The 288,358-nt window shown below is 40.3% G+C and overlaps 2 protein-coding genes across 3 annotated transcripts; one reads left to right on the top strand and one right to left on the bottom strand.

Moving 5' to 3' along the window:
• Positions 1-4,059: 4,059 nt before the first annotated feature.
• On the top strand, positions 4,060-103,174 carry klhdc4 (kelch domain containing 4). Of its 2 annotated transcripts, none has more exons than XR_007249139.2 (11): positions 4,060-4,234; positions 14,600-14,691; positions 21,508-21,586; positions 34,623-34,721; positions 38,324-38,460; positions 48,868-48,960; positions 51,294-51,453; positions 73,382-73,460; positions 87,488-88,108; positions 91,278-91,466; positions 92,251-92,362. XR_007249139.2 is itself a non-coding variant. In XM_048546896.2 (11 exons), the coding sequence occupies exons 1-11, from the start codon at positions 4,091-4,093 to the stop codon at positions 102,805-102,807; spliced, it is 1,794 nt and encodes a 597-aa protein (XP_048402853.1). In that variant the 5' UTR covers positions 4,063-4,090; the 3' UTR covers positions 102,808-103,174. The 2 variants fall into 2 exon arrangements, 1 of the variants encoding a protein (XP_048402853.1); XM_048546896.2 differs by lacking the exon at positions 91,278-91,466 and adding an exon at positions 102,638-103,174 and having other exon boundaries at positions 4,063-4,234; positions 92,251-92,370.
• A 15,000-nt stretch (positions 103,175-118,174) lies between these two features.
• Positions 118,175-288,008, bottom strand: jph3b (junctophilin 3b). The gene is made up of 5 exons (XM_048546487.2): positions 287,052-288,008; positions 254,749-255,523; positions 164,207-164,331; positions 138,219-139,105; positions 118,175-129,996 (listed from the first exon to the last, which is right to left on the bottom strand). Exons 1-5 carry the CDS (start codon positions 287,431-287,433, stop codon positions 129,916-129,918), a joined length of 2,250 nt encoding a protein of 749 aa, XP_048402444.2. The 5' UTR covers positions 287,434-288,008; the 3' UTR covers positions 118,175-129,915.
• Between the last annotated feature and the right edge of the window lie 350 nt (positions 288,009-288,358).

Genomic DNA, 288,358 nt, shown 5'->3' with positions numbered 1-288,358 from the left:
CACAAAGGATACAACTAGAAAAAGTGGGAATTGGAGAAATGTGAATACTTGGAGAAGAGGATGGAACAATATTTGAATTCTGCCAGTGAAGGGGGTGTGCCAAAGCTTTATCTGAAATGGAAAGCCTCAGCTCTGCAGAGGCATCTACTGTCAGAGACGAGTTCTTATGATTACATTCTTATGTCACCCACAGGCTGACTGGAGGGTGGGGACACTGCCAGTGCTGCTGCAGTATCCCCTGTGTCCTCAGAAAATGTGGAATTTTGGTTGGGCCTTATGCATGAATAGAAAAGCTGACAGTAAGAGAATCATACGTCACAAATGAGCAAGAAGGGACGACAGACCAAAAGCAGTTGTGGGAAGTTTTCTTTGTAGGATAAGTAACATGCACAAACATGCTCACCTGGGCACAGGTGCAAGGCTTCTGAAGTGACAAGTGAGACAATTCTACATTGACCAATAGTATGAGATTTATTGCCACACAAGCCTCCCCGAACCAGTGCTTGGTCCTGGGTTGTGATAGAAGAGCTCATTCAGTTTGTGCACCATTATGTCTCAGTGTTTTGAGCACATGAACTCCTCCACTGAGGGAGCAATCGGGATATGATGAAATGGCCAAGGCATTGAACAGGTATTTTGTATTGGTCTTCACAGTGGAGAACATTAATAACATGCCAGTAATTGACAAAGAGACAAAGGTAGGTGAGGACCTGGAAACAATCATTATTATGGAAGAGGTAGTGTTGGGCAAGCTAATGGAGCTAAGGATTGATAAGTCTCCCATCCCTGATGGAATACATCCCAGGATACTAAAAGAGATGGCGGGAGAAATAGCAGGTGCACTGGCAGTAATTTTCCAAAATTTGCTGGACTCTAGGGCAGTCCCAGCAGATTGGAAAACGGCAAATGTAACGCCTCTGTTTAAAAAGGGAGGTAGACAAAAGATGTGGAATTATAGACCGGTTAGCTTAACCTCTGTAGAGGGGAAGATGCTTGAGTCTATTATCAAGGAAGAAATAGCAAGGTGTCTCAATAGAAACTGTCCTGTTGGGCAAACGCAGCATGGTTTCATGAAGGGTAGGTCATGCTTGACAAATCTTTTGGAATTCTACGAAGACATTACGAGCAAGGTGGACAATGGGGACCCAGTGGATGTGGTGTACCTAGATTTCCAAAAGGCCTTCGACAAGGTGCCGCACAAGAGGCTGCTGCACAAGATAAGGATGCAAGGCATTAGGGGTAAAGTATTAGCATGGAAAGAGGATTGGTTGACTAACAGGAAGAAAAGAGTGGGGGTAAATGAGTGCTATTCTGGCTGACAATCAGTGACTACTAGTGTGCCTCAGGGATCAGTGTTGGGACCGTAATTATTTACAATTTATATAGATGATTTGGAGTTGGGGACCATGTGTAGGGTGTCAAAATTTGCAGACGACACTAAGATGAGTGGCAGAGCAAAGTGCAGAGGAGTTTGAAACTTTGCAGTGGGACATAGATACATTGAGTGAGTGGGCAAAGGTCTGGCAGATGCAATATAATGTAAATACATGTGAAGTCATAAATTTTGGTTGGAGTAATAGTAAAAAGGATTATTACTTGAATGGTAAAAAGTTGCAGCATGCTGCTATGCAGAGGGACCTGGGTGTCCTTGTGCAGGAATCACAGAAGGATGGTCTACAGGTACAACAAGAAATTAGGAAGGCAAATGGAATTTTGTCCTTCATTGCTAAAGGGATTCAGTTTAAAAGCAGAGAGGTTATGTTGCAGCTATACAAGGTACTGTGCGCAGTTTTGGTCTCCTCACTTGAGAAAGGATGTACTGGCACCGGAGGGGTGCAGAGGAGCTTCACTTGGTTGATTCCGGAGTTGAGGGGGTTGGCTTATGAGGAGAGACTGAGAGGACTGGGATTATATTCAGTGGAATTCAGAAGATTGAGGGGGGAAAATTTAAAAACATAAAAAAATTATGAAGGGAATAGATAAGATAAAAGTAGAGAGGATGTTTCCACTGGCAGGTGAAGCTAGGACAAGAGGGCATTACCTCAGGATTAGAGGGAGCAGATTTAGGACTGAATTGAGAGGGAACTTCTTCACACAAAGAGTTTTTAATCTATGGAATTCCTTGTCCAGTGAAGTAGTTGACGCTACTTGAGTAAACGTATTTGAAGGTAGTTTTTTTTGAACAATAAAGAAGTTAAGGGATACGGTGAGAGCGCGGGTAAGTGGATCTGAGTCCATGAAAAGATCAGCCATGATCTTATTGAATGGTGGAGCGGGCTCGAAGGGCCGGATGGCCTACTCCTCCTCGTGGTTCTTATGTAACAGAGCCTGCCGCCCTTGCATTCTTGCTGGAGCAGGAAGGTCTAGTTGTCCTGCCACTGACCAGTCCATAATAAGGACAACTGCCACCTGCATCTCAGTTACAAGCTGACACAAGAGAGAAGGTTACCTGTACATCACCTGCGGCAACAACTGGAGTATCACCAAGAGCAGCCGAGAGCGAAGGCACCTTATCAGTCATTATGAGATAGTACGAACTGCCGATGCTGGAGCATGAGATAACAAAGTGTAGAGCTGGATGAACACAGCAGGCCAGGCAGCATCAGAGGAACAGGAAAGCTGATGTTTCGGTTCTGGACCCTTTGAGACCCAAAATGTCAGCTTTCCTGCTCGTCTGATGCTGCCCGGCCTGCTGTGTTCATCCAGCTCTACACCTGGTTTATCAATCATTGTATTGTGCATCACTTGGGTGACTTTCCTTTGGGACTATGTAGATTACTATTTATTAATTATATTAGGAATTTTGAACCCTGATATGTCGATCCTGGCTCTGTGATCCCAGGTATGTGGTTTTTTTAAAACCAAAACTGGAAAAGAAAGAAGAAATAAGCATATGGACGTACGTGGAATAGTGTAGGTTAGATGAGCTTGAGATTGGAATGACGGGTCGGCACAACATCGAGGGCCGAAGGGCCTGTACTGTGTTGTAATGTTCTATGTTTTAAATACAAGCCTTTGACCTGGGGCAATGACACTGTCAAAGAGATGTGTACGATGTATTGCTGGTAAGAATGGAACTCTTCAAAGTTGTGTGTATTGTGGGTGTGTTCTCACGGGCAGATTGAAGTGAATGCCAGAACATGCAGTCTGTTCACTTCAACGTTCCTCAATATCCAAGAACCAAGACAACACCTTCCAGGTGAAGCAGCAATTTACCTGCACTTCACTCGACCTAGTCTATGTAGTAACTGCACACAATGTGGTCTCCTCTGCACAAGGGAGATGACGTGAAAACAGGGTGACTGCTTTTCAGAACACCTACATTCAGTCCACAAAAATGACTCTGAGCTTCAAGTTGCCTGCTACTGCAACACATCACCATGATTCCTGGCCAACATTTCTGTCTCAGGCTTGCTGTAGTACTCCCTCAGCACATCTAATTCTCTGCCTGGGAACCTTGCAGCCTTCAGGGCTGAATATCAAGTCCAATAATTCTAGAAGCTGAATACCTTTTATATCCTTTACCCAGCCCAGGCCCTGTCACGATATGGGCTGCTTTCAGCAAAGCCAACCCAAGTTCACCCATTTATGGTCCTCATTATCAGCTTTTTTCCTTCCCTAGTGTACCAACATCTGATTGTTTTGTACGCCAAACTGTCATTCTCCCTGGCTGGGCTCCATCTCCATCCGTAGCTCTCAATGCTCCCCATTTCCCACCCTATCTTCAGCATATGTATCGCCTTTTCCTAGTTACTATCATTCCCGAAGAAGGGTCACCAGACTTGAAACTTTAAGTCTGCTTTCGCTCCACAAATGCTGTCAGACCTGCTGAGTTTCTCCACGAATTTCTGAGTGAATTTCAGATTTCCAGCAAGAGCAGTTTAATGTAAGTTGCAATGCTGGCCAGTCGCCGAATGACGGCGCCGTGGAGCCTTGTGAGACTCAAAGCTGCAGAAAGAGCGTTGGCGTTTGATATTTCTATTATTTCTCAGATGAATTGAAACATTGAGAGCTGCGCGGGAGGTTGTATTCTCAAACGTGAAGCGGTTTACGCCGTGCGTGTCCCTTGTGACGATAACATTTGACCCGGATGTGTTTGTTTGTATGTAGTGAGGGGCTTAAGGAAAGTCGCATAATGGGGAAAAAAAATAAAAAAGATAAGAAGGGAAAGGGAGCTGATAAAAACGCGGCCAAGATGGAGAAAAAGGTCGCCAAACGTTCTCAGAAGGAGGAGGTGAGGAATGTGACTGGGAGAGAAAGAGGCTGGGAGACAGTGGTAATTGTCACCTTGCTCCCGGTTTTAGGCCTCAGACTTTGCAAAGATAACACTGTGCCTTTTCTAGACCTGTAACTGTTAATGACAATCTGTCCCTTTTTGTCCGAGTTATTAACTTAAAACTCAAGATGGGGGTGGGGAAGGAGTATGCAGTCACGTGCACGTTTCATGTATCCACATCCACTTATTGCCTTACCTGCACTTTTATTTTCTGTTGCCGCAATGAAATTACATTTCTTACAAGGAGTTGATGCTGTCTTGAGGTCAAGGAGAGAGCAACGGGAATGTGCCAGCCTTATAAACGTGAAATCATTGTTGTTTTATGTTGCTCTGTTGCCATAAACCCAACTCGACTGTATCATCTGTATCCTCTTTTGACTCCTGATTGACGTCAACACCAAGAGAGCTCTGAAGTGTTTGACATACAATCTTATGTTTATTTTAGATATACTCCTGTTCCAAAAGAGCACACAAACACTTTTTTTAAATAGGCTTGATCTGATTTTGGAATTACTATAGGCTCTAGTGTTTTGTAGTAGAAACTACTTTGCAGTTAGGCAAGAGTGATATTGTGTTTGCACTTTTTGGGTTACTTGCACCTGATTGGTTCTGTTCTTAAAACCTAATTGTGGACGATTAAAATTTCTTTTGGCCCATGAGTATCATCCCTCCAAGTAGATCATTCTGATATCTAATTTAGGTTTTGAATGAGCATATCATTACTATGGTTGATAGATGTTCAAGTGTTTTTGAGTAAAGGGGTTTTAATGGAAACTACAAATAGAATGCAAAAATTCCATTTTTAAAAAGTTTGTTCATTTGCATTGTAGTAGCATCAATGCTGAAGTTTATAAACGAATTGAATGAATAAAGAAGTAAACTCAAATCAGGCTGCTATAATTACACCCTTGCTCGCCTTTCCCCTGTTTGAATTTGGATCTCTGGTAAATCAAAGTGAACATTATCTGAAAAATTATCCTTCACAGCCAAGGTTATTTGAAATTGAGCTGGAATTAGATACTTTCTAATTGTCTGGATGCTACTACGTACACTTGGAGCTGGTGGTACTTGAATCTGAGCCTCCTAACACAAAAGTAGGGACAATCACACTACAGTGACAGCACTTTGGACTTGAATTATAACACAATGCCTTATGGTACTCAGCTGTGTTTTGGAAATGCTTTGCATATCCACTTGTGAAACAAAATCATCACTGACCAGGTTTCCTCAAGTTCATCATTGGTGGCCCTGCTTTAATGGAAAAGCCCTGGGGAGTGTTGCTGAACAGACATGCTTGGAGTGCAAATTCATAGTTCCTTGAAAGTGGCATTGCAGATAGACAAGGTAGTGAAAAAGGCATTTGGGAACTCTTGTCCTTAGTGGTCAGTGCATTGTGGATAGGAGTTGGGAGGTCATGTTGCAGCTGTACAGGACATTGGTTAGGCCACTTTTGGAATACTGCCTGGAATTCTGGTCTCCCTGCTTTGGGAAGGATGTTGTGAAACTTGAAAGGGTTCAGAAAAGATTTACAAGGATGTTGTCAGGGTTGGAGGGTTTGAGCTATAGGGAGAGGCTGAATAGGCTGGGACTGTGTTCCCTGGAACATGTGACGCTGAGGGTTGACCTTAGAAGTTCATAAAATCACGAGGAGAATAGATAAAGTAAACAAACAAGGTGTTTTCCCTGGGGTGGGAGAGTCCAAAACTAGAGGGCGTAAATTTTGAGGTGAGAAGAGAAAGATTTAGAAGGGACCTAAGGGACAACTTTTTCACGCAGAGGGTGGTGCATGTACGGAATGAGCTGCCAGAGGAACTGGTGGAGGCTGATAAAATTACAACATTTAAACAGATTCTACATGTGTATATGAATAGGAAGGGTTTAGACGGATATGGGCCAAATGCTGGCTAATGGGACTAGATTTGTACAGGATATCTGGTCAGCATGGACAGGTTGGACCAAAGGCTCAGTTCCTGTACTGTACTAAAGTGTTTGGTGTTGTCGTACACCAAAGGAAATATTCTCAAAGTTGGACATTTCTGCAACCGTGGCGTGTCATAACCATGGCAGTCCTGCAGGAGTTTCTGCAACTGATCTGTAACCATAGCAGTGCTGTGGATAATTCTAGGAAGTAGAAATTTGGGAAGATGTGAGAACCTAAGAAATTAGAACTGTCTTGGCTATATAGCCCCTTGAGCCTTTGCTGTCATTCCAGGAGATCACAAACATCTGTAACACTCTCAAATTATATATAACATAATAAATGATATAAAACACTTAACTCCCTAAAGTTGTATATCTATGGAGAGAAGCAGGTTGAAAGTGACTGCTTAATGGGGGGAAATACTTTGAATGTTTTCAACCCTTTCATTATCCCACCTACTCAGCAATGAAATTTCTTAATGGAAGGCCAATCAGGTTCTGCTGGCAAGGAAACTTTCCCTACCGTTGTGACCTTCATTTGCCATCACAGCCGTGATGAATGGAAAATTCGAGCCTTCCCATCATCGCAAAGTGGCAATCCACAGAAAGTTTACAACTTCAGAATGCACAATTGCACCACACTGCAAGTCAATGGAGAATCCTAAATTGGTTATTTGCATAATTCTTAGTGCAGTCAAGATTATTTAGAAAATGTTGCAAGATAAAAAGCTTTGCCAAAATTCTTTTAGTAGTACTCAAATAATATATTATAAGCATTTGTCATAATATCTGGGCTGTACTATTTCAGTGCTGTTCCATTGTCTCCCATCTTCTGCCATCTATAGTTTTAGATTCATCTGTCTTTATCCTATCTATCTGGCACTTAGTCCCAGTCACTTATTATCCCCATACTTGGAAACATGCTGAATTTCCTGGTCCACATATGTCTGGATTTAGGCTCGTTGATCCTCATGTTCACTCATTGCATCTTTTTTGTGACAATTATTATCAAGTTTTCAGCATCTACACCTAGAATTTCCAGCCGAAGAAGCCCGCTGTTTCTTTTAAGATGCTTCTTTAAAACCTATCTTTTGTCCAAGCTTTTAAAGTTTTATTCTTTGGATTGGTGTGCATATTTGTCTACTAATAGTCATGTAAAGTGTTTTGGGCTATTACACTACATTGAAGACGTTATGTTAATTTGGTTGTTGAGAATAAGTTCCACTACTAATTTTAGTTCATGATCCTTGGGCAATCTCTTAAAGAAAAGAGGAAAAGAAAACAATGATATCTACATATCACAGATTCTTCCATTTTTACTGGTAGGAGTATCTCTACACTGCATTGTGGAGGTCAAGTATCCTGCTCAGATTGAGTTCACAAACAATGTTATTTTGTGGTGTCACCACCCTGTTGAAGTGCAATAAAGAGCAACTTTGACAACTCAAAGCTTGGCACCTATGATGAATTCCACCATCAAGGACAACAGAATTGTATGTCACCACAGGCTAACTATATGACCAGATAGGACCACCTCTTTGTTATCATTAAGCAGTATCAAATTCTAGTTCAAAAGGAGTGTGGAGAAGCGTAAGAGAGAACCAGACAATGTGGGAAAACATGATGCTGACCTATGAAGATTCAATAGAGGATTATATCCACGCTAGTCAAGAAATTCTGTGATTCTATAAATAGTATATTATTGACAAAGCAAAGTGATCCCTCAGACAACAGGCTGAAATCTTGCTGATTTGCAATTTTTTGAGATGAAAGATAGTGTGCAATTAACTAATTAAATGGAAGATGAGGTTTCTTGTCCTCAACAGTAGTGAAGATCAGTGTGAGTAGATACGATAAAGCTAAAGTATTTGCAGTCTTGCTCAACAATGCATGTGGTGAATCGCTGTTGGAAGAAAGATGAATCCTCAGGGTATTAGATTTCAATTATGTAATTATGTTGCAATCTGAGTCATTGTAACTCACTTCTAAGAGTTCAATTTACTGTTTATGTTGCACCTTTCACAACTTGAGACCATACCAAAATACTTGACAAGGAAGTACTTTACAAAATGTAACCAATGTTGCAAGGCCTCACAGAAAGTAATTTGAGTAATGACATAATTGTTTTCTGTGATTTTGAGAGAAAACTTGTTCTGCTCACTAAAATAGTTCTCCTGCTGTTCTTCAAATCTTGCTATATGCTTTTTAACATACAGCGTGGAGGGCACCTGGAACCTCAGTTTAAGGTTTTGTCAGAAAAAAATTGTTTCTCCAAGAGTGTAGCATAGGTGCTGCTATATTGTATTTCTAGAACAGACCAAATTTACTTGTGAAACTTCCATCGGTGAGGCAAATGGCTGACAGGTTAGTCAGTTGTGAAGATGTACAGACTATATATTGATAATTTGTAAAACAGTTTGTCATGTGCTCAGGGAATGGCCAAGTGGAATCGTGCAAATTGTAGCTTGACTTCCACCCTGTTGTTGCATTGCTTATTTTTGCCTCATAGTCTGTCGGATTAATAACTAATTCTCAGTTAAGCAAGTGACCATGTCACAATTTATCTGAGCGGGGCACAATGATGTTCGTGTCCCATTGTTTAACAAGATGTCACAAAATGTATAAATTCCTATTTAGACCACCAATGTGACAGATTTGCCTGACAGACTGATAGCTATTCAGGGCAAAAGTAATTCATACGATGTTTTATCATTAAGAGGAAATATTTGTTTCTCGGCCTACACTTGTCTCCAACAAATGGCCAGACAAAGGAAAGGATTCCCGATGTACAATTATTTGACTTAAAACCCAAAAACACGCTCAGTTATTATTAGAGATAACAAGGTGTAGAGCTGGATGAACACAGCAGGCCAAGCAGCATCAGAGGAGCAGGAAAGCTGATGTTTCGGGCCTAGACCCTTCTTCAGAAATGGGGGAGGGGAAGGGGATTCTTAAATAGGGAGAGAGGGGGAGGCGGATAGAAGATGGATAAAAGAGGAAATAGGTAGAGAGGAGATAGACATGTCAAAGAGGCAGAGGCGGAGTCAGTAAAGGACAGTGTAAGTAGGGAATTTGGGAGGGGATAGGTCAGTCCAGGGAGGACGGACAGGTCAAGGGGTCAGGATGAGGCTCGTAGGTAGGAGATGGCGGTGGGAGAAAGGACAGGTTAGGGAGGCGGGGACAAGATGAACTGGTTTTGAGATGTGGTTAAGGGAGGGGGAGATTTTGAAACTGGTGAGGTCTACATTGATACCATTGGGCTGTAGGATTCCCAAGCGGAATACGAGTTGCTGTTCCTGCAACCTTTGGGTGGCATCGTTATAGCACTGCAGGAGGCCCAGGATGGACATGTTGTCTAAGGAATGGGAGGGGGAAGTTGAAATGGTTTGCAACTGGGAGATGCAGTTGTTTGTTGTGCACCGAGCGTAGGTGTTTCGCAAAGCGGACCCCAGCCTCTGCTTGGTTTCCACGATGTAGAGGAGGTCACAACGGGAACAGCGGATACAGTAGACCACATTGGCAGATGTGCAGGTGAACATCTGCTTGATGTGGAAGGTGGTCTTAGGGCCTGGGATGGGGGTGAGGGAGGAGGTGTAGGGGCAGGTGTAGCACTTGCTGCGGTTGCGAGGAAAAGTGCTGGGTGTAGTGGGGCTGGAGAGAAGTGTGTAGCGGACAAGGGAGTCACTGAGAGAATGGTCCCTCTGGAAAACAGATAAGGGTGGGGAGGGAAAATGTCATGGGTGGTGGGGTCGGATTGCAGGTGGCGGAAGTGTCGGAGGATGATGCTTTGGATATTTGTGAAGCTTCACTTTTACTACTAGGACAGGCAAAGACTGAAAACAAAATTCTAAGGTTAATAGCCCAGATCTCGAGCGTGGGTTAACTTTTCCCTTGGTTCCTTTTGATTTGACCATTATGATGTTCCGTTGATTGCAAAATGACGGCTGTTCTTCATTTTGATAGAACACAGAACATAGAACGGTACAGCACAGAACAGGCCCTTCAGCCCACGATGTTGTGCCGACCATTGATCCTCTTGTATGCACCCTCAAATTTCTGTGACCATATGCATGTCCAATGACCTTGCTTCTACAACTGCTGCTGGCAACGCATTCCATGCTCTCACAACTCTCTGTGTAAAGAACCCGCCTCTGACATCCCCTCTATACTTTCCTCCAACCAGCTTAAAACTATGACCCCTCGTGTTAGCCTTTTCTGCCCTGGGAAATAGTCTCTGGCTATCAACTCTATCTATGCCTCTCATTATCTTGTATACCTCAATTAGGTCCCCTCTCCTCCTCCTTTTCTCCAATGAAAAAAGTCCGAGCTCAGTCAACCTCTCTTCATAAGATAAGCCCTCCAGGCCAGGCAGCATCCTGGTAAACCACCTCTGAACCCTCTCCAAAGCATCCACATCTTTCTATAATAGGGCGACCAGAACTGGACGCAGTATTCCAAGTGCGGTCTAACCAAAGTTTTATCGAGCTGCAACAAGATCTCACGACTCTTAAACTCAATCCCCCTGCTAATGAAAGCCAAAACACTGTATGCTTTCTAAACAACCCTGTCTGCTTGGGTGGCCATTTTAAGGGATCTACGTATCTGTACACCAAGATCCCTCTGTTCCTCCACGCTGCCAAGAATCCCAGCCTTAATCCTGTACTCCGATTGCAAATTCGACCTTCCAAAATGCATCACCTCGCATTTATCCAGGTTGAACTCTATCTGCCACCTCTCAGCCCATCTCTGCATCCTGTCAATGTCCCGCTGTAGCCTACAACAGCCCTCTATACTGTCAACGACACCTCCAACCTTCGTGTCGTCTGCAAACTTGCTGACCCATCCTTCAATCCCCTCATACAAGTCATTAATAAAAATTACAAACAGTAGAGGCCCAAGGACAGAGCCCTGTGGAACACCACTCACCACTGACTTCCAGGCAGAATATTTTCCTTCTATTACCACTCGCTGTCTTCTGTTGGCCAGCCAATTCTGTATCCAGACAGCTAAATTCCCCTGTATCTTATTCCTCCTGACCTTCTGAATGAGCCTACCATGGGGAACCTTATCAAATGCCTTGCTGAAGTCCATATCCACCACATCCACAGCTCGACCCTCATCAACTTTTCTAGTCACATCCTCATAGAACTCTAAGGTTTGTGAGGCATGACCTGCCCCCCTCAAAGCCGTGTTGACTACATTTAATCAAGCCATGCTCTTCCAGATGGTCATAAATCCTATCCCTCAGAATCCTTTCGAACACCTTGCAGACGACAGACGTGAGACTTACTGGTCTGTAATTGCCGGGGATTTCCCTATTTCCTTTCTTAAAGAGAGGAATTACATTTGCCTCTCTCCAGTCCTCAGGTACGACTCCAGTGGAGAGCGAGGATGCAAAGATCTTCGCAAGTGGCGAAGCAATTGCATTTCTCGTTTCCGAAAGCAGCCGAGGACAAATCTGGTCCGGGCCTGGCAACTTGTCAATCTTGATGTTTGACAAGATTTTCAGCACATCAGCTTCCTCTATCTCTATCCATTCCAGCATGCACACCTGCTCTTCAAAGGTTTCATTCACTACAAAGTTCGTTTTTTTCAGTCCACTTTTTTTCTTTGATTATCACCAGCTTTTCAGTGCTAAAGTTGAACAGGAAAAATGCATCTGCAGTTGCCATTATCTCTGAATTTTGATTTGTTGGTTTTGAAAAACATAAGCTGTTGTCCGTTCATGACAGGTAGTATCCCTTTCTGCACTTTAAACATGCTTGTTTTTCTAATGTGTCATAAGTTTATATCCAGGGCTTTTTTGAAGTAGTTCGTCATCTTTTGTTATTTTCCATGTGTAGAGGAATGACTGGGGTGCTGATGTTGATTGTACTAAGTGTACAAGGATCAAATAAACAAAGAAATGTTAGGGTATCCAACTGAGCATGTTGTACATGTGAGCATATTATCACCTAGAAATAATATGACATGATTCATTATTTTCACTGTCAACTGAATATTTTCGTAATTCAGCAGTGCCTGATTGTTTTGGATGTATAATATGTCTTGCTAGAGAGTGGCTGTTTGTATCTGTGAATTCTCTCAGTTCCCAATCTCTGTTAAGGTTTGAAACCACATGGCATAGAGAAGCAAAAGGTGCTGCTACAGACTGATGACTGGGGTAAAGAAACAAATTGCATTTGTATGCAAAAGCAAAACACTGAGGATCTACAAGTAAAATAGTAAAGAGGAGAAATATTCATTGGCACAGAAGGACATCAGCCCTGGCCCTGCCTAGGTGTAACCTGTCCAATTTGTGCAGGTCCCAATGCCCCATGAATCTGAAACCCGTGCCTTCACATCATCTTTTCAGCAATGTCTTCATCCTATATATCCTGCTGTTTCTTCTCTAACTAGCTGGTGGCAACGGTAGTAATCCTGAGATTACGACTGGTCCTGCATTTTACCTTTCTTCCCGGCTATGCTGGTGCCCAAACTGAGCGTCAATTAGAAATTTGTTGCAATGTGAATTCTGCTTGAACACTTACCGATGATTGCCTGTAGACTGATGGAGCAGTAATTGGCTCAGTTGAATTTGTTCTGCTCTTTGTGTACAGAATGTGTGCCAGTTTTCCAAGTTTGGCTAGAGGTATGGCATGTTCAGGAGCATATGTCTTCAGTACTTTTGCTGCAATGTTGTCAAGCCCCATAGCCTTGGTAATATCCAATGCCTTCAGCCATTTTTTGATATAGCATGGGGTGACTAAAATTGGATAAAAACTGGCATCTATGAAGTTAGGGACCTCTGGAGGACGCAACAATGAATCTTGTACTTTGTACTTCTGGCTGAAGATTGTTGTGCTGGGCTCACACTTCTTTTGAGGATGGGATATTTGTGGACTGTCCTCCTCTAGTGAGTTGTTTATTTGTCCACCGACATTCACAGTTAAGTGTGGCAAGACTGCTCATTTCTTATTAGTTGTTTGTGGAATATTTAGCTCCCTAGTCACTTGTGGCTTGATTAGTTCTAGTTTTACTTTCACTGGGTTGGCACTTCATTTAAAGGCATGAATGGTGCTGCTCCTAGCAGGCACTCCTGTATTCTTCTTTGAAGCAGAGTTGAGCTCCTGTCTTGATGGTAATGGTACAGTGGGGATGCGAGGGGCCATGAAGTTGCAAATTTTGTACCGTTCTGTTACTGATGGCCCAGTATACCTCATGATTGTCTGAAGTCTATCCCATTTGGCATAGTGGTTATACCACACAAAATGATGGAAAGTATTCTGAATGTCAAGAGAGAACTTTGTCTCCACAAGGAGTGTGTGGTGATCAATCTTACCAATATTGTCATGGCCACATACAACTGTGGCAGGTAAATTGCTGAAAGTGAGGTCAAACGTGTTTTTCTTCTTAGTTCCATCACCACCTGCTGCAGGCCCAGTAACTTAGGACTCTACCAGTTAGTCAGTAGTGGGGCCAACAAGCCCCATGGTGATGGGCATTGGAATTCCCCACTCGTGAGTACATTCTGCCCTGTGGCCACCTTCAAGTAGTGTTTGATATGGAGGAGTACTGATTTGTCAACCAAGAGTATGCAGTACATAGTAATCATCTGGGGATTTCTTTGGTCTGATGCCACGAAACATGATGGGGTCTGTAGTCAATGTTGAGGACTCCAAGGCCATCCCCTCCTTCCTTTATACCGCTGTGCTGGCACCTTTGCAGGGTTCTTCTTGCCTAGTGGGCTAGCTGTGGTGAAGATTGTCTAGGTCACTGTCTAAGGTATTATTCTGTGGATGTGATTGTCAGGTTACTGAGTCTGTAAGACATCTTGCTCAATAATGGCATTGGCATGCGGATTTTGGTGAGGAGGACCTTACAGGATAGACGTGGTTTGATGTTGTCACTTTGGTGTCTTGTTCAGTACCACGTAGTTCATCTCGTTTCAGATCTCTTTTTTTTGAGACATTTCAGTGTTCATACAAATGAATGGTTTACTGGGCCATTTCAGAGTCCGCTGCATTTCTGAGGAAGTGGAGTCTCGTGAATGCCAGATCGTGAGTCCGAAAGGATAAGGGCAATAGCTTTCCTTCCCTAAAGGACGTTAAAGAACGGGATGGGCTTTTACGATAGTTGACAATGGTTGATTGATTCAAGTCATTATTAGATGTTTCATTCCAGGTTTTGTTGAAGTCAAATTCATCTAGTGACCATAGACGAGTAACAATACTACTGTGCTGTCACTTCTAATCCTGAATCAGTGGGATTTCTGGAGCAGATTTTTTGGTTCCCCCCCGGCCCCCAACCTTCATTTTACGTTTTTATTTTTATTGACATTAATGTTTGTCATCGGTCATATTTTAAGTTATGTTGAAGTCCTGAAAAGAGTTCACTAAACAAAATTCTTTTTGATCCACTCAGGAAGATCTAGAAACTCTAATAGCAGAATTCAGGCAACTTGATGCAAAAAAGACGCAAATCACAGAGGTGGCCTGTTCTCATCCTTTGCCGCGGTAAGTAATGGAAAGAGAGAAGTCATGTTCTTTGATTAGACTGGCAGTTTTGAATTTTAGCCTTTGTCTCACTTCTCTTCCTTTCTGAACAATTGCTTAGGCAGAGATGTCATATTTTAAACTTTCTTTTGAAGTCAATTTACAGATAAAGGAACAAAGGAACGTGAAAAAACTATTCAGCACACTTTACCTTAATTGTCTTGTTTCAGAACTTGATCTGATGACTTAAGGAGAAAGTTTATGGAAAGGTGTGAGGAACGGTCACCAGACCCAAAACATTAATGTATTTTTCTTCACAGATGCTGCCAGACCTGCTGAGCTTTTCCAACAACTTATGTTTTTGTTCCATCTGCAGTTCTTTCAATTTTTACTCCCTAATAGCAGAAGTTACTAAGAACAGCTATCTTAAAGGAGATGGAATTTAGAATTTTATGGTGCAGAATTTTGATGCTGCACAACTCTGCTGCTACTCTGAAGGCTTTTCCCCGCACCACTCTGTTGTTTCTAATTACCTTTCTTTTAAAAGGTATAATAACTTTGTGTTTCATCATCATCTCTGACAAGACATCATGAACTGGAACGATTTTGTATGGAAAATATTCCTCTTGACTGTAAAGATTGTATCTTTTCATTTATCTGTATTTTTGACATGCGAGAGTGTTTTAAAAGCCAAAGGTTGTTGAAAGTGTTTAGCACTTTTTAAATACAAGATACTTGACACCATTTGTAAGGGGAGGCGATGGCCTAATGGTGTTGTAGCTGGACTGTTAGTCCAGAGACCCAGATAATGGGGACCTGGGTTCGAATCCCGCCATGGCAGATGGTGGAATTTGAATTTGGCCTAATGATGACGATGAATTCATTATCGATTGTTGGAAAAACCCATCTGGTTCACTAATGTCCTTTGGGTAAGGAAACTGCCATCCTTACCTGGTCTGGCCTACATGTGACTCCAGACCCATAGCAATGTGGCTGACTCTTAACTGCCCTTAGGGTGGGCAATAAATGTTGCCTAGCCAGTGATGCCTTCATCCTGTGAATGAATTTTTTTAAAAATAAGTGTTGTGTACCCGGCTACTAATTCAACCAGTGGGGAAAGCCTAGTCATGGATGATCTGATGATGAGCTGAAGGAGCTGTGTATGGATGGAGATTTAGCTGACCACTAGTAGCTGATTAATCTGTGGAATAGTGATCAATTGTTGATGACAAAGGCAATCTGCCAACAGCTATGTGGTTACTTGCTGAATTACTTGTGTCTGGATGTTTGGGCAGAAGCAATCAGGTCACTAGCAAGAAAGGAACTGAGTTTCTGCATTGCATTTAAAAAGCATCACAAACCTGTAGATAACATAGTGTGGAGCTGGAGAAGCACAGCAGGCCAGGCAGCATCAGAGGAGCAGGAAAGCTGACGTTTCGGGTCGGGACCCTTCTTTAGAGATTCAGACAAGCCCCATTTCTGAAGGGTCCTGACTCGAAACATTAGCTTTCCTGTTCCTTTGTTGCTGCCTGGCCTGCTGTATTCCTCCAGTTCCATACTGTATTACCTCTGACTCCAGCATCAGCAATTCTTACTATCTCAAACTGCAGATAATCACTTTGTTTAGCCTCATCAGTTGCTTGAAACATATGAGAAGTCTTCACTTCTCATTCAACAGTAATTTTATGTTCAACATGACCCCTATTGCTAAATGAATGTGAGAAATATCAGAAGTTTGAAATAAGTCATTCACTCATTGAACTCAGAAGTTTCAAATTGGCATTCAAAGTAGGGCTCAGTTCATGTTGGTGTATCTGTTTTGCATTTCCAACTCATGAAAGTAAGTGAGTTTCCTATACTTGATCACAAAGTGTGGGGCTGGATGAACACAGCAGGCCTAGCGGCATCTGAGGAGCACAAAAGCTGACGTTTCGGGCCTAGACCCTTCATCAGCAAAGGGTGATGGGAAGAGGATTCTGAAATAAATAGGGAGAGAGGGGGAGGCGGAGGCTGACTTAAGATGGACAGAGGAGAAGATAGGTGGAGAGGAGAGTATGGGTGGGGAGTTAGGGAGGTGATAGGTCAGTCCGGGGAGGACGGACAGGTCAAGGGATGAGGCTAGTAGGTAGGAAATGGAGGTGCAACTTGAGGTGGGAGGAGGGGATAGGTGAGAGCAAGAACAAGTTAGGCAGGCGGGGACAAGCTGGGCTGGGGGAAGGGGAGATTTTGAAGCTGGTGAAATCCACATTGATACCATTAGGCTGCAGGGTTCCCAAGCGGAATGTGAGTTGCTGTTCCTGCAACCTATGGGTGGCATCATTATGGCACTGCAGGAGGCCTAGGATGGACATGTTGTCTAAGGAATGGGAGGGGGAGTTGAAATGGTTCATGACTGCGAGGTGCATTTGTTTACTGTGAACCGAGCGTAGGTGTTCTGCAAAGTGGTCCCCAAGCCTCCGCTTCGTTTCCCCAATGTAGAGGAAGCCACACCGGGTACAGCAGATGTTGTATGCCACATTGGCAGATGTGCAGGTGAACATCTGCTTGACGTGGAAAGTCATCTTGGGGCCTTTGATGGAGGTGTGGGGGTAGGTGTAGCACTTCCTGCAGTTGCAGGGGAAAGTGCTGGGTGTGGTGGGGTTGGAGGGGAGTGTGGAGCAGACAAGGGAGTCGTGGAGAGAGTGGTCTCTCCGGAAGGCAGACAAGGGTGGGGATGGAAAAATGTCTTGGGTGACGGTGTCGGATTGTAGATGGCGGAAGTGTTGGAGGATGATACGTTGTATCTGGAGGTTGGTGGGGTGGTATGTGAGGACTAGGAGCATTCTCTTTTGGTGGTTATTGTGGGGGCGGGGTGTGAGGGATGAGGTGCGGGAAATGCGGGAGACACAGCTGAGGGTGTTCTTGATCACTGAGGGGGGATGTTGCGGTCCTTGAAGAACGAGGACATCTGGAGTGTGCGGGAGTGGAATGCCTCATCCTGGGAGCAGATGCAGCGGAGGTGAAGGAATTGGGAATAGGGGATGGAATTTTTGCAGGAAGGTGGGTGGGAGGAGTTGTACTCCAGGTAGCTGTGGGAGTCGATGGGCTTGAAATGGATGTCGGTTTGTAGGTGGTTGCCTGAGGTGGAGACGGAAACGTCCATGAAGGTGAGGGATGTGTTGGAGATGGTTCAGGCGAACTGAAGGTTGGGGTGGAAGGTTGGTGAAATGGATGAACTGTTCAAGCTCCTCTTGGGAGCATGAGGCGGCGCCGATATCTTTGAAAGTTGCCCAGGTTGACAATCCTTGAAAGTTGCCACCCAGGTTGACAGGGCTGTTAAGAAGGCATACAGTGTTTTACCTTTTATTAATCGAGGGATCGAGTTCCAGAACTAAGAGGTTATGCTACAGCTGTACAAAACTCTGGTGCAGCCGCACTTGGAGTATGGCGTACAGTTCTGGTTGCCACATTATAAGAAGGATGTGGAAGCTTTGGAAAGGGTGCAGAGGAGATTTACTAGGATGTTGCTTGGTATGGAGGGAAGGTCTTATGAGGAAAGGCTGAGGGACTTGAGGCTGTTTTCATTAGAGAGAAGAAGGTTGAGAGGTGACTTAATTGAAACATATAAAATAATCAGAGGGTTAGATAGGGTGGAGAGCCTTTTTCCTAGGATGGTGACGGCAAGCACGAGGGGGCATAGCTTTAAATTGAGGGGTGAAAGATATAGGACAGATGTCAGAGGTAGTTTCTTTACTCGGAGAGTAGTAAGGGAATGGAATGCTTTGCCTGCAACGGTAGTAGATTCGCCAACTTTAGGTACATTTAAGTCATCATCGGATAAGCATATGGACGTACATGGAATAGTGCAGATTAGACGGGCTTCAGATTGGTATGACAGGCCGGCACAACATCGAAGGCCGAAGGGCCTGTACTGTGCTGTAGTGTTCTATATTTAGTGAGCACCAAAACTGTAAAAATGCATGAAAGGATATGAAGTGCAGTGTTGCTACCCATCATTTTCTTACCTGGGCAGCTTTGAGAAATTGGCAGACACATGGAAGAAGAAATTTTAATGCAGGGAGGTATGAAGTGATTCAGTTTGATAGGGAGAATGCAGAGAGACAATATAGAGTTCAGTTATACATGGCAAGCTGGAATATAACTGTGCATAAATAGGTAGAGGGTATGTGACATCCTTGTTTTATCAATAGGGGCATAGAGTGCAAAACAGTGGAAGTTATTTTAAACTTGTGTAATATGTTGGTTTGGCTTCAGCTATAGTATTCAATTCTGGTCACTGCACCTCAGGAAGGTTGTGAAAATATTAGAGATAACACAAAGATGATGTATGGGAATAGTTACAGGGATAAATTGCCTCAGTTACACATAAAGACGAGATAACAGTTTTCCTTGGAGATGAGAAGGTTTGGAGGAGATTTATAAGAGTCATATCCGTACAACATGGAAATGTATCCTTTTGGTCCAATTCATCCATGCTGACCAGATATCCTAAATTAATCTAGTCCTGTTTGCCGGCATTTGGCTCGTATCCCTCTAAACCTTTCCTATTCATGTTTCCATTCGGATACAATTACAACATTTAAAAGATATCAGCTGAAGGCATGAGAGATCTGGGCAAAGCAGGTAGGGTTGTCATTGTTAGAAGGATTAAGAACCAGAGGGCATCCAGGTAAGATCAGCAAAAAGTAATGATGAAGTGACTGAAGGGTTTTTCAAGCATAGAGTATCAAGGATCTAAAATGCACTACTTAGAGTCCTGTGGAAGCAGGGTCATTTGAGCTTACAAAATCATTGACTTTGATCATTTTGACATGATGTTGTTTCAGTATCATATCATGTTTCCATTACACTAATATTTTCTCGTTTACTCCCTGAGGCATGATATTCAACTCTTGTATCTGGGTGGAACTGCTCTAAGACTGATAGTGGATCCTGCAGAGTAGATATAGTGAAAATCTGGTGCAGTAACCCTTTGGCCTTCTCCCAAACCAGCTTTGGCATTTTTCGTTTGGAGGTTGGAAGGGAGATTATCAAATCAAATTTAAAGATGACACCAGCACATCCCAGCTGAATTTGCAGAGGATGTGGACTGCCATCCCATTCTCTTCCCTGTTGGCTGTTAATTTAGGTTCTAGTGAGATCTGGGATTAGAACGGGCAAGCTAGTACAATTTGTTTCCAATTCCACTTTCCGTTCCCTACCAATTCATGGAAAATTCCAACTAGTGATGTTGGTTTATGCGTTAGCACTGGCCACAGTGATTCCTGTGTTCTTCTTTGAATAATCCATGGAATATTTTGTGTCCATCTGAGAGACTGATGGAGCTTTACTTTGAAATATTATGCCTGGTGTGAATGATAGTGCAGCTCTCAGACTGACATTTCAATATAGCATTATGTCTCATGTCTTCAGAATGGACATGAATAGCATTTACCACTGTCTGTTCAATTACAGCAATCAGTCGCTATTTTGTGACTTTATTCAAAAATGAAATTCATATTGAGAATGTGGAATTTTTTCCATTATTTCTCAGCAGGCAGAGCTTTTCTGTGGCAATGTGTTTGGTTCAGTCTTTTCCATTGGTTGATGATGTTTCAGCAGTTATTTTAGAAATTGTGTATAGTCCTGGTGAAAAGTTTGTGTTCAACAAGGTCTACTGTTAGAAGTGAGAAATTGATGCACTGTTCCTCTTTTTAACTGGTGAATTACGCTGCCCTTATGAAATTACTTGCTACCTTTAATCCAAGGAGCTTCAAACATGGCATTTCCACTGTGTTAACTCTGCATTATATTTTCAATCCTAGAAGCTATCGGTCATCATATGGTGCATCTTTGCTCATAGCCGAAGAGAGTGTGATTCTGCCACAAGAATTGCACATGCAGCTGCCAGATAGGATTGTGAGGTTTTTTTTAGACTTTAACAACTTTTGGTAGGCTACTGTTGCTTTTGATCAACGTGATGGATAGTCGCCCCCTGGAAAAGTTGCCATTTCCTTCTGTTGCTAGCTGCTGACTCTGAGGTGTGATGACCAATAGTGAGAAGTCATCACATTTGGAATCTTGCTTGAAGAGCCACTTTTGGCATCCTCCTTAGCTGGTTCCATCTACCTGTCCATGCAGAAAGTCCTAAGCTTTACGATCATGTTCCATACTGTGAAGCCCCCCAGTATTGGACCTAACAAATTTGAGAGTTTTGCCTTTGAGAGAACTGCCACATTCCTGATTTTGTCCTACTGTAGTATACTGATAAAATACCACAGACAGCAAAGATAAAATCGTTGAGCTTCTTTTCTTGGCTGAAAGTCCATATGTCATAGCTGTACAGCAAGAAATGGGGGTTTTGCTATTGTCGAGGTGGAGGGATTTGTTGGCCTTGGTAAGAGACCCTGTGCAAGGGTAGTTAAATTTAAGACCCAAGTTGCTGAATCCTGATATTTCAGAATCATCTTGCATTTTCTAAACATTATGCCAATAAGAAAATGCATTGGCCAAGTTAGTTCTTTAGGAGACATTTAGATAATTGAACTGCATTTTATATTGTGAGCTAGTAAGAGCTGCTGATGCTGGAGTCAGAGCTAACACAGAAAGGACTGAAGAAGGGGCCCAACCCGAAACATCAGCTTTCCTGCTCCTCTGATGCTGCCTGGCCTGCTGTGTTCCTCCAGCTCCACACTGTTTTCTGAATTTTATATTGTAATGGGCTGCACACCCTTAATGGGTACCCAAAATAGAGGAAAAAATAGTTCTCCAGCATTAGCACATGTCATTTTAAAGGACGTGCATATTTGTTTTAGTATTGTAAATTTAACAGATTTTTCTGTTTTGTTTTTCTCACAGATTGAATGCATCATTATCACCTCACCCTGAGAAACATGAATTAATCCTCTTTGGGGGTGAATATTTCAATGGCCAAAAGGTAATGTATTTCACTGTTTTACATAGTGCTGTTTTAGAACTCATCCTGGCATTTAACCATTGTGTTGCTAGGTCAATAAGAAAGAAAAATCTTTAGCTTTATAACTCTTCACAATGCCTCAAGACATCCCTAAGTATTCCATAGTCAAAAAAGAATGCTTATGGTACAGTTACATTGCAATTCAGGCAAATGTGGCAGCTTGTACACAGGCAGGTCCAACAAACACTAATGAGATTTATGACGAAATGATCTTAATTACTGGTGTTGCTGAAGGACGAATTTTCATCCAGATATTAAATCTACTGCTGTGCCATTCTTTGAACATTTCAATAGAATGTTGAGGGTACAGCTTTTTAATGTTTCAAATGAAGGATAGCACCTCAGTTTTGAATTGAGATGTGAAATTAAGCCTTTAGAGTGAAGCTTGAATTTGCAACTTGCTGCTTCAGAGCAAAAATACTACCTCTGAGCCATGGCAAGTGGTTTATAATGTAAGATTATATATTTCTGGGATTGATGTGTGCAAAAAGTCACAAAAGCGTAAATAAGTCTTCTCAAAAAGTTTCAATTATAGGTTTTTCGTAATGCCCAGTTAATTCATGCAGTCCTTCAAAGAATAGGAAATCACTATTGCGGATAAGTCACAGTATTGTCTGTTTGCTTTGTTGATTTTGTTTATTGTGAAATAATTCGTTGTTTGGAACACTGAGATTGATTTAAAATAGGATATCAGTATCCAAAATTTGGACAGTCAGCTTAAAATAGGTACATATCGCCAGTTGACATCTAAAAGTTACAATTGATGGAATCTCAAAAAAAAATCCTTTAGTCAATTCAAGGCAATTTATAGACCACTCTTACGCTGATTAATGGAGATCCTTTTTGTATTCCGTGAAATCAGAACATATTTCACATTTGGGCTTTTGTGGCACAGTGATATTAATCCTCTCTCTGATCCGGGACCCTTTGGGTTCAAGCCCCTCCTGCTCTAGAGGTGTGTAATAACACCTCTGAACAGGTTGATTGGAAAATGTATGCTGCAGATTCTACATGTCTATAATTCTTTTGGAGAAGTATCCCAAATTAGGATTTTATCAGGTTACACCTTTTTACCAACAACAGGAAGACATTCTTGTGTAAATAGCAGTAGATTGAAAAAGGTTGGGTCCCCTTAACATCAGTCACTAAGTTAGAATGCAGGTGAAGAAGGTGAATAGTGTGTTGGAAAGAGGATTTGTGTATATGCACAGGGATGTCTTGCTGCAATTGTACAAAGCATTGGTAAGACCACACCTGGAATATTGTATGAAGTTTTAGTTTCTCTATCTGAAGAAGGATGTTCTGGCTATGGGAGGGTACAGTAAAGGCTTATCTAGAGTCAGAGTCATACAGCATGGTGAGATGGCAGGAATAACATATGACGGGACACCTGGATTGATTAGGAGTATACTCAAGTTTAGAAGAATGAGGGTGGGGGTGGATAGTCTCTTAGAAATGTATGAAACTCTTAACAGGACTGAACAGGGTAAGCGCAGGAAGGATGTTCCTGATGATCGAGGAGTTCAAAACCAGGGTAAGGGATAGGCCATTTAAGTCTTAAATGAGGAGAAATATCTCTACCCAGGGAGTGGTGAGCCTGTAAAATTCTCTTCTGTCAAGGCCAAAACATTGAATGTTTTAAGAAAGGAGTTGGATATAGTTCTTGCAGCTAAAGGGATCAAAGGATATGGAAAGAAAGCAGGAGCAGGGCATTGAATTAGATGATTGGCCATGATCACAGTAAATGGCAGAGCATACTCGAAGGAGTGATGGCCTCTTCTGGCCTCTTCTCCTATTTTCTATGTTTACATTGGTGTTTTACATTCAAATTAGGAATAGGGGTAGGGCAATCACCCCCTCAAGCCTGGAAATTGCCTCGGAGAATGTGCCAATCAATGATGATTGATAGTTAATTGCAAAGCTAATCTACCTAACGAGGCAGGTGAATTCCACTTGGTAAGGAAATGTCAATTTTCCTCCTCCTTCTCTGATGCCACCTGGCCTGCTGTGTTGCTCCAGCTCTACACTGTGTTACCTCTGACTCCAGCATCAGTCGTTCTTACTACCTCTGAGAGAATAGCTGTCACTTCTTTGAATTAAAACAGTTGCAGAATGTGGACATGTTCTTTATATCTGCAAAGAACAGGGTCCATGTATTAATGTATGTACTTTCAGTTGTTAGCAATTATTCACTGATGGGTATGATTGTCCTCATAGGAAATCCTGTGTCCTGGTCAGAGGTTCTTTGGGTTCTTGCACAACTGCTGATCTCAAGGCTGGAGGCACATCTCCGACCATATGTCACAGGTGTTTCCAGATCTGAGGATTGCTGGCATTCCTTTCTCAGGTTGCTTTTCCTTACTTCCTCTTGCCAGTGAGTGTTCTCATGCAAGAGATTCCTTCAAGTCTGTATTTTCCAAGCAAGGGACTTGTGGCCTTGACACCTATGTTGCATTTCTTAAGGTAAGCCTTCAGGGAGCCTTTGAATCCTTGGTCCTCCTCTTATTTGAATGCTTTCCTTGAGCTGGGTGAAGATTTGCTTTGGCAGTTGGGACTTGCGTGTTCTAAGTACATGGCCAGCCCAATGAAGTCGGTTTCAGTTGATTATTGCCTTGATGCTGTTGTGATTGGCTCCGTTAAGAACGCTGATATTAGTTAACCTGTCCTCCCAGCTGAAATGGAGAATCTGTTTCAATCAGCGTTGAGGGTACTTCTCCATCAATGTTAGCCTTAGATGAAAGGCGGTTCCCCAAGTAGGGAAATGAGCCATGTCAGGGAGGACTTTTCCACTGAGCTTAATGGAGGAACTTGCCCTGGGACATGGTGGTAAAGGACTTGAGTCTTGTTAAGATTGAGACTGAGATCAGTTCTTCAGTATGCTTCAACTGAGATGTTAAGCTAGGCTTGAAGAAGTTGTCATCCACAAACCAAAGTTCAACAAGCAGTGTCAATGTTGTTTTCTTCTTAGATTTCAACCAGCTAAGGTTGATAAGTGTCTACAGAATGGATGGTAAAATGTCCACAGCATGGAATCTTGATTTTGGCAAGATAAAGATGGGCGCTGATGAAGGTAGTGAAAAGGTTGAGAGTGATGACAGATCCCTGCATAACTCCTGTCTTGACCTCAAAAGATTCTCCAAATTGCAGTTGGTTGGATCGTTGTTGATATCCACATACAGATGGTGGCTGTCGATGAATTCCTCTGGACAGCCTGTCTTTGACAAGGTCTTCTAAAGCACTTATCGTTTGATGTAATTAACATTTTTAACTTGGTCAATGAAGACCATGTAGAATGATTTATATTGTTCCAGGCATTTCTCTTGAAATTGCTGAGAAGTGAAAATCATGTGCATTGTTTCATAGCTTGGCTCTTTGAAGGATTTTTTCAGAGATAAGAAGACTCCATGCGAGGATTCATGCTCTGATATTTCTGACAATGGAGATTGATCAGATTCTTTACTCATGCCCACAGTTGCCTCTGTAGAAGTAGATGGAGATGGCGGTATCCTTGAGATTCATGGCGATTTATTCTTTGTCCCAGATTTTCAGGAACAGTTGGTAGAGATGACTAACTAAGGTCTGCTGGAACCCCATCCATTCTTCACGAGGTGGAGGTCCAAGATCATTTCTGGGGAGTTGGGGATTTCCTCAAATGTGTCCTTAACAATGCCTGTATCATGGTCAAGTCCATTGAAGGCTGATGTTTTCTCTGCCTCCCTCAAAAGGGTTTTGTCATTATTCTACACAGGTTTGAGGCCAAGGGTGTTGGGTCCACTTATTGCCTTGGTGGCACTGAAGACATCCCAGACGTCATGATTATTGGCAAGGAGTTGCAGCTCCTTTAGCTTTTACAGTCTACCGTTGGTTCTTGATTTCTCTAGTTCTTCATTGTGACTCTGCTTTTGGTGTTTGAGTTATCTTTGCAATGCTGATGATGTTGTTTACCAAGTGCAGAGAGCTTTCCTTTTGTTGATGAGGTCTTTGGTAATGTGGTCATTTTCATCAAATCAGTTTTGGTGTTCCCTGGTCTTGGATCTGATGGTTTCTTCACCACATGAGATGATAACTATCTTCGATTGTTTCCAGATTTCCTCCACAAAATGAACACTTTGGAGAGTTTGGTGAAGTTGTTGTCGAAAGTTTGCTCGGCTCTCGAAACCACTCAACATTGATCTTTTTTTCCGAGTGGTTTCTTCAGCAACTTCTGGTGGAATTTGATGAACATAAAGGAGCAGGTGACCTGGTGGTCTGTCTAACTGTCGGCTGCACCGGTCAATGCTTTGGTAATGAAGATAGTTTGATATACAGATCAAAAGCCTATGTAGTTGATGTGTGCCAGTGCTGTGATCATGGATGCCTCCAAAAGTCTTGCATTTGTCAACTTGGTGGAGATCAGCTGGTGTTCCTCACATTTTGTGAACAAGACAATGTGGAAAATTGCCCAGGTGTGTTCTCTATACAGAAAAAACAGAACAAATCCAACCTATCCAATTACTGCCCATCTGCAAAGTGATGGGCGGTTTCGTCAACAGTACTGTCAAGCAGCATCTGCTCACTGAAGCCCAATTTGGGTTCCATTAGGGCCACTCAGCTCCTGATCTCATTATAGCCTTGGTTCAAATACAGAACAACTGAGTTTGAAGTGGGAGTGACGGCCCTTGACTTCAAGTACCACATTTGAGTGAGTGTGATATTAAGGAGCCCTAGCAAATCTGGAATAAATGGGAATTGGGGCAACCTCTTCAATCATTGGAGTCATACCTGGCACATAGGAAAAGATGGTTGTGGTAGTTGGAGGTTGGTCATCTTAGTTCCAGGATGCGTCTGCAGGAGTACCCTAGGGTAGTGTTCTAGGCCCAAACGTTTTCATGTTTAACTGCTTCATCAATGCTGTCCCACATTCAGAATTGGTGACATTTAGAACATAGAACATTACAGCACAGTACAGGCCCTTTGGCCTTCGATGTTGTGCGACCTGTCATACCAATCTGAAGCCCATCTAACCTACACTATTCCATGTACATACATATGCTTGCCCAATGACAACTTAAATGTACTTAAAGTTGGCGAATCTACTACCATTGTAGGCAAAGCATTCCATTCCCTTACTACTCTCTGAGTAAAGAAACTACCTCTGACATCTGTCCTATATCTTTCAATTTAAAGCTATTCCCCCACCTGCTCGCTGTCACCATCCTAGGAAAAAGGCTCTCCCTATCCACCCTATCTAACCCTCTGATTATTTTATATGTTTCAATTAAGTCACCTCTCAACCTTCTTCTCTCTAACAAAAACGGCCTCAAGTCCCTCAGCCTTTCCTCGTAAGACCTTCCCTCCATACCAGGCAACATCCTAGTAAATCTCCTCTGCACCCTCTCCAAAGCTTCCACATCCTTCTTATTATGCAGTGACCAGAACTGTACGCAATTCTCCAAGTGTGGCCGCACCAGAGTTTTGTACAGCTGTAGCATAACCTCTTGGTTCCGGAACTCGATCCCTCTATTAATAAAAGGTAAAACACTGTATGCCTTCTTAACAGCCCTGTCAACCTGGGTGGCAACTTTCAAGGATCTGTGTACATGGACACCAAGATCTTTCTGCTCATCTACACTACCAAGAATGTCACCATTAGCCCTGTACTTTGACTTCTGGTTACTCCTACCAAAGTGCATCACCTCACACTTGTCTGCATTAAACTCCATTTGCCACCTCTCAGCCCAGCTCTGCAGCTTATCTATGTCTCTCTGTAACCTACAGCATCCTTCTTCATTATCCACAACTCCACCGACCTTAATGTCGTCTGCAAATTTACTAACCCATCCTTCTACACCCTCATCCGAGTCATTTATAAAAATGATGAACAGCAGTGGACCCAGCACCGACCCTCGCGGTACACCACTAGTAACTGGTCTCCAGGATGAATATTTTCCATCAACCACCACCCTCTGTCGTCTTTCAGGAGCCAATTTTTGATCCAAACTGCTATATCTCCCACAATCCCATTCCTCCGCATTTTGTACAATAGCCTACTGTGGGAAACCTTATCGAACGTCTTGCAGAATTTATTGATGACTGCACAATGTGGAGCACCATTTGCGACTCCTCAAATTCTGAAACAGTCCACATCCAAATGCAGCAATTTCTGGACAGTAACCAGGCTTGGGCTGACAAGTGGCAAATAACATTTGCACGATACAAATGCCCAGGCAATGACCATCTCTAATAAGAGATGATTTAACTGCTGCCCCTTGACATTTAGGGTTGTTATCATCACTGATTACCCCCCCTCCATCAACACCCTGCAGGCTTACCATTGATCAGAAACTCAGCCGGACTTCACTCATAAATACATGAGGGCTGCTCGTTTGTGAAGAAAGCTGCTGAAACACTATCGTATTCTATTTGCAGGTGCAAACAACTGAATCAAAGTCCACCTTGTACATGGCTGTCTGGTGATAGAGATTCCAGATCTCTCAATCCTGCCTCTGTCACCTCTCTCTGATCACCACAGGGTTTCTGTTAGAAGGGGGTGGGAGTGGGGAGGGAGAGTATGAATTCCTCTGGATACCTTGCTTGGGACATGTTTTGAATATAGGAATGCTGTTGCATATCAGCAATGAAATTTCTTAATGGAAGGCCAATCAGGTTCTGCTGGCAAGGAAACTTTCCCTACCGTTGTGACCTTCATTTGCCATCACAGCCGTGATGAATGGAAAATTCGAGCCTTCCCATCATCGCAAAGTGGCAATCCACAGAAAGTTTACAACTTCAGAATGCACAATTGCACCACACTGCAAGTCAATGGAGAATCCTAAATTGGTTATTTGCATAATTCTTAGTGCAGTCAAGATTATTTAGAAAATGTTGCAAGATAAAAAGCTTTGCCAAAATTCTTTTAGTAGTACTCAAATAATATATTATAAGCATTTGTCATAATATCTGGGCTGTACTATTTCAGTGCTGTTCCATTGTCTCCCATCTTCTGCCATCTATAGTTTTAGATTCATCTGTCTTTATCCTATCTATCTGGCACTTAGTCCCAGTCACTTATTATCCCCATACTTGGAAACATGCTGAATTTCCTGGTCCACATATGTCTGGATTTAGGCTCGTTGATCCTCATGTTCACTCATTGCATCTTTTTTGTGACAATTATTATCAAGTTTTCAGCATCTACACCTAGAATTTCCAGCCGAAGAAGCCCGCTGTTTCTTTTAAGATGCTTCTTTAAAACCTATCTTTTGTCCAAGCTTTTAAAGTTTTATTCTTTGGATTGGTGTGCATATTTGTCTACTAATAGTCATGTAAAGTGTTTTGGGCTATTACACTACATTGAAGACGTTATGTTAATTTGGTTGTTGAGAATAAGTTCCACTACTAATTTTAGTTCATGATCCTTGGGCAATCTCTTAAAGAAAAGAGGAAAAGAAAACAATGATATCTACATATCACAGATTCTTCCATTTTTACTGGTAGGAGTATCTCTACACTGCATTGTGGAGGTCAAGTATCCTGCTCAGATTGAGTTCACAAACAATGTTATTTTGTGGTGTCACCACCCTGTTGAAGTGCAATAAAGAGCAACTTTGACAACTCAAAGCTTGGCACCTATGATGAATTCCACCATCAAGGACAACAGAATTGTATGTCACCACAGGCTAACTATATGACCAGATAGGACCACCTCTTTGTTATCATTAAGCAGTATCAAATTCTAGTTCAAAAGGAGTGTGGAGAAGCGTAAGAGAGAACCAGACAATGTGGGAAAACATGATGCTGACCTATGAAGATTCAATAGAGGATTATATCCACGCTAGTCAAGAAATTCTGTGATTCTATAAATAGTATATTATTGACAAAGCAAAGTGATCCCTCAGACAACAGGCTGAAATCTTGCTGATTTGCAATTTTTTGAGATGAAAGATAGTGTGCAATTAACTAATTAAATGGAAGATGAGGTTTCTTGTCCTCAACAGTAGTGAAGATCAGTGTGAGTAGATACGATAAAGCTAAAGTATTTGCAGTCTTGCTCAACAATGCATGTGGTGAATCGCTGTTGGAAGAAAGATGAATCCTCAGGGTATTAGATTTCAATTATGTAATTATGTTGCAATCTGAGTCATTGTAACTCACTTCTAAGAGTTCAATTTACTGTTTATGTTGCACCTTTCACAACTTGAGACCATACCAAAATACTTGACAAGGAAGTACTTTACAAAATGTAACCAATGTTGCAAGGCCTCACAGAAAGTAATTTGAGTAATGACATAATTGTTTTCTGTGATTTTGAGAGAAAACTTGTTCTGCTCACTAAAATAGTTCTCCTGCTGTTCTTCAAATCTTGCTATATGCTTTTTAACATACAGCGTGGAGGGCACCTGGAACCTCAGTTTAAGGTTTTGTCAGAAAAAAATTGTTTCTCCAAGAGTGTAGCATAGGTGCTGCTATATTGTATTTCTAGAACAGACCAAATTTACTTGTGAAACTTCCATCGGTGAGGCAAATGGCTGACAGGTTAGTCAGTTGTGAAGATGTACAGACTATATATTGATAATTTGTAAAACAGTTTGTCATGTGCTCAGGGAATGGCCAAGTGGAATCGTGCAAATTGTAGCTTGACTTCCACCCTGTTGTTGCATTGCTTATTTTTGCCTCATAGTCTGTCGGATTAATAACTAATTCTCAGTTAAGCAAGTGACCATGTCACAATTTATCTGAGCGGGGCACAATGATGTTCGTGTCCCATTGTTTAACAAGATGTCACAAAATGTATAAATTCCTATTTAGACCACCAATGTGACAGATTTGCCTGACAGACTGATAGCTATTCAGGGCAAAAGTAATTCATACGATGTTTTATCATTAAGAGGAAATATTTGTTTCTCGGCCTACACTTGTCTCCAACAAATGGCCAGACAAAGGAAAGGATTCCCGATGTACAATTATTTGACTTAAAACCCAAAAACACGCTCAGTTATTATTAGAGATAACAAGGTGTAGAGCTGGATGAACACAGCAGGCCAAGCAGCATCAGAGGAGCAGGAAAGCTGATGTTTCGGGCCTAGACCCTTCTTCAGAAATGGGGGAGGGGAAGGGGATTCTTAAATAGGGAGAGAGGGGGAGGCGGATAGAAGATGGATAAAAGAGGAAATAGGTAGAGAGGAGATAGACATGTCAAAGAGGCAGAGGCGGAGTCAGTAAAGGACAGTGTAAGTAGGGAATTTGGGAGGGGATAGGTCAGTCCAGGGAGGACGGACAGGTCAAGGGGTCAGGATGAGGCTCGTAGGTAGGAGATGGCGGTGGGAGAAAGGACAGGTTAGGGAGGCGGGGACAAGATGAACTGGTTTTGAGATGTGGTTAAGGGAGGGGGAGATTTTGAAACTGGTGAGGTCTACATTGATACCATTGGGCTGTAGGATTCCCAAGCGGAATACGAGTTGCTGTTCCTGCAACCTTTGGGTGGCATCGTTATAGCACTGCAGGAGGCCCAGGATGGACATGTTGTCTAAGGAATGGGAGGGGGAAGTTGAAATGGTTTGCAACTGGGAGATGCAGTTGTTTGTTGTGCACCGAGCGTAGGTGTTTCGCAAAGCGGACCCCAGCCTCTGCTTGGTTTCCACGATGTAGAGGAGGTCACAACGGGAACAGCGGATACAGTAGACCACATTGGCAGATGTGCAGGTGAACATCTGCTTGATGTGGAAGGTGGTCTTAGGGCCTGGGATGGGGGTGAGGGAGGAGGTGTAGGGGCAGGTGTAGCACTTGCTGCGGTTGCGAGGAAAAGTGCTGGGTGTAGTGGGGCTGGAGAGAAGTGTGTAGCGGACAAGGGAGTCACTGAGAGAATGGTCCCTCTGGAAAACAGATAAGGGTGGGGAGGGAAAATGTCATGGGTGGTGGGGTCGGATTGCAGGTGGCGGAAGTGTCGGAGGATGATGCTTTGGATATTTGTGAAGCTTCACTTTTACTACTAGGACAGGCAAAGACTGAAAACAAAATTCTAAGGTTAATAGCCCAGATCTCGAGCGTGGGTTAACTTTTCCCTTGGTTCCTTTTGATTTGACCATTATGATGTTCCGTTGATTGCAAAATGACGGCTGTTCTTCATTTTGATAGAACACAGAACATAGAACGGTACAGCACAGAACAGGCCCTTCAGCCCACGATGTTGTGCCGACCATTGATCCTCTTGTATGCACCCTCAAATTTCTGTGACCATATGCATGTCCAATGACCTTGCTTCTACAACTGCTGCTGGCAACGCATTCCATGCTCTCACAACTCTCTGTGTAAAGAACCCGCCTCTGACATCCCCTCTATACTTTCCTCCAACCAGCTTAAAACTATGACCCCTCGTGTTAGCCTTTTCTGCCCTGGGAAATAGTCTCTGGCTATCAACTCTATCTATGCCTCTCATTATCTTGTATACCTCAATTAGGTCCCCTCTCCTCCTCCTTTTCTCCAATGAAAAAAGTCCGAGCTCAGTCAACCTCTCTTCATAAGATAAGCCCTCCAGGCCAGGCAGCATCCTGGTAAACCACCTCTGAACCCTCTCCAAAGCATCCACATCTTTCTATAATAGGGCGACCAGAACTGGACGCAGTATTCCAAGTGCGGTCTAACCAAAGTTTTATCGAGCTGCAACAAGATCTCACGACTCTTAAACTCAATCCCCCTGCTAATGAAAGCCAAAACACTGTGTATAATAAAATGTGAGGCTGGATGAACACAGCAGGCCAAGCAGCATCTCAGGAGCACAAAAGCTGACATTTCAAGCCTCGACCCTTCATCAGAGAGGGGGATGGGGAGAGGGAACTGGAATAAATAGGGAGAGAGGGGGAGGCGGACCGAAGATGGTGAGTAAAGAAGATAGGTGGAGAGAGTATAGGTGGGGAGGTAGGGAGGGGATAGGTCAGTCCGGGGAAGACGGACAGGTCAAGGAGGTGGGATGAGGTTAGTAGGTAGATGGGGGTGCGGCTTGGGGTGGGAGGAAGGGATGGGTGAGAGGAAGAACCGGTTAGGGAAGCAGAGACAGGTTGGACTGGTTTTGGGATGCAGTGGGTGGGGGGGAAGAGCTGGGCTGGTTGTGTGGTGCAGTGGGGGGAGGGGATGAACTGGGCTGGTTTAGGGATGCAGTAGGGGAAGGGGAGATTTTGAAACTGGTGAAGTCCACATTGATACCATATGGCTGCAGGGTTCCCAGGCGGAATATGAGTTGCTGTTCCTGCAACCTTCGGGTGGCATCATTGTGGCAGTGCAGGAGGCCCATGATGGACATGTCATCTAGAGAATGGGAGGGGGAGTGGAAATGGTTTGCGACTGGGAGGTGCAGTTGTTTGTGGCGGGCTGAGTGGAGGTGTTCTGCAGAGCGGTCTCCAAGCCTCCGCTTGGTCCAAACAACTGCACCTCCCAGTCGCAAACCATTTCCACTCCCCCTCCCATTCTCTAGATGACATGTCCATCATGGGCCTCCTGCACTGCCACAATGATGCCACCCGAAGGTTGCAGGAACAGGAACTCATATTCCGCCTGGGAACCCTGCAGCCATATGGTATCAATGTGGACTTCACCAGTTTCAAAATCTCCCCTTCCCCTACTGCATCCCTAAACCAGCCCAGTTCGTCCCCTCCCCCCACTGCACCACACAACCAGCCCAGCTCTCTCCCCCCCCCCCCCCCCCCCCCACCCACTGCATCCCAAAACCAGTCCAACCTGTCTCTGCCTCCCTAACCGGTTCTTCCTCTCACCCATCCCTTCCTCCCACCCCAAGCTGCACCCCCATCTACCTACTAACCTCATCCCACCTCCTTGACCTGTCCGTCTTCCCCGGACTGACCTGTCCCCTCCCTACCTCTCCACCTATCTTCTTTACTCTCCATCTTCGGTCCGCCTCCCCCTCTCTCCCTATTTATTCCAGTTCCCTCTCCCCATCCCCCTCTCTGATGAAGGGTCTAGGCCCGAAACGTCAGCTTTTGTGCTCCTGAGATGCTGCTTGGCCTGCTGTGTTCATCCAGCCTCACATTTTATTATCTTGGAATTCTCCAGCATCTGCAGTTCCCATTATCTCCAAAACACTGTATGATTTCTTAACAACCCTGTCTGCTTGGGTGGCCATTTTAAGGGATCTATGTATCTGTACACCAAGATCCCTCTGTTCCTCCACACTGCCAAGAATCCCAGCCTTAATCCTGTACTCAGATTGCAAATTCGACCTTCCAACATGCATCACCTCGCATTTATCCAGGTTGAACTCCATCTGCCACCTCTCAGCCCATTTCTGCATCCTGTCAATGTCCCGCTGCAGCCTACAACAGCCCTCTATACTGTCAACGACACCTCCAACCTTCGTGTCGTCTGCAAACTTGCTGACCCATCCTTCAATCCCCTCACCCAAGTCATTAATAAAAATTACAAACAGTAGAGGCCCAAGGACAGAGCCCTGTGGAACACCACTCACCACTGACTTCCAGGCAGAATATTTTCCTTCTACTACCACTCGCTGTCTTCTGTTGGCCAGCCAATTCTGTATCCAGACAGCTGAATTCCCCTGTATCTCATTCCTCCTGACCTTCTGAATGAGCCTACCATGGGGAACCTTATCAAATGCCTTGCTGAAGTCCATAGTTCATCTATCTAGGTCCTTTCTTGTTAGAATTCTTTCCTTCAGCCTTTGCTGTCTTCAGGTTTTTCTGTCTTCAAGCATCTCTGGACAGGCATCTCTGGACAGAGACTGATGTTTTCATTTCACAAGCTTTGGATGTCCCTGGCTGCAACGCACCTACAGGTGGATAGTAAGCTGTAGCTTACAAAGTCAAAGGGATATTACCAAGCAGCATCTCTTGTCAGTTTCCTGATAAGTTGATTAGGTTAAAATTAGTCCAAGGTATTTATCTAGATTTGTAGAAAATTTAAGAAATCTGCATTTGTTAAGCTGTTCTGCATTGTCTAACATCAAAGAGCAAAACATAAAAGGCTTGTTAACTTGTTCCCATTATTGCAGACTTTTCTCTACAATGAACTATATCTTTATAACATCAAGAAGAACTCATGGACAAAACTGGAAATCCCAAATTCACCAGCTCCTCGATCTGCCCATCAGGTAAATTTGAGTGAAGGAAAGTAGATTGTGAGAGCACTAAAGCAATTTTTATCCCTTCTGAGATTTGGCTATTCAAGGAATAATGATGTCTAATTTACTGTCATATGTGTATGCAGTGTCAACCAATGCCAATGTTTGGTACCACCGTCTTTTTCATGATTGGGTCAAGATAGCCTATTTTTCTTTTCTCCTCCTACCCCCCCCCCCCCCCCCCCCCCCACCAAGCCTCCCCAATCAACCAAACATTTTTCCCATAACTACCATTTACAGATTTGTGTGTTTACTTACAATTAGCACTATTCTGTCTACCCCAAGTTTCTGACTTCATAAATTCAGGTTGTCTGGAAGTTTGACCAATTTTCCAGAATGCATTCTCTTTGAAGTTGGGAGATTGGTAGATAGGTCTTTAGCTTGAGGACTGTTGTTCTGGAATCTCTTCCGGATCTTGTGAAGTCCAAAAAGTATCTCACTGGAGGATCTTTCCTCTGTTAGATGACCTTAGTAGAGGACATAATTCCTGTTGAACCAAGCAATTGATACATTACCTCATCTGGAGCACCTTAAATCTCCGGAATTTCCTTTGCAGAAGAAGTCTTGCCTGCTGAAGCATGTAATTATCCCACATCATTATTTGGGGAACTGCAATGATGAAACAATTTTTTTTTAGAATCCAGAATTTGTGAGCTAGGCAGTGTTTATGTTAACAGTATCGTGAATCTTTGTACCAGATAGTTGTTTCTTGACTGCATCCTAAATCTGTGGTTGCATACGTGGAGTCTTATTTGACTTGGTGAGCTATAACCTCATCGGATACAATGTCAATCAGATACAAAAGAGTTAAGTGTGTGATTGAGCATCTAGTTTGGAAACAATTCTGCATGGTTTTAAAAAAAAATGTTTTCTCCAAGATGTACTGTATCTATTTGGTCCATCTCTGAAATTAAATTATCCTGACAACATTATATCTTTTGCCATTTCTTCCTAATATGATTATTTATTCTTATTTTAATGACTTTCAATTCTGCAATTTCTCAATGCTGCTTTACTCTTGCTCCTTTAAAAACCTTTAATCCTGCAGAACAATATTGATGCTTTATTATCTTTGCCTAAGAGATTTCAAATCTTGTGTACAGCAATGCTGGTTTATTTTACTTTAAATTTTGTCACTGTGCAGTTCATCGTACTTCCTTGTGTAGATCACTGAAAGAGGTTGCCATGCTTTTATAGCTGAAATAGAGGTTTTCCACCTATTTGCCAAAGATGGAAAATTTTCAACCTTTTGTAATCTTAGAAACAATTTCTCACCTTTTCCCTAACTTTATTGAACAAATCTTGCTGCCTTGCATATAAATCCTTTTTTCTTAACAGTTTTCAATTTATGCTTCTAGTAATGCCTGCTCCCTTACAGTTTTAATAAAGATTCCTGTTTGCTTTAAGGGCAACTCTGAATGAATCCCAGTTTCTGCACCCTTAATAATTTCTCCCCATCTTAACCACACCTTCAATTTTGGATAACCTCTTAGTGAAACCTAAATAGTTTCTTGATTTCTGAAGAAGGGTCTAGGCCCGAAACGTCAGCCTTCCTGCTTATCTGATGCTGCTTGGCCTGCTGTGTTCATCCAACTCTACACCTTGTTATCTTAGTTTCCTTACTTTCTGCTTTTATTAGACTTTGCTGCTTAGGCTTCTAAATTTCCATTTTATTGTTTTAATTTTGGCTTGGCAGCAATCCCGATGCTGCAATCTCTTTGACCATTGATTTGCCTTACTGTAGCCGTGTCTTGTGGTGTCTGTCCACTATGTCAGCAACACTGACTCTCTACTGTAAGTATTTCTTTCACTTTTGGCTTTTTCAGTATGTTACTATGTGCTGTTTAGTCTTTCCCCTTGCCCCCCAAGAATTTCAACTCATGGAGTCTCTGACAGCTGTTCACTCATTGGCTGAGCATGAACTAGGGATCACTCCCACAGAGTGCTGGCATCCAATGCCATCTGTAAACACCTCGGAGTGACTACTGCTCCTAGTTCATGCTTACGTCTGTGCTTCTTTTATCAGCTTTGAAATATTTTAAGCGTTGGCTGGAGACTCTCCTTTATTGATCTGGCTAGGAGGTTGAGTCTTGCTGGCTCTTCGATTGTTCAGCTCCTTCTGTTGCTGGCTATTTCCTAAAGATGCTTCTAAAGATGTAACTAGAAATTTCATTTGCTTTCATTAGAGCTAATTCTATCCAGTTAAATTGGATTTCAGTTCACACTGTTGCTGACCATGTCATATGACCACATGGCAACTGGTTGCCACTATCCTCCTCTGCTGACTGGTACAGAGGGCCTACTTGGCATAGAGTCGTAGAGGAAAGCTGCCAGGTAATTTGAAGGGAAAGGCCATATCTTAAAAAGAAATACTTTGTTACATGGCAGCAGCTAGGCTCAAGACACATTAGTAAAACTTTATGATGAATACTGGGAGTAAGAGAGTCTGGGCGGTCGTGGAAATTACAGACATGGATGCTTCTCAGGCCTCGGCCCAACTCCTAACCCAAGTGTATAGAGGACCTTGCTAAAGCCCAGGACCTTGTCCTGGTAGTCTTCAACATTAACTTTTTCAGAACCATTCCCTTAATAATAATGTAAGATATATTACCTGTGAAAAAGCTTTCGTAGTTTTTTTATTTTATCTTTGTGGTTTTGTGCATTTTTTTTATTCTTCCCTTTTAACTTGATCCCAACTAATATTTTGCAAAATATTTTATGGAGAATCCTTACTTTTTCAGAAAATGCAAATGAGAATGTTTTCATTGTCTGATTCACTTGGGTCTTATCATTCATCCATCAGCCAGATAAAGATCTTTTGCTTCACTTCTGGAAAAATTAGTTTCAGATTATAGTATTGATAAATTCTAAAATTCAACATTGACATATTCCTTTGAAAGCTTACAGGATGAGATCGAGATTCACTCTTGCTTGTGGAGAGTTTTGGTTGGGCTTAGATCAGGGTTTAGAATTTGACTTAATTAAATTTTAATTAATTGCGCACAGTTCTGCTTACCGCATTACCAGAGGATAAAGAGAAAGTACAGAAAAGGTTTACCAGGAGGTTGCCTGGTTTAGAGGATATTAGAGATGAGGAGAGATTGAACAAACTTGGTTTGTTTTCACCTGAGCATCAGGGGCTGAGGGGCGACTTGACAATTGTGAGAGTCATGGAGAGAATGGATAGCTGGAGTCTTTCTCCCAGAGTAGAAATGCCAATTACCAGAGGACATAAGTTGAAGGTAAAAGCAGAAAAGCTCAAAGATGTGAGAGGCAAAGATTTTGCATGCGGGGTGGTAAGTGCCTGGAATGCGCTGCTGGGGGAGATGGTAGAAGCAATTACATTGTCGGCAGAAGGGCGTATTCCTGCTTCTGTTCTGTTCTTTGGTGTTCTTTGTTAAAGTAACAATGAAAGATTTATTTCACAACAGATATAAATTGTATTCGTTCATCGTGGACTGTCACTATCATATGGTTGTGTTGCCATACTTTGTCCAATAATTGATAAGAATTTAGTATAACACGGGGTGTTGTGCGTGTGTTGGTGTAACATTACTTTGTTACCATGATAGGCTGTGGTGGTTCCTCAAGATGGTGGACAACTTTGGGTGTTTGGAGGAGAATTTGCATCTCCTAATGGTGAACAATTTTACCATTACAAGGACCTTTGGGTGCTGTATCTTGCAAGTAGAACATGGGAACAAATCAAGTAAGTACTATTTTGTACATTGATACACTATTGGAAAAAAAAAGTTTTATTTGTTTCCCTTACTGTTTAGAGGCCAAATCATCTCCTCTGGCCACAATTGACTTCTGACACCACTGATGCAACACCATGCTGAACAGTAGTTCTGTGACACTTGGACTGAAAACTACCCTTTGTTTTTGTTTTTTTAACTTGTCAGAATGTACGTTTTCTTATGTAGACACCATTTTGCAAATGGTTAATGGATGGTAGATCAGAGGATGCAAAGGTAAAGCTAGAAATTGTGGCTTTTCTTTAAATAAAATGTAGTAAAGATAACTTCATGGGCTTTAAATAGTGTTGCATACAGTTTAAAGCAATCTATTTTACAGGTATCCCCATCTTAAAGAGTCTGTTGTGTCACATTTTTCATTATAACCCACTTGGGAACTTAGGGACATTTTCTAAGAGAACTGATTCCATTTTATTTTGACACGGTTTCTGAATATGCTCAGATTGCTTTTAAAAAACAAACTGATGCCTTATTGTTTCCCTCTTTCACCCTCGTGTTTGCAGCTACCCCTGCTCAGTGACCATCCCTCTTCACTACTTTCTTCCCCAACTCCCTACTCAGTGACCTTCTTGATTTCCTGTTCACTGCCTGTCCCAGACCATTCCTCTTGCTACGTTGCTTCCCTCCCCATCTTGCATCTGCTGTCCCAAGCCCTCACTTGGTCCCTTAGAGTGTGGTGTATGGAAATCTAGTGGGTAGAGAAATTTTTTAACATGGCCATCTATATTAACAAGATTTAAAATACTTTACAATCTTAGAAAATTGTCAAACAATTCACTTGTTTCAGTTTTTTAAAGAAAATTGTGATTCCACAGCCCCTGCAATAAGATATCGATATAATCCAAAAGGAATATAACCCACTGAAAAGCAAGAATAAATTACTCAGTAATGATGCGCCACAGGCAAATAAAGAAAAATGTTTAAAACTGAAATTAAAATGACATGCCCTTAGTGCACAGACAAATAAGAGACTCTCAAATGAAAGTTATAACAATTAAAAATATCCGTAAACAAGGTATTTAGATGTGCAGTTGTAATACCAAGGCATAGAAGGCCATGGACGCAGTGGGCCAAAGGGCCCTTTTCTGTGCTGTAGATCTGAGTCTAAAAATAAACAATGTCAAAGCAGAGGTATGAAATTAAACTGCTTAGAAATATTAAAATCAACAATCTTTTGCATGTACATGAGCAACAATAGAAAAGTCAGGATAGGGCTGTGAAGAGATACATGTAATACACTCTCAAGTAGTGACAGCGAAATAGCAGAAACATTAAATAATTAATGTACCTTTAGTATTTACCTGGGAGATTAACATGGTGTGAAGAAGAACGCAGAAAAGGTAAAAGAAATGTGAAGTAGAAAGGAGGGAGATAATTAATAAACCCATGAAACTCAGATAGGATAATGAAAATAAATGTCGTGAATGCTGGAGATCTGAAATAAAAATAGTAAGTGGTGGACAAACTCAGCAGGTCTGACAGTATCTGTTGAGACAGAAACAGTGGTGAAGTTTTGAGTCCAGTTATTGTTCTTCCCTGGTTTCAATGGATTGCATGTGCATGTAGTAAAAGGATTTGGATAGAAGGAGCACAGAAACTCCTCTGGTTAGTGATACTGAATTAAAAGTGTGATCGATTTGGTTGTTGGCGTCAGTCAACACAGCCATAGGACATCAATGCAGAAATTTCTCAGGGCAATGTCCTAGGCCCATTATCTTTGGCTGCTTTATCAATGAGCTTCCATCCATGATAAAGACAGATGTATGTTTGCTGATAATTCCACAGTTTTCAGTACTGTTTATGACTCCTCAGATACTGAAGCAATCCATGTCCAAAAGTGGCAAGGTCTGGGCAATGTTTGGGCTTGGGCCAGTTGTAACAAATAACATCTGTGTCACAAAGAGCCACGTAATGATCTTCTCAATCAAGAGAACAACACTATCAGTATCCTGGGATAATCATTGATCAGCAACTGAACTGAACCAATCATATAGATACTGTGTTCCAAGAAGAGGTCTAGTGAATTCTGCAGCCAGTAATTGCTGGCAAGGCTGGTTTTGATGGTATTAGTCAGGAACTTTCAAAAGTTGCTCAGGGGCTGCTGTTCACAGATAATGGGATGTCTGGCAAGAGGGAGGCTTTCAGAAGTGAGGTAACAAGAGTTCAGGGCCAACATGTTCCTGTTACTGTGAAGGGCAAGGTTGGCAGGAGTAGGGAACACTGAATGACTAGAGATGTTGAGGCTGTGATCAAGAAAAAGGAGGAGACATAATGTTAGATATAGACAACTGGGATCAAATGAATTCCTTGAGTGTAGAAATATACCCGAGGGATATCAGGAGGGCATATAGGGGACATGAGAAAGCTTTAGCAGATAGGGTAAAGGTGAATCTAAAGAGACTAAGTATATTAAGGGCAAAACAGTAAGTAGGGAGAGAATAGGGCCAGTTAAAGACCAACAAGGCCGTATATGTGTGAAACCACAGGAGACGAGTGAGATCCTAAATGAATATTTGGCATCATTATGTACTGTGGAAAAAGCCATGGAAGATAGGGAACTAGGGGAAATAAGTAGTGATATTTTGAAAAGAGCCTGTATTACATAAGAGGTGCTGGAGGTCAAAGGAGATACAAAGGAAATAGTGCATACAGATACATTTACAACATTTAAAAGACATTTGGACAAATAAATGGATGGGAAAGACTTAGAGGGATATGGGCCAAATGCAGGCAAATAGGACTGTTCAGTTTAGGAATCCTTATTGGCATGGACGAGTTGGACTGAAGGGCCAGCTTTCCATGCTCTATAACTCTGTTACTTCTTAATGCTTATATTGTCTACAGTGCTTAAGTCATAAATGTGATTGCATACTCTCCATTTGACTGCTTGAGTGCAGCTCCTACAACAGACAAGAAGCATAACACCATCCAGGAAAAAGCAGCCTGCTTGATGGACACTTCATCCACTATCTTCCAAAACATTCCCTTCACAGATGCTCATTGGCATCAATGTGTCTCGTTTGCAAGATATGCTGCAACATCACCGAGGCTCCTTTGACACCATCTTCCAAATCTGCAACCACGAAATAAGTGTGGGGTGAGGGTGGTAGATAACACAGGAACACTACCTCCTGCAAGTTTTGAATTGCAAATATATGTTCTTTGTTGCTTTGCTATGTCTGGATTAAAATCCAGAAACCCCTTTCCAAACAGCACTGTCTGTGACCCTGCACACTAAGGACAAGAGCAGTTCAAGAAAGCACCTCACCACCACCTTCTGAAGGGCAGCTGGGGACAAACTGGTGAATGTTGGCTTAGCTAGTGACACCCACACCCTATGAATAAGTTTGCAAATAAGTAATCTCGCGTAAAATTGAAGTTCTTTATTTATAATTTGGAAAATAAAATGAAGATTTATAGTTCATAAATCAAAGACCTTTAAAAACCTGATTTCTGGTTCTTCTATGGCTGTTGACTAACTATCCCCACCAGGGACGGAGCCCAAGGAATAATCAATAGACTGCAAATAAAAGTGTCACCTGTAACAGTCACTTCTCCCTATCATTGGTTCTCCTTCTAAGAAGGTGCAGAAGTTGAATCATTTACTCAGTTGAACATTCTTGTGACTGAGTAGACAAACACGCCTGTAAATGTTCAGGCATTGGAAAGAATCTACCCATGTTCTTTTCGTATGTCAAACTGTGACCTGACATGGGGAAGTCATCTATTCAGGTCACAGTAGGGAGCTAATGGAGGAACAGTCTATTGACAGAGATTGTTGCTGTCTTGTGGCTGTGCAGCAGAAAAATAGTGTTTCTGATACTGGAATCTCACTATCATCACTTAAGTTTTATTGCTGTTCATTAGATTTGATTTGCACATTGTGGGGAACAATATAAATTTGGTTGCACCCTCGTGAAGCGACAGAAGTTCATCGTATATTTTTGAGGTACTGGATGATGTTGAAGTGCCAGTTATCTGTGCAATGAAGTCTTCTATAACCATGACAAAAATGTGGAACTTTGTCACACAGTCTGCAGACGGCATTGCTCCTTTCCATGGAGCTTGGTTGCATGTGTGAGGGAGTAGGACATAGAGGGATCCAAACTTAAGGTGGGAATATGGGAGCAGGTTCATGTGGACTATTTATACTGACATTAGCAAGTTAACCTTCATGACCTGTTTCTGAGCTGCTGATTCTGTATAATCTAAATAAATTTATGCATAATATTGTAAATCCCCAAAAAAGTTGTCCAGGTTCTGCTGATTTAGTTTTATAGATACAAATTTACTATTTTTCAGTAGAAAATGCTTTATAAATTTCAAGTGTCTGGGAGTCAGAATTACAGATGTGGATTCTAAAAAGCTACCTATTATAAATTTCTTAAGTCCTTGATCAAGTTACTTCCATCTATTCTTGTATCAGTGCGCTACCAACCCCAAAATGTCTGTTACAAAAACTGAAATTGCTGGAGAAACTGAGCAGGTCGGGCAGCTTCAGTGGGAAGAAAACAGTTCACGTTTCGAGTCTGCTGAAACCTTATCTGACCTGCTGAGTTTCTCCAAAAATTTCTATTTTTGTTTCAGATCTCCAGTATACGCAGTTCTTTGTTTTATTCCAGCACCACATCTGCATTGCTGCGAGCCTCTTCAAATATTTGAATTGTCCTCAGTCCGAGGTTGCTTAGAGAGTCTTTCATTGGAACAAGTTCAGGTCTCCGAGGGGTGTGTGGGCGGCTAACAGCTCTGAAGACTTGTTTGGTTGGTAATAATATAAAAATAGCCTGCAATTTGCAATGATTCAGAGTTCTTTCTTGTTGGCTGTTGAAATTGTTTGTGTTGCTGTCAGCTGCTTGACAATGCTGTCCTAATTGCATTGTGCCTGTAAGATATAAACAACTGAATAAATGCAATACCAGATTATTATCAAGGAAAATAAACATTAAGAAGAAATCATGCGATCAAAATTATTTTTAAATGCAATTCCATTGAAGAAAAAGTAACACAGGTTCAGAACACTGGACGATGTGTACAATGGGGTAGAGTTACTCCTCCTTCATACCTGATGATGTAATCTTGTCTGAATCGACTGAACTAGCGCTGAAGTTCAGGAAATGTTAAATGTAACTGAGTTAAGGCCAAGTCAATTTGAACTCCCGTTTTTGCAGTGTGTTATGGGAATTCAAGATTGAGTTCACTCAAATCAATTCCTTTCCACTTCACCGATCATGGAAACAGTGTGAGTTTGTGCTATTTGTATTTGTTCAAGATTATTTTAAGTTTATGCTCATTTTCTTAGGTGCATATTAAAAATGTTAATTTTCTCAGGAGCTATTTGAAAACAGTGAATTGTTCAGTATCATTTTTACAAGTTATTTTAAGTCATTTTAAAAGCAATTATAGGCATTGGACTGACACCTTTTACTAAATGTGGTTACTTTTATGTGATAAATCTGTTTTCAGCTATATTAATAAACTAAATTAGGTTACTAGTCTGCGTCAAGCAATACTTTATAAGGGAACAAAAGAATAATGATTACATTTGATATACAATTTAGGTTATGCAATGTAATTTCTGATTTATATTGGCCATAATTTACTGATTGAACCTAAGACAAAAATTCTTTTCCAATATTTTATTTCAGAACTGAATGCTCATCACTTTGTAATTAGGATCTTTGCAAGCAAAATATTACAGATTCAGATGACAAGATTCCCCACTTAAAATATTGAGAAAACAAGTGATTTGTTAAATGAAGTCCTGTGTGGCAGGGAGCTGACATAAGCTCAATATGTTTCCATTTGTGTTCAAGTTTCAAATATTACGCTTGGTAATAACAAACAAAATCCTGAAGGAAACACTCATGTGTAAGAGTAAGCTGGCTAAGAATTTCAAGATAAAAGGTTAAATTACAGGATCGAGAAGGAGGTTGAATTGTTTGCAGACCCCGAACCTACCCCAGTTGGAAGCATTTCTCTTTGGAATTTAAACTATGTGGAGATGTACCTCTGAACCACAAGGCCCGGGTTCAAATCCCATCTGTTCCAGAGATATGTAATAACATTTCTGAACAAGATGATCTTAAAAAACTACATCACCATAATTAGCATTAAGTGGCCAATCAAAGGCTTCTGTCTTGAGAAGTGTAGCATATTGCAGAGGAGAATGATTAAAAAGGCATTTCAACCTGAAGGTTGATTCTCAAATTTTCAAAAATTGAAATGAAAGAAACAAATGCAACCAGTGCACCACTGTTGTGTGTTGGAGTGTAAGTGAATGACAGCAATTGAACAGTTTTTAATGTATACACACACTAGGTGTAACCTGTAGGTCTGCCTGGAGCACTACATCACCCTGAACCTCCAGCCTGCAGCTTAAGTGCATTCACTGAGTCACACTGCTGCCTTCTAGTGGCTTTGGGGAACTGGAAGCTAACTGAAAAACCCTACTTAGCCTCCTCCAACTTGGGTTAGCAAGGCTTTTAATGAGCCAAATTGTATGCCTACTCCATTGCCGCTGATTCCCTTACCGGACTCAAACTCACTTTGAAAAAATTTGCTTGCGTCAGAAATGGGGATGTCAAGAAACTGGCAATCTAATTGTAGGTGACTTTTTTAGGACCCAACTTCCTCTGCTCCAACCCTCAGTTAGGCCCCACAATTCAATCTGCTGTGTAGATGTGACAGACCCTGAAAGCTTATATTTTTGGTGGGTAAGATCAGATAAAGCTAACCGATGGCTATTTTTCAGGATAGATCAGTTGACTGGGACCAAGGCTGAGATAGGGACTGTAAGGAGACATTAAGTGTTGAGAGAACTGAAAGAATGTATTTGTAAACTTAAAATTGATGCTTAAGGTAGAGAGTTTGGCCAATAAACCCACAGTGACTGAGATGAAGAGGTTGGAAGGCTCTGAAACAGCAACTAGCTGCAAAGGGCTAATTATAGTGTAACTAAATTCTGACGCCACCCCATCATAAATGTTTAGTTAGCAATTTAACATTCTACATGTTGTTACAGACATTACTGAGATAATGTGACTAAGATATTAAGAGTAATATGGGCAAGAAGTATCAGCATTTGCACATCATTTATTAATCAGTTTTCCATGATGTTAAACACAGGGAGTACAGTTTTTGGCCCAAACAGGATCATAAAGTTAGTTTGAATAAAAATGAGGGGGAGAGGTGGGAGACAAGAATAGGAGGCAATGTGAAGATGGATATAAAGGAGAATGTTAAAATTGTGTCTTTCCTATTACTTTCCCTTTTGAGTTGTATGTTTAGTCACAGTGTCTTCGCTTCTTACTCCTGCTACTTTTCCTCATTAAGGCCCCAGCTGTGAGGATGTTGAACGTTTGTTAGAATCTGACTAAATAGAACATAATCATTGGAAATGTCACCTGTGGAAGGACTAAAGATAAGAAAATAGTAACAGGACACTAAGTTTTTACATTGAAACAGTGAAGGAATCTTTTACACAAATTTGAACAAAATAAACAAATAATAATGCCTAAATAGATACACTGAGCAAAGGTGCTAATTGTTTAAACAGTGTGCATTTTTTTCTTACACTCAGTCCGACAGACTTAATCGAGCTTAATCATTTTTATACTGTGGCGTTCATCCGTAGTTTAGAAGGATATTCTGGGTCTGGCTGCACAGTCACAACTTGGGTGGGTGGCCTGGCCAGTGATGCTCATGTACTGTGAATGAACATACTTTTTAAAAAAAAAACTGGCATCAAGGAGCCCGAGCAAAAACTGGAGTCAATGGAATTGACTCTTTACAGAGCTCCCTATTCTTTCCTTCTCTTCCTCTTTCAGAAAATGATTCTGTTAGCTCTGATGACCTAGTTATTCTCCCATTTTGCACCACCTTGCCTTTCTTTTAGTTCCTTTGCTGCCTTTTGTAAGTCCAAGGCTGCTGTATATTATTAAATAACTTTATTAATATCTAATATGGATGATACAGTATATTTTCACGTCTGAGCTGCACTTCTCTGTCCTGTAGCCACTTGTTCCTGTATTGCCGCTTTATTGAAATTTAGACTAATGCACATTAATGAGGAGTTGAGGAGTAGAAAGCCTGGAGCTGGAGTTGGAGCAGGAGGTGGTGTTGGCAAAAACTGGTGGCACGAATGAGCGCCACCAACGTGAGTGTCGTTTTCCAGGCTCTGACCCACTTCGTCGTTATTTTCCCAAAAGTGGCTTGGGGTTGGGAAGAGGGCCTGATCAAGTAGGGAACAGATGAAATTAGTTAATAGTCAACTGAACAGCTCAACTAGAATGATTGTAGGGAGCTATTTATATGTCTGATGGCAGCCTCCCTTTGAGGCCCTTCCAATTACCAGCAACCACCAGCCCTGGAGAGGCTTCCTCCATCCCTCTCTTCCACTCTGTGGTGGCCTGGCTGCTCAAACCTTTTTTTCAAATTTGGTTCTTGAAAAGGTTGGAGAGAGGTAACATACAGTTTGAAAGCATTTCTACACACAAAGCGTAGAAGGATGATAGGTGTTTGGAACTCTTTCACAAACGGCAGTGGATACCACATCAGTTAATTTTAAAACAGAGATAAATTTTTGTTAAACGAGGGATATAGGCCAAGGCCAGGCATCTGAAGTTAGACTGCAGATTAACAATGATCTTTTTGAATGGCGCAAAATCTCAGGGGTCTAATTGAACAAATCCTGTTTCTATAAGGTATGGGGAAGCCTACTTTGGCATTGAAAATCCTGGCCTATGTTTTTTGGTCAGCATACCATGATAGCTAAAGTTTACTATTCAAGCAGATGAGATTTACGTAATTTGATTATTTTACTTTAAACATGTCTAAGTATAGCCCAGTGTTCTCAACGGAAAATGAAAAGCTCATTGGATCCAGAGAGAGATGGTTGAACTCAAGCAGAAGCTGATTTTTTGGAGATGTAAAATTCTTGTAATAATGGCAATATCTATAGGAGTTTTTCCAATTCTTATAATTTTATTTGCAAAGATCCCATAGTGATTTGTAATACTTGGGTGGGTAAAAAAGAAATTTAGCACTGTTATTTCTAGTGAAATTCTAAACAACGATGTAAAGAAGGCATTTAGTCTTGCTATAAACATCGGCTAACGGAAATTTATCCTCCTCTGTGGCATCATACTTTCCAACAGGAAGTCTTTTCATTTGGGGTAGGTTCCTTTTTTCCGATAAGCCATCTGAGTTACATTATTTTGGATAGTTTTACAGATAAACAATTATTGAATATGCATGAATGATTTTGTAGGAAAGGATAGAAAACTAAGCATATTGAAGTTTATGAAAACCTTTCTGGAAAATCAGGAACCAAATTGAAGATGTTTCTTCATTTTAATTTTATATTGTGGCCATGTAACTTGGTGTTAATAGCAATGATTTAACCACTCTTTTCTCTGTTACAGTTAATTCACTTTTGAATTGTGCCCTTTGGGAAGTCTGCCTGAATGTGACAGTTTTATTTTGTGTGATATTTCCAACAAAAACTTTAATAGCTAGGACAGACTGTTTTGACTTGAAATCTAGACATTTCCCACGTTTAGAGACGGAGCACATGTGTATGTCTGTGTTACGTAGCTTGTTTTTCCTGGAACAGGCGATGTTAGCCTGAAACAAGAGTTTATATCTTCAGGTCTGGCATCCCACGCTAATCGCTCCTGACTAGGAATTACTTATACTTTTATCACCCATCATTGACATAAAATCATAGAATTCCTATATAGTGTGGAAGCAGGCCTTTTAGCCCATCGAACCTACACTAACCCTTCAAAGAGCATCCCATCCAGACTCCCCTATTCCTGTAACCCTGCCTTTGCTATGCCCAATCCACCTAACCTGCACATCTTTGGACTGTGGGCGGAAACCCACACAGACACGGGGAGATTCTGCAAACTCCACACAGTTGCCCGAAAGTGGAATTGAGCCAGAATCCCAGGCACTGTGAGGCAGCAGTACTAACCACTGAGCCACCATGCTGCAAGTTGAACTGATTTGCAGATTTGCATTCAATTTGGCTGTGACTGCATTATGAGCATGTTTTCAGTGGCCATCAAATCCTAGATTGAGATTTGAAGCACGAGCTTCTGGCAAGGTGATGGCGTAGCCGAAGACCTCCCGTGAATAAAACCATGGAGACTGGGTTGTTTCATTGGAGGGAAAGATACTCCTCTTAATAAGTTTAAATAATTCAATAAGCCTGTGAAGAATTATGTTGATCAGTGATATAATTTTAGTGCAACTTAGTAAAAGACCTGAGTTATGAAGATGTGGTCCTTCTATGATGAAATCTTGCAACTGTTCTCATTTTCTATTCCTCCTATTGAAATTTTTTTCATTATTAGGGCTACTGGTGGACCATCAGGTAGAAGTGGACATCGGATGGTTGTTTGTAAGAGACAGATCTTGGTGTTTGGTGGATTCCATGAGAGCACAAGGTAAGTACCATTTTGAAGATAACTGTAGTTATTTACAAATGTTTAGTGAACACCAGAGCCAAAACCAGATTTTTATGAACTCATTTACAAAAGTTATACCTTGAGCACTGTTGAAGCTTCGCTTGTTGCAACCATTTTGGTCAATTCTACCGCTGTTTTAGAATTCAATTTTTTTTCTTCTGTAACAGAGACAAAGCAAGAGCTACAAGAGAAGTTAGAAATGCAGGTTTAATTTGATGTTGACGTAAATGTAAACAACTTTAAGAGCAGTTTTTAAAAATTTGTAACATGAGACAATTGTCTTACTACGTAATGAACTGATGTGATGCGTTTGTCCACTTATAATTATTAAGAGTCTTAAATTGCCCATAATTTTATTAGTATCTTGCTAGGTACAGTAAAATCTTTGCATTGAACTTACCAAAAATAAAGTTCAAATTGGCACAAGGAATGTAAAACTGTAGAACCACCTGAACCTCTGTCACTGTGGTACCATTCACCCAGAGAGAAGTACAGAAATTTTAAAAAATTAACTGATTGTCCATTTGATTCTTAAATCTGTGTTATGAATGGCGCAATGAGTGTGTTGGTAATCAATCCCCACTACTCCATGAGTCATAGCACAGTATGTCTTTTTTAATCACCAAAATAATCAATTTGTTTCTCTTACTCTAACCTAGAAAATAGGAAAGTGAAAAACACGTTTAAGATAATACAAAGAAATAAGCAATATTCCCTTGATCCCAAACATAGACAAGACAATTTGGGTCTGCAGGAATCTTGTGAGTTTGAAAAAATTATTGGCGAGAAAGGAGCAACCGTCCCTTTTAGTATGAATTAAGAAGATAGAAAGGGTCCACTTCTCAATTTCTCTAATTTCTCTCTTGTTGATATCAGATTGCTGACCGTTGCAGGTGATGAAACGTCTTTTGACCAGTTTTCAGATTTGGATGAAAAACAGTTACAAACATTGTTACTTAAATTTTATCAGGATTTACAAATACTTCACTGAGACAGAAACTTGCTGGTTTTCCTTTAAGGTTTATTCCTTGCAGCGAGCTGCTTTTTGGCTGCCAAGTTTCTTCAACATTTCACACTTGAGGCCTCTGAAAACACACAGTGACTCGACCCCAGAGGCTGTTGTTAGACAATGAACAGCACATATCCAAACCTTTTATGTTTATTTGTCTATCATGCAATTAAGCCATTGAAAAGGCTTCTATTGAACGCTTTCTTGCAAAATTACCTGCTTTTCCAGTCAGCTGATAATCTCGAGTTCCTTTTTATCATCTGACTTTTAAAGCTGAATTTTACCAATAATTTGCTAAGTCTCAATTTCGGGGTATTTCTTGGATGGTTTCTCTCCATATGCTCTGGCATGTATGCACCCTGCTTCTGTGCTGCTTTTCTATGTGCTACCAGCAGCAGTGGTACTGGTCACTGCAAGGACTTTCTGGGATTACCAGAGGCATACTTAAACACCAGCAGGTCTTTGCAGTTGCATTATAGGAAGTGATACCGCTGCGATGGCCAACAGAAGCAAATTGGCACTCAAATTTTCTTGACAGCACCCTGGTGGACTGGGAGATGGAATGAAGTGCTGCCCTTTTCCCTCGGGTCTGCTAGAAGAGACCATAGCACCAGACCCTGCCAGCCTTGTCACTGAATTTTTTTTAAACTAAGAAAGGAAGGAATTCCAAGAACAGATGATCCTCTGATGAGATTGTTCAGGGTATTGACACACACTATTTCTTCTGTTTCAGAAAGTAATTGTATTTGTGAAGGATTTCTTCAGCCAGAGGGTGGTGAATCTGTGGAATTCATTGCCGTTGAAGACTGTGGAGATCAAGTCATTAAGTGTGTTTAAAACAGATTCTTAATTAGAAAGCGGATCAAGGATTACAGGGAGAAGGCAGGACAATGGAGTTGAAAAACATATCAGCCATGTTTGAACGGTGAAGCAGCTCAATGGGCCGAATGGCCTAATTCTGCTCCTATATCTTATGATTTTGTTATTGTCTTATAAGGACAGATTACCTCAATTAATGTTAGTTGTGCAGGTCTCATTCAGCATAAACATATCGAGCACTTTCAGGGTTCTATTCTGTTTGCGAGACATGTCCAGTTCCTGTATTTCTGTGTTTCTGTTTAACAAGATTTTTGTGGTATTAGTGAAATTTGATCTACGCATTGAAATAACTCCACAGAGGCTGATATCCCATTATTCTACTTAATTACAGTTATAAATACAAATTAATTGGATAATATTATACTCATGGTTAGCTCCTCACCATTTAGTCATAAAAGGTTTAATAGACAATTCTTTATTTCAGGGACTTTGTTTATTACAATGATCTTTATTCCTTTAACCTGGACACATTCGCATGGTCAAAGTTATTTCCATCTGGGACTGGTCCATGCCCTCGCTCAGGTTGTCAAATGGCTTGCACGACAGATGGCAATGTGGTGATATATGGAGGTTATTCAAAGCAGGTAATTTGTTCATTTTTGTGAATCTTCTGTTTAAGTTTAGCATAAATCAACGTCAGAGACAGTTATATATCAGTAAAAATTGCTTTGAAGAATTTGTAGACATCGCATGTAATTTTCTTTTGATTTATTTAAAAGTTTTTGATTAGGAGATAAATATTTCTTGTATAACAGTTAAGATTCTGGATATCTTAGAATTGCAGTCACCATTGATTATCTAACTAGTAACAGAAATATTAGTTACTAGTCTTGAGAAAACTTATAAGGTCATGAGGAAAGGAAAATAAAGGGAGCTTAGGGAAAGCTGCACTTGGGGCTGCAATTGATTGACGAAAATTATATGCTTTTCTGATTATAATATGTTTCTATTTTAGTCACTGGTAGTATATAATTTAAATGCTTGGTAATTGGTGTTGTCATCCTTAGCGTCAGTATTGTTTGGCTTGCCCCATGGTTAATTCGATTGAAATTTTAAATATTGATGAGATGAAAAGTCCAGTAAATTCCAGTATGGAGGTCGTAGGAGCCATACAGTTAGCTTCATTGCTACTGAATTAAACAAGGGCATGAAGATTTAAGACCCTAACAATGTCCTCACTGTAGTACCTGATTTATATGCCAAAGTTGCTCCTTAGCCAAGCTGTTGCAGTAAAGTTATTACACTCAAATCAATTTAACAATGCATTAAACAATCAATGTAATCCTGTTGACATCTCCCAGTCACAGTGCGGTTGGTGTTGTGCAGATGGACAAAGGAGGAAGTAGTTGAGAAAATGGATATCATTAAAACAGATGAAAAATCTGGCAGCATTCAAAGTGGAGAAGTACATCAATCTTTCTGGATCACAACCTAAGTTGTTGAGGGAAGTGAGAGTGGAAGTTGTGGAGGCTTTGACTGCAACTTCCCAATTATTTTAACTATGGAGATGCACCAGAGTGCAGGAAAGATTGCAGATGTTCTATCTCTGATCATAGAGGTTGCGGGTGGGTGGGGAATAAAATAACTACAGGCCAGTCAGCTTAATGTTAGGGTTGAAAAGTATTTAAAGGCCACTTTGAAAACTAAGGGGTAAACATGTCTGACTAACATGAGGAAAGCTTGAGAATCAGAAAACCCTGATGTGAAGTGTTTAGGGGAAAAGAACCAGGAGTGAAATGAAGAAGAGTTTTCTTGTACGCAGTAGATGGTAGGGCTCTGGAATAGTTGCTGGGATTTGTGGTGGAGACAGATTTAATGGTGGCTTTTGAAAGGGAGTTGGATAATTGTCTGAAGGGAAATGGCAGGAAAGTGGAATTAGCTGAATTGCTGTTGGAGAACTCACACAGACTCCATAGGCCTTGTGACCTTTTTCTTATCGTAACCTTTGCCTGGTTCTTTCAAACAACAGAAAGGTTAATTTTTAAAAATTTAAGGAGACATTTCAGGAAGGACCAGCATTCACAACTTGTTTGTGAGATTAAAGCCAATGAAATTAAATGGGAAGTGGCAGCATAATTACAAAATGCAAACCTGCAAACAGAAGTGAGTAGGAGAGATAATGGGAACTGCAGATGCTGGAGATTCCAAGATAATAAAATGTGAGGCTGGATGAACACAGCAGGCCAAGCAGCATCTCAGGAGCACAAAAGCTGACGTTTCGGGCCTAGACCCTTCATCACCCTCTGATGAAGGGTCTAGGCCCGAAACGTCAGCTTTTGTGCTCCTGAGATGCTGCTTGGCCTGCTGTGTTCATCCAGCCTCACATTTTATTAAACAGAAGTGAGTATTTGTTTTACAGAAAGGAGCCATTATGTCACCCTCTGTCGTTTTTAGAACAAGTGCTCTTTTTGTTATGTTAATGGCCTGGACGAGTGTGTGTCTGTCATCTCCCAGGGAACGGAATGAAGGCGATGCAATTCCAGTGGCAGATGAAGGGGGATTGCCTTCGCAATGAAGAAGGGTTTGGGTCCGGATTGGGTGAAAGAAGCCAGTGCAGTGAAAGGGAGTGAGGTTCAGGTCCAAAGTGGATGGAGGGGGAAAGAGGGTCTTGAGCAGGAGGAAGGGAGCAAGCCAGTAGCAGGTCCCGTGGGGGAGAGAGGCAGGTGTCAGGTCAGGGTCTAAGGGGTGTACGTGGTCTGTGGAATTTAAGTTGGGGGTGTGTGAACTAAGTCGGGGTCAGTTGATTAGTTACTCAGGAGTTACACAATATAGTTACTAGCCTTACTTTTTCTGAAGAATTATTTATTTGATTTCATCTGAACCCCCCCTCAATTCTGAGATTTAACTAAATTTTCAGAGGGCTCCAGTCAGGAAAATTGCCCAGGCATAGGAGAATCTTCAGATGTCTAGACAATTACTTTATGGTTTGCTATGTTGGGATTCCAAGGTGGTTTGAGGTATGTATACTTCAGTGCTAGAAATATCAGAAATAAAGCGGATGAACTTAGAGCATGGGTCGGTATTTGGAACTATGATGTTGTGGCCATTACAGAAACTTAGGTAACTCGGAGAGTGGAATGGTTGTTGGAAGTTACGGGATTTAGATGCTTTAAAAGCAATAAGGAGTGTGGAAAAAGAGGTGGGGGAGTGGCATTGCTAGTCAGGGCGAGTATCGCAGCTACTGAAAGGCAGTTCCAGAATGATATGTTTACAGAGCCAGTTTGGGTTGAGGTCAGGAACAAGAAAGGAGCAGTCACTTTGGGGGTGGTTTTTAGCAGAGAAGCGGATAGGGAGGCAAATAATGGAAAAATGCAGAAGTCACAGGGTTGTAGTCATGGGTAACTTCAACTTTCCAAATATTGATTGGAAACATTTTAATTGTAATAGTTTAGATGGAGCAGATTTTGTCCATTGCATTCAGGAAGGATTCCTGTCACAGTATGTAGATAGACCAACACGAGGTGAGGCCACTTTGGATTTGGTGCTCGGCAATGAGCCGGACCAAGTGTTAGACCTATTGGTAGGAGAGCATTTTGGTGGTAGCGATCATAACTCTGTTTCTTTCACAATAGTCATGGATAAGGATAGGTACATATGGCAGGGTAAAGTTTACAATTGGGGGAAGGATAATTACAATTCAGTTAGGCAAGAACTGGGTAATATAAATTGGGATCAGATGCTGTCAGGGAGGAGCACTACAGAAATGTGGAGATTGTTGAAGGAATGCATACTGCATATGCTCGATATGTTTGTCCCTAGCAGGCAGAGAAGATGCAGTCGAGTGAGGGAGCCAGGGTCCTCGAGAGAGGTGGAATGATTGGTTTAGAAGAGGAAGGAGGCTTATGTATTGATTTTACAAGAGATTTACAAGTGTTTTGCCAGGGTTGGACGTTTGAGCTGTAGAGGGAGGCTGAATAGGCTGGGGCTATTTTCTTTGGTGCATCAGAGGCTGAGGGGTGACCTTATAGAAGTTTACAAAATCATGAGGGGCAAGGATAGGATGAATAGCCAAGGTTTTTTCCCCAGGTAAGGGAGTCCAAAACTAGAAAGCATAAGTTTAAGGTGTGTGGGGGTAGATTTAAAAGGGATCGAAGGGACAACTTTTTTATGCTGAGGATGGTGCATGTATGGATTGAGGTGCCCAGAGGGAATGGTGATACAAATACATTTAAATGACGTCTGGATGCATGCGTGAAAAGGAAGGGTTTAGAGTTTTGGGCCAAATGCTGGCATATGGGACTAGATTAATTTAGGGTATCTGGCCAGCATGGACAGGTTGGACTGAAGGATCTATTTCCATGCTCTACAGTAGTATGACTTGTTCAGATATGTTATGACACATATCTGGAGTAGGCAAGACTTGAATGTAGAATTCTGACCTATAGCTAAGGATATTACCACTGCGCTACAAGAGCCATTCAGCCACAGTTGTAGATATTTTTAAATTACCCAGTCCAAATATGTTATTACACATGGAATCACAGAATCTGTACTGTGCAGAAAGAGGCCATTTGGCCCATCAAGTCTGTATCGACTCTCCAAATAGCATCCTACCCAGACTCACCTTTCTGCAATGCCACATGGTTATTTTTAATATATCTAATGCACATGGTCTGCACATTCTTGGACATTACAGGACAATTTAGCATGGCTAACCCACCAGACCCACACATCTTTGGACTGGAGCGGAAACCAGAGCACTCAGAGGAAACCCACACAGACACTGGGAGAAAAGAGGAAATTCTACACAGTCACCCAAGGCTGGAATCAAACTGGGCTTCCTGGCACTGAGGCAGCAGTATTAACTGCTATACCAATGTGCCACCCACACCTCTGGACCAGTTGAGACTGGCTCACAGATAGGGACACTGCCACTGCACTGCACAAGCTGTTTAGCTACAGTTATAAGCTTTACACGTGACACACTCATAGGAGGTAACACCTGGTGTTATTCATGATACCTCTGAATAATGACAGTTACAGAGCCATTTTCTCGAGGACTCAGCTAATTTCATAGAAGTCATCATAGAATCCCGACAGTGTGGAAACAGGCCCGTCAGCCCTACAAGTCCGCACCAACCCTCAGAGCACCCATCCAGATCCATCCCTCTATAACCCACGTAATCTACACATTCCTGAACACCACAGGCAATTTAGCATGGCCATTCCACCTAGCCTGCACATCTTTGGACTGTGGGAGGAAACCGGAGAACCTGGAGGAAACCTACCAGACATGGGGAGAATGTGTAAACTCCGCACAGTCAGTTGCCCGAGGGTGGAATTGAACCCGGGTCTCTGGCACTGTGAGGCAACAGTGCTAACTACTGAGCTACTGTGCCACCCTGGTGGCACAGTTAATTTCTCGTTAGCCTTCCCATTTTGTGTACAGTTTGGTGTTTTGGCCTGAATAGTACTGATATATCCTGATAATTTCCAGTTTGCCCTTCTTTTCCAGTTAGCTGCTCTGTTTGTAAACACAATTTGCATTATAGCATGGTAAAGTGGAACCTGAATGTAGTTTGAGAATTGTGGAAAGTACTGACCTCTGATTGAATGAATGCCTTGAAAACCAGGTGAAACAGATGAGCTGTAGTCCTCAGGGTATAGGCTTGCAAAGTTTTATTTCAAGAAATATTTCCACTCCACTAACATGGTGAAAATTCGCATGCTCTGAAAGAATTAAGGCAGAGCACTCTGGGTGGATTGTAACAGTGATGTAATGAGTCATTAATGAGTTTAGAATGAAGGCTTCTACTTTGATATTAGATTTTTTAAGCTTTCTTTGACTGTTTTTAGCTCAGTTGATATGATAGTGCTTTCTTGAACTTTGAGTATTCTGTTGTCAAATTAGAAGTAACTTTAATATCTTTCATTTATTGAGAGGTTGTGTAGGAAAAACAGCACTCCTCAAACCAGCTTATTAAGTCAATACTACAACTCAAAATCTATGTCCAGAAGCAAAATGTTAATGGGGTCTAGATTTCTACTACCATTTAACAAGTCACTTGAGTCTTGATTTCATTTGTTGACCTTGGCACTCATTTTCTGTACATTAGTAATATTAGGACTCACTTGCCCTCTATCCCTGTCTCTGAACCTTGAGTTCAATTTATCAGTTTCCCAAGCTGATTTCATTTTGCAATGCTGACTCTAACCAACCATAGGACAACGGAATTTAACTGTGGACTTCATTCTGTTGTCTCCGCTCTCTTGCCGATTTTATTATCAGGATATATCAGTACTAATCTTTTTGTTTACCTCAATTATGTAGCCTGAATTTTTCTGTGTCCTGGTCTGTTAGGTTCTGCTCTGAGCTTGAATCTCTTGCTGCTTCTGTTTTCTGGGGGTGTTTTTCTTTTTGCCCCCTTTTATCCCCGTTCATTTTCTTTCTGTTATCCCTCTTGGGTTGGCTTGCCGTCTCACCATACCTCCTTTCATTTTTAACTGTTTGTGGGGGTCTGCTGTCCAAAATGCCTACTCCAATTCTACAGCATTCCTCAACATGCAAACTCTGCTTCTGCTACCCCAGAATTACCTTTCTATTTAATGAGCTAACAACTTCTCTGTAATCCACCTATGGTGTGTTCTGAAGGGCCCATCAAGACGCCTATTCCTGCCTCATTAGGGATAGCAATTTCCCTTACCAATCCGTAGCCAACACTTCCTCCCAGCTCACCTGAATTGTGTCAATCTTTTTGACCCTTTGAACTCTGCCAGATCATGTGTTAGCTCCCTGTACTTGTAAAATTCTTCACTTCAAAAGTCTTCACTGTTTGTTAGTTATTACAGATGGTTGCATTTATATCATGGCCTTAACGGAATCCTGGTTAATAAGTGATGACACTTTGCCTCTTTAAATGAAAGCTGAGGCAAGTATTTATTAAAATCCTTCTATCTACTATCAGTCCAAGTTCTATATCAAATTTTGTCAGCAAGGTATTTTCACTACTTTCGTCCCTTATCCCCTGCACTGAATATCTTCTCATCTTCAGTGATATCAATCTCTATTTCAATTCAGTTTCTGTGCTCTGCCTCCTTTTAAGTTTACAATCCTTCTATCCTCATTTATTATCCATTTTTGTATAAACTACATTACCCATATTCATGTCAGTGCCCTTTCTTTGTCATTATCATGTGGCCTCTACAGCTATTATGTCAATCACAGATAAGACCATCTCTGGTTTGCATGTTGAGGAATGCTGTAGAATTAGCGTAGGCATTTTGGACAGCAGAGCCATCTCTGGTCACTTCCTTGTGTAAAGACTGTATTTGTTTTTGTATTTTTCACTGTGCACTGAAATGGGATTGTTTTAAAAACCAAGGATTAGAACCACCATAAAACCTCTACAGTGTGGAAACCGGCCCTTCAGCCCAACAAGTCCATTTGACCCTCAGAGCATCCCACCCAGACATAAGGCGCATAGCCTCCCTAATCTACACATCCCTGAACACTACAGACAATTTAGCATGGCCAGTCCCCCTAACCTGCACATCTTTGGACTGTGGAAGGAAACCGGAGCACCCGGAGGAAACCCATGTGCACACGGGGAGCATGTGCAAACTCCATACAGACAGTTACCCGAGAGTGGAATTGATCCCAGGTCCCTGACTCTGTGAGGCAGCAGTGCTAACCACTGAGCCACTGTGCCGCTCACTCTGAAAATTAGTTAGCAGTGAAAAACTAGCAAAGGCCATCTTGACTTCCGTGACCAGGAGTTGAACCTGGGCCATGGCGGTGAGAGTGCCGAATCCTAACTACTGGACTACCAGGGAAGGCTCCGGTTAACAGCCAAACGCGCTAACCTGTTGGATCACACAGATGGGCAATTGTGGAAAGATTAACTGTACTTTTAAAACTCAAGTTACCTGATACTGATTGCAAGTGCTTTTATACTGCTGTTTGTTCAAACTGTGGGAGAAGTCTAATGCAGAGGAGCTGGAGACCAGAGTTGTTATACATAGATTTTTGCCCAGCAACAAGTAACTAATTAATCTGGGGAATGGTGACCCCCCCCCCCCCCCAAATTGTCAATGACAAATAACTGCCAATAACTAAGATTGGCTCCCAGGTCGCTGAGTAGTTTACTGGTGTCAATATTTGGACAGAAGCCATTGGACCTCTAAGAAAGGAAGCAGCTGTCTTTTGTTTTAAGGAAAAAAAACCTCAAGCCTGAAGAAAGCCAGTTTACTTGCCTTGTCACTTACTGTATGCTGTGGCTTAATTGGTTAAGTATGAACCAATCATCTTCTGCAAGCAAGTGAAAGTACCTGGCAAAAGAAGTTAAAGAGCAGCAGATTCTGATGAGCCAAAAGGCTCATCTCGGTGAACTGTGTGTATAGTGGCCATTGAACAGCCTTCCCAGTCTTTAACCTCAATCCATGATAGACGTGTGTGCAAGGGAAGTTTTATAAGAGCAGTTGAAGTTTTAATTAGTAGAGTTATATGTTGACAGCTTGTAATTGTTTGGATTGAATCTATTTATTTGCAGTAAAGGTAATTCTTCATAATTGGGTAAACCTGGTCAGTGCTTCCTGTCAACTTGGGTCTAAAAGACAAGTAAATTGGGGATTTTGCATACTTTTTCAAAATCTTCAACTTCCACGATGATTCCAAGAATAGCAAGACTTGATTTCCAAAACATTACCCCAATCAAAATAATATTTGAATCATTTTCCTTGGACATGCACTCCTCAAATCACTTTAAAATGTACTTTAACTTCTCAGCTGCCTGCCTTTAGCCCTCCATTCATTCTGCAGTTACCAATCTGCTCAGTCAGACCGTCACCTTCACTTTGTGCTGGATTTCATTAAAACGATTACATTTCCTCACCCTTGTCATTCCTTCATTCTGGTCTCCCTTTCCTCTCACTTGAGTGTCCAGAGCTGGACGTGAATGTTTTTGGTAATGAATTGGTTGAGAAAGTAGGAGGACGACTTTTTGGTGAACTGTGAAGACTGCAGAAAGAGTAAGACGACTGAAAAGTGATGGTTTATCATCGTGACAGTCACACAGAACGTAAGGGTCAGTTCAGTACAGCAGGAAAGACAGAACCTCTTTCCATTTCAAGGTTTTTGAGCCCATTGTCTCCCAAATCAGTGCCATTTTCCCCACAACTCCAGTAAATCTTTCCAATAAGTTTTTTCACCTTTTGCTACAGTCCTAAAATGCTCTTTATCTTCTCATGCTGTCAGCAGCCTTTGACAGGATTATTTACTTGGTCCTCCTCCATACCTTTCCTCCTTTGTTTAGCTAGGTGGGATTGCCCTCACCTGATTTACATACCTGTCTGTCTCATTGTAGCTAGAGAAAAGCCTGAAATAATGATTTTTTCCCCTACTACTGTGCCATTGCCTTAGGAGGTTCATAAGGATATATCTTTGTCCTCATCACATTCTTCACCCACATGCTGTTCATAGATAAATCATTCCAGACCATAATGCCAGAATGCACATTTGTGCTGATGACTCCCAGCTATTCCTCATCATACACCTTCCTGATGCTTTCACTGTTCCTAATTTTTCACAATAGTTGTTTGGCATCTAGTGCTGGATGAGCAAAAATTTGAAATGTGCCTCAATGCTGAGATCTGTGCATTTCTCTAACTGATGGCCTTATAAGCTTTTGTTATTTAACTGCTCCAACATTGTTGACCATGCCTTCAGTTTTCTGGTCTAAATTCTGAGCTTTCTCTGTCAACCCTCGAATTCAACAACTCCTGTTTCAGACATTTCTCAATGTCACATTATGATTAAGTTTTAGGCTTCTTCCCTAATATCTCCTAGCTCTGTCAAATTTTGTGTAATAGAGTTCCCGTGAAGTATCTTGGGATATTTTACTATATTGGAAAGTTATGTATATTCAACTTGTTATTAAAGACATTTCAAGATATTCTTAAACTAAATTAGAAGTAAATAATTCTATTTTCATTTAAAGCTGACTTTAATACTTTAGCATATGTCATGGTACTTAGTCCAGATATACTTAAGGAAACTGAAAGAAATGGTATAAGTTTTGCCTATTGTGTAAAAAAAAAAGTAATCTTCTCAATTAAACTTAAAAAGTCCTTAAAAAGACTGAAAATACTGTCAGATTAACATCAAATCAGTCATGACCATATTAATAAACATATGAAGAGGTGTTTTTATAAATGAAATATGTCATTCAATAGATTAACACAGATGATGTGGTAACCTGAGCAAAACTGTTAATTAATGAACCTCACGCATGACACTCCATCTGTTTTACAAACTAAACCACCTTTGGTCTTTGCTTTTGTGTTGCATACTGTTCTCATTCTCCCTAGCACTTCCTAACTTTCTTCGTGACCATGTGCAGCTTTAAATGTTCAAAGAATAAATATATCTGCTAAGCAACATGTGGTTATGTGTTTTGTTGTTGTAGGAGAGTTAATCTGTATTATTGAAAAATGGGGCATTTTTTGAAAAAGGCAAGAATGGCAGTTTTGAGAATTGAAGCATGTTATTGCTGCATGACATTGTTGTTGTTTGGCAGATCTGTCTCCTGTTATCTTGAATGATAGCCAATTCATTGTTTTTTTTAAGATGGCCCAAAGATTTATCTTTTGTTTAAAGTGTGTGCAGTCCTGGATAGCCGTTTCTTAATGCGTTTTAAGTGTTCACATTTCTCGTGTGTTATTAGTAAAGAGGGATTAAACAAAATAACTTGTTATAAATGTGAATGAGTATTAAATGAATATGTAGTTATGTAATTTTTGTCTATCCGACTATAAGAAACATTTTCATATTTAAATTGCTTTTCTACATTTAGGTTGAATACAGTCCAGTAGTATTTTTAGAGACTGGTAATTTGTTGTATATCCTGTATTATGTCTGTTTTTTTGTATACAAACAGGAACAGAGACACTAGAGATGTACACAGGCAAGTCAGTGACCCAGGGCAAGTTGATAATGCTATTAAAAAGCCATATAGTATTATAAATAGAGGAATGTGGAATCCAATCAAGGCAATTATTCTATTTCAATTATTTGTCTTCTGCTAAAGTGTTCAAATCTCTGCAGTGTGCTGTTAGAAATGAGACATGACCATCTAAGGGTTGCAGAAAAGATTTACTTCAATGTAATAATTAAGTTACCATAGTAGTGTCAGACCACAGGACTGTTGCCTCATTGGTGATTTAATGTGAAGGGTACCATGCATCAGGTGAGGGATGAGGTTGAGTTATCTTCATGGTAACTTCAGTTAGTGCAAGAACTGAATGCTTGCCATTGGCATGACTGCATAATATCTAACCAACCCAGCTAACTGACTAGAATACCTGCCTCCCGCCCTGGTGGTTCAAAGGAGGAAAGACTAGTGATGTGGAAAGACTGCAGAAACTTGCAGTTGTTATTTGTACAACACAGAAATCCTAGAGGAGATTTGTATTTTAAATATTCAAAATTGTAATAACTATGATTAGCAAATATCCGCAGGACAGTTAATAGCTGGCTTCAGGGAATTGGCACATATACCAGAGGTGATATGATGAAACATTATGAACTGGAATGCATAGCATGCAAGGATGTCAGGAGTGAATCAGTGATAAACTGAAGGGAGTTGAATAACTTATTGAGTAGAAACTCTTCCATGGCTGTTGCAAAAGAGGGGGAGAGGATGTTCTGCATACTTTTCAAAATCTTTTGTGAGAAATCTTGAAATAGCAGCATTTGATGCCCAGCACAACACTTCTGAGGTATAACATCAGTAAAGCCCTTTAAGGAATAATTGAAACTTTAATGCACCGAATAAGTCAAGGATGAGACTTGAGTATTTTTTAACTTTAAAATGAATGCAATGAATACAAAGATTTTTTAAAAATTGATCTTAATGAAGTAAGAAAGCTTTTCATGAATTTGTGTTATCGTCCAAAAGGTCGGAGGGAAATTGTGACACTTGGAGTGACAACATAGGTAATGGATATATTAATAACTAATTGGTTTGAGTTGGTTGCATAAATATGGGGAGCTCGTAATCAGTAGAATGAGAGTTTAATGGGGTGTGGCTAGCTGAAATAAAGCTCTCACGTGAAGGTGTGGACTTGAATTTTGTTCAAATACATTTTTCCTTTGGATAGCAGAGGATGGTTGAAACAAAATGTAAAGTTTGTTTTCTAAAAAATGAAGCCTGTCATCTGTGGAAGAATGAAGTGATCTGGGCTTCTGCTTACCAAAGGGGAAGCAAGGAATGGCCTTATGTTTGTAACCTTACGGAAGCAAGGTAAGAAGCAAAGCTTTTATGGAATTGGAGCCAGATGATTTGAACATGGATGAAAATTTGGATAGATTTGTTAACTTTCATCGAGAATATTTATTGAAATACTCTTTTGTTTGTAGTATGATCAAAATCTTTGCAGGATTTATGGTACAAACTAGTTCAATGTGACTAAGAATGGAGGCCATAGTGTTAACGTATTGACAAGCCTGTGCAGATGCAGGCTGCATGTAACAGTATGAAAGGAGAACTGTAACAAATAAAAATGAGAACAGAAACACTTTTGATAAAGTTGAGAAGTGAAGAGAATTTGTGATTTACAATAAGCAACTCGACCTGAGAATGCTCAAGGTGTGGTTTATCCATGTTTCAGGTGTGATTCAAAGTACCACTACGCCAGGAATTGTGCCAAGGACTTAGAGTCATAGAGCTATACAATGTGATAACAGACCCTTTGGTCTAACTTGTCCACGCAGACCAGACATCCTAAATTTTCTAGTCCCATTTGCCAGCATTTGGCCAATAGCCCTCTAAACCCTTCCTATTCATGTACCCATCCAGGTGCCTTTTAAATGTTTTTATTGTACCAGCTTCTACCATTTCCTCTGCCACCTCATTCCATACATGGACCACCCTTTGCATGAAAAATTTGCCCCTTAGGTCCAATTTATTATCTTCCCCCAGTTGTCTTAAATCTATGCCCCCTAGCTTTGGACTATCCTGCCCTTGGAGAAAGACCATGGCTATTCATCGTATCCGTGTCTCTCATGACTTTATAAATCTATATAAGATCACCCGTCAGCCTTTGATGCAGGGAAAATATCCCCAGCCTATTCCCTATAGCTCAAACTCTCCAACCCTGGCAAAATCCTTGTAAATCTTTTCCGAATGCTTTCAAGTTTCACGACATCTTTCCTATACCAGGGACACTGGAATTGAATACAGTATTCCAAAAGTGGCCTAGCCAATGTCCTCTACAGCCACAACATGACATCTCAAACTCCAATACTCAATGCACTGACCAATAAATGCAACTGTACCTCCTTTTACAACCCTGTCTACTTGTCATCCCACTTTCAAGGAACAATGAAACTGTAGCCCCAAGGTCTTTTTGTTAAGCAACACAGCCCAGGCCTCCAGTCCGAAAAACAACCCTCTGTCTCCTACCTTCTAACCCATTTTGTATCCAAATGGCTAGCTCTCACTGGATTCCAAGTTATCTAACCTTGCTAACCAGTCTACCATGCAGAACCTTGTCTAAGCGTCGCTGACATACATTTAAACATGATACAGTCCCCTCTGTGATCGTCAATCTACTTTGTCACCTATCCAAAAAAACTCAATCAAGTTAGTGAGACACAATTTCCCAAGCACAAATCCATGTTGACTATACCTAATCAGACTTTGCCTTTCTAAGTAGATGTAAATTCTCGACCACAGAAGCCTGTTCAACTTACCCACCACTGACATCAGGATGACTGGTCTGTAATAAATCCTAATAAAATTATCATCTCTCTCTTAATTCTCAGTTTCACCCAAATATCTTCTCTGGACCTACTCCCAGGAATATCCTTCCTAAGTACAGTTGTAATGGCATCCCTAACCAAAGACACCCCTCCCCTCTTCTCTTACCCCCTTTATTTTCCCTCCTTATAGCATCTCCACACTGGAACATTCAACTGCCAGTCCTGCCCTGCCCTGAGCCACATTTCTTAATAGCTATGATGTCCTAGTCCCATGTTTCCAACCATGCCCTGAGGTCATCTGCCTTACCTTTTCAGGCTTCTTGCATTGAAATAAATGCAGTTTAATTCATCAGTCTTACCTCATTTTTTTGCCTTGCCTTTGCCTATTTGATTTGTTGTTCTTCTCAACAGCACCGGCCTCAGAATGTGTCTTTTCTCATTCAAAGTCTTTATAGCACTAGAAAATCTCCCCACTGGGATATCAGTCTGCTTCTAATTCAGGTGCAAACAGTCCTCCTTATACAAGTCACTTCCTACCCTTGAAGAGGTTCTAGTGATCTAAAAATGCAAATCCCGGTCCCCTGCACCAGCTGTTCAGCCACGCATTCATCAGCTCGATCCTTCTATTCCAATTCTCACCATGTGGCAGTGGAGTAATCCAGATATTACTATCCTTGAGGACCAATTTTTTAATCTCCTGCCTAATTTCCTTTATTCTCTCTTGAGAACCTTGTCCCTTTCTCTTCCTATGTTTCTTTTCCTCTGTATACTTGTAGTTGTCCCAGTTATTTGAGGCCAAGCCTGAAATGGACAATTCTGCGAAAGATGATGGAGATACTAATCATAGGATATTTTATTGGTTACAAGAAACTTCAGCCCAGTGAATGTTAGTCGTAGAGTCTTTCAATGTGCAGGATTGGATAGTGGTTGCAAATCTACTACATGTGAAATTGTTTGGCTGAAATACTGCCCAGTCTTTGAGTGAAAAGGATTGGGATAAAATTAAGGAATTCCAGAGTTTCACCACTTTCAGATTTGGGAATGATAACATTCTAAAATTTTTGAAAAGACGTATTCCTAGTCAGATGGTTGGAATCAAATATTAGCTTGGATAAAGTGTCAGTGAAACACCCTTGATATTACGAGGATCACAACGAAAGCGCACAGGAAACTGAATATGAAAAATGACAAGGGCATTGTGTTTGGAACATCTGAACTTGTAATGTACACAATTGCAAGCTGTTTTCTTCCTAAAATGGAACGTAACCTCTTCACTAAAAAAAATTAAACAAGTTTTATTGACATTGGGGTTAGTAATTTAAAAGATGGAAAAGCTTATGATGTTTAAATTACCAAGCCATTTTTAAAAATAATAACTTTTATATTAACTAGTAAAAGATGCAGGAGTAAGGGATGAAGAGTATCATAAGTTCACAGAAGTAAGAGATGTGAGATTTGTAAGAAGTGTCAGAGGACACCATCACAGTCGATACAAGGTCTGCCTTACTAAAAGATTTTAATGAGGTAATGGCCATGGATTTAAAGGAATGGGCTAAGAAAGGTGAAATAGGCTGAAGAAAAAGGTATACGCATCTTACTTTTTGTACATTTGCCAACTAGGTTGTTGACTGACAAATGATGCAAGGTAACGATAAAGGTTGTGGGTAAGGGGGTTGGGGTTAATTTATTAATGATGGATTTGGAGATGTGTATGAGTATGAACATAATAGTTCTAAACACGGCAACACAATCCTTTTAAAATTAGACTTGTTGCTATTACCAAAGTAGAGCTTAACAATTTGATGCAGTGGCTTGCAAAACTGAACTGGGTGAATTCTGAAGTCTGATTGGACAGTTGAATTAACTGTGTCCCAGACAATGTCAGATGGAAAATATTATTTGGGCAAATGTTGAAAAGGAAGGAGCAGTATGTTTTGAAATTGCCATCATTGGAGATGCAAGCAACAGGAAACTTAACCGTTGTTTTTGTGATGGTTTCCTTCGAGCAATACAGAAAGGCAGTAAACATTGCCCCTTAGCTGAAAAGCTAAAATGATCAGAAGAGCAGTTAAAAAGTATCTTAGAGATGAGACCTTTGCTGTGAGTAGTAGGCTTGGCATTTTCTTAGCAAAAATGTTGGAAGAAGAATTCAACAGCAATGCCAGTTGGCTACTACACAAATGATAACTTGCAGTGGGATAACGTAGGCTCAACAAAATGTGTGGGTGACAAAAGACTGAAGATGATAGAGAATGGAGAGAACTCCAAATTGAAATGGATGGATTGTAGCAGTTAGCTCTCTGATTGTTTTACTAAGTTCGAAAAATTGTTGGACATATTGGATAAAGGACATTTGGAACTTTACCATGTAAAGAAATAATATGGATATATAATTTGTCATTTTGAATGATTTTATTATTAAAGATATTAATTTATGTAAAACAAGGGAAATCTGCTATTGCCCAAAATAGTCTGAAGGAACGCCCGAGATGTAAAGCAGTGAGAAAACAGGTGATGGATCCATTAAATAAAGGTTAATTTGGTTTAAATTGTTTGTTTAAATTTGGGGAGCTAGTACTTAGGATTTGTGTTCTGAGGAGTATGGCTAACTAAAATAAAGCTCTGAAATATTAAAAAGTTTCTGTTTGGTCTTGGTTTTCCTGGTTGATTTACTACATGTTCCTAAATTTGATCCCTTGCCCCCACTGTTTACTTTAAAATCTTGTTTCCTATTTCTGTAGCCCACAAGAATGCCAGCACAGCATGGTGCAGGTGGAAAACATGGCATCAGTACACCTCCCACTTTCCCAGTTCTACCGTTAGTGCTTCAAAGACCAGAGCCCACTTCTCTGAAACAATTTTTAAGACACTGTTTCAGCTTTCTTATCTGCTTTCCTTGAGGCCAATTTGCATGTGGCTGAGTTATCAAAACAAAATTTATGATCTTCGTAGTTTTCCTTAATTTGGAGGCTTTCTGCTCATGCCTGACAATGCAGAATCTCCCTCTCCTACTGTAAGTTTCTGTCCAGTCATGAGCAAAGATCCTGAGCCCGAATTTGTCAGAGTTGTTTTGTCAAGCAGGCAACTTGACTTGCATGTTTTGCTGCAAAGAACAGGTGGGTCCTTATGATGATTTAACCCATCCACCCAATATCTCCCAAGCTAAGCTCAAAGAACCTCAAAACCTCTTAAACAATTGCTAAGACTGAGGCTTCTAAATTTCTGCCTCACCTGTAGCCATGCCCTTCTTTTCTTGACCAGGGATAAAATCAGAAGACCCTATTCTAATGTATGTGACCACCCCCTAGTGCAAAATATCCAAGGAACTTTTTTCTCTTCCCTGATTCATTTCAGTTTCTATAGTTCAACCTCCAGTTTATAAGCACTGAGCTGAAGCGGTTGAAAGTTCTAACACTCACTGCCAGCATGTTTCCCTGAATGAACTTGGCATCCAGGAAGCTCCCACATGCTGCAGCTGTGACACATTACCTCACCCACCCTCCTTAACGCATTCTAGTTAACTTTAGTTTTTTCTTTCAATTATACATTTACTTATGTTTTTTATACATTCGATTAATCTTCCCACCAGTTGCTTTACTGTGTTGAACCTTAGGAGTAGAATAAATCTTAGTCATTCACCAGATACTCTCTAAATAACTAAGTTCTGCTCTAGCATGTACTGTTCCAGCTCCACTCTGTTCCTGCCCTATGAAAATAGGAATTGCTGTGCGTTTAGGGGCAGGACATGGGATTTCTGGACACATACGTTTTTTACCAGATTAATGGTCTCATGGAGGCTCTCAATTGAAAATGCAGGCATATATTTCCTGTTTCCTTTTGTAAGAGGTTTTTAACCATTTAACCTTCTGAAATTAGGAACAGTTTGGAACTTTCTTGTAGACCTCTGTCAACTACGTAAATTTCAGGCCTTAACAAAGTGAAACAGGTTTTACTTTTTCCTGTGCCATTGCTATATGCTTTTTAAAAAATTAAATCCCCTTCCAGGGGATTTTCTTTTCTTTCTGCTGCCAAACAAAACTGGAGTTTCTGATCTGTTATTGGTCCCTGATGTAAAGGTAACTGATTACCCAATTAATTTTAAAACTCTGAACGTTGATTTGTTCAGGTATTAAAATAGGTTTGTGCAGCTTACTGGCCATTTATAATCATTCAGTCCATAAGTAAATTTGGTGTATTAAAAACTAATGCAATAAGTTTATTTTGAACATCAGTTTGCTCAATGTTGCCTATATGGTTGCAAGCATTGTATTTTGAGCTTAGGATATTACTTATACACTCGCAGATGTACAGCAGTATTTGAATGAATACAAAATATTTATTACTCCTAAAGTGCTTTCTCTAACATGTTTCTGTGGCTTTAATTACTTTGCACTGATCCCGTTCAGCAAATTGAATAAGCTTCCCAGTCTTGCTTGAAGTCGGAAGCTGAAGGAAGGCGGGACAGGAGGGCTTTGGGCAAGTAGCTGATGGTTCCCTTATCTGTTTCATCTTCCTGAGAGCAGGAAGAAAGTGGCAAGGACTATCCAAACAATCTCCCATTATAGCCAAGGCATGATGGGAGACTGGCTACAGGCGCACTCGCACAACATGAACCCCAGGGCACAAAACATTTTCAGGGATCGTTCTGAGATTTTCTCAAGAACTAATTTTTAATTTACTACTTTTTGGGCTTTTTAAAAATTCTATTAACTTATTTCTTCAGTGATAGAGGCACATGGTATCTCTTTATGTTCGTGTATTGGGTATGGGGCTTGCTCAGAAGCAGAATTAGAAAAATGCATCAGTATCTTCAATAATTACCAACCCTCCATTAAACCTAAAGCCACAACACAGGCAAACAGTAATTATATAGGTACAGGAACACAAGCAAAATTTTAACAATAAAAGTATTTTTCAAAATAACTGACATACTTCTACACACAAAAAACATGCTTTTGTCAATGATCTTGAAATTCTAGTGGTGGTGTAGCCAGTGCAAGCTAATTTGTTTTTCTTACTACAGTCTCTCTTAAATTGTAATCTGTCTTTCTCCACAGAATGTGTGGTCTGTCACTTGATGTTTCTTCTGAAATTCTCTATCTGGGAAGTATTTCAATTTATAACGTAGTCAGGGTCTGAGCTTAGAACATACGGAGTAGGCCATTTGGCCCTTCGAGCCGGCTTCACGAAGATCATGGTTGATCTTTTCGTGGATTCAGATCCACTTACCAGCGTTCTCACCGTATCCCTTAATTCCTTTATTCAAAAAAATCTACTTTACCTTTTAAAAACGTTTACTGAAGTAGCGTCAACTACTTCACTGGACAAAGAATTCCATAGATTAACAACGCTTGAGTGAAGAAGTTCCTTCTCAAATCAGTCCTACATCTGCTCCCTCTAGTCTTGAGGTATGCACTCTTGTCCTAGCTTCACCTGCCAGTGGGAACATCCTCTCGGCTTCTATCTTATCTATTCCCTTCATAATTTTATATGTTTCTATAAGATCTCCCCTCAATCTTCTGAATTCCATTGAATATAATCCCAATCTACTCAGTCTCTCCTCATAAGCCAACCCCCTCAACACGGAATCAACCTAGTGAACCTCCTCTGCACCCTCACCAGTGCCAGTGCATCCTTTCTCAAGTAAGGAGACCAAAACTGCACACAGTACTCCAGGTGTGGCCTCAGCAACGCCTTGTACAGCTGCAACATAACCTTTCTGCTTTTAAACTGAATCCCTTTGGCAATGAAGGTCAAAATTCCATTTGCCTTCCTATTTGCTTGTTGTATCTGCAGACCATCCTTCGGTGATTCCTGCACAAGGACACGCATGTCCCTCTGCATAGTAGCATACTGCAACTTTTTACCATTCAAGTAATAATCCTTCTTACTATTACTTCTACCAAAATGTATGACTTCACATACTTGAGTTTGAGGAACAATAACCCAGTACCAATGTTTGGGGCAACTATTCATGGCAAACTTTGTAGTTTGTCTTTTATTCTTTTGATAGACTTTGTATTTAAATGTAGTTTTAGAAACAAACCAGATGAATTGAACGCGTGCATAGAAATAAATGTGATCAGATAGGCATGAGATTGATGAGGCTATGGGAGGAAATGATCTATGACCTGAATCTTGAGGGGCACAGGACATTTTGGGAATAACATGAAGGTAGGAAAGGGTGGAGGGATGGCTCCATTAGTTAATGGCGGTATTGGAATAATAGACCTCCATTTAGGAAACCAGGATGTCGAAACAGTTTGTTTAGGGATGACAAGTTTTAGGGAAGAGGATGCATATGGGAGTGGTGTCCAGGCACCCTGACAGTAACCACATGGTAAAGTGGTGCATAAAGCAATAAAAAAAAGAGCTTTTTGGAAAGCCAGTGTAACAGTCATGGGACATAAAATAGATATTAGACTGAAAGGTAAGAGAAGGGCAAAGATAGCCTGAATGGGAAGTTTATAAAAGGTATTTGAATAGTTTCTTGAACAGCATGTTCTGGAGCTAATCAGAGAGCATGTTATACTGGACTTGGTATTGTGCAATGAGATAGTCAAGGAATGGCTCCACAGTTCCAAAATAGGGTGGTGTGTTATTTGGAGGGAAAATTGGAGGTGATGGTATTCCCATGTTTCTGCTGCCTTACCCTTTTAGTTTATAGAAATCACTGGTTTCAAAGGTGTTGTGGAAGGAGTTCTGCAATGCTTCTTTAAAGTTGCTGCTTCTGTGTGTTGGCGGTAGAGGGAGTAATTTTAAAGTGCTAGAAAGGGTGCTGATCGAAAGGACTGCTTTGCTTTTGATGTTTGAATATTATCTTTATCATCAGTTTATTACATTTCTGTGAGATCAATTATACTGCAGGGCCATATGACAGCAACTGCTGCTGCTCAACAAAGCCTCATTATGCATTCTTGACTGAGATCCCAGACATCCATTAAAATATTAAAGCAACTGATACTCATGGATAGCATTGCACAATGTTTATTTGTACAAAATAGTTGTTTCAAGTGCTTCCAGTTTCTGCATTTGATATTTTGAGAGCCTGGTTTATTGGCACTTTTATTGACTTGTATTGGATCAAGTTTTTAATAAAAGTGGGAAGTTATAAATAATTTTCTTTCAGAGATTTTGTTTTCCTATTACCACCTATAGTTCATTGGTTTCATACAGAGTCTCAGAAGTGAGGTGAGAGTGATGGCCCTTGACATCAAGACCGCATTTGACTAAGTGTGGCATCAAGGATCCTTTTCAAAACTGGAATCAGTGGTTATCAGGGGCAAATTCTCGCTGATTAGAGTCTTAACTAGCACATAGGAAGATGGTTGTGGGAGTCGGAGGTCATTGATCTCAACTCTAGGACATCTCTGCAGGAGTTCCTCAGGATAGTGTGCGAGGCTCTTCAGCTGTTTTATCAACGACCTTCCCTCCAATATAAGATGAAAAATTGGGCATTCATCAGAACCGTATTCAGCATAATTTGCAACTACTCAGGTACTGAAGCAGTTCAGTTCAAGTGCAGTGAGAGATCTGGGCATATCCAGGCTTGTGTTGACTAGTGACAAGCAGCATGTGTGCCACAGAAATGTCAGGCAGTCTAACTACCACCCTTACCAATGGTAACACCACTGAATGTCTGAGTCCAAAACTCAACGTCCTGGGAGTTATGATTGATCAGAAACTCAACTGGACTCTGCTTATAAATACAGGCTACAAGAGCAAGTCAGATGCTCAGGATACTGCAACAACTAACTCAACTGTTAACTCCCCAAAACCTGTCTGCCGTCTACAAGGCACAAGTTAGGAGTGTGAGGAATACTCCCCACTTGGCTGGATGAGTGTAGCCCCAACAACACTCAAGAAGCTTGGCACCATCCAGGACAAAACAGGCTGCTCGATTGGCAGGACATCCACAAGCATCCACTCCCTCCACCACCAATGCTCAGTAGCAGCAGTGTGCACTGTCCACAAAGATCTTCAGTCAGCACCTTCCAAACCCATGACCACATCTAGAAGGACAAGGGCATCAGACATATGGGAATGCCACCACCTCCAAGCTATTTGCCATCTTGTAAATCACCGTTTCTTGATGATGTTGGGTCAGAATCCTGGAATTCCCTCCTTACTGGCATTGTGGGTCTAACTGTAACAAATGGACAGCAGCAGCTCAAGAAGGTAGCTTATCATCTTTTCAAGGCTACTAGGGGTGGTCTATTAAATTGCTGGCTGGCCAGCCAGCATTGCCCAAATCCTATCAGTGAATAAGGAAAGGTTAGGCCAGTTATGTAACTGGTGGAGTAGTGGGGCTTATCTCCTAATGCATTCTTCTCGTCATTGTTATAACAGTTACATTGTCATGCCTGTTTGAAATAGAAAGATACAATCTTTACACTAGACTTTGGCAGATCAGCTGCTGAAGATTGTCTGTGTGAAAGCCTGCTTTAATATGGGAAAATCTGGTCTGATTTGTTTCATCGCAGTCATAAGAACTGCTGTTACTTGACCGGCTAAAAACTTAAGGATGAAATAGCAGATAATCCACAAATATGAGTTGATTAGTATTAGAATATGAAAATCATGAGAAACTCATTGAATATTAAGAGAACAAACAAGCAGTGTTTGTGAAGATGTTAAACAGGTAATTTTGTTGAAGTGCTAACAATCTGAAAAAGTGCTAACCTTTTTCTATCAAGAAGGAGGATGTGTTTCCCCTTCAAGTTGCAACTACAGGCATGTTTGAAAAGTTGAATCACATTTGGTAGTTTTATATTTGTTGGTAAATAATTTATTGTTTTTATTTCTTCTTTCAGCGAGTAAAGAAAGATGTAGAAAAGGGCATTGTGTACTCTGATATGTTCCTCCTAAAAAATGAAGGCAGAGAAGGTGCAGGTATGTGCATATAGAATGCTGTGTTGGTTGCCATATGATAGCACCTGTGAACTGATGGGTATGTGTTAGTCCAGGTCTTTTGCAAAACAGCAATAATCATTAGATCTCCACTCTGCTTCCCCTTTACTCCCTAGATTCTGCTGTCCGAAGCCTGCCTGCCTGCCTCCAGAAATGGGTCAATTGGTGAACTCCCATCACATTACTCCATGGCAGTGACACAGAACTGTTCAAAGCCTCTGACTGTAGCTCAAGAGTTAGAGATGTTTTAGGTGGGCCCCAAGAAATTGCTGATCAGGAGTTCAAATCTCCCAGGCAATTTGTGTGAATGTGAGTGTGTTGAAACTTCCATGGGGTCCCAGGGTATATCTTGGGACAAGGTTTCAGCCTCTGACAGTCTGCAGAGTAGTAGAACTGGGCTGTTTTGGAAGGTATGGTTATATAATCATAAATACAAAGTGTTTACAGAACAAAAATAGGTTATTTCATCCAACAGATCCATTTCAGTGTTCGTGCTCCTCTTGAGTCTCACCCCTCCTTCATCATTTGTTTCTATTCCTTACTCTACCATGCTTACGTAGATTCCCCATAATTACATATATGCCATTCACCTCAACTCCTTGTATAAACAGCTTCACAACCTGTTCATTCTTTGGGTAAAGAGGTTTCTGCTTGTTTCCCAATAGATGTATTGTTGACCATTTTAAAGTTTATTTCCCTTAGATCTAGTCTTTCCCACAATGGAAAATCTTTCATACCCTAACAAAACCTTTAATAATTCCTCATTTGTTTCTTCAAGAAAAAGGAATCGCACCATGTGCTATCTCTCATACCACTAAATCCTTCTAATAATATGGAGACTAAAATTGTTCGCCTCGTGTTCTCAGCAAGCCTCTCCCCAAGTTTAACATAACTTTGCTTTTCATTTTTTTCAACTTAGAAATAAATCGAATGCCTTATCTAATATCCTTGCTAACTTGCATCACTACTGTATCTGGCTCTGTTCCCTCACCACTTTAGAGACATTCCCAAGTTATGTTTTACTGTTGTTTTTGCCTTTCAAAATATACTGCATCACATACACACATACCAGTTCTTCAGCAATTCTGCAAGGTTATTAATTTCTTTCTGCATTAGCTACATCCTGACATTGGTTTCATCTGTTAATTTTTAAATTATATTTCTGATTCACAAATGCAAATGTTTTATTTAAAAGGTGAACAGCATTGATTCCAGCATCAATCCTTGCAGAACACTATTTCCCAGTATTTGTCAGTTTTATAGACCGCTTTATATCCAGTCTGCTGCTTGTTCCCTTTCTCTACATCCTGTCAGGAATCTACTAAGAATTTCATTCTCAGTAGTATTTCATATTTATATACATTAAATTTATCTTTTGAAAGCAACAAATAATGTAGCTTATGAAGATTACAATTGGCATGAAAAAGATGCCAAGACATCTCGAATTAAATCACTAACTCATAAATTTCTGAGCACTTTTGCAGTCATATGAAATTGTCAATTTGGATGAAGTGTTGTTTCTTGAGAGTGAACCGAAATAAGTTAGATTCATCACGTGGTTTGCTTATGTGCCTTATTGATTCAAAACAAAAATATTTACAAGTGGTAAACAATACTTTTATGTAAAATAAAATTGTTTCAGAAAACAAAGTAAATTTAAAACCAGTTATCATTAGATAATTTTGCCTCTATAATGCACAGCTTCCTCACCATCTAAACATGGTGATTTGTTTGTGACTGTTAGAATACCAGTATTGGTTAACTATTTTAGCAAATATATTATTACATTAAGTCAACACAGTTTAGATGCATTATGTGTTATAACACATGTTAAAATCCCCATTAAGACTGATTTGTTTTAAGAAGAAAACAAATTTCCCAGTAATGAATGGAAATAAAGGGAGAACAATATTTCATATTTTAAGATGCTTGCTTAACAAACAAACCAAGTTTTAAGAAATATGTTTGCATCACATGTAGACAGGCTGGTTAAGAAGGCATTTAGCTTGCTTGCCTTCATCCCTTAGACTTTTTGAGTATAGGAGTTGGGATGTCATTTTGAGATTGTGCAGGACATTGGTGTGGCTACTTATGGAGTAGTGGTTGTCCTGTTATAAGTAGGATATTATTAAGTTGAAGACAACTTAGAAAAGATTTATCAGAATGTTGCCAGGAATGGAAGGTTTCAGGTAAATGGATAGCTGGAAGTTTTTCTAACTGGAGTGTAGAGGTTGAGGGATGACCTTCTCAGGGTTTATAAAATTATGATGGGCATAGATAAGGTGAATGGCAGGTATCTTTTCTCAAGGTTGGGAGATTTCAAAACAAGTGGCCATATAAGGTCAGAGAAGAAAGATTTAAAAAAAGACCATGAGGGTCAATTTTTTTTAGTGGTTCATGTGTGGAATGAACTTCCATAGGAAGTGGTAGTTGCAAGTACGGTTATAACGTTTAAATGACATTCAGATGAGTACATGAATAAGAAGTGTTTGGAGGGTTACGGGCCAAGCGCAGGCAGGTGGGACTAGTTTAGTTCGGGGTTATGGTCTGTATGGATACGTTGGACTGAAGGGCCTGTGAATGACTCTCTGGCCAATTTCAATCAAAGGTTGGTCTGTTCTTTAATTTAACAGTTAACTAAAATTGCTGTTCTGATTGGGTGCAGTTTAATAGTGTGTTTTAAATAGAAATTTATACACTCCAGCTGATGCTAGTTAATTAGACAACTGGTGTAGTCCCGACCCAGAAGCCTTTGGATTAGCGGCCATAAAAGGAGGGCTTCTGCAGTAATGGTTTGAGTGCACTGGAGTGCTGTTTTGTTACATTAGAGTGTAACTGGGGTTTGATGGTGATTAGAACCTATATTTCTTTTATTGGTGAATATTTCTGCTGTATAATTTCAAAGTAAGGCTTTAGGGAATCTGGAATGCAAGGGAATAGAAGAGGTCGTGGGGAACACCATTGAGATTGTGCAAGAAATAAAAGTTGAGGCTGAAGCTCGAGGCCTACACACGTGCCTGGGAGCCTAGAGAGAGAGAGAAAGAGAGGAACCACTGGGGGAAGACACTTGGGTATCAGAAACAAATAAGTGCCATTATTGGAAACGCCCCAATTTCGTTGACAGGTGAGTAACTGCTAATTTGAATACATATTCTAATTTGCCTTTAGATTAAAGGTAAATTAGAGAAATATTTTACAGATTTAAAAACTAGACCAGTAGGAAATTTAAAAGTGCAAATTATAAACCAATCAAGTAATTTTGAGATGCGGGGCCAGGTGATCTGTGGTAACTGTATAATATGGGAGATCACCTTGTAATCGATAGTGACCTCATCTGTAACAAGTGTTGGTTGCTTGAGAAGCACCGACTCAGAATTGATTAACTGAAGTCTGAGCTTCAAATACTGCGACATCAAGGAGGGGAAGAGTTGCCTGGACACTATATTTCAGGACGCATACGCACCCTGTAGGTTAAATACTTCAACTGTGGCCAGTAGTCAGGGCAGGAGAGTATGACTATGTGAGGCAGCTAGAGGAATCCTGAATTTAATATTGCAGGATCTTCAGCTCTTGATCTTGTCCATGAGGTGCTTGCTGCTGTGTAGATGAGAGAAATGGCTGTAGGGAGGATGGGAAAACTGGCCAATGCACTGTGGTACACGAGGTGACTCGAGCAGGGGGAGTAATGGTACAGGATTCTGTAATTCAGATCACATACAGCATCCTTTGTAAGCAGATCAAGAGTCATTTGTAGTACGTTGCATTTTAAACTGGATTGAAAATACTGGAGTGGGAGGAGGAGGAGAATCCAATTGTTATGGACAATGTTGGGACCAACAACATCGACAAGTAGTCTTATTTGGGGAACATCAGGAATTAGGAACGAAGGCAAAGAATAGGACCTCAAGGTTGTTATTGTCTGAGCTTCATGCACAGAGAGATAAGGAAATAAGTGGAGTAAATGTGTAGCTGAAGGAGTGGTGCAGGAAGGAGAGTTTCCGTTTCATGGGGCACTGGCATCCACATTGGGACTGAACCATTGGGATGGGCTCCACCTGAATTGATGTGGGACCAGAATCCTTGCAGAAAGGTCACAAAGACCTTAAACTAGCTCAAGGGGGAGGGCTCAGAAGAGGTTTTTTTAATAGAATACCTACAGTGTGGAAACAGGTCCTTTGGCCCAACCAGTCCCCTTGGAGCATCCCACGCAGACCCATCCCCTATAACCTACCTAATCTACATATCCCTGAACACTGGGCAATTTAGCATGGCCAGTCCACGTAACTTGCACATCCTTCGACTGTGGGAGGGAACAGGAGCACCCGGAGGAAACCCACGCAGACACGGGGAGAATGTGCAAACTCCACACACAGTTGCCCGAGGGTGGAATTGAATTTGGGGCCCCTGACGACATGAGGCAGCAGTGCTAACCACTGAGCCACCGTGACGCCTTAAAGGTTATTCAAGTTTTTAGAACAAATAATAGGACAGAATATGAAAGAGCCAGGAATCTGACTTTGGGCACAGCAGATAAGGGGATAACTGAAAAGGAGGTGGTCAACACTGGACTGAGGGTATTGCATTTAAATGCATGTGCTATTCAAAAGGTAAATTAAATTGTCGTGCAGATTGAAATTGGCAAGTATAATTTTGTCGGCATTGCAGAAATATCGCTGTGAGGGATCAGGTCTGGGAATTAAATATCCAAGGATACATGTTCTATTGGAAAAAATTCTTGCATGCTTGTAAAGGAAATGAGATTGCCTTATTGGTAAGAAATGAAATTAAATGACTAGCAAGAAGTGCAAAAGAATGAGGAGGTGCAAAATGTGTGTGTATAGTTAAGGAACTGCAAAGGAAAAACAACCCAAATGGGAGTCCTGAACAGGCTTCCTAGCAGTAGTCAAGATGTGGGGCAGAAAATCAATCATGACTTAGAAAAGGCATTAATGAAAGACATTATTACAATAATCATACAGAACTCCAATATGCAGGCAGACTGGGAAAATCAGGTTGATAGTGGATGCCAAGAAAAGGAATTTATGGACTGTCTACGAGATGGGTTTTTCTGTAGCAGTTTTTTATGGAGCTTACTAGGGAACAGGTAATTCTGGATTTGGTGATGTGTAATGAGGTTGGCATGAGGAGGGAGCTTAAGGTAAAGGAACCCCTAGTTGCAATGACCATGATGTGATAGAATTCACCATGCAGTTTGAGAGGGTGAAGCTGGAATCAGATGTAACAATCTTCCAATTGATTAAAGGTAACTAAAAACACATGAGGGAAGAGCTGGCCAGAGTTGATTGGATAGAGAGCCTAGCAGGGAAAATGGTGGATCAACAATGGCAGGAGTTTCTGGGGGTGATTCTAAAGGCACAGAAAAAATTTATCCCAAGGAAAGAGAAACATTTTAAGAGAAGGAATGAGGCAACCATGGTTGATGAGGGCAGTCAGGGACAGCATAAAAGCAAAAGAGAAAGCACAAAATTTGGTAAAGATTAGTAAAAAGCCAGCAGATTGAGAAGCTTTTAAAGACAGCAGAGGACAACTAAAAATCCAATTAATGGGGAGAAGATGAAGTATGAGGTTGAGCTAGTTAGTAATATAAAAGAAGATGGCAAGAATTTTTTTTAAAGAAATATAAAAGGGAAGAGAGAGGCAAGAGTAGAATTGGACCCCTGGAGTGTGAGGCTGGAGTAATAGTAATGGGGAACAAAGAAATGGTGGAGGAGCTGAATAGGTATTTTGCATCAGTCTTCACAGTAGGAAGTTTAGTCCAAGTCAGTAAAAATTCACTTACAAATCTTCTAGAATTTTTTGAGGATGTGACCAATTTACTGGGTAAGGGTGATGCAGTGGATGTTGTGTATCAGGATTTTCATAAGGCTTTTGACACAGTGCCACACAAGAGATTAGTAAGCAAAATTAAAGCTCATAGTATTGGAGATAATATAATGACGTGGATAGAGAACTGGTTGGCTGACAGGAAGCAGAGAGTTGGAATAAATGAATCCTTTTCAAAGTGGCAAACAGTAACAAGTGAAGCACCACAGGGTTCAGTGCTGGGACTGTAGAACATAGAACATTACAGCACAGTACAGGCCCTTCGGCCCTCGATGTTGTGCCGACCTGTCGTACCGATCTCAAGCCCATCTAACCTTCACTATTCCATGTACGTCCATATGCTTATCCAATGATGACTTAAATGTACCTAAAGTTGGCGAATCTACTACTGTTGCAGGCAAAGCGTTCCATTCCCTTTCTACTCTCTGAGTAAAGAAACCATCTGTGACATCTGTCCTATATCTTTCACCCCTCAATTTAAAGCTATGTAGCTATTCACAATATACATTAACGATTTGGATGAAGAAATAGAATGCCATATCTCCAAATTTGCAGATGACACTAAACTGGGTGGCAGTGTGTGCTGTGGGAGGATGCTGAGAGTTTGTAGGGTGACTTGGACGGACTGGCTGAGTGGACCACTGCTTGGCAAATGCAATATAATGTGGATAGATGTGAGGTTATCCCTTTTGAGAAAAACAGGAAGGCAGTTTATTATCTGAATGGTGGCAGATTAGGAAAAGGTGAAGTGCAGTGAGATCTCCGTGTCATGATGCAACCGTCGCTGAAGGTTGGCATGCAGGTCCAGCAGGGAGTGAGGAAAGCTAATGGCATGCTGGGCTTCATAGTGAGAGGATTTGAGTATGGGAGTAGGGATGTCATTAAGCAGTTATACGGGGCCTTGGTGAAGCCACCTTGAGTAGTGCGTCATTTCGGTCTTCTAGTCTAAGGTAGGGCGTTTTTACTCTTGAAAGAGTCCAGCAGAGGTTCACCAGGCTGAGTCCTGGGATGACAGGACTGACATATGAAGAAAGACTGACTGGATCTGAATTCACTGGAACTTAGAAGAATGAGGGGGGAATTTCATAGCATATAAAATCCTGATGGGGCTGGACAGGCTAGATGTGGGAAAGAAGTTCCCAGTGTTGGGGAAGTCCAGACTACGGGCCACAGTTTAAGAATAAGGGGTAAGCCATTCCGAACTGAGATGAGGAAGAATTTCATCACTCAGAATTGTGAACCTGTAGAATTTTCTACCACAGGAAGCTGTTGGGGCCAGTTTTGTTAGATATATTCAGGGGGGAGCTGGATATGGCCCATGCGGTGAAAGGGATCAAGGGTTATGGAAAGAAAGCAGGTGTGGAATCCTGAAATTGCATGATCAGCTGTGATCGTATTGAAAGGACCAAATGGCCGACTCCACCTATTTTCTGTTTCTATACCATGAGCATACCAGAACTTGAGAGTGAGGAGACAGTGGTAAGTGTTGTGGCCATCACTAAAGAGAACGTGAAAGGTCTTGAGGTAGATAAATCACCCAGACCAAATGGACTATATCCCTGGGTCCTGAAGAAGAAAGCTGAAGTGACTGGGGAGGTATTGTTGGTGATCTTTTGAGAATCCCTGGAATCAGGGAGGGTCCTAGAGGACTGGAAAATGGCTAATGTAACACCCCTTTTTAAGAAGGGAGAGAGCAGAAGATGGGAAATTGTGGGCTGTTTAGCCTGACCTTGGTGTTTGGTAAGATTTTAGAATCCATTATTAAAGATTAGATTATGGGGTACTTGGAATTGCATGGACAAATAGGGCTGAGTCAGCACGGCTTCATCAAAGGGAGGGTATGCCTGACAAATCTGTTAGATAGGTTGAGGGAAAAGCTGTGTTGCAGAACAGGCTCGGAAAGTTGGAATAGAAATGGCAGGTGGAATACAGTTTGGGAAGTATGAGATTTTGTATTTTGTTGGGAAGAATAGAGGCATAGACTTTTTCCTAAATGGGGGAGAAGTATCAGAAATCTGAAGGAAAAAGGGACTTAGGAGACGGTTCAGTTCACAGTTAGGAAGGCAAATGCAATGTTAGCATTCATTTCAATAGGGGATAGAATATGAGAGGAGGGATGTATTGCTGAGGTTGTTTAAAGTTCTGATCAGACCACATTTGGAATCTTATGAGCAGTTTTGGTCCCTGTGTCTAAGAATGGATGTGTGGGCATTGGAGAGGTTCCAGAAGAATGATCCTGCAGTTGAAGGTTTTGCCATGTGAGGAGCAGTTGTAGACCCAGGGTCTGTATTCATTAGAGTTTAGAAGAATGGATGGGCAGTTTCATTGAAACTTACAGAATTCTGAGGCCTGGACAGAGTTGATGTGGAGAAGATGTTCCTACAAGTAGGAGAGACAAGGATGTGAGGGCACAGACTCAGACTGAAGAGATAAACCTTTTTTTAAAATGAGATGTGGAGTAATTTCATCAACCAGATGGTGAATTTATGGAACTTACTGCCGCAGAAGGCTGTGGGGACCAATTCATTGAATGTATTTAAGACAAAAATAGATATGTTTTTGATTAGAAAGAGGATCACAGATTACAGGGGAAAAGGTAGGAGAATGGAATTGAGAAACATATCAGCCATGATTGAATAGGTTCTGCCAATCAATGGGCCAAATGGCCTAATGATGCTCTTCTATCTTATGGTGTTATGGTCTATGAAAGATAGCTAATATATCAAGCTGAAGAAAAGGTAGTTTCTTAGTAACTAATACAACCAAGATTTCTCTCAACTGTCATTGTTCATCACACTTTTGGGAGATATATAGCTTTATACAGTCTAATGACAATCTAAGTTGTGTGCCATAAATGTTACCTGCAAATGTCAGACCAAACATAGATATTGTCCAGCTCTTGCTGCATTTGGACATGGAGTGCTTCAGTATCTGAGGAGTCACAAACGGTGCTGAACATTGTGTAAGCAAACACCCCCCCCCCCCCCCCCCCCCGCCCCCACCACCACCACCACCCAACCAACCCCGTCCTGAGCCTTTGACCATGTGATGGAATGAAGGATGCTGATGAAGCAGCTGAAAATGGCTCGGCCAAGGAAATTACCCTGAAGAACTCTTGCAGAGATGTCGTGGAGCTGAGATGATTGACCTACAATAACCACAACCGTCGTCCTTTGTGCTATCAATGACTCTTAACCATTGGACAGTTCTCCTCTGATTCCCATTGATTCCAGTTTCAGTAGAATTCCTTAATGCCATACTGTCAAATGTGATCAAGGACAGTCAGGCTCACCGCTCCTGTAGAATTCAGTTCTTTCATCAAAAAAGCTGTGATGAGGTCAAAAGTAATTAGCCAGATTGAATTTGACCAGTGTTTTCTGTGAAGGATATTATTGGTCAGTTTTTCACATTGTCAGGTGGTAGCCAGTGTTGTAGATGTACTGGAAGAGATTGGCTAGGAGTGGTAAATTCTGGAGGACTAGTCTTCAGTACTACTGCTAGAATGTTGTCAGGGCCTCTAGCCTTTTTAGAATCCAGTGCCTCCACCAACTTCTTGATATCATATGGAGTGAAACAAGTTGGCTGAAAACTGACATCTCTGATGCAGGGGACCTCTGGAGGAGGCACAGATGGATCATCCACTCAGCGCTTCTCAAAAATAGTTGTGAATGCTTTAGTCTTGTCTTTTGCACTGATACATTGGTCTTTTTTATAATTAATGATGGGATATTAGTGAAGCCTCCTACTCCAGTGAGTTGTCTAGTTGTTTGTCACCATTCATGACTGAATATGCAGGACTACAGAGCTTAGACGAGATCTGTTGTTGTGAAATCACTTAGCTCGATTAATCAATTGCTGCTTATGCTGTTTAGCACTTAAGTAGTTCTGTTTTGTTGCTTCACCAGATTGACACCTCACTTTCAAGTGTGCCTGCTACTGCGCCTGTCATGCTGTCCTCCCCTTTTCATTACACCAGGTTTAATCCCTAGCTTGATGGTAGTGGTCAGATGGGGAATATGCCCAGCAATGAGGTTGCAGATTGTTTTGGGAGTACGTTTCGGTTACTTTTGTTGTGGGCCCACAGTGCCACATGTTGTTAGGTCTGTTCAAAGTCAGTCTCATGTAGCACAGCATGATAAATGGTATTCTCAATGTGAACATAGGACAGACTTTTTTTTTTCCACTTGGGATTGTGTGGTTGTCACTGTTACCTATACTGTCACGAACAGATGTAGCTGCAAGAGTCAGATTGGTAAGGATGAGATTAGATTAGGTTAGATTCCCTACAGTATGGAAACAGGCCCTTCGGCCCAACAAGTCCACACCGCCCCTTGGAGCATCCCACCCAGATCCATCTCCAACGCAGGAAATGACATCACCAACCCAAGGAAACCTAACCAGATAAATAGAAAGCAGGACATAACACCAGCGCTTCGTTGGAGGCTCACTGATGATGTTACCTAGAATGGTGATGAAACGTCTGAAAACTAACCTTCCAGCTCAGCGAGCAAACTCACATCCAGAACCTCAACCTGAGCTCCAAATCTTCTCAAAACTTGCTAGCCCATCCCCCTATAATCCACACACCCCTAAACACTACGGGCAATCTAGCATGGCCGATCCACCTAGCCTGCACATGTTTGGACTGTGGGAGGAAACCAGAGCACCTGGAGGAAACCCACACAGACACAGAAAGAATGTGCAAACTCCGCACAGACAGTTACTAGAGGCTGGAATCAAGATCAAGTCTGCTTTTACTGTTCCCTCACCAACTGCCACGGAACCAGTCTAGCAGCGGTGTTCTTTGGGACTTGACCAGCTTGGTCAGACATGGTGCTGTTGAACCAATCTAGATTATTGAAATTGTCTATCCAATGTACAATGTGTTTCTACACCTTTGACACCCTCAGTGCTCCCTGTAGCTGCTGCTTAATAAGGAAGAGCTCTGATACATCAGCCAAGGAGTAGAAGGTGTGGTATGTGGTAGCCAGCAGGTTTCCTTGCACTGTTTGACCTGATTCCGTAAGAGTTCATGCAATCTAGAGTCAAAGTTGAGGACTCCTGGGACTCTCTCCTTTATATCATTGTGCTGCCACCTCTGCTGTTTCTGTCCTTCTGGATGTTCAAGACATAATCATGGATGATGATGGTGTTGTCTAGGATGTTGTGATTAAGGTGATCCCATGAGTATGATTATGTCAGGCTGTTTCTTGACTTTGAGATAGCTGTCCTGATTTTTACTCCAGGTCCCAGATGTTAGGAGGAACTTGTAGGATTGACAAGCTGTGTTTACCTTTGCCATTTCCCGTGCCTTGGTCCATGCCAGTTACTCTGTCCAGTTTCATTCTTTATTTCCTTTCCAGCGGTTCATACAATTGAACGGCTTGCTAGGCAGTTAGGAATCAACCACGTTGCTGGTATTGCATGTAGATCAGACCAGGTAAGGATGGCATTCCAGATTTTTATTGAATTCAAATCCCACTTTCTGCAGTGGTGGGATTCAGAATGTTACCTGGGCCTGATTAGTCTACTGACAATGCCACTGGGTCATTGCATCCCTTTACATGAAAAATGTTGGAGGATGTTCTGCATTGTGTTGCAAAATTAAACATAAAGGCTGAAAGCAAGACCGCAGTTGCTCATGGCAGAAGATTCTAATCTGAAAGTGGGGGAGTTTCATAATTTCCAGCCTGCATTAAGACAGTTTCTCAGGGCACAGAGGAAGTGCTACAATAAAGTTTGTGCATTCCAGCATCAGACTTTCAAATTGCGTTCATAACTTATAGAACATATTAATGGTTGCCATGTTCAGATATAACTGAGTCCACTTCCTTTACCAGTGACGGCACCAATCAAGCAGTAAAAGGATTTCTAAAGGTGAAAGAGGTCATAGCTTTCACGTGTAAATAAAAGCTTCACCTATACAGCCAGGATAACCTGTCAGTAAGAATGGATATCATTCTTTTAACGTGCCGACTGTATGTGATTTTAGACAAAGGATATTGGTTTCTCAGAAAATGGCTTTGATCCCATGTGAAATCCAAGCACAGGACCTGAGAGGTGGTTTAACAATATCCACATATCCACTCAAGCGATAATTTAGATACTTGCACTGATCAAGCTGTGCTGTACAATATGCTTCTGCCAGAGTGTCTCATATGGTCATGTTGCTCCTGAATTATGGCAGAGGGAAATGTGAGTAAGAGAGTCTCATTGTCTGACGATGAGGAAGGTGAGCCATGCCAGCCAACTGTACAGACTAATACACTGGATGCTTTTGATGCTCAAAAAAATCTCTAACACCAAAGGCCCTCATTTAAAATTGTGGCTGGCATTTCTGAAAATGTGACTTGCAAGTAAACCAGCTTGAAGCAAATCATGTTTTCTCATTTGAATCAAATGTAAAAGATGTTAAATTCTGCAGAATTTCCATAACTGAAAACCAATTCTAACATTGCACACTATGGACTTAAATACTTTACTAAATTCCTATGTTGAGAAATTAAGTGTTTTAAAACAATATACGAAACATACAGCCAAATAGATATGGTAACTTCCTGCTCCTTGTACCTGTTGCTCCCTGCTGAATCTTGTCACCCATCCTGATTACTGAACGTCCTGCTCACTGCCAGTCCTGTGACTGCAGATCCCCCCTTCAGCTGACCCTCCAATTTTGAAACCTCTGCTATTGCAAGAGTCTTTAGTTACACCAAAGCACGTTCTCCCAACTCTGCTTTCCTCTTCTAAACCCTCACTATATTGAAGGAGCTGCAACAGCACCAGGATTTTGGGGTTGTGCACCCACAGCAAAGACATTGTTTATAATAACCCCAGCTCAGCACTTCTACAAGACTTTCAGAACCCCGATTAGGCAAGGTGATCACTAATCCCTTTCCTAGTCAGTTGGCTTGCTGCCAGGCCATTAATTGAGCACCGATTACATTCATCAGCAGAGATGAGTTCAGTAAACTGCACACTTCTGGGTCAAGTTCCCACCGACTGCCAAGAAGACTAAATTCAACCCCAAATGTTAATCTTCCTCAATTTACTGACACCCCCTGTTTTGCATAATTGAAGTTTCCCTGTGCCTAGTTCAAATTTCCTCACTGCACTTTCCATCTAGAATTGGAGGTTTCCCCCGTTTCCAGCATTTTCCCACTTTCACAGTAAATAACTAATGCAATTCAGATTTTCCTTTATAGCTCATTCCACTGTTCATTGCAGACAGCACCACTGGCAGATATATTGCATTGCAGGATCTAGTTCCAAGATACGCTTAGCTTTTCAGCAGGCTCCTGTTTCCTTGCTATACCTTACCCCTAGTTGAACTTTGCAATGTCTTTTTGTCTCAGCAAATAGATTCTACTAGCAAAGTTGACCTTTGCAACTGTTGGTTCAATCTCTTAAAAGTTCCATCTAGTCTGTCATTTTTATTAAACCACCCTATCTTTTATCAGCATTATCCTTGTTTGTTAATGCTGACGCCGTCTTTCCTCCCTTTCACAGTAGATTGTCACTCTTTCCCTGTGTTAATCAACTGTCCCTTTATTCTGATATATGAAAATTGGCCCTTAACTGCCAATTTGTTTGGGCCTGTTTCCAGGTAGAGGTTTTGAATGGCCATCATTTTAAGTTAGTCATTTTAACCATTATAGTGTTAATGTCTCACATTTGTAAAACATTATTTTCTCTATATTTTTGTCATATTACTGGAAGCATATCCTAGATTTTGGTAATAGTTGGATTAAATTTAATTTGGTAGTGGTAGTAGAAAAGTTACCAACTGAAATGCAAACCATTTTTTCACTAGTAATTTTCGGCAATTAAAACATGGTCACCTAGACAGTGTATTTGCAGAATCACAGAATTGTTATGATGCAGCAGGTGACTGTTCTGCCTATCTTGCCTGCCTGAGTTCTGTTACCTAGTGTGGATCTCCTGCTCTTTCTCCATATCCTGCATGCCATTTCTATCCATATAATCAGGCATATCTATGTACCCTCTTGAATAGCACTTTTGAACCTGCCTCCACTACATTTCTAGGCAGTTTCCATTTGTTTGTTTTGAAATAAATGTTATCTTTTATATTTCAGTATGTAATTGTATTTGAAATGAATACCTCTGTTCATCTCGAGCCACCTGTTTATCACTTGATTTTTCCTCAGATAAATGGGCCTGGGTTCGCATTAACCCAACAGGAGTGAAGCCATCGCCACGATCAGGGTTCTCTTTGGCTGTTGCCCCTAACAACCGTGCTATTCTCTTTGGCGGTGTATATGATGAAGAGGAGGAAGAAGACATCCAAGGAGAATTTTTTAATGACATTCATATTTATGATATGGTGAAGAATCGATGGTTTGCCGTGAAGCTGAAGGGACACAAGGAGGAGAAAAAGAAACGCAGACGTGGAAGAAAAGAGGGAGATGGAACAGAAGTGAAAAGTGAAAAGCAGGACTTGCAGACTTCAGTGGAAATAGTTAAAGAAATTGTAACTGAAGATGGTACTCTCATGACTGTGAAACAGGTCATAAATAGCCCTGATGCCAAAGCAGATACAGAAAGTGAAGAGGAGGAGGAGGAGGAAAAGGAAGATGGTGCTTCTGAAACTGGTCCTATCATTGAGCCATGTGCCCGATCTAGTGCCATGGCAGTTACTAAAAATGGCCTGTTTTACATCTATGGTGGGATGTTTGAAGTGGGAGACAGACAATTTACTTTAAATGACCTTTATTGCATTGACCTGCACAAGATGAATGAATGGAAGGTTCTGGTGGAAACTGATCCAAGTAAGTTTGTGATTGCTACTGGTTCTGTCATATATCCATATGCTTATTTAAACTCAACTGATTTGACATTGAACAATATAGAATGAATCTTGTTTTTATGGTAGGCATCAGCTGATGTCCTAGAAAGTTAAGGATGAGCAAAATTTAGTGTCCCTGTATGCCCAGGGGTGCACCCCATCAGCATGTAACTAATTGTTTGCTACTAGGACAGCCATCACTATTAGGGATGTCCATCGGCCCCTAAGAGCTGCTGGTCAGTTCGAGGGTGGGTTGGGTGGTTTGAGGGCACGTGGTGCTATCACCACTAGAGAAATCATTGCCACAACGAGACTCCTCTGTGGGCAATAGTATGAATAGGAAACCCCTTCCCCCTCTGAGCTCTCTGGGAGACTACTACTGTTAACCTTGTTGTTTATACACTTGATGGAGGGCCATCCGGCACTGGTGAAATGCCGGTGGCAGCAGAAAGAATGTCTTAATTGTGCATGAGAGATGCATTTAGCCTCTGGGAAGAAGGCTGTTGACCCTATTCCCTGCCACTGGCATGATATGGCACCTGGAAGATGATGAACACACGCTCCATCCCACGCATGCACGCTCCATCCCCAAGGGATTGGTACTGTCGACCCCTGTGAGAGAAATAACTGCTGGAGCTATTTATTTAGCCTTTACAAGTGGTTCATCCTACTGCGTTACCTATGATGCATTGATTGAAGAAAATTTAATTTAAGTGTTGCAAGTACTCTGATGTAGCATGATACATTACCTTAGCTGTGTTTCTTTCACCATGGGGAGGCAGTGGTCTAGTGGTATTATCGCTGGGCTGTTAATTCGGAGACTAGGGTAACGTTCTGGGGACCGAGGTTCAAATCGCGCCATGGCAGATGGTGTAATTTGAATTCAATCAAAATCTGGAATTAAGAATCTGACGATGACCAAGAATCCGTTATCAGTTGCCAGGAAACTCCCTAATGTTCACTAATGTCCTTTAGAGAAGAAAACTACCTTCTTTACCTGGGCTGGCCTACATGTGACTCCAGAACCCTCAGCAATGTGGTTGACTCTTAACTGCCCTCTGGGCAATTAGGGATGAGCAATAAATGCTGCCTTACCAGCGACACCCTCATCCTGTGAATGAATAAAGGTAAAAAAGGCATTCTTGTTATCAGTTATTAATAGGAAGGAAAATGGATGCCAACCCTGAGGGAACCTGCCACTTGCATTAACTGACTTGATCTCAGCAGGGTTTAAAAGAAGAAAATCAAGCCAGAATTGTTGTTTTTGGTCATCTAGTCTTTGCTGGAATGCCTTGTGAGCAACCTTTGAAGTTTATTGTTGCATTTTATGCCTTAACCGTCATGATGTAATTTTCAGCAAGAAAGTTGGAAGTTCTTTCAGATACCTCATCGTAGGTTTCTGTACACCCGTTTATTTTAGGACGGAATAAAGTCTGTGTTATTTCCAAAGATAATTTGCAAAAATGACATACTGTTTGGAAAGCTGTTAGGTGCTTCAACAAAATTGACAGAGCTATTCTGAGAATATGCAACAATGTTGAGCAACAAAAAAGCTTCCAAAAACAAAGTTATCTCTTACACAGTCTGTCTCATTTGCATTCTTTTATCAGTTGTGGCATTTCAAAAGTTTTTGCTCCTATTTGAGTCATCTGGGCTGAATTTTCATACCAAGGTGGAAGTAAACTTGGTAGATGTGTCCATAAATTTTTGCTGTTGGATGGCACCCTAATGATAGAATCTCAATTGTGTGAAAGCAGGCCATACAGCCCATCGAATGCACACTGACTCTCTGAAGAGCATCTCACCCAGACCAACCCCATCCTGCAAGTCCCATAGCTAACCCACCTAGTCTGCACATTCTAGGACACTATGGGCAATTTAGCAGGCTAATCCACCTGACCTGCACATTTTTGGTCTTCTAGCATTTTTTTAACGTTAGGCCAATTATCAAAGATAACTTTTGGACACTTTTTAAAAAGAAATGTCCCCATGGGATATGGGTGACACTAGTTGAGCCAACATTTAACCCCTCCCCTAGCTGCCCATGAAATAGTGGTGGTGAACTGGTTTCTTGGAATGCTGCAGTTCATTTGGTGTCGTTACCCAAAATGCTATTCAGAAGGGAATTCCAGAATTTTGATCCAGCAGCACTTGAGAAACTTCCATGGCAGGGTAGTGAGTGGCTTGGAGGGAAACTTGCAGATGTGGGTGTTCCTGTCCATATGCTGCCCTGGTCCTCCTCGTTAGGTTGTGGTTGAGGGTTTGGAAGGTCCTGTTTAACAGGCCTTGATGAATTTCTGCAGTGCATCTTGTAGATGTTGCACCTTCTGCTGCAAAGTGCTCAAGTTGGAGGCAGTGAATCTTTGTGGAAACTGGGCTGATGAAGTGAACTGCTCTTCTGGATGGTGTCAAGCTTCTTAAAAAAATGCTGGAGTTGCACTCATCCAGGTAAGTGGTGAATACACCTTCATTCTCCTGGTGGATAGCCTCTGGGGAAACAGGAAGTGAGTTTCTTGCCACAGGCTTCCTAACCTCTGCTTTTGCTCTTTGTAGCCACAGTATCACATGTCTAGTCTAGTTCAGTTTCTGGTCAGTGGTAGATACCCAGGATTTTAATAGTAGGGATTTGGTGATGATAATTCAATTGAATGTTAAGGGATAATGGTTAGATTATTTCTTACTGGAGACGGTCATTGTCTGACACTTGTATGGCACAAATGTTATTTGTCACTTGTCAGCCCAGGCTTGGACGTTGTCCTGGTCTTGCTACACTTGGACATTTACTATTTCAGTACCTGAGGAGTTGCAAATGGTACTGAGCATTGTGCAATCATCAGTGAACATTTCCACTTCTGAGCTTATGATGGAAGGAAGGCCGTTGATGAAGCAGCTGAAGATGGTTGGGCCAAAGATGCTTGAGAAACTTGAGGGCGTCTTGTCACAGATGTCCCTACCTTTAAACAAAAAGGCCTGGATTCAAGTCCCACCTGTTCCAGAGGTGTGTCATAAAACATTTGGGTTGATTTTTTTTTTCTTAAAATCTAGCCTAAGGAACTTGCAGAGATATCCTGCAGGCTACTTGCCCCAGTTACAAGTAGTGAACTAAGATAATGTAATTATCAATTGATAATCTCTTTTTACATGCTTTCTAGATTTTCCAGATGATGGGCAAAATTTCTACAGTGACTTGAACCCATAATTGGTATGATGGTAGCCTCCCCCTGGAGGCACATCTTGCAAAATAGTCAAGGATGGATCTGCTGGACTGGAATGGCCACAGCCATAGCTGTAATTATTTTAATTAGCCTGTTTGGATATGCTGTGACTCTCATCCTGAGCAGGTGAGATTTGTACCTGGATCGTCTAGCTCAGAGGCAGGGTCACTCCCAATACAGGACCAGTCAGACAGAGCTTTAAGCAGTCTTATGGAGCGGTTCCTTGTAGAGATGATCCATGGACCTTAATTGAATGCAGTTCCTGAAAGCGACCTCTTAATTGGGTATTTCCTCAAAAATTCCACCGTGGCTATTTCTGGATTCCCAAATTGGAGTTCAGAGCATCTGGCTTAGGACTGTGAAACAAAAATTCATATCATGAGTTCCAGCTCATTAAAGGTGTTTTCATTTGTGACAGGAAATGCATCTTCCCTGAGTAAGTTGAAGAGTTTCTTGGTATAGATAGTTCAATACTGTGTGAAGGTTTAGAAGCTCATGAAATATTTTGATACTGTCATCCACTTGCTAGTACATGCAGACCTTTACAATGTGGACTCCCATCTTTCTTCACTCTAGAGCTCTTCCAGGGCTTTATTGAGATATTTACAGATGCGTAACAAATTTTCCTAATGAAGGAGAAAGGGAAAAGAATTTGGAAAATATATTATTCCTCTCCCAGCTCATGCACATGGGCCTGTTCAGGGTTATACCTGACCTATTTAAATTGAATTCAGGAATGCAATTGCTTGGGATTGGGTATTTCTGCTGGCATACATTTTTCAGGTTGGAGAGGAATATCAGATCTGGTCTGTGTAATAGTATTTGGTCTAAAAATTGTCTTTGTTAGGCTTACGAAGTATTTTGTTTTTGAAGATTATTTTGTTACTTCACTCATCTTTGCTTTCTGCAGAGACCCAGGAGTGGCTAGATGAAGATTCTGAGGATGAGGAAGTGTGTGCAGGAGCTGCAGGAGGAGATGATGAGGAGGGGGAGGAAGAAGAGGATGATGATGAGAGCAGTGAAGAAGACGGTAAATATGTTGACTAAATCTACATTGTTCGTTACCTAGGTAACTAGTCTGTCTTTATCTGTGGGTTCTTCTGAAAGTTCATAAGTGATGTTTGTGTAACTGGAGCCAGTATAATTCACTGGTACTGCCTCTACTCTTGAATCAACGGGCCATAGATTCAAACATCACTCCAAGAGTTTACTACAAAACTCTGATATTTCAGAGCAATACTGAGAAAATAAATCATTATTGGAATTTCTGTCTGACTGTTGTTATGGTTACAGAAAATCTGGTTAGGAATCAGTAGCCTTTTTTTGTAGACGTTAGAGACCCCAGGTTACTTCCATTGGAATAAAATGTTAAATGTCCACTTTTGAACAAATAAATAAAAGTTTGCAATATTAGAAAATTTAAACAATCCACAGTATGTATTCTAATGAACCCAGCTGATAGTAAAACTGGCCTGATCCCAGAATGTCACGTTACTTGATAGATTATGTATTTAACTTTTAAAGTTGGTTAACATGGTGATTAGTCTCTAAAACATACTCACGTGAGGCTGCAGATGTTCTTTTACAATGGAACATAAGATGATTCCACAAATCATAGAATAAACTGCTGTAAACATGTACGTAGAAAACAGAGAGATCTTGACAGAAACATCACAACAAGGTTTCAACATCTCGTCCAGCACTAATCTTTCACATGATGTGGAGGTGCTGGTGTTAGACTGGGGTGGATAAGGTCAGAAATCACACAACACCAGGTTATAGTCCAACAGGTTTATTTGAAATCACAAGCTTTTGGAGTTTCCCTCCTTCAGATGTTAGTGAGAGACGTGGTATCAAATGCAGAATTTATAAGTAAAAGATCAAATGGTACTGAGGATATATTAAACAAACCTAAGATGCTGTTAACACTCTAATCAGTTAGTAGGTTTTAATTGATTACTATGGATATGTAAATCAAAGGAATTCCTTTGAAGTTACTGTCCTGAGAGAACTAAAGGTTTTATCAATATAAAGAAGTGACATTTTAGGTCAGTCAGTCAGTGCATGTTATGTGTGAGGCCTTGTTTAGAATCTGTTCGTGTTTTTGGTTTGGAATCAGACTGGTTTTATTTCTCAAGTAGGAATTTATAAAACGTCACGTTGACTGTCTGTCTATAAATTGTGTGCTTTTTGAACAAAATAGAATGTATCTGCAAATACAAATTCACCCATGGGGAGAATTGTGTGAGAAAAGGTGTGTATGCGTGCGGTGGGGAGGGGGAGGGAGTGGGAGTGTACGTGCGTGGGCAGGAGGGGAGAGGAAGGTGTATAGTGTGATGGGGTCACCTATTATAGGTGAACCCATCACACTATAATGCAACATGAACCCAGGATCCCAGTTGAGCCCGCCCACATGGGTACTGAACTTGGCTACCAGCCTCTGCTAGGTGACTCTGCATTGTGCTGTATCCTGAACTCTGCCTTGAAGGATGTTTGCCTGAAGATCCAAGGCCACTGAAGTGTTTCCCCCACTGGGAGAGAACATCCCTGTTTGGTGATTGTTGAATGGCGTCCGTTCATCCATTATCGTAGCATCTGCCTGATTTTGCCAATATACCGTGCCTCGAGGCATCCTTGCCTGAAGCATGTGAGATGGACAACGTTGGCCGAGTCACATGAGTATCTGCTGTGTGCGTGGCAGCTGGTGTCCACACGTGTGATGTTCGTGTCCATGTCGAAGATCTGGCATGTCTTGCAGGGGTTGCCTTGACAGGATTATACAGCGTTGTGGTCAACGTTGTCCTGAAGGCTGGGTGGTTTCCTGCAAACAATAGTCTCTTTAAGGTTTGGTGGTTGTTTGAGGGCAAGAAATAGAGGTGTGGGGAAGATCTTGGCAAGGTGCTCATCGTCATTAATGTATTGAAGGCTGCAAAGAACCTGGCATAGTTTCTCGGTCCTGGGAAGTACTGGACAATGAAGGGCATCCTATTAGACGTACCCCATGTCTGTCTTCTGAGGAGGTTATTATTTACGATTTTTTTGCTGTTGCCTGTCAGAACTGGTGATCAATGAGTTAAGCATCGTATCCTGTTCTAGTGAGGGCGTCCTTCAACACCTTCAGGTGCCTGCCTCATTCTCCATATCTGAAAAATTCCTGAGAGTTTGGGGCTTGTCCACAGGGGATGGCTGCTTTGATATGTTTAGGGTGGAAGCTGGAGAAGTGCAGCGTCGTCAGGTTATTAGTCGCTTGCACTAGAGTGAGGTATTTGAGGTGTCTGTCCCTGATGGAGATGCAGGTGTCCAAGAATGAGACTGATTCTAAAGAATAGTCTGCGGTCAGTCTGGTGGGATGAAACTTGTTGATATCGAATGACTTGGATGAGGGGATTGAAGGATGGGTCAGCAAGTTTGCAGGACATTGACAGGATGCAGAGATGAGCTGAGAGGAGGCAGATGGAGTTCAACCCGGATAAATGCGAGGTGATGCATTTTGGAAGGTCGAATTTGAAAGCTGAGTACAGGATTAAGGATAGGATTCTTGGCAGTGTGGAGGAACAGACGGATCTTGGTGTGCAGATACATAGATCCCTTAAAATGGCCACCCAAGTGGACAGGGTTGTTAAGAAAGCATATGGTGTTTTGGCTTTCATTAACAGGGGGATTGAGTTTAAGAGTCGTGAGATCTTGTTGCAGCTCTATAAAACTTTGGTTAGACCGCACTTGGAATACTGCGTCCAATTCTGGTCGCCCTATAATAGGAAAGATGTGGATGCTTTGGAGAGGGTTCAGAGGAGGTTTACCAGGATGTTGCCTGGACTGGAGGGCTTATCTTATGAAGAGAGGTTGACTGAGCTCGGACTTTTTTCATTGGAGAAAAGGAGGAGGAGAGGGGACCTAATTGAGGTATACAAGATAATGAGAGGCATAGATAGAGTTGATAGCCAGAGACTATTTCCCAGGGCAGAAATGGCTAACACGAGGGGTCATAGTTTTAAGCTGGTTGGAGGAAAGTATAGAGGGGTTGTCAGAGGCGGGTTCTTTACACAGAGAGTTGTGAGAGCATGGAATGCATTGCCAGCAGCAGTTGTGGAAGCACTGGGGACATTTAAGAGACTGCTGGACATGCATATGGTCACAGAAATTTGAGGGTGCATACATGAGGATCAATGGTCGGCACAACATTGTGGGCTGAAGGGCCTGTTCTGTGCTGTACTGTTCTATGTTCTATGTTCTATGTTCTATAAGTCCAAAGGAGGAAAATGCCATCAATGCATCTGGTGTAGTGTTGGTCGGAGGTTGAGTGCAGCAAAAAAGTCTTGTTCAAACTTGTGCATGAAAATGTTGGCATATTGGGAGCAAATCTGGTCCTGTGGCTGTTCTTGTGGCTGTCTGGATAAAGAACTGTTTGTTGAAGGTGAAGCAATTTTAGTTGAGGTTGAAGTGGTGAGTTGTAGGATGGTGCCAGGTGTTGGAATTGAGGTCTGAGGCTGTTGCAGCGATGCCATGATCATGGGGCATGCTGGTACAGAGTGCCAAAACGTCCATTGTGACGAGGAACATTCCTGGTTTGACTGGTCTGTGGGTGTTGAGTTTCTGTAAGAAGTCTGTAGTGTCAAGACAGAAGCTTGTGGTTCCTTGTACAATGGTTTTCAAGATGCCCTTGACATAGCCAGAGAGGTTCTCACACAGGGTTCTATTGCCTGATATGATGGGACGTCCAGATGCGTTGGCTTTGTTTCTTCAAAAGGCAGCAGAAATCCCTTATGTGGGAAGTACACGGGAGGAGAGTGCGTAGGGTACTCTTAAACCTGCTGGTTTGATGGCAGTATTGCAATTGGTCTTGACAGCATGGATGGTGTTTCATTGTGCCTGACTGACGTGTTGCATTACCTTGAGTGTGGCTGATGAATCTGAATCTGACATGCACGCATTCTCTGCCTTGAGCATACCTGTTAAGCCCCAGGCAGCGGCCCTCCAGAGAGGTCTAATTCGACTCTTGCTTTGCCCGCTCCCCTGGATCTCTCTGTCAATTTGATCCAGTTCGTTGGTTGTCTCTTTGGGCTTGCTGCTGACATCTTGGAACAATTCCTCTTTGTCGCTATGAGACCAGAGAGTCCATTTTCATGGCAGACGTTGAGTCCTCAGCTGAGAAACTTCAATCTTGTCTGAGATAATGGGAACTGCAGATGCTGGAGAATCCAAGATAACAAAGTGTGAAGCTGGATGATCACAGCTGGCCAAGCAGCATCTCGGGAGCACAAAAGCTGACATTTCGAGCCTAGACCATTCATCAGAGAGCTGATGAAGGATCTAGGCCCAAAGCGTCAGCGCTTGTGCTCCTAAGATGCTGTTTGGCCTGCTGTGTTCATCCAGCTTCACGCTCTGTTATCTTCAATCTCGTCTAGTTGAAGGGTGTGGTCAGGTAAGTTGATGATCGATTTTTGCCATGTTGGTACCACTTTCAATGGTGGTACCAGGAGATACTTGGTCATTGCTGGTAATGCCAAGTTTCTCCAGTTTTGTTTCTTATTGTGCATGTAGGTGGTGTAGTTCCATTGCCTCGTCTGTTTTGGCAGTGTCCTGTAACTGTACTACTGTATCTCAACCAGCAAGCTGACAATGTGGTCTGTATCGCGATTTCAGGGTAGTGGCGCCTACTGTAAAATTGATAGATGAGATGATTGAGGAGTTTGCGAGAGGTGTGATGGCAAAATTTCTCAGCATAAGCAGTGTTGTAGGCTGACTTGGGTGAGTTCGTGATCTGTAGTCCTTTTGGGATCTTTTGTGCTTTCTTGCATTTCTGTGGAAACTTGAGGTCTGTGTCACTATGTGTAGTCTTCTTGGAGATCTTCCCCACTTTGTCCTGGCGGTTGGTGGTGTCGATAATTGATATACAATTTGTATTTGCAGATACACTCTATTTCATTCAAAAACCACACAATTGATAGCCAGTCAATGTGGCATTTTATAAATTCCTACATTAGAAGTAAAACCAGTCTGATGTCAAACCAAAACGCACAGCGATTCTGAACAAGGCCTCACACCTAACATGCATTGTCTGATCCTAAACTGCTACCTCTTCTTTACACTGACATAAAACCTTTACTTCACTTAGGACAGTGACTTCAAAGGAATTTGGGGATTTATGTGCATCTTTTAATCAATTAAACCTTCTAACCAATTAGAGATTTAACAGGTCCTAAGTTTGTTTATTACATCTTCATCAGTGGTGAGACCCTAATGGTTTTTTTACTGATAATTCCACGTTTGACGCTACCTCTGTCTCCCCAACAGCTGAAAAAGGAATGAAACACCGAAAGCTTGTTTTCAAATAAACCTGTTGCACGATAACCTGGAGTCATGTGATTTCTGACCTAACCTTTCACAATTACAGAATTCTAGAGAAATTTCATTCATCTCGTACCTTCAATCTTTTTTGAACTGAATCTTTCCCAATTTCATTCTGCTGGACTGCACAAACAATTTTGATTCTTTCATATCTGCTGGCATGAGCTTTCCATAATTCTGATGGCATATGCTTTGTCAGTTATAGCACCTTGAAGACTTGTATCCAACATTATTTTTTTAATGATCTAGCTTGTGAGCTTCCTCAACCTACAACTATTCGGCCGGAGGTTGGCTTCCTCCTTGTTTTGGCCTGCAAGTAGTTGTCAAGCAATAGAACTTAAGCTTATAGTGCTCCAGCAACTACTCATCATCCAGCTGCTTGGATTCTTTTCAAAAGATTGTGCCACCCTGGATTTACCAGGCTGCAACCCAAATCCACAGAGCAGATGAATGTTTTATCTTACTTAGGTTGTTGCTGCTCCTAACTGGGTTTTTCTGAACTCTGTTTTTCTCAGCTATGCCAAGTAGATACTTTTTAATGGGCATCCTTTGCACTCTTAGCTGCATTGAACTGCCATCTTCTAGTGATGGTATTCCTTTTGGCTTTATTGAGCTAATGTATCAAAAGATCTGAGCCAAGACTGTACGGCACCACAGAGCTAGCCAACAACAGCACATGAACACTGCGTAGAGCATTTCTTCTGCCTTTGACTTTTAATTCTTGTATTACACTTGTACTTCCTAAGTCCATCTGATAAAGTGCTACGTCAAAGGGAGCTGCAATTTGCAGATCTTACAGGATGAATAGCGCATGGTTGTAGGTGTAATGTATTAACATTGATAAAAGATAAGTCAATTATGAGAAAGAGTAAAGATAACTGCATCTTTTTGAATTGGCAAAATATTAGTAGTGGAGTGCCAGAGGGACCAGTGCTGGTTCCTCAACTATTTACAATCTATAGTCAATTATTTAAATGAGGGGATGAAGGGTATGGGAGCTAAATTTGCCAGTATTGCAGTGTAGGAGAGCAAATTGTGATGAGGAAAGAATCTGCAAAGTGCTATAATGTGGAGAGTGTACTGATAATCAACTCATACTAAAAGTGTAATTGTTTAATTTAAGCAACAAAATGGTCACTTTCTCTCTCTCTCTCTCTCTCTCTCTCTGTGGTAGAACTATTCAGAACAAAAGGAAACGCCACAGTTGCAATAGATACATGGTAAAACTGGTTAACAACTCAGCTGCTATGTGGAATTAAACTTGTATTCCCTGTCATCCTAAAAATGACATTCCCATGACTGACAAGACAGTATAGCTCCACAGAGATGATATGGTTTTGTTTTTTTTTTAAAAAAGGCAAAAGAGAAACTTCTGTGGGAGAAGGATCCAAGCTCAGTGAATAAAATGAGAACTTCCCATGGTTCTCCAAGTTTCCCGTTGATGAGATCAAAATGCTGATGGAAAATTGATATTTGGAACTTGCTCTGGTTCCCAGAAAGTGATCTGTGCAGTCTGTGACAGAGGAAAACAGGAAAAATCCAACAGAGTTTTACTAGGCAACATTCAGCACATAAGTCCCATCTCTTCCAAACAAATTTTTTCTAACAGTTAAGCTGTAAAACTTACCTTCTCAGTCTCTCAAAAACTTTTCCTTCCAAAATTAATTGATTTTTCAGTAATTTGCAGGTGAGTCGTATCTCACAATACTGTTCAACAATTTCATTGTATCATATTTTGCTTCAGTACACTTTTTAATCCAGAATGGCCGAACGATTCTATATTTGAGTTCCTCATGGTCCTTAAATACAAACCTGCATTCCAACAGAAAAGAGAGACAAGTTAAGCAAATGAGCACAAATTCAGCAGGTAGAGTATGATGTGATAGTGTGGACTGGTCCATTTTGGCAGGAAGATTGAAAAAGCAGAATGGAATGTAAATTAAGGGGCATTGTAGGGCTCTGTTGTACAGCAGCATTTGGGTGTCCTGGTAGAAGAGCCATAAAGTTAGTACTCCAGTATAACAAGTAATTAGGAAAATAAATTGATTTTTTTTGCAAGGGCATATAAAAGTAGAGGTTTTATTACAGTTGTACAGGGTATTCACAAGACCACATCTGGAGAACTTTATACAATTTTGCCCTCCTCTTTTGATGAAAGATACAATTTCTTTAGAAGTGGTTGAGAAGACATTCACTTAGCTCATTCTTAAGGTGAAGAGCTTACCTTGTAAAGAATGCTTGAGCAATTTATGCCTCTCTCCATGGGAGTTTAAAAGAATGAAGGAGTCGTGTCATTCAAAAACGTAAGATGTTGAAGAAACTGGATAAGATGGATATCTGGAAGAAATTTATGCTTCTGAGGCAACCTAAAACCAGGGGAACCCAAGATAACAAAGTGTGGAGCTGGATGAACACAGCAGGCCAAGCAGCATCTCAGGAGCACAAAAGTTTCGGGCCTAGACCCTTCTTCAGAGAGGGAGATGGGGAGAGGGAACTGGAATAAATAGGGGGAGAGGGGGAGGCAGACTGAAGATGGAGAGAAAACAAGATAGGTAGAGAGGAGAGTATAGATGGGGAGGTAGGGAGGGGATAGGAGGTGGGATGAAGTTAGTAGTCAGGAAATGGAGGTGCAGCTTGAGGTGGGAGGGAGGAATGGGTGAGAGGAAGAACAGGTTAGGGAAGCAGAGACAGGCTGGGCTGGTTTTGGGGCGCAGTGGGGGCAGGGGAGATTTTGAAGCTTGAGAACTCCATGTTGATACCATTGGACTGCAGGGTTCCTAAGCGGAATATGAGTTGCTGTTCCTGCAACCCTCGGGTGGCATCATGTGGTACTGCAGGAGGCTCATGATGGACATGTCGTCTGAGGAATGGTAGGGGGAGTTGAAATGGTTCGCGACTGGGAGGTGTAGTTGTTTGTTGCGAATGGAGCGGAGGTGTTCTGCAAAGCGGTCCCCAAGCCTCTGCAGTGTGAGGGATGTGTTGCAGGAAATGCGGGAGACGTGGTCAAGGGCGTTCTCGACCACTGCGGGAGGAAAGTTGCGGTCCTGGAAGAACGTGGACATGTGGGATGTGTGGGAGTGGAATGCCTCATCCTGGGAGCAGATGCGGCGGAGGCGGAGGAATTGGGAATAGGGGATGGAATTTTTGCAGGAGGGTGGGTGGGAGGAGTTGTATTCTAGGTAGCTGTGGGAGTCAGTGGGCTTGAAATGGACATCAGTTTCTAGCTGGTTACCTGAGATGGAGACTGAGAGGTCCAGGAAGGTGAAGGATGTGTTGGAGATGGCCCAGGTGAACTTGAGGTTGGGGTGGAAGGTGTTGGTAAAGTGGATGAACTGTTCGAGCTCCTCTGGGGAGCAAGAGGTGGCGCCGATGCAGTCATCTATGTAACAGAGGAAGAGGTGGGGTTTACCCAGACAGAATGAAGCCTTGGAGCACATTGTGCTTAAATGTTACAGGCTGCCAGCCTATGTAGTATGAAAAGCTGCAAAAATGCATTCAAGCAGATGGCACTTTTTCAGGGAAAGGCAATGCTCCCAGTTGCCTGATCAACCTCCTTCGCTCAACCAGCATCAGAACGAATTAGCTTGACAGTTTTTTTTTCATCTGCTATTTGTAATGTTACATTTTTGTGTAAATTTGTATCTGTTTGGCACAAAACAAGTGATCTACACTTTGTGAATTGTAAAGCACTTTAGTAAATCCTAAGGACACGAAAGGCAATTGTTTCTTGTATTAATGCCAGTTTGCTTGTTAGTTTGCATCTTACATTTTTCCCTCTAAAAGACTACTACAAACCATTGAAAATTGATTAATTTCCCTTCAACATATAATATGTGATGTGTTCCAGATCACATGCTATTGCATTGTGCAATAATTAAGCTTGCAGTGCTGTTTTTAACTGCAAGAACATCTTTCAAACTGAGTCTTCAAATACACAGTTTAATTACACCCTTTTGAGTGGCATGTGAAAAACTGATAACAATAATGCAGCAAGTATTGGAACCTTCTCACTTCTCAGTTTTACATCTGTGGGGGAGTGATGCAGAGCATTGTCGATATTTTGACAAAGCATTTCCTTCAACATTTTTGGAGTTAGCCTTTAAAAATTTGGCATCAAAGTGCTGTTGTAATTTGCAGGCACTTGATACCGATAATAATTACGGTCAGGGATTTTTGACTTCCTGCGATTCTCAGCTGTATTAATAGTGAAAAGATTGTCACAAGGGGAGATGGTCTTTGATGCTAGCACTTGTTTTGCAATTTTCAAGTCCTAGTTAAATCTCCATTGCCCTTGTATTTCATTGACCAAACAATAGTAGAGCAGTCTAGACTATAAAGATTTGAATCATATGTTAAAGAGTCTCTGACAGTAAAGATTTCTGAAATTCCCTGGCAGGTAATCTGGAAAATGTTTCTCAAATGTTGTATCCATGACATTTTTGACTTGCATGTATTGAATTTTAGTTTGGGGACAGTCCTGAGATCCAGAGGGGAAGGATGTTTTCAATCATTATTAATTAATCTCTGTAGAAGATGGCAGCCCCTCATTATTTGCCAGTGCGTCTTTATTGATCCGTCCTGTAGTATGGCAGTTCATTTCAGATAGCTCAGTTTACTTCAGGAATTATTTATTGAGAGCTACTGAAATGTGATGAAGTAACACTCTTGTGCCTTTATTCAGCTGAGGGAATTTTGACAATGTGCTTTTGTGGTTGGTCTTGCATTCTGGGCAATATGAACAAACACAGTTATACTGCCTGTAAGTGACATAATTGACCCCAGAGTTAAATATAAAAATAAATATCATTTTATTGTGATGGTTTTATTTTGATGTTATAGTTCAACCTGAAACATTGTATATGAGAGGATCCAGTTCAATAGAAGTTGGTCTTGCTTTTAAGATTTGTAAGAAAATCTGAAATTTTAAACCATTTATTTTGCTTTCTTAGACGACCATCCTCCAGTCCAATCAGAGGAACCATATTCAGAATATTTGTCACGTACAGAATCGTACTGGATTCAATTAGCCAAGGATAATATGGGCCAAAATGTCAAAGAGAAAAAAGCTTTGAAGATGGCACAAGCAATGGCAAAGGCATTTTATGACGAAAATGTTTGATGGTCAGAATTATGCAGAACTGAATTCCTGTCAGTAATCATTTATTGCTGAAGTTTATTGTCCACTTAATTTATTCAAATGTTTTATCTTTTCTACTTTGTAATCTTCAAGTCAGTTTCAGACAGATTCAGCATTGTTACCATTTCAGTATGTTTTCTGAATCTAATGTTACAGCAAAGCCATTAGCTTTACTTTTTCAGTATCCCATGGATTTAACAGTGCTTGTACTGCTTTTTCAATGAGTTCTGTTTTAAATATATCTTTGGGTTTTTCTAAATTCTTAGAAAGTCATGTTTATTTGTGATTATCCCCTTCACTTTACTGTAATAGAAGAAAAATAAAAATAATTTTTCTTGACCAACATTAATTATTTGCACATGTATTTCTGGCATGAGACTTAAGTTTAATAGTAATCTTTAAATGGAAAGCACTGTTTATTTGGTTTTCACGTAGCAGTTTAAAAAAAAATCAGAGAAAATTAACTTAAATTTGGATTTCAACCTTAGACTCAACCAATAAAATGTACGTGTTTTGATTTAGGGAGCTTCTTCAGATTTTGTTTCCTTTTGTTTGGTGGAAAGAGAACTTCTGTACTAATTAGGAATGAAAGTCTGACATTATTTAGCCCTTCAAATCCGTACCATTGTACTCTATCTATTCCCCTTAATATTTTGAAAACTCTGATCAAAATCATCCAAATCTCCCGGCGTACAACCCCATTTGTACAATAGTACTTCCTCATTTTAACTTTTTGAAATCAAGGTATAATTCTACTACAGGTTTGAATGACTGAAGCTTGACTTCTCCCATCTTGTATTCTAATTCTTTAAAGGCCTAAGTTTCATTAACCTTTGCTTATTTTCTGTGCCTGTTGGTGACATTTTAATGATCTTTGTACATGGACCCTCATATTTCTTAGGACCTTTATACTGTACATAGCTTCACATCAATTATTAATTAACTTGATCTATACTTTTTGGGTTCAAGATACAGGACTTATGTGTGTCAATATTGAAATCTGTTTGGTTAACCTTTCAAAATCTAGTTTTACGTTTCCACTTACACACACACAATCAGGCAGGTATTGGCAGAGTGCTGGCAACAGCTTGATATTGTATTTCATTTGCATAGCACCTTTTATTGCTGTAACACATTGGCAAAGCACCTCACAGGAGTGTTAACATATCACTTATTTTACTATTAAACCCCAAATATAGCTTAAGTCATCTTCGGCTCTCTGATTTGCTTATGAAAGAGATCCAAACTGACAGGTCACATCTCTCCTGCCTCAAAGAATGTGTCAGCTTTATGAGGAAGCACAACTTCATCATTAGTAAATTAACACTAAAGAAGAAAAAAAAATGCAGTGTACCAGCTCTGAACAATATGGTTGCTTTCAAACTGCTGGAAGGTAGCATTGAAATACTGACACAAGCCAAGGTTCAATTAAAATTTCTTAAACATTAGAAGCAATGATCATTTTTGCCTATTTATTTTAGGCTTTGGAGGTACTGGTAGCTAAAACATTGAAGTGCTGTAGTATAAATATATGTTTACATGACAACATAAGTAGCCCTTCAAGACTGCAACACCTTTCAGTGAGACCTTGGCTGATATTCTATCTCAGGTACATCTTTTTAATTGATCCAATATCCCTTAATTCCTTTAGAATCCAAAACACAACTTTTTTGTCTTGAATAAACTCAGTTACTGTCTATTCACAGTTCTACAGAGTAGAGAATTCCAGAGACTTGCAATCCTTTGAGTGAAATATTTCAATTCAATTTAGACTTCACAGGCCATATGTTATTGTAAGACTTTAACTCCCAGTTCTAGTCTCCACTGGCCAGGAGAAATATTCTCTTGACATGTATTCTGTCAACCCCTGAAGAATTTTACATGTTTATCGCCCTTCTAAACTCTAGGGAATAAAAGCTCAGTTGATTCAATCTCTCCACAAAAGACCATCTCTGGTTCTAGGATAAAAGCAAAATGTTGTGGGTGCTGAAGCCTTAAAAGCAGAAAGGCTGACAAAATTCAGCAGATCTGCTAGCCTCTTCAGAGGGAGAAACATTTCAGGTCTGTACTACTTCAGAATTGTTCCACTGAGGCAAGTATATCCGTTCATAATGAAATCAAAAACTATGCAGTAATCCAGTTGAAGTCTCACCTAGGTTCTCTAATTGCAGGTACCCTTATTTACTCTTCATGTTAAGTTTGTTAGATTGACAAAAATGTTGAAAGTGGTGTTCGACAGGGATTAGTATTTGAACCATTATATAGTTCACGTGGATGTTAAATATTTCAACTCCGTTCAGAAGTACAGATTCAAAGTAAGTGGATAATAACAGATTGGAGAGTAGATAATACAGAGGAGGATCACAATGAAGTAAAGGAAGTAATTAACACACTTGCAGAATGAGTCTTTAATTATCAAATTAATTTTGTGGATGTAGGAAACCGCACGATGACCTTAGAGGTTTATAAAATTGAGGAGGGTATAAATAAGGTGAAAAACCAAGTTCTTTTCCCCAGTGTTGCAGAGTACAAAACCAGAGGGCATGGGTTTAAGGTGAGGCGAAAGATTTAAAAGGGACATGAGGGACAGGTTTTTTTTTTAACAGCAGTTCATGAGTGGAATGAAATGCCAGTGTTGCAGGTACAGTTACAACGTTTTTTAAAAAAAATTTGGACAAGTACGTGAATGGTTTGGAGAGACATGTGCCCAAAGCAGGCAAGTAGGACTAGTTTAGTTTGGGAACATGGTTGACCTGGACTAGTTGGACCAAAGTGTGTATTTTGTGCTATATAATTCTGACTTTGTGTGATATTTTAATATGAAAAATATGGGACCCATAGACTGAATGGAAGATCATAGTCTAAGTCATAGTCATAGGAGTGAAAAAGCTATTGATTTTGGTACTCCTCATTCCATGCCCTAACTATTGAGTCTGTCCACTCTGTGACAACAGGAGTGAAATTAAGAAAGTTTGTTTACACCATGATATCTCACTCAACAGAGAAGTGAGATTTCATTTCATATTTTGTGCCATCACTCAGCCACTTATTTCCACCTCCAAAAGCTCCCTCAACTTTACTGTGTCATAGTGTGTCTGCTGTTGCAACCCTTCGTTCATGACCTTGTTAACTCCAGACTTGTCTATTCTAATATCCCCCACATCCTTCTGTAAACTTACTGCCATCCAAAACCCTACTGTCTTTGTGATAATTCACACCAAGTCATGTTCCTGTATTCACGACCTACTTTGGCTCTCAGTCAAGCAATGTCTTGAGTTTAAAATTCTGATCCTTGTAGTTTAAAATTCTGATCCTTGTTTCCAATTTTTTTATTATTTCACGGGATATTGGCATCACTGGCAAGGACAGACTTTCTTGCCCATCCCTATTTGGACTTCAGTGAGGTTTCTTGCAGGGAAATTTCTAGGACAGTTAAGATTCAACAATATTGCAGTGGATCTGGAGTCCCTTGTGGGCCAGACTGGATAAAGGCAGCAGATTTCCTTAACGGCATTAGTGAAACAGTTGGAGTTTTTTACAATGATCAAGGATATTTTCATAGTATCTGTTGCTGAGACCAGTTTTATTTTCCATATTTATTTTAATTAGAGTTCACCAAACTGCTGAGGTGGGATTTTAAATCGTAGTCCCAGAATGTTTACTTGAGCTACTAGGCCATTGACATTGCCCCTATTTTCCCATAAATTCCTCCATGGCCTCACTCTATCTTTGTAATTTTCTCCAGTCCACAACTCGCTAAGATATGTGTTCCTCTAACTCTGGTCTCTTCAGTAACCCCAATTTCAATTGTTCTATGATTGGTGGCTATGCCTTCAGTTGTCTAAGTCTTCAGCCTGGAATACCTCCCCATGTAACCTCTTGTCTCTAACTTACTTTCCTCCTTTAATAGATTTCTTAAAACACACCTCTTAGGCATTTCTAAGAGAAAATAATATTTTAAGGGATAACTCATTCTCTCAAACTTCAGTTGCTCGCTTTTGATCTTGTGTTCTGTTTTCCAAATTATTAATTAATGTGTTGAAGGATTTCACCATCGGGGAATTTACCTGGTTTCTATTCCATTTGGTGAATAGTGGCTATGTTTAAAATAACTTGTTTGTCATTTGGCATATAATTTTTAGGATTTAAAGTTCAACAGAAAGTCAGATAAATGCAATTGAAGCACTTTGGAGTTGAGTGAACTCAACAGATTAGGGCCTTGTTGCTTTAAGAGGTTGGTAGTGACAAACGTAAGATCATGATGCAGCCAGTGGACTTGCTCGGTGAAAAAGCTGGAGTCAGTCAGCTTTTGCTGCTTGCCAAGCATTGTGATTCTTGGAGGTGTTTCATTTGGGAATTAGAGATAATTAGCAACACTCAATGAACTCTGGTTATGGAAACCCAGTTTCTTCATCAGCTCAAAGGAGGAACTATAAATGAGGCAGAGTAAATCGTAAAGGCTGAGTGGAAGACAGTCCAGAGCAGGCTGCTTCATTGTGGAAATGGATGGAGGTCAAGAAAGTTCTCTAGTTTCAATTTATCTGTGGATTTTGCAGGGAGAAGAGTTACAATGAAACTGGTAAATTTTGAAGCCAAGAAGCAGCTTCAGACAGTTTAACAAAGAACAAGGAAAATTACAGGACAGGAACAGGTCCTTCGGCCTTCCAAGCCTGTGCCGATCCAGATCTTCTATCTAAATCTATTGCCTATTTCCAAGGATCTATATCCCTCTGCTCTCTGCCCTTTCATGTATCTGTCTAGATACATCTTAAATGATGCCATCGTGCCTGCCTCTACGACCTCTGCTGGCAACGCGTTCCAGGCACCCACCACCCTCTGTGTAAAGAACTTTCCTTGCACAGCTCCCTGAAACTTTTCCCCTCTCACCTTGAAAACGTGGCCCCTAGTAATTGAGTCCCCCACTCTAGGAAAAAGCTTCTTGCTATCCATCCTGTCTATACTCCTCATGATTTTGTAGACCTCAATCAGGTCCCCTCTCAATCTCTGTCTTTCTAGTGTAAATAATCCAAATCTACTCAACCTCTCTTCATAGCTAACGCCTTCCATACAGGCAACATCCTGGTGAACCTCCTCTGCACCCTCTCCAAAGCATCCACATTCTTTTGATAATGTGGCGACCAGAACTGTACACAGTATTCCAAATGTGGTCAAACCAAAGTCCTATACAACTGCAACATGATCTGCCAAGTCTCGTACTCGATACCCCGTCCGAAGAATAAAAGCATGCCGTATGCCTTCTTGACCACTCTATCGACTTGCGTTGTCACCTACAGAGTACAATGGGCCTGAACACCCAGATCTCTCTGTGCATCAATTTTCCCCAGGGCTTTTCCATTTTAGGTGCTGTTAGCAGACTCAAGGCAGTTCAGACTGAAGTCCCAAGAAGCTATTGATAGTTCAGTGCAGGTGAGAGTGGAGCTGAAGGAATCCCACAAGCAATATTTGTTTGCTGAAGCTGGGTAATAATGAACCTTGCAGAAACAGGGGTAGTTTTTGCTCAGTGAAGTAACCTGCCTATGAAAGAACAGGAATTGTACCAAAGAGTTAATGCTGTAGTGCAGTATCAAGGGAAGAGATTGAATTGCCAAAATGTGAACAGTCATTAATCAATCTCATTTGGAGTGACATTTGAAGGAATTCTGAAGCTCAATCTCAAAACTTATAGAATTGGAATTCTTTTGTAAAGGATAGTTTAGTTTGGGAACATGGTTAGCCTGGACTAGTTGGACCAAAGGGTCTGTTTCCAAGCTGTCTTACTCTATGATATAGAGTTTTCATGACATTAACAGTTACCCAGTTTCACAGCAGTCTGGGTGGGGTCTGCCTTGAGTGCATCAGCCTTTAAAGTGCAGCCTGTGGGATGTTCAATCATTTATTAATTCATTTTTATCTCATGTTAAGCCTGATTGTTTAAATTTGTAACGTATAGAATAGATTGTTTAAAGTTTTTAGTTTAAAGCTATGGAATATTCTGAAACTAAATACATGGGATCTCGTTCATAGTCTACTTTAACACACATTTGGCAGCCTTGTTCAAGATCATTACAGGTAATAATAATATTTTTAATGTAATATGTACTTTTACTTTACAACTGTTAATAGAATTTAATATAATAAATATATTGAATCGTTCATTGTTTTGCTGCCTTGCAGATAATAATGAGGGTAGATTTTGTGATTTAACTGAGAAATGGAAACTTCCAACCACACACTTTTGGTGATGAGCTTCTAAATGCTGTAACTTAATTGGCAAACTACTAAAGAAATTCAGTTAAAGCAAGCTTTAATGATAATATAGCCTGGTCCATTAAAAATAAATGTATTGTTCAAGACCATAGGATGAACGAGCAAAAGTAGGCCTTTTAGCCCTTTGAGTCTGCTGCACCGTTCAATGAAATGGCAGATCTGATTCTTCTCAACTCTGTTTTCCCACCTCTTCCCATAACTCTCGCCTCCCTTACTGATTAAAAAATGCAATCTCAGCCTTGAATATATCTAATGATCCAGCCTCAGAACCGCTCTATAGTAAAGAATTCCACCAACTCACTAACCTTTGAGAGAAAAAGTTCCTCCTCACAGTCGAGACTGGGCAACCCTTATTTAGAGATTATGCTTTCTGGTCCTTGACCTTGCCACAAGGGGAATCAACCTTTCTGCATCTACTCTGCCAAGCCCATTAAGAAATTTTACAAGAGATAGTAGGAGCTGCTAATGCTGGAAAATCTGAGATAACACAGTGTGAAGCTGGATGAACACAGCAGGCCGAGCAGGAATTAAGAATTTTGTATGTTTCAGTAAGGCCGCATTTCCTTCGTTGAAACACCAATGAGTACAGATCCAACGTATTCAACCTCTTGTAAGAAGCAAATCCCTCATACCCAAGATCAACCTAATGAACCTTTTCTGGACTGGTTCCAATGCCAGTATGTGTTTCTTTAGAAATGGGGATCAAAATTGCCCATAGTATTCTAAAAAGCCTTGTACTATTTTAGCAAGACTTCTCCACTTTTTTATTCACTGTCTCTGAAATGTAGGCCAATATTCCATTTGACTTCCCCATTACCTGCTGAACTTGTATGCTACCTTTTTAAGATTTGTGCAGAAGGACCCCAAAATCTCTGTGTCCTTCAGCTTTCTGCAGTCCTTCTCCATTTAAACAATATTAACATTCCCTTAAAAGTTTTTGCTTAAATTGTGTGTTTATATGTTTTTTTATGGAAGGACACTGACTATCTATGCAGCTGACATTTCATTAGCTTGAGAAAGACATTGAGTAATTACCTTATTTAAGTTTCAAACATTAGTGTTTGATCGACTCTTCAAATTGAATATGAAAATCAGCAAATGACAATCACTGCAGTTTGGAGTGTCTGCAATGAGCTCATTAATTAATTTCCTCTCATCAAGTGTAGCCTACACTGATTGACATAAGAACATGTTGCTATAAGAAACTGCCCTGGAATAACTCTGTGGAATTATCATCCAGGCTACCCTTGCTAATCTGATTCTTTATATACAGATTATTAGCATAGCTTTCTCAAAAGATCTCATTTTTTTTCCTGTATGCCCTGGCCTACAGTTTGGTGGCTGTTATAATATATATAAACAATTTCCACCAAAATTAATTCAGTATCCGTTCTCTCCATGGCACCAAGGCTGTGTGCCAACTACTTTAAAATTTGTGCCTCTGGGACTTAAGGAAATGAGGATGATGCAGTAAAAGGGGGAACAATGCGAGTGGGAGATGCTTATTTTATTAGGAACAAGTAAAATGCCAGTCATTATTTAACAGAACAGACCTTCACCTACCTTCTCACATCCTGGCCTTCAAAATGTATGCATGCTTGAATATTCTGGTCCTTGTCTTTGCCATGTTGTAGACATTTTTTGTAATGCCTATTAGAATGTATATATTTGTTTTTTATTAACATTGTAAATTAACCTGTTTCATTGTAAATATTATGTGCATTCAGAAACAAAACCTTTAGTTCTGCCTTTTCACAAGTTTTGTAATCTTTATCTTTTGTAATCTATTGTTATACTCAGCTTTGTACATTCTGCCTTTCAAATCATACTCTGATCACCATTTCCCTCAATACTGCCTTGCTATCTTTCCTTGCCTTCTCTACTGAATTTATCAAGTCTTCTTGATCTCTCAGCCATATTATTTAGTATAAAGCCCTCTCTATTCCTCTAGTTCTGTGTCTTGCCGGAGCATTGACCCCAGTACAGTTCAGCTAAAGATCTGGTATTGCTCTCACTTTGCCTCGTGCTGGTGCCACTGCCCCAGGAATCTGAAACTATTTCTCTCATACTGATTCACTGTTCGCCACAATTTTTTAGCGGGTGTCAATCCGTTCAATCACTGCCTCATTTCTGCACTTGATGCTGTTTTCCCCACTAAAAGTGATACTGTTTTCCACTGTCATCTTTCTCCTTTTTACAGTTCATGTTCATTTCCTTAACTGCAAGAGGCACAAACTTTCAAATATACAGCATACAGTTGAACTATTTGTTTGCAAATTTGGTTGGTCTACATGAAGCATTATTGTGAAGCACTGTCCTCTCCTAAAACTGGAACCTAATCATAGAGTCAGTGCCTTGCAGAATTAGGATATTTGGTCCATGTAGGCTATCTATAAAGCAATCCAATCAGTCCTATTCATTCATTCTATCCTTGCGGCTGTGCAAGTTTTATTTGCCTCAAGTTCCCATCCAGCTTCTTGCTGAAATCATTGTCTTTGCTCTCACCATACACGTAGGTAGAATGTTACAGATCATTACCACTTGTTTCAGAAAACAATTTCCTGCGTCCCCTTAAATCTTTATCTTGAACCTTACAAAATCAAATGGAAACAGCTCTTCTTTGCTACATTGTCAGTAAGTTTTTATATCAGCTTTGAATACACTTAATGACCCAGCCTCAACAGCCTCCTTGTGATAAAGACCTCTACAGATTCACTACTCTCTGAAAAATGAAATTCCTCCTCTTTGTCTTAAACCCTTATTCTGAGATTATGTCCTCTGGTCCTAGACTCTCCCACATGAGGAATCAATTACAAAAGAATAAGGATAGAGCTGACTGGAGTGTACTTTGAAGATAAACTTGCAAGTGATATCAAGATGGACAGCAAAAGAGAGATATAGTAATTTATAAAATGAGAGAAGCCAAAGTGAACATGGGTCCCTTAGAGAATGAGGCTAGGGAAATAGGGAAACCTTGAAATGGTAGAGAAGTTGAATAAATACGTTGCATCAGCCATTATGCTGGAAAACTCCAGGCACTAAATATTTAAGAGCCAAAAGGAGGAGGGGAAATAAATATACTTCCTTTAATGTACTCATTAAAGAATTGCTAAGGAAACTAATTTAATCCCCTGGACCTGATGGGATGCATCCTTGGATATTAAAGGAGGTAATACCATACACTCATCTTAATAAGTAGCCTAATGTGTGGTATATTATCAAGCACCTTCTGAAAATCCAAATAAATTACATCCACTATTAATGAAACTAGGTGCACTGTTGTAAATCTACCAGGAATTCTTAGATTCTGGAGAAGTACCAGATGATTTGAAAACTGCCAATGTAACACCATTATTTTAAAAAAGTGGAGAGAGAAAACAGGTGTCTATAGTTAAGTTAGTTTAATATCTGTTCTCTAGAAATTTAGAGTCTATTACAAAGGATGTCATAGCAGAGCATTTTGACATGTATAAAATGAATAAGCAGAGTCAACATAGCTTCATTAGGAGGAAATTGTGCCTGACAAGTTGACTGGAAATCTTTGAGGAGTTAACAAGCAGGGTAGATAATTGTGAAGCAGTGGATGTAATTTATTTGGATTTTCAGAAGGTGCTTGATAATATACCACACATTAGGCTACTTATTAAGATGAGTGTATGGTATTGGAGCTAGTATATTAACATGGTTAGAGGATTGACTAACGAATAGAAGATAGAGATGGGATAAGTGCAACATTTTCAGAATGGCAACCTATATCTCATGGTGTGCTGCAGGGATCGATGTTGGGGCCTGAATTATTTACAATTTGGATTAATGACTTGGATGAGGAAAGTGAATGCAGTAGCTAAGTTTGTAGTTGACACAAGAACAGATGGGAAGGGAAGTATTGAGGATGACACAATGTGCTGCGGGGTATATAGACAGGTTAAGAGACTGGCAAAAACTTGGCAGATAGAGTATAATGTGGGGAAATGTGAGGTTATGCGCATTGGCAGGAATGAAGGAGCTAAGTATTATTTGAGTGGAGAAAGACTGCAGAAAGTGACAGAACAGAGGGGTTTGGAAATCTTTGTTCACATCACAAAAACCGAGTTCAAGTGGTAATATGAAGTGCAGATGGAATGTTTGCCTTTATTTCATACAGAATAAGGTGTGAAAGTAAGGTGGTTTTGCTAAAACTGCATTAGGCACTATTCAGACTACAGCTAGAATACTGAGAAGATTTAGATCCCTTATCTAAAGAAAGATATACTGAAATTGCAGGCAATCCAGAGACCGTTCGCAAAGCTGATAACAGGTATGTTGAAACTGTCTTCTTAGAATAGATTGTGTAAATTGGGCCTGTACTCATTGGAATATCAACCATTATTGAAACATAAAAAAATTATTGGATGATTTGAAAGGGTAGATGCAGAATTGTTGTATCCCCTTGTTCTCTCAGGGTTATAAATCTGTGGAATCCCTCACTACAGAGGTTAGGTCACTAAGTAAATTCAAGGCTGAGCTAGACAGATCTTTAATCAAAAATAGAATCAAGGGTTATGAGGAAAAGACAGGACAGTGGAGTTGAGGATTATCAGATCCTCATCAGAATGGCAGAATGGGCGAAGTGATCTCCTTCTGCTCCTTCATCTTGTGCTCTTATTGTCTTGACCAACATATTTCTCTTTAAATTAACTAGGCTATATTATCCTTAAAGCAAACAGACAGGACTTATTTTCATTAATAGTTTATCAGTTGACTTACAATATTCAGAAGTTCATCACCAAAGAGACAGGAAGGAAGCTTTTATTTCTCAGTCAAGTGACAAAATCTCTCATTCTTCTAAACTTCAATGAGTTCAGGCCCAACTTATTCAACCTCCTCATAAGCAAATCTCTTTAATCCCAGAATCAACTTGGTGATTCTTCTCTGGACTCCTATTTTTTTAAAAATATGGGGACCAAAACTCTTCACAGTATTCCAGCTGTGATCTAACTAGTGTTTTCTATAATTGGAGCAAAACCTCCCTATTTTTATATTCTATTCCTCTTGAAACAGAGTCCATCATTCCATTGGCTATCCCTGTATCCGCTGAATTTGGATATTAACTTTTTGTGATTCATAGATGATGACTCCCAAATTCCCCTTACCATAGCTTTCCGCAGACTTTCTCCATGTAAATAATGTTCAACTCCTCTATTCATCTTGACAAAGTGCATAAGCTCACATTTCCCCACATTGTATTCCATTTGCCACATTTTTGCCTACTTGCATAATCTGTTTGTATCCCTCTGCAGACTCTTGGAGTCATCCTCACCAATTGCCTTCCCAGCTATTTTTGTGTCTGCAAACTTGGCTGTAGTATATTTATTTTCCTCATCTAGCTCATTAATATATATTGTGAATAATCTAGAACTTGTCATAATTTTGTATACTTTCAATCAAATCACCACAATCTCCTTTGACTAACCTGATCTTGTAAGTAAACTTCTCATTCCTGAAATCATTCTAGTTAATCTCCTCAACACCCTCTTAAGAACTGTCACATGCTTCCTGAAGTGTGATGACCAGAATTTTGCTTATGGCCTAATCGGAGTGTATAAAGTTTCAGTGTAGCATTCTTGCTTTTTCAATATTTCTATGTGACGTTCAAGATCCCATATGTTTTACAAATTATTCTCTCAATACACCCTCCCACATTCAAAGGCCACCTTCTCTGGTCCAAATGTCCTTACAAACCCATTTCTGTACCATTAAATTTATATGACCTCTTCCTAACCCTTCTGTGAAAACACATCACCTCCCTTTTCTCTATATTAGATTCTGTCTGCTATTTGTCTGCTCATTCTGCCAGCCTTTCTATATTTTGCTGTCTCACTGTTTGCCAAACCTCCACATTTGTTACGAAGATCGAGGCCAGGCATTCTGCTTCCTTTGCCCTGTCAAACCAAGTTTCTCTCTACCATAAATCTAAACACACATTACTTCCATGTTTTCTTCAATCTACTCCGTGCTCTTTCTGAGCTCATTTTCTCCATGTGGTTTACTAGATTTTTTTGACTCTGTCTCCACTGAACTGCTGACCACATATTTTCCTTTCATCTTGGCTGACTTTGAAAATGGTTCCCTTGTTATTGGCCCCTTCCCATTCAAATAATCAAAAGTAATCCATTAGCACTCTCTTCTCAGGAATGGGTGCAACTTTATCTCCTTTTCTTTCTTCTTCCATGACCTTGGATGTGTGTGCTCCCATATCTGCATCCTTCTTGCCCATGACCCCATAACATTTCAATTAGGCTTCCACTCCTGGTACATCACTGAATCAATCCTCATTATTATCTGCATATTCCTTCCTCTTCTTGACCTGTCTGCAGCCTACTTTCCCTTTTTGAGTAGGGACTTGATTTTTCATGATCTTTACTGTTGTGACCTTGCAGTATATTATTTGATATTTCTGGTGCTACACTCTACAGGTTTGTAAATTCAAGCTCTCGATTTTTGCAGTCAATCAGTCATGTTGCAGCACTGCTTTTAAGCTTTTGGACAAAGATATAAATCCAGTCCTAGTTATCTCGTCTCTGGTGAGACGACTTGGGCCCATTTGGTTCATTTGGTGGTGAAAACAGTAAAGAGTAGATCAAAGGCACAAATGTACTGATGACTACTCAATTTAATTTCTGAAGCGATTAAAAGGCAGTAAAATGTAAATGCTAGAAACCTGAAATTAGAACATTAAAAAAATGAATGCAAAGTAGGGTAGTCAATCTCTAGAGGTAGGAAAGAAAACCTAACATTTTGGTGTAATTCATATCCTCAACCTGTTTACTATTTTTGTTTGGTTGGAAAGTAGAAAAAAAAATATTCTTCAGCATTGCTGTTCATAGTTCTGTATATCCAAAGGTACAAACAGTGAAATGGAATCTTTTGTTCTGATTCAATGGCCTAGCTTATAAACTAGCCGGAACATTCTTCAAAGAATAAAAGGTAAGCAGACTAATCATCATGCCACAAAGAGTCTGTCATCGTATTGGATTAACATAATAATCTTGTCAGATGAACTAGATAATAAAGTACTGATTATGGTCAGAGGTTTTGTCTATGCAGGAAGACTTGAATTTTTCACCCAGGTCAAGGTCGATCTGCAGGAGACATGTAAACATTGAGTTATGGAAAATTTTGGCACTGAGAACAGAGATTCCTGAAAATATGAATACAATGTGTGTTTAAAATATGAACTGAAAAAAATATAGTTGAAAGCTGCAAAATATAACTATTACATAAAGTGAGTTGGATTCTTTAGTAACTTAGTGATTGCTTTGAGACAATGTGGTATCTCTTTTTCTGTGCCTCCTGATTGCTGCCTCCGTCCTAATTACTTATCCCTCCTTCAAGTGTTACCTCAGGGTCAGTACTACAATTTGAAATTCAAGTATTCTTCAACAGCGAGCTCCCTGACAATGCACAGAAGGTGTCTGCAGATTGTTAGCATGATACAAGTGAGACTGAATATTTTTTTGAGCAAAGATGTCATTCCCGACATTAGCAAAGAAGCCATAAACTACCTTGTATGCTGCCCCATGACACTGTCAATACCATTCCAAATCCAACCTCTGAGAAATTGGCAATCTTTTAGTAATTTTCTTCTCATATTTAAGTTCCTGGTGAACTGATTGTTGTTAAGAAGGACACTAAACTCTACCCTGGAAGATTCAGTTCACATCCCAACTTTAATTAAAATTTAGCATTCCCAAGGGCTAGTTCTGTTTGTCAGTAAACGGATAATTGGAGCTAGTACCTTGGATAGGTGGAACATTCCCAACTTGGAAAGAAATGACTGGTTTGTGGACTTTGCCAATTCCCAAAACAGCCAGAGTTGGTTTAATGATGTTGGATAATGTTTCACCTACTTTCCTTCAGCTGTCATACAAAATAAGAAGGTAAGTGAGCCATCCAGAGTAACATTGTGATTTTTAACCATCTCAGCCCTGATTTCATCTATAGTCCAACCAATTATTCTGAGTTCTTGCTTTCACTATTCTGCTTGAAACTCATTCCAAGTGTTGATCACTTTCTACGTTCAAAAGACCTTCCCAATAGTTGTACAATTATCATTTGCTATTCAGAAGCTATACAGCCTTGAACTCCTTCTATGATTTAGCTTCAGTGGTGGCCCAGCTTCATTTTGATTTGAAGTGAGAATGTAAAAAAAAATGAGGTAGTGGGCCATTTCATTTTGTGTGGCACGGCGAAAGAGAATTTTCTGTCAAAAAGAATGTAGCGAATTAAGCTTTCCCTCTTGTCACTCATTCATTGCTCCTATTGGAAAGGTCAGCTGACGGAGTGGATTGTTGTCCCTGTTGAAGGATATGAGGTAGTTTGGAGGGGAAATAAATCAATCAAATTTTGCACATCGCAAGTTCCTGTTTTAAAACACATTTGCATCAATTTGAGTTTTTAGAAGACTATAAAGGACTTTAGAGTCACCACCAACGTTTTAGTAGGAGTTGCATGAGGTTAACAATTTGTTGCTAATTGTATAAAGAATATGATTTACTGTTGAAGATGCAACCAGGGTTTGTCTTCACAACCTTACATTTTTCTTTAATTGCAGTAAGAATCCAAATAAAATTTATTCTTGAGTATGTGCAAGAAAAATATTTTTGAAACTTGTAATAATTTTTAAAAATGTTCATCAGTCATTTCATTATTGCAGGATTATTGTTTGTGTTGAAGCAGTATCAGTCACTGCTGTGGTGAGTAGTGAAATCTTATTTCTATGTCTGTTTTTGAAAGATAACGCATTTGTAATTAAGAATCCAGGAGACTATTATTATTTTGAACAAGTGTGAGCTGGAAGTATGCTGTATCATATTAGTAATTGAAGAACAATGTTTACATCTGCATAGTTACTAAGGAAATCTAAGTCAGATAGCTGTAGTTTTAATACTACTGCAGATAAATATTTACAAATCAAGTCATATTTTGAGGGATGCAAAGTGAGAAACAAACTTGAAACAAAGACAAAGACCTTGTGTAACTTTGAACTATTTCTTTAAAATTAAATCAGAATGAATATAATTTGTAAGTCAACATTCCCTTTTAAAGCATGAAATCGTCACATTATCAGAGATTAAAGAATGAATCTTCAAACATCTGTTTACATGCAAAAAAAAACATTTTTAGGTTGAAAAAACTGACAAATTCAAACAATTGAACTCTACTTTGAGTCACAAAAGGCAACAACTTGTTTATCATAATAATAGGCATTTTTGTGCTGTCTGAGGCAAAGTGTATACTTGAACAAAGTTTTAGTTTGCATGTTATCAACTGCAAGTAACTCTGTCATGCAATGTTGAACAAAGTTTAAAATAACACAGAAACCACAGTTGTACATTGGAGCTTATTTTCCGTCTGGAAAGCATACAGAAACAGAATGGCATAATTGAGATTCATGGTGCCATGATATTGTGATTTAAAAATGTAGTATCCGATATCCAACAAATAAATTTCAGACCAGTTTCAAAAATCATTTATCTGTGAATATAAATTTTAATTGATCTGATTTAGGAGTCAACTATAAAATAATTGCTGCAATTGAATTCAAAATTTGTAAAGGAAATTTGGAAGTAAATACATTCTTACATTTCAAAAATTGACCAACAAAGGACTCCAGAACAGAAAGAGTGAACGTTTAATGCAACCTTTGTTGATTAGAATCTTATGGATCCTACAGTGATTTACAGAGCTTGAATTTTAACAATTGGACTTATTAAGCCAAATTAATTTGCTTGTACAGAATTTTTTAATGATACCAATTCATTTGAAGGTTGCTTAAATAACAAACTGGAGAAATAACATTTCTGTACTGCTCAATGATTTACTACAGTTTGCAGTTGAGTTCTAACTAAACTTGATGAAAGCAATACCTTCTCGTAGGCTGACATGTACAATGCCGTTGCTTTCCATGCTGTGTGCAGAGCTGCAGCATGCAGACTGTACATTAATTGGCTAGATTACAGTCAATGTACTTCCATCAAAGCCCCAGCATAATAATTATAAAGTAGGTCAATTGGTGGTCTTTAGCAGTCTAAAAGCTTGTTGCATTTTATTCCTGTAGATGAACTGTTATACTGATGATACATGCAAAGAAATTCACAGGGCCATTGAAGTAGTCATTACTTTTAAAATTGCACTAAAAATGAAACATATATCTATATATTTGCCAAGTATTTCTCTTTTCTGCCAAAGTCTTCTTTATTATCATATACTTCGTTCAAAGGATCAGGACCTGCAGTGGCTCTGGACTTCTCAATGACTGCAGATTGGCCAGTAGAAGGCACGCTTGTAGTTGGACAACATGTACAATGTTAGTAAACAGCTCACATTGCATCAATGGTTGCCAGTCCAGGGTCTGAAACAGTAAAATTGAAAAAGGATTGCTGATACACTGGTATCACTATCCCATGAACTCACAAAGAGTTTCAGTCAATTCTTCTCTGGCTGTAAGCTTTACCAGAATATTAACGGCCAAATAACTGTTCATAAATGCATAGAAGAATGGAAGGTTGATAGTATAGTCTCCAGGTGACTCCTGATGTTAAAGAAAGAATTGTAGATAGCACTTACACATTAATAAAACTCTAATTATCAACGTTTAGTTAAGCCTCTGTGAAGCACCTTGGGAATTTTTCTACGTTAAAGATACTATTTAAGTGCAAGTTGTTATTAATGTAGTATTTCTGGCCTCAACAGTACAACTGCTGGATATCCTTGAATAAAGGAGTTTACTTTGTCAATGATAGTAAGAGTGCGAAATCATATAATAACATTTTATTTTGATTCTTCATTGAGCCCTTCTCTCCATAGCATTCAGAAGTGTTTGCAGTCTAGGTAAAGTACTCTCAAGTATATAGTATCCCCGTGAATGATCAGTTAACAAAATAAAGTAAATAATATTCAATATTCATGGTTTTCTCTATAACTTTAGATGTAGTTCACAGGTAAAGCAAGATTTCCATTTAGTATCTTTGGAATTCTGCATCTTCATGTCCAAATATAATTTCAATAATTTTATGAAAATAATATGACACAAATTTGTACCAACTCACTGCACCTCATAGTGGTAGGACTTGAGTTCATGTCTGTAATTCTCATTTAGCCCGTTCCAAAACTTAGATGAATCATTGAGGGGAAGGAGTAATTAGAAACTGAGAAACAAAGAAGAGGGAAAATTTCAAGGATCATCATTCTGACCCACTTATCCTAAAGCTGGTTTTAGAGTGCTAATCTTTTGTGCTAATTACTTTGACCAAGGACACAAAGGAGTGAGGAATTAACCAAAATGTGTGGCTTTGGAAATAAGGAGTAAAATTATAGTTTACATTCTGTGATGAGGCTTTCACAAATTTGACATGAAAAGAATTTCAATGATATTTCAACGGAGGAAAAACACATTTTATACCAAACCTGTTCTTAATATCACACAGATGATGGGAAATACTTTCATCAAAATTGAGGCACTTATGAAATCACCTGGAAAGAAATTTCATGGCCTTTCCTACACTGTTGACCTATTGATTCCAGGAACTGTTCAACCAAGTAGAACAGCTAACAGTAATGTCTAATCTTTAGGGCAAATTCAGATAAATGGAGAAAATCCAAATTTATTTCCTAATCTGAATATTACTAAGCCATGCTCACCATAAAAGTGCATATTATAATTTAAATGAAAGATTACCATCCAGCTAAATGTAAGATCAAAGATTTGATATCCTCAAGTAATGACATTGGTTGCAACTGTGGAAGTGAGTTGAATGTTATCAACGAGTATTATTGTTTTATGTCTGTTAAGGAAATATAATAAGCTTTTTGAGACCTAAGGGTAAAAGGTGACGTATCTGCTCATTCCCATAATGAATGTTATGGGGAAATAGCTTTTACTGTACAAGCTGATAGTTATGAGTGTGAAAATCAATCTTTGAAATATTATCTGTTAGGAATATTCACAAAGTGATTGCCAAGGAACAGGATTAACAGGGAGATTTCTTCACTTGCCCCACTGCCCCTTGCTTTCTCCACTCCAACCCAGCCCTTCATCCACCAACTGTTACATGACTGACTTTCCTTCTCCCACCAGGTATTTACAGATCCAACATTTTAGGCAGGAAGTGTTAACACACATAAGATTGTTTACCCACATTGGAGACATTATTTCTACAGAATCAACATTATTATATTTATATCATGCTATCATCAGAAATTGTTAGAAAATTTCACTGATAACTCGAGCCTGGGATGAAACACTGACTTTAAAAAAACCTTGGCAAGTGACACACATTGCCTTATTTTACAGGGTCAATGAAAATTAATTTCAAAGCACTGTTACCAAGTCTCAAAAGTTTGAGTTAAATATACCTCTCTTTCAACAGTTAATGGCAGGATAGCAAGAAATAGAGTTTTCTTAACATATTTTAAAAACGCTTACACTTCTTTAAGGACCTGGTCAAGTCATATTGAGAGTTTATTGAAAACAATGATTAAGTAACATATTTTCTGGTAAGGATGGACAACAGCATCTTAAATTAACTAGCTCAATTTTATTTATTGTGATGTCCTGCGTTTTATCATGGAAAATTAACATAGCTGTTAGCTTGAAAGTATTTGCTACTGAAATGGGCAGAAAACCCATCTGAAATTTTTAAAAGATAGAATTTTAAATTAATAAGGAACTCAAAAACCTTTTCTAATAAAATTAGAATAAAATCACTTCAACATGAGATCCGAAATTAAAGGAGCTGTTGGCCCTTGGCATTGAGGAAATAGTTAAATGAAAGTTAACAAGAAATGTTTTCTCTATTGTACATGAATGTGTTAAACCATTACCCAACCCCTTTCAGGATATAAAATCAATAAATTGGAGATCTTGAAAGAGATGTGAATGAAGCCTTAACCACCTCATGGAGGCCTATATCATAATTTAGTGAATTTCAATAATGAAAAATTTTAGATTCAGTTTACTATAAAGGAAGTGATCAATAGCATCTGGACATGGACTTTGCTGGAATGTTTGTTGTGCACAACCTGTTCATTTAAGTGCATCGGTCCTTCAAATTTCTTTCTTGTGCAGCAACTTAATGGGATTGATCTGTGTTAGGCCCGTGTGGGACTTCTGTATTGCTGCACTGTCAGGTGACTGCAAAAATACATAGGGAAGCTTAATCATTGGTCTCTTCTAAAGTCATTACTATGATCAGATCTAAAATTGTTGTCCCTCTGACTAGGTAGACTTAAAAAATAAAGATGAACATGATGAAGTGAAACAATGTGAAGAGGGCAATACAATTGTATAGGTAATAGAGTTCTGTTTGTCAATCACTATCCAGATCATAGTAATGATTTTGAAATGGTGGCACAACATTTTGGATTTATTTATTGTGAATTGGAAGAAAGCAAGAGCTAACTATTGGTGAGTAGACTGAAAATGAAGGAGATAATTCACATGGTGATTAAATATGTTGTAAAAAACTTAAATTTGGCGGTATTTGTAGATTTCAAATATCATACTAATGTTAACATAGTCATAATTTATCAAGGGCATGGCCATGCATTGCATTTTAAGACATTATATGCTGTTACTGCTGTAATTTAAATTATAATTTATCACTTTTTACTTGGATTTTACTGAAGCAGTCACAACAAAATTGTTTGACGAAAGCACCAGCTTAAATAGATCTCAATAACTGTCCAAACTCATAAACAATGCTTCTAACAGTCTTATAACACCAAAAAGGAAGGCTGATCTTCTTCACTTTAAACTGGCAATATCAAAAGATCCTAAGCCCATACTCCACATCTCTTGCTGATAGTGTTATATGCTCAGGTTGTACTTCTGCTATCAACTCTTTTTGATCAACACAAGATCAATCATTAAATATTCTACAATTTCCCTGATAATCAAACACAATAATGCATCCAGGAGTTATAGCAGGTCAAGGAATTTTATCAAAAATTTATTCCCGATTAAATGTTTTTTCCTTTACTTTTGTTATGGACAGAGAATTTCAGAGATTATCTATAATTTAAACTTTATTAATTTCTAATTGTACAACTGTTAGACATATCCAAAACCAAGCATAAGGAAAAAGAAAAAAATCTTAAAGTTTATAAGGGTGTCTGCTGCAGCTCAACTGACAATATCTGTTTCTTGGCCTACATATAACTCCAAATGTACAACAATGTGTTGTCTCTTAATTATGATCTGAAATCGCCCAGCAAGCCACTCAGCTAAAGGAATTAGGGATAGGAAATACCCTGCAAGTGACACTCTCACTTCTCAAAAAATAAACAAAAATCCCTCTGAATTGCAAGGTTTCTGGTTCGAGTCCCACACCAGGCCTCAGACACAAGAATCAATTGAGCAACGTACTGAGAGGGGATTGTACTGAGGAATTTGCTGTCTTTTGAAGGAGATGTTAAACCAAGGTGCCATCTGTCTGCTCAGTGGATGTAAATGATCCCATGGCACTAGCAGAGGAGTTATTCCTAGTGTCCTGGTCAATATTTATTCCTCAATCAACAACACAAGAAATGAATTATCTTATCATTATCGCACTGATGTCCGGCAGAGTTTACTGCGTGCAAGTTAGCTGCCGAGTTTCCTACATTTCAACAGTGATTACACTTCAAAACGTACATTATTCACTGCAAGTGCTTTTGGATGTCTAATGATGATGAAACATTACATTAATGCAAGATTTTCTTCTTTACACGTATTCATTCAAATCTTGCAACATGAGCATGGTTTAAGCCTCCAGTCAACTGACCAGGTAATATAACTTTTGTTTTTTATTCATTCATATGATATGAGCACCACAGGCAAAGCCAGCATTCATTGTCCATCCCAATTTACTGTTAAGAACAGCTTTTATACAAGTACAGTAACAGCATGCTCAAATTAATTCTGAATAGACAAGGCAAGCCAACAAAATGCAACATTTGTAAGCCTTGGAGAAAGTGTGCAATTGGACAGTTCCCAATGACTCATAGGTCTGAATTGATCAAAAGAATTCTTTATATCCAGGAGTAGGGGCATTAGTTGGTGAGAAAGACCATAGAAATAACTAATACAGGTTAGTTAAGAACAGAATAAAACATTTTTGCCAGGACTGAGATGAAAAAGTGGAACTGAAACAGTTAAAAAGATAGGATTATTTTTATAAACAATGTTTTAATATTTTCTAAAATTTGATACTTTCCAAAATGGCAAAATTTTTTTTGGGTTTTTTTTAATGTTTCCAGTAAAAATAATTTGCAGAAGTAGAAAATATATCAGAAATATCTTGCAAGAAAACTTGTAACATTTAATATTGAAGCCCTACTCTGGTAAACTCCAGCATAATGAATGTTGAGAGAAGGTTTAAACCAAAATAATCAAGGCCTATATTTCTGACACAAAGTTGGTGTTGAAAGTAATAGCTATCTACGCCTTTAGGAGAAATGAATGTTCCCAAACTGTAGATAAAAATTGCAAATAAATCAAAATGAGAAGGATACTCCATGCAAAGAAATTATCAGCAGAAAGAAAAAGTTAAAACGCACTTTAGAGGATTTACGTTCAACTGAGAAGGTTCATTTGTAGTACTTTTAACCATTAGATTCGGATTTGCTAATGTATTTATGTGAGTCAAAGTACAAAAATGAATTATAAGATAAACATATTTCTATCTTTTCAATTGGCAAAGTTGAAATATTTTTCCAACACTTTGGTATTCTTTAACTGAAGTACAGGGATGGGATTTGGTGGTTATTCTGCGTCCAATGTTGATTTCAATTTAAAGTTGTTTTTCAAAAAAAAATGTGCTATGTGCATGACTGCTGCCGAGGTATAAAGTGGATTTGATAATAATGAATGAATGATTTTAATGTCACCTGTATTTTACAGTGAAAAAAAACAGTAAAATACAGTGAAAAGCTTTTCCACTGTCGCCACGATCCAGCGCCATTTAATCCAGGTACTGCAGACAGGTAAAACCAAAAATCTCAGTGAACACAAAGCTGGAAAAAGATGCTTTCCAGAGTAAAAATCCATAACATGCAAAAATAGATTGTTTAACAGACAGGTATCACAACTGTACTTGTGAGTAGTTTTAGTCTTCATTGTATTATTTCACCTCTTGTTGGTTGATTCATGTGATTAATTGTAACTAAAAGTAGGTACATTAAATAGACTATCCCACTCAAGGAGTAATACAATGACCATTTAAGTCTGTGAAGGGCAACTTGCACATTTTTTTTTGTTTACACTTATTTTTAATGCTGGACAAATACCCATGCAGTCCAATTCAATCAAGGTAGTATTTTAAATAGAGCCTCAATTTAGCTACATGATGGCCTAATTATCATTATTAATGATGCCTGTCCAATGTGCCCTGGTTCCTTTGTTTTTAAAAAAAAACACTAAGACTTTACATGCAGCTTGTCTCAAATTTCTGCTGAGAAGTAATATTTTTCGGTCAAATCAATATCGTAGCTAACAGGGTGGTGAATCTGCAGAGTCAGGTTCCTTGAACAAGGACAACTTAAAGCTCCTCTGCCTTTACTGTGAATTCATCTTCCATTTATTTAACATTGTTGGATAGGAAACTGGACTTTAAAAAATAATAATATGTAAATGTGTAAAGTGTAACTCTAGCTGGATGCACCAAAAATATACCTGTTTAGAAGAAATTGTTTCTAAAGAAATGGAAAAGATTTGTTTAATATCATCTAATTTACTTGATTTCTTAGTTATGTGGAAATATTTGGTTGAAATCTATCAATTGACTGGAACACAATGTTTGCACTAACATTTATTTCAGATACACTTAATATCAAGTGACTGAAAAAATGATTATAAATATGTACCTTATAAAGTCAGCACAAGCACTTGGTTCTGAAGCACAGGGCTGTGAACTTAAGTCCAGTCCAGGACTTTGGCACATACTGAGAAGCACTGTCATGCAACATTAAAGGTGCCACTTTTTGAAAGTAATGGTAAATGGTAATCCAACACCATAAAAGAAAGAACATGGGAATTCTCTCATGTCCTTGTCCACATGTACTCCCCTTAAGCTATACAGGCTGAGAGGTCACTTAACTGAGCCGTGGAATGATAGTGGGTGCAATTTTACTGTCTTGTTTAGCTGCACTACAATGCTGAACACCTCTCAAAAGTAATGAATTGTTGAATCATTTTAAGGTATGCAGAGAATATGATAAATGCGGTGGAAATGCATGGTCTTTTCTGTCTTTTTATGATGGCAATTTTTTATTGGTCATCTTTCCAGCTGATTTACTCATTGTATTCAATTTTGAATGTTGCTATTTATAGATTTATTTTAAAAAATCAATCCACCTAGAAGTTTTGTTACACACATCTGAAGCAGGTGGGACTTGAATCCAGGCTTCTTGGCATAGAGGTAGGGACACTACCACAGAGCCATCAACCTATTCAGAGATATTATTATATGTCTCAAGAGCAGGTAGATCTTGAACCCAGGCACACTACCACGGCACCACTTTGCTGATTTATTAGTGTGGTTTGTAAAGTGGCACCAGTGTTAGAATTGTAGGAGCTGGATGATCTATCAAGGTAGAGGTAGTGAAGCAAGGCTGGTAAAAGGTGATGGAATGGTATTTTTGTTGAAAAAATACAAGTGTATATAGGGCTTTTTGTCACAAAGCTGAGCAATATCTTTATAAGTTGTGGGTTGTACCTGGATGCAGATATCCCATCCCCATTTGTGAAAGACACCATTTTTTCCAGAAGAAGATAGGAGGCAGGCATGAATCACACAGGTGAGAAGCCCAAACTCTGCAGGACTTCTTAAAATTAATGTCAAATTGAAACATTTTAACGCTTTATGGAAGACATGAATTGATAGAGTATGTTTTTGAAAGGTGAATAGTGTCCGTGTAAGTGTCATGATCAATGTTATGCCCCGAAACGTTTGACAAGAAGCTGGCTGAAGTAATCAGTTAGAATTAAATGAATACTCTTTTGGGAATTTCTTTGATTGATTGGTCATCTAATGTAGTGTAAAGAAAAAATATAATCTGTTCCTGCAGCTTCGATCAAATCATTGTTGACATTTCCCAATGTTTGTTATTATAGCTAAAGTCATTATGAATTCTTGGCTGAGTTTTAAACAAAAAACTACAAAAGCAATTATATCAATGGAGAAGCTGAGTTCATATTTTAGTTGATAATTTAAATAGGCTGTCAAAGAATTAGCTGCCTTTGAAATATTTACTGAATAAAACATATAATTTTACAACAGATTGAACACTTGAGGGATGTAAAATATTTTTTAATGAATTTCATGAATAGAAGTTTTATCAATATCAAATGTGTAAATGAATGAAACCTGTAATCGATTATTATTGGTTTGATCTTTTCACCTCCAAATGGCTCCTGAGATCTTCTGATAATTGATACTGCCGTGAGTGGCTATGAATGTGGCATGCAATATAAGCTTGAATAGAGGGGACATGCGGGTGGGCAAGTGGGCCATGAGTTGGGATGTGAGGAGTAAAAGCTAAATCAACTGGGGCAAAGTTTCAGGGAGCTAAGACAGACCTTCTAACTAGTGTGCCTTAATAATCTCCCACTCCCACAGTGGCCTACAATCTACTTTATGGAATTGGCAAGTCTGACTATATCCCTCATCATCACATCCCACATTTTGACTCTTCCTAAAACCACCTGCTGCACCTGAAAACTGGTTGCAGTGGAGTTCTGGGAACCAAGCCTCAATTTTCAGACTCAAGAGATGTACCTCAATAATGAAATTCTGGCCCAAATATCTCATGCCTGGTTATAAATGTATTGCTAATATCTAGAGTGGCCGTTGCTCCATGATTAATTAATTAGTCTGATCAATTTTTCTCTGAAATTACTAACGGGAATCCAAATAATACCTGTATGGTTATAATAATTCAGAAATTTCTGCTGTGGCTGGCCAACTTTCAATTGTTAACATCTAATTGAAAACGAATTGTTTATTAACCTTAGGAAAAACTGAATCTCAACATGATTGATATCTGATCAAAGAAATGTATCAATAACAATTCAGGTTTTTGTTGGACTACCAAGACTAAATTTTCGAACTATCCAATCCTTACCCCAGCATTGTTGCATCTTATTAATTCTGTGTCCTGCTTATGTTTAAATTTATTGAGCCGTAAATTGAAAACAATTTCAACACTTCATGCCAACGATAACTTTGGAAGAAGTCTCACATTGTAGTGGTTTACAGAACTATGAAACTTAATTGACAAGCTACGTTGTTTAAAAATCAAATGCAAAAGCCACAAGCCTTAGGGTGGGATTATCCCCATGAGCTTCAGAACCCAAGAGTCAGCCTCAGATGGTGGACAGATATCCATTCTGTGGTTGGAAACAGTCATTCATTTAAGATTTCCCTCAATTTGTCATTAGCCTGAAGCTAGCTTTTCATATAATGAAGAACAACAGGTAGCCTTTTTAAACTGGAGAGCCAACACGAGGCCTTCCAGCTTGGAAGCAGTGGTGGGATGACAGGACAAGTAAGTTTGGACACCTAAAGATGCATGTATCCTCTCCCAGATCTTTTAAAATTTAGAAAAATACGCCCCTGCAGGCAGCTCACCGTTGTTTAGAGTTGGCCTGCGCCTATAAATGATACCAGGAAGACAAGAAGGAGATGTAAATCCCCCCGAAGAGCTGGCCCTAATTCCAGCCATGGAAGGCTGTACCCAGACAGCTACACTGATGCCCATTGCCTCCAGGTAGCTGGAAGCTCACTGAAAAATTCTAGTCAGCCTTCAGTAGTAGCCTTAATAAGTTATCCGACACCCTTCCTCCCGTGCTCCTAATCTGGACTCCAGAAAAATGGCCCAGGTGCAGCTTGGAGCCAGGGAACTAGCGTGTCTCCAACCACATATGTTTCTGCACCTGCCCACCTCTGTGTCATACCACAGATCCAAACCTGTCTTCTTCGATTCAAAATTCATTCAGTAAGCCCTGGAATACTTGTGTAATGTTGAGGAAGTGTATATTATCATCTCTGGAGAATTAGTTTTATTTATATTTTAAATATTATGAAATAAACTTCTCAAATGGTCAACCTGGAGCCAGGAATATCTCTTTGAATTAATAAAACAGTCATTTACCGATTCTTATTTTGTTTTGGTGCAGTAATAATACCTCTTATGCAAAATATTCTCTATCACCCTTTAAGCTTCTGCAGTCTTCAGAAGAATATGTCTAAGAAAAAAAGTGGCTAAATGTTATGAAATAAATATGAATGAATCTAATGAGTTAATTTCTGTGGCATAATTGTTGGCTTGTGCAGCTTATTTTAATCAAAATACTCTGAATGTTTCCATAACAATAAAAAAATTGTAGTTTGAAAATTGACTTGAGTAGACCAACAAAAGAATATACTGTAAACTCAGTGTCTGCAATACATTCAGAATAAATCCTCATCAACAACCAAATGGACATATCAACGTCTTAAGTTTCTTGATGTCAGAACTAAGGTCATGTACCTTCCTCCCAGTTTGTTTACAGTTCTTCTCTTCAAATATTGCACATTAAATTGTTGAAGTAATGGGGAAGCATATTTCACCATTCTGTCATGCCACAGACCTATTTTATTTATGCCATTAATTTTGACTACTCCAGTATTGTTATCTAGGAAAGGCAAAGTGTGAAGAAGTTGACCGTGTTCTCAGTAAAAGCTGACTTTTTCAGATTGAAGTACACCAGTTTTCTTTTATGCAATTTCATGTTTTCTCTCATTTAAACTGACAAATAGGCATTCAAATAAAAAAGTGAATAAACAAAATGGCGACACTGATGTTTAGCAAAATCACCATAGCAACCAGAATAGGATTGGAGCCCTAAAAGAGAAAAGAAACATATATGAGACACAGCAATTAATCATCGCAAATAAATGTTTATTTATTTTCTCTTTTTCTAAGAAGAGAATTTAGCTAACGTTTTCATGAATAGAAATTGGTAATTTTAATAGCAGAAACATCCTAATGATTAATACTCAACACTGTCAGCCCTCTATGAAGTAAATACTTTCAAAGAATGAGAACTAATCTGCATATATTCAACTTTTTGTCAGTATTTCATTGTTGAAACAATAGTATTCAAATGAAAGTAAATTAGAAAACAGAGGACAATATACTCCTAATTTAAAACAGGCAATGCCACATTTTCTCTGTTAATGACTGTTATTGAATTATGTGTCAATGCGTCTAAGTCTGATGATGATCCTGTTGATTGGATATTAATTATAAAGAAAGATAACTTGCACTTTCTTTTGTGGAAAGAAAATTTCATCCTTCTTGCCCTTGAAAACCTAATGCTGTTTTGGCGAATAAAAATCTAGAACATTGGCTTAATGATTTCATAGATGCATGAGCAATAATTAGTATCGATCCAATTCTAAGAGTGTTGTGTTTTTAAGTGTATCCTAATATCTTACTAAATGATGGTGGCCTAATATCATATTGAGTTATATCAAGGGAACATAGCTGTATCTAATATTATTATTCAAAATTCCACATTTGCATATTTTTGTTCCAATTTGTAATCATGAACAATTTTTTAAATCGCTGAGATTTAGATAGGGATGCCCATCACTTCTTGTGTGATTTCCAGCTCATTAGTTCCCAAATAATTTTTCTGCAGCTTTAACTGGTGACTAGTCTCATCATTTGCATAATTCAAACACAATACAGGTGATGTATCTCAAATAGTCCTTTTGGAATTAAATTAGTATTAAAAATAAAACAATTTGTGCTGTCTTTAGTTCACTACTGTGCTACAGCACAGAGGTTTTCCCCTTAGATTCTTAATGCAGCAGGCTAAGAAATAGAAAATATTTAACTGTGCACACTTGTTCACTATATAAGTGTGTTTATAATTGGTACATGGAGGGGTCGAGGTATAACCACCCAACAAAACATACAGCATACAGAACATGAGGCATTTGAAAAATATATATATTTCTCAAAAATAGGAGGGAAATAACTTCATAAATTACCTGCGATGAGAAAGTCAACGTGTGAGTTAGCCATCAATAATTGTGACAAGTATTTCATATCAATTTTTAGACTGTTTGAAGAATATATTACTATTGCAAAGCTTTTGTGCAGTTTTTATTGAGTAAACCAAACTCTACGTTAAAATCCATGTGATGCTTCTATTATCGGCCTCAGTGGGATATGAAGATATAACCAATTAAACTCTTGAGTTCCCCGTCGATTTGTCCCTTGTATTCTGTACTGAAAATTAATTCATAGTGAGGATAAGACAATTATATCATTTAATAATATTCCGTGGTAATAAAGAGGTTAAAAGCTCTTTGCTTTATACAGGCCATCCACTACCATCTAAAAATAATTTATTAAGTTCCACAAGAACTTAGATTAAGCAGTTAATGCAAGGTGTTAAACATGAGCCTGGATTAATCAAATCATTTCAGTTAGCCTTTGATGGTACAATGAACAGGAAGTTGTATTTGGCAAAGAAACAGCATCTGGTTAGTCATATAATACCGTTAAAAACCTTATGTTCCAACTTTATAGCAAAAATTATATTAGCTGTTTTCCAAACAATGTAATCTTACTGATCTGTAGGTAGTTCAGTCCACTTCAGATGCTCCTACTTAAATGCAGGGAATGTTTAGTGAAGGTATAAGCTGTTGCTAGGTAACTACTGAGAAAGCTAATAAGACGGCAGTATTTAGTAGCTCAGCAGATCTTAGGCACCAAAGTAGTTTTGTTTCTTAAAATGAGTTTACAAAGGGTTGGAGAAACAGTCAGAGTAATATATTGAACTGAGTACTAGAAAGCATTTATATCTTGACCTTTAGATATATATTAGAGGTTTAATGTTTCTTATGCTGATATTCATAGACATATTAATAGGAATAAAATAATGACTTAAAAAGAACAATCCAGACAACTTCTAGAAACTGATTAAGATTTAGCAAATGAAAACCTATGCCAGAAAGGAATTATCTGGCCCATCATGTCCATTTTCAACATTTCAAATATTTTTTGAACTGTCTTTGCAACAAAAATCACATCATATTTTAAATCAGCTTGATTTAATTTATATCATCTCTATACTATAGCAGTTTTTTAATAGAAGAGCTATATTCAACTTTCTTATCGTAAACCTTCTTATCAAACAGGCAGTAAATATCATGTATAGAATGTATTTGTTAGACACAACAGAAAATTTGACAGTGATGTAGTAAAGTGGGTGATTGTGAGTTGCAGCCCAGATTAGAGCTCTTCTTTCTACTCCATTGAATTTACAACTGGTTTTGTAATCCCTTTAACTCTAATAAATGCCTACTCATGTGAACCAAATTCTTGTGGTCATGCAACCTACTCCAACTCTCCAACAGACATAAGATGAACTTCATTCTTTAATGCTGGAAACAAAATATATGTGGGATATATGCCACCCTCAAATAACCTTGTTACAGATATAAATGGTTTGGGCTTAGGGAAAGGTAGTGCAGTTCTAAAGATTTTATAGATGAAACTGAATTATTTGATATTGTAAATAAGGAGTAGGCTAAAAGCAGAATTCAGGAAGACATGGGCAAACTGCTGATGTGAGTAGACACAGTTGGCAGTTGCAAATTTAATTAGGATAAGGGTGAAGTGACAAACTATGAAAGAGACAGTATAATATATCCACCTCCCTCTCCCTCCCTATTTATTTCAGAACGCCATTCCCCTCCCCTATTTCTGAAGAAGGGTTTAGGCCTGAAACGTCAGCCTTCCTGCTCCTCTGATGCTGCTTGGCCTGCTGTGTTCATCCAGTTCTATACCTTGTTACCTATAATATATATGGTTTTGTTTTGAGGGTGTTAAGGGAGCAGAAAGACCTGTGGATATCACAAATCTTTGAAGCTAGCAGGGCAAGTTCATGAAGTAGCGAGGAAAGCACGTCAGATATCTGACTGTAAATAAGGACATCAACTTAAGAATATCATGCTAAATTTCTACAAGTTACTGCTTCAGCATAACCTAGAATATTGTGTGCTATTTGGAACACCATGCAATGAAAAGGATATTACACCTTGGAGGGCCCACAAAGGAGGCATACAACAGATAAGGAATTTAGTTATTCACACGGAGGTTGGAGAAATTGGGATTTTCTCCTCAGATCAGTAAAAGGGTCACCTAATGGCCTTATTCAAAATCCTGAAGAGTTTTCTTTCAAAAAGTTTTCTTTCAGAAATCTGAGAGAAATAGTTTCTTCAGACATGAGGATTGCTGACTAGAGACTGTAGATTTAAAATAACTGGCATAAGAGCTAGAGAAGATACGAGAAAAAAAAATCTTCACACAGAGATTAAGATCTGAATAAAATTGTGGTGGAATCAAATTCCATAGCAACTTCTGAAAGGACATTGGACATCTAATTGAAGAAGACTAATTTACAGAGTTATGTGCAAAGTCCCTAGGGCGTGGAACTAAATTAGCCAACTCTTTCCAACAGCCAGCCAGTGAGGCCAAGTGGCCTCCTTTTGTATTTAGAAGATTCTATGGGTCTATGAAATATTATCAGGGTTATATTAACACAAATTACATCCTCCACTGATGGGATTTTGAAGAAGGTTGAATAAAATTTTCTGAAGCAGGTCAAAGTAATTGTCATGTTAAAGGCATGAAAGGTTTTAATATGCTACCTTTTTTAACAGTAAATTTGAGGTAGTAATGAAATATAACTTTATTGTTTTGATTTTTATGCAATGTGGCAAAACCATGTTGGCGGAGGGGAGGAGCAGTCACTAAATTGCTTAATTCTGCTCTGAATTCAAATACAAATTTCAGATAGCTACTCTAGTCACGTCTAAACCATTAAACATGGAATGTGGCCAACTGCACTGTAGAATGCATTTTGCTTGTTGGATCACACCAGCTGGATTATTTGATGGATCAATAAATATTTGTTCATTAGTATTTCACAAGATACGAAGCATGGGCAGGTAAATGCAGTTGAACTGTGCATTGACCATAGTCTAACTGAGTTGCTAAACAGCTTCAAGAGGGAGAATCACACATAAATGACGTATTTAACAGCTACTATTGAGTCTTTGCCAGTTCTCATTTGTGAATTAAAAGTCTTACCCCCTAAGCACATATTTGTCAAATGTTTGTGATCTGTTACAAGCAGAGTACTGCCTCTTCCTTTCTGATTTTACAGCTTGCTATTAAAATGAAAAAAATTAAACTCTTATGTTTAGCAGTTGGATGTCTTTCCCTAAATGTATTCATTCTCCAGCAATTGTGTATTTTATGTCAGAGATAATTCAAAGTAATTATTTGTTTTAAAGGACCTTGACCTCTTGCAGATAGTGAGTTTTGTTTTTAATTTTAGGATTATTTCAGATAAATTTTGCAAAGTAAAAACATTCTCTAACAGACAGATAAATGGCAACAAAACAAGACTGCTGACTGAATGGAAAAGGACATAAAAATGATTAAGCTTTTCTAAATTATGCAAATACCTAGGGCTTGCTTTAGGCAAGGTGAAGGTTAAGCGGCAGAGCTACCATCCCACATAAAGCAGGTAACTGAATGTCTTATTAAGGGTCAGTAAAGCTCATTTAAAGGAACCTGATTGGCACTTTGGGCCCAGTACTCTGGGGAGGCCATAGGTCGTTCTGCTTGCTTGTGTCCTGCAGCAACAGCAAGTTGCACTGTCATGAGATAATGGGAACTGCAGATGCTGGAGAATCCAAGATAATAAAATGTGAGGCTGGATGAACACAGCAGGCCAAGCAGCATCTCAGGAGCACAAAAGCTGACGTTTCGGGCCTAGACCCTTCATCAGAGAGGGGGATGGAGAGAGGGTTCTGAAATAAATAGGGAGGGGGGGAGGCGGACCGAAGATGGATAGAGGAGAAGATAGGTGGAATGGAGAGTATAGGTGGGGAGGTAGGGAGGGGATAGGTCAGTCCGGGGGGGGGGGGGACAGACAGGCCAAGGGGGCGGGATGAGGTTAGTAGGTAGTAAATGGAGGTGTGGCTTAAGGTGGGAGGAGGGGATAGGTGAGAGGAAGAACAGGTTAGGGAGGTGGGGACGAGCTGGGCTGGTTTTGGGATGCAGTGGGGGAGGGGACGAGCTGTGCTGGTTTTCCGTATCCAAAAACTGTATCCCAAAACCAGCCCAGCTCATCCCCTCCCCCCAACTACATCCCAAAACCAGCCCAACTCGTCCCCGCCTCCCTAACCTGTTCTTCCTCTCACCTATCCCCTCCTCCCACCTCAAGCTGCACCTCCATTTACTACCTACTAACCTCTCCCCGCCCCCTTGGCCTGTCTGTTCCCCGCCCCCACCCGGACTGACCTATCCCGTCCCAACCTCCCCACCTATACTCTCCTCTCCACCTATCTTCTCCTCTATCCATCTTCAGTCTGCCTCCCCCCTCTCCCTATTTATTCCAGAACCCTCTCCCCATCCCCCTCTCTGATGAAGGGTCTAGGCCCGAAACGTCAGTTTTTGTGCTCCTAAGATGCTGCTTGGCCTGCTGTGTTCATCCAGCTCCACACTTTGTTATCTTACACTATCATGAGACTCTCTTCCTGAGTGGTAAACTGATTGCAATTTTTTTGGTTAAACTATAAGATGTCAGAAAGACAGCACCTCCATTTTTGAAGCATCCTTTCTCTTACCAACATTCCATTGCGGTTTGTTTCTTCCAAGCTCAGACTGACCTTTGAAAATCCACCCAACGGCTGAATTGAATAGATAATAAAATGTGAGGCTGGATGAACACAGCAGGCCAAGCAGCATCTCAGGAGCACAAAAGCTGACGTTTCGGGCCTAGACCCTTCATCAGAGAGGGGGATGGGGGGAGGGAACTGGAATAAATAGGGAGAGAGGGGGAGGCGGACCGAAGATGGAGAGTAAAGAAGATAGGTGGAGAGAGTGTAGGTGGGGAGGTAGGGAGGGGATAGGTCAGTCCAGGGAAGACGGACAGGTCAAGGAGGTGGGATGAGGTTAGTAGGTAGCTGGGGGTGCGGCTTGGGGTGGGAGGAAGGGATGGGTGAGAGGAAGAACCGGTTAGGGAGGCAGAGACAGGTTGGACTGGTTTTGGGATGCAGTGGGTTGGGGGGAAGAGCTGGGCTGGTTGTGTGGTGCAGTGGGGGGAGGGGATGAACTGGGCTGGTTTAGGGATGCAGTAGGGGAAGGGGAGATTTTGAAACTGGTGAAGTCCACATTGATACCATATGGCTGCAGGGTTCCCAGGCGGAATATGAGTTGCTGTTCCTGCAACCTTCGGGTGGCATCATTGTGGCAGTGCAGGAGGCCCATGATGGACATGTCATCAAGAGAATGGGAGGGGGAGTGGAAATGGTTTGCGACTGGGAGGTGCAGTTGTTTGTTGCGAACTGAGCGGAGGTGTTCTGCAAAGCGGTCCCCAAGCCTCCGCTTGGTTTCCCCAATGAATTGAATAGTTGGCCCACCCTCTGGATAATGTAAAGCTAAGTGGGAGTGTGTGGTTTGAATACAATATAAAGTGGTCCAGGTGGATTTGGACAGATATAACAAACGGGCAAGAAAATGGCAGAATGAAATTAATGAAAAAAATGTGAGTTATCCATTTTGGTAAGAGAAACAGAAATGCACAGTATTTGTTAATTGACAAGAGGTTGGAAAGTGTTAAGTGTCTGAAAGGATTAAAGTGTCTCTGTCACTAAGTCACTGAGGCCAACATGAAGGTGCAACAAGCTATGAGGAAGGCTAATAGAATGTTAGCCTTTATTTTAACAGCCTGTGTACAGGAGTAGTGAAGTCTTGCTTCAGTAGTATCAAAGCTCAATTAAATCACACTTGGTGTGTTGTGTGCTTGGAGTTTTGGCCTCATTTTCTTAGGTAAGATGTTATTGCCAGAGATGGAGTGGAACAGAAGTTCATCAGATTTGTTCCCGTGATGGCAGGACTGTTCCATAAAAGGGAGATGGGACAAACTGCACTTGTATTCTGTAGAGTTTCGAAAATGAGTGGTAGTCCCATTGAAACTTGCAAAAATTGGGATTGATAGGGTAAATGCAGATAAGATGCTTCCCTGGTTGAGGAATCTAAAACAGTAGCCTCACGTTAAAAATAAGGGGCATGCCACCTAGGTCCAAGCTGAGGAGAAATTCTATTACTCAGAGGGTTGTGAACCTTTGGGCCGGGAAAGCCCAGTCATTGAGAATGTTTGAGGTAAAGTTTGATCGATCTCTGATTACTCGCAGTGTACAGGATTATAGGATGGGGTGAATAAAAGGCACTGAAGTGTTCAATCAGCCGTGATCATATGGTGGAGCAGGCTTAATGGATGAATGGATTATTCCTGATCCAATGTTCCTATTAGTTGGCTACCCTGAAGAAAATCACATCAAGTGATTGTTTGCGATTGTGACTTCTGAGCCATGTTTTGGCATGAACAGTAACATTTGGAAGCTCAAAGGGAAAATTCTGTTTCTGGAGTCACCAAAGCAAGAAATCTTCCTATTTAAGGCAGCCATTCCCTTTTTTAGCCACTATTACTGTTTGCAGCTGACAGTCAGACTACACTATGTGTCAACTTAATTGGAAATCCAACCTAAAAATCTCAGAGGACATAGCAATTTAAAGTGAAGGTTGGTTAGACTCATTGCTTCTGTTACATTAAATTGACTTGTAGAATGCTGTTTCTCATAAAACCAGTAACTGCAATCAGTAAATAATTGCAGCTAGACTGTTTTGAAAATTTTCTTTAGCTATGAATTACAAATAAAATTTACAGTTTGGGCTGTATTTCATTATTAATTTTATACGTTTTTGTGAATTTTGGTGATCAAGATGTGCTGGAAATAGAATTGACTAGGGCAGTAGAAACTTGACATTGAGCATTAGTGCTGCAGTTACACGCTATGAGCCCTTGTTCATTATTGAAACATTCAAGAGTATTTCTAATATCCTGGTATCTTCAATGAGTACAGATTTTTAAAAAAATCTCAAATAATAACTTTTCGTTATCCTCAAACATGTTTAATATGATGAAAATAGTTGTACCTATTTAATAAATATAAGTTTCACAAACTACTTACTGAATCAGATTTATACTGAACCATCATTTCCTCTTCGCACTGTTGGATATTTACTGTTCTTGAATTTGGTGGCATACTAATATTGTGTCTCGATGGTCGTGGCTCTAGCTTTACATTCATTCTCAAGGTCTCCAGCCTTTGTACATTGGGCTCAGAGGGACTCATAGGTCTGAAGTTCTCTTTATTTTGTACAGTTGGTTTTAGCCTCTGAACTCCATAGCTGAGAAAGTCTGGATGATAATCTTCCATCATGTTTTTGGAGCTGAAATTACTGTGGTGTTTTTCTGAAAATGTATCTTGCACATAGGAATCCATGCGTTGTAGGGGCTTCATTTCCATTTCATAGTTACTAAGTTTTTCTTCATCCTGCTCATGCAGCTGGCTACCTGAATCATGATTATGCAACCGATAGGATGTCCATGAAAATGTCGGTGACTCTGTTCCTTTTCTGTCAGTGGGTCTGTGTTTGTATTTGCATTCGGTACTTCTTTCCCTGATCTCCTCAGCTATTGATGGTGTGTTGGAGTGGCTGCTTCCTTTGCTTGCTCCTCTTCGATTGCCCAATCGCAGCTTATCATTCCAGTTAGTAGGTCTTGGGTAATCATCCCTTCCTCCTTCCAGCAGCACCTGAATGTCTTGCCCTTTGTCATGTTCTAAATGCACCTGTCTTACAAGCCTTGCATTCTTTTTTCTGTACTTTGGTGGTGAGGTTGATGGTGAACTGGATGATCGGCTTGGCACAGGGCTGTGTTCTGGAGTAAGATCTGGAGGTGTTGTTCCCTTCCTGTAGAGCTCTGGACTTTCTTCCTGAGGTGGACTTTCTGATGAAATTCTGTCTATCTCGTTTTCAGTTGAGTTCTGGTGTTTTGGCCTTTGATACTCAATTCCTGATGGGAAAACAATTACATTGTTAAACTTTCAATAAATCATCAATATGAACATTCCTAACCTTTATCACTGAATGTTTTTATGATGAATAGTTCCCTACTGATATGATTATAGAAGGGCAAACCTGAGGTATCTCTGAACTATAATTATGGAATACAAAGCCTCGAAATACATACATTCTGGTAACAGTTATCCTTGTGTGAAAATTATTATTATTTATCTGATACAATGAACAGTGCAGTAAAATCCTAGTCAGTTAAATCCCAGGGGAGCCAGCAACAAATTTCTATACAGTCATAAGTCACACAATACCAGTTATAGTCCAGCAGGTTTATTTGAAGTCGTAAGCTTTCGGAGCGGTGTTCTTTCATCAGCTGAAGTGACGAAGGAACAGTGCTCCGAAACCTTGTGATTTCAAAGAAACCTGTTGGACTATAACCTGGTGTCGTGTGACTTCTGACCTCGTCCACCCCAGTCCAACACTGGCACCTCCACATCAAATTTCTGTAAAGCAGACAGCCAAATGACAGCTAAGAAGGCCCCATTTCTGACACAATCAAACAGGCTTTTGAATACAATCTATGTAAAAAGCTGCAGATTAAAATGCCAAAGGAAAACACACTAAAATAGTAAATCTGTGAAAAAGAGATAGCAAGACCCCCAGATGCTGGAGTCCGAGACAACACAGTGTGGAGCTGAAGGAGCACAGCAGACCTGGCAGCATCAGAGGAGCAGGAAAGTTGACATTTTGGGTCAGGATGCGAAATGTGTGGAAAAAGTCTTTATTCAGTTTGTTCACACCTTACAGTGACCTGACCTTGCAAAAGGCAAGAGATTTGCTTTGAAAAAAAAGTTGGGATTTAGTTCTGGAAAATTGTAATCTTTTTTGCTGACTGTGTTGTCTTTACATGCGCACAATATAATCTACCACATTGTTAAGGCAGTCAAAAAGGTTTATACTGTTTACATGATGCACGTGAAATCCTGGATCACCTCTGCTGTGTTTTAGCTTCAGTTAGGGAGACAACAAGTGAGCAAATATTCATTGGAGCCTTCAGGGTCACTGACCTCCTTGGTGTCTTTGGTAGAAGAATGTACTGCATCTATGATTGTATGGCATCGTTTAATTCTGTGCAAGTTTCAAAGTTACCTCTGCCAGAATTTCCATGCCAGCCTCGCAGAACCAAGCTAAAGGTATTTTATTATTTGATCAGTTTCACTCTGCTCCTTCTTGTTCCCATGATCTTCTGCAGTTGTAATCTGCTTATATAAATAGATCCATACAAATGAAGAGGAGGAGTAGGCCATCCGGCCAATTTGAGCCTGGATCCTTCATCTCATTGTCATATTACTACTCTGTTCCCTCACCCCTTGATGCCTGTAAAATCTAAACATTTATCTATCTTCTTCTTGAATATATTCAGTGTCTTGGCTTTCACAGCCTTCCACAGTACAGAATTCCACAAGTTTTCTACTCTTTGAGTGAATAAATTTTTCATCATCTTAGTCCTAAATGGTATACCTTGGAATTATGTTCCTGAGTTCCAGACTTCCCAACTAGGAAAACATCCTTCCTGCATCAGAGATAGTAAGAACTGCTGATGCTGGAGTCTGAGGTAACACAGTGTGGGGCAAGGGGAACACAGTGTGGAGCTGGGGGAGCACAGCAAGCCAGGCAGCATCAGAGGAGCAGGAAAGTTGACGTTTCAGGACGTTTCTTTCTGAAGAAGGGTCCTGACCTGAAATGTCAACTTTCCTGATTCTCTGATGCTGCATGGTCTGCTGTGCTCCTCCAGCTCCACACTGTATTATCCTTTCTGCATCTTGTCTGCCCACTGCCTAATCAAACTAATCCTTCCTCATAGGACAGTCAGGTCAACACCAGTATTAGCTTAGTGAACCACTGCTGCATTGGCAAATATTTCCTTTCTTTGGCAGGAAGGCTGTAACTGCATTGCAGTACTCTAGGGGTTGTCTCACCAAGGTCCTGTATAGCCCAGTACAGTAGGAACTGTTGACAGTTATAGTTTCCATCACATCTTCCATGCCTTTTTCATCAGGAACATGGTGCATTGCTAGTCTCATAGTGTGTGGATAGTATCTATATTTGTGAAATAATGGGCCCAGTCAGGAAGCCCCTGCCCTCCACCAACTTCTAAAGAAAGCCACCAGCTTTTACCAGGCAGCCTCACCATGGTGTATAAGTCTGTTGCTGGACATTTAAGGCCATTAACTGACCTCTAGGCAGGAAGACCATCTTCAAACATGCCAAACTTAAGCCTGCTCCTCCTTTCTGATCCCAAACATGGTGGCTCAGTGGTTAGCACTGCAGCCTCACAGCATCAGGGACCCAGGTTCAACTCCAGCCTCGGGCGACTGTCTGTGTGGAGTTTGCACATTCTCCCCGTGTCTGTGTGGGTTTCCTCCGGGTGCTCCGGTTTCCTCCCATGGTCCAAAGATGTGCAGTTTAGGTGGATTGGCCATGCTAAATTGTCCATAGTGTGCGGAGGTGTGTGGGTTATAGGTGGATGGGTCTGGGTGGGATGCTTCAAAGGGCAGTGTGGACTTGTTGGGCCAAAGGGCCCGTTTCCACACTTCAGGGAATCTAATCTAAACAATTTCAGTGCAGGAGTTGGTCATTAACCCTTTGAGTTTCTTCCATGATGTGATAGATCATAGCATAATCTGATGTGGTTTCTAATTCCTGACTCCCACAGACCCCTCAAATCCTTTGTCAAACAATAATCTGTTGAACTCAGCCTTAAAAATATTAAACAACCCACACACACCACCCACATCCTTTCCCCACTGAAAAGCAGAATTAAATTTCACCTATGACACTCATTGACGTAATACAACCACTAATGTATTATACATTGTTGATTGTTCCCCCATGGCTACAAAACTCACTAATTATTACCTTTTTCTGCTAGCCTTGTTTCTGTATATTTAGAACATAGAACATAGAACATTACAGCACAGTACAGGCCCTTCAGCCCTCGATGTTGTGCCGACCTGTCATGCTGACCTCAAGCCCATCTAACCTACACTATTCCATGTACGTCCATATGCTTGTCCAATGACGACTTAAATGTACCTAAAGTTGGCGAATCTACTACCGTTGCAGGCAAAGCATTCCATTCCCTTTCTACTCTCTGAGTAAAGAAACCACCTCTGACATCTGTCCTATATCTTTCGCCCCTCAATTTAAAGCTATGCCCCCTCATGCTCGCCGTCACCATCCTAGGAAAAAGGCTCTCCCTATCCACCCTATCTAACCCTCTGATTATTTTATATGTTTCAATTAAGTCACCTCTCAACCTTCTTCTCACTAATGAAAACAGCCTCAAGTCCTTCAGCCTTTCCTCATAAGACCTTCCCTCCATATCAGGCAACATCCTAGTAAATCTCCTCTGCACCCTTTCCAAAGCTTCCACATCCTCCTTATAATGCAGTGACCAGAACTGTACGCAATACTCCAAGTGCAGCTGCACCAGAGTTTTGTACAGCTTCACCATAACCTCTTGGTTCCGGAACTCAATCCCTCTATTAATAAAAGCTAAAAACACTGTACGCCTTCTTAACAGCCCTGTCAACCTGGGTGGCAACTTTCAAGGACCTGTGTACATGGACACCGAGATCTCTCTGCTCATCTACACTACCAAGAATGTTACCATTAGCCCAGTACTTTGCCTTCCGGTTACTCCTACCAAAGTGCATCATCTCACATTTGTCTGCATTAAACTCCATTTGCCACCTCTCAGCCCAGCTCTGCAGCTTATCTATGTCTTTCTGCAACCTACAGCATCCTTCGTCACTATCCACAACTCCACCGACCTTAGTGTCGTCTGCAAATTTACTAACCCATCCTTCTACACCCTCATCCAGGTCATTTATAAAAATGACAAATGACAATGACAGCAGTGGACCCAACACCGACCCTTGCGGTACACCACTAGTAACTGGTCTCCAGGATGAACATTTCCCTTCAACTACCACCCTCTGTCTTCTTTCAGCAAGCCAATTTCTGATCCAAACTGCTTCATCTCCCACAATTCCATTCCTCTGCATTTTGTACAATGGCCTACTGTGGGGAACCTTATCGAACGGGCCTTGCTGAAATCCATATACACCACATCAACCGGTTTACACTCATCTACCTGTTTGGTCACCTTCTCAAAGAAATCAATAAGGTTTGTGAGGCACGATCTACCTTTCACAAAACCGTGCTGACTATCCCTAATCAAATTATTCTTTTCTAGATGATTATAAATCCTATCCCTTATAACCTTTTCCAACACTTTACCAACAACTTTTACTGCACTAAGTGGTATTGTGACTAACTTTGACTGCTATAAATGTTTTCTGTGATTAAGCTAACATAACAGATCAAATAATTCCTTCTGCATGAAGCAGAAGTATGACCCTGTTGAAATGAAAGGTTTCAATATCCTTATCCAGAAAAAAATCAAAAATGAAGAATATTTTTTCTGCGGTGTGCATTTGGCACAAGAAGACTGTGCAGCTGGTAATCTGCCTGGCATACTGCATTAAACCATTTCTGTTAGTTGTGGGAACTTCTGACTGCCTGGGATGCCAACTTGCAGCAGGCATTTTGTACATTTGGATTTGCTATTCACTAGTGTAATGCCTGATTTTAAAGCATAAAAGGCGTGTTAAATATTGGGTGGAATATATTTCTTGTTTCTCTGAAGGTCTTCAGTAACCTAACTAAGTTCAGTTGTTGGCTGCTGAAGAAGTTATTTAATATGCATTTGATACAGAAGCCTGAACACACACACCAGCAGGTTCAGGAACAGCTCCTTCCTGACCATTATCAGGCTGATGAATGGACTCTCTAGTCTCAAATAACGCTGATCTTGCTAACATTGATCTCACCTAGCACACATTCTGAGCAATGTTACCTGTATGCTTGCATATAAGTCTTTTTACAACCTCATATCTGAACATCCTTGCTTACTATGATCTGCCTGTACTGCCTGTAAACAAAGCTTTTCACTGTACTTCAGCACACATGACAATAAATCAATATAGGCCTCTTCTCCTGGTACCCTATCAGCATTGGAGGCTGCTGTCTCATCTGGTGAAAAGTCATGAACACGAGTTATTAACTGTTTCTCTCTGTACAGATGCTTCCTAACCTGCAGTGTATTTCCCAGCACTTTTTTGTTATTTAGGGTTTCCAGCAACTGCAGTGTTTGACTTTTGTTATTAAGTGATCGTTTGCCCTGGTTACTAATTGTGGACACAAATTACCATAGTGATAATAAAATGTGAGGCTGGATGAACACAGCAGGCCAAGCAGCATCTCAGGAGCACAAAAGCTGACGTTTCGGGCCTAGACCCTTCATCAGAGAGGGGGATGGGGGGAGGGAACTGGAATAAATAGGGAGAGAGGGGGAGGCGGACCGAAGATGGAGAGTAAAGAAGATAGGTGGAGAGGGTGTAGGTGGGGAGGTAGGGAGGGGATAGGTCAGTCCAGGGAAGACGGACAGGTCAAGGAGGTGGGATGAGGTTAGTAGGTAGCTGGGGGTGCGGCTTGGGGTGGGAGGAAGGGATGGGTGAGAGGAAGAACCGGTTAGGGAGGCAGAGACAGGTTGGACTGGTTTTGGGATGCAGTGGGTGGGGGGGAAGAGCTGGGCTGGTTGTGTGGTGCAGTGGGGGGAGGGGATGAACTGGGCTGGTTGAGGGATGCAGTGGGGGAAGGGGAGATTTTGAAACTGGTGAAGTCCACATTGATACCATATGGCTGCAGGGTTCCCAGGCGGAATATGAGTTGCTGTTCCTGCAACCTTCGGGTGGCATCATTGTGGCAGTGCAGGAGGCCCATGATGGACATGTCATCAAGAGAATGGGAGGGGGAGTGGAAATGGTTTGCGACTGGGAGGTGCAGTTGTTTGTTGCGAACTGAGCGGAGGTGTTCTGCAAAGCGGTCCCCAAGCCTCCGCTTGGTTTCCCCAATGTAGAGAAAGCCGCACCGGGTACAGTGGATGCAGTATACCACATTGGCAGATGTGCAGGTGAACCTCTGCTTAATGTGGAATGTCATCTTGGGGCCTGGGATGGGGGTGAGGGAGGAGGTGTGGGGACAAGTGTAGCATTTCCTGCGGTTGCAGGGGAAGGTGCCGGGTGTGGTGGGGTTGGAGGGCAGTGTGGAGCGAACAAGGGAGTCACGGAGAGAGTGGTCTCTCCGGAAAGCAGACAGGGGTGGGGATGGAAAAATGTCTTGGGTGGTGGGGTCGGATTGTAAATGGCGGAAGTGCCGGAGGATAATGCGTTGTATCCGGAGGTTGGTAGGGTGGTGTGTGAGAACGAGGGGGATCCTCTTGGGGCGGTTGTGGCGGGGGCGGGGTGTGAGGGATGTGTCGCGGGAAATGCGGGAGACGCGGTCAAGGGCGTTCTCAATCACCGTGGGGGGGAAGTTGCGGTCCTTAAAGAACTTGGACATCTGGGATGTGCGGGAGTGAAATGTCTTATCGTGGGAGCAGATGCGGCGGAGGCGGAGGAATTGGGAATAGGGGATGGAATTTTTGCAGGAGGGTGGGTGGGAGGAGGTGTATTCTAGGTAGCTGTGGGAGTCGGTGGGCTTGTAATGGACATCAGTTACAAGCTGGTTGCCTGAGATGGAGACTGAGAGGTCCAGGAAGGTGAGGGATGTGCTGGAGATGGCCCAGGTGAACTGAAGGTTGGGGTGGAAGGTGTTGGTGAAGTGGATGAACTGTTCGAGCTCCTCTGGGGAGCAAGCGGCGGCGCCGATACAGTCATCAATGTACCGGAGGAAGAGGTGGGGTTTGGGGCCTGTGTAGGTGCGGAAGATGGACTGTTCCACGTAACCTACAAAGAGGCAGGCATAGCTGGGGCCCATGCGGGTGCCCATGGCCACCCCCTTAGTCTGTAGGAAGTGGGAGGAGTCAAAAGAGAAGTTGTTGAGTGTGAGGACGAGTTCCGCTAGGCGGATGAGAGTGTCGGTGGAGGGGGCCTGGTCGGGCCTGCGGGACAGGAAGAAGCGGAGGGCCTTGAGGCCATCTCCATGCGGAATGCAGGTGTACAGGGACTGGACGTCCATGGTGAATATGAGGTGTTGGGGGCCAGGGAATTGGAAGTCCTGGAGGAGGTGGAGGGCGTGGGTGGTGTCACGGACATAGGTGGGGAGTTCCTGGACCAAAGGGGAGAAAATGGAGTCCAGATAGGTGGAGATGAGTTCGGAGGGGCAGGAGCAGGTGCGGCTTTCTCTACATTGGGGAAACCAAGCGGAGGCTTGGGGACCGCTTTGCAGAACACCTCCGCTCAGTTCGCAACAAACAACTGCACCTCCCAGTCGCAAACCATTTCCACTCCCCCTCCCATTCTCTTGATGACATGTCCATCATGGGCCTCCTGCACTGCCACAATGATGCCACCCGAAGGTTGCAGGAACAGCAACTCATATTCCGCCTGGGAACCCTGCAGCCATATGGTATCAATGTGGACTTCACCAGTTTCAAAATCTCCCCTTCCCCCACTGCATCCCTCAACCAGCCCAGTTCATCCCCTCCCCCCACTGCACCACACAACCAGCCCAGCTCTTCCCCCCCACCCACTGCATCCCAAAACCAGTCCAACCTGTCTCTGCCTCCCTAACCGGTTCTTCCTCTCACCCATCCCTTCCTCCCACCCCAAGCCGCACCCCCAGCTACCTACTAACCTCATCCCACCTCCTTGACCTGTCCGTCTTCCCTGGACTGACCTATCCCCTCCCTACCTCCCCACCTACACCCTCTCCACCTATCTTCTTTACTCTCCATCTTCGGTCCGCCTCCCCCTCTCTCCCTATTTATTCCAGTTCCCTCCCCCCATCCCCCTCTCTGATGAAGGGTCTAGGCCCGAAACGTCAGCTTTTGTGCTCCTGAGATGCTGCTTGGCCTGCTGTGTTCATCCAGCCTCACATTTTATTATCTTGGAATCTCCAGCATCTGCAGTTCCCATTATCTCTCAATTACCATAGTGATTTTGTTTCAAAATTAAATCAGTAATAGAGCCAATAGGGACACCTGAATGCTTAAAAAAGATATTATAAAAATGACACTTAAATTTCAAAATGTTGAAGAAAGCATCATTTTACTCCCTCAGCAACCCTGCTGCATTCCGCGGGAAGTCCTTTGATTGGCCCTCCAGTTTTAAGGATTCACCTGCTGTCCTTGATTGGATGGCATTCCTACCCTCTGGCCATTGATTGGTTAATTCAGGGAAACTCACAGCCACGTGCTAGTTTGCAACACTTGGCATGCTCTCAATCCTATTGGAGCCTGATGATAGTTCCTGATGCCTTCATCGAATCCTGTCCAATACTTCTGTAAATGGTAATTAGAATCTTCCTATTTATCATCAGATTGTTTTTAAATTGTGCCCCAATTGATTGTGTTGAATTTATTTTGTCCTGATAATTGTTCTGTTGAGATAATTTTCAATTTCTAATTATTTGTTTTAAATTACAACTGTTATCATTACCTAATTGACTCATGTGAAAAGCTTATGAGATCTCTTGAGTCATTACCTTAACATTCATTGTCACTGTGAATGGAAATTTTCTTGAAGTAATGTTGATCAGTCAACATTGTAATATCTCCCCCAGAAGATAGCTTCCAGAATACTGGTAGTTGTGTATTTTATGATCATATTAGTTTCATGTCCTTATTCATAATTGTTTAGCTCTTGAACAATTCTTTTTCTGGTTTTGAATTTGAATGTTCATTTTCTCGTAATCACATTTTCCCTAATTCAATTCAACCAAGCTCAATTTTGCTGGTTAAATAGTATGTTCATATTAATATCTTCACTCACTTCTCCATTTGAATAGGTTTGTTTTGGCCCTTTGTGACTCAAGTTGAATGTAATCCAAACATCATCAACCCAGGTTAATCTCTGGAAGAGTAGTCAGTCAGTCGATAATTTTTTGTTATTTTGTTAACTGTGGCAGTTGTCTTTTGTACTAATTATGTACATCAGCATTCCACTATTTTGTAAAATTGTTCAACTACTTCATTCAAAGTGTTGGTTCAAATGTTACTCCAAGCCTAACTCTAAATCTCTCTCTACCAATTATATATTTTCATTTTGTATTTTCATGAGTAATGTGAAAAAGTTTCTATTTTATCAATACTGAATTTCATCTTAAATCCGTCTACCTAATAGCTTAAACATACTATTGCTGTTCCTCATTTTGCACAATCGATAATACCTATTCCCGCAAGATAATGATATTAAAATAAAACTCTTGGAAAACGTTGTTCAAAGATCTTGTCAATTCAGCCATCTTATTTACAGAAGTCTTTTTTTCCCAAGCAGCCATTTTACAGGGTACAATTTTTCACCTTCTTGTCATGTATGTTATAATGTGCAGTAATCCTAATTATAAGGTCAGGGAGGGTTGTTTCTCCCTGCAGTGTTCAAGTAAGCTTGTTGCAGCAGAATCTTTACCAATATTTTAGAAAGCTCCTGTTTCATGTTTTGCATTTGCTGTAGAAACATGCACATACTTGGCTCAGCAAGCTGTTAAGGCAGTTGCTATGGTTGCCATGAGAACTTGGTAGATGGGCAGAATATACCTTCAAAAAATCTATTTTTGTCAGAATGAAAGTAACTAGGGCTGTTTTTCCATATTTTAACTGAGTGTCAATTTTGGGGAGTTTAACTAAGGGTTTTAATTCTGTGTAGCCTGGCAAATTTTCTCACACAAATCTCCGCTGAGGTTAGAGTGCTCACCTGTACCAATACCTTCTGGCATTCACAGGCATACAAACCGGCCCTTGCTGCTTGCTAGCGAGATTGTCATGTGATCACTGAAACCGTACAGGGAAAGTCAACCTTTTTTTGTTTTTGCTGGATTCTCCCAACTTTCCCATCATTCAGATGTGGAAAAACCCTGCAATTTGGTTATGTTTGTGATTTAAGATCATTGTTCAATCTGTGAATAGTGGTTCAAAGATGTAACCTTCAGTTACAAATACACAGGGTTACATATAAGCCAAAATATTGCTCCGGTGCTGAGTTTTATATTGGCATAAAAATTACCATAATGGCTTGCAATATACTACTAATTTACAACATGTTTTAAAGCAGAATATATTTTTCCTTAGAGTGTCAATATGATCAAGCCATGCACAACAGTAATTAAACCATGAGATTAGGCTCCATTGAGTTCAATGTGTGGATCTCCTGTTGATAAAAAAAAGGGTATTGCTGTTGAGACTCAATGAGAATACTTTCTGACTGAAAATTGGAACTTTCTGTTGGTCAGAGCGTGGATACCCAATGATGATAGGCATGCTTAATTAAGCCAGCAGTTGGACACTGATAGGACTGTGCTGTTTGTATGATTTAAACCATTCACAATTTCTGTTAGCTAATATATAACGTGACTCTCCCATTTTACTTGTCAGGCTCTTTCCAAGCAGGTATTGGGTACATGTGCAGTGTCAGCCAGTTTGTGGTTCATATACATATCAGTCAGGTCACAAACCCAGCATTTAGCATAACCAATGATTTCATTGTATACTACTAAGATTAGTAACAAAAGTGCAACTCCTTAGAACTACAGGCGTATTCTTTCTCCAGGGATTAAGGTAGCTCCCATGCTGCCATTCAGACTCCTATACATGGTGTAGTGCCCAAAATGATTTAATAGAATTTATTTTAATCTCTATACAAACATAGTGTGAAACCATGAGCACGAAATCATGTGATGCCTCATTCTTCATTAGCTCTCATGGTGCTTTTGTTTAAGCTAAGAGGATGAAGAATGGAAATGAAGAAGGATGGTTCTTGGTATTCATGTGCAAACCCATGACTGAATAGCGTATAACTGAAACAAAACCAATACGATTGTCAGATTATCAAAACATAACGTGGGTCTCGGTACAACATGGCTGCACTGAACCTGCCCACCATTTCACGGAACTTTCCATTTTAATTTATCTACATATACATTCAATGTATGCTTGGCATCCTCATAATGATTTTACACATAACAGCTAAAAAAGCAAAATAATGAGAAAGTTTTAATTAACATCAGTAAGTTGTCTTTAGAAGCCTCTAGAAATGACTTTTAGTCTGAATTCCACATCTACCTACACCCTACATTTGTAAATTGTAAATTTGATTTGTAAATTTTGCCTTTCAGCCAGAATTCTGAGGTTTTGATGGGTTATCTATTGAACAAAACTACAATATCTAATTGCATATCACTTCAGAATAACCACTTATGGTTAATTCTTCATGGTGCATGAACAGAAGTTCATCAAACCATGTACTTAAGAACTTATTTGTGTTGTTCACTTCACAGATGATATGTTAGCAAATGTAGGCTTGGACAGCACACTTGTTTTTGAACACATTTGGAATATAAGGGTGGAATTTTCCCAGTTCCTGAATGGCATGGACAATGGCAAGCCAGTTGGTAAAATGTGGTGATAATCAAAAAAATGAGACCAATGATGCTAAAAAAAGTCATCAGCTTTTAAACCTACAGTTTTAACAGTGAGGCAAGAATCTCGCTAGTGAGTGGAAATGGTCCTACTTACGTGAATAACCATCTCAATTTTACTGGATCTTGCCTCAATTATGTACAAATGACTATTTTCCCAGACACTGGAGAGAAACTAGACAGTGGTAATTTCCAACTCGGAAGCCAAAGGAGGTTGGTTAATTGTTCTTCTGGCCCTGCACCCTGGTCAAGGTTCTCCAACACCTCAAGTTATACTGCATGGACTGTGCCCACCTGCACCCTTCATCCAAGGAAGCTAGCACTGGGCATGCACCACTTTCACATCATCGTGGCACATCTCTGACTTACTTACAATGCAGATCGTTACTCCAATACTGCACTTGGAAGTGTATTTTATTCCAATACAGCTGCCAGGCATTCATTCCATGCATCAGGACAGGGTGTGCCTCAGGACTCTTATCCTGCTCTCTTAGCACTCACTCACTTTGTGCCTGCTTGGATGCTCACAGCATCTCTGCCTTGCCAAATACACAGTGCCACCTCATTTACTGCCTCTAAATAGTTCTGCCTTGCCTTTTAGCAAAGACACAAAGCCATGCAGTGATCGACCATGTGCCATGCAAATTCTGGTCGCAAAAGTGAGCTTGGCTACGTTATTGGTCATTACAAATTGATCATAGTCATCTCTGTGAAGCAGAAGTGATCACAGACAACCATAAACACATCACCTCTGGGCCACAATTCATGAATGAGGACATTCAGCAGGAGGAACATCACCTTCATCATGATAGAGTGATGTAGCATTACTGCACTGCAGCTCGTCAGCCTTCCAGTTACCAGTCGTCAGCCAAATCGATTCATTCCACAAGATATCAAGAAATGTTTGGAGACACTGGATACTACAAAAGCTATGGGTCCTGACAACATTCTGACAATAGTACTGAAGGCTTATGCTCCAGAACCTGCCACTCCCGTAGCCAAGCTATTCCAGTACAGTTACAACACTGGCATCTACCTGACAACGTGAATAATTGCCTAGCCATTTCCTAGACATAAAAAGCAGGACAAATCCAACCTGGCCAATTACTGCCCCATCCGTCTACTGTCCATCAGCAGTAAAGTGGTAGAAGATGTCATCAACAGTGCTACCAAGCAGGTCAGCAATAACCTGCTCAGTGATACCCAGTTTGGGTTCCGCCAGGGCCACTCAGCTCCTGATCTCATTACAGCCTTGGTTCAAACATGGACAAAACAGCTGAATTCCTGAGGCAAGGTGAGAGTGAAAGCCCTTGACATCAAGGCTGTATTTGACTGAATGTTGCATCAAGTAGCAGTAACAAAACTGGAATCACTGGTTGGTGTCATACCTGACACATTGGAAGATGATCATGTCGTAAGAGGTGTCATTGCTCCAGGACATCTCTGCAGGAGTTCCACAGGGTAGTGTCCTCAGCCCAACCATCTTCAGCTGCTTCATCAATGACCTTCCCTCCATCATAAAGTCAAAAATTGAGATGGTCACTGATGATTGCACAATGTTCGACACCATTTGAAACTCCTCAGATACTGAAACAGTCCATGTTCAAATGCAACAAGATATGAACAATATCCAGACTTGGGCTGACAAGTGAAAGTACCATACAAATGATAGGCTATTACCAGCACCACTGAGAGCCAATCTAACCTCCAACCCTTGACATTCAATGGTGTTGCCATCACTGAATCCCCCACTATCAATATCCTGGGGGTTATCATTGGCCAAACTTGCCTTACCATATTAAACACAGTGGCTACAAGAGCCGGTCAGAAGCTACAATACTGCAGCACATAACTCACCTCCTGACTCCTCAAAGCCTGTCCACCATCTACAAGGCCCAAGTCAGGAGTGTGATGGAACATCCCACTTGCCTGGATGGGTGCAGCTCCAACAACACTCAAGAAGCTTGACACCATCCAGGACAAAGAAGCCCGCTTGATGGGCACTACATCCACAAGCATTTACTCCCTCCACCATTGACACTCAGTAGCAGCTGCATGTATTATCTATAAGATGCACCGCAGAAATTCACCAAAGATCCTCAGACAGCCCCTTTCAAACTCATGACCAAGTAACTTCCGTCCAGAAAGACAAGGGAAGCTGTTACATGGGAACACCACCACAATCAAGTTTCCCTGCAAGCCTCTCAACATCCTGACTTGGAAATAGATCATCATTTCTTCATTGCTGCTTCAAATTCCCAGAATTCCCTCCCTACTGGAATTGTGGGTTAAACTACAGCAGATGGACTGCAGCGGTTCAAGAAGGCAGCTCACCACCACCTTCTCAAAGCCAACTCGGGAGGCAGCAAAGCCCACCTCCTACAAAAATGATTAGAAAATGGATTTAATTGACACCTAATTACAACCATTGGGTGAAATCATAATTTGTTGACTATAAATTTGTTGTTGTTCAAAAACCAAGTGGCCCAGTTTATTCCCAGAAGCAAATTTTGTTAGTTATTTCTTCCCTTTTCTTACTGTTCGATGCAAGTTAACATTAACAACTGACACCAAAATTGACGGTATAGCGGACAGCGAAGAAGGTGACCTAAGATTTCAATGAGACCTTGATCAATTATGTCAATGGGTGGAGTCGTCGTAGATAGAGTTTAATTTTGATAAATGTGAGATATTGCATTTTGGTATTACAAACAAGGACAGGACTTGTACAATAAATAGTAGGACCCTGGGTAGTGTTGTCGAACAGAGAGACCTCGGTGTTCAGGTACAGAATTCTTTGAAATTTATGCCAAAGGTAGAGAGGTTGGTTAAGAAGGTGTTTAGCACGTTTCATTGCTCAGGCCTTTGTGTATAGAAGTTGGGACATCATGCTGACGTTGTACAGGACATTGTGAGGCCTCTTTTGGAGTACTGTTTGCAGTTCTGGTTGCCCTTTTATAGGAAGGATATTATTAAACTGGAGAGGGTTCAGAAAAGATTTACCAGGAAGTTGCCAGGAATGGAGGGTTTGAGATATAAAATTAGACTGGTTAGACTGGAATTTTTTTTACTGGAGTGGAGGACGTTGAGGGGTGACCTCATTGAGGTTTATAAAATCATGAGGGGCATAGATAAGGCGAATAATAATAGTCCTTTCCTTTGTGTGGGTGAGTTCATAACTATGGGGCAGATTTTTAAAGTGAGAGGAGAAAGATTTAAAAAGTACATAGGGTGTTGCAACTTTTTTTTTTACACAGTAAGTAGTTTGTGCGTGGAATGAGCTGCCAGAGAAAATGTTGGGTGCAGGTGCAGTTACAGTGTTTAAAAGGCATTTGGATAAGTTCGTGAACAGGAAAGTTTGGAGGGATACGGGCCAAGCGCAAGAAGGTGGGACTAGTTTAGTACAGGAACATGGTCGGCATGGATTGGTTGGACCAAAGGGTCTGTTTCGCTGCTGTTTGACTCAGTGACTCTATGTGAGGCTCGCACATTAAACAATGACAAAGTGTTATGCAAGGCAGGGTACTGGAAGGAGTAAGCACTCTTACAGACAGTGTTGTAACATTTTATGGTATGAATGTAGGGCCATTCCTGCAGGTGCTGTTGTATGTCAGTCAATCAGACAAGTGACAATGAAAGGAAATAATACATCTATAAATATGAGATTCTGTTTTCAAGGAAATGTCTCCTGTGCACTGATGTGCTCTCAGAAGCAACTCCATCCCACCACATGTACCATGAGCTAATACTCCCAGCTGTTGTGCACAGCTGAGTTTTCAACAGGGTGCTTGTACTGTGAATCTCAGAAGATCCCAGTCATGGCAAGTACTTCCACAGTTGTGAGTGCACACCAGTGTGATTGCGCTCTGTGGGGGTGTGCAGCCTACATAATAAGGTGAGCAACAGAAAATTGCATTAGATCATTTGCTGGAATTTCTGGAGAGAAACCACTCTACTCCACGAAATTGACAGGTACAGCAGAAATGTCCCAAAAATCAGTTAAGTATCTGTAATAGTTTTTTTGCTTTGCCCCTGTCACAATCGCATAAAGTACAGATTATTGATCTTTAAATTCCACCTGATAAATTTAATACCTGGGACTTCAATGAACTAAAACAGATTTAAAAAGGGACAAAAACAGAGACTTAAAATGACCTCAAGTATCACCTGACCCACATTGATTGGCCAAGTTTCAGAAAAACCAACTTGGATTAGATCAAAGACAATCTGAGCTGTTATTAATGTTTCCCAAACAGCAATGAAGCCAGTAAGACAGGTCCCATGGTAACTGTCAGATCTGATGTGATTTACGCCATTAAAAAAGTCTTCACAATAATCTTTAATTATTAAGTGTGGAAAAATAACCTCAGCAGACACAGAACATACAAACAATCTGCTATTTCAAGGATCTCTTTCTCTCAAGGACCAGATGGAAAAAAAAGGACTCAGAACTGAACACCAGGTGAGAAGGCTTACTCCCTCTCTCCCCAGAAGAAAGCATCCATTTCAACAACACTGACTAGAGTGAACATTCAGAGAACCAAGGACTGAAAGAAAGCTGTAATATCCACTGCTGCTGATGGTTCAAGAAACTAATCAACCAACTGTGGTCTTGTGCTTAACCTCACGCTGCAAGGGCACTTAAAGAACTCTGAACTGTATATTAGTTACCTTTGTACTGGACCAAATCTCCTCTTAACTTTTTACCTGTGTGTATGTGTTCGTGTGTGTGCGTGTGAGTTTGTGTGTGTGTGTTTGTGCGCGTGTGTGTGTGTGTGTGTGTGTAGAGTTACATTTTAGTTTGTGAAATGTACAGCCTCATACTAAAAAGAACTTCTTAATTTTGTAATCAACCAAGGAAGATGAAAAGAGGGGAGCCAATCCACCTTTTCACCTGATTATAACATCTTTTTCTAAGTCCTTTGACAGAAAAAATGAAAATTAGAGGAAAACAATGATCACCCTCCTATCCTGAATTCAACTTATCCTGGGAAAAATTGTAAAACAAAATTGTGTCCAGCCCCTGTTGAATTAATGTGACTATACAACAGGTATTGTAATTACACTCAAATAGCCAATAGTGGGAAATTTATTTCTATAAATATCTGCTGAGATTCAGCGATCAATCCCAACACTGACGTTTTTTAACCAAAGCACAGAAGGGAATAGCAACCTGCTAAAACTTGCTGACTCGGATTTCGTGACAGGCAGGTTGCAAGCAACTGCCAATGTTTCAATATACTCAGCAATTTAATTCAGATGCCGACAATGAGGGACAGAATCTTCACATGGCAATAAGTGAAGAATTAGACGTGCTGGGAACAAAATAACCTGAGCCACGCAGATAAAGAACTTTTTTTTAAAAAAGCAAGGTTTAAGTGGGTGAATATTCTGTGTTACCTTTACAATCAGCTGGAATTAGAAAGATATAACTTACGACTTCATTCTATGGCATGGAACTGTAAATACCAATGTGTCAGCCTTATTTTCTTTACAATTCCCTTCTTCACAATATTAGCATAAAAGATAGGTTATGTTTTACAAAATTTGCTATTACACATATTAAAGTCTGGCAAATAATGTACTTCAGTGTTGTTCAAATATATCTGAGATTTTTCTCATTGCACAGGTTAAGCAGGAGTTCATTAACTTACTTTTAAATATCGATTAAAACAGTCAAGGTATTTTAGATGAATACCCAGATTAATAGGCCAAAGGGTTATTTCAAAATCATACTATTCTTCGCTAAAATTTTCAGAATGTAATTCTAACCATTTAAATTGGAACTGGAGTAGGCCAATCAGCCCCTCAAGCCTGTTCCAGTATTGAATGAGATCGTTGCTGATCTGTGGCCTAGCTGCATATATCTGCCTTTGGCCCAAAATCTTTAATACCTTTTCTTAACAAAAAGTCACTTACTTCAGATTTAAAGTTAATAACTGCTCTAACATCAACTACCATTTGTTGAAGAGAGTTCCAAACTTCTACTACCCTGTATGTAGAAGTGCTTCCTAATATCTTTCCTGAATGGTCAGGCCCTCATTCTTAGACTATACTCCCCATACCTTGAATCTCCAGCTAGGGAAAATAGCTTTTCTTTACTCTGCCTGCTTTTTTACCTTGTAAATGCCTTGAAAACTTTGACCACATCACCCCTTAACCTTCTAAATTCTAGACAAAACAGGCCTAATTTCTCATAATTTAACCCCTGAAGTCTCAGGTATCACACTTGTAAACCCTATGTCATATTTCCTCCGAGGCCAATATATCCTTCCTAATCTGCTCATTGTACTTTAAGTAGGGTGTAATCAGGGTTTTGTAAAACTGCAACAGAACTTCTGCATCCCTGTAGTCTAGTCATTAGATATAAAGGCCAGCATTCCATTAGCTTTCTTGATTATTTTCTGCATCCGTTCATGATATTTCAAATATCTGTGCTCCTGAACCTCCATTCAATAGACATCCACTGTTTTTAACTTCATACCATCCAGAAATAACCCTAATCTAATCCTTTTCATTCCAAAATAGCTAATATTACACTTGCTTACAGATTTTTCTGATTACAGTAAAGTGAAGAATAGTAATTCTGCTTCACGAAGCAGTTGAAGATCAATTTTCTCCTGACAATTTAATACTCCACGAATGATTGTCTCAATATTTTCTGAAAGGAATTCAACTTTTGTCAGGAAAAGAGTATTCTTAACTATTAAGAATTATTTTAACATCAATTCATTTAGGTTAGCAAGAATCTGCAATTCAAGTGCATTTGTTTTTTTTATTTATGGGGTCTGGTGCCACCAGATGGGCCAGCATTTATTACCCATCACCTTTTGCATTAAGTGTCAATCACATTGCTGTGGGTCTGGGGTCACATGTGAATCAGACTGGATAAGATGGCTCTTCTAAACAGCATTAGCGAATAAGCTGGGGTTTTCCTGACAATCGACAATGATTTCATGGTCATCATTAGACTCCTAACTCCAGATATTTATTGGATTCAAATTCCACGATTTGCAGTGGCAGGATTTGAACCTGGGTCCCCAGAACATTAGAGATAATGGGAATTGCAGATGATGGAGAATCCAAGATAACAAAGTGTGGAGCTGGATGAACACAGCAGGCCAAGCAGCATCTCAGGAGCACAAAAGCTGACGTGTCGGGCCTAGACCCTTCATCAGATGACACATTACCTGGGTCTCTGAATTAATAGTCTAGTGATACTACCACGAGGCCATCACCTCCCCATAGTGCACACATCAGGTTTACTGGGTTTGGTATATGACTGTTTAAAGTGCATTTGATAAAAATGCGGTTTTAGGTGACCTTGATGTTATTAGTGATTTTTTTTAGTATTAAGCTTTTCTGTTAAAACTGTTGTCTATTTTCATTTCCCATTGCAATGTTATTTAATACTTTTATTGTGCAAAAGAATAAAGAACACGTTGAATAACATGAATGTAGGTACAAGGGTTAATTTTCAATTATATGGAATTGTTCATGGAATCTTCGAGCCATGACAATACTGTAGTGTATACATTTGAAAATCAAGTGCTACTTACGATTCAATTGCTTACTTTGAACACATGATTGTAATGAAAAGTGTTGAATTCTGTGTGTCCTTTTTCAAAATAGTATCTTCTGGTCTCCAGTGTACCGTATCAGCCATGCAGCTGATTGTTTACTTGTTTTGAAAATGTTTCATGCAGGAGACAATTATCAATTTTCTACCGAGTGAGATGTTTTGAAAATCATAAAGATTTACAAATGTGATTCTAGGCTTTTGGTGGCAAAGATATTATTTTGCTGCCAGCTCTGATCAAAGGTAATAATCTCTTCAGCCACAGTACAAGGTATATAAGTTTAAAGAGTTGAATGTTTGGCTCGAAGATTGGTCTGCAACAAATAGGTTTCACTTCATTGGTTACTGGTGCTGTTATTGTGGGAAGTAGGAGCTGACACCATTGGTACAATCTTTACTTGAACCATGCCCCAAGCAGTGTTCACCTGAGTCATCTAACTAATGCGGTAGAGAAGACTTTAAATGATAAAGTGGGGGGGGGGGGGTTGTAGGGAGTGGGTAGGTCAAAATTAAGAGAAAAGGAAAGTTAATAGAGCAGGACAGTGACATAGGTAATGATGTGATAAGAAGTTGCAGAATATATACAACTAAGAACACATAGGCAGTTAAAATCAGAATTTGCAAGAATGGTAAAAAGTCAACAATGAAGACTGTATCTGAAAGAATGCAGCATTCATAACAAAACCAACAAGTTGATAGCTCAGAAATAGTAGGAACTGCAGATGCTGGTGAATCTGAGGTAACAACATGTAGAGCTGGTTAAACACAGCAGGCAAAGTGGCATCAGAAATTTCTGAAGGGTCTAGGCCCGAAGCGTCAGCTTTTTTGCTTTTCTGATGCTCCTTGGCCTGCTGTGTTCATTCAGCTCTACACCTTGTTATCTTAAGCTGATTGCTCAAGTAGAGATACATAAGTATAACTTGAAAGACATGGTTACAAAGTGACCAAGGCTGAGACCTAAACATTTGAGACTATGTGACATTTCAAAAGGCTAGAAAACTAGGAAAAGGCAACAGGTAGTTCAGTTAATTAAGGCTGCCATTAATACAATAGTGAGTGATGGTATTAGTTCAAAGATCCAGTTTTAAAATCAGTTTGGGTAAAAATATGGAATAGCAAAGATAAGAGATCACTTGTAGGAGTAATACAGACCCCCTAACAGTAGCTATATTGTAGTATAAATATGCAGATCTTGCAAATAGTGTCTGACATAATCATAACTAATTCTGGTACATGAGGATTATCTTGTGAGGAAAGTTAGAACAAATCAGGCTTTTATCTGTTGAAGTTTATATGATCTACTTAGATGAATGAAAGGTGAAACATATAAGATCCTGAGCGGAATTGACAGAGTGGAAGCTAGGAGGATGCTTACCCTTTTTCAGCTTATAACCACAGAATACAATATAAAACTTGAGAGCCTCCTGTTTAAAACAAAAATATTCTTTTCTCTCTGAGGTTGATTAGTCTGTAGAATTCTCTTCACCAGAAAACACAAGATGCTGGGCTATTGAATATATTCACTGCTGAATTAGGCATTTGCTCAACAAAGGAATCAAGTGTTATGGGGAATAGACAGAAAAGCAGAGGTGAATCCATGTTCAGATCAGCCATGATATTATCAATCTAGAGGCCAAACAGCCTTCCCCTACTTCTAATTCATTTGGCCCCGAGACAATAATGAACAAAGATACAATCAAATTGAGGTTATTATTCCAGCTAAGGTAGACTTGAGATATGTGTCCTTGCTCTTCCCCTAAGAGTGACAGGAAATGGCAAAGGCAAACCACCACTGACTATAATTGCCTAGAAATGACGGGATGAAATATCAGCAGACCAGGACCTGCCTTTAAATATAGTACCCACAATATGACATATCAAATAGAAAAATAATTTTAGAATTCTGTTATGTCCAAGTATACTATTTTAATAAGTTTTGACAATTTATAACAATACATAGAATGTAATTTATTAAGTAAGATAGGAGATACATGAGAAGACTATGATAACTGTTTAAGTCCAGGAGAGATGTTAGCCAGAAGTTAAGGAAACAAGGTTGCCAAATAATTAAAAAGAAAGACTACAAAAAATTGGCAGTGGATGTACTCTTGAGGCTGGTATTAGTATACTGCACAGGAGCTCCGTTAACTTAGTAATTAGCTTGCTTCTTGATTAAAGAGATTGTATATTTTTCCACTCAGGTTGTCCAAGATATATGCTGGTACAGGGGAAACTTAAGTGCTTCATGTTATTTAGCTATATAAACCAAAAAGATGCAATTGTATCAAAACTGTAATCCTGGAAACTGAGCTCCATTAGGTTCGATTGAACTACTGCATTGGCCTTGTTCTAAAGCCTACTTTGGTATTTTTAATTATTACATCAAAAATGGTTTTAATATTTGAAGTGCAGAAATTCTAAAATTAAACAATTGTGAGTAACACTCCAAACTCTAATCTGTTTAGTTCATTATAAATTTGTGGAAATCAAAGGTCAACTGTTTCCTTGTCAATGCCATACTTGATTCCTGTTGATACTTGAGTTGTACAAGATTGAATCTTTCTGGTTATAATGGTTTATACAGGACAGCTCCAAAACAGAACTGGGTTTTGCAAATGAAAGGTAAAGCTAAAACATGTTCTATTATTTTCACATTTAAAATAATTCTGCTATAAATTTTTTTCAGGCTTTAATATAAAAGCATTAAGTCAGGGCTGAAATAAAGCCACTTTAACTCACTCATTGCATCAACCATTAAAATCAAATTGCATTAAAAGACTAATACTTTGTCACTTCTAATGCATTGTGTTGCAGAGAGACAGGATGTGTTTTATGCTTCAGTAGTTCTCAAGTCAGGAACTTTCTACTTTAACCTCAGGTTTTGGGGAAATATTAATTTGAGATACATTTTGAGATGTATTAATAATTGAGTGAAGTGGAAAGTAGCTGCGAAATGAATTAATTGAGTTTCTCTGTCAAGTTTATGCTTCTCTTAGTTGCTAGGTTGAAACTAGAATTGTCAGAGGATTGGCAGTACGTTATCTAACCAGTTTCTTGGATATGGAATGCTTTATGGCACAAGTGCATGTGAAGAGGGGAAGAAAGTAAATTTTAAAAAAGGAGGTATGAAATAAATGTTAATATTTGAAATGTTTTTTAGCCTATCATTATTTAGGTTTGAACACTATTTTAAGCTTTCAATGTTCACTAGAACTATTTTCTTCATTTTCATTATTGAAGTGATCAGCTCAGTTCATTGAGATGTTAAAATTCTGCTCCAAGATTCCATGTCTTTCATATTCATTCTAAAATCAGAACACTTTACCTGGCATGAAGTTGTTTCTATTAATTTTTCATACTGAATACAGAGTTTTCAAACATGATTTGCAGTGCTATTCTGATGAATCTCCATGAATATATTGAAATGAAGGCAAATAGCACTGCACTTCCGAATTTCCTGCTTTTATCCTCGCAATGGATTAAGTTAGAGTGAGAAATATAAGAGTGTCCTGGTGGCTCAGTGGTTAGCATTGCTACCTCACAGCACAGAAAGTTCAATTCCAACCTTGGGTGACTGTGGTGCGGAGTTTGCATATTCTTGCCGCATCTAAGTGAGTTTATGCTGGGTGGCCTGGTTTCTTCCCACAGTCAAAACATGTGCAGCTTACGCGGATTAGCCATGCTTAAATTGTCTGTAGTGCCCAGGATGTGTAAGATAAGTGGATTAGCTATGGCAAGTGTGGGGTTATGGGAATAGGGTGGGAGGCTGGATTTGGGTGGGATGCTCTTCAGAGGGGTGGTACAGACTAGATGGGCCAAACAGCTTTTTTCATCACTTTAGGGATTCTAGAAGATGCAGTTCTAGTCAGCTGAAACTAGCAGGAGTCAAATCTCCCGCGCAGGAAGACACTTCAACATTTGAATATCAGGTGTTGCAATTGAGGTCAACTTCACAAGTGTTTTTTCTTCTGTTTTGAGCAAAGACAATCTTAGACCTAGTTATCTAAGAGCAACATCACTGGTGAAAATTTAACTATTCCTCCAACAAATGTGAGCCTCTCAGGCAAAGGTACGGTATACCTCAGGCCATTATCATAGAGAAAGAAGAAGCAAGGACAGAAGTCAGCAAAATGACACAACATTTCAGGAGGATGTATTCCAACATGTTACTCCTTCCATCCACCCAAAGATTACAGAGAAAATATAAGTTCTGTGAAGGTATTGGTGAGGAGATCTTTGCTGAAAGCTTGCACCAAAAAGACAAAACAGTAGTTCTTTCATCTACTTCATATGGATGAGCAGCACCATTATCTGTAAGTATAATGGTCACAGCAATATTAGCATATGGCTCAGGATCAATTTGGGAAGGGATAGCAACCTTTGTGCTTCAGTTGGCATCCAGTAGCTGACACTGCTTTTTTGCAGAATTGTGGAATTTACCCAGTAAGACACCACAATAATGCAGCAGTGAGATATAAGCCTTTGTTTTGCTGCCCTTACAGTTAACTTGGTCAACTTGGTTCCTCTTTATGAATGGCTACGTTGTGCGTGGCAACATGCAATGACTCTGGAAATCAGTATAATTTACTAGAAGTAGTCTTGATGCATTTGCTTCTCAAAATTCAACAATCCTCAAACTCTGAAGGAAAAGCTCATGTTAACTAATTGTCATTTACTTCCTGCTTGCTCCCATTTTTGCTCCAATGCATAATTACTTTAGGAGTTACAAAGGAGCTCGATAACAAGACTCATGCCTCAATAAGAACTCTTGGAAACATTAAGTAATGATTCTCGTTGTTCTACTGGCCAAGAAAAGCTGTGCAATTATCTCCAGCTCCTGTGCCCATAAAGATATGGTTTGCTGTGTCTCATAACATGTTGAAATGCAATGGCTTGAATTGGAATATCTAGGAGATAGTGAAAGGAGAACATTAGCACCAGGAGGGTTCCTTGTTTGCTTGCTGCAAAGAGAATCCAGATTCAATTAATCAATGAATTTATTCATATCACCTTCAAATAAGGAACAAAACCTTAAATTCATTTTATCATTCAGGCCTAAAAAGCAACTCGTCATTGGAAAAATTAATTTGCTTTGGAACAGATCCTTCCTGCTCCCAGAAACATTATATACGTATATAATCTATACGAAGTAGAGACTATTAATTAAGCTGCTCTCCTGTAGTGAAACTCACTGGCAGAACCTGTCAATGGGGAACAAATCAGAATCAAACAATGCTATCGACTCTCATAGTCAGCTGACATTTGCTTTCCTGTTGCAAAAAGCAACTGCTGCTTTCCAGTCATTACTGTGCTTGTAAACAACACAGACAGAGGTATAAAAATGTAAAAACACAAATAAGAAAAGGGAAGATTAAAAACAGAATGAAAGTAAAACAAAATAAGTAAATCAACAGGGAAAAAGATGAAAGATATGGAGTAGAGAGAAAGCACAGTGAAAAAAAAGGGAAATGCATTTTTCAAGGACTCCAAATACAATTTAACTTTGTAATTGTAGAACAGTAATCGGACTACTCCTCCAAAGGATGGACTGTAAATAAATTACAGTAATGCAATATCCACAAATGATATAGCATGAATAATATATGAATTGTTTTATCAATTTTATTAAAACCTGAAATTACCAGCTCGAGATCAATATTGTCTCTGGTGCATTGGAATTCATTTTCTGTGGGCTCCACTTCAGAGTGTAACATCTTGAGTGCATACTGAGTACTAACACCTCAGTAGAGTGTTATGGTATTGCACAATCAAGCTGTTATTCTTCTGATTAAATATTAAACCAAGCTGCCTGTATGCTACTGAAAGCATGCAATACAAATCTCTTGGCAATATTCACAGATCTCTAGCTAATATTTCCCAGAATAAACCTTCCTACCACAGTATCAGGGTATCCAGTACCATAATTTGATTCTTGTCAGAACAGAGTGATCATCTTTCTGTGCTATGTTTTGTATATTGATTAACTCAATCAGTTGTTCACAGGCTAATGGAAAAAAAAATGTTTTTTAACATACTGACCATTGCCTGGGTGTTGGGTAGATGGTGAGAACTCTTTGGCAGTGATCCTTGCAAGCTGCGCTTCATCCTGAGCTTTTTGAGCAGCTGTTTCAGCCACCTCCGATTTTGACTTAGCATGAGATGTCCTAGAAGAAACATAAGGAAATGTAGCTCTTTAGAGCTGTGGTAACTATTTCTGACATTTTATAAAAAAAAATCAAAGCACAATTCTGCCTGATCTATAACATTCTTTTATCATGTTGAATGTAAGAGCATATTGCAGACAAATCATTCATTTGAATGTCATTATTGTTTTATCCTAAATAAACAGGCAGCTGTGTCATTAGACCTTACTGTAATAGACTAGGAAAATTATGCTCTTAACTCCTTTCCTAACTTTGTATATCAAAAGTTGGATCATTAAATATTTCCACCTTTTATAACCAAACAACCAGTTCTGGGGCCCCTGGAGACATTATGTTGATTTATAAACAATTCTATTGCCTCTGATGAAAACTCAAGATTCCCTCAAAGTTGAATTTTTTGCCATTAAAATATTTGATTTTTAAGAAACAATGAATTATTTCCTTGAAAAATTAAATCCATCTTTTGACATGAAAATAATCATTCAGGAGCATACTTAATAAAATAATCTTTAATAAAAGAATATGTATAATGAAATAATTATACAGCTTGAAGAACAAAAACCCATTCACAGATATACCTTCTTTGCCAAATTCTACATACCTTCCAGGAAAACTGTCACCTACAAAACTTACATGAAAGAGTGAGAAAAAATAATTTCAAAAAATCTATATCTGAAATTTGGCATCTTATTCTGGAACTTGGCTAAAACAAATGAACATTATACTTTTCTTAACTACTACATGATGTTGATGAAGATCCAGCTGAACATTAATGTCACATCATGTAGCATATATCATAGGCACAATATACTTGTACATGAAACAATTTTCTTGCAATGACCTGATATAATTCTGATCTAATTCAGTGAAGGCCTCTGGAAGTTGAAATAAACGTAAATTCATTGCTTTGTAGGGGTTTTTTCTCCAAGAGAGTTTTGACAGCATTAGAGGAAAAAAATCTATCCAATTTTGAGAACGAAATCCAGAAAATCTACATTAAAGCAGTGCCAAATTATTCAGCTAACGATTGACTAAGACAGCCTCAAATTTAACGTAACTAGCACTCTTGTTTTAATAATAAATCCCCAGTGTACTCAGCACACTACTTCTTCCAAAATCCAATTTTACATTAATTTTTAGTTTAAAAATTCATGTGTTAATTACAATGTTGCAGGTTGTTTTAATTATCAGAAAATAATTTCTATACTTTGATGTTGATGAAAAGTTTGGTTTTGGTTTTCAATCTATTTAAATTATTTAATTTTAATTTTATAACTAATAATAATTCTATAACTTATATAATTTTAAAACTATTTAATTTTACAAACTGCCATTCAGCAAAATTAAAGGACAAACTGGAAATGAAAGAAATCTGAAATAATAATAGAAGCCTGGTTAATGGATTCAGGTCTATGTACTTCAAGATTACAGATAAAGGGTCCATGCCTAAAACTTCATGAAGCATCTTCTCTTTAGGGATCTTGAGCAGTTTGCTATGTGTTTCCAGCACTTTTTGTTATAACAGCAAATTTCTAACTAAGAAAACTTGAGATTGTTACTAAACACTTCCCCATCCAACCTCCCGCACACCCACAGTTCCCAAACCAATGTCATTTAGTCAATGAGGAGGGGGAGAAGACATTTGCTTGTCTGATATCAGGGGTAGGATTTTGTTTTTTATGTCATGACCCTTACACCAAGTAATGGAAAAATCTGCTAGCTATGCCTCAGTTAGTTGCACTCTTGCCATTAAGTCGGAAGGTTGAGTTCAGTTTGCATTCTAGAGACTCAAACACAGAACTTTAGACTAACACTCCAGTACAGTACTTAGACAATGCTGTACCATTCGTGGTGCTGACTTTAGGATGAAATGTTAAATAATGGCCCTGTCAGCCTTCTCAGATTGTCATGGAAGATCATATGGCACTACTTCAAAGAAGACTGGGGAAGATTTTTCCAGGGTGCTAGCCATGTTTTATACCACATTCTTTCATCATTATCAAATTGCAAGTAATCCAATGGTTCAAATTGTGTGCAAGTTAGTCACTGCTAAAGCCACATCACAATGGCAATTATGCTTCAAATGTACTTACTTGGTTGTAAAGCACTTTGGCTGTCTGAGGTTGTGAAACGTGCTATATAAATGCAAGCTTTTTCCCTTTTTTTCCAATCACTATAAATTTCAGTGTGATTTATGAGTAGGATGTAATGCCAATCACCAAGCCTGTTGCCCAAGCAATAAGCCTGCATGCAAGCTCTACCCTGGGCCAGAGGCCTGGGTTCAAGTCCCACCTGCTCTAGCGGTGTGTATTAACCTCTTTCAACAGGTCAACTGGAAAAATAGGTTAATTTTTTTTAAATTATAGGAGAATTTTCTTACTTTAAATAGGTTTATACTTTGATCAAATTCCACCTGTTTGCCAACTCAGGACAACCGTGTTGATGTTTAGATGATTGTCTCCTTGCTGTTAGTCTGCCCATCTGACATAGTCACAGAAAATTACAACTTGCTTTAGCTAAACATTGTGGGGTCTAACACCACTGTCATCAGGCCCTGGCATAAACACTGCGCCTGTGTTCCTCATTCCATCCACCTCCCCGACCATTTGTTCAGCTTGCACCAGGTTATGCAGAACCTTAGAATCCTAGTGGATGCACAACTGAGCTTCATGGCTACACTATTTTTGCTTACACCTCTAACACAGTCACCTTCTACGGCCAAAACATTTATTCTCTTTTATGTTACTTATTCCAATTCCCTCTTTGTCAGTCTTTTATCCTCCACTCACCTTTTATCACCCCTAATATCAACTCTATTCATATTCAGATGCCCTTTCACCCACAAAGGTCCACTCTACCATCAGACATGGTCTAAATAAACAGAAGCTAATGAATTACATTTAGTTTTTTCAATTTAATAAAATGTTGTTCATTGTTTCGAAAGCTTACCGAGGCTTTGTACCTGTCTATTTCTGCATCATTCCCTGACATCACCCCTCACACACTTTGGTTTCCTGGCTCTTGCCTTATATGTATCTCTCAGAGTCTTTTGTCTTATTATTGGGAGGAGGGTTTATATTGATCTGAACCCATTAGAACTCTCTTTTCAAAGTTCTCCACCTCTAAAAAATCGGCACAAATTAATGCTGTATTTTAAATCCTTCCCTCCATGTTCTGTTCTCTCATTTACCTGGATACTTGGCAATGCTTTGTGCTTTAATAGCTATTTTTAAAAATGCAAGTAGCTATTAAACAGCTCAAGTGAAATTAGTTGGAATAAAATTTTCCCATTTGTATTGGACTTTTAATGTTATTAAATTATTGGCACATTTTATGTCTGCACTTCATCTTAAAGGCTATATGGGTAAGAATCTAGCATTAGAAGTAGTGACAGGAATCCAAATAAATTGCATTTTTTGGAGACTGCATGTTGTTTGAACTTTCAAATCGATTTTGAACATTTCACAACATAATTAATTGATCAGAGGTTACTGAAAGAATGCTGTTCCTTTATCTTGAAGACATTACAGGAGTCGATGACGTCACTGTGAGGTAGCTCTATATTTAATGACTAACTAATGAAATTACTAATAAAAGCCAGCTTTTTCCCTAACGTTCATGATTTCACCATAAATCATTAATGTGTGCTTTGTAATGGTGAAGGAGCTGAGTAATACAAAGTCAAAGAGCCAGCAGAATAGATTTGTGGCAACTCTGTTGAATACTTGATCTGTTTTACTCTGCTGGAGCCAATAAGCCTTGCTGTAACATAACTTATAACAATTTTGTAAATAACACTTTTCAAGAAGATAATGATCTTAATTGCAACTGATTTGAATAAAAAATTCCAATCCACTCAACATGCACTGTTTTTTCAGTTTTCTATCATTTATTAACACATAGAACATAGAACCGTACACACAGTACAGGCCCTTCAGCCCATGATATTGTGCTGACCTATTACCTTACTCTAAGATCAAACTAGTCTGCATACCCTTCATTTTACTATCATTCTTGTGCTTATGCAAGAGTTGCTTAAATGTCCCTAGTGTATCTGACTCTAATACCACCGTTGGCAGCGCAATCCACACACCCACCACTCTGTGTGTAAAGAACCTACCTCCAATATCTCAGCTATACCTTCCTCCAATCATCTTAAAATTATACCCCCTCGTGATAGCTTTTTCCGCCCTGGGAAAAACGTCTCTGGCTATCCACTCTATCTATGCATCTCATCATCTTGTCCACTTCTATTAAGTCACCTCTTATCCTTCTCCACTTCAGTGAGAAAAGCCCTAGCTCCGTCAACCTTTCCTCATAAGATCCACCCTCCAGTCCAGGCAGCATCCTGGTAAATCTCCTCTGCACCTTGTCTAAAGCTTCCACATCCTTCCTATAACGAGGCAACCAGAGGTGAACACAATATTCCAAGTGTGGTTTAACCAGGGTTTTATACAGCTGCAGCATAATCTCACGGCTCTTAAACTCAATTCCCCTGCCAATGAAAGCCAACACACCGTATGCTTTCTTTACAACCCTATCAACTTGTGTAGCAAGTTTGAGGGATCTATGGATGATGACCCCAAGATTCATCTGTTCCTCCACACTGCCAAGGATCCTGCCATTAACCCTGTATTCTGCACTCAAATTCGACCTTTCAAAATGAATCACTTCACACTTTTCTGCGTTGAATTCCATCTGCCACTTCTTTGCCCAGCTCTGCATCCTGTCAATGTCCCGTTGCAACCTACAACAGCCCTCCACACTTTCCACAACTCCACCAACCTTTGTGTCATCAGCAAACTTACTACCCCACCCTTCCATTTCCTGATCCAAGTCATTTATAAAGATCATAAACTACAGATGTCCCAGAACAGATCCCTGCGGAACACCACCGGTTACTGAGCTCCAGGCTGAACACTTTCCATCTACTTCCACCCTCTGTCTTCTGTTGAACAGCTAATTCTATATCCAGACAGCCAAATTTTCCTGAATGCTATGCCTCCTTACTTTCTGAATGAGCTTACCATGGGGAACCTTATCAAATGCCTTGCTAAAATCCACATACACCACATCCACTGCACTATATTCATCAATGTATTTTGTCACATCCTTAAAAAATTCAGTAAGGCTTGTGAGGCATGACCTGGCCCTCACAAAGCCATGCTGACTATCTCTAATCAAACTGTGCTTTTCCAAATAATCACAATTACTGTCTCTCAGATCCTCTCCAGTAATTTGCCCACCACAGAAGTAAGACTGACCTGTCTGTAATTCCCAGAGTTATTCCAGTTCCCTTTCTTGAACAAGGGAATAACACTTGCCACCCTCCAATCATCTGGTACTACCCCAGTGGACAGTAAGGATGCAAAGATCATCGCCAAACGCGCAGCAGTCTCTTCCCTCGCTTCCCGTACAATTAAAATGTTTTTAAATGAACCGAGGAATCATTGGAAGAATTTGTTCTAAAATATATACTGTATTATTCTATTTTAACAAAGATTAATCAAAAGTCATGAATAGATTGAAAACAAGCAGAGATGGTTCCATTTTTTTTAAACCATGCATTCTGAAGAGTTTTTGAAAGAGTTAAGAATTTCTGACTGTCCCTGCAGAGCCAGGTAGTTGGTAATCAGGTGGACATTGCCAGGACTACCATCCAAGCAGGAACACAGCCCACCTCCCTGAGTTAGGCACCCAATCAGATGACCAACAGCAAGCACCCTCTGCAACACCAGCTATTGAGGTAACCATTACTGAGGCTTGAGGAAGAAACATCAATATTCAGGCATCGTCATTGAGAAGGTAATTCTATGTAAGGAGGAGGACCTTATAGGCAGACCCCAGTGATCAAGAGATACACCACGTAGCAGCACTGCAGAAGCTGTTGTCATTGCCATTGCCATTGTCACCAGAGGCATCCTGTGGACCACAGAAAGGCCATAAAAGGAAAGGTCCTTCAGGAATCTGCTGGGAGGCTGCCAAGGTTGTCCCAACATTGGGGTGGACATTCCAAACAGGAAAATACCAGTGTGGCTATAGGAAAGCTAACTCTAATTTGGGCACTCAACTATCACAACTGGCTACCCTTCAGACAGCCATGCCACTTGAGACTCCCCCTTCTGGTCATATGTAGTCGAAGTAGGAAGATATGGGCTTCCCTCTCCTGATACTTTCCTCCTGCTTCCCACTCATCTCCATCTAACTGGTAAAATTCATCTGTGTGTGAGATACATTGTAATGATAAGTCTATGGGAGGTGGTGGATTCAGTTAGCATTGATTCATTCCAGTGTAAATTAGATGGATTTATGTCTGAAAACAAAAAGTTGTGTTACAGTACTTGAGTAGTTTAAGATGTGTGGCAAATGCAGGATGAAGTTGATTTTGGACCTATTGTTACCAAGGCTCTCCAATACTGTTTTCTTTTCTTTGTCTGCATTTATGTGCACCTAACTGATAAACAATGATTGCAATTTTTAGTCAATGACTCCATAATTATTGTATCAACATTGCGGCAACAGGCTGGTACAGGACAAATGTGATGCAGCCTAACTATCAACAATTTCTATGACAAAATGAATGCCATCCCTAATTGAACAGAAGCACCAAGTTAATCTGAAGCTGCCTGTATTTTTTCATGTGGTTGGGGACAATTCATAAGGTCATTCACTATATTTTTATTAAATCAGAGTGTGTATTGCTAACACCAAGATGGACAGCAAAGATGGCTGCTGCTTGCACATGCTCATATTTCACCAGCAATAACACTGTGATAGCATAGGCTTCACCATGATAACTTCATATATGCAATGATGACATCACAGTGACATGTCAACTTTGTCTGTAATGATGCTTCAACTATCTCAAAGTCACACAGCAACAAGCAAGCCATGAATACTCTCATCAAATGAGGTAGAATAAGCCTGGTATGCTGCTGAGCCGAAATTATTTTAAAATTTAGATTTTGTATTGTAATTTTTTTTTAAAGATCATTGCAGAAGGAGGCAAAATGTCCATCGATTTCAGAGACACTTACACATTTGACCCTGCTCTGGGCAGTGTTATTATATTGGCAGTGCCAGCCTTATTCCATTGCTTTGCAGTGGTATGACACTGCAAGGTTGTGTTTCTGTACATTCACAGTTGCTGTAACACCTAGAAATAGTGCTGACAATAGACACAGCCATAATAAATTGTGAAATACATCGAGAGGGGATCTCCATCCACTTACCTCAGATTCTTTCAGAAAAGTTGAGCTGTAAGCAAGTTGCATTTTTGTTAAAATCTGCCACTCACCAGTTGGTTTATATTGACATAGCTTGATTTACCTGAACAGGCAGCAGCCTTATTAAAATATTGAAATCTGTGCTCTCCATTCCAGAAACCCAGTGCAATTTTGGTGCTTGTGTCTTCAAGGGAACTAATTATCACATGGCCAAACTAGCAGTCTTTAAACTAACCCAGCAAAACCTGCTCTGTTCGCGACAACTAACACATCCAGTCGCAAACCATTTCAACTCCCATCACCACACCCCCGCCCTGGGCAACTTGCCCATCCTGTGCCTCCTCCAGTGTCACAGTGACGCCACCCAGAAACTGGAGAAGCAGCATCTTATATTCCGCCTTGGGAGCCTACACCCCAATGGTCTCAATGCGGGCCTTACTAGTTTCAAAATCTCCTCACCCCTGGCCTCATTCATGACCAACCCTCCCCCTCACCCCCACCCTCTTGACCTGACCCGTCCTGTCCATCTTCTCTCCCAACGAACTGCCCCTCACACCTCACTGACCAATCCCCACCACTGCCTACCTGCATTCACCTATAAACATCCCAGCTACCTTCCCCAGTCCCACCCCTCCTGTCTCCATTTATTTCAGAGCTCCCTTCTCCCTCCCCCATTTCTGAAGAAGGGTCCCGACCTGAAACGTCAACTTTCCTGTTCCTCTGATGCTGCCTGGCCTATTGTGTTCCTCCAGCTCCACACTGTGTTATCTCTGACTCCAGCATCAGTTCTTACTATCATTTATCCTTGTTGGGCTACGGGGAACATGCCAAACATGCAATTTCACTAACATCTTGATGACCACACCTCAATCCCAACTGCTCCCAACACACTTAGGTATTCAAACCACAAAATTTTAAGATATAATTAATTTTTCTAGTCATTTCATTCTGAAGCAATTATGGTTCAGAATATTTACTGGAAAGCTAACATTGAAAAAAGAAATAGCAATATTTTTAAAGATGTTAAGAAGAATCAAGTGTTTTTAATCAATATTGTACTTCAAATTGGAGTTGCTACTGAAACTGATGTGTCAAATGGTGGTTTTTGCATTGCATGACAATTCAAGCATATCAGAAGTCAAGGACTTTTCCCCACTCACATGAAGCTAATCTTATTAAAAGTGCTGCTCAATAAACTGAGGAAAACGCTATCTGTTCTTGTCTAAAACCATTTCGAAAAATGCCTTACTGCCTTCCTGTTGTTTTCCACAGCCCTTCCTACTGCGCAACAGGGAACTAGCTTAGTCCCACGGATTTGAAAGAAAAGCAGAAACCTTCACTCGGAGAAATCTAGAGGATTTTGTTGTATTGAAATGACTGTGGACTTCTCTGTTAAATATTTGTACATCAGAACAAAGTTCTGAATTCAGAGAAAGGATTCCAAATTCATGATTCTCCTTTACTGCGACATATTCAGAAAAAAGGCCAGTCATTTGAAAAGTTGCCTAAATTTTGGATATGATTTTGTGAAGAAAGAAGCATCATTTGTTATTTTATTGAAACGAAATCCTGTGGTTACAGTAATGTCACCACATTTTAGATCTACTTCACTGTGGGAATAAAACTTAAAATTTAAAATTTGTTCAAAAATGACAGGGGCCCTTTTAGCAACCATTGATAGAATAGGCAAAATGTCTCACGTATGGTTTTAGTTATTCACATCTCAAATTACAAATCATCACAACTCATCCATACCAATAGGACTCATGATTGTGAGTCTCTGCTACCAATGGAAGACGAATTATAACTCACAGTCACTGATAAGATACGGTGTATATGTCCACACATTAAGAAAGGTAAAATTATTGAAAGTATTTGGGGACTGACCCAATGTTGATAACACTACAGCAAGTAATGTGGTTGTTGGAGCAAAACAAGTGGTGCAGGACGGACAGCTAAATCCCTAGCACATATAAACACACACATAATAAATGCAAATCTTACAGGCTAAAAATGGCTAATATATTAGAATATATTAGAAGAATGGACTGTATTCATGTGGCACAACACCACTTGGTCATAATATTGACTCTCAGGCCCAGTCCCACCATCTGATATAATCTTATTTTCTTTTCCAGAATGGGAGCCATTTTAACTCCTATTGAGAAGTTGTATGAAGTGGGCAGCAATACCATGTGACAGCAGTTTTGGGAGATGGAGTAGAATTTAACTGCTGGATTTGATTTAACTATCACAGGCTAATAGCTTAGTCATTCAGTAGCCTGTTGAGTGAGATGACAGCAGGTATAAAATAGGAGTCTCCAAGCCAGAAGATGCTTCAATTTTTCTACAACATCATGCAGTCATAGAGTCACACAGCATGGAAACAGACCCTTCAATTCAACTCGTCCACACCAACCACGTTCTCAAAGTAAACTAGTCCCATCTGCCTGCAATTAGCCCATATTCCTCCAAATCCCTTTCTTATTCATGTACTTATCCAAATGGCTTTCAATGATTGTAGCTGTACCTGCATCCACCATTTCCACTGACAGTTCATTCCACACACTCACAAGACAAGCTGTACATGCTCAAACAATGGCTGGGCCTTTGTTATGAGTTAGAGGCTGATGCAGCACATGAAGAATTGCAGGCTAGTAAATGATTTAAATAAAGGTTAAATAACTTTGGGGTGGCAAGGTGGCTCAGTGGTTAGCACTGCAGCCTCACAGCACGAGGGACCCAGGTTCAATTCCACCCTCAGGTAACTGTCTGTGTGGAGTTTGCACATTCTCCCCGTGTCTGCCTGAGTTACCTCCGAGTGCCCCAGTTTCCTCCCACAGTCCAAAGATGTGCAGGCTAGGTGGATTGCCCATGCTAAATTGCCCATAGTGCACAGGGATGTGTAGATTACATGGGTTATATGGGGATGGGTCTGGGTGGGATGCTGTGAGGTTCAGTGTGGACTTGTTGGGCCGAAGGGCCTGTTTCCACACTGCAGGGAATCTAATCTGAAAACTTTGAGAAGGAAAATGACACAGTTATTAGTAGCATATTTAAATGGATGTTGTTGAGAATTAGTAAAAGAATCAGGCAATAGAATGATGACACTTTTTTTTCTCACATCACACTGCTAAGTAACCAGAGAAAGGTTAAGATGATTTACAATGACCAGTTTTATAGCCTATTAATTAGACAATCGACTCTTAACTATGAAGCGTATATTTATATTTTTCTCTCCATGGTAACCACCATTTACACAATATCATTTCAGTGGGAGGGAGTGGTAGTCCTGACAACAGAAATTTCTGGGATTGCTGCCAATGATAGTATGCATTAAACCAGCAAGATATCTTCCTAAGACAAGCGATTCCTAACATGATCCATTCCTTTTTTGAGAAATCTATGGACTGAAAAGTTCATTCCTTTCTGTCGTGGGATTAGATTTGCTGGCTTCCCTCTGGACCTGGATGGGGTGGCAGGTTGAAGAGGGGGTGGATTTGGAGAGTAGAATTGGGTGCCATGTGGATGCATTGAGAAGCAATGCCTATTTGCCCCCCTGACCTTGCAATAATTGAAACGGCAACAGGGGAGTTCTGGTAAGCCAACATTCGTTAATGAATTGAGGCCCTCAAGAATTGAGTTAATAGCAATAAACAGCCTCCTTCCACAACCAATGAGGTTTAACTCATTGTGAGAGAGGTCCATGCCAAGTGTGTAGCCTGGCAAATGTGCTTGGTTGAATTGATGTCTGGCCAAGAGAGTGATAGCTCCTTTACAGCCTCCTTTTGCCTATTAAAGGCTCCTCAAAGTCTTCTCAGACTCACGTTTCGTCTTTCTCTCCCCTCTCCATTCCAGATCTGATTTTCCAGGTCTGATTTCACATATTCTTATTTTTCTCAGGTTAACGGGTGATATTACCACATTCCCTTTCACTCAAGCAAACCTCAGGACTGGTTTTCCTTCATTCTCAATCTGGCTAAGTTCAATCAAAGTGACATAGCTAGGTGCTAAAAATGAAATGAAAAATATATGTTGCGACTGACTAAGAGAGACCTGGTTGTAACGGTGCAAAATATATGATGAATATATTCCTGAACAGACAATAATACCTATATATATATTCTAATAATAACAGAGAGCCAGGGACAAGACAGGGAGCATGTAACTGATCAAGGAACCCACTAGGCCCGGGATATAAAGGCAGTGCCATTTTTTGTGGTAGGACCACAGACTGTAGCGAAGCCACATCCTGCTCAGCAGCCAGCCATACTGACTGTGAAGCCATCTGACAGCTGGGAGAAATCACAGCAGGAGGGTGCTTAAAATGTTCCCAGCACTTGGAAATAAGCACCTGCTTCAGCCACTTACATGAAGTAGCTGAAGAAGTGATCTTTCTGAGAGGGTATCTTGATAAGATCGTGGTTGAAGAGACGTCATGTCACAGTCAGAGGGATGACCCAGACTCTTTGTGAGTTCTAAAGGTATTACACTGTCCTGGCCCACAAGGAAACTTCAAAAGTGAATGTGAGACCTAAATCTGGACGACTTCTTGCCTCTAATGCCTCTCAGCATTAATCATACTTTCACTGCCTCTAAATCTCATGAATTTGTTTATATAGATAACTAAATACAGCAACGTTCTAGAATTCACATCTTCATCGTCAACAAATTCATTCACCCACAGAAAGCATTTTATGCATCATATCGCCCATTGGCACATCAATGTTTGCTTATTCATGGTTGTCGCAGAATACAAAGCTCCACACAAGGAGGTTTCACCCAGCTCTATAATTACATGAACCATCTAAGCCTGTCTGTTGAAATGGAACAAAGGAGATTCATACAGAACACAAAGCAGGTTTGGGGTTCTTGCACCCACTTGAGTTTCTCAGCTATTACTCAATACATTACTGGCAGAAGTTAGAAGAAACTATGAGGGAAAATTGGAAAAGCATTAGATTCAGTGAAGCAGGATACAGGTTAATGCCAGGGTGCGGGAAGTTTCTGCCATCTGGGTGTCCTTACATTCTGTAGTAATTGTAATGAGGTCACCGGGTGGACCTCATAAAATATGGGTTGGGGCAGCAAGGGATACACAGTGGTTAAAACTGCTGCCTCACAGTGCCAGGGTCCTGGGCTCGATTCCATCCTTGAGTGACTGTCTGTGTGGAGGTTGCACATTCTCCCCATGTCCGCGTGGGTTTCCTCCTGGTGCTCCGGTTTCCTCCTACAGTCCAAAGATGTGAAGGCTAGGTGGATTGGCCATGCTAAATTGCCCATAGCGTTCAGGAATGTGTATATTAGGTGAGTTTATGGGGGGGGTGGGTCTGGGTGGGATGCTCTGAAGTTCAGCGTGAACTTGTTTGGCTGGAGGGCCTGTTTCCACACTGTAGAAATTCTATGATTCTATGAATATCAGTTTCCTGATTGGGGCTGTTAATCTGGTCCAATCAGGGAGCCCTGGCTGACAAATCTAAACAGGAGTATTAGAGGCTTTGCTCACTTTGAAAACTGCCTCTAAGGTAATTGGACTTTCCATGTGTAAATAAAAGGTGTCATAGTGATGGGATATCAGCCTCTGGGGAATTATTTCACATTCCATTTATTTTTTTTTATCTTATTAACAGTGCCACACAGATTGTGGAATAAATATGATAAAGAGAACCATATTTTAGTGAATTCTCAACTCCCCTTCAGCATCCGATCAGTATCCTCTCTACTGCACTGCACCATTGATTATTGGTCTTTTCCCACCAGGGAATTCTTCTCAGTTATAGTAAAAGACCAAGCTTCCACTCCATTAAGCTGTTAGTAATGTCTAAAAAATAGCTACTTGCAACTGGAATACAAGAAAAACATTGAATATAGAACAGTACAGTATAGGCCCTTCAGCCCACGACGTTGTGCCGACCCGTTATCCTACTCTAAAATCAAACTACCTTGCATATTCTACATTTTACTATCATCCATGTGCCTATCCAAGAATCGCTTGAATGTCCCTAATGTATCTGACTCTACCATCACTGCCAGCAGCGCATTCCACGCACCTGCCACACTCTGTGTAAAGAACTTGTCTCTGGCATCTCCCCTATGCCTTCCTCTAATCACCTTAAAATCATGCCCCCTTGTGATAGCCATTTCTGCCCTGGGAAAAAAGTCTCTGGCTATCCAGTCGATGCCTCTCATCATCTTGTAGACTTTCATCGAGTCACCTCTCATTCTTCTTCGCTTCAATGAGAAAAGCCCGAGCTCCCTCAACCTTACCTCATAAAACCTGCCCTCCAGACCAGGCAGCATCCTGGTAAATCTCCTCTGCACCCTATCTAAAGCTTCCATATTCTTCCTATAATGAGGCAACCAGAACTGACCACAATATTCCACATGTGGTCTAACCAGGGTTTTATAGAGCTGGAGGTTTGGAAAGACTACAAAAGGAGAAAAAATGGTATCAAGATGGGGAGAAATAAGTTCAGTGGAACAGCAATAAGCTGAAACAATGGGTTAAACAGAGCAGTCTTGTTTATGGATCTTGGGAGCAAGGTAGAAGCAGGTTTGGGAATAGGGGCTATGAGTTTACAGATAATGGAGGGAAAATCTCCAGAGATTAAAGTTTTCCCGTATTTTTTGTTTGCATTTCAGATTTCCATAACCATCAGTATTTTGCGTTTGCACGAAAAATGGTTGATTTGTTTGAAGTAACTCATCTGTTCTATGATGGATTCAAACTACAGGTTCAACACTGTTGGAGCATTAACTCATTAATTCCAGGTGTAAAGGCCCAAACTGACTCCGAAGTAAATCTAAAAGATATGCCTTTTATAGTCACATAGACATAAGGAATAGGAGCAGAAGTAGGCCATTCAGCTCTCAATTCCTCAATGTAAAACTCTATTGATCTCTATCTTCAGTGTACTCAATAACTCAGCTCTCTAGGGTAGAGAGCTTTAAAGATTCACATCACTTTGAGTGAAAGTCATCCTCCTCATCTCAATCCTAATTGGGTGATGATTTATTCTGAAACTGCGACCCCTAGTTCCAGACTCCAACATTTTACACCAAGAGTTTTAATTTTCAATGAGATCTTCTAATCTATAGGGAATATATAGGTGTAGTTTACTCCATCTCTTCTGATAAAACAATCCCTTCATCACTGGAATCAGTCTAATGGGCCTCTGTTACATTCACTCTAATGTAAGCCTGTCCTTTCTCAGTTAAGGAGAGCAGCACAATACACAGTGTGCCAGATATGCTCTCACTTCTCACTGCTTATCTTCCCAATGACTTTGGATGGTCAGCACCTTTGAATGCATTAGACTCCGCTCCCTCATTTAAGCCATTAATACATAGAAATAGCTGAAAACCGAGTACTGATTCTTACAGATACAAGTTATTTACAAGTTGTCAAAGCAAAAGTCATGAATTTATTTCTTCTTCCCGTGAGCCAATAGTCAATTGTTTTAATATATTATCTCCCACTAATGTGGAAGGCTCCGATTTTGCAAAATAATCTGTTGTGAGGCACCTTACTGATAATCCAAATACATTACAAACAGTGGTTCCCATTTAACTACTTCACAAATCAGAACCCTAAAAAGCTAAAGCCAATTTGTTCCATATAAAATCTCTTCCATAAATTTTGGTTGACTCTGTCTAGTCATACAATGATTATATACCACACTGCTAACAGCAACTTCTAATAATTTCCTAAATACTGATATTAGGGTAAATGGTCTGCTTTCTCTTTACGTCCCTTCATGTATAGTGGGTACAGTGCTACCAATCCAAAAGTATCGTTCTAGAATCTGGGGATTTATGGAAGATCAAAACCAATTCATTCACTATCTTCTTAGTTATCCCTGTAAACCCTATAATGCAGGCCATCTGCTCCAGTGGGTTTGTCCTTCAATTCATCAAATGATATTTGTTTGCTGATAATAATATCCCAAAATTCCCTACTTTCACTCGACCCTTCATGTCCCACTACTTTTGGAATTTTTAAAAAATATGTCACTTATGTTTCCTTATTTCCAGGTTAAATCATCCCATCTGCCTTTAAAGGATCTATATTTACTTTAGCCAGTATTTTCTTCCTCACATATCTATAAAAAATTTGTACAGTATGCTTTTACTTCTTTTGCTGGTCCATTCTACATTTTCAATTTCTAGAACATCCTTTGCTGAATTCTAAAGTCCTCCCATGCTAAATTTTACAATTCTTTTCAGTAAATTCATAGCCTCCTCTTTTAGTATAATACTATCTTTGATCTATCTTGTTAGTCAGAGTTCGTATGTTTGTCTCCATGGGAACATGTTTTTATTGCAAATGCTAACATGTTGCATTGTTTATCTATTATCAAGTCTAGTTTCCCAATCAACAAATTCCAAATCACCTCTCTGGGCAGAATTTTACAGGATTCTGAGTGAAATGGGCTATGGTGATATTAGTGGCAAAATTGGACAAAGCCTGATGAGGTGTCTTTTAACATCAGGAACAGCATGCTCCATCTTTTATGCTTTGGAATTGTGGCGCAGCAAGTGTCTTGCTATGTAGCAATTGCTATTTCAGCCTTTTTGTCGGCTGTTTTCATCTTGGAATGAGAGAAGCGCAGGTATTTACATGAAAGTCTTAGACATTTCTCTGGATTTGAGACTGCTCTAACCCAAATGGTAACCAGGATGGCACGGAGTAGTGTCAAGGCTTCCACTGCCGGTCCTTGGGATGAGGAAATCCTGTTTCTGTACCACTCTATCCAGGTGTCTGTACATATAGCGGGTCATTGATTTCCCCCTGTATTCTGAAGCAAACGTGCAGGGAGCTGCAGACTGACAGTTTTGGTCCAGGTGCAAAATGGGCTTTTAAAGTTGGCACTGGCGCACGGGAGATCAATGAGTTCCTAGAAAATGACTGAGTGGTGATTTGTTCTCGGAACAGCACAATGTAAGAGAGGACCAGAATCAGATACAATAGAGTGATGAACACAGTTAACGAGGCAAATTTCAGAAAAATTGGCAAGAAACCCACTAGGCCTCAATGCAGAAATCCCTCCAAAAAAGATGCACAACTCAAACTCAGCCAGAAAACGTAAAATTTAACAATACAGATTTTTTTATTTGTTCATAGGATGTGGACATCATTGGCTGGGCCAACATTTATTGTTAACCCTTAACTGCACTGGAGCAAGTGATAGTGAGCTAATTTCTTGAACCACTGTGATCACTGGTGTGTAAGGGCACTCACAGTACTATTAAGAGGAGAATTTTAGGAGTTTGACTCATCATCAATGAAGGAACAGCTAATTTCCAAGGCAGGATCATGAGTTAGAGGGAAGCTGCAGGTGGTAGTGTTGTTGTAGGTAATAGGACCCACAAGTCGATGTTGAAGGAACCTTGGTCAGTTATTGCACTTGTCAAGACTATATCTTTTTATTTTTCTGCGTTTTTGATTGTGGACTGAAATGGGAAAATGGTTGTTTTAAAAGCTAAGGATTGTTAATGGGATTGTCACAGATTTTAAAAGCTAGTCACCAGCATTTATTGTGAGTGCTGTTTATATTGTTTGATCAACCAGCAGGACAAAGTTACTGCAGATGACCAGTAGTGGACTTCTGGTTATAGACAGGCTGCAACGAGGGAGCTGTGTGAGAATGACAATTTGGGCTAGTGACCAGTTATCAATGATAAAAGCCTGTCTGCCAACAATTATGTGGTTGGCTCCCAGGTGTGGAGGTGTAAATGTCTGAGAAGCCATCAGATCAACACAAGGGCAGGAGCTGACCGTTTATCTAGTAGTAAAAACCATGTTAAGCTTGAAGAAAACCAATTCCTTATTCTTCAGCTTGCTGCAAGATGTGGTTTTAAACTAATAAACCAGAGAGTTTATAAGTTATTCTGTACCTTCTACAAGCAAGCCAAAGTATCTAGAGAAGAAAAGAACAAAGAACAAAGGAAATTACAGCACAGGAAAAGGCCCTTCAGCCCTCTAAGCCTGCACCGTGTCTAACCTGTCATATGTTTTCTAAGGGCCTGTATCCCTTTGCTCCCTGCCCATCCATGTACCTGTGCAGATACATCTTAAAAGACACTATTGTGTCTGCATCTACCACCTCCGCTTGCAACGCGTTCCAGGCTCCCACCACCCTCTGCGTAAAGAACTTTCCACGCATATCTCCCTTAAACTTTCCTCCTCTCACTTTGAACTCATGACCCCTAGTAATTGAGGCCCCCACTCTGGGAAAAAGCTTCTTGCTATCCCCCTTGTCTATACCCCTCACGATTTTGTAGACCTTAATCTCCATCTTTCTAATGCAAATAATCCTAATCTACTCAACCTTTCTTTATAGCTAGCACCCTCAATACCAGACAACATCCTGATGAACCTCCTCTGCACCCTCTCTAAAGCATCCACATCCTTTTGGTAATGTGGCGACCAGAACTTCACACAGTACTCTAAATGTAGTCAAACCAATACCCCGTCCGATGAAGGAAAGCATGCCGTATGCTTTCTTGACCACTCTATTGACCCGTGTTGCCACCTTCAGGGAACAATGGACCTGAACACCCAGACCTCTCTAAACATCAATTTTCCCCAGGATTTTTCCATTTACTGTATATTTCGCCCTTGAATTAGATCTTCCAAAATGCATCACCTTGCATTTGCCCGGATTGAACTCCATCTGCCATTTATCTGCCCAGCTCTCCAATCTATCTATATTCTGCTGTAATCTCTGACAGTCCTCTTCACCATCTGCTACTCCACCAATCTTAGTGTCATCTGCAAATTTGCTAATCAGACCATCTATACCTTTCTCCAAATCATTTACGTATATCACAAACAACAGTGGTCCCAGCACAGATCCCTGTGGAACACCACTGGTCACAGGTCTCCAATTTGAGAAACCCCCTTCCACTACTATTCTCTGTCTCCTGTTGCCTAGCCAGTTTTTTATCCATCTAGCTAGCACACCCTGGACCCCATGTGACTTCACTTTCTCCATCAGCCTGCCATGGGCAACCTTATCAAACTCCTTAATGAAGTCCACGTATATGACATCTACAGCCTTTCCCTCATCAATAAACTTGGTCATGTCCTCACAGAGTTCTATTAAGTTGGTAAGACATGACCTTCCCTGCACAAAACCATGTTGTCTATCACTGATAAGTCCATTTTCTTCCTATCCCTAAGAATTGTGGAGCAGCATGTTACAACAAGCCAAAAGAACCATCTTAATGAACACAGGGATCTGGAAAGAGTGAACTGTTTTCCTAGTCTTTTTCTCCACCCATAACAGGTGTGTGTGTGTGTGTGTGTGTGTGTGTGTGTGTGTGTGTGTGTGTGTGTGTGTGTGTGTGTGTGTGTTTGTATGTGTGTGTATATGTGTGTGTGTGTGTGTTTTGGAGTTTTAACTTGTGGATTTAATATGTCAATGGTTCATAATTATTTATCTGTAGTTAGAATCTATTTAATTTCAATATCTTCATATTAAGTACAGAAACTTGATCTGTGCTTTCTGTCAAACTGGGTTTTAATAACAGGTAAATTGGAGAATTTTGCACATTTTAAAATCTTTAACTTTTGTAATAACTCCAGGAATATCAGGGCTTGATTTCCAGACTGCTATCCCAGTGAGACATTACAACACTGTTACTGTGCATTAACAGTGAAGGGAGTGAATGTTGGCTGTGGTGGATGGGGTGCCAAGCAAACTGGCTGCTCTGTCCTAGATAGTGTCAAGCTTCTTGAATATCGTCAAAGCTGCACCCATTTAAACAAGTGGGGAGTACTCTACCAGTTTCATGAAGTGATTTGGAGATGGTGGGCAAGCATTAGGGAGACAGGGAGGTGAGTTACTTGCCACAGAATTCCTAGCTCTTATAATCATAGTATTTATATGACCAGCTCAGTTCAATTTTTGGTTACTGGAAACCTCTAGCATATCAACCATGGGAGATTCTGCAACGGTAATACTATTGAACATCAACGGGAGATGGTTGGATTCTATTGTTGGAGACAGTCATTGCCTGGCACTTGTTTGGCATAAATGTTACTTTCTACTTATTAGCCCAAGTCTGAGTACAAGTGCTTTCTTTTATGCTAGCTGTAACAGTGACGAGCTTTGGAAGGGCTCATAAATGTCATGCATAGTGAAATGCCATCAAGAGAAATTGCTTTCACCTCACTCCTGGAGTTTAGGTTTGTCCATGTTTAGACAAGGCTGTAATGAGGTTAAGAACCAAGTCACCCTGGCAGAGTCCAAACTGTTAATAAACAGTTGATTCCTTTGCAAGTACTGCTTGAACGAACTATTTAGGACACTATCCAATATGTTGTTGACTCTCAAGAGTAGAGTGACAGGATGACAATTGACCAGGTTGGATTTCTCTTGCTTCTTGTACATGGGACATAGATGGGCAATTTTCCACATTGATGTAACGAGACTGGAGCACTTTGTGTGGACATACAGCAAGTTCTAAAGCACTATTGCCACAATGGTTTCAGGGCTTATAGTCTTCTCAATATCCAGTAACTTCTTGATGTCATGTGAAGTCAATCAATTTGACTGAAGAGTGGCATCTGCAATGTTATGGACCGTGGGAGGCAGCAGAGATAGCTCATCTCCTCTTGCTGAAATTGGAAGCGAATACTTCAGCATTGCTGTTTTTTAAAAAAACTGATGTGCTGAGCTCCCCTATGATTGAGAATGGGGGTATTTGTGGAGTCTCCACTTCCTGTTAATTGTTTAATGTCCACTACCAATCACATGTGGATGTGGCAGGACTACAGAGCTTAGATCTGATCTATTGGCTGTTCACTTAGTCACCCTCTACACTCCTGGCCTTGTCTGTCATTTCTGCTATTTGGTATGCAAGTAGTCCTGTGTTGTAGCTTCAGCATGTTGGCAGCTCATTTTTAAGCGTGTCCAGCACTGCACCTGGCATGACACCCTGCACTGCTAATTGAACCAGGGCTGATCTCCTGGCTGAATGAGAATGATAGAGTGGGGAATATGTTAGACCACGAGGTTAGAGATTGTAGTTGAATATAAGTCTGTTGTCTCTGATGGTCTACAATGTTTCATGGATGCCTAGTTTTAAATTGCTAGAAATGTTCAAAGCTTGTCCCATTTAGCATAGTTTTATTCAGATTTAGGATCATATTGCATGGTCAAAATTGGCACCAACACTGGAATCAAACTGGTTCTAAGTATATTTAAGAAAACCCTTAAATATTAACAAACCATTTAGCAACTCCAAAAAGAATACCACAAACGAAGCCAGATTTATCCAGTTTTCCACATTTCTGGAACTGTTGCTGACGAGGACATTGCAGTACATTTCTACATCAAGCTCATTACATGCAAGCTCTGCAGTTTCATAACCACTGCATTAATCAAATGCAAAAATGTCTTCTTGGATTTTTAAAAAGCATGAACAGAGGGAGAGGAATACTCTTCCAGGAATACTGCTATATTTAAATCCTATTATCAAATTGTTTTTCTCCTTGCAACAGCATCAGTTACTGTGAACTGGCAGCCCTACACTGGTATGTTATACAGGTTGGTAAGGGTTTTTGTTTTAAAACAGATATCAATAGAATTGCAAACATCTGGATATTGATGAAATTCCATTTCATCTGTGACATTCATGTGGTTGAATGAAGAGGACTTAACTGGTAAAAATAAATTATCATTGAATTGCAAACAGTTAAAACATTGTTTTGTGGCTAGAAACTGAAAGAACAGTGGATGTTGAGGGTTTCACTCAGTCCGTGTTTGGTCTCATGACAGCAGAGGAGACTACATTGAGAGCAGTGACTGCAGTTGGCTTGATTGAAAAATGTACCAGAAAACATTTGCTTCACCTGGAAGCCTTAGCTAAGGCCTTGGACTGAGGAGCCAAGAGGTGAAAGGGCATATGTTGAACCTTCTGAAACAGCATAGAATATATCAATACATTGCCAACATATTAAAGCTAAAGAAGTAATTTTAAGATGAACATTAATGACAATTGATAAATGTACCAATTAAGCGAAACTTGTTTCAGAAAGGAAATCATCTACCTCTCCCTTTCTCAAGATTTCCTTAATTTGATTTCCAACTGGTACTCTTTATTTCTTTATCCTCTGCAGGTCTTGTGTTCTGAAACTATGCAATCTTGGTATATAAGATATATAATTATCTGCCTGTATTGACCCAGCAACTTAACTTATAAAATTGATTCCTTTATCATTAATCCAGCATTGTTTTTTTTTAAGAAAAGGTAATTTTTCTGAAAATATTGAATTGATTGTAATTTTGAGATTCAAATGAGAGGAACCTGTTTCACCAACAGTTATAGTGGTGTGCTGGTTCCCAATTGTGTTGGAACTTAGGTAATGAGGCCTGAAGCTTTATTATTTTAAGTGACTGATTATTTGTAATAATGTATTCTCATGAAGACATTTACTTTCTATTCCATGCACTTTTCTGTTATTGAAGAGGTGCTGAGTGCATTGTTTGAAGTGAGCATTTCCATGATCAGATTGTGAACCTTGTGATTCACTGTCTGAAAAGGCAGTGGAAGCAGAAATTCTCAACATTTGGGTATCCACTCAAAATGCTGTAACCTACAGGGCTACAAACCAATAGCCACATGTAGAGTTAGGATCCTCATTGGCTGCTGCAGACATGATGGACAAAATGTCCTCCCTTTGCGCTGTAATTTACTATGATTCTATTGAGTGACCTAAATAGCACAATGTGACTGGTAAAAGCATCCTGGATGAATATTTTTAAGTTGCCATAAAGGTGTTTTCAACTTTAATTTTTGCAAGACTTTCAGACATTAATTTCGAACAATGTCACATGCATGCTGACCAATGTCTCATTCAAACCTCAGCTGCCTCTTTTTTTTTTATCAAATTGCTGGACTCACGTCCAGTGCTGAATGGTTTGAAATTTCTTCCAGGTATATGTTTAAGAAGAACAAATCCATTTACTCACTCCACACAGCATTCACTTGTCACCACTTTCATCCTCCTCCCTGGCCACTGTGTGAGGTTGAAATGAACTATTCAACTAATGAAGCCCTATTTGACATTGAGCCCAGCTTCCAACACCTTTTTTTAAAATCTTTTATCATTAACACTTTTGCCTCTGTATATTCACTCATACAAGTATTCTTTAGCCTAACTGCTTTTGAAATCTTACTCATGCTGTTATCTCTAAATGAGACTACTCCAATGCTCTACTAACTAGTCTCCTTTCTTCCAAAGTCCTTAACTTTATCTCATCCAAATCTCCACTGCCAGTAGTCTGTCTCACTTTAAGTTTTGTTTATCCATTACCAGAATGTTCACCAAACACACTGGTTCCCGATTCTACAATGTTGCAAATTTAAAATTTCATCCCTCCATTCATATCCCCTCATGGACTCTGCCATTTCACCCACCCTCCTGTACTCTATTTCTACAACTTTATCCAGCCCTTCCATTCTCCAAGAAATCTACATTTTTCCAACTTTGATCTCTTCTACATCCATGATTTTTTTGCCCTATCATCATCTGCAGTGTATTTACCCGTTTAGGTAGTAAAATCTAGGAATTTGCACATCCCCCCAATCTTTTCTGCCTGTCTACTTATTTCTCCTTCTTTAAATTGCTCTTCAAAACCTAATCCATTGCTTGTCCTTATATCTCCTTATGTGTCAATTTCAAATAGCTTCCATTATCAGATATGCCTTTACTACGTTAAGCACATGGAGCAGGATATTCCCAACCTCTGAACAAATCAGTTTGGAAAATAAGGTGGAAATCATTAGTTTCTGAATGTCGAGAAAAATAAAGTCAAATTCTGCAACAAAGTTTTGAATGGTAAGGTAAGAATCTCACCAGTGAATGGCAAGAGGATTATTTGCATCAATTTGCATTTCATTAGTACATAACCTCATTTCACTGATATGCAGTTTCTTCCACACACTGGTTAGAAACTAAAAGGTGACAATTCCCAATATGTAGGTCAGTGTCGGTACCTGGCAACTCCAGCTTCCCACTGGCTCCTCCAAGCCTTTATTTTGGACAGCATGCCCCAACATCTCAGAGTTTGCTCTGTGGCAGTGGGTAGTCTTCCATCCAAGAGGTTGGCATCGGACACACACATCAACCTTTCTGCATCCTCTCAGCATATCTCTGGCCTATTTACAATACAATTCTGCACTTCAATTCTGTCCTTTGGAGTGCACCAGCACCATTCATTGTAACATAGCTGTCAGAACACAGTATGTGCAGGGACAGGCGCGATCTCATGGATTGAACTAGGGTGAATTTCAGGGCTACTCACTTGTTCTCTTAGTGCTCGCTCACTTTGCACCTACTTGGATACTGACAGCATCTCTGATTTGACTTGTCTTTTGTACTTGGACCCTTCAGCTGAAAGGCTTACAATAGTTTTGCCTTGTTTTGCTTTTTAGCACAGACACAAAGCCAGTCAGCTTGTAACATTTGCCAGCAATGATCAGTCAAGTGCGTGGACATGTTACTGTACAGCGCTGTGCTATATCAATGTCATACTTAAAGCATGTGCCAGCAGCTTATGCGACAAAAACACTGCATGTGTTTCAACCAAATGTCTCAAAGTCTAAAGGGAACAGTCTTCAGTCAGGCCGAGGTAAACGGCCTTCAGTCAGGAAGTACTAGCACAGCAAGACGTGTGATATTAGTCCAAGGTTTGGAAATGGTTGGTCAGTCATTTGGAGCAGGACAGGGTCAAGGGTGCTGAGGAATTGGCCACAGTTAGTCACCAGACCAGTAAATAAGTTGGGGAGCTGCATGGAGATCAGTCAGGGTCATAGTTTCATGTTGGTAAAGGGTGGGCCATGGTCAGTCCTGGGAGTTAGCTGGATGCACGTTAAAAGGCCAATGTTATGGTAGGCAACTTAGGGAACTCAGTTCTGGGGAACTGGGAGGCAGCGGATGCAGACAGGACAATAATTGTGAAGGGGAAAATCACAACTCATAACAGATGGAGAATCACAATGCCAAGCCCAAGCAGTGTTGTCTTCCAACCTCATGTAAATCTCATTAACGTGCACTGGAAGTGGAAATGAGCTAATGAAGTACCTCCATAGAGACTGGTATCCTGTCACAAAATCACCCGTTATTTACGAGTAGACTGTATTTAACACTCATCCAGCTCTCAGTGTATCAGGATGTCTAACACTCCTGGTTTTACCTGTCAGCCAGGGTATCCTGATTGGGGCTGCTAATCTGGTCCAATCAGGAATCTTATATTTTATGAGGTCCATCTGGCTGACCTTGTTACAAGCACTGCATCTATGACCACATCTAGAGCGGGCAGGGTGAGTATCCTTTTGCTGTTAATACTGCTGCTTCACAGCACCAGGGACCTGGGGTGGATTCCAACCACAGACTACTATCTGTGTGGAATTTGCACATTCTCCCAGTATCTGCTTGCGTTTCCTTTGGGTGCTGCAGTTTCCTCCCACAGTTCAAAGATGTGCAAGTTAGATGGATTGGTCATACGAAATTACCCAACTTGTACAGGGATGTGTAGGTTAAGTGGATTAGCTGTAGGGGTTGCAGGGATAGGATAGGGTAAGGGGTGAGTCTGGGTGAGCTTTTTAGAGAGTTGATGTGGACTTGTTGAGCGAATTGGCCTTCCGCACAGTAGGGGTTCTATGACCTAGGCTCTCGTTCTAGATGATGTGAGGCCCTTCATGGTGCAATTGAATTAATGAGGAATTTCTTAAGTACTGGTTTAAGTCATCTGCAATTATAGCACACTGAATGGGAAGTATTTGCAGTATCCCAAATGTGTGAGATACATATCCTGGCCCCAAGCAATTTTGACCTTGACTATGGTCATTACAGATTGATCATAGTCATCTCAGTGAAGCAGAAGTGATCAGATTGTGTCCATAACAGTGACACCTATGAGTCACAATTCACAAAATCAATCCAAGACTTTGTAGGCTATACAAGGGCATGGAGCTAATTTCCTCTCAACTCAAACTGTAAGCATTTGACAACATTCTATAATATCCAATGGCTTTCTTGGGTGAGGTTGAGGGTGGAAATGGGGCTACAAGGTATCAATAATCCGACTATATTCTCAATCTCCTATTACATTTTCACTGAATGTCTTGTGCAGAATACATTGGAGTAAGATTCCCCATGTCAAAGGTTCATAAGTTTCATTGTTCTCCTTATCAGAGGTCTCCACATTGTACTATATCAAGGACTACGCAAAACTATCATTTGTATACGATGTGAATGCTGACTACTCACATTACTAAGGATCTGTTTTGTTTCACATATCTCCTACACAGGTTCATTAGAAAACATGGCCAATCAATCCAGTCACAGTGGGAACATCGTCAGTGCTATGATCATGCAATGACTGTAAAGTTGTTGTAAATCTATTCGTTCTCAGAAGTAAATGCAGCTTATTTTGCTTGTCTTATTTTTGCTTTGCTGTTTTTAAATCAACCGTTTGTAGTGTTTCATATGTGATGCTCCAACACTAAATGAGAAAATGTTAGGTTACACTGGGCTTTGCGGAAAGAGTAGCTCTCCTTTTGACAGGGTTCAGAAATGTGGTGGTGCTTGGAATTGATAATCTGCTTGGTTCTAAAAGAGCAATACATTAACAATCTGCAATGAAGTGTTAACCATGTCATCTATGCGTTCTCAGAAACATTTATTTTTGGTTCCCATTCTCCTAACACAGAATGAAGGGCAACTCCTGGCTGGCAGCACTTGACTGGGTGCATGGTGAGCTTTAAAAATGGTATAGCACTGGCAATCCTAGGAGATCATGGCAGCGGTGAATACTTCCACCAGTGCTGAGCAGAAAATAGCCTGTGCTGAGCACCCTAGAGGCATGGTGCAGGTGAGCTGCAGAGAATACAAGAGGTCACAGAAAACACCCCACCATAAAACTCACCAAAATTGGCACTTAGCCAATTTCTGGTAAAATTCAGTCAATTATAACACAACATGTGAACGAATTTGACCATAAATTCCTTTGATTATGTTATTTTATAGTTATCTAAACAATATATTTAGCATTAATAAAATGCGGTCTTAAAACGGAGTATGATGTGTTACTGGGCTCCAGTGCTGCACATAGTACTCCAAGTGTGGTCTCACTAAAATCCTAATCATAGCAAAACTTCCTTGGTCTCACACTCAAGCCTTTATACTAAAGGCTAATGTATCATTTACTTTCCTATACATTGCTTTGGCATTATGTGGTGTGTGCAAGAATACACAATGCCTCTGAATACAGAATCACAAAACTGTTTTAAGGTGCAAAAGGAGGTCTTTTGGCCCATACTGTCTTCACCAAAGGAGGCTTGGTCAATTGCTGCAATTAATCTAGTAGATGGTATAACTTCCCCTTCGTAAAACTACTAGTCATGGCCAGATGCTGTGATTTTCCAAGTTTCCCATTATAAAGTCAACAGTATTAGATTCTAGCAGTTCTCCAATTTTGTTGTCATGTTAACTAGCTTAGTTCCTCGTTTCACTCTATTTCCTCTCTCATATAGTGGGGTTACATCTCCCATCGTAGAAACTCATTGTACAAAAAGGTGGCATTTAGCCATTATGTCAAATCTCTGTGAAACAGCCATTGTGCTTAGTTCCACGTCTCTGTTCTTCTGTTTGTAATCGCACTGTTCAAGAATCTAGTATATTCTGGAAGATCTAAACCAATGCTCAACTTTGCAGCCATAGTGTGTAGCTCATCACTTCTGTGGGTTTTGCTAGCTTTCAGAGTCATTAATTTCTCCAGTTCTTTTCTCACTAATACTAATTACATCAATGTAACTACATTGATCATGTTATGTAAGGAGGAATTAATGTTCACTTTTTATATATTTAATATGAAGGTTATTTGTACCTCAATTGATATAGTTTCTTCTGCAAGCCTGCAATTTTTTAATAGAGATTTCCAGGTTACAGATATGGGGATAGATTAGTTGCTATTCATAGCTAATGGGTAAAAAAAAGTCTCTCACAGGATTCAGAGAAAAAAAATGCTGAATATATATTTGTCACTGAATAATATTACCACTGACAAAACTGTAATGTATTGTACATTGAAAAATAAACCTATGTGCCAACTTCACCTGGAAGAAATGTTTTACTGGTAGATCTTAAAATGCATTGTCAGAGTGTTTGTGAACTCCTGCTACAAATTCCTCATGGACATAAACCACCTCATAAGTTCCAGCCTGTATCAGTTCAACTGATCTGTGAGAGCATTATCATCAGGAATGGTTTCAATACATAGCCTACCATTGAACTGCTCTGTCACCTTTCTACATAAAGTGAATTACTATCCCTGTCCTAAAATACTGTGAGTACTGAATAAAAAGGCCAAAGCACCACTTCAGCAGGTTTTTTACATTTCCCTGAGGTGGTAGACTATATTCAGAGGGTGCCCTATGGGCATCAGGGGCAGACCCCAGAGGACAACAAACGCCACTTCATACGTGGACTTTAAAACCCACCACTCCACTTCCTTACCCTCTTCCCTAAGGTCACCAAACTCTGCCCATCCAATGCCACTTACTCGCCTGGGTCTGGTTATCCTTACAGCTGCTTTCTTGGGTTTGGTTGAGGTCCTGGCAGGGCTGACTACTGAGTACTGGTGTCACCGGAACTGCTGGAGCTGCCCACCAATCAGATTGGCCAGCAGCTTCTGTGGGAGTTGCTCCCGCTGAGGGGCAACTGTCACACTAGCCAACAACTTTACCTGGCCACAGAGGGTTATGATGGTGGGCAGACTCATAGAACATAGAACATGCAACAATGCAGCCCTTCGGCCCACGATGTGGTGCCGAACTTTTACCCTAAACCTAAGGTCTGTCTAACCTCCACCCCTACAATATACTATCAACCATATGCCTATCTAATAGTCGCTTAAATGTCCCTAATGAGGTCAACTCCACTACCCTCTCCAGCAATGCATTCCACACCCCTACCACTCTCTGAGTAAAGAACCTACCTCTGACGTCTCCCCTGTATCTACCTCCACTCACTTCAAAACTATGTCCCCTCGTAAAATCTACCTCCATCCTAGGAAAAAGTCTCTGGCTGTCTACTCTATCTATACCTCTGATCATTTTGTACAACTCTATCAAGTCACCTCTCATCCTTCATTGTTCTAAGAGAAAAGCCCTGGCTCTCTCAACTTTTCCTCATAAGACCTTCCCACTGTTCCATGCAACATCCTCGTAAATCTCCTCTGCACCTTTTCTAATGCTTCAACATCTAACCTGTAATGAGGAGACCAGAGCTGGACACAATACTCCAGATGTAACCGAACCAGGCTTTTATGTAGCTGGAGTATAACTTCACAGCTCTTGAACTCAATCCCTCTGTTAATGAAAACTAACACAGCATACGCCTTCTTAACATCTCTATCCACCTGGGTGGCAGCTCTGAGGGAACTATGAACATGAATCCCAAGATCCCTCTACTCCTCTTAGGAGCAAGACTCCTTCTGCCTAACTTCCCTGCTGGGATAGGGAGGCAAGCTGTCTGTGCCACTATATTTTTGCTGCATGTTATAGATTTAGTATTGGGAAGAACTTAAATTATGCAAGGGAGAGTTAGAGTTAGTGATGAGCTCTTTGTATTCTTTGACCAAGTTTCTGAAGTAACCAACATACGGAGGTAGGATTTGAGAGCAAGCAGCAATCCTGGTGTAAATTGGGTCCATTTTGAAAACTGCTTCTCAGGCCTTCACAAGACACTCCTGAATACAAGCTCAACTTTTCAAATGGTCAAGACACATGGTCCCAAGGGCTACATAACAACTACCATATCTGACACACAACAAGCAGCTCGCGAGGACATGACTGTGCGCAGATAGGGAGGTTAAACATAAACATTTTGTCAGGCCATCTTACATGAGGTAAGCATAAATAAATAAAAATTTATTTACTAGTGCATCACATTTCATTCCTTACACTGTCTACACACAACCCACTGTGAAATTATAACATTTAGTTTCATTGCGAAGGATGTTAATGCTTAGGTGTACATCTAATAATGTGTAATTTCTCTTTCATTTCTTGCAGGTCTGCTTCAACTTGGGAAAGAATGATTGAGATAAATCCAACTATTCTTCTGGTGTTGCTGCTAATCCAAAGATACAGCTGCAGAAGTCACCACAGGGGACATATGCTCTGGGCCCAACATGAACAGCAGGTGCTACCAGATGCTATGCAGAATCCTGGGGGAGAAGCAGCAGGACATGAACCTCCAAGGAGGAACTATATCTCCAGAAGTTAGTGCAGCAATGTGCAAATAATTGAGTGCAAAAGTAGACTAAGAATTCCCCAAGGAACTATGCCAGCTGTTGGATAAGGAGTTGTACTTACAAGGGTTCAGTATCAATCCCATTCTGGGGGTCTTTAAGGTTACAATTGGCCTTAATTTTTTGCCGATGGGTTATTTCAGGAAGTAACTGTGGATCTCTGCAGCATTCAACAGTTCTCTACATCCCGGATGCACACGCTCACCACCTCCAACCTATTCATCTTAATCTCCCTTGACACAGCCAAGCAGTGAGGGCTTCAGGATTCTGAACCAGAAATGGCTTCCAGCAAGTGTAAAATCAAATTATTTTACACAAAATCTTATTTTTATTTCTCTAGCTTTTCATTTACATCTCACCTAATGGAACGGGCAACCTCTTTTTACTTTGTTCTATCTTTCCATAAATATTTCTATTACATTGCCTTACAAACTCGTTATTCTACTGATAAAAAGACACATAAGAAAGCAGACAGTGCATAAATAATCCTAGTCTGTTCATTCCCACAGCAGGCAGCAATCATACTTTGCACCATCTGCTCCCTTACAGACTTGCCAGCACCATGTGTGGTATTGAATTGCTGCTTGTCTGAGGAGGGCATGTAGAATCATAAGAGACTAGTCGAAGTTCAAGCTAGCCCAGGCTACTTAAATTAAAGATGCATTTTGGCAGCAACATGTTCTGTGGCTCATTTCACAAGTGATCTTCACCTCAGAAGGACCTAAGGATGACTCAACTTGACTTACAGCAGTCTCCAAAGTTTTCCAATGTCTCATACACAGCTGAGTGTACATCCTCATCATTCACCCAATCTTCATTAATCGTTATTCACTTATGATATTTATCATATTGCACTGCATCCTCACACATTTAGACTGTGACAACCTCATTTCCACATCTCACAGCTAGTCAGCAACTCAACTATAACAGTCACATCACCAAACACAATACACCACACTTATCAACATACTTTGTCTTACTTGCATTGTTAAGGTAGCATATAATAAGAGGCAGCAATAGCATCCAACCAGCAAAGGGTAGGACCATCTGCATTTCATCCCCATCAATAAGATGATGATGTTCACCATTAATGGAGTAGCCATAACTGATGCTGGTAAGTTCCTCCATAATCCTTTAACATCTCATGCCTCTCTTTTACCCATCATTAGACTATAAGGCCATTAGACATAGGAGTGGAAGTAAGGCCATTCAGCCCATCAAGTCCAGTCCGCCATTTAAATCATGGCTGATGGGCATTTCAACACCACTTCCCTGCACTCTTCCCGTAGTCCTTGATATTCCTTCTGAGATCAAGAATTTGTCGATCTCTGCCTTGAAGGCATCCAATGTCCTGGTCTCCACTGCACTCTGTGGCAATGAATTCCACAGGCCCACCACTCTCTGGCTGAAGAAATCATTGCTCGACTTCTTCTATTTTCAAGCTGCACATATGAGCACAAACCTTTTACTTTTCCTTAGTGGTGGCCTTTCTTCACTACAACCTCGGTGCCTTTTACTTTTACGCAAGAATAGCCAACTGGTGGGTCAGTGCTGCTTGAATGTGAAGTGGATTTGGAAGGAATGCCTGATGGAAATGTAGCATGAGATTTGAGCAAACAAAAGGACCAAAGATCACGAAGCAGGAATTCTTTACTCCAATGGCATCAGGTCATGACAAACATGAAGGGAAATGAAAGCTAGATGAGGAAGGCAGTGTTCACATGGAACTAAGTCTGTGGCTTATGTCTCATTGAGGAAATCTATCTGATTCTTCTCCCTGTGAGGCCTCCTTCCTGCAAAGACAGACTTTACTTCAGAGAAAGTCCAGAGAATTTGGCACATCCATAAGGACCCTCACTGATTTTTATAGATGCATGATAGGAAGCATACTATTTGGATGTATCACAGCCTGGTATGCCAACTATTGTGCCCAGGACCATAAGAAACTACAGAAAGTTGTGAACACACCCCAGTCCATCACATAAGCCAACCTCCCATCCACTGACTCCATCTATATTTCTTCCTGCTGTGGAATGGCAGCCAGCACTATCAAAGACATCTCCCATCCTGGTTATAATTTCTTCCAATCGCTTCTGTCAGGCAGAAGATATAAAAGGTAAAACACATGTACCAAGTTCAAGAATAGCTTCTTCCCCACTGTTATTAGACTGCTGAATAGACATCTCAAATTTCAAATCTAATGTTGATCTTGCTTTTTGCACACCTTCAGTGCAGCCGTAATTGTATGCCTCACTCTGTTCAATCACCCCATGAACATATAGCCCTTGAATGCTATGATCTGCCAGTATTCCATGCAAAACAAAACTTTTCACTGCGCTTTGGTACACGTGTCAATAATAAATCAAATCAAATCAAATCAAGTTTAGCTGATCCTCTACTTTTCTGCCCTTTGCAATGTCTACCTCACAATCTCCACTTGCTGCTCACGGTCCACGCAGAGTGTCCTCCCTCTCCACCATGACTTGTTGCTGAACGTTCCATTACACATTTCTCTGCTGGGGTGACTTTGCTTCCCTGATGTGGCCAAAGTACACCTCTTAATATTTAGACAGTAGTGATCAATATCAGTAGCCAGCGTAGGCCAGGAACACCATTCTTTCACTCTTACTATCATTTAGTGTCCTGCTTGATCATGTACTGCTACCAACACTTGACAATTGAAGCTGTGAGAAAACAGGAGCTGCTCTCACCATCATCCTCATGAAGCAGCCAATAAAGGACTCCAACCTCCCCTCTGATCCCCTCCCAGAACCTCAACAGTTTCTGTACTGGTTTGGACTCCTTTATCAACTGGTGGACGTTGGGCCTCCCGATAATGGCGTAGTCATAGCTAAAGTCCTCTTTGGAGATAAATGGCAAAGATGCAACCACAACTGGATCTTACTGTCTAGACTTGGTTTGAATTTCACTTATAAGGACATCAGTGATACTCTGCTGAAACTTAGTCTGAATATCATATGGAATCAGAGTTGGAATACTCCCTGAGATTTGGGGTATGGGCGATAGCATCCTCCAGCTGGGCAGGGGTCAGTTCCTCCCATGGTTAGTCTTCCAAAGAAGGGCACTTGCATTTGTACCACCTTTGCCTGTACTGTCCAGGATCTGAAATCAAACGTGTATGAGTTCAGTGACCCTACTGAGTCTTGGAAGATTTTTGTAAGTGCCTGGCCAGGTTGAGACTTCAGAAGTACTTTGCATCTTTCAGAACTTGCATTGCTTCCTCAATCCTAGAAAGAGATAAGCATCATATGAGTCTTTGTGTTGAGTGCCTGGTCATTTATACAGATCCTCAGTTTTCTGCCTTTCTTCCTCACAAGGATTATGGTGGATGTGTTCAGATGTGACAGACTCCTGATGACAACTCATTCTAAAGGAACTCTGCACGTGGTCCTAGATTTCCTCCCCATTGTGAGAAAGGATCTAGCGGTAGATAATCTTTACTGGACAGTCATCTATAGTCATGATCTTGTGGCTTTCCAGGTCTCAACATTTAATGTCATCATTACCTTTACTGATAATAGTCTTTAACCTCGTGACAGTAGTAACAAGCTGCCTCCCCGAGTCTCCTCCAACTCACCAATATCTATTTTTGAAAATAAGACTGAAGATATCTCCTCCAGTCAGTCCATGACAGCTGCAGATTTAAGGACATGGGTGTCGTCGGTTGGAAATAAACATCTTTGTTGCTGAGATTGGTGATTTGCATTTGTTGGAGGTCAATCATTTCCGCCCCAGGACATCAAAGTAGGAGTTTCTCCGGGTAGTGTCCTGTTCACTCCCTTCATTGCCAACACATAATAGCAGCAACATGTATCATCTCCAAGATGTATTGCAGTAACTCACTAAGGCAGTTTTGGAGCACCTCTAAATGTACAACCTCTATGGACTGAAGAACAAGGGCAGTGGATACATGGGAACACCACTATCTGCAATTTCCTCTTCAAGTTACACACCATCCTATCCTGGAAATATATTGCCATTCCCTCACTGTCTTCCTGTCAATATGCTGGACATTCCTTCCTATCGGCACTGTCGGGGCTCCTACACCCACTGACGTGCAGCAGTTCAAGAAGGCAGCTCATCACACCACCTTCTCCAAGACAGTTAGGGATGAACAAAGCCTAGACCATGATATCCATAGTCTTTAAATGAATAATAAAAAAAAGTCTTTGCTGAAATCCCTTACCCCATCTTTGTTCTTACACTCTGAACAGTTTTTTTCTCCACTGTACTGCCTCTGCTTGTTCTCCCTAAAGTGCTCTAGGATACAGGGTTCTACAACTGGGAGCAATGATCTTAGCTGATCCCTTGAACTGAAAAGGAAGGCCTACACCATGTAGGTTTCAACAATTTTAACCAGTCATAGAAAACTTTCAGTATTTCCACAAATTCAAACAGTAAGTAGAAATCAATTAGTAACTGACCAGAAAATGAATTTTAAATAGCACTTGGTGGGCATTCCTTTTAATAAAGTTGTGTACAGGGTTTGAGGTTGAGAGATCAAGGACATTAGCTGGAGTGTTGATGATAAAAATGGCACTGCTACAATTAAATCAGTGCCATTGCTTAATAAAAAGCTAGGGTCAGCTTATTCTGCAGATGTCCTGCACAAACTCCAGACATTTATGTTAACACCGTCAGCAAGATGGCATCCAGCATGCTCTGCACCAAATGTTTGCACATGTGGCACAAAGTGCCATTTTGCATTCAAAACTACGTCTGTTGCACCAAGAAAACTACTGCTATGGAGTCAGATCTTGTCACCCATTTATTATGCAGTTTTCTCCACATTGCCTCATACAAAGCACCATCCTCATGAATCGGTGAGCCCTCTCTAAAATCTCAGTATCTATTCTGTAGAGTGGTGGCCAAATCACACACAGCACACAAGCTGAGGCCTCATTTAAACTTCATATTGGCTCATCGTTACTACATTTATATTTTTTACATTAAGACAAAACCTAAAATTAAAATTAAAATCTTTTTTACCTGAGCTACTGTTTTTAATGTTCTTTGAACATTAACATTTTGTGAACATTCTGTGAATCTCTTTTCTTCCAAATCATCAAGTTTCTCCCATTCAGAGTATGAGTACTGTTGTTCCTTTTTTGCCGATCAAATTACTTTCAGTGTTACAAACAATTTGTAAAATTCTCAGAAAGCATTCGTTGCTGAAGATGTTTAGTCACTATTCTTAATAAAATAGCATTTCCAAGCTTAAACATTGATGAGCAATTGCATTTTATAAGCTGAGAGAGTTTAATCCAAAGATTAAAATTAATGTTCTAAATTTTGTTATTTTGGTGCAGACTTCACATAATACTTCTGTCAGGAGCACACCACTTAATTAAATTTGTAACGACAAAATGCAGCCAAGCACAAATGAACAGTAGAAATGGAAGTAAAATGAAACATAATAAGGAGTCACAGTAAATACAACTCTTCTGTATGACTGTACCAAAAACATAATTAAACTATTCTGTAGAACAGCCTGTTGTTCACTAGAATATCACATGCCAAGTAACTGATGCCTTTTTCCAGTTTACTAGTGAGAATTGTCTGAATTACGCTTGAGCAGATTTACTTCTTGAGTGTGACCAATCTGACTTGCAGAGTAAAATATATACGTAACCTCGAAATCTGGTTAAGCAAAATTTAAACTACAGAATAATAAAGTTGCAATTGTTTAACACCTGTAAGCATGAACATCAAACGATGGGAAACCATAGTAGTATGGTTTCTACTTTTTGTAGAAAGTCAAATTGTTTTTTACCAAATATGTTAAGAACATGAAAAATGTGATTGATTAATGCTAATATTTATGCCTGCTTTCTCTTTTCTGTAAGGAATATTTACCTAAAATGTTTCAGAAAAAGGCTAAAGGATTGTAATAGATACATTATGCAATTCTGATTTTTGATCTGAAATGTAACCCAGATGTGTTGATGGACTGATTGATTTATTTATTGTCACGTGTAGGAAATACAGTGAAAAGCTTTGTTTACAAGTGGTACAGGCAATTCATAATAAGCAAAGGATGTACAGATCAAAAAGACTTAGACAGAGGCACTTAAATTACATTTGACAGGTTGTGCGCAAGGCGAGATCAATGTTAGCAAGATCAGTGTTATTTGAGGCTACAGAGTCCATTCATCAGTCTGATAATGGCAGGGAAGAAGCTGTTCCTGAACCTGCTCATGCATATGTTCAGGTCTCTATATTTTCTGCCTGATGGAAGAGACTGTCGGAGATCATTACCAGAGTGTGATGGATCTTTAATGACATTGGCAGCCTTTCTGTGGTGGCAAGCCGTGTAAATGGAGTCTATTGATGGAGGGTTCGCTTCTGTGATGGTCTGGCTGTTCACACCACCTTCCGTAGTTTCTTACAGTGCGGGGAAGAGCAATTGCCACAGAAGGCCATGCTGCACCCAGGCAGTATGCTTTCAATCTGCATCTGCAGAAGATAATGAGGGACCTTATGAACATGCCAAGTGTCCTGACCTGCCTGAGGAAGAAAAGGTGTTGTTGTGCCTTCTTGATTGTCGCATTTATTTGAGAAGTTCAGGACAGGTCGTTGGTTATCGTCATTCGAGGAACTTGATGCTGTTCACCCTCTCAACCTCAGTTCTGTTGATGTAGATGGGGGTGCGTTCTCCTTTCTTTCTGAAGTCGATGATCAGTTCTTTAGTTTTGCCAAGGAACAGATTGTTTTCATTGCACATGTCACCAAGCCCTCTATCTCCCTTCTGTAGTTTGACTCGTTGTTGGATATCTATCCCACTTTGGTGGTGTCGTCAATGAACTTGTAGATGGCACTTGTTTGGAATTTGGCAACACAGTCGTGGGTGTACAGGGAGTACAGTAGGGGGCTGAGGAGGCATCCCTGGGGGTATTCAGTGTTGTGTTATTGTGGAGGAGGTGCAGTTACCTATCCTCACCAATTGCAGCCTATGGGTCAGAAAGCTGAGGATCCAGTTGCAGAGGGTGGAGCTGAGACCAAGGTCATGCAGTTTTGAGATCAGTCTGGAGGGAATAATGGTGTTGAAGGCCGAGCTGTAATCAACAGGGAGTCTGGTGTAGGGTTTTTGTTGTTTAGATGTTCCAGAGTTGAGTGCCGAGTTAGGGATATGGCATCTTCTGTGGACCTGTTATGTCAGTCAACAAATTGTAAGGAATCAAGGCAGGTTGGAAGGCTGGAGCTGATGTGGAACATGACCAGGCTCTCAAAGCACTTCATGATTATTGAAGTCAGAGCTATTGGGTGGTAGTCATTAAGGCACACTGCATGTGTTTTCTTGGGTATGGGGATGATGGTGGAGTTGTTGAAGCAGGTGGGGACTTTGACTTGTAGGACGGAGAGATTGAAGACGTCGGTGAATACCTCCACCAGCTGGTCCGCACAGGATGTGAGTGCTCGACTGGGGACACCATGTGGGTCTGTGGCTTTCCTTGGGTTGACTCCCAGGAAGACTGATCTGACTTCTGAAGCAGTGACAGGTGGAACAGGTGTGTCTGGGACTGTTGGGGCATGTGTGACCATGCTGTTGGTATTCTGCTCAATCCGAGCATAGAAAACTGAGCCCATCAGGGAGGCATGTGTCTTTGTTTGCTAACTTACACTGTTCATTCTACATCCCGTAATATTGTTTACACTTTGTGATAGGCAGCAGGAGCCTGTTTGATAGGTTTGGGCCTCTAACTTGGTCTGGTACTGCTTCCTGGCCTCGCCGATGACTTTGTAGAGATCTGTATATTCTGCTTTGGTCTGGGTCACCTAACTTGAATGCTGCACGTTTGGTTTTCAATAGGGAGTGAATTTCCTGGTTCATCCAAGGTTTATGGTTAGGGAAAACTTGGGTTGATTCCTTTGGTACACAGTCCTCCACAGATTTGTTAATGAAATCCATGACGGTGGCGGCGACTTGTGTAGGTTTTCTGCTGAACACTTGAACACGGTCCAGTCAATCGGTTCCAAATGGTCCCGGAGATGGTATTCCATTGCCTCGGACCAGCACTATACTGCAAGGGGACAGAGAAATTGTTGTTCCTTTTGGACTGACAGAAACAATATGAATAGAATGAGATTGGGAACTGAACTCAGTTATTCAAACAGGGCACTGCCTTTTAAAATGGTAAATGCTGCATGTGAGATCCTACAACAAGTGAGCCTGTGATTGAATTATCATCCATTAGATTTTAGCTAAAAGCCCAGGGGGGCAGCACTCAGTCTATCTGTCATATATTCATCTCCTCAGTCAATAAAAAAAAACGGATTTTCACTTGAATAACTAAATTCAGTTCCAAATCTCATTCTATTTGTACTGTTCATGTCAGTCAAAAAGGACAGTTTCCCTGTTCCCTTGTGTCGTGAGGACCAATGGCTGTAACACTGGGATGCAGATGTATACACGTATCTAACAGATCCTGAGGGAGCTAGACCTGGCTTTCCATAGCAGCCACTGACCTATGCACAGAGGCAACCAGGCAGCCACATGCTTGAGGTGGCTGGGTGCCCATAGCAGTTTCTGGGCTATGATAACCATTGTGTCCCACATACCAGTTCATCACAGTGCATGTGGCCAATTGCCAACATCACAGTGTTCTGTCCTTCCTGGGACTGAGCAGCAATGTTCGCTGTAAGCTCCACAGCCACTGGGAAGCTCTATATATGCAACAGGCAATGCTGATACATTGGCTTCTGCCTCGCGAAGCTGCTGCTGCTGCATCAAAACCTCAGAGATCCACTCAGCAGCAAGAAAAGTTAGGGGGAAATGTTGATGAGCAGGAGTTTGATCTCCCTCAATCCTCCAAGTGCAGTGGCCTGGCATCTTTCTTCTTTAGTCAGCCAGGGGATTGTCATAGTGAGGTGTTCACCAGATTGTGCTCCCAAACTTTCTAAGGCTGGCATTCCCTGAGAGGTGCCAGTATCTGAGCCGATGGGGAGTGCAGTGGGGAAGCCATGCCAAAGCTTCCCCTGACATCTCCGTATTCTTTTTGTGAGTGGACATGGAGGTGGCTGCTGTCAGATCAGGCCATTTCTCCACAGAAGTTGTGCACATTCTGCTGGTAACTGCAAGGCACAAGAGAGAGAAGGCATAGCATCAAGAGTTATAAGTGGAGAGCAACGAGTAGCAATGACAGTCGGGTTAATGTGAGAGTTGCAGTGGAATGAAGAGTGCTACTTACCTGTTCAGTGAGACTTAGACGTCTGAGCATTTCCACTGTGTGATTCTGGTCTTCTCTTTGCAGCCTCATGTTGTAAGTCCCTACACCTGTCTGAGCTCTTTCTGTCTTATTATGGGCTGTCTTCACTTGGAATAAGGAGAAGGAGGAATTGAGCGAGATGGAAGCGAGTGGCACAACTGTTACTGCTGGTCCAGGCGATCGAAAGGTGGTGAAGTGTTACCTGAGTGAGTAGGAAACATAGAGACTGCACAGGGTTAGTGGTCTGGAAGGTTTGGGGGAAATGGGTGTGAATAAGGTAAGGTGCTGAAAGCAATAGTTGGAGTGGTAGAGCTTCAGCCCTTGGTGAAAGGTGAGTGCAGTGGCAGAGATAGAGTGAGTTTGAGGTGGCAGAGGGAAGTGTGTGGCATTTACCCTGTTGGAGCAGAGAAGGTCATCAGGCTGTGGAAACAGCACTAACTTAGGTGGTGACCTCAGAGCAGAATGGTGGGACGTTGTTGGTCCTCAGTGATGAGAACATCCCTACTCTGAGCCATTCCTTCCACCAGGATCTCCAGCACTTTTGGGATGAATCACTGCTCTATCTGGATGTTCATAACCTGGCAAGGCAGTTTCAGAATGCCACTGTCCATCTGGGTGCACAGTATCTTTAAAATATGATGTGGGTGCCAGGGATGTTGGTCTTTCAATGGTTATCCACTGAGTGGTGAGTTGTTCCAGGAATAGCAAGTGGTAATATTTGATGTGCAAAACATCCTCGGAGTTGTGTAGGCAATTAATAAGGCACATTTGGAAAGATGAAGCAGAGAACTTACTAGGTTTCACAATGAAAACCCCTCCAAAAAACTTGACACAACTGACATTTAACCATTAAATGTGAGATTCAGCCCAGTACTTAGCCACTACCAACCAATTAAGGTTAGTTTTGTAATTTGGCCAGAGGGAATATGTTCACTAAGACAGATTTGTTAAATACCTATTTTCATTAAAATTAACTAACAAGAGCAAAGAGCTCCTTGCCATTCATGCAGTCAATAAGTTGTACCAGTACAAAAAGATTACCTCGTGGGGTGTTTACTGCTGTTGTAGTTTTCCAGAGCCATCGAGCAGGGACAAAATTGAACGAAAGGAGTTTGCTGCTCATTTGATGACAGTTTAATTCGCAGTAAGGTAGAGAAAGAAAATATTTTAAAGTTGAACAAAGTCTTGATTAACTTTAAGAATACGGATCAAAATTAAAAAGCACAGCTGCTTCTTCCCAATGTCAAGTGCAACATACTTGAATCACCAAATAGATGGTAATGGTACCCATACAATGCAAAAGAGGTTTGAGAAAATTTTGAAAATAAACAGATCAGAGAACAAAAATTTACACAGAACATCCCAAAACTGGACTGTTCTGTATTATTCTAAGTTCATCCTGCACTTAGCTAATACATCACACTCCACGGTTCAACGATGGGGCAGCACGGTGGCTCAGTGGTTAGCGCTGCTGTCTCACAGTGCTCGGGACCCAGGCTCAATTCCAACCCTGCGGGACTGCATGGAGTTTGCACATTCTCCCTGCGTCTGCGTGGGTTTCCTCCGGGTGTTCCAGTTTCCTCCCAAAGTCCAAAGATGTGCAGGATCAGTGGATTGGCCATGCTAAATTGCCGGTAGTGTTCAGGGATGTGTGGGTTATAGGGGGATGGGTCTGGGTGAGATGATCTGAGAGTCAGTGTGGACTTGTTGGGCTGAAGGGCCTGTTTCCACACCACAGGGATTCTATAATTCTATGATGAACAGATTGGGAGTGGTCTCTGGAGTATGAGAAGCCAATAGAGGAAGTGAGGGATGAGGTGACTAATGATGTTGTTTTGACCCACCCTGATTCCAAAAAACAACAGGTTTAAGCGCGTGATGTCCTGCTAGAGGAGCTAGGTTTGCTGTTATTTCACATCATTGAAGCTGGCGTGGAGAAACCTGGAGCCAAATGTATTTCAACAAAATCAGAGCAAAAGTACTCATAAGCTGATAAAGAGGCATTAGTGATCATATTCGGGATTGCTAAATTCCACAAATTACTATATATGGTTATAGGTTCACTTTGTTAAGTGACTACCAAGCCCTTATGAACATATTTGGCATAAAGAAGGGGCTGCCAGAACTAGCATGACTTCAAAGATGGCAATTAATTTGATGTCCCATCGGTACAATATTAAATCTCATAAAACAACCAGTGCCGATATTCTTTTGAGATTTTCCAATTAACTATTAAAGTGAATTATTTTATATGCAAAAATTGTATACATATCAGTTGAAGCAACTTGCAAGAATGTGGTACTTATAAAGTCTTTAATTATACCATGAATGGCTGGCATAAAGGTGTGATGATAAGAAATTGCAGGAGATTTTCTCTTGTGGGAAGGAACCGAGTTTAGATAAAAGCAGTTTCAATGGAATTTAACAATTTTTATAACAGCAAGAGTCAGATGGTGCTTGCTAAAGGAACCTTATTTAAAAGGAACCAATTTAAATCCTGTGGTTTCTACAAAATTAGTGTTTTGCTTTCCTTATATGTTATGTTTAATGGATACTGGTTAATTATGGAGAATATGAATCAATTATTCTAATTATGTTTCTGTGTGAGTCCAAATACCCAATGTGCCAACAGAAATCCAGAAGGTATTATTCCTTCATGATGGCAACACCTCAGAAATGAATTTGTGAGCATGACACAACAGCCTCTGAAAAACAAAAAGTACTTTTTCAGGAAGTCTCAGAAAAGAACTTTTCTTTTAATTCCTGCCCAATAGCACAAGTGCCACAACCATCCAGGTTTTGAGAAGTTGGTTTACAACTGAAAAGTTACCAGATGTGTTTGTGTTCGATAATGGTTGACAGTTTACACCAAAAGAGTTGGAATACTTCAGGATCAGAACATAGACAAATCCACTGTATCATCAACTGTTACTCCAACGTGGCAGACAGACAGTAATTTCATGTTTTTCTTCAATAGTGAATAGACAATTTTCTGTTCTCTTTCAGAATAATCTCATAGCCCATAACAAATTGCTCACATTACTAATGAGTGTTCCTAGGACAAAGTTTAATTTTCTAAGGTTTTCAAGTAGATTTGTTTCTGGGGTTGTGGTTGGTTATGTCACCCGGCTCGTTCGTTGTTCTGCAGACGTTTCATTACCCTTCTGGGTAACATCATCAGTGCAGCCTCTGATGAAGTGCCATTATGTTTTCCCGCCCGTTATTTAAACTCTGGTGTCCGTTGAGCTGGGTAACCTCAATTCTAGTTTATCTTTGCAGTATATATCAGGTCTAGCTCTATGTGTTTGTTGATGGCCTTCCCAGTGGAGAACCAAGCCTCTAGGAATTCTTGTCTCTACTCGGCCTGTCCTAGGATCGTAGTGTTGTCCCAATCAAACTGGTGCTTTTCTTTATCCATGTGGATAGACATGAGTCAGTATTGGTCATGTCTTTTTGTTGGTAGTTGACGCTCGTCAGTATTGGTCATGTCTTTTTGTTGGTAGTTGACGCTCGTGTACTCTTGTGGCTAATTTTCTTCCTGTCTGTCCAAGAGTACACAAGAGGATCCTGGGATAGGCCAAGCAGACGCAAGCATGGGAATTCCTAGAGGCCTGGTTCTCCACTACGAAGGCCATCAACAAACATGTAGAGCTAGACCCTACATATACTCCACTGGAAAGAAAAACCAGAAGTGAGGTAACACAGCTCAACAGACACCACAGTTTAAATAATGGGTGGGAATACACAACAGCGCTTCATCGGAGGCTGCGCTGATGATGTTATCCAGCAGCATAATGAAATGTTTGCGGATCAACGAACCAGGTCAGCGAGCCAACCAACCACAAAGTTTAATTTTTTCAGGTCTAACATCAATAGAACAGTAAGAGAAAAGCAAGACAAAGTGCAGATGAATCATAATGAATCCATCAGGAAATCATGTTGTAAATAAGCTAGTGAATTTACATATTTAGTGAAGATTGAAGAAAGACTCCACCTTTGCATGCAAATCATTTGCCTAAAAGAAAAGGGAGTGTAGAAGGAAACTCCTACAATCTAAGTTATCCCCACATTCCAAAGTGTAAATCAGGAAGAAAGTGAAAATTAAAAAGAAACTGAATGTTTGCTGCATCACAGAATCTAACTGTCGAATAAACTCAGTGAGTGTCTCTGATTAGGACGAATTAATTAATGTCACAGCCTCAGTTAAGTTGGCAGTCAAAGTCAAAATTCAAGAGTCGGGTCGGAGATGTTGACTGTACAGAGTCAAGCTCATGAAAATAGAAGGAGTTACCCTGACAGAAAGAGGAGGAAGCCGGATATGCTGATTAAAATTATTTAGCAAGAATGTGTCCAGAACAAAATTAAAAGGGCTAACAAAACGGCCTATAATTGATGCCTAGAATGTATGGAAGTTGAGGTTATGTTACAGCAATATAAATCCTTAGTTAGACTACATCTGCAATAATGAGTTCACTTCTGAGCAATTGCATCTTAGGAAGCATACATTGAGCTTGGAAAGAGTCCAGGATTGATTTACCATGATCTGGGGAGATACAGCCACAAGCTAATGCTTTGGGTACATCAGTTCAAATCCCACCATGGCAGCTGTTGGAATTTAAATTGGCACAGTAAAATCTGAAATTGAAAACTAGTCTCAGTAATAGTGACTGTTATTAGTAATAGTAATAATTGTTGTAAAGACCCACCTGGGTTATTAATATACTTTCAGGAAAGAAATCTGCTGTCCTTGCTTGTTCTGGCCTACATGTGACTCTTTGACTTCAGCAATGTTATTGATTCTTAATTGCTCCATGAAATCACCCAGCAAGTCACTCAGCTAAAGGTCTATAGGGGACCAAAAAGCTGGTTTTGCTGGTGGTGTTTCTATCTTGTGAAAGAATAAAAATCATAGACTCCAAAGTTTTAAATTGCCAGGAGAGATTACACAAGCTGGGATTGTGCCCTTGGAATTTAAAAGATTAATAGACAATTTGATCAAACATTTTAAGATATTAAGGGCACCTGATGAGGTAGATAGGCAGAAAGTATTTCTGCTGGTTAAGGAATCTGGAAATGGATGCAAGATTCAAGACAGACCTTTCAGGAGCATAATTAATACACATTACCACACATAAACTTTCTTTTACAAACCACAATTAATGTAAAGGATTATGTATTGTTGTATGGTCTGTGCAGAGTTAGGAACTAATTAGCCAGGCACTAGTTATTATATGCAAATGTTCCAAGAGACTACATTCACAACTGCACTGGAGACAGTCATGCAACGTGTAATAGGACAGCAATCTAAAGCAAGGCAGCTTGGCAAGTTGTAACAAATACCAAGAGCTCTAACCTTTTTCAAATCTAATGAGGAATTACTTCTAGCATCTGGAAGTTAGAAGACATAGTATAGTGACAGCAAATGTTTTTGGGTAAATTAAAACATTTAAATTATTTAGCGAAGGTCAAAAAAGTTGAACTAAATTCCTGCCAGAGAGGGAGACGGAGGGATAAAGTGAGTACATTGTGCAAAAACGAAGAAACAGAATAGCAACTTGCTCAGCAATTAATGCACAGCCATAGGCTGAATTGCAAAGCTAATAATGCATTGGAAGCATTTGGTGAATTTAAACAGAAGCACAGATTAGCATTCACTAGAATGATCACAGGGTCAGCGATATATAGTAAATGGAAAAGTCCTAGGGAAAATTGATGAACAGAGAGATCTGGGTGTTCAGGTCCATTGTTCCCTGAAGGTGACAACGCAGGTCAATAAGGTGGTCAAAAGGCATATGGCATGTTTACCTTCATTGGGCGGGGTATTGAGTACAAGAGTTGGCAGGTCATGTTGCAGTTGTGTAAGACTTTGGTTCAGCCACATTTGGTGTACTGTGTGCAGTTCTGGTCACCACATTACCAAAAGGATGTGGATGCTTTGGAGAGGGTGCAGAGGAGGTTCACCAGGATGTTGCCTGGTATGGAGGATGCTAACTATGAAGAGTGTTTGAGTAGATTAGGATTATTTTCATTAGAAAGACAGAGATTGAGGGGGGACCTGATTGAGGTCTACAAAATCATGAGGTGTATAGACAGGGTGAATAGCAAAAAGCTTTTTCCTAGAGTGGGGGACTCAATTACTAGGGGTCATGAGTTCAAAGTGAGAGGAGGAAAGTTTAAGGGAGATATGCATGGCAAGTTCTTTATACAGAGGGTGGTGAGTGCCTGGAACGCGTTGCCAGCAGAGGTGGTTGACACAGGCACATTAGCGTCTTTTAAGATATATTTGGACATATACATGGATGGGCGGGGAGCAAATGGACACAGACATTTAGAAAATATATGACAGGTTTGAGAGAGGATCTTGATCGGCGCAGGCTTGGAGGGCCGAAGGGCCTGTTCCTGTGCTGTAGGTTTCTTTGTTCTTTATATCCTTCTGGGAGCTGGAGTCAAACGAGTAAAATTATTTAACATTTGGGAACTTACTGAAGACAACAGCAAGGAGAGAGCTTTTAGCAGGTTTATGCAATGTGGAAAATTCTATGCATGTCCAAATGGAAAACAGTTCATATTAGAGAGTGATCACCATTCACTAGAAATGATTTATAACAAGAAATTGTGCAAAGCTATAGCAAGACTACAAAAGGTTACTCTTGGTGTTTTAAAGTTCTCAGAAACCCAAGATGGAAAATCCAGGTTTAAATCTGGTAGTTGTGACATCATCAAAATGGAGTCAAATTTGACATTTGTTGGGTACGGTGCAGATGGCAGCAGGGTGGTGGAGAAGGGTTGGTGGTATTGGCATCATTGATGATGAGCTCGTTCAGGACTGATGGATTCTTTTTAAGGTATATCTTCCTATTTACTTCTCCTATTCTTAAACCTATTCAAAATGTCACTGGATTGCGACGACAATGGAAAAACTTTTCACGATATTTTGCTGTTTTTCTCACTGTGAAATACACGTGACAATAGAATCATTCATTAATTCGTTCAAGACCTCAGCAAACATGATGAACTACAGACTCTCTCTCAGCAACACTCCAGGGAAGGCATGACAAGGTAAAGCAAGCACAGCTGGTAACATGGTGTATTTGTCTATTAGAGATGACACCACACTGGAAGATGGTGTGCTGCCAGCCAGATCCAGTCGTGCCCCAAACAATTCAACTAGACTTCTCCAAGAGATTCAACAAAACCACATATGGATGGAGCATTGTAAGCTCAAATCTATAGCAGCTGTGTACTGGTTAGGTATACACAAGGCCAGTGAAAATATAGTATCTGCATGTTATATGTACAGAAGCACAAAACACATAGCAGAAAGAGGAGATGGTAGCTACTTAAGTACCACCTAAAACATAACATATCTAGGAGCCCATTTGTCCCAATTTGGACAAGAATGGTATCTCATTGTTGCAGAACCAGTACTCTAAGTCCCTGTTCAGCCAGAAGGTAAAAAGACTTGAGCATTACAGCAATCATCTCAGCAGAACAAGTGAGGAAGGGGTGCGGAAAGATTAATACATGATATTGGCATCCAAATTGCATTCAGAGAGTGTAAAACATTGTTGAACTGTATGGGTTTAACATCATCACCTCATCGTTATATTACCCTCAGAGACATGAATCTAGACAAAGATATGCCCTGCATATGGGCGGCACAGTGGCTCAGTGGTTAGCACTGCTGCCTCATGGCACGAGAGACCTGGATTTGATTCCACCCTCAGCATCCGTCTGTGCGGAGTTTGCACATTCTCCCCGTGTCTGTATGGGTTTTCTTTGGGTGCTCCGGTTTCCTCCCACAGTCCAAAAGTGTGCAGGCTAGGTGGATTGACCATGCCAAACTGTCCATTGTGTCTAAGGATGTTTAGGTTAGATAGACATAGGAAATGCAGGGGTAAGGGAATGGGTCTGGGTGGGATGCTCTTCAGAGGGATGGTGTGAACTTGTTGGGCTGAATAGCCTGTTTCTACACTGTAGTGATTCTGTGATGGAAAAAAGAGCTTGTTTAAAATGTTAAGAGATGAAAGAAGGCCCAAATATTGTTTAATCACACCTCTCAAGGGTAACATAAAATCATCAGTAGAGCTGTTGAAAGGAATAAAACAAAACTATTCTGCCAAGAAAAACATACCCTCCAATTGACCAGGAGGATGTGAGACAACAGCTCACTGAAGCACAGGGAATGAGGAGATCAGCACTTCAACAAATACACTGAACCATTGCCCGAGCTGTTGAAAAGGACACGTAAGAGATCTAATCAGAAATCCTGGAGTACAGCAAAAGTTGTTGCTGAAGCGGAGTCCACAAGATTGTACATAATTGAAACTGAAACTGGTATATAGGAAGAAACAGAGTCTATATTTGACGTTCATCTGAACTAGAAAACCAGAAAAAACTATCAACAATAATCCTGGAAATATACTCATTCAAACAAAAGGCAAGTATGATTTCTGCAGCACCAGAGTAATATGCACAACATTAACAGTGCAGGATGCCAAATCTACAAGGTGAAGACACAGCACCTTGCCACCTATAAAATAGTCGATGGAAGGATCAATATGTTAAATTTTTGAACGTGTGTGCATACACAAATCCAACAAAGGCAGATGTATCCCAACATCTCTATTCCCAACTGCCAAGCCAACAACAAGCCAAAATGTTCCTTTCTATGTACTATAAAATGGAAGATGTGAATGCATCCCCCTTTAAAAGCTGGTATTCCTAACATTGTGCACTATCTTTGTATATGGAAGGAATGTATAGGGGTAATTGGTTTCTAATATTCAAATTTTACAGTCATTAGCTTACTTGGCTAGATGATTGGTGATGCAGAGTATTACTAACAGTGTGGATTAAGTTCCCACACTGGCTGAGATTACCATGAAGGACTCTCCTTTTCAACATCTCCACTCACCTGAGGCATGGTGAAGATCGAGATAAACCAGTCATCTCTCTTTCTAATGAGAGAACAGCCCTATGGTCCACTGGGACTATAGTGACATTACTTGTGTCTAAGAAAGCAAGGATCTAAATTGTGAAACTACATTGTGTTAGCATGTATTGCAAGAATTGAGGAAATTGGTTTAAATGCCATCCCTCCCTATATCTGTAACTTCATCCATATCTCTCTTCTTCCAAGAACATTCCTCCAACTCTGACCACTTTCACATTCTCCATTGCACTTACCCCACCAATGGCAGCCATGCGTTCAACCATTTAGGCCACAAGGCCTCTAACCTTTTTCTGGAGTGCATGGGCAAATTGGCTAAGTATTCAAGTCCTTTAAACTCCTGTGTACAGCTGCCAATATGTTGTAACTTAAAGAGGCTGACCTGTGCATGACCTGCACAGGAACTGTAAGTTTGTTCCACAGCACACAGCTTAAAGGGAACTCCATTTTCACATCCTTTACAAAACTCATTCAAATCTAACTGTTCACTTACTGTCTGAATACACTTCTATATGTTTCCATGTTAATATTGTTGTGCTCACATCACCAGGGGCATTATTTGTCCACATAGTCCATATGATAACTTCCTCCTTGTGTTCCAACTACTGCACCCATCCTTTCTCTAAACTCATTTTGGAACACTTCCTCAAGAGCCTCAGCAAATGTTTCCACTTATCTTTTTATCTCTTTGTCTTTAGTTCTTTCATCTTCCATGTCAAGAGCTTCCTTAGCTTTGCAATTGCATGCAGTGCTTCAGTTCAGCCCATTTTTCTAGGATGATTTGAATTTCCTAGACATGCTAATGAACTTCTGCTTTTATGTTAAATTTAGCTGACTCCAGAATTTCTGATGAGTTTGGTTTTCTCCAATGTCAGTAAAACTACTCCACGATGTCAGAGAAGTGAAACATTGTCATCTCTCCAAACTACTTACTTCCTTGAGTGAGTAGATGTGACCATTACTTTCCAGCACAAGGGCAGCTAGGCAGAAAGTTATAAGGTAAAAGTATTCCATTAGACATCAAAAAGAATATCTCATCCTGTACTTTCCAGTTTTACAGTAACTTAATCCTACATGCGCTTGTACCGTAGGTACTATGTACATTTATACTGGTCGAGATCAACTGGGAAATATTGACACATGGGCAGAATTTCCCCAAAGTCTGAACAATGTGGCAACAGTGGGACAGTTGGGAAAATATCATGACAATAAAAAAATGAGATTCTTGGCATCAAGGAAACAAAATCTCTGATTTTCCGTTTAAGTTTTCAACATAGAGGCATGGTACATAATTAATTAGGTGAGCCGTGTAAAATAAAGCAAGAAATCTGCTAGAGCTCATGGAGAGAAACCTTCCATGAAACTCCCCGAAATTAATAATTTGACAAATTCTGGAAAAATTCAGCCCTAGATCTTTACAAACTTCACCTTCATTTTGCTCTGATTTGACAGTAATGGTTACATTTAAGTTCATTTCAACTTGGCTCAATAAACAATAGGTTTAACACTAATAGTGTTTTGTTGCTGTTAATGAGTAGAAACTCGAACGTTTTTAAAACCCTTATTTATTTTGTCAGCTAATGCATCTCACTGATTCGAGAGCTTCATCTTAATTTCATTCAGTCTCATGTTTGGAAAAAAAATTCTTTATAGGAGCTTGCTTTTATTGTGCTTCATTTTTGGCAGCTGAGTGTAGTTTCTCTGTGATCTTTTGCAGTCTCTTGTCCCATGAGGTTTTTGAAGCAGACGCTGGCTGTTCTTGCCTCGAGCGCAGATGTGCATCACTGATGAAATTGAACAAGCTCAGGGAAGCATTATCAAAATGGGCAGCAGGCGTAACTTTCTCCTAATCAGTATATTTCTATTTGGGTGGCAAGAGGTGAGGAGCTTGACCTCTACTTACCTTTGCCTAACTATCAACTCTTGACATCGTTCTCAGGAAATGTACAATTTCACAAGAATATACGCATACATGAGAGGGTTTTATAGTGTAGTGACAGTGCCCAACCTGTGGGGCTAACAGTTCAATCTCGGGGATGTGGCATAATATGTCCAAGCAGGTTGATTCAAAATAATTATAAAAACAGCATAGAATGAGAAAAGGCCATTCAGTCCATCAAGCTTGCTCCATCTAACAAGCATATTAATTTAACCAATCATAGGCTCAAGTCATCTACTTGAGCTTATTAATAAAATCTCTGCAAATTTCTGACTACAGGACTTAGTATAGTGTGGATAATAAGTTTGGATTATCTATAAGCTATGATAAGCTTATGATCCAATGCTGATCCAGCTCCATCTTGAATTGTCCAAAATGTGGAGGGAACAAGCCCCACATGTGGACAGTTGTTCAGCAATGCTACAATTGTAGGACAGTGGGACATTTTGGGAAAAACCTACAGAGTTCCAATACAAGATACAGTGAGTATACAGAGAACCACTGTGAAACCAATGCTGGTTCAAGAAATGGAAACATTGTGAAGCAGCAAAATAAAATTCGAGGTAAAGTCAACAATTCTGAGAATTAATCCTGGAACGCTAAAACTAGAAGTGAATGGACATACACAGATTTTAAACTGGATACGGGGCAAATATTTCAATTTCATCAGACCAGCTCAAATGGCTTAAAAATATTAAACTGCAGCCATCCTCAATCATGTTAAAGGAAGTTGCAAGAATACAACTGAGAATAAAAGGCCAATTCACAACATTGCTGAAGATGATGCAAGTTAAATCACAGAATTTCTTCATTGCGTTTGGAATCAAGAATGTTCTTTGTTCATCACGAATGAATATTAAAGTTGGCATTAATTCACATGGTTGAAGAGCTTTCAGATTTGAACTAAGGAAATGAATTTCAATCCCAAGATTGTTCACAGGTCCAAGAAACTGAACACCAGTACCATTGTTATCAACAATCACTTGTCTCCAATAAAAGAGTTTAGTAACTCCATAAGCACTTAGATTTATAATGCTTTATTTATTCTATCAAGGTCAGCTATGCATTATAAAGCATGGTGTGAGGGCACAATGATCAGTTTGGTGACCAGGTATTTCAAACTTCTTACAAGAAATTATTAATAATTATATTTCATATGTAATGGACAGCCAAGAGAAGAAGGAACCTCAATTACCATTATGTTTTCAATCAGGCCTATGGCATCACCAATTTATTCAAGTTCAAAGGCAAGATCCTCATTAATGTCATATACTACTTCTCAAGGTGTGTTGAGGCAAACTGTCTATATAAGACAAGAGGAGAAGCAATGATAGAATCACTCAATGAAACCTTCTCATCACATAGCAACCTGGATACTGTAGTCTCAGACAATAATCTGCAATACAAATGAGCAGTTTAGATTTCCATGTAAACATAATTTTATTCATGTCACAAGTTTAGTCAACTTTCCACAAAGTCAATTGAGATGCAGAGTGAGCATTTCATGCAATTAAGACATTATCCAGAAAGAACAAAGATTTAAATCTTGCACGATTAAACTACAAATCATCACCACTACAGAATAGATAATCACGTCAGAGTTCTTAATGGATAGGAGATTAAGAGTACAACTTCCATCTGTGTCTCAGAAGCAACAGCCAAACCTCACTGAAAATGACCATAATAGAGTGAAAATACATGAAGAAGAACAAAGAGAGAACCATGCTAGAAATCTTTTAAAAAGGGGCACAGAACATGAGAGTTACTGGCTACCCCTTTGTTCTTCTGGATGGAGACAAAAGCTCTATTACACTCTAAAAGAATGTGCCTATCCTCTAGAGTTTTAAGGAAAGAAACTTGGATTTAAGAAACAGTACTCGGGAGATGAAAAACACAATTTCCTTGATAAAACAGAGATTTGTGCCTGGGAAGCCTTTGGCGGCTAACAATGAAAGTATTATTATCAGCATGCATGCAGCAAAAACATCAGTCAGTGACATGAAAAAGTCAAATAAATAAAACTATTAATTCAGACTAATAACTCCTATTTTCCTATAAAGAACTGTTAGTTGTATGTCAGGTAATACTATAAATATCTAAGTGACAAATGTTCTAAATCATTCAATTTTTGGTCATGACAACACATTTGTTTAGCAGATTTTTTAAAAGGAATTACTTGATATTAGTTGCTTTTGATTTTACCACAAATCCACTATCTGGTAAGATTTAAATCATTGTAATTTCTCATCAAACTTGAAATATCTTAATTCTTTTTTGCATTCTTCATTTCAGCCCTAAAGAATCCAAGTTAAATAATGGTCTTAACTTTACATCATTCATGACCCTCACAGTTCTGTAGACATAGATGCTCTTCTGTTTAATCATGTTTCCCAAGTTCAAACAAGTTTACTTCCAGATGTCTTTCATAATAATTGAAACATCAGCTGTCTTCAGTAATCAGTATTCTTTTGACAATAAGTTGCTTGAAATCGCATTAGTTTGCATTTCAAATGCAGACAATGCCATGTTCCCTGCCTCCCAATGCTCACCCAATGCATAAAAGATATTTTGGTACTTGATAAGTCCCTGATGTGCACCCTGTATTCTCAAGAAAGGTTATCAGAGAGACAGGATGGAAAGGGCAAGCTGCCAAGCAATGCTGCCAAAAGCAGACACATTTGTCTTGGAGATATTCGGCAGGCGTTGCACCCTAAAGGCAGCAATTTTACCTGCTATTTGCACAAGCTCACTCCAGAGTAAAATATTTCTCCATGAAGCAGTTCATCTACTTAATATCCGTAATTATAACAATTGAGTACTGATTGTACTCAGCCACGTCACACCATGAAGCTACCACTTTGAAACTCACAACCTGCCATCTCATTCAAATGCTGACATTTTGATGCCACTTTTATTGGTGACCTATGGTTCCTAACCTGTTTGCAGCATGGATCAAAAAATGGAAGGCCTTGATACATTCCTAAGCTTTTGGGATGAAGCTAATACCAACATAATTGTTAGAAATGCAGTTTGTAAGATATTTTGTTGGGGGACTATCCCTTCAGTTCAATCATGTGACCAGTTCTGAATTCTGCCTGTTAACAATTCTGGGTTGTTTGTTTACTGTGGAGACAAAAAAAATCAAATCAAGAAACTTGATGAGAAAGTGCAGGCGTTCACCCTGTGGAAAATTGCAAAAACATCTGCGCTCACTCTGAAACTGTTAGTCTCCAAGTATCACGAGAAGGTATTAGGAATGTTAGGTTTTATATTTACTTCCAAGCAAGAATGGAGTTGAGTGCACAGAGGTTAGTTACTTGGCACTTCTACCTGGCTATAAGGTGCATGGGGTTCACGTTGCCTTGGAGATTGCTTTGGAGAAGGGAATAGCTCCAATGTAAGTCATTATAGTATCAGGTTGCAAGGCTTCCTCAGATAACAATGAACCTCACTAATCCATGTCAGTCTTCAAGAAAGTGGAGAGAGAGCCAGAGAGAGAGCAGGAGATGGCGGCAGTTATGCTGATCCTATGGTTCAATTACAAAGAATACAGTTATGGGCTCGCACACAGATTGAAGAGACAAGTACAAAAGGAGTTAAAGGGGATGAAATATCCATCTAGCTTGGGCTAAAGGAAAGGAATCTCCACGATAAACATCATAGTGAAAGTGGAGTTGGAAGTTAACCTGATGGGAAATAAAAAAGATCTAGACAAAACAATGAGACAGCAAAACAGAAGGTGGTGTTGGACTGGGGTGGTCAAAATCAGAAGTCATATGACACCAGATTATAGTCCAACAGGTTTATTTGAAATCGCAAGCTTTCATAGCACTGCTCCTTCAACACTTCATTCTGATGAAGGAGCAGCAATCTGAAAGCTTGTGATTTCAAATAAACCTGTTGGGCTATAACCTGGTGTTGTGTGACTTCTGAAAATAAATCTGGACTAGTTTCAGTAGAATGAATTGCCCAATAGAGTTATAGAGTCATACAGCATGGAAATAGGCCCGTTGGTCCAATTAGTCCATGCCGACCATGTTGCCAAACTAAACTAATCCCACTTTCCTGCATTTGGGCCATATCCCTTTAAACCTCTCCTATTCATGTACTTGTCCAAATGTAATGTAAATCTTGTAACTGTATCTACAACCACCACTTCCTCTGGTTGTTCATTTCACATACAAATCACTCTCTGTGTAAAACGTTGTCTCTCATGCCCTTTTTAAAAACTTTCTTCTCTCACCTAGCTTTGAACTCCCCCATCCTAGGGAAAAGACACTTGCTATTCACCTCATTTATGCCCCTCATGACTTTATAAACGTCAATGAGGTCACTTCTCCAAACCCCGACACTTAATAAAAAAAGCCCCCAGCTTATTTTTATAACTCAAACACTGCATTTCCAGCAACATCCTGGTCAATCTTACCTGAACCGTCTTCAATTTAATGATACCTTTCCTGTAGCAGATCAACCAAAACTGTACACAGTGCTCCAGAAGATGCCTCACTGGAACCCAGTACAACTGCAAAATGACATTCCAGCTCCAATAACTCAAAGTTCTGAGCAATGAAAGCAAGTGTGCTAAGTACCTTTTTAACCATCCTGTCTACCTGTGACACAAATTTCAAAGAATTATGTACCTAAACCCCTATGTCTTGGTTCTACAACACTACCCAGGGCCCTACCATTCACTGTAAGTCCTGCCCTCATTTGCTTTACCAAAAGCAATACCTCACATTTACACAAATTAAACTCTATCTGCCACTCTTCATCACATTGATCATGATCTCTTTGTAATCTTAGATAACCTTCTTCATTGTCTGCTTCACCATAAATTTTGTGTCATCCACAAACTTACTAACCACATCTCCTATATTCTCATCCAAATAGTTTATATAAATAACAAACAAAAATGGACCCAGCACAGATCCCTGTGGAACACCGGTCTTACAGGTCTCCAGTCCGAAAACAGCCTTCCACAACCACCCTCTGTCTCCTACCATCAAGCTAATTTTGTATCCAATTGGCAAGCTCACCCTGAACCTCTTAAGGCCTAACTTTACTAATTAATAGATCATGCGGACCTTTATCAAAGGCTCAACTAAAGTTCATGAAAATAACGTTTACTGCTCTGTTGTCATCAAACATTTTGGTTACTTCCTCAAAAAATTCATTTAAGCTTGTGAGTCGCACTTTCCATCGCACAAAATCATGCTGGCTGTCCCTAAACAGTCCTTGCTTCTTTAAAAGCATGTAACTCCTATCTTTCAACATCATCTCCAACAACTTATCCACCACCGATGTCAAGCTGAGAAGTCTAGAGTTCCCAGACTTCTCCTAACAGCTTTTATTAAATAAAGGCATAACTGTTTTGGGCTGAATGGCCTGCATCCACACTTTAGGGATTCTATGAAATAATGAGATTGAAACTGTATACAGTACACTAGTTCTCATGAACTTGCTATAAAGTAGTAACAAAATTTCCCTATTTTAAAAAAATCTCGCCATTCTCCAGTCCTCTGGCACCTCATCCTTGGTTATAGAAGAGAGAAGTTTCAGCGAGAGGCACAGCAATTTATTTCCTAACTTCCCACAACATCTTGGGATACATTTGATCAAGTCCCGGAGAATAATTCACCTTCATGTTTTGTAAGGCTTCCAGCACTTCCTCTTCTGTAATGTGAACTGTTGTCAAAACATCAATATTTATTTCCCCGCACACTCTAGCCTCCATTTCTTTCTCCACTGTAAAAAACTGACATGAAATATTCATTTAGTATCTCTGAGGTTCAACACAAAAATAACCTCATTGATGTTTAAGTGGGCCTATTCTCTCTCTATTTGCTCTTTTGCTCTTAATGTACTGGTAGAATCTCTTTGGATTATCCTTAAACTTATCTTCCAAGGCTATCTGAAATACCCTCTTTGCCTTCCTGATTTCCCTCTTAAAAATGCCCCTACACACTTTGTACGCTTCAAGAGATTCAATTGATCCCAACTGCCCGTACTAACATTTGATTCTTTCTTATTCTTGACTAGACCCCAATATCTATATTTATCCATTGTTCCCTAATCTTACCAGCTTTGCCCTTCACTCTAACAGGAACATAATGACAAAATGAATAACTGTGATGGTGTGGAATTCTCTGCCATTTTAAAAGTTAAGTAACAAAGTTTTTATGTAGCTTAAAGTTTAAATGCCTCGCGGAAATAATATGTAGTCAATGTTTGCTTTAGTTCTTAATTGCAGTAACGGTCATGTGGGAACGTTAACATTATGGCGAGAGCTCATTTTGGTGAAAGCACCACAGAATTATGACAACTTACGGAATTGTTTCCCTTGTCTGCATTTGTCAAATACAAGCGTTTGAAGCAGACTTCAGTAGTCCACAGCTGCCTATGACTCTGCAAAAGATATTGTGAATAGTGGATATGTAAACACAGCACAAGAGCCATAAATATCACAACATGAAGGCCTTAGGTCAGGTCAAAAGTGAGAGGTATTGACAGATAGTCTTCAAGATATTAATACAGAAAGACAGGTGAGATAAAGATAAACTATTTCCACTGGTTGGGGTTTCTAGAACAAGGGGACACAGTCTGAGAGTTAGGACCAGACCATTCAGGAGAGATATTAGGAAGCACTTATACCGCTAAGGGTGGTAGATGTTTGGAACTCTGTTCCACAAACATCGGTGGATGCTGCTTTAGTTGTTAATTTTAAATCTGAGACAGGTATCTTTTTGTTAAGCAAAGGTATTAAGAGATATGGGCCAAAGGCAGGTACATAGAGTTGACCCACAGTTCACATGATCTCATTGAATGATTGAACATGTTCGAGAGGCTGAATGGCCTCCACCTGTTCTATGATTTTTGGCAGCGTAGAAAAATCCGGACAAATGGTGTAAATGCCATTTAATCCATTTTTCTGTGGTTTATGAGACTCCTTCCATGAACATACAACAGATGAACAGGAAGGATCAGGCAGAAATTTCAAACATACTCTCTCAACATTAGTCTCAGAGTCATAATAAATACAAATGATGTATTGAAAACAGTGAAGTTTAAATTAAATATATTCACTGAAATCTATCATTGAATCTATATTCCAATTTTTACACATTCCATTTATGCTTGGTACAAATGTTTTTAGGCACATGGAAGGAAAGAAAATTATAGTCAGAATTCTCATGGACTTCAGACATGATTCAATGATGAACTTTACCTTTAGAAGAAGTAACTTTGTAAAAATAATGATGATTCATTGTATGATTTTGTTTAAAATCTTCATTGTTTGTCTAAATTGTGATTTTTATTTCTATAATTACAATGTTTTCTGTTATCTTATTCCAGTGGGTAGAATTGATATGTGATTTTAGAATTTGGATACGGCCCCACCTGAGGTTATCACAGACCGACAGTCTGTTCTCCTTAATGATGGTCTGTCCCAATTTATTGAAATAAGATCATTACTTGCAACTGGGGTGGCATGGTAGCTCAGTGGCTCAGTGGTTAGCACTGCTGCCTCACAATGCTAGGGACTCAGGTTCAATTCCACTCTCAGGAAACTGTCGGTGTGGAATTTGCAAATTCTCCCTGTGTTCTGTGTGGGTTTCCTCCCATTGTCCAAAGATGAGCAGGTTAGGTGGATTGGCCATGCTAAATTGCCCCATGATGTGCAGACTAGGTGGATTAGCTGAGACAAATGTGAGGCTATAGGGTTAGGGTACATCTGAGTGAGATGCTCTTCAAAGGGTCAGTGTGGACTTGCTGGGCCAAATGACCTGCTTCTGCATTGCAAGCATTCTTATAATTCTAATTTTGTAATAGGAAATCACATGGATTCCCGCACAGCAGGTGGGTTGATATGTTAACTCATTACAAATTCTTGCTGTGATATTCTGTGAACAGCTCAGAAGTTGCATGTCATGTTGTCTGTATCACATCGTGTAACTTGTGTCACAACCTGCCCTTGGGCATCTACATGTCATCTAAAAATTCCCATTGTCACAGCTTACAGTGTTCAGGATCTGACAAGACAGTATGTCGAACCCATGTAAAACCTACCAATGTCAGGAGAGCACACAAATAAAAACAAATTGTTTTAACCTTCCAGACAGGGTACTAAATTTATTAGATCTTTAGAAGGGAGAGAAGAACCATTAATTAAAGATACAAATGCAAAAGGAAGTGAGGGCATTAGTGAGAAGGATCACGTAGTGGAAACAGTATGGATGGGAATAAAGTACAGCAAATGAACAACCAAACTTAAATAGTCATGATACAGTGAGAGGAATATATAAATACCAATCAGAGAAGCATGTAATCGGTTATAATGGGAGCAGAGATAGGAGGAACTACCGATGCTGGAGAATCTGAGATAACAAGGTGAAGAGCTGGATGACCACAGCGGGTCAAGCAGCATCAGAGGAGCAGGAAAGCTGACCTTTCGGGTCTAGTCCCTTATTCAGAAAAAATAATCGGAGCATTTACTTATGTCATGGACTGGGAGAAGCAGATTAGCGCAAATGGTAAAGGTACTGAATTATTAGAATATGTCCTGGACCTGAATATTGTGACTAGGAGAGCCTTGTTGCCAAAGATTCTTATCTCGCACTCAACAGCATAAATGCAAGAATGCCAAATTTCAAGCAACATATATTACCGGAGAAAAGGAGTGCCAGTTGGTTGGCATCTTCACTCATATCGTTCAAGGCATTGTCATGGAGAAAGTGATGGGAAATCACAAGCTCCCTGCGTTTCCAGGTATTTCACGTCCCTGCATATGCATGTGTGTGGTTTCAGTGAGTATAAAAGAACCATGTTCATGGGCTTGACTGATTATCTTAAACTGGTCCATCTTCAGCTTCATCAGTGATCTTACTCCAACATCTGGCCAGAAGTGGGATTGTTCCCTGCTGATTTCACGATGTTGAATACCATTCATGACTGATCAGATTCTGGAGTAATCCTTGATCAACTGCAGCAAGAGCTGGATAGTCATCAGATGATAAGTGTAAAGTAATATTTACCCTACAAATGCCAGGCATCTCTAACAAGAGAAAGCCTAAGTACAATCACAAACTCCCACTATCAACATCCCGAAAGTTTCCATTGACCAGAAATTAAATAAGTCGTATAGATACTGCAGCTACAAGAGGTATTCAAAGGTTGGGATTTCAACATTCAGATACTTACCTCTTTCCTTCCTGAAGTTTGTCAGCCATCGAGAAGGTACAAGTCAGGAGTACAGTGGAATACTTCCCACTTATATGAATGATTGCGGCTCCAACAACACTCAAGAAGCTTGATGTTATTTGGGACAAAGTTGTCCACTTGATTGGCACCTCAGCCACCACATTAAACACTCACTCTCCCCACCGTTGTGGCAGCCATGTGCAGAATTTCTAAAATAAACTGGAACAACTTTTTTTTTAAACTGCATGTTCCAAGTCAGTTCCACGATTGCACCTACAGTGCATGGATTGCAGCAATTTAAGGTGTTCTCAAGGGCATTTAGGGAGGGTCAGTGATCGCTCACATGGCCAATGAAATACTCACATTCAATGAATGAATAAAAAAAGGAATTTAAAGTAAACACATACAAAATTAATTCTGGAAGGTATTAATACTGATAATAATATAAACACATACAAAATTAACACTGAAAGATGGACATAAGAAAATTGCAGACTATGAGTATAAATACAAGTACTTTATATTTGTTTTTGCAACTGAAGAAGATGAAAAATACAAAAGGTACAAAGGAACCTATAAATTAGGCAAGAGGTGGAACGTAAAGGAATTAGTATAACATATTGGGCCATAGAGGCCGAAAAGATGTGTAAGGCGCATTAGGACTGAAAGTGTTAAATATTATTAGAGCAGAAAGGAGTACCTTATAAGAAAGCAACAGATTAAGAAGACTGCAAGGGGATGTGTTATAAACACACAAATTGTAAATAAGGTAATAAACTACAAGGACAATTAGCTGTGTGTGAATGAAAAATAGCAAATATGGAAACTTAGCTCAAAAAATGGTGAGGACTGACTGTTCAAGCCTAGTGAACCACCTTTGCACTCTCTTTATGGGAAGTATATATTTTCCTAGGGAGAGAGACCAAAACTGCTCACAATAGCTAAGGTGTAATCTCACCAAGGCCCAGTATGACTATAATAAGACATCCCTATTTCTAAACTCAAATCATTTTGTAAGAAAGGTCAACAGACCAGTTGCCTTCCTAATCGCTTGCTGCCTGTTTGCTTTCTGGTATACAAGGACAACCAGCTCCCTTTGTACATCCATACTTTTAAAGTATTTAAATAATATGCTTCCTTATTTCACACTGAAGTGTATAACTTCAAGTTTAGCCATGATGTACTATATCCGTCATATGTTCGCACACATGCTTGACTTGTCTAAATTGCCCTGTAGTTTCTTTGCAATCTCCTCACAACTTTCGATCCTGCCTAGTTTGTGTCATCAGCAAACTTGGAAATGTTGCATTTGGTTCCCTCATCTACAACTTTTACATATGATGAATAGCTGGAGCCCAAGTATTGATCTTTGCAGTGTCCCATTAGTACTGCCTGGCATGTAGATAAAAACTCTTTTATTCCCACTCTCCATTTCCCATCTGTCAACCAATTCTCAATCCATTCTAATATACTGCCTCCTGTAGCATGTGCTTTAATTTTGGCCACTAACCTGTTATGAGGCACCGTTTTATCAATAATCTTCTGAAAAGCCAAATGCACTACATTTGCGGTTTCTCTCATATCTATTCTACTAATTTGTTCTATGTTCTATGTTCTAATTACACCCTAAAAAAAACTTCAAATTGATTTTTTTAATCTTTAGTTTGCTTTTCATAAACACATGCGGGCTTTGTCCAAACCTGTTGATGCTTTTCAAATATTCCAGGATAATATCTTTTGTAATAGACTCTAGCATTTCCCCTGCTGATGTTAGGCTAACTGGTTTGTAGTTCCCTGTGTTTTCTCTCCCCCTCCTTTTCTTTTTAAATAGTGGGGTCACATTTACCACCCTTCAATCTGTAGAAAATGCTCCAGAACATACTTAATTTTGGAAGATTACTATCAATGCAATCAATACTTCCAAGACTACTTCTTGCAGACTTTGGGTTGAGATTATCAGGCCCTGATGAGTTGTCACCCTTTAACCTCATTAATTTCCCCAACACCATTTTCATACCAACATAGATTTCCAGAAAATTTGCTCTCTCACCATACCCTTGGTTCCCTAACATTTTTGGAGGTTATTTATTTTGTCATTTATGATGACAGAAACAAAGTATGTGTTCAGTTCAGGTGCATCAAACTTTCTGCCCTCTTTTGCCGAAAGAAATGATGCTCCCAATCCTCAGCCCTCCTACTTTTTCTGGAAATTTTGTATGTCACCTCTAACTTGGTTTGTAAGCAATGGTTGAGTCACATTTCCTTGTTTTTTTGTGCCAGACAGGAAGGAATAATTGTTGTAATTCAATCGCATGTTCTTTAAATATTGTTTAAATATGACCTGTTACATATTCATCATCAACTCCTTTACCAAGGTTTCCCAATCTGTCCTTACCAATTAGCATTTCATACCTCATAGTCCCCTTTCAAATTTAGTTACAAATTTAACCACTTCATTCTCCATCTTAATGAAGAATTCCATCATATTATGGTTACTGTTTCCCAAAAGACTATGCACAACATGATTAGGTATGAATCCATTCTCGTTGCACAATATTCAGTTTCGAATAGCCTGCTCTCTGGTTAATTCCAAAGTGTATTGATCTAAATTTTAAAAAATCATGTAAAAAAATCCAGGAAATCCTCCTCTGCAACACCAAAGGTAGTTGGTTTTTCTGATAGTCAGAGTCATTGAGATATACAGTGCAGAAACAGACCCTTCAGTCCAACTCATTCACGCTGACCAGATATCCTAAAGTCTCTACATGTAAATTAAAGTTACCCATGATTAAATCTATACCGTTATTGCGTGCACCTCTGATTTGTTGAATGCTCTCCCTTACATAGACAATTGCCAACAACATTTTCTGTCCTTTTTAACTTATTTTAATTCTGAATGCTCCACATATTCAGATACAAAGCCTACAGACTTGCCTTTCATTTTGCACTGTGGTCCCATTTCTTTATTGCCCATGTTTTTTTTTCCTGCCTCCTACTTTTGATTATTATCTTTCTGCCTTTTGCTTCTATCCTTGTTCTTCTCATTTCCGTTCAGATTCCCATCCTCTTGCCACTCTAGTTTAAGCCCTGGTCTAGAATTGAAGAACTAAAACAGTTTGATCATGCCACTGACAGTATTAGGCCTTCAGATAATGGGAGAGAAAAGGAGAAAATCTACAGAAATGTGCAAGAATAATGTTGACAGACTTAAATTATCAAAATATAAATTGGGAGAATGCCAGTGTAAATGTTAACTGGAAAAAAGAACTTTTTAAATGTGTTCAGGTGAAATTCCTTGGCCAGGAAGAAAGGAAGCATTGCTGGGTCTTGTGCTGGGATATTTTGTGGGCTAAATATTAGATGATATAGATTCATAATAGAGGAGGCAGGAAACAATCTAAAGTCGATCTTCTAAACTGGAATTGGGTTAACTTCAGAGAGGTGAGAGTGAGTCTACCCAGAGTAAAATGGAACCAGATATAGACAGGAAAAACAGTAAGGAGGCACAGGATGATCTTTTAGGTTAAGAGATTTCAGATACAGACTACATGTCTTCCAACAAGGCTAAAAGGTGGAGGATCTAATTAGTGCCCCTTGGATAATCAGGGAGGTAGAGACAATGATAAACAAAAATAAAGCGTATGATGCTTGTCAGGTGTATTTTTCATGCATGATCCAGGGTCAAATAGAGCAAATTCAGAAGTGAAGTTAAAAGGAAAATATGACTGACAAAGTGAGAACATGAGAATGGCAGTTAACATGAACGAGAACCTAAAAGTGTCACTACCTCAGTGCCAGAGGTCTGAAGTGAAATCCCACCTGCCTGGGAGATGTATTAGGTCTAAACAAGAGGATTAAAAATAATTTGGGATCTTGTGGTGCAGTGATTGTGTCCTACCTCTGGGCCGGCTGGTCTGGGTTCCAGCCTCACTTGCCATGAAGGTGTGTCATAAGATACCCAAACATGTTGTTTAAAAATATTTTAAATGGAGGGTGAACTTAAACTGACAAAAATAAAAATAGAAAATGTTGGAAATACTCAGAAAACTTTGCAGGATTCATGAAGACAGAAAGAGAGAGTTAACTGACTAAATTTAAAGGTCACCCATGGGCGGGAAAGAAGGCGGTTGGACCTGCAACATAGGGTCTTGTGCCATTAGTAATGTGCACACAACATGCCAGCACACCCCCACCACAATTTTACAACAACGAGGTGGGTGTTGGGTGAGTTGCATGTCTGTAGCCCAACTGTCGAGTTCAGAGATTCATATCAATGTCACTGTATTTTACTGGGCAGCAGGAGACACTAGAAACCAATGGGAAAAGCTGAAAACTCCTGATCAATTAAAGAGGAAGGTACTTGTTACTAGTTTCCTGGTAGTAATTGAAGGATTCTCCTCGCAGTTTAGCCTCCCAAGCCCCTTCCAACACAATCGCCACATCTGCCCCCCATCGGGGCCTGTCTGTCTGGTCTCAGTGAAATCCCAAATCTACCTAAATGTCTGGGCCAGAGATAGTGGGAACTGCCGATGCTGGAGAATCTGAGATAACAAGGTGTAGAGCTGGATGAACACAGCAGGCCAAGCAGCATCAGAGGAGCAGGAAAGCTGACGTTTCAGGATTAGACCCTCTTTCCAGAGGAAGGAGGGTAACTTCTTTGAGGTAGGCATCCTTAGAATCCTTAGGCATCCCATTTCTGAAGAAGGATCCAGACGCGAAACGTCAGCTGTCCTGCTCGTCTGATGCTGCTTGGCCTGCTGTGTTCATCCAGCTCTACACCTTGTTATCTTAAATGTCTGGGCCCATTGTTCAATGCCACCTCCTTGAACTACCTGCTGGCATTGCTGGAGTGCTGGGCAACAGATTTTGAAATGATTGCAACTCTGAGATGGGATTTCCTCCTCAAAAGAATGAAAATAGAGTAAACCAGTCATGCAGAGCCAGACTGGCCTCAACATTTACACTGAAGTGTATGATCCAGCTGAATATTTCAGGTCTGTAATCTTTCATTAGGCCATCTGTATAAAGTGATCATAACCAAAAACACCTTCCACCCTGGTTATACTGTCTTCCGTCCTCTTCTACCGGGCAGAAGATATTGAAGTTTGAATACATATGCGAACCGATCCAAGAACGGCTTCTTCCCCACTGCTATCAAACTGTTGAAGGGACCTCTCAAATGTTAACTTTGACCCCTCTGCATCTTCTCTATTCTGTAACACTATAGCAATGGGCAGAGAGATCAAACAGTCATACAAATAGTGTGATTGGAGTAAAGACAGGCCAAATAATAGGTCTCTGTGGGTGATCAAGAGTGTCAGATGGTGTGAGTAAAGTGTCAACAGCTGAATAACAAGCAAAGGGATGACCAATAATCCAATTAAATGAAGCAGAGAGATAATTACAAAAAATTAAAAATAAAGTGGAGCTGCTGACAAACCAAATAACTTGATGGGTATACGAGTCGCATGCCGAGGATCTAACCAAAGTCATAAGTAATCCAAAACTGTACAAACTAATTAAGATAGAGAGATCATAACAACTTATCAAGGTGATGGTGTCAAAACAAGACAGTAAGGAAGATTTTACAGATACAGAATAGCGTGTTAGGGTCATATGCAGTGCAATATGAACCAGAGATCACAGTTGAGGCTGTCTTCATGGTAACGGAACTTGGCTATCAGTTTCTGCTCAGTGATGGCACTGTTGTGTATCTCAAAGGCCACCTTGGAGGACATTTACCCCAGGATCTCACTACATGTACCAACAATAAATTCAACTCATACTCATGTTCTGATTGTGGACATTGAATGTCTCTTCTGTTCAGATATCACTGCTGCCAAAGAGAATAATGTCTCCTCTAGAACAGCCAGTTCATTAGTAAAATTATTAGAAAAAGAAATTTTTCCCAAACATTGCTGCTTTATGCTTTGATATTTTCTTCTCTTTGAGTGGTTTGTCTAAAGGCAGTTACATGGTGATTATTTGATGAACCAAATCATCCCTTCAGGTAGGGTAAGCAGGCAGGCTTTCAGTCTACTCAGCTGGTACACAGATCAAACTGTATGCTGGTAGCATTAATCCAATCCATATGTTGACTGTCTAGCTAACTATTAAGCAGAATCCCATACATTGAGAAAATGGAATGAATTTCCTTGTAAACTGATGTTTTCTTTGGAAAAGAGCGTTCTTCAGTACATGTCAATTATTTAATCTAAGTATTTTTATCGCTGTTTCTGAGAGCTCGTTGTATGTTTTTAAATGTTTAATTGTCTATGTTTTTGAAAAGCACCATACAAAGGAATTTAGGTGAAAGATGGCAGGTGTATAGTCTCTCATAGGCAACATAATGTTTACTCACTGTACAGTAACTCATTTTCCACTTCTGCACATAACATGATTTAAATATAACTGCTCATTAAAATTGATGTTGCAGTGCATTACAGTAATAAGGCTTATAGGGATAGAAAAAGTCAATTTCTTCCTCTTCCCTTAATAAGGCAGAAATGAACTCAATTTTTCATTTGTCATGAAGCTCATATTTTCAACCAAATATGAAAACCTGGGAGGTAGATTGTGGCTGTGTGCAGATTTTTTAAACAAGTATTTAACTGTATAATTTATATGAACAGCCCCCAACAGAATTACCATGTCACTTATTTGAAAGTTTAAATCAAAAAGGTATTTTATAATGTTGAATTAAGTTGTTTCTTTTAGGATATGAGATGAATTGTATATCAGTGTACGCAATAGACAAACCAAAGGCTTAGTTTTCATTATGGCCTAAGCATATTTTGCTGACTCATTTTTCAATACCATTGCAGTATATATTAGCTTCATTTTGCAATTCAATTCCTAGTGTAATGCAGACACCCTCAGAAAAGTTACTGTCCTCGGCATATATACTTTGGTACTGCTATTTTACCTTCTTCAGGGTTATATACAAAGACTGGCTTTCTTTTTGATGTTGTATTAGTCTGGAAAGCATGCTCCATACTATCTCACTATTGGATTCATTTTGTCACCATATCTAGCTTTTCTGAAGATGTCGCCTTTTGCTTAGAGTGCAATTCTGTGGAAAGCTATTATCTAACTAATCCTTTTTTTTGTATGAGCTGTAACAGTGACCTTTAGCAGTTTGACTGTGTGGAACATAATAACAATGCCTATCAACAGTGTGCATTCATGGAATGTTCAATTCTATCACAGAATTTTGGAATAAATCTCTCTCTCTTTTTCTCTATCTCTTGATCCAACCTCTTTGATGGCTGTGGTGAAGCCAACTGTAGTTAAGCCAACTCTTGACGTAACCAGAGATCGTATCCACATTGTGCTCTATTCTATATGTTGACTATTTTCTACATAAACAACCTCAGCTCTATGGATTTTATAGGGAAGATGGTCTACTATATCAGAAATGTGAAAATGTATATCAAATGTTATAATATAGATTATCATACTTCTGCGCTGACCATCTCCATTAATTTTTGATTTTATTATTTTCTAATCTCATCAAAATAAATGTTGTTACATCTACTTTTTAAAGCAATTGACTGGAGTCTCCTTTCATGCAACTGATATACAAATGAGTTGAATTTTTGCAAAGATTTTCTTGCTTATCAAAAATGGTAAAATGGCAGTAAGCCAAATTCCATTTTGATAAGACTGCTACACCAGAGCTGATCATTGAAGAGCCAAAGTACAAACCTTCAGTGCTCTCAACAGAAGTCAGCCCAAGCGGCAACTTGGAACGCTTGTTATCACTCAACTCATACATGAGGAAGTAAAGTATCAGATATACCTTTGCAACCATTGGCACATAGGGTACAATTCGGGCAGCTATTCCTCAACAATGGGTAGCCACCCGATGGATACAAACTCAGGTTACTGACCAATCATCAGACCCAGAAGGCCACAGCAACCTAAAATGGAAATGCAGTTACAACAGACATCACAACAAGACATGGGAATGACACTTCATTGTCATCATCCAGATGAATGGCCAACAACACACTTTGCACCATTAACAGACTGGCACAATTTAACATTTGCAGAAACTGATGAGAATACCAAACTGCTGAGAACTATAGTGTATATATTGTTTAATCTGGGTAACTCAAAATTTACATGATATTGCATGCATTTTTTTCTATAAAAAGAATGCTGTTTGGACTGAAATGACCTTACAGAGCTGCTGTAGTCATGTGACTTTGACCATGAGATACTCACACTTCAGGCATCTTACTAGCCTGGTTTTATTTTGCGGCCTACAACAACAATCTTCTAAAACAAAACTGTTCATTTACTTTTGATTTAACACTTGTAGAAGTACGTTATCTTCTTTAACTATATCTTTTTTGAGTGTATGGTACATGGATGCCATAACATTTAGATTTTTGGGGTGAGTATGTGATTAAATGATCTACTTAAATTCAACCTATGAAAGCTTGTTGCCATTATTCAAATTGACTAGACACAAAGTGGTGTGGGAGCGTGGAGGTCTAAGTAACACCTACTTCTACCTTTCCAAACTAATTCAGAAAGTAAGGGAAGGAAATTGGAGTCATAGTTTATCTAGCCTCTCCTGTGAATCACACCAGAGGAAAAGTTCTCATCAGTGTTACTAATCATTTCTATGAAGGGATGCCAACAGGATGTGAATAATCCCAATGCAATTAGCTCAAATGAAAAGGGTATCAATTTTAAATGGTTCTGCAAATTTGAATCTCACTTTTCAGTACCAAACCTATTCTTGGAAGAATCTTTCACAAAGGCTGATAAATAAGCAACAAACACAGAGAATGCCGGAGAAACTCAGCAGATTTGGCAGTATCTATGGAGAGAGAAAAACGTGGTTAACATTTGGAGTCCAGTATGACTCTTCTTCAGAACAAGCAATTAAATAAGCAATACCCATTTGGTCAAATGTGACAAACATGGAACTTCTTCATATTTGTTTTTATAATTCTGCTGTTCTATCAGTGCTGTCTACATATTTCACCAAAATCCTCTAATGTTTTCCCAACTCGATACTTATCATAATTCAAAATTAATTAAGAACTAGAATGAAATATGTTTAATGCAAGAATTATGAATGGAATTCTTGTTAAAGCTTTAGTCTTTAGTTGAAAATAAAACTCATTTGAAGACGGTTTTGAACATTTATGAAGAATTACATTCTATCCTAACATTTTGTAGTAAGTAAGCATTTTATCAGCTACTGTTATGGCAGCAACAGCATGATCTACTTCCACAAGGACTGCACTTCACACTGTGTTAAGTGTTTTTAAATGTACATTTATGTGTCTGTTCACAACAATAATCACCCAACACAGTAAACTGCTATTGGGGTGAGCTCTGAAAGGAATCTCTTCCACTTCATACTATCTGTGAATAATTGACCAAATAATGACAAATCATAGTCATGCTTAAGTGACAGATATTACAGTAGGAATTATTGAAAGGCTGAAAAGGTAAAAATGAGGTCATGAGAGAGTATATAGGCATGTGGCAGCATACCTTACTAACCACCCAGCATACTCAATCAATTGCATATCGTATTAATGCTGTTGTTAATGGGAATAAAAAGATATAATGAAATATGAAGCATGGATTATTAATTCCAAACCTATATTAAAAGTTATGCCCTAGAGACTATCATAGATGAAAAGCATTCAGCATGATTTCTCAGTATCATGTTGCTAATGTAAAGGCACCTCAATAATCTGATGCTAATATTTGTTTAGTTGAAATTTCTGGATTTGGATTCTGAAATGTGGAAGAGAAAACATTGGTATATGATAGAATGTTAAAAACAGAAATCTTGCATTTTTTACAACCATTAGAGGTCTTAAAGCACTTTACAACACATGAAGCAATCTTGAAGTGTAGTCACTGTTGTAATGTCAGAAATACAGGAATAAACTCCCCAAAACAGTAGCATAACAATGACCAGATAACCTGTTTTGTGATGTCGATTGAGGTGAAAATAGTATGCAGAACATCAGGACAATCTCCCCTCTTCTTCCTTGAAATAATACCTAGGGTTTTTCCTCAGTCACCTAAACAGGCAAATAGGGCCTCAGCTTAGCATCACCTAAACCTCAGCACCTCTGACTATGCATACTCTTGTCAATATGGAATATCAGTTTTGCTCTTTACAATCAAGACCAGGAATAGGACTTGAACCTAGGTGTCTGAGATTCAGAGGTAAGAATGCAATGAACTGAGCCACTGTTATCCCTTGTCTTGAACATAAGATTCCTGTAACCATTTTAGATGTGTGCAATGACACAAAGTTTAGAGGAAATTTGTTTTCTATTGATTTTAGTTATTGCATATACGGTAACATTCTGAAAAAAATATGCCCAGAAACACTAAAAGTCCAATGAGGCAATGGTATTCCATTGTTATGGACAGATTTCCAATGTGGCTTCAAAAAGATTGTTTTAAATTCGTCACAGAATTTAGGTACTGTCTAGGTCAGCATTTATTGTCCATCTTTAGTGAGAGAGTGATGGTGAACTGCCTTCTTGAACCATTGCTGTCACTCGAGCATAGGTATACAGGGGAGGAGGGGGGAGTCTTGCACAGTGTGCTTTGCCCCAACCTCTGCCCTCCACAAGGGATGACTTGGTTCACTCTTCTAGTGGTACAGGTCACAGGTCTGGAGGGTGCAAAGGAGCAAAGGTGAGTCGCTACAGTGTATCTTGTAGATACTGTAATTCAGGTAAGGGGCTGAATGTTTAAGGTATTGGCCAGGGACTGGTCAAGTGGGCTGCTTTGTCCTGAATGGATTGAATTTCTTGTTGTTGGAGCTACACTCATCCTGGCCAGTGGAATATTCTTCACACTCTTGACTTGCACTGTGATGGTGAACAGACTGTAGGAGTTGGGTGGTGAGTTACTTGCTGAAGGATTCCAAACCTCTGAATTTCTCTTCTAGTCACTGTCCAGTTCAGCTTCTAGACAGTACTAGGCCCAAGGATGTTAATAGTGGCAAATTCAATAACGGTCATGCTGTTGCATATCAAGGGTAGATGTTCATAGAACATAGAAAAGTACAGCACAGTACAGGCCCTTCGGCCTACGACGTTGTACCATGGAATAATCCAAATCCAAAAGTAAAATAACCCAACCTACATTCTCCTCAATTCACTGCTGTCCATGTGCACGTCCAGCATATTAAGGAAGTAATAGCAGAACATTTTGAAAATCACCACCTGATCAAGCAGAGTCACATACCTTCATAAATATGAAACCAGGTCTTTGAAGGAGTTTTTTGAGGAAGTCTTAACCAAAGTCAAGAGAGGGACACCAGTAGATATGTTGTACCTGGACTTCTAGAAGGTGTTTGACAATGTATCACACAAAAGGTTTATGTCATAACAGCTGATGGATTTGGAGGTAGTACGTTGGTGTGGATACAGAACTGGCTAATGGGCAGGAAGCAACGAGTGGAAAAAGGGGTTCTTAATCGGGGATCAGTGCTGGGACACAACTGTTTACAATATATATTAGTGATCTGGAGGAAGGAAGTGAATGTACTGTCGCCAAATTTGCAGACAATACAGAAAAAGTTTGAAAGTCAGATTGTGAGCACATACAAACAGATTACAGAGAAATATTTATACGTTAGGAAAGTTGGCAAATGGAGTATACTGTAGGAAAATGCAAAGTTGTTCATTTTGGAAGGGAGAACAAAAGAACAGAGTTTTATTTAAATGGAGAAAAACTGCAGAAAGCTGCAACATAAAGGGACTCGGGGAACTTGTGCTCGAAACCCAGAAAGCTAGCACACACGTACAGCAGGTAATCAGGAAGGCTTTTGCAATGTTGGCCCTTATCTCAAGGGGGTTGGAGTGTAAGAGTAGGGAAGTCTTACTGCAACGTACAAGGTTTTGGCCAGATCATTTCTGGAGTACTGTGAGCAGTTTTGGTCCCTAATTTAAGGAAATGCATCTTTTCATTGGAGGCAGTTCAGAGAAGTTCTACTAGGATGATCCTTGGTATGGAGGGATTGTCTTATGAGCAAAGATTAATCAGGCTGGGACTCTACTCACTGCAGTTTAGAAGAATGATAGGTGAACTCATTCAAACATCGAATTCTTAACAGACTTGACTGAGTAAACGCTGACAGCATATTTCCCCACATGCGAGAGTATGGGACTAGAGGACATAATCTCAGAATAAAGGGACACCAATTTAAGATTCAGATTAAGAAGAATATCATCTCTCAGGTGGCTGAGTGTCTTTGGAACTCCTTGCCCCTGACAGCTGTGGAGAACAGTGTCCTTGTGTATATTTAATGTTGACATAGATAGATAGATCAATTGGGAAAATCAAGGGTTATGGGGAAAGGGCAGAAAGTGGACCTGAGGATGCTAGAGCAGCCACAATCCTATTGAATGAGAAGCAAACTTGAAGGGCCAAATGGCCTACTCCTGTTCCTATTTCTTATGGTCTAGTCCTGTTCTTCAGCTTCACCAGGTCAAAACCTCATTTTTAGGTGTGCCTGGTGGTGTTCCTGGAATGTCCTCCTGCATTCTCCATTGAACTAGGGTTGATCCCCTGGCTTGATGGCAATGGTTGAGTGGGGAATATGCTGGACCATGAGGTTACAGATTGTGCTGGAGTACAATTCTGCTGCTGTTGATGGCCCATAGCACCTCATGGATGCCCAGTCTTGAGTTGCTCGATCTGTTCAAATTCTGTCCTATTTAGCACGGTGATAGTGGCACACAACGCGATGGAGGGTATTCCCAATGTGAAGATGGGGCTGTGTCTCCATAAGGACTGTGTGATAGTCACTTGGACTGACACTGTCATGGGCACAGAGACAGGGAAAGTTTTCGAGGCTGGAGGTGGCTGTAGAGACAGGGAGGGGTGGCTAGTGGGGATTGCAGTGACAGGGAGGGTTTAGGGTCTGGAGGAGGTTACAGAAACAGGGAAGGGTATAGGGGCTGCAGGAGGTTACAGTGAAATGGAAGACTTTGTGACTTTAGGAGGTTACAGAGACACCATAAGGTGTAGGTACTGAAGGAAGTTGCAGAGACAGGAAAAGGGCTCAAGTAGGTTATAGAGACAGGAAAGGGTTTAGGGCTTGGAGGAGTTTACATTGAAATGGAAGACTTTATGGCTTTAGGGTGTTACAACAATAGGGGTGTAGGGGCATGAAGAGGTTACAGAAATAGGGAGGGCATGGAGGCTGGAGGAGGTTTCAGTGATAGGGAAGACTTCAGGACTTAAGGTCATAGAGATATAAAGGGTTGTAGGACTTGTGGTTGTTACAGTGAGAACGAGTTGATAGGACTTGAAGGTACAGAGATATCAAGGGTTGTAGGGCTTGTACAAGGTTACTGAAATAGGGAGGGGTGTATGAGCTGGAGGTATTTACAGAGAGAGGGAGGGTTCAATGGACTGGAGGGGATTACAATGTAGGGAATGTGGTAGGAATGAGGGGGTTATAGGGATAACAAAAAGTACGGTTAGACAGGACTTTGCAAAGTTGAATTGAGAAATTTAAAACCAAAACTATGTCGAACTGGAAACTCATTTGATAATTGTGTGCTGGAGAAGCAATGGGTGAGCAGGATCCGCTTTCTATTGCACAATGGAACAGTGCATCAGACTGGGTCCTTCAGTGATAAGAAGTGGGATTAGACTGAATAGTTTATTTGGAGCTGACATAGACACATTGGATCAAATGACTTGCTTGAGGGTAAATCTGCAGCAGCTCAGTGCAACGTTTTCAAAAAGGTACTGCAGGGAATCAGGCCCATCATGTTCCTTTTAGGGTGAAATGTAGGAACAACAAGCCCAAAGAACCCTATATATCTAGGTATATTTAAGACAGCTTCTCTCTTTTTGAAGATGGTCATTGCCTGGCAGTTGTAAGGTGCAAAATGTCTACGTGACAGACCGGGTAGTGCACACGTCTCACTAAATCTAAACATGGACTGCTTCAGTATCTGGGAAGTTACAAATGATAGTGAACATTGTTTAATCATCAATGAACATCCCCACTTCTGGCCTTATGATGGACTGAAGGTCCTTGATGAAGCAGCTGAAGAATAGTTGGGCCTAGGACACTACCCTGAGGAACTCTTACAGTGATGTACTGGAGCTGAAATGATTGACCTCCAATAAACCTCCAATAATAGTCATCTTCCTTTGTGCCAGGTATGAAGGCAACCAGTACAGAGTTTTCCCTCTGATTCTCACTGACCCCAGTTTTGCTTGGGCTCCTTGATGCCACACGTGGACATCAGTGACTTTAATGTCAAGGGCAGCAATCTCACTTCACCTCTGGAATTCAGTTCTTTTTTTCCCCCCAGTGTGTGCCAAAGATATAGAAAAAAAGTCAACGGCTGAATGGGCCTGGTAGAATCCAAACAGTGCATCAGCAAGCAAGTTACAGCTGAGCAAGTGAGGTTATTGATGACACCTTCCATCACTTTAATATTGATCAAGTGTAGATTGATTGAGGGTGGTAGTAATTGACTGGGTTGGATTTGTCCTAATTTTTGTATACAGGAAATTGTTTTTTTGCACCGGACTTACCTGGGCAATTTTCCACCGTAGTCAGGTAGATGCCACTGTAATAGCTGTACTAGAAAAGGTTGGTTGGGAGCGTGTGCTGGAGAATTAATCTTGAATGCTATTGTCTTCAAAATATTCACTGCCTCCACGCATTTCTTGAAATAATGAGGAGTGAATTGAATTGATTGAAGATTGGCATCTGTGAGGCTGGGGACCTCATGGATCCCAGATGGATCATCCATTCAATGCTTCTGGGTGAAGATTGTTGTAAATGCTTCGGCCATATTCTGTGCACTGATGTACTGGGCTCCCTCATCACTGAAGATGGAGAAATTTATATTATACCGGTGAGTTGTGCAATTGTCTACCACCATTCATAACTGGATAGGATAGTACTGCAGATCTTCAATCTGATCTATTGGTTATGGAATTGTTTAGCTCTGTGTATCACTTGCTGCTTAAACAAGTAGCCATGTGTTGTAGCTTTACCAGGTTGACATTCCATTTTAGATGCTGCTCCTAGCATGTCTTCCTGCCCTCTTCATTGAAATAGGATTGGTCCCCTGGCTCAATAGTAATAGTAGTGGGTCGATGCCAGGCCATGAGGTTGCAGATTCTTTGGAGTACAATTTTACTGCTGATGGTTGCCCACAGCACCTCAAAGAAGCCCAGTCTTAAGCTGTTAGATCTGTTCAAGTTCTGTCCCATTTCACACTGTAATCTTGCCACGCAACACATTGTAGGCTGTTATCAATCTGAAGGCAGGACTTCATCTCCACAATGACCATGCAGCGGTTTCTATCGCACATACTGTCATGGAGAGGTGAATCTGTGACCAGCACTTTGGGGATGGTGAGATCAAATATTTTGCCTCTTCATTGTTCTTTTACAACCTGCTGCAGACACAGTCTAGCAGCTATGTCCTTGAGGACACAACTACTTCAATCAGTAATGCTCCTGCTGAGTCAGTCTTAGTGAAGGCCACTGAAATTCTCCTTCCACTTTCTGCTTCCTTGCCACCCTCAGTGCTTCCTCCAAGTAATACTTATTCTGGTGGGGTACTGTTAGTTGGAGTGGGAATGGGGGAGGCGTGCATGGCAATTAGCAGGAGGTTTCCTTGTCAACATTTGACTGAATGCCATGAGACTTCATAAAGGTCCAGAGTCAATATTAAGGATTCCCAGGTAACTCCCTCCTGACAGTACACTAATGTGTCATCACTGCCACTGGGTTTGTCCTGCTGGTGAGACAGAATATACCTAGGGGTGGTGATTTTGTCAAACATGGTTTGTAAGGTATGGTTCTGTCTATATGATGAGTGTGAGAAAACTCTAGCCCTTAGATATTAATAAAGAGGAATTTGCAGAGTTGACAGGGCTGAGTTTGTAATCATCATTTCCAGTGCCTAAGTTGATACAGGTGGTCTATCTGACTTCAATCTTTTTTTCAGGTTTTTATTAATTTAATAAAACTAAATCACTTGCTAGGCCATTTCAGAGGCCAGGCCTGGTAAGTACAATAGTTTTGCTTCCCCAAAGGTCATTAATGAACCAGGTGTGTTTTTGATTTATCACAATCAATGGTTGATGGTTTTTGTTAGATTTTCATTCCAGATTTTTTGTAATGAAAAGCAACTTCAGATTCCACCCTCTGCCACTGTGGGATCTGAATATAGATCTCCCTGAGTCTCTGGATTACAAAGTCCTATGTCAAGGCCACTACACCAGCACCTCCCCAATTTGTTGAATTTATCATATCCTTGTTCTGCTGCATTTTTTTTCAAAGGTACATGAAATTTACAAATCCATCAGTGGAAAACAGTCTGCAAGTTGTGGATTTTAAATTATGAATAAGCGCACAATATATTTTCAAGATGCTGCCTTGCAGCTTCAATATCCAATACCTTTAATTTTTTTATAGAAAGCTACAGCCAAAGGTTTGATTGCTGAGCTGAGGAGCTAGAGTATCAGATACTGACAAACTGACAAAGAAATGAAAGTTAGAGCCATTATTACACCAGTATTAAACACGAATCATGACTGTTCATACTGACATTCTGAACTATATTTTTCTGCATATAATCATATGTGTTTATTTAATTTAGAGTTTATTTTTATTCTAAAGATTAGTGTTAAATAGTAAGTACACTCAGGCCTGTTTTAAGAAGGACAGTAATCTTTAGATTTCTAGTCTAATAATTAATTCGTGTTCAGTATATTAAGCAGAAGTAATAGATTTGGTTATTTGAGGTTATTTGTGCTTGTCCATTGATATGGTGCTGGTTTTCATCAATAGATAATCAAAGCAATTTCCTGCATCAAATACCAGACTCACATTAACTGCCTGCAGATTAGTCATGGGGGGGAAGAAGTAATCAAGCACACAAAACCTTAGTTCAATTCTAAATTCTACTTTCTTCATTAGGTTATATTCTTCTTTTGAGCAACACAAATATTTCTAGTATTCATTTCTTAAGTGTCCAAACAGAAGAATATGGAGGAAGAAGCCCACATCTATGTTCCATTGAAGTATTTAAATTCCTCAGAAAGGACTATGGCATTATGCCAATTGAAATTGGACTGTGTGGTCAATGTTCTGAGTATTGGTACATTTCCCACAGGGGAATTTGCAAAATATTCTTCCATTTGTACAAAAAGTCAACACTTTTTATGGCACAATGAAAGAGATTTTACAATAAAGTTTTGTAATTTCTTAATTATTATGGTAGCTGTTAAGCCTAACTAACAAAAGTGACAATTTCAATTAGCATTCACATAGCATGAAGCCACACTGTCCATTTTCTAATATAAACATATGTTAATCAATACCATTAAAATACCAAAACAGAAAGCCTGTGCTGCTTATTCAGTAAATAATTTAAGGGAATCACTTCACCCCAACCTGCCTAGTGGGAAACTGATTGGATCTGATTGGCCAAAGATAATGGGAACTGCAGACGCTGGAGAATCTGAGATGACAAAGTGTGGAGCTAGATGAACACAGCAGGACAAGCAGCAACTTGGGAGTGCTTTTGTGCTCCTAAGATGCTGCTTGGTCTGCTGTGTTCATCTAGCTCCACACTTTGTTATCTTGGGTCTGACTGGCCGACTGCTTTACGTTCCATCTGACTCCTACTTTCCACTGATGTCATATACACTTAGGGAGGCTCATACCTGCTTCAAATGTCCTTTGCTAAATTTGAATGCAACACATGACAGCAAGTGTGGAGCATACTGCAGTCAATTTCACCAAGCTCTAGACAACCACTTCAAAAGTTATTACTGGAATGCTATGTTTCAATTTGTTTACTTGTTGCAGAGCCACTACACTGTTAATTTTAATATGGCATCACCAATACACAATGGTCTCCCTATAAACTCACCACTGTTACATGAACAATAATAATGCAGTTTTGTTTGTAATTGGAATAAATTTTCATAGTAATGTATTCATAAGTTAATTTGTTGCTTTGTAACAATGATAAAAAAGCATAGCAGATGGATCTTAATATTGTGGCAAAAGCTTCACATTTTCCACATATACAACAATACAATGCAGCACTGGAAAAGGCCCTTCAGCCCAACAAGCCTGCATTGATTCCTAAATCCTTGTTTAAGCCAGCTACTTAATGCCTATGCATGATGTCTATCCATCTGTTCACCTCACATTGATGTGTCTATCAAGATATGCCTTAAACATTGCTAATGTGCCTCTTCCACCACCTCCACTGCCACTACAATCGAGGCACCCACTCCCCTCTGTGTAAAAGGCTTCCTGACACTTCTTGCCTAAACTTTCCCCCTCTCATCTTGAACTTGTGTCCTCTTGTAGTTGACCTTTCCACCCTGGGAAAAAGCCTCTGATTATCTACCCTACCTATGCCTTTCATAATTTTGTAGACCTCTGTCAGGTCGCCCCTCAACCTCTGCCTTTCCAGTGTAAATAGTCCACATTTATCCAACCTTTCCTCATAACTGAAACACTCCAGACTAGGAAACATCCTGGTAAACCTTCTCTGTACCCTCTCCAAAGCGTCCACATCCTTCTGGTAATGTGGTGACTGGAATTGCATGCAATATTCCAAATGTGGCCATATAAAAGTTTAGTGTAATTGTAACATAACTTGCCAACTTTTATATTCAATGACCCGGCCAATGAATGCAAGTGTGCAATATGCCTCTTGATCATCTTATTCACGTGCGTTGCCACGTTCAGGGATCTGTGGACCTGTACGTCCAGATCCCACTGTATATCAATGCTCCTGAATTTGATCATCCAAAATGCATCACCTTACATTTGTCCAGATTAAATTCCATCTGCCATTTTTCAGGCTAAATCCATCTACATCCCGCTGCATCCTTTGATAATCATCATCACTATCTGCAACTCTGCCAATTTTGGTGTCGTCAGCAAACTTACTAATCAGACCACCTACATTTTCCTCAAGATCATTTATATGTATTACAAACAACAAAAATCCCAGCACTGATCCCTGCCGAACACCACTAGTTACTGATCTCCATTCCAAAAAGCATCCTTCCACCACTATACTCTGTCTATGATCAAACGGTTTTGAATCCATTTAGCCAGTTCACCCCATGAGACTCTACCTTCTGTACCAGCCTGTCATGAGGTACTTTATAAAATGCCTTACTAAAATCCATGTAGACAACGTCCACTGCCCTTCCCTCATCAATCATTCTTGTCACGTCCTCAAAAAACTCAATCAAGTTGGTGAGATGTGACCTTCCTCATACAACCCGTGCTGCCTATCACTGACAAGTCACTTCCAAATGTGAATAAATCCTGTCTCTCAGTATCTTCTCCAACGGCTTCCCCACCACTACAGAGGGGAAGGGAAACGAGATGGTAATTACAAAACTGAAACAAAAAGCAAAAAAAAGACAATTTCAGTCCTGGCCAAACAAATTTTGATTCAAGATGGCAACATTGATAGTTGATGCGGAATGGCTTTATCTCTATTTCAATGCTATATGACTAGCTGCAAATAAATATTTTGTTCTCCCATCTCCCTTGGGCTGAAATTTTAAATCTAGCAGATACGCATGATGGGCAATTAAGACAAGAACAAAGGATATAGCTGCTAAATTCCCAACCCGATCCCTCCTATTTTAAATTACAGGCATAAATGGGACTTGTTCAAAGCCAGACAAGTTTTTGGTTTTGGTTGCAAATATTAACCCCAGCCTGGTCAGGAGAAATCAACTAAAAACGGGACCCTAGACCAGGACAGTAGGTTTCTTTATAAAGGTGTAATTCCTTCTGAAATGAGCAAGAGGTTCCACATATAAAGCTTTGAGTTTCTCCTGACTTGGCTGTCCCTGTCCGTCTGAAATGCTTCCAATTCCCAAGTATAGCCTCTACTATCCAGAATCCTGCTTCTGCCAAGGACTAATAAGGCAGCACCCATCAGATTCAGGTAAGAGACTATTTCTAATTAGGTTTCTTTAACTTTATGCCCTTTTTGCAACTGATTTCTTTTTTTCCATATTTTCACTGTTTTAAATTTACACAATTTCAAGGCTGACAAAACTGCTCCAAATTTGAAGTATTTTCAAGTATTTTATTCCCCAGCATTGATCATGTTTCAAAGAGTTAAAGGTAAAGCATTATCTTCCTTTCCTGCATTTCAATTTAGGTGTTTCATCATTATTGGAGCTATGCTCTATTTTCCTTACAATAGCTAAAAATTCAAAAGTACAGCAGCCTGATCTAAATTTAAAGCACTGTTAAAATTCAGTTTGAAGCCAACAGAAATCAAATGATTTGGCTTAAAATTCAATTTGTGTGCAATCTATTCAGAAGGAAACCAATTTCAGTTTCTGCTGATCAGCCTAATCGACCTACCACATTGATCTATCTTTACCAATTGCTGGGTAAAGGCATTAATAAAGGCTTTTATTCTGAGCCAGTGATGTGGTTCAGTAAGGAAAGCTGAGGTACAAAGAATTTGACATGAAATAGAGTGTGATGATACTGTCCTGATGTTAAGAAGAACAATGCCTTTATTAACAGTATCTATAAATTATAATCTGCTGCAGTTCGTCAAATAAACAGATAATATAAGATGGCCTGTATCTATCAGACTATCACATTTTTGTAGCAAGCCTAGAATGTTCAGTGTAAATTATTCAGTAAAAAGTAATGATTAATCTCAGCTGTTAGAATAGTAAAACCTGCTAATAAGAACGAAAACCTCTTTGAAACACTGTCAACTATGAAGAAAAAATTCTTAGCAAATGAATAGTCAGTGGTGATACTCTGCAGTTTTTACTAGAAATCCCAAATAAAGTATAAAACTCTGGAGAAAATTAGATACCAAATTGCTACCTGTAGGTGAAAAGGATGAGCTGATTAGGTTTAAGATAATAAAATGTGAGGCTGGATGAACACAGCAGGCCAAGCAGCATCTCAGGAGCACAAAAGCTGACATTTCAGGCCTAGACCCTTCATCAGAGAGGGGGATGGGGAGAGGGAACTGGAATAAATAGGGAGAGAGGGGGAGGCGGACTGAAGATGGAGAGTAAAGAAGATAGGTGGAGAGAGTTTAGGTGGGGAGGTAGGGAGGGGATAGGTCAGTCCAGGGAAGACAGACAGGTCAAGGAGGTGGGATGAGGTTAATAGGTAGATGGGGGTGCGGCTTGGGGTGGGAGGAAGGGATGGGTGAGAGGAAGAACAGGTTAGGGAGGCAGAGACAGGTTGGACTGGTTTTGGGATGCAGTGGGGGGAGGGGAAGAGCTGGGCTGGTTGCGTGGTGCAGTGGGGGGAGGGGACGAACTGGGCTGGTTTAGGGATGCGGTGGGGGAAGGGGAGATTTTGAAGCTGGTGAAGTCCACATTGATACCATTAGGCTGCAGGGTTCCCAAGCGGAATATATGAGTTGCTGTTCCTGCAATGTTCGGGTGGCATCATTGTGGCACTGCAGGAGACCCTGCATGTCATCTAAAGAATGGGAGGGGGAGTGGAAATGGTTGGCGACTGGGAGGTGCAGTTGTTGGTTGCAAACTGAGCGGAGGTGTTCTGCAAAGCGGTCCCCAAGCCTCCGCTTGGTTTCCCCAATGTAGAGGGAGCCACACCGGGTACAGCGGATGCAGTATACCACATTAGCAGATGTGCAGGTGAACCTCTGCTTAATGTGGAATGTCATCTTGGGACCTGGGATAGGGGTGAGGGAGGAGGTGTGGGGGCAAGTGTAGCATTTCCTGCGGTTGCAGGGGAAGGTGCCAGGTGTGGTGGGGTTGGAGGGCAGTGTGGAGCGAACAAGGGAGTCACGGAGAGAGTGGTCTCTCTGGAAAGCAGACAGGGGTGGGGATGGAAAAATGTCTTGGGTGGTGGGGTCGGATTGTAGATGGCGGAAGTGTCGGAGGATCTTGGGTGGTGGGGTCGGATTGTAGATGGCGGAAGTGTCGGAGGATTAGCAGCTGATTAGGTTTAACGGCCATTTCTTGTATACACTCATACAACAGAATGGTAGCCATCTGGCCCATCCAATTAAGTGAATTGCAGAGCTCTCCCCATGATTTTTTCTTTCAATTGTATATCCAATTACCTTTTGAAATATACCATTGAATCTGCTTCTACTTCAAGGCAGTGTATTTCATTACAACTCCGTGTAAGAAACTCCTTCCTGGTCATTTTGCCAATTATCTTACATTTGCATCCTCTAGTTACTAATTGTCTTAGCAGTGGAAAAGATTTATTTTTATTTTTCTACCAAAACCCTTCCTTATCTTGCATAATTTCACTAATATTCCTCTCAACTTTCTCTGTCCATAGGAGAACAATCCCAGCTTCACGGGTCCTTCCACTTAAATGAAATCCCTTTTCTTTGTTACCAGTTCTTAAATCTGCAATACACCCTGTTAAAACATTTGCTCTATGTACCATTGTGGGAAAACCTAAACATTTTTGGGGAAGCAAAAACCTTGTTGCTGGCCTGGAAGCTGGAGCAGACCCCTCTGCAGCAGTGGAAGGAACTTGGAGCAGCACCTCACAATTGGTGACTAATTAACAGTCTACCACTGGGACGATTGTCCTATTGAATATGCCGACTGGCCCATTCAATCAAAAGGCCAGCAGTTGAAGAACACCATTAGTGGCACCAATGAAGGGCAGGTGAGTTTAGTAAAGGAAGCCAGGCCTGGCAAATGGGGTCTATCCATGGGCCAGGGATTATCCATAAAGAATGGATTCTTCCAGTCCCGTAGGAACACATTCGAAGACTGACAGTTTTATCTGGCGGTGATATCATAACAACAAAAACTGAAAAGAAGAGTGGATGTGTTTATACCACCTAAAATTTGAACAATTTGGATTTAAGATAGTCATATGGTAGTATAGACCTTGAATATTGCTGAGGAAGGCACATTTTGTGCCTGTTTTCATCTTGCACTCACCAAGACAATTTAGAAGACTATTAAAGGGCAACAAGATCTTTATACCATATGAAAAGAGTATGCTGATTGGTTGGCAAGTTTTCTTTGCTTGGTAGACGCATTGCCCTTGAGAAAGCACCAATTTTATGATTACCGACAGTTTTATGTAAATTTAAACAGCGAAGAACATAGAACAAAGAAAAGCACAAAGTAAATTACAGTACAGGAACAGGCCCTTCAGCCCTCAAAGCCGGCGCCAGTCAAATCCTCTGTCTAACCTGTCATCTAATTTCTAACGGTCTGTGTCCATTTGCTCCCCGCCCATCCATGTACCTGTCCAGATAAATCTTAAAAGACGCTAACGTGTCTGCGTCTACCACCTCTGCTGGCAACGCGTTCCAGGCACTCACCACCCTCTCTGTAAAGAACTTTCCACGCATATCTCCCTTAAACTTTCCTCCTCTCACTTTGAACTCATGACCCCAGTAATTGAATCCCCCACTCTGGGAAAAAGCTTTTTGTTATCCACCCTGTCTATACGCCTCATGATTTTGTAGACCTCAAGCAGGTCCCCCCTCAATCTCTATCTTTCTAATGAAAATAATCCTAGTCTACTCAACCTCTCTTCATAGCTAGCACCCTCCATACCAGGCAACATCCTGGCGAACTTCCTCTGCACCCCCTCCAAAGCATCCACATCCTTTTGGTAATGTGGCAACCAGAACTGTACACAGTACTCCAAATGTGGCCGAACCAAAGTCCTATACAACTGCAACATGACCTGCCAACTCTTGTACTCATTACCCCGCCCAATGAAGGAAAGCATGCCATATGCCTTTTTGACCACCCTATTGACCTGCGTTGTCACCTTCAGGGAACAATGGACCTGAACACCCAGATCACTCTGTTCTTCAGTTTTCCCTAGGACTTTTCCATTTACTGTATAGTTCGCCTTTGAATTTGATCTTCCAAAATGCATCACCTCGCATTTGCCCGGATTGAACTCCATATGCCATTTATCTGCCCAACTCTCCAGTCTATCTATATTCTGCTGTAATCTCTGACAGTCCCCTTCACTATCTGCTACTCCACCAATCTTAGTGTCATCTGCAAACTTGCTGATCAGACCACCTACGCCTTCCTCCAGATCATTTGCATGTATCACAAACAACAGTGGTCCCAGCACAGATCCCTGAGGAACACCACTGGTCACAGGTCTCCAATTTGAGAAACTCCCTTCTACTACTACCCTCTGTCTCCTGTTGCCTAGCCAGTTTTTTATCCATCTAGCTAGCACCCCCTGGACCCCATGTGACTTCACTTTCTCCATCAGCCTGCCATGGGTTGACTCTGATTGGTCAAGGCATTGCCCTGTAAGTGGGCCTGAAAATGTTTTATACCTATTTTGTTCAGCTGTAACTAGTGCAATGTGTGTACGTTTTATGTGTGCAAAGAACTGTGTGTCAATGCAAGTATCTTCTAGTACATGTAATTTCGAGAGAGGCAATGGTGCAGTCGTAATATTACTGGAGCAGTAATCCAAAAGCCCAGGCAAATGCTTTGGGGACATGGATTAAAATCCCATCATAGCAGATGACAACATTTGAATTCAATAAAAATCTTAAAAAGCTGGCCTAATGCCCACCATGTAAGCATCATTAATTGTTGAATAAAATCATCTGGTTCACTCATGTCTTTCAGGGAAGGAAATCTACCATCTTTACTTGGTCTGACCTACATATGACTTCAGAACCAAAGTAATGTAGTTAACTCTGAACTGCCCTCTGGGCAATTAGGGATTGGCAATAAATGCTAGCCAAGCCAGCAATGCCCTCTTCCCACGAACAAATGAAAAAAGCATACCAAACTTTGACTGCAGCTGACCATCATAGAATTACACTGTCGACCAATTTTTGAATAATAGAGATTATTTAACAACTGCCTAATCACAAAATCACATCTAAATTGTTTAGATTTTTGTAAACCTCATCTGGTTGGGTACAGTCAGTACTTTACCTATTGTGAAAAGTCAAAGTGATGCACTATTTGAGACAATGTGCCAGTCGTTAGGACGTACAGCCAATATGTCTAGCATACCACATTTCTCATTTGAGATAGCCATTACGTCTTTGTGGCTTGATGGGAGAATCCTGTTAGTGATGAACATCTGTGTTTCTCTGCATTTTTTTAAAATCAATGTATTCAGCTGTGCCGTGACATAGTTCTGGTGTAGGTGGAACATGAACCAGTGGGAACCTCCTGGTCCAGAGTCAGGACAACTACCACTGCATCACAAACACCCCCGCTGTGTTTCTCATGCAGCATTTTTTCACAATCAGCCTTTTACAGAGATATTAATATACACCACTACAGCATGAGATGTGAGCCCAGGACTCCTGGATGAGAGATAGGGCCACTACAAAGGCCCCTCTCCGTTTCTCCTGTATAATAGTAGTGTGAAACAGCTTTACCTGTTGCTCAAATGTTTTAAGGTTGCTTACCCTTCCTGCCTCCTTGTCCAGGACTATAAACCTCAGTCCATTTTGTGAGTCAGTGCAATAAACAGTCAGAAATGATCTGATGGGTCTTGCCATTGTCGCACGGAATGGTTTTGGCAAACCTGACTGCAGCATTAAAGTTGCACATTTAGCAAGTGGTTCAGCCGCCATCTGTGAATTTATTTCTTCAGCTCGCATAGTTGAGTTCAATTTTAATTATAACTTGTCTGCAATGTTCCCTCTAAGCCGCTGTGAGGGTACAGTTACATCAGTCAGTGGGCTGATGCCATTCCCAGAACTCAGAAGTGACTGTCATGCACAGATCCCAGAGGTTCACACAGTGGGAATAAGAATTAGAAGGAAAGTAGCTTGTACACCAAATAGATGGTGTTGCCATGGAACCTCTTTAAACTCAGCTTTTGTCAACATTTTGGCTTAGTTCCATGACAAAAGTGTCATTGACACCCAACATATTTCTGATAAGCAGATGATATGTGTGCTGTACTTGAAAAGCAGCCGTGGGTAAGCATTTCCTTACATGTTTTAATTGGCTCCATCTTCTACTCAAATTCTCCCTTGATTAGGAGCAGTCAAATGAGCTCCCATAGAATGTACATGTGGAGGTAGGCCAGATGTTCCATTGAGTCACTTTGCCATTCAATGGTCATAGCTAATTAGATAGTCCTCAACTCCAGAATTTACCTTATCCTCTTAATCTTTGATTCCCTTTCTGGTTAAAAATCTGTCTATCCCAGCATTGAATATATTTAACAACACAGCCTCGACAGCCCTCTGTGGTAAAGAATTCCACAGACTGACTACCCACTCAGAGAAGAAATTTATCCTCCTCGCTGCCTAAAATGGATGAACTTTTACTCTTAGGTTATGCCCTGTGGTCCAAAACTCTCCCACAAGGGGAAACAAGCAGACCACATCTACCCTGTCAAGCCTCCTAGGAATCTTATATATTTCAATATGGCCTCCCCTTATTATTCTAAACTGCAATGAGCACATGCTCAACCTCCTTGACCTTTCCTTAACAGAAAATTCCTTCATACCTATCACCAACCCTCTGAGCCTTCTTTGACTACGTCCAATGCCAGTATAGTTTGGACAGAATGGACAAAGCCAGAAGTCACACAACACCAAGTCCAAATAAACCTGATGTCATGAGCTTTCCTTAGATGAGGGGATCAAACCTGCTCACAATATCCTAGCATTAGTTTGATTAAAACCACTTATAGTTTTCGCAAAAACATCTTATTTTTGTACCCCATTCTCTTGGAAATAAAGGCCAACAGTCTATTTGCCTTCCCTATTACCTGCTGGACTTGGATACCAGCTTCTTGTGAGTCATGCACAAGGACTCCCAAATCTGTTTTGCTGCAACTTTCCTCACTTAAATAATATTCTGCTCTTCTATTCTTCCTGCCAAAGTGCCTAACTACACATTTTCCCATATTAGATTCCATCTGGCAAGTTTTCACCCATTCAGTCTACATCCCTCTGTGGACTCTTTGTGGCTACTTTGTCATTACTTGTTTTTCCAGTGGCACTCCATAAGTTACAATTTGCCATCCTGAAAATGCTCCATTTCTTCCACCTCTCTATCTACTATTCGTTAGCCAATCTCCAATCTATCCCCAACGCCATGGGCTCTTATTATTAAGTTGCCTTAAGTAGAGTACATGGCTGTTTGGAAATTCAAATACATTACACTTACTGGTTCCCCTTTGTCCATCTTACTTGTTATCTTCTTCAGGTTCCACTGTTACATCCTTCATAATATACTCTAACATTTTCACATCAGGTGTTAAGCTAACTATCTTATGTTAAAAACCCTTAAGTAAAACCATATGTTGGTGGGAATTCTTCCAAGTCACATGATTGTTATCAGTGTCACTGCATCATCATTTTACAGAATCTCTAGCTGACAAATATTGCATTGTGGCTGTCATTTATTTGAGATCCTTTACATTATTAACTATTGAAGAAAATGTCATCAGTAAGAGAAATTTTGCCTAAATCCAGATGTGGGCATTATGATATTAAGATGTGACTACAACAAATGTATTAGCTTGATGGCATCTTTGTGAAGTGAAGGTAGGTGAGATGTTGCTGTTCATTGACTTTCAGGTAGGACCCCAGTCTGAATATGCTCTCCTGCACAGTGTCATGGTTCTCTCTCTCCCAGGTACCCCTGCTCTGTTTTGTCCTCTTCACTGTCCCATTTCAATCTACAGCTACAACGGCAGCCCAATCAAACCTTCCACAATGAAACTATTTTGCAAGTAGCCTTAAGCAGTGCAACAGAAGCAAAAGCCTCCTGTCAGAAATCATACTTCATTGTAAAGAAAAAAACAGTCAAGGAAAATCCATACGTAGTAGCCTAATGACCAACTGTAATAGATAAGTCCTTTAAATAGCACTTCTGAAAGGTTCTTGCACCATGACATGGCAATTCAAACACGTGCACTCCATTTTCAGAAAATGGCCTCACAGCAAGCTTAGGAGCTTCAATTATTGTTTCATGTTGGTCTAGTGTTCAACTTGGACAAAGGTATAAAGATACCCAATTCAACATTACTCCCAGAGACAGACAGGCACTTGTGTACCACATATTCTGTTTTTTCACATTACAGCTATGACTATATTTCATAATTACTCCTTTACTGGCTGGAAAGCACTTCAAAACATCCTGTTGGGAACTGGATTGCTGGCACATTGGCTCAGTGTTTAGCTGCCTCACAGTGCCAGGTACACGGGTTTGATTCCACCTCCAGCAACTGTCTGTGTGGAGTTTGCATATTCTCCCCATGACTGCCTGGGTTTCCTCCAGGTGCTCCTTCCACGTCCAAAAATGTGCAGGTTGTGTGGATTGGCCATGCTAAAGTTCACATAATGCCCAGAGATGTATAGGTTAGGTGGATTAGTTCTGGGAAATGCAGGGTTACAGGGATGGGGTAGATCAGGTTGAGATGCTGTTCAGAGGATTGTAAATTTGATGGCCTGCTTCCACAGTGTAGGGATTCTGCGTCTAAAGTCGAATTTTTCCAGCATTTTCTATGAAGCGTGAACCTCCTGTAATGGTTGCTACAAGAGTCCTTTCACTTGCCTGATTAAAATAAAATCCCAAGGTCAAAAGGCAAGTTAAAGATAATACTTATGAAGGCTACCAGGCCTGGTACCCCAAGTTATTTCAGGAAACTGAATGGTTTGTTCTGAGGAAAAATGAAAACTAGCTCACAATGCTAATGGGCAAATGGGTATAACAATTGTTCTGATGTCATAAATAGTTGCCCTGTTATCATTGTCTAAAAAAATTCAGCGAAGTGATTGATAGCCTCAGAAAGAGAGCATAACTACAAATGATCAGCGTACTAGGGCAGTCATCAGGGAGCAGTCATCTTCAAATGTAAGGTGGACCAGAAGGGATTGAGCGAATACCTGGGGGGTATTATTCCAACACATTGGCTTAGAACACAGGACCCTGCCTTCACAACTTCAAAGAGATCATTATACTCCATACCAACAACCTATGTATCCTCTGGTTTCAGTGAACTATGTTCAATTGTCATGAGCTATATATGTCTTTTGTTTAATTGACTAATGCAAATTACCTAAATCACTGCTTCTTAACAAATTGTTTGAAAATTCCTTATGAATGGTCAACTGCCTATATTAGCTAACCGTATCTATGCTCCCCCAACAAAAATCTTATATTTGTGGAAGTAACTATATAATTCTCTGTAAAAACCAAAAGAACTGCGGATGCTGTAAATCAGGAACAAAAACAAAATTGCTGGAAAAGCTCAGCAGGTCTGGCAGCATCTGTGAAGGAGAAAACAGAGTTAATGTTTCAGGTCCAATTCCCTTCCTCAGAATTTCTGAGTAAGGGTCACCAGACCTAAAACGTTAACTCTGTTTTCTCTTCCACAGATGCTGCCAGACCTGCTGAGCTTGTACAGCAATTTTGTTTTTGTTCCTGTATATAATTCTCAGTCTTTCTTTCTACAATGGTTTTCCTGGCCTAATGAATTTCTATGCCACAGTTTATGCAACAGGCCCAATACTGACAAAAAAACCCCCAATAATCTTGTGCAATGTCGTCCTGCTTTTAAATCTTGGTACTCAGCTTAGTAAGACATTTAAGTTAAATTTGAGGTATGTTCCTTCTGACAGATGTTAAAGATCATAAATTAAACATTTTCTGCCAGTGACAATCCCAATTCCCAACAGATTTATGACTGCAGAGGAAAATTGCTGGTTTTCTTTTTAAATTTTAACGTACTTGTATTGTTAAACATCACTGCTGCAAACAAAAGTATTTCGAACTGTTCAACAAATGCACTCCACATGGGAGAGTTCTGACAAAAACAGCTTTGCCCAGAACCAAAATTCATATTGGACACAACCAAGAAGTTCATTTTAAACATAATGACTTCAGGCAAATGGTTCTGCTGAACTGATGCTACAGATTTTAAAAGAACTTAAGTGTAATTTATATTGCTCATAAACAAGTTTCTCAGTGGTTTTAAAAATGGCTGAAGGCCTAACATTACTTCCATCTTATTTGGCCCAGATGAGACAATCATAAACATTTTTTGTCTGAGAAATAGAATTATTCATTTCCTCTATCCATTTGACTATTATTTTTATTATAAAAGAAAGGTGGTTGCAATAAACTAATCTATATCTTAATTTACAAAATCTATAGTTCCTACTATGTTAAAATGTGTAAGTTATATATAATAATTTACCCAAAAACAAAATCTAGTTTTAAGAAAAGTGCAAAATGGCATTTAGTTTCTAACTCAAATTATTTAAACGATTAAGCATCTACGTAAAATTTTAAATTCTTTCTCTTCAGATACGAATAGTACACTTCCGCTTTTCTGCAAAGGAATCCATTATCTGTTGCTGAATTACAAAAGTACCATGTCATAACAAACAAAAGTTAATTAGTTCAAAATAGCTTTACAATTGAATAGCTGTGCACTAATCCAAATTTTACACATTATTTTAACAACACTCACTTTGAAACATCTCTTCTTCCCTGTAATATTTTACATTCAAATAACAGGCAGTATGTTTCTGAGTAGCACAAAGACTGAGCTTCAGCCAATGTTATGCAACTACTAACTGCTCTAATTTGGAGGTTGACAAAATGTATAATATTTCCAGTTGTCAGACTGAAGTCTGTGAATAACACTGAAATTTGACCTGGTGGCAATAACTGTGCGAATTAAACATCTCTGTTTCTATGCTGCTTTGATGGCTTTCAAAATAAAAGTTTAAATGAGTGAGAACCTTAGCAAAGACCAAAACCAAGATGCATAAGTGATGATTACTCACAGGCAAAAACTGAAAATTGTTAGCTTTCCATTATGTACCAATCAAGCAGAAGGAGCACTGCTAAGTTCAAATTAGTGTTTGTTTCCAGTCTGGGGCAGAGATAAAATGGAGATCTTGGAGTGGTGGGTGGTTGTGAGGACCAGATTTAACTGACAAATACTGAATTAGGGCTGAAGGTAGGTAGTTTCTAAACTTCTATCATGATTCAGTTTCCCACTCAGTGACATGTTCATGTTCAGTAGCATTACTTCTCCTATTTGTATGTCAGAACCCTTTCTCTATCAGCTCGAGTCTATATTCCACTTGTCATCACCTGCATTTTTGCAGCTAAACTGCCAACATGACACCAATTCCCTCTGGGTTCCTTCTCTCGCTTCCTTTTATCTTTCAATATTACTCACCTTGTATTCTTTTCTACACTTCTAGAGTTCCAGTATAATTCCTTTACCCTTCCTTTTCTTGAGCTAATGTTGTCATCCAATACCATGTTGGCCAATCTCAAAATAATTGAGCATTCATGGGCCAAGCTCCCACAGGTCAATTTACATTCTCTACCAACTCTACAACTGTATAGAACCCAATCATCCCTCTATTTCCAATCTACCACTTATACACCAGGTCTTCAGTCTTGTATGTCTAGGACTATTAGCAAACCTGTTCATAGCACTTTTATCTAATTGGTTATCTGGTAGTACCATACAAAATCATTTAAAAATAAACTTGCAGTTTGAAATGAGTCAACAATGAGGTTCTTACCTGGATGCAGAAATCTCAGCTTTTTGTTTGGCAATAGCTGCAGCCCGTTCAGCTGCTTCCACTGCCCTATCCACTTTATCTCGAATCTTACTTGTCCGTAGAGGAATCAAGTTCTTCCTCTTCCCACTCACCAACACGTTCTGTTTATATTTGCCTTCTTCTTTTGTTCCATCTGGAAATGTTGTACATCCATAACCGTGCCTCTTGTTGCTCAGCCACTCCCCTTCGAATTTCAAGCCATCAGAACGATGGCTTAACCCAAACCCAGACCGTTTGTCGTTCTTCCATTCTCCCACATAGGTTTCTGTTGTTGTTGCATCTATATCATCTTCAATGACTGACAAATCTGTCTCAACTTCACCAAAACTAATTGTGGAATTGATATCACTGGCTGTAGAACTGACCGTGCTCATCCCAGCTTCACTGCGAAATGAACTCTGCTTGCTTCTTTGGCTCGCCAAGGAACTTTTGGACTCGGACTTCCGGAGTTTCAGCCCACTTAAAAGGGATCTGCGAAAAATCCCTTTCTTTTTGTTTTTGGTTGAAAGAAGATCATTGTCACTATGCATAGTGAGAACAAAGCCCCCCCGTGATCCTGCAGGACTTCCAGCTGGAGTGTCTGGGTGTATGGCTGTACCATTACTATGTTCACTTCTTAGAGAGTTAATAGAAGTTCTGAGGGGAGACCTGATAACAGCAGCCATCCCATAGGGAACACTCTGACGCACACCATACCCATGACGCATTCCTCCAATCCACTGCCCTTGATAGGTACCTGTAGCAAAGAACATATTAATTTTCAATATATATTACATTTATGCAACATATATGCAACTTAAATAATGAATGACTTATATTGATCAGATATAGTTTCATAAATTTACTTATAGGCATGTAAGGTAATTCTTGTAGACACAGATTCATAACGCTTAATGAGCTGCCTCTCCCTTACACAGAAGTACCATCTCTATAATCCTTATTTACAATACATAAACTAAAAGCAATCTAAAACAAAAATGCCAGAATTCTGAAACTAAACAATCAAATGCTGAAACTCAGAAAATGTCAGACAGGAAACAGATAAATTAACATTTCAGGCTCTTTCATATTTTGTCTTCAGATCTACACAGATCTGCTCCCTTGACAGTAAGATTTGAAGATGACTAAATGTATTAGGCCTGTAATTCTTTAGCCTGATAATATATTAAAGGGTAAGTAACATTCATGTCAAATGAATGTCAAGCAATGACCATCTCCAAAAAGAGTGAATCTCACCATCACCAGCGCATCTTCCCCCTTCCCCATTCCTCATTAACATTCAATGATAATAACATTCCTGAATAACCCACATCCTGGTGGTTATTGTTGACCAGAAACTGAACTGCACCAACCATATATGAAACAGAACTTCAAGATTTTCGTAAATGTACATAAGTAAAAAAAACTTTTTCTCAGTTTGGTACTAAAATGCAAAACAATGGCTGAAAAACATATTCTTCTCCATTATGCTTTTAGTGCAGAAAATGATCACTTTGTTCCTGTCTCAATCACTATTCAAATATAGATATATCCTAAACCGTCTTTATTTAGGAAATAATACATTTACAGAAATTGTATTTTTACTGTATAATACATAAACTGAACTTTGACAATGGGATCTACAAGGAGACATGAGCTGCAGCCTTTTTATGTGGTTTCACAACCCTCAAAGAGGGATATTATTTTTGAGTATTTGTTTGAGTGTTTTACTTATTGCTTTGTTAAAGACTGTAACTGGAATCAAATTAATTGTTTGCTCTTTCAAAATACCTTTATGAGTATTAATATTTAATATTATTACAATACAATAGGAGAAATAACTATATTTGAAAGTGTTTGCTTTTATTAGGATTTTAAGGGATTCCCAGATGAACGGAGAGTCATTTTGCAGCAAAAGCCCAAAGCAGATCATCATACAATCAATGACTTAAGTATTGATATGATTAAAGTTGGGATGGTATATACAGAAGCAAAGGGTTCCTAGTAGTTGAGGGATCAAGACACTACAAATATATGATTAAATGTAAAAGATACAGCACAATGATCAACAGAAACACTGTCATGTGGAGAGTTGTGAGTTCATTGAGATTGCTTCCAGAGTTAGTGATTAGGGTTTAAGTGTTCTGTGCTATCAATTAATCACCATTTTTTTTTCAGCCCAAGACAAGCTTCAGGCCAATGAATGTTGAGGAAATGGTTTAAGGCAAGAGGTGTTGGCCATTCACACTGCAGAAGATATTAAAACATAAATGCATGTAATTAATAACATGATTTGTCTTAATCTCTTTCCATTTTGATTTTTTTTTCTTCATATGATCCATGACAAGTGCCAGGACATCAAATCAGGCAGACAGACACTCTGTATGACACTCTGGTGCAGAAGAATGTAAAAGACAATGCAAAAGATTAAGTAAACCTGACTAAATGGATCAGGAGAGAGTCACTAAGTACATGGAAGTACACTATGAAAGCATGGACCTACTCAACTGCTTTCTACACACAACGAAATATCACCAAACAGAAACCAAAACAATTACTTAGAAACCATTCATAAATATGTGGTAAATCAAAGGATCCTGCCTACTGAACATTTGAAGGCACAATGTATTTAAAATTTGCCTTAATTACAGACGTTTGAAGAATGTTCAGGTGATCCTTTTTGTCCAGTACACTTTCTGTCAACTAGATAAATAGAAAGGGTAATTCTAAACTTAGACTGAAAATGAAACATTATGATTTAGTAAACAAATACTGGATCTGTTGGTTGCTAAATCTTTCTATTTTCCACCATCCATAATCATTTCTGTAGTCACATCACCATTATTTTACACATCTACAAAAGTCCTTAATGGATGTGCTCACAATCTTGACAAGCTGAGTTCCTGAAAGAGCCCCGAAAGCCTACTCAAAACATGTTCAGCTGCTGTCAAGTTGATTAGTTGGAAAAGTTTGCAATGTCACTGAATCTGTAGTTCATCCTCCTTGAAGGCACACGTTAAAATCTACCTCTTCAGCCAAGGTGACCTCTGTCGTTCATCTGTCCTCATGTCTCTTTCTATGGCTTGGTCTCCAATTTTATTTGAAAATACTCTTGCGAAGAATCGGGATGTTTTGTTACATTTAAAATGTTATATAAATGGAAGGTATTGTTACAATTACAAATCACACTACCGTTTTCCTCTGACATGAAGGCAGCTCTCAAAACCAAGACATAAGGGACCCTGTGATTCACAGGCAAACACCTGAAACCCAAATTGTATTCTATGCTCATTAAGATCTGACTTTTATTTAAATTTGTGTCCCACTCCATATTGCAGCAGGAAAATATACTAAACAAGAAAATAACCACATTAAAATTAGGACAAAAATTGTACACCTCTATCTTTTGTTACTTATTTGACCCCAGCCTTAGCATTATTACCCCATTTCCCTCTCACTTCCATCCCCATCCTCTCTTTGGTGTTATCACACCACATCTCAGGAAAATTTTCAACAAAGTTCTGGGAAATTGAAAAAGCCCTTTTCTTGCTGTTGTTACACAATAATGCAGGCCTGTTGTATCACAAGAGATCCTGCCAATGCTATAGGAAATGTTTTAAATTATCTGATATCACATGAGACTGCAGGGCCACTGTAATGCTTGTGAAGGGACCCCAAAGTGTACCAAGTGTACACATGTATTTTCGTCCTTTAGATCCACGTACCATTATTTTTTAAATGGATGAAGATCTCAAATCCAATGCGACTTAAATTGTGATACACATCAATAAATGCAAAATGTGGCTGAATTTTTTTCAACCTTTCAATCTGGATTCAGATTCATTCTGGGTGATTAAGCACAAGTTTTGTCTTTAACTATATCGCCTAAAGCACATATATGTTATATGAGCATTTTGTATTTTAAAGGAAACAAGAAGATCTCTCTTAGCAGTGGTGTCTAGAAGTTTGAGACTTTGAAATATGTTCTTCATCATTACATTTGTCACAATACAGCTTGGGTATGACAGAATTTCACCTCTCTGTGATACAGCCAATTTACTGAACCAGTCTATCACAAGGCTAAATCAAACTAAAAATAATATGCAATTACTAATACAGAACAACATGGGCTCTCCTTGGTGTAATGTTTGTTTTACTCTTTAAGAACACTTAACAACATTTTTATGACACCAGAATCTTTTACATTGCAGTTTTGTTGCTCTAATTAACAGTGTTTAATTTATTTGCAATGCCAGTTTGTGTGGTGTGTACAGACCCATTGCAAGCTTTCAAAGCGGGGCTGGATGAGTTCCTCACTGTGCTGTACAAAAGGAATGTGGGTAATGAGCAATGTGTTTCAAGATCAATGTCACATCCTGAAATTTGGAAATTTGTTCCTTTCGGAGGACAGGGAAGTGTGTCCCAGATTCTTTTTCCCAAAGTAGGTCTAGTGCTTTTATCTCTGCTTTTTGTTTCTCCCAAGAGGTCACGTGGCTGCTGTTAGGACACTGGGATTCTGGGAACTGCTTTTGCCGAAAAGACACTGACAATCTGGGAGCTGCTGTTGGGGAGAAGACATTGGAAATGTGGGAGCTGCTTTGCTTAAAAGACACTGGGAAGCTGGGAGCTGCTTTTGGAGAAAAGACATTGGGGGTCTGGAAGCTGCTGTTGGGAAAAAGGCACTGGGACAAAGGATAAGATGTTCAATATGATATGATAATAATAAGATAGAGATATGATCCTAAATAGGGCTTTGTCATTTAGGAACATCTGAAGGCAACTACAGCGTAGGACAAAACCAGAAACAGCCTCTGAGCCAAACTTTCTGGATCTAAGCAAGATGCTGCTTCTACAATGCTCGACCTCAATGCATGCACCATGGCAGATTACTGTCCACCTTTCTGACATAGGTCATCACACACAAATCTCGTGGACAATCAACTGAATAAAATAGTATGTATTTGAAGTGGCATCCAGTGTTCAACACCCCTCCCCAGTTTCCATTATCACTTGCCCACACATCTACTGACTGAAGAAAACCCACAAGCTGGTTGAAGCTATCCACACTATGCCTCACTTGCCAATCCATAGCGACATGTTCAATCCCACGCCTTGCCTACCTTCCACCTCAGCACCGACTTGCAACAACCCTTCTGAGTAAGGTCTAACAGCATGAACAGCTTTCCTTTTGGATCAAGGAATGGGAAATGTGGGAAGATACTCATAAATTCCTTGTGAGAAACATCTTGTGTCAACTTACAAGCTTTGAACTGTCATAGCGAGAATTGCACAGTCAACGTTCAACAATGCAACCTCAATACAAATCTCCTAACCATTTATGAAGAGGTGTAAACAATGCTGCAGATTTTAGAACAGTATGCCCTGTATAGATTAAGTGCTGAACTAATTGCCTCAAACTGAGTAAATGAAGATGCAATCAAAGTTTTGGCAACGATCTGTAGCTTGGGTTGTGGGTGAATTGTTGACTTGCTCGCTGAGCTGCCTTGTTCTCATTCAGATGTTTCACTTCACTCTGGAGACTTGCATTCATTAAATCAGGGGTGCCCCATCTATCCAAAAATCTGCTTTAATTTCTAGTTCATTCAAACTTTACAAGGAGCTGCTCCTCCAGCCCTGTGGGTGCTGCTGCAGACTTATTGATGAGCCAAAGAGCCCTAAACTCTGCTTGAAGGAGCAGCCTGATACCTGGAGCCATGGTGATGAATCTGCTGGCCAGAACTAGGAAAAAAAGGCTTTCTGCTTTCACCCTAGATTTTCAGTAGTATTGCAGTATTTCAAAGGAGGAAAGGACTGGGATCTGGGACTGTGGAGGGGGCTTTTCACTAGGATCATCCTCTTCCCTGGGCAATTTCTTCAACCAGTAGTTCAGGGACAGTTTCTGAGAGATGAAGATGTGCCTGCCCAAAGACGGGCAAGTTCCCGCCTACATACTGGTTGATCTGGCTGAAGGTCGGCTTCTTCGAGGCCAGGTCTTATGAGGAAAGGTTGAGGGAGCTAGGGCTTTTTTCATTGGACCGAAGAAGGATGAGAGGTGACATGATAGCGTTTTACAAGATGATGAGAGGCACAGATAGAGTGGATAGTCAGAAACTTTTTCCCAGGGTGGAAATGACCATTACGAGGGGACGCAATTTAAGGTGATTGGAGGAAGGTATAGTGGAGATGTCAGAGGCAGGGTCTTTACACAGAGAGTTGAGGGCGTGTGGAATGTGCTGCTGGCAGTGGTAGTGGAGTCAGATACTTTAGAGACATGTGGATGATAGTAAAATGTAGGGTATGCAGGGTGGATTGATCTCAGTAGGATAATAGGTCGGCACAACATTATGGGCCAAAGGGTCTGTACTGTGCTGTACTGTTCTATTTTCTATGCTGTCAGGGTTATTCTGGATGGCCATGACAATCAGAGCCAAGAAGTAGAACGGGGACAGGATCAGCTTGATCAGCTCCTCTTGGCTTGAAAGGGGCAGCCAGCCCAGGTCACCACTATTGCTGAAAGTCATGGAGGAGGCAGAAAGAAGCTGTCTCTGTCAGCAACAGTGAGTCGGTGGGAAGGAGCCTGAGCTCTGGCTGTGCAAGTAAAGCTCCAGGGAGCCACATGGCCCAGACCCATTGAGTGAATGGTAAGGATTGGCAGCTCCAGGCTACCCTCCCACTTATTTCACATGTGTATTTATGGCTCTTGCAGAGGCTATTGCAGTGCAGCACCTCACCAGGGAGGTTTCTCATTACCAAAGGTTAAGCGGCCATGTAGTAATTTATTCCACTCTAGGTTCGACTGTCTCTGACTCCACTGGTGTAGCTGGGGTTATTCTAGGGTTCAATAGCCAGAATGCCACTAGGCCAATATGAGCACATCATAGCTCCCAACTGAATTTGGAGACAATGATGCGAAATATGGTCAGCACCCCTTATGCGACAACACTAAAAGCACAAATAACCTTTATAACGTTACAGCCAATCAACCCTCCTTTGACCAAGTAGTCAAATTGCCTTTGTACCTGATAAAATTTTCAATAATGAAAATCCCTTTCCTTCCATCACTCTGCTTTGATATTCAAGCTCATACTTGAGCAAGATGGAAATTTCTCCCACCAAAGCCTTGTAGAAATGGGTGAAAGTAATTTTCTGGGTGGATTAGTCACATTTTCAAACAATACCAGGATTTAATACTTTGCTCTGCAAATAGGGTAAAGTAAAATTCTCAATGATGTGAACTACAGCTCATGTGTATTGCCTGTACAAAGTAAACTTTTCCCAGGCATTTTCAACATTAAATGATTAGTTTGAGGTAGGGCTTGCATTAGTTTTATCTGTATATTCTGGATGAAGCTAGTCAACAAGCACAAAATATTGTGGAATTTTAGAAGCAGGTTATGTCAAATGAAATTGACTTTGTGCAGTCTTTAACATTGGCTGAAAACATTAACATCCTGTGATCAGTCCTAGCCACTAAACTAGCCATGTCTCCAGTGTCAATAATAAAAAGTGAGTCTCCGTCTGTTGGTCCCACTTGCGGCTGTTGAACGATTCAAATTGACCAGAAACTGAACTGGACTCGCCAGATAAATGCAACGAGAACAGGTCAGAGGCTAGGAATCATAGCTCACGATCTGACTGCCCACAGCCTATCATGGCGTAGATCAGGAGTGAGATGAACTACTTCCCTCTTGTCTGGATAGTGTAGCTTGATCAACACTCAAGCAGCTTCACACCACCCGGGACAAAGCAACCTACTTGGTTGACGCCACATCCACAAACATTTATTCCCTCCCCCACTGACACATAGTAGCAGCAGTGCATAGCTTCTATAAGTCCATTGCAACATTCACCAAGGTTCCTCAGACAGTACTTTCCAAACCCAAGGCCACTACCAGTGAGAACAACAACAGTAGCAGTTGTAGGCTCCTCTCCAAGCCACTGACCATCCTGACTTGGAAATATATTGGTGTTTCCTCACCTGGGTCTCTGGGTCAACATTCTGAAGATTCTCTCTCTAACAGCACTGTGGGTATACCTACACCCAATGGACTGCCGTGGTTCAACAAGACAACTTTCTCAAGGGCACTTAGTGATAGACATTTAATTCTGGCCCAGCCAACGAAGCCCATATATCCTGAATGAATTTTAAAATCGCATGTAAACTTGTAATAAACTATTAAATAGTCCAGTATAGTTTTAAAGTTATTTTCAGTGATTTAAACTCAGAGTTACTTATAGACGAAGGAGTAACCACCCTTATTAAAAGTGTGTATTTGTTTCAGTAAAACTGCACCAGGTTATTCTGCATGCATAAGTGAATTTATCAATTAATACTTTTTAATAGAAGCAAAAATATAAAGAACTGATTTCTATTTCATCGCATGATTCCATTTGATCATGGATGATTTTATGTTTGTATTTGCCCAGGTAAATTTTAGAAGAAACTTCAGCTATATCTTAAATTGAGCAATTAATGCTTATTTTCAGAATGTGCCCAAAGCAGACACTTATCTCACAGCTGGTTTTTCTCAGAGATGCTTATTATATCATATGGAATGGAAGTATACTGTAAGTGTAAGAAATCTGAAATTAGAATCGAATAATAGAACCATATCAGTAGAATTGTTTTCACCTGCACTACTAGACCTGACTGAAATGAGGAAATGGCAGGCCAAGAAATAAATTATTTGATTGGATTTGATTTGTTCACCTTGTGATGATCTATGGTTGCTGGTTGCTGCTTTTGACAAAAACCTAATTGAATGTTTCTGTGGCACTTGCTCAATGATGAATTTCTATCCTTGCCCAGTGAATGGAAATTATTGACTGTTTGGCATTTAGTCAGGAGAATATTTCAGCTAATGTGCTGGTGACATGAATCAATCACTACGTTTTTGCTTTACGCTCACTTTTGTGTAATTGCCTACAGGCACATGTTATAGACAATACTTTCTATACCAAATTGAATGCAAAATTCTATGGAACTGTTTTACTGCATCAGGAAATCAGCACATTTTATCCCATAAGAACATTAGAAATAAGGGCAGGAATAAATCATTGGCCTGCCATGTCTGCTTCACATTCAGTAAGACCAATGCTGATTTTCTAAATTAACTCTACCTCCCACTGCCATCCAAATATTCCTTAATTCCCTGAGAATATAAGAATCTATCAGTCTCTGTCTTGAATGTTCTCAATGAGCAGGCATCCACAACACGCTGGGGTAAAGAAATCCTAAGATTCTCAGCTCTCTAAATGAATATATTTCTCATTTTGTCCTAAGTGGCTGATCCTTACCCTGAGATTGTGACACCCCCACCCCTTCAACCACCCTAGTTCTAAGTCTTAAAGGCAAGGAGAAATATCATCCAACAATTATCCTTTCAAAATCCTTAATATCTGTATGTTTCAATGAGATCATCTCTCATCCTTCAAAGCTCTAGGAAATATGACCCTAGTCTACCCTTGCTGTTCTATGACAATCTTCCCAGATTCAAAGGACTCGAGAAAATGATGAACCAAAGGAAACTCGTCTTTGTCAGAAGGTGGTAATAGATAGATTAATGGGGTTGAAGATTGACAAATCCCCAGGATATAACATTCTATATCCCAGAGTGTTGAAAGAAAGAGGATGCTGGGTAATCCAAGATGGAGGGTGGGGAAAAAATTGTAGCTGTAAGAGCTGCTCTGTTTTTGAGGTATTTTCAGTGTTGGAGCTGAATTCCTTGAATTCTAGGAACTGTAATCACTGCTTTAAAGGCTGTTGCGTTATTTTGGAACTTTGTGAAAAAGAACAAAATAACAGCACTTTAAAAAGGAGGAAAACAGACAAATCACATGGGCAGTGATTCAAATGGAGAAAGAACCCTACACTGCTGCTGACCCAGCAGTAACCTGTACAGCTGCTGCCCTTGCTGTCTGTTTTCAAGTATCTCTGGACATCGGAATTCATTCCAAGAAAAATTTAAAAGAAGTTAAATTCACAGCTGATGTTGGAGAAATCTGCATGTGGGAACTCACAGCAGGGAGGCAGCTAAGTGGCTTTTCGAAGTGTAACCTTACTGGTTTTCTTTTGTAAATCTACAATATTGATTAGAGTGGGGTTTTCTTTATTGTCTCTTGATTAAACTTTAAAAATATAAAAACATAGCCTGGAGTTTTTAGAGCAGTAAGACTGTGCTATTTTCTGGGTCTATAGGTTGTTAAGGTGCAAACATTGCCTTTAGCAGAGTGATGTGCTCTTCCTGTTGGAGGTGGGAGATTAGAGAGAGTTTTCATGTTACTGATGATTATGCCTGCAGAAAGTGCGTTTGGTTACAAATTCTATTGGATCGTATGGAACAGTTGGAGTGACAATTACAGGCAATGAGGAATTTACGGCAGCTAAAGGGTGTGATGGATGGCAGATGCAGGGAGGGAGATAAACTACAGATACAGTCATGTAGATGGGCGACGTCCAGGAAATGTAGGAAAGGGAGGCAGGTAGTGCAGGAATCTCCTGGGGCTATCCCCATCTCAAACAATTATTCCGTTCTGGAAAATGTAGGGGGTGATAGACTCTCGGGGGAATGTAGCACTGCCAGCCAGGTTTCTGGCAGCATGACTGGCACTAATGTAACGAGGAATATGTCAGGTTCTAAGCGATTGATTGTGATAGGGGACTGTCTAGTCAGAGGCCCAGACAGACATTTCTGTGGCTGGCAGCAAGGCATGAGAATGGTGTGTTGCCTCCTTGGTGCCAGGATCAAAGATATCTCAGAGAGAATGTAGGATATACTCAAACAGGAAAGGGACCAACAGGAGATCGTTGTACACTTTGGAACTAACAACATAGGAAGTGAAAAGGAGGAGAGAACATGGGAAGTTAGGCAGGAATTTAAAAAGAAAGTCCTCAAGGGTGGTAACATCTGGATTACTCCCAGTGCCATGAGCTAGGGAGAGTGGGAATAGGAGGATGGAGTGTTGAATGTGTGCCTGAGGGGTTGGTTCAGGACAGAAGGGTTCACATTTTTGGATCATTGGAATGTCTTCTGGGATAGGCATGACTTCTATAAGAAGGATGGTTGCACCTGGACTGGAAGGAGACTAATATACTGGCAGGGAGATCTACTAGAGCTGCTCGGGAGGATTTAAACTAGTAAAGGTGGGGGTTGGAGAGTGGGGGGACCCAGGGAGAAAGCAGGAAAGTGATCAGTCTGAAACTAAGACAGTGATGAGGAGTAACAAATCAAACAGACAGGGCAGGCAGGAACAATGTAAAGAAAGAGGTAGGATTGATAAGTTAAATTGCATTTATTTCAATGCAAGAGGCCTAACAGGTAAGGCAGATGAACTCAGGGCATGGTTAGGAACATGGAACTGGGATATCATAGCGATTACAAAGACCTGGGAAGGATCGAAATGGGTGGGGTTAGGGAGGGGTTGGGGGAAGAAAGGAAAGGGACTGGTGTTTTTGATTAGGGATTACATTACAGCTACATTAGGGAGGATTTTCCTGGGAATACATCTAGGGAAGTTATTTGAGTTAAACTGGGAAATAAGAAAGGGATGATCACCTTATTGTGATTGTACTACAAACCCCAATAGTCAGTAGGAAATTGAGAAACAAATTTGTAAGGAAAACTCAGTTATCTGTGAAGATTAATAGGGTGGTTATGGAAGGGAATTTTAATTTTCCAAACATAGACTGGAACTGCCATAGTGTTAAGAACTTGGATGGACAGGAATTTGTTAAGGGTGTACAAGAAAGTTTTCTGATTCCGGATGTGGATATACCTACAAGAGAAGGTGCAAAAGCTGATCTATTCTTGGGAAATAAGGCAGGGCAGGTGACTGAGGTGTCAGTGAGAGAGCACTTTGGGGCCAGTGACCACAATTCTATTGGATTTAAAATAGTGATCAGATCCCAGGGATTTATCCACTTTTACGTGTTTTAAGATGTCCAGCACCTCCTGCTCCATAACATTTTTCAAGGTGTGGCTATTTATTTCCTCATGTTCTCTATTCTCCATATCCTTCTCCCGAGTAAATACTGATATAAAATACTCATTTAGTATCTCCCCCATTTCCTGCGGTTCCACACATAGGTGGCCTTGTTGATCTTTAAGGGGCCTTCTTCTCTCCCAAGTTACTGTTCTGTCCTTAATGTATTTGTAGAATCCTTACGGAAACAGATAGACCAGATCTAAAGGTAAAAGTTCTAAATTGGAGGAAAGCCAATTTTGACAGTATTATGAAAGTACTTTAAAAGGCTGATTAGGGACAATGGAAAATGGGACGCCTTTAACAATGAGATAAACAGAGTCCAGAGGCAATATGTTCCTGTTAGGGTGAAGGGCAAGGCTGATAGGTGTAGGGAATTCTAGATGACTAGAGAAGTTGGGGTTTTGGTCAAGAATAAGAAGGAAGCATATGTCAGGTATAGACTGTAGAAATTGAGTAATTCCCTAAAACAGTATAAATACAATAGGAGTATACTTAAGAGGGAAATCAGGAGGGCAAAAAGGGGCCATGAGATAGCTTTGGCAAACAGAATTAAGATGAATCCATAAGGATTCTACAAATACATTAAGGACAGAACAGTAACTTGGGAGAGAAGAAGGCCCCTTAAAGATCAACAAGGCCACCAATGTGTGGAACCACAGGAAATGGGGGAGATACTAAATTAGTATTTTCTATCAGTATTTACTCGGGAGAAGGATATGGAAAATAGAGAACATGGGGAAATAAATAGCAACATCTTGAAAAATGTTACAGCGCAAGAGGTGCTGGACATCTTAAAATGCATAAAAGTGGATAAATCCCTGGGACCTAATCAGGTCCACCCTTGAACTTTGTAGGAAGCTAGGGAAGTGATTGCTGGGCCCCTTGCTGAGACATATGTATCATCGATAGCAATAGGCAGGGTGCTGGAAGACTGGAGGTTGGCTAACGGGGTGCCACTACTTAAGAAAGTTGGTAAGGAAAAGCCAGAGAACTATAGACTGGTGATGTTGACATCAGTGGTGGGCATGTTGTTGGAGACAATCCTGAGGGAATTTATATGTATTTGGAAAGGCAAGGACCGATTAGGGATAGTCAACACGGCTTGGTGCATGAAAAATTGTGTCTCATGAACTTGACTAAGTTTTTTGAATAAGTAGCAAAGAGAATTGTTGAGGACAGTGCAGTGGATGTGATCTATATGGACTTCAGTAAGGTGTTCAAAAAGGTTCCTCATGATAGACTGGTTACCAAGGTTAAATCACATGGAATAGAGGGAGAACCAGCTATTGAGATACAGAGCTGGGGCGAAGGTAGAAGACAGAGGGTACTGTTTTTCAGACTGGAGGCCGATGACCAATGGTGTGTCACAAGGATCGGTGCTGGGTCCACTTCTTTTTGGCATTTATATAAATGATTTGGACGCGAACGTAGGAGGTATGGTTAGCTAACTTTGCAGATGACAATAAAATTGGAGGTGTAGTAGACAGCAAAGAAGCAACAGGATCTTTATCAGATGAGCCAGTGTGCTGAAGATTGGCAGATGGTGTTTAATTTAAATAAATGTGAGGTGCGGCATTTTGGAAAGGTATATCAGGGCAGGGCTTATACACTTAATGGTAAGGTCCTGGGGTGTGGTATTGAACAGTGAGACCTTGAAATGCAGGTTCACAGTGCCTTGAAAGTGAAGTCACAGGTAGATAGGTTACTGAAGAAAGTGTTTGGTATGCTTGCCCTTATTGGTCAGTGCATTGAGTATAGGAGTTAGGAGATCATGTTGCGACTGTACAGGACATTGGTTAGGCCACTATATAATACAGCATGCAATTCTGGTCTACCTTCTATCGGAAGGATGTTGTGAAACTTGAAAGAGTCCAGAAAAGATTTACAAGGATTTTGCCAGGGTTGGAGGGATTGAGCTATAGAGAGAGGCTGAATAGGCTGGGGCTATTGTCCCTGGAGGGCAGAGGCTGAAGGGTGACCTTATAGAGATATAGAAAATCATAAGGGGCAATGAATAGGGTAAACAGGCGAGGTCTTTTCCTCAGGGTGGGGGAGTCTAAAATTAAAGGGCATAAGTTTAAGGTGACAGGGGTAAGACTTAAAAGGAACCTAAGGGGCAACCTTTTCATGCAGAGAGTGATGTGTGTCTAGAATGAGCTACCAGATGAAGTGGTGGAGGCTGATTCAGCTACAATATCTAAAAGGTATTTAGATCTGTTTCCGTGCTATGTATCTCTATGACTCTAAATACCCACGGAGACAATGCATTATCTTCTAAACTTCCATAGATTCCAGAATGGTTCTTGAAGATTGGAAAGTAGCAAATGCCACCCCACAATTTAAGAAGGGAGCATTAAAGAAAACCAGGATCAAGAGACCCGTTAGCCATACATTAGTCATAAGAAATATAAAGGATGCGATATATGGACCCTTGGTCAATAATGATCTGAGTAGGTGTAGTGAGCACCGATTTGTGAAAGGGAAATTGTGTTTGACAAACCTGGTGGAGTTTTTTTGAAGATATTACCAACAGTCAGCCAACTTGTAACCCAATTATTCCTGCTCTCTATTTTCTGTCTATGAGCAATGCTCAATGCATGTTAATATATTATCCTCAATCCATAAACCCGAATTCGGTGTGACAACCTCTTGTATTGGACCTTATCAAATGCTTTTTGAACAGAAGAATATAAGAACTAGGAGCTGGAATAGGCAATTCAGCTCCTTCAGTCTGCTCCTCCATTTAATATGATCATGGCTGATGCCAAAATCTGAAAATCAAAATGCACAATCTCCATTAATACCCCTTACTATCCAACCAATTACAATCTCATAAAGTGCTAATACATTTGTTAAAGATGCTTTCCATTTCATAAATACACGTAGCTACTCTCCACTCCATTTGGTTAGTTCTTGAAACTGGGAAATTCTGGAAAATAGCCATTGATACATTCACTATCCCTGTAGCCATCTCTTTTAAAATCCTAGAATAGAGGGCATCAGATCCTTAAGATTTCTTGACTTTTAATAATTAATTTCACCAGTATTATTTCTTTCAGCTGTGTGAACATCTTTAATAAAACTAATTTCTTCAAATTCCTCTTTCACACTAGAAATTTGATTTTGTGCTACTTTCAGAATTTTGTTGTGTTTTAGAACATAGAACAATACAGCGCAGAACAGGCCCTTCGGCCCTCAATGTTGCGCCGACGTGTGAACTAATCTAAGCCCCTCCCCCACACTATCCCATCATTATCCATAAGCTTATTCAAGGACTGTGTAAATGCCCCTAATGTGGCTGAGTTAACTACATTGGCAGGCAGGGTGTTCCACGCCCTTACCACTCTCTGAGTAAAGAACCTGCCTCTGACATCTGTCTTAAATCTATTACCCCTCAATTTGTAGCTATGCCCCCTTGTACAAGCTGAAGTCTTTCTATTGTGAACAATGTACTTGTCAAATGTCTTGGCCATTTCCTAAATTCCTATTACAATTTCTGTTATCTCAGCCTTTAAATGAACCACATTTACTTTCATAGTCACAGAGAACTTTGGAGCAGAAGAAGGCCATTCAGCCCATTAAACCTGCTCCATCATGGCTGATCTGACAGGGGTCTCAACTCCACTTTCCAGCCTGCTGCTCTTGAATTCCTTATCTATAAAAAATCTATTAATGAATAAATTCAATGAAGCAGCCTTAATTGTTTTCTGAAGAAGTAAATTCTAAAGAATGAGGACCCTCCGAGGGAAAGTAAATTCTCCTCATCTCTGTCTTAAAAGGGAGGCCACTTATTTTTAAATAAGTGCCCCTTAGTTCGTGTCTCCCCCTCAAGGAGAAACATCACTCCAGCATCTCCCCAGTCCGGTCCCCTCCAGATCTTACATGGCTCAATAAAATTACCTCCATTCTTCTCAACTCTAATTGATAAAGGGTCAACCAATGCAACCATTCCTGATCATTTAAGTTCTTCATCACAGGAATGAGTCAATTAAATCTTCCCTGAACTGTTTCTAACGCAATAATACCCTTTTCAAAAGAGGAGAACAAAGCTACATACAGTGCTCTAGATGTAGTCTCACCAAAACCCTTTACAGTTGCCGTAAAAAATTCCTATTTTTGTGTTCCATTCCCCGACAATAAATACCAACTTTCCATTTGCTTTTCCAATCACTGGCTGTACTTGCATCCCAACTAATTTCACAAATCGCTTGTTTTTTTCAATACCCATTAAAGCTTTCACAATCTGTTTTTAAGTATTTTTCTGGCTTACTCTGATATTCTTTTTCTTCCTTCTTTATCAATTTCTTGGTCAAAGACAACGCAGCATGGTGTCAGAGGGTCAGCTAGGCCTGACTGCCCAACTTAAGCCAAGGTGCAGCGGCATGTGACACAAACACAGACAATGCTGGAGAACCTCAGCAGGTCGGATAGTGTCTGTGGAGAGAGAAATAGAGTTCACAATTCAAACTCAGCATGTCTTGTGGTCAGAACTATCTTTGGTTTCCAATAAAAACAAAAGATTTTGGAAATACTCAAGTCGGTCAGACATAATCTGTAGAGAGAAACAGAGTTCATGTTTGAGGCTTTTATCAGGCCACAGATCTAATGTCAGGTCCTCAACGTACAATGGTGGGTAGGATTTTACAGTGGACTTTGCAGCCCTAATGTTGGGTCCAATGGATTTTGGGAGCCTGCACTTGTTGGAATTCAGACTGAGGAGTTATTTTCTGAAAGGCAGCCTCCTGGAGTTCCACCACCAAGTTTGTTGCCCAATTATGGATATCTGTCAGGTTCCAAAATGAACCATCCTAATCACAGAGCCATCAATTCTAGAGCCTCGGCAGCCTCATATAAGAAAACACAAGATGTCTTCAAAATGGAGGTGCCCCTGGAAGGGTAGAACTAATTAAATGTATTTAGAGGGAGAAGGCCTCACAAAATGGAAAGGAAACCTCTCTAGGGTTTTTGGGGCCATAAAATGACCTTTTATCTGAGGCCCCAACGTCGGGGCTTGGGACTCTAACTACAATGACCCTCAATGACACAGGCAGGGTGCGTCTGTTTGAGTTTGTAGATCCTCATGAAACAGGAGGTAACAAAGTGACTGCCGCCCAACTAAATTGAAGCTTAATTATTTAAATTGCTTTTCAGCTTCCAATGGCCATTTCAGACTGCCTCTGGGAAATTTTCCAGCCACTAGATTTTTCCACTAAGTCTACTATTCAGGGGTCAGGGAAGTTCTGCCCATTAATTTTGCTTCTCCTTCCATAAATCCCACCTGGAATGCTGAGTATTTCCAGCATTTCCCATTTTTATTTCAGATTTTCAGCATCTACCATGTTTTGCTTTTGTATCATTGGTATACATCTAGGGGCAAAATGAATTTAGGCCAACTATTGCATTTGCCATTAATTTAATCATCTTTATCACATTAGGCACTTTTTGTCTGGGGTGTGGTTTAATAGCAGCTTCAAATTCTGTATCTTCAGTACATCATTGACATGGTGGCTGAATGGTTTTAATCCCTTTTAATGCAGGATTAAGGGAGTGAAAAATGAATGCTATAAAAACTGTTAATCCAAAAGGTCTTTATGCAAAGTTTGAGGGCAGAGTAATAAGGAATGCCAAAATGGTCTTCAATTATCACATCCCTGGTATCTCTGTCTGTGAGGCTTTGAGATGGTCCTCATTCTACTCTTTCCTTGTCTTAACTTCGGTCTTTCTCATCCATTGAGAACTGATGTTATTCTGCCTCCTCGAAATAAAGCTGCCTACAAATAGTTAGGTTATGCAGGATGAAACATACTTCAATGGTGTAGGGATATTTTAGGAGGTTGCAATGTATATTTGTACACCTGAATTTCACTTGAAGACTCAGTAGTGTACTTGATAATGACCTTGGTGGTCCCATAGCTTTAATATTACAAGTGCTGTTTGGGACAATAATAAACATGAGTTTCACAGAAAAATTCCAATTAATGAGTCAATTATTTAAAAAAGTAATTAATAACATTGGCCATCAAAAAGTGCCAAACAGAAAAACTAAATTGTTATTTTGACATTTTATTTCATAATCAGATCCAGAAAGGCCTCATGCCTGATCACATGGGCAGGGGAATAGGCATCCCTGCGTTAAGAAACACTAACCTCACTTGTTCCTCTGGTGAGACACATTTTAGACCATAAGACCAAAGATATAGGAGTGGAAGGAAGGCCATTCGGCCCATCAAGTCCACTCTGCCATTTAAATCATGGCTGATGGGCATTTCAACTCCACTTCCCTGCACTCTCCCTGTAGCCCTTGATTCCTTGTGAGATCAAGAATTTGTCGATCTCTGCCTTAAAGGCATCTAACGTCCCAGCCTCCACTGCACTCCGTGGCAATGAATTCCATAAGCCCACCACTCTCTGGCTGAAGAAATGTCTCCTCATTTCCGTTTTAAATTTACTCCTCTAATTCTAAGGCTGTGCCCATGGGTCCTAGTCTCTCCGCCTAATGAAAACAACTTCCCAGCATCCACCCCTTCTAAGCCATACATTATCTTGTAAGTTTCTATTAGATCTTCCCTCAACCTTCTAAACTCTAATGAATACAATCCCAGGATCCTTAACCGTTCATCATACGTTAAACCTACCATTCCAGGGATCATCCGTGTGAATCTCTGCTGGACACGCTCCAGGGCTAGTATGTCCTTCCTGAGGTGTGGGGCCCAAAATTGGACACAGTATTCTAAATGGGGCCTAACTAGAGCTTTATAAAGTCTCAGAAGCACATCACTGCTTTTATATTCCAACCCTCTTGAGATAAACGACAACATTACATTCGCTTTCTTAATCACGGACTCTACCTGCAAGTTAACTTTTAGAGAATCCTGGACCAACACTCCCAGATCCCTTTGTACTTCTGCTTTACGAATTTTCTCACCATTTAGAAAATCGTCCACGCCTGTATTCTTTTTTCCAAAGTGCAAAACCTCACATTTACTCACGTTGAATTTCATCAGCAATTTCCTGGACCACTCTCTTAAACTGTCTAAATCTTTCTGCAGCCTCCCCACCTCCTCAGTACTACCTGCCTGGCAAACTTCGCCAGAATGCCCCCAGTCCCTTCATCCAGATCATTAATGTATAAGGTGAACAGCTGCGGCCCCAACACTGAAGCCTGCGGGACACCACTCGTCACCGGTTGCCATTCCGAAAAAGAGCCTTTTATCCCAACTCTCTGCCTTCTATCAGACAGCCAATCCTCAATCCATGCCAGTAACTCACCTCGAACACCATTGGCCCTCACCTTGCTCAGCAACCTCCCGTGAGACACCGTATCAAAGGCCTTTTAGAAATCTAGATAGTCTACATTTTGAGCTGCTATAGCATGATTCATATTGAAGTGAGGGTCAGAGACAGGTTGCCATTCAGTCTGGCTTTTTCTTCTCTTCCAACCTGATCTTGTGGACAATCTTTTTGAGAAAGTGAGGAGGGAGACAGAGGAGGAGTAAGAGGGTTGGGGGAGAGTGTGTGGCTCAGTCTCAGGGTTCAAACACACTCCCCTCACACCCACATCCTTCCAATTCTATCCCCACTCCCTCTTTCTTTCACATACTCTCGCCTTCTCATTCACTGCCCCCTCTACATCCCTCTGATACACACACACACACACACACACACACACACACACACACACACACACACACACACACACACACACACACACACACACTATCTCCCTGTCTCTCACACACATCCTCACTCCCCCCCCTTGCACATAGTCTGTATCTCCCTCTCTCCTCCACACTCTTCTCCCTTCCTCACAATTTCTCTGTTCCTACTACATTTTTTTTATTCCTCCTCTCTCCTCTCACATATATACAAACCCTTCACAGGCCTATGATTTGGAAGCTCCCTCCAACATCTTGAATGTGGCCATTCTGGGTGCCCTACCTTGCTTTCCTCCTGGCTTGCTGGCAGGCTTAGTGCCACATTCTCTCATCTCCTGGCACAGACCTGGGAGGACACTGTTCCATGCACTGGTCCGGCCAATATCCTATTCCTTGCCCTCCACAAGCAAACCCTCTGCCACTACTCATCTATGAAGACCTGAAACGAGTGCCTGCACCACCCTCTGCTCCTTCAGTCAGAAGCTGCATGTCATAGAGTCACGGCATCATAGTTGTACAGCACAGAAACAGACCCTTCAGTGCAACATGTCAGTGCCAACAGATATCCTAAACTAATCTAGTTCCATTTAGCCCATATTCTTTTAAACCTTTCATATTCATCGACCTATCCAGATGCCTTTTAAATGTTGTGACTGTACTCACCTCCACTTCCTCTGGCAGCTCATTCTATATGCGCACCACTCCCTGCATGAAAAAGTTACCCTTCAGGACCCTTTTAAATCATTTCCCTCTCATCTTAAACCTATGCCCTCTAGTTTTAGACTCCCCTACCCACATTTGATCCTGACAGGTTAACTAATGGGCCTATCCCCCGCAGCAAATGCAGGACAGAAATTACATCTGACATCTGACTACAACAACCACTTAACACTGTGCATCCCTCCCGTGGGAGAAGATAATGCTCAGTAGCACAGAATGAGGATGCTGGTGAGGAGGTACTGACATCTGACATTTGAGACTTTATGAAAATGAATAACAAACATTGGCTTCAACTCTCTGGAATGGACAAGTAGCCACTGTCACTTAGTGGATGTTTTGGGACCTTATGCATTCCTTCATATAGTCTCAGTCCCTCCTCAAACTAGATATTTTCTAAACAATTTGTTTACACCTCAGGACCAGGTAGGAATTGAATTGTTGTATAAGAGTCTTCTCATTGTCCATGCTGCGTTTGGAACCTTGGCGGTGTGAGGTCCTTTGGCATGGGCCCCTTTTGGTTTAGTCTGTTTTAGACTCGAAAGTGGAGCATGGTCCTCTATAAGCAGTTGAGTTTTCACAGACTCATTTGTTGCTCGTTGAGGTTGCCACTACATCTTTGTTTCCATATTTTTTATTAATTCAAATGAAATTTTGTTGTCTAAAAATGTCAGTGATTAATTGGAAAAAGTAATGTTTAAAAAATTCTCAAAGAAACAATCAGGAAGCTGGCAAATCTCTTGGTAATCCAAATTGCACAGTAACGCATAGATTTCTGTGATCCAATTGTCTGCAACCAAACTCCCTTTTAAATATGCTGTTGGAAGCCTAGAGAGACCAATTCCATTATGTTTTAAAGGCAGATTGTATGCTGGGCAGGCTTTCTAAAAGAAATGCACAGTTAAAATGACAGTTGGCTGGATATCAGTAGTAATTAGACTGAAGCAATTTTAACAGTGCTGCAGCATCCCACTTTCAGACAGACATAGCGGGTTCAATTTGCCCCTAGAGTTTTTAAAGCATGGGTAATGCAGTTCATCACAATGTCACACAGTTTCAAGATAATTTTACAGCCTTCCCTCCTCAAGGATCACAGAGTGCTTCAAGTATTCAGATTCTGATTTTATTTTGCAGGTGAATGAAATATTTAGCTACTTAACAGACTCCAGTTCGAAAACAATTTCCATGGTCCCAATAGCCTTTCAATGAAGCTGTCCCTGCAGTTTGCAATGCTGTGGGATGCACAATGCTGCACAGTGTCGATACATGTCATACTGCTTTGCTCAGGGCACTGCTAATATGGATGTAAATTGGATTATCCATTGGATAGCCATATTGTCTGAATTTCATAAGAATCTGAAACTTGAAAAATGTTTTCTTCAATAATATTTTACATACTGTTTCAAAAACAAAGCTATTTATTCAAGGACTTTTTTTGGTTATCATTCTTTGTATTTTGAATGCATTTAATTTCATAATATTCTTCCTATGAAACTGTTATTCCATCTCACTGCAGTATTCACCAAGTGGCTTGTGTTCTTGCTGCTTCATTTGGTGACCTTGGCAATATTAGAAAAGTCTGATTGGTTTATTTAGGTCCTTTACAGAAAGAGAAGAACTCATCTTGCTCAGTCTGTCCCATACATGATATTCATCCCATGCTAATTTGGCTGTTCCTTCACCACCATCTGAGCTGGCCACTAAACCACTCAATTATATCAAACTACAACTCAGTAGCTTAAGAAAAAGATCCACATCCACCTTGTGTGTACTGCTAATGATGGATGATAAACGCCATCTTTGTCAGAGGTGGCTGCATCCAAAGAATGAAGGACAGAGATAAAATAACTGCACTGGCTAGATTTGGAGGATATCAAAATATCCAATCTGATGGGACTCTGAGCTTCTAACAACAATTTTCCTGTCCAACTTATTCCTCGCTGGGCATAACTTTACCGCAAAAGTTATTATAAATATTCCTGAAGGTCTGCTGACATCCTCATAGCAAAGTTACTGGAGTCTCATCAGAACCATGATGAGCACCCAATTAGTAAATGTATTGACTGAATATTATACACCTAAAGCATTTACCTTAAATTCCACATATTTATTCAAAATAATATGAAACTACCAGTGTTATTAATCTATCAATGTCCTCAGCTTGGCCTTGCAAAGGAATCTGAGGTGTGGAGCCCACATAAATAAATCCAAAGATAAGAATATTAGGTTCTCAATTAAATACCACCAAAACATCAATCTGATATTTGTTCCCATAATTTTCATTAAATGTTTAAAATGTATTTCTCTTGGAGTTTGGTTGAGGAACTAATGCCAGCAAAGAAGAACAACCATTGTGCAAGCTATTCTGCTACAAAAGCTCCAGCCAGCCATATAATTATGAATAAGCCATCAGTTTTGACAACTCTGTTCTCCTATCCAGAGGATACCGTGAAAGTAAAGGCCATTATGGGAGGGAGAGAAGGCACAATTGCAAGGGAAACCGGAGAAGCATTTGACACATTTTGGTTGATAGTAAATCTAAGCCAAAATCACTGATTGCAACATTTATACGTTATGTCTCACTCAGAGATAGTAAGAACTGCGGATGCTGGAGCCAGAGATACTATGGTGTGGAGCTGCAGGAACACAGCAGGCCAAGCAGCATCAGAGGAGCAGGAAAGTTGATGTTTCGAGTCAGGATCCTTCTTCAGAAAGGGGGGAGGGAGAGGGGAGCTCAGAAATAAATAGAGAGAGGAGGGGTGATGCTGGAGAAGATAGGTGGCATGGTGATAGGTGAGTGCAGGTCCTGCCCCAAACTGGAGGAGCAGCACATCATATTTCGCCACAGGACCCTACAATCTAATGGGCTAAGCATGGATTTGACTAGTTTCAAACACACCCCTGACCTCATTCCATGACCAACCCTCCCTCTTATCCCCACATCCTTGACTTGACACAGCCTGTCCATCTTCTCTTCCATCTATCCACACCTCCCACCTCACTGACCAATCCCCACCACTCCCTGCCTGCACTCACCTATCACTATCCCACCTATCTTCCACACCCTTACCCCATCTGTCTCTGTTTCTGAGCTCCCTTCCCCTCCCCATATCTGAAGAAGGGTCCTGACTGGAAACATCAACTTTCCTGCTTCTCTGATGCTGCCTGGCCTGCTGTGTTCCTCCAACTCCACACTGTATTATCTTTATTGTCATGTGTTGTCAAGTAACAAATCCATTAAGTTGTGTTTCAGGAATTTTGTACAAAGTACTATGTAGTCCTTTTGTACAATATTCCTGAAACACAATTTAATAGATTATACACAATCTTTAAAGTTATCGATAAATGCAAGAAAACTAGGGATTTTATTCAATGAGATATCTGTTTCCTAATGTAGGTAGACTTGTAAAGAATTTGTGTTTATTTTCCAAGAAATGAGTATTAATGCGAGCTAATGCAAAGATGGGAGCCAGGAGGTCCTACTAGATGGGTTATGCATATAGTTGCTGTCCATGGTGCATGTCCTGATATGTCAGTGATGATAAAACTCTGAAGAAGCAAGCAATAGGATCGATTTGCCAGATTACTCCTCTGACTTTGTGAACTGCAGCCATCTAATATCTTTGCGGCGGGTGTGAGAAAGGGAAACTGTGTATGAGGTGAGATTATACAATAATGTGGTTGTTAATACATGTTAATCCATGCCACTAGACTTCTCACTGCTCACAAATGAGTATCTCGCCTTGCTGTTCAGCACTTGGTTTAAAAAAGGGATGTTTTGCTCTTAATGGCAGGAGGCTACTCAAGGCCAATCTCGTACAACTCTCCCAAATTTCTCTCTAATTCCTATATGTTTCAGGGATTGGGAAAAAGCCACTCCTTATGTTCATATAACTGAGTGTCATTTTAATTGTGGTCAAGTCAGTGCCAAGTTGAAAACTTAAAATTACCTAAATTAAGTTACTTCAGCATTATTTTAAAAATTTTAACTTGGAACAATGCAGACTACTTCAAATGATTTTCAAGAATCTCCCCAATGGCCAGTGAAGCTCACCCTGTGCAAAATGGGAATAAACAGGATTTTCCAAGTTTAATTTCTTGGGTTAGATTTCTGTATTTACGTATTATTTATACAAAGCATAGAAAGGAATTTCTGGTCAAAAAGATCATATGCCATTAAGAGATATATCTCTGGACTTAATTTATTTTAACATGTTAAAAATAAATCTCTGTGGCTTTGAAAGGAGCATTGCAACAACCTCCCAATCATATTTTTTATCTCTGTTTTCCAACCAGGTGATGTTTACTGTGTAGAAAATAAGGCCAAAATCTATCTCCTTCAGCGCTAAGCTGATTATAGTCAGATATCGGAATGCTACATGGGATTCAGTATCCTTGAGTCTGGAAGAACAAAGTCAAGCCAGGTTCTAGCTCATGATTACTATCAAGTACTTCTCTGCAAAATGCCTGTTTGAACTAGAGTAATATTAGGCTACAGTGTGACACCCTTACAGGTGCTCATTTAAGCTCAGATAACGAAATATAATTGCACATATGTTGCCTCTTATACTTTGCAGCGCAAGAGATTATGTGATCACAAAATATATGGAAATAATTGACTTGTTACAAAAACTGCTTTAAAATATGATAGGTTTTGTTACAAATCATGTAAATTCCTGTATATCGTCTAACATCTGTTTCCATAGTTATATTCTGCCAACATAAAGAGTAGGATGATGGAAAAGACTTCTTTTAGACCTAATGGTTGTTAGCAAATATGAATAGGGATCTCCACCTGAAATTGTGGCTTTAAACTGTACCATTACAATAAGCACTTGAAGCTTGTTGTATGTATGGTTGGTATCCATCCAGAAGCTCCACCTCCACTAAATCTGTTACTCCTGATGGAAGCAATGCTGCTTCCATGACCTGGAATTTGTAAGACTTTGACAGTGAGCTGCCAATGTTTGTTGTCCTGTACCCCTTGGAGTCTTCTTTCCTTCTGGCCACATATTTCATCCAGCCACGGATAAATATTTTTCTGTAGCTTGTAATATCATGGTAATAAAAACAGAGGGTCTCGAGGAAGGGCGTCTTGACCTGGAACTTTAACTCTGATTTCTCTCCACAGGTGCTGCCTGCTGAGTTTTTCCAACAACTTCTGTTTTTTGTTTCTGATTTACAGCATCCACAGTTCTTTTGGTTTTGATATAATGGTAATGATAGATTAAACAACATTATTGAAATATATCTTCTGATAGACTGTGTTGGAGACGAATTTGCCGAAATTAGCAGAAGATCAAAGGATGTTGCAAAAGCTCCACTGAAACTACCAAAACATTCAAATTCCTGCCAAATTCCTGAGTCCAACGGTAATACTTTATTTATTCTTACAATTGTGGAAATTTGTATTCCTTGAATAACAAACTTAGGTCTATATGTAAAGCATGAACAAAAAGCCCTCAGCCAGTTTCATGTTGCTGGGAAAGCCTTTATATACTGCACAATGATATATGTGCAATCTGGAAAACTTACCATTCTTGTATTTGTTGAGTTGTTGGTAATATGATTACCTCACTCAATCAAGGATGGAATAGAGTGTTTGAGGTCTTCAGCATAGAATGAAGGCTCTTCACCCCTGATGTCTGCACTGGTTAAAACACACATCTAAATATTTTAAAGCCATTTTCCAACACTTGGCCCATTGCCTTGTATGCCTTGGCATCGCAAGTGCACATCTAAATACTTCTTAAATGTTATGGGGGTCTCTGCTTCTACCACTCTTACAGGCAGTGAGTTCCAGATTTCTGCCACCCTCTGAGTGAAAAGCTCTTGTCTCACATCCTCTCTAAGTCTATTACTTCACTGACCGTTGGTCATTGATCCTTTCACCAAAGGGAAACATTCCTTCCTCTCTGCCCTATCTATTCTCTCATAATCTCAAACATGTGCCCCCTGACACCCCACTCCTCCCCCCCAAGCTTACCTGCTCCAAAGAAAACAACACCAGTCTATCCAATCTCTCTTCAGAACTAAAACTCTCTGGCCCAGGCAACATCCTGGTAAATCTCTTCTGCCCCTGTCTGGTGCAATATGGATTCTTGAACTGTACACAATACTCTAGCTGTGGCCTAACCAATATTTTATACAGATCCACCATAACACCCCTGCCCTTAAACTCTATGCTTTGGCTAATAAAGGCTAGTATCCTATGTGCCTTCTTAAATACTTTATCTACCTGTCCTACTACCTTAAGGGACCAGTGGATATGCACACCAAGATCAATCTGATGCTCTGTACTTCCCAGGGTCTACCGTTCATCATGTATTCCCTTACCTTGGTTGTCCTCTCCAAGGGTATCACTTCGCACTTATCTGGATTGAATTCCATTTGCTATGATCAGCCTATGTGTCGAGCCCATCTATATCCTCTAAGGCTATCCTCCTCATAATTTGCCACTAATTTTTTTGCACCATTTGAGAACTTACGGATCTACCCTTCTACATTCAAATCTAACTCATTTTTATAAACCACAAACAGAGAGGGCCCCTGTGGAACCTAACTGGACACAAAAATGCCCCTCTGTTTCCTGCCACTCAGCCAATTCCAGATCTAATTTACCAAATTCCCTTGCAACTCATGGGATCTTACCTTTGTTATCTATCTCCCATGTTGAAACTTATTAAAAGCCTTGCTGAAGTCCAAATAAACTACACCAAATGCATTGCTCTCATCTACACACCTAATCACCGTTTTGAAAAATTTACTGACATTGTCAAACACGCGTCCCCCTTGACAAAAACATGCTGAGTGTTCTTAATTATTCCCTGCACTTATAAGTGCAGATTAATTCAGTCCCTCAGAATTGCTTCCACATAGTTTCCCCTGAGTTTAGACTTAGATCTGTAGTTTCCTGTTTTATCCCTTTATTTCTGCTTGAAAGATGGGACCACAATGGCTGCTGTCACGTCCTCCAGCACACATCCTGTGGCCAAAGAGGAATGCCATTTTCTCCCGTACCTCACTCAATAGACAGGGATATGTGTCATCTGACCCTGAAAATGTAACTACCTTTCAGTCTGACAGACCACTTAGAACCTCCTCTCCATCTGTGCTTATTTCTTCAATTATACCTCAATTTTTCTCCCTGATTTCCATACCCATACTACCCTCTCACTGGTGAACATTGACACAAAGTCTTAATTTAAAACCCTATCTACGTCCTCTGGTTCCATGCACAAATTACCATTGTGGCCCTTAATGGGCCCTATTCTTTCCCTGGTTAACCTTTTGCCCTTAATGTACTGGTAAAATAGATTTGTATTTTCCTTTATTTCACTTGCCATTCTCCTTTTATGCCCCTTTTGTGTTCACAACTTCCTTTTTTAAGTTCTACCTTGCACATTCTGTACTCCTCAAGGGCTTTTGAATTTTAGAGCCCTCAGTGTCTGCTATTAGTTTCCCTTTTTCTCTTTATCCAATCCTGGATATCTCATGATACCCAGGATTCACAAGATTTATTTGTCCCACCTTTAATATTTAATGTAACATGTTGGTCCTGTATTCTCATTTCCTGCTTGAATCCGTCCCACTGCTCTGACACAGATTTACCTAAACATATCTGCTCCCGGTCTATTCTGGCCAATTCATACCTGATCTTACCAATATCGGCCTTCTCCCCGTTTAGAACTTTGATTTCAAGCCTGTCCTTGTCCTTTGCCATAAGAATCTTGAATCTAACAGTGGTATGATTACTGCCTGCAAAATGTCCCCCATTGGTATTTCAACCACTTGCTCAGCTTCATTATCTAAAATCAAATTGAGAACTGTAGGGCCTTCTTCATACTGGCTTAAAAAGCTCTCCTCAATGTATTTTATGCATTCTGCTCCCTCTAAAACTTTCACACTATGAATCAGTTAATAAATCGCCCACTATCTCTACCCTAATACATTAATATTGTTTATATCATTCATTGATTATACATGTATCAAGCAACTGGAGCTTTTTCCAACAACAAAAGTATTTGGCAATCCCAGTAAATTGTTTCAATCAGGATGCAACTAACACAATTTAAACTCAAGTGAGATAACAAGGTGTAGAGCTGGATGAACACAGCAGGCCAAGCAGCATCAGAGGAGCAGGAAAGTTGACATTTTGGGTTTGGACCTTTCTTCAGAAATGAGAGCTTTCCTGCTCCCCTGATGCTGCTTGGCCTGCTGTGTTCATCCAGCTCTATACCTTGTTATCTCAGATTCTCCAGCATCAGCAGTTCCCATTATCTCTTGAACTCACATGGGTGCTTCTGATGTTTGCATGACCCAATGATAGAATTGGTTCCTGCTTGTTTCAGTGACCACACAGCACCAGAATTTGAATCCTAGACCTCATTTAAATTTTGTAGGTCTAGGGCTGGGATTCATATTCTGGGAGGCCTAAACAATTGCTATGGTGCAACTCATCTGATTGAGATCAAGATCATCCAGATCGACCACCATCAATGTAAGTTGCAGAAGGGCATGGGATGAGATGAAGGTGATTGTGTAGGTTAGAGGTGCTGGACTGAAATGAAATGGCTCATTTTAAACATTTTTGACTCATGAATGTAAAGTAACATTTACCATTGGAAGACGTTTCTGGCTTCTTCAGCCATAGAACACACTACAGCCTGTATAGTTTCTGACCGATTCTACTAAAATGGCAGTCAATGTCCTATTTAGATCATTGGACGAATGTTAGAAGAAGTCCATTGTCTGAAACAATTGGACACCTGAGAAGAAGCATCTTTCAAAGTTAAGCTGGCTGCATAACAGGTATGGCAAGGGATTTAGATCTTACTTTGAGACCATTTCAGTGCGAAGCTACTGAATTACAGAAAGCAGTTTTCTGAAAGGTGCAAATATGCCCTGGTGGCATCATTTTGAGAATCAGTGCTTTTTAAGTAAATCATAATTTAATTACTAGGTGTTTCAAGTGTCAGCCTAATTTTATTGTAAATAAAAACAGAAAGAACTGTGGATGCTGTATATCAGGAACAAAAACAAAGTTGCTGGAAAAGCTCAGCAGGTCTGCCAGCATCTATGAAGAAAAAAGCAAAGTTAACATTTCGGGTGCGGTGACCTTTCCTCAGAACTGATTTTATTGTAAGCTAGTTTCATATTTTACTTCAGATTTAGGTATTACTATTAATATTGACTCTATTTGCATACTTCTTGCCTTTATTTGTTCTAGTTTATGTTATTATACTCAAATCCTAACATCTTTGCCATTAAAGTTTTCTCCTCCAGTTGAAACCATTAAAAGCAACTAATGGCAAAAGAATTTTTGAAAGCAAAACATTTTTTTGAAAATTTAACCATCAAATAACAGTAGATTTCTGTACAAACTTTCAGTCAAGATAATCACAAGGTACCTTTTTTCAGATTATTATAAGACGTTTTCTATTCCATATTTATTGTGTTTATTACATAGATGTTTGCAGCATTTTATTGCATGTGATTTAGTCCTGGTATATTGTGTTTTTAATAAAATTTTAAAACAATAAGATGAAGAATCCTATATTGTTTAGAAATATGGTTTATTATCTCTAATAGACTGACACAGTTACTATTCTGTTTTACAACGAAGAGGTGCTATACCATGCTATGTATTATTCAGTTGTGTTTAATTACCTGACCCTTTAAACTACAAAGCTGAATTGTTGTAAATCCTAAAGTCAATTACTGGTTAATCGTTGTTGACCAGGAAGGTTTGTAGACTGGTGAGTTCTTATAAATTTCTGGCTCCGGATCAGAAGATAGGGTAGTGTATGGGACACAAGTTATTTGTTTGTATCTTAAGTTATTTAGGTATAGATATATATTCCTCCTACCCTCACCTTAAAAGATCAATGGTCACAGCGTAAACCAACAACTTGTAATATCGAGATAATAAAATGTGAGGCTGGATGAACACAGCAGGCCAAGCAGAGTATCGCGCTTTTACTGCAATGAAACGTCCCAAACCGCTTCACGGGAACGTTATATAACAAAACTGATACTGAGATATAAGGCAATATTGGAGCAGATGGATAAAAGCTTGGTTCAAGAGGTTGGTCCAAAAGTGAGTGTATTTCCCCCCTTCAGTGCATATAAACCTACAGACGGGCAGATGGAAGAGTGCTTCCAGAAATAAATGAAAACATCTACAACAAATTAACGTTACTTCAAATTGTAGTATTTTACTGCAGGCTCGGTGAGCTGGGCAATAAAAACGGTTAGTCTGTTTTGCCCATACCCACAAGGATATGCAAAGTATGGTGGTAATTGTGAGGCGTTTGCCTAGTTCAGGTTGAGATGATAGTTTCCAGCTCCAGATGCTAGTTTTCCATGTGCACTGTCTACTGCGGGAATTGGGAAATACATAAATTTTCTGATTGCGCTCGCTTTTGTTTTCATCCAAGTAACTTCCGTTTCCATCGTATTTTTTTGTAATTTAAACCCATAGCGTTGTGTAATCGGAGTCATCCAGTAAAAAAACTTGTTTATAATTTCTTATAAAGTAATAATTTTGGCTGTATACTCTTCAGAAATCTTTATTTTAGCAGCATCACATAATTTTCTTGGTCCTGAACAACTATTCCTTAAATCTGTGCCACGATATCTATAATTCCATGTTTTATTAATCTTTATTAATAATTATATCTTATCAGTTCCCTTGAAGGGGTCTTGCATTTATAAGTGGGCTTATTTTCTATCTCTTGCGTGTTTCACATTGGTATTTGTTGGCACGATGAATTTACTATGACCATCGCCAAGAGGCTTAAATCCTTATGCCAGTTTACTCCATGCAAAGTTGAAGCAAAACCAATAGTTTCTCTACTCCTTCAGACGACATCTATACACAGTAGCTCCACAATCACAACAGCGCTAAGAATAAATTATTCCACAATGCACGATGCGGAAAACGTGTTGTACGGTCGCCAAGGCAACACAAACGGAGTTCGGGTGTCTAAATCGAAACCTTAGATGCAATAATTACACGATTCTGCAAACTCAGCAGGCCCGCGTTTTAATTTGAAATCTTTGCCTAGTCATCACTAGCCTATCAGGATGTCTTGGCGTTTACCTCAACCTGTCTTCTCATTCCTGTCTGGAACCCAGTGATTACAGTTCATGGTTTTCTTTGCTTGTCTCGCTTAATGGTTGCTTCATGCACATTCAAAATGCTGTTTCTTTCTGGTGTTGGTTTTCTGTAACTGTGGAAATCCAACCAATCATCCACATCTGGTATTGCAGATTAATAATATTAATATAACAGTGTTTCGTGCGTCAATTTCTGGCATTGCAACCCACGTTCCCTTTATCTGACAACATTCTCGTTTTATGTATTCTAATAAGCATCATCCTCACTCGGTTTTTGTCAAGTTTCCCTCCCTTTAGCAATTGGTGATGGTTGAACAAATTTGCTGTCATGGGGTCTGTTAGGAATCCAACCTTAGCCGCACTTTTTTCAACAGGAGTGGAAATATTAATTTTCGGGGTTTTTTAGTTTGTAGCTTTCGCCTGTAGGTCATGCACTGAGTCTCTCTTTCTGTTATGATCAGATATCAAACGTTGTAGCTGTTCTTTAGAATTGGGCCTGAAATTGGGCTCTCCAGTTTCACCAACCAGTAAGATTGGCCGATTTGAAAATCTCACACGTCCTCAATTTGGAATTTAGAATTTGAAATGGAAAATGTTTCAGAGTTGAGCACAATTTCATACATAATACGCAGCGATATTGCTCCTGGAATCCCTTTAAGATAGCTGCCTCCAATTATCAACTTTTGGGCACGCCCAAAAACGTTTGAATATTGCTTTATTACTACCACCATGTTTCTCTCCTCCAACCTCTTATTTCGTAAAAAAAACATTGAAACACTGATTTAAGTTTTTTTTTTCTTTTCCTACCTCCATCTCTGTAGGTCTCTGTTCCGTACCCATCTTGCAGTCCATTGTTCCAGGTCCCTTCGTACTTGGCTCCACTGCCAATGCTCTCCCGAACCCCATATCGTCCTTTGAAACCATGGCACCATTCGCCCTTGTAGACCCACTTTCCCTTGCTCTCCACTCCGATGCCATGCCTCTTCCCTTGAGCCCATGTCCCCTGGTAGGTATTACCACTTGGCCAGGTGTACACTCCAACCACCTCGAAGCCATGGCTCCAAGAGCCCGCGTACTCCCCTTGGCCCTTTGGGCCGGTGCAGATGCCATGTCCATGAGCCTTGCCATCTTCCCAACCTCCACAATACGACCCTCCATCGTCAAAATCGAACCTGCCACCCCTGGACATGCATGAAATGAGGATCACAATTCAGAGCAAGAAGGCGCCTGGACAATTCAAGCAGCCGGGCAACAAAACACACACAAACAAGAAAGAAGGAACACAAGCAACGCCTTCAACGAAGATAACGGATCCAGCAAAAATTACCCCAACGGTCGGTTACTACAAAAATCCAGTCATCTGGGACTCGACCGCCTGCGATAATTATTCAAAAATGCTGTCATATTTATAAGGAAATCTTCTAAAGAAACGACGAGATTCAGTTGGTTAGGATGATTACGCCTTTTGGCACAGCAATGCGTCTCGACACCTCAAGAGAAAAACAACAGACCTGATGTTTTTTTCCAATCTTGCAGCATTGCTCTAATGCTGGAGGGAGGATGCTTGTTTTGTCAGAGCAGTCTGGACTAGATCGTGCTGAATCAAGGGATCTACCGAGACGGTTCTCTCTCTCTCTGTCTCTGTCCTGAGTCCTGATTTTTAAAACCTTGCTCGAGCGAACAGGGTCCCTCTCACCCCTTCTCGATGGATTGAAGGCGCAGGATCTTGCGTAATGTTCATGTACACTTAGTGAATCCCATTGCTCGGATCTGTTACTGCTAAGAGACCAGGCTAATCTCTCAACGCTGGGATTTTTTTTATCTAGCTTCATCGGGCGTGCTTCTGTGCATTCAGAATATGGTCAGTGTTAGTTATGCTGAGGATGGGGGTCTGTGTACATTTACATCTGAATTTTGGTATTTATGTTTATTATTTTTTAAAGAAAACACTAATATTTATTGCTTCTAGCGAATGCCGCTTCTTTTAAATAATAAAAAAAATTCGCTGTGATGTAGTTTTATAAATATTGTATATATTTTATTTTTACTGCAATTTATGTTGCCGAATTGATTATGTATTCTGCTCTTGGAGGGCTGGAGGCCTACTTCTTCCT

This window comes from Stegostoma tigrinum, chromosome 16, assembly GCF_030684315.1.
Source record: "Stegostoma tigrinum isolate sSteTig4 chromosome 16, sSteTig4.hap1, whole genome shotgun sequence".
NCBI lineage: Eukaryota > Metazoa > Chordata > Chondrichthyes > Orectolobiformes > Stegostomatidae > Stegostoma > Stegostoma tigrinum.
Note: the sequence above shows the minus strand (reverse complement) of the source record. Positions and strands in the feature narration are given on the sequence as shown.

Excerpts from the sequence above, each read along its gene's own strand:
- klhdc4 (XM_048546896.2), top strand. The coding sequence starts at position 4,091 with ATGTGTTTGTTTGTATGTAGTGAGGGGCTTAAGGAAAGTCGCATAATG. Across the intron at positions 38,461-48,867 it reads AGAACATGGGAACAAATCAA|GGCTACTGGTGGACCATCAG; the intron begins GTAAGTACTATT and ends TTTCATTATTAG. Across the intron at positions 92,371-102,637 it reads TGAGAGCAGTGAAGAAGACG|ACGACCATCCTCCAGTCCAA; the intron begins GTAAATATGTTG and ends TTGCTTTCTTAG.
- jph3b (XM_048546487.2), bottom strand. The coding sequence starts at position 287,433 with ATGTCCAGGGGTGGCAGGTTCGATTTTGACGATGGAGGGTCGTATTGT. Across the intron at positions 255,524-287,051 it reads AGAGACCTACAGAGATGGAG|GTACCTATCAAGGGCAGTGG; the intron begins GTAGGAAAAGAA and ends TCTTTGCTACAG. Across the intron at positions 139,106-164,206 it reads TACCCAACACCCAGGCAATG|GAATTGAGTATCAAAGGCCA; the intron begins GTCAGTATGTTA and ends TTTTCCCATCAG.